The sequence below is a fragment of the Vitis vinifera genome, chromosome 7 (assembly GCF_030704535.1).
Source record: "Vitis vinifera cultivar Pinot Noir 40024 chromosome 7, ASM3070453v1".
Lineage (NCBI taxonomy): Eukaryota > Viridiplantae > Streptophyta > Magnoliopsida > Vitales > Vitaceae > Vitis > Vitis vinifera.
Window position 1 is genome coordinate 17,478,972 of NC_081811.1, and position 288,358 is coordinate 17,767,329.

At 32.9% G+C, this 288,358-nt stretch overlaps 9 protein-coding genes and 1 pseudogene across 39 annotated transcripts; 8 read left to right on the forward strand and 2 right to left on the reverse strand.

Annotated features, from left to right (window-relative positions):
* The first annotated feature begins 30,143 nt into the window (after nucleotides 1-30,143).
* On the forward strand, nucleotides 30,144-34,383 carry LOC132254070 (disease resistance protein RPV1-like). 3 transcript variants are annotated; one of them, XM_059738115.1, is made up of 2 exons: nucleotides 30,144-30,814; nucleotides 33,026-33,741. In XM_059738115.1, the coding sequence occupies exons 1-2, from the start codon at nucleotides 30,324-30,326 to the stop codon at nucleotides 33,372-33,374; spliced, it is 840 nt and encodes a 279-aa protein (XP_059594098.1). In that variant the 5' UTR covers nucleotides 30,144-30,323; the 3' UTR covers nucleotides 33,375-33,741. The 3 variants fall into 3 exon arrangements, with proteins under 3 accessions (XP_059594098.1, XP_059594099.1, XP_059594100.1); XM_059738116.1 differs by lacking the exon at nucleotides 33,026-33,741 and adding an exon at nucleotides 34,257-34,383 and having other exon boundaries at nucleotides 30,157-30,814; XM_059738117.1 differs by lacking the exon at nucleotides 33,026-33,741 and adding an exon at nucleotides 33,885-34,117 and having other exon boundaries at nucleotides 30,159-30,814.
* An 87-nt stretch (nucleotides 34,384-34,470) lies between these two features.
* LOC100854773 (disease resistance protein RPV1) lies at nucleotides 34,471-56,044 on the forward strand. The gene is made up of 16 exons (XM_059738113.1): nucleotides 34,471-34,565; nucleotides 34,662-35,807; nucleotides 35,886-36,596; nucleotides 37,949-38,138; nucleotides 38,226-38,342; nucleotides 38,641-38,723; nucleotides 47,739-48,013; nucleotides 48,092-48,929; nucleotides 50,690-50,920; nucleotides 51,007-51,123; nucleotides 51,422-51,504; nucleotides 54,300-54,532; nucleotides 54,651-54,694; nucleotides 54,835-55,063; nucleotides 55,194-55,578; nucleotides 55,781-56,044. Exons 2-3 carry the CDS (start codon nucleotides 34,734-34,736, stop codon nucleotides 36,573-36,575), a joined length of 1,764 nt encoding a protein of 587 aa, XP_059594096.1. The 5' UTR covers nucleotides 34,471-34,565; nucleotides 34,662-34,733; the 3' UTR covers nucleotides 36,576-36,596; nucleotides 37,949-38,138; nucleotides 38,226-38,342; nucleotides 38,641-38,723; nucleotides 47,739-48,013; nucleotides 48,092-48,929; nucleotides 50,690-50,920; nucleotides 51,007-51,123; nucleotides 51,422-51,504; nucleotides 54,300-54,532; nucleotides 54,651-54,694; nucleotides 54,835-55,063; nucleotides 55,194-55,578; nucleotides 55,781-56,044.
* Nucleotides 56,045-76,440: 20,396 nt separating this feature from the next.
* On the forward strand, nucleotides 76,441-200,398 carry LOC104878657 (pentatricopeptide repeat-containing protein At1g71420-like; annotated as a pseudogene).
* On the forward strand, nucleotides 98,563-198,871 carry LOC104878043 (disease resistance protein RPV1). 2 transcript variants are annotated; one of them, XR_009466087.1, is made up of 9 exons: nucleotides 98,563-99,233; nucleotides 100,939-102,031; nucleotides 190,988-191,296; nucleotides 191,387-192,568; nucleotides 192,647-193,282; nucleotides 195,014-195,235; nucleotides 195,323-195,439; nucleotides 195,738-195,820; nucleotides 198,630-198,871. XR_009466087.1 is itself a non-coding variant. In XM_059738106.1 (6 exons), exons 1-5 carry the CDS (start codon nucleotides 98,743-98,745, stop codon nucleotides 193,259-193,261), a joined length of 3,690 nt encoding a protein of 1,229 aa, XP_059594089.1. In that variant the 5' UTR covers nucleotides 98,563-98,742; the 3' UTR covers nucleotides 193,262-193,282; nucleotides 195,014-195,677. The 2 variants fall into 2 exon arrangements, 1 of the variants encoding a protein (XP_059594089.1); XM_059738106.1 differs by lacking the exons at nucleotides 195,738-195,820; nucleotides 198,630-198,871 and having other exon boundaries at nucleotides 195,014-195,677.
* Nucleotides 102,048-170,050, forward strand: LOC100852862 (uncharacterized). 27 transcript variants are annotated; one of them, XR_009466101.1, is made up of 10 exons: nucleotides 102,048-103,748; nucleotides 103,827-104,441; nucleotides 164,602-164,829; nucleotides 164,918-165,034; nucleotides 165,380-165,462; nucleotides 165,847-166,060; nucleotides 166,602-166,673; nucleotides 166,818-166,977; nucleotides 167,662-167,711; nucleotides 169,742-170,050. XR_009466101.1 is itself a non-coding variant. In XM_059738109.1 (8 exons), exons 3-7 carry the CDS (start codon nucleotides 165,160-165,162, stop codon nucleotides 167,709-167,711), a joined length of 399 nt encoding a protein of 132 aa, XP_059594092.1. In that variant the 5' UTR covers nucleotides 162,635-163,057; nucleotides 164,602-164,829; nucleotides 164,918-165,159; the 3' UTR covers nucleotides 169,801-170,050. The 27 variants fall into 27 exon arrangements, 6 of the variants coding, with proteins under 6 accessions (XP_059594092.1, XP_059594090.1, XP_059594095.1 ...); XR_009466093.1 differs by lacking the exon at nucleotides 169,742-170,050 and adding an exon at nucleotides 169,143-169,672; XR_009466099.1 differs by lacking the exon at nucleotides 165,847-166,060 and having other exon boundaries at nucleotides 164,918-165,199; nucleotides 166,818-166,971; nucleotides 169,801-170,050.
* On the forward strand, nucleotides 152,886-155,191 carry LOC132254069 (pentatricopeptide repeat-containing protein At1g71420-like). Its single transcript, XM_059738114.1, has 2 exons — nucleotides 152,886-153,767; nucleotides 153,862-155,191. Exons 1-2 carry the CDS (start codon nucleotides 153,701-153,703, stop codon nucleotides 154,869-154,871), a joined length of 1,077 nt encoding a protein of 358 aa, XP_059594097.1. The 5' UTR covers nucleotides 152,886-153,700; the 3' UTR covers nucleotides 154,872-155,191.
* Nucleotides 200,399-216,214: 15,816 nt separating the features above from the next.
* LOC100258818 (galacturonosyltransferase 8) lies at nucleotides 216,215-218,890 on the forward strand. Its single transcript, XM_002273926.5, has 3 exons — nucleotides 216,215-216,588; nucleotides 216,677-217,912; nucleotides 218,231-218,890. Exons 1-3 carry the CDS (start codon nucleotides 216,424-216,426, stop codon nucleotides 218,504-218,506), a joined length of 1,677 nt encoding a protein of 558 aa, XP_002273962.3. The 5' UTR covers nucleotides 216,215-216,423; the 3' UTR covers nucleotides 218,507-218,890.
* Nucleotides 218,891-231,774: 12,884 nt separating this feature from the next.
* LOC132254021 (uncharacterized) lies at nucleotides 231,775-233,638 on the reverse strand. The gene is made up of 2 exons (XM_059737712.1): nucleotides 233,554-233,638; nucleotides 231,775-232,388 (listed from the first exon to the last, which is right to left on the reverse strand). The coding sequence occupies exons 1-2, from the start codon at nucleotides 233,636-233,638 to the stop codon at nucleotides 231,775-231,777; spliced, it is 699 nt and encodes a 232-aa protein (XP_059593695.1).
* Nucleotides 233,639-248,408: 14,770 nt separating this feature from the next.
* Nucleotides 248,409-254,317, reverse strand: LOC100264206 (nuclear transport factor 2). Of its 2 annotated transcripts, XM_059738118.1 has the most exons (11): nucleotides 254,146-254,296; nucleotides 253,942-254,012; nucleotides 253,705-253,842; nucleotides 252,997-253,285; nucleotides 252,689-252,909; nucleotides 252,331-252,493; nucleotides 252,097-252,218; nucleotides 251,956-252,018; nucleotides 250,316-250,385; nucleotides 249,460-249,769; nucleotides 248,409-248,629 (listed from the first exon to the last, which is right to left on the reverse strand). In XM_059738118.1, exons 2-10 carry the CDS (start codon nucleotides 253,984-253,986, stop codon nucleotides 249,480-249,482), a joined length of 1,401 nt encoding a protein of 466 aa, XP_059594101.1. In that variant the 5' UTR covers nucleotides 253,987-254,012; nucleotides 254,146-254,296; the 3' UTR covers nucleotides 248,409-248,629; nucleotides 249,460-249,479. The 2 variants fall into 2 exon arrangements, with proteins under 2 accessions (XP_059594101.1, XP_002273770.3); XM_002273734.5 differs by lacking the exon at nucleotides 248,409-248,629 and having other exon boundaries at nucleotides 249,057-249,769; nucleotides 254,146-254,317.
* Nucleotides 254,318-274,540: 20,223 nt separating this feature from the next.
* On the forward strand, nucleotides 274,541-280,994 carry LOC100265497 (uncharacterized). The gene is made up of 6 exons (XM_002270858.5): nucleotides 274,541-275,054; nucleotides 278,034-278,236; nucleotides 279,330-279,470; nucleotides 279,575-279,655; nucleotides 280,567-280,694; nucleotides 280,792-280,994. The coding sequence occupies exons 1-6, from the start codon at nucleotides 274,829-274,831 to the stop codon at nucleotides 280,835-280,837; spliced, it is 825 nt and encodes a 274-aa protein (XP_002270894.3). The 5' UTR covers nucleotides 274,541-274,828; the 3' UTR covers nucleotides 280,838-280,994.
* Nucleotides 280,995-288,358: the final 7,364 nt, after the last annotated feature.

Here is a 288,358-nt window from a genome sequence, read left to right on the forward strand (position 1 = left end):
AATTAAAGCTCAATCATCTCTAACGTAATATATTTGAGTCAGGTTGATGGAGATAACTCCATGGAAATAAGAAATTTATCATGAAGGAGGGATATTTTGTTATTGGTATTCTAGCTAGGTTAGGATTTTGAATTTCTAGATTCTTAAACCATTTTTAAAAAATAGTATATTTGAAAAACAAATCTAACCATCTAGGTCTCATTACATTTGGACAACATGAGTCCTATGACAAAATTTTGGATAGATTGAGAAATGTTAGTGAGAGGTTAGTTGAAATAGTTTTAGTATTTTTTTTTTCAAATTTTATTTATTTTTTCAACCTTTCTTATGATGAGAATTATAGTTTTAGTATATTGGTCTTACCACATGAGAAACTGAATAACTAAACTATCATCTTATTTATATTTATATTCAAAATAGTTTATAATATAATGATATTAATATAAGTAAAAATTTGTATCACATCAATGAGAAAGTAATGATACCATGAAAAACTCTCTTAGTAAAGAGGAAACTTATCTAAAATGTAACTCAAAATAAAAAATAATTCTCACCCAACCCTATAAGACAATATGCAAGATAGAAAGCTAATAAATGGGTCACCTATGTCCTTTTGGTCACATTTTCTACCCACTTACGATCTTGGAATTTTTAAAGATGACAAAAATCCAACTCAACTCTCACCTTTTCTTTTAACTAATGAAAGGAGCCTTCAATAATGGTAGAATGTTGATTATTCAAGTGAACAAGCTATCGTTGCACCTTAAAAAAGAACAAAGTAAAAGATAAAGTTGTTAATGTAAAAATCATAAAAAAGAAACAAAAGTGTTTTTGAATTATTTGGTACCTCTTTCCTTCTATTGTTTTAAAAGTCACCTACCTCTCCATTCATCACTTTTTGAACATTTGGTACTTTTGTTAACTTTCAAACATTACTTTTTTTTAAAGAAAAATTAATGCAAATGTTATATTTCCTTCCCACTCATTAAGATTAATTTTTGCTTTTTTCCTTTTGTTACATGATTTGTAATATTCTTTCCGTGTTTCCAAAAGATTAATGATTCTATATTGGTAGTAAAACCCATAACTCTCTTTGAGAAACACAACTATCATCCTTACTCCTAATTTTTTATGAAACTATGGTCTATGGAGCATGGAGTTTCTACGAGTAATCATTGCATGGACTTTCATTGATGCTTTGTTGTGTATATATTATACGATTAAAAGGAGTCTAATTTAGCTCTTATTTTTCTTTTTCCTTTTCATGATACCAATTATATATATTTTTTTCATTGTAGTTTTTTTTTCTTATTTTTCTTTCTGAGTACTTCAAACCAAAAAAATATTTGTACGTAGTAGTAATTTTTTATTATTTTACTTTTAGAAAATGTTATACATTCAATTATTTATTTATTTTTATTTATAATAATATTGTACAATTTTATAAATTAAAGATGATCTTTTTATAAATAAAAAAGGAAAACTATAAGAAAATAAAATTAATTTTGGAAAATAATCAAACAATTTTTAGATTTTCTTAATTTCAAAATAATTTTTGCATATAATTTTTCTAAATTAATACTAGCATATGTTTTTAAATCAATCTCTTTATATGATTTTCATGTTTTAATAAGAAAATTTAAATTTTCATTTTATTTATTGATTGAGGGTGGCATATTTTCTATCTAATAGTGGGTATATATATTATTCAAATAAAAGAATAATATACATTCAAGGGTCTTATGACCTAATTAAATTTAGCCATTAAGATTTGACATATGTTTATTTTTTACACTTTAGTCTTTATACTAATTGGGAAAGAAAAGAAAATTAAAGAAAAAAACAAGTAAAAGGAAAAAAAAATGTACAAAATAACATCGAAAATTGCAAAAGCAAAAGTGTTGGTTGTTGAATACCTAACAGAAGAAAAATAAAAGTAAAATATAAAAGAGTGAAGGAAAGCTTCAAGAATGGGCTTAATGATCGAGGTAGGGTCTTGGTTCATGTGAACCCCACCTTACATCAAGGGTAAATGGATACAACTAATGAGAAATAATTGAAAAAGAAAAAGGGATTCTACCGACACACCAACATCTAAAATAATTGAGAAAGGAAAAGTACATTCTAACTAGGGATGACAATGGGGCGGGTTTTTTTGGGTACCCGCCCCGTCCCTAATGGGACGGGGTTTAATTTTAATAAACGGGTTTGAGAATTTTTTTTAAAACCCGGGGTGGGTTCGAGTATTGCCCCATCCCGCCCCACCCCGATTATATATAAAATTTAATTTTAAATTAAATTTAATTTATAATTTAAAATTAATTTAATTTAAGTTTTATTTTATTATTTTAATATATAGATAATAAAAAAATATTTTTAATAAAATAAGTTATAAAAAAATATAATAATTTAATTATTTATAAAATATATTTATTTTAATATAATTAAAATTTTTAAAAGTAATTTTTTAAAAAAAATTAAAATTCAAAAAAAGTTAAACGGGGGTATGGGAATTTATCATACCCGCCCGCCACGCCCCGCCTCATTTAATGTTTAAAAATACAATTTTTAAAAATATTTATTAAAATATGATAGTTTCAAAACCATTTCCAAATCTACAACATTTTTTAACGCATCAATTGGAAGTCGTCTTTTAGAAACACAAGTTTTAAAAATATTTACTAAAATATGATAGTTTCAAAACTATTTCCAAATCTACAACATTTTTTAATGCATCAATTGAAAGTCGTCTTTTAGAAAGACAACTTTGGGATAAACATTGAAGTTTTCTTTACAAAAAATAACTTTAAAATTCATCTAAGATTATCTTTTTAAAATGTAATTTCTAATTAGATTATTTCAAACTATCGTACATTTAAAAATATTTTTTTGAATTGTCATATTTAAAAAACATATTTTTAAAAATTACCATTTTTTTTAAATCCTGTTGTTCAGTGTTTTATTTGATGACATATACACTCATTATAAGTTTAATTTATTGGACAATGGAGATGTGGAAACAACGGGTTAGACTATTCACATTTTCAAATTTTATTTATTTATTTTAATCTTTCCTACGATGTATTAGCATCTTCAACTTCCCACCCATAAACTAAATAAGCTATCATTTTATTTATATTTATATTCAAAATAAGTTTATGATACGCTGATATCAATATGAGTAAACATTTGTACCATATTAATAAGAAAGTAATGATGTCCTAAAAAACACTTTTATTAAAGATGAAACTCATATACAATATAATTTAAAATAAACAATAATTCTCAGCAAGCCCCATAAAAAATTGCACACAGGAAAATGCCAAGAAAAGGACCAACAAAGGAACTTTTCCTTCTGAAGTGACAACCATCCCCATTCATTACTTTTTGACCCACAAGTGAATAAATAATTCAAAGAAACAATTATTCTTTGCAAGCCCCGTCAAACAATGCACATGGCAAAATGCCAAAAAATGGGCCACCCATGTTGGTCAACAAAGGAATCTTTCCTTGTGAAGTGACCACCCCTCATTCATTACTTTTTGGCATATTGGTGAACAAATGATTCTCGTTACATCTCGTAAAAGGATTAACGACTAATTCTAAATAAACTTTTTTATACAAATAAATAATTAATATAATTATTATTATTATTATTTTGCCTCAACCAATATATTTGGAGCTACTTAGATAACTAAAAAAAATTAGTGATATGATTTAATTTTTGTTAAGAAAAAAGAAGCTTGCTTTACCTTTTCAAACAAATACTCAATTAAAAAAATCATCAAATAATTCATATGTATTTTAAAATAATAAATATAACAATAATATTTTTAATATATGGCTTTAATTTTTTTAAAATAGAAATTTGAATTTATGTTACCATTTCCAAATAAATAAAATTTTGAAATCCACTTTGAGTATCAAATTAGATTTTAAATTTCAACTTGAAGTGTACGAGAATGATCTCCTATGGTATTACTACTTGGGATTTTGGCCAAGCTTTTTTGACTCAATGGGTGAATACCAAGGTGCTATAATATTAGAAAAACCCAAATTAAAGCTCAATTATCTATAACGTAATATATATTTGAGTCACTAAAATTTGACATATGTTTATTTTTTACACTTTAGTTGTTATACCAATTGGGAAAGAAAAAAAAATTAAAGACAAGATTAGTGAAAGGAAAAAAAAATATACAAAATATCACTGAAAATTGCAAAAGCAAAAGTGCTGGTTGTTGAATACCAAATAGAAGAAAAATAAAAATAAAATGTAAAAGAGTGAAGGAAAGCTTCAAGAATGGGCTTAATGATTGAGGTAGGGTCTTGGCTCATGTGAACCCCACCTTAAATCAAGGGTAAATGGATACAGCTAATGAGAAATGATTCAGAATGGAAAAAGCCATATTCTCATGTGAATGAATGCCAAGGTAGAAGACAAGAGTGTGAAAGCAAAAGGACAATGGTTGTTTTGTTAGACTTTAGAGTGTCCACCTTCCTTCCTAGAAATTTCTTGGTTCCTTCCTCAACTTCTAATTTTATGATTCCTTTTGGTTAGAATCCGTCTTTTTTCTCCAGCTTAAATACTTTACCTCCGCAACACCTTTCATAGAAAGTTTTGGAAAGTTTGTGAGATCCTAGTCACATAGTATTGATGAAAAGACAAAAGTAAAAAAAGAAATAATTAAGAAGGATAATATTGTCTGCCAATATGAGTCTTTCAATGTAAAAGCACATTTGAGGATTTAAACCTTGTTAATTTCTTAGCATTACCACTTTTTGAATGAAATTTCATTAAAATTTTATAGAAACTCAATGTTTCCTTACCCCTTTAAGCTAAATTTCTTGAAAATTTTATGGAAATTTCATGTTTCTTCTTGTATCATGATTAAAGTTTTATATACCTTTTGTTGGGTATAATATAATATATAAGTTTATTTGTAGTGACATTCTACCTACTACCTTGAATTTAAGTCACGATACTCATTTTTTCCACTCCTCGAATTACTAATCATATAAATCCTTCACCAAGTAGTTAGTTAAATGTTCTTTCACAATTTTCTAGAGAGGCCTCAATATATCAAAGTAGAGAGATTTTGAATTTCATAATACTAGTAAAGCAGGCATGTCTGGATGCTCTTTTAGTTTTGATCTTGTATTGGTATTAAAAAATAAGTATTTTAAAAAAGGAAAAAAAATTCATTAATAATTGTTTCATATCATTTTTTTTAAGAACTTATTTATATAAATTCTCTTGTGACCTTAGTTTTTGAATAATTTGAGAGTAGAAAGGGGGACTATGTAAATGGTAAACATCAATAAGAAATTACTCCCTGTATTTTGTTTTGAATTTTGAGAACATATATATGAGAAGGTTACTTGGAAACCCAAGCAAATTTTCATCAATGACATTTTTATTGAGTGGGAAATTTGGAAAATGGAAAAGTAAAAAGTAGAGAACAATCATGGAAAGACCTTGACTCCTAAAAAAATAAAAGAAAAATGAGTGTCGGTTTGTTGGTACTAAAGCCAACCACAAATGAAAAGGAATTAATATCAAAGGACAATATGCCAACTGCAAAAACACAAAAAGGATTAAATGATCTTTAATGTGTTGACTTGTTGACTTTAAGATGCTAATCATCCTGTGGACCCCGCATTTCGGCTCAATGCGTTTCCCACTCGATGGCGAGCTTGATTTTTATTTCGAAAAATTGATCTTTATTGATTAAGAAAAATTGACTTGGAGTCGTCACTTATTTTTGTTTTATTCTTAAAGGGTAAACAAAATAAGAAAGAAAAACCCTAAGTGTGACTCCTTGTTTTGGAAAAGGTGGTCTGCGAAAAACCGGATCGGGTTCGGGGGTCAGGTTACTTATCGGGAAGGTATGGTAGAGACCGTAGCACCCCTCTAAGTCCCTAAAGTCGGGTCTCTACTAATAAAGTGAAATTGACGTGGCAATCGAATAAGAGAGTCAATGGATACTCACATCAATCATGCATATATATGAGAATCAGAATATGTATAGGGGATGATCAGAATGAGTGAATACGTACCTGGGCAGCAAACAGCAACGCGCTATCAAGAAACGGGATTAGTGCACAATTAATGAATACAAAACATAGCTCATACATATCGGAGTGCAAAGCGAAGCTCAAGTGGAATACAGTAAGCACGATAATTGACAATCAAAAGGGGTCAAACATAGGGCCCCTAATAAAGCCCGATTTATTATTCACGAGCTAATCCCACAAATCCCGTGTTTTGGAATTAGAAAGGAATCACTATTGCTTATGTAAAGTTAAGAAGATCAGAAGATTATTTAGGAACTGAAATGCGATTAAAAACTATTCGAGTGAAAACTGGATTATTGGAGCTTATTCGAAAATTGGAGTGTTTGGAATTAAATTTTGAATATTAGAGCTCCGGTGATTAAATCGAAATTTGTTAAAGAAAATAGAGAAACGGACTTTGGGAAATTGAAATGCGAGACCATAAACTTTTGAAAGCTGAATTTATAATAATGATAACAATGAGGTCTTGAGAGGTTGAAATAATAATAATGATTATAAGATTTCGAAAGTCTGAATTAATGATAATAATAACAATAATAAGATTTTAAAGGTGTGAATTAATAATAATAATAATAATAAGATTTTGAGAATTTGGATTAATGATAGTAATAATAATAATAAATAGATTTTGAAAGTTGAGTTAACAATAATGATGATAAGCGAGTCTGGATTAGTTATGATAATAATAATAATAATTAGATGTTGAAAGCGCGAATTAATAACAATGATAATAATGAGATTTTTGAAAGTTCAGATTAATGATAGTAATAATAATAATAAATAGATTATGAAAGCCGAGTTAATAATAATAATAATAATGAGATTTTTGGAAGTTTGGGTTGGTGATGATAATGATAATAATAAATAGACTTTGAAAGTAGAGTTTATAATAATAATAATAATAATGAGATTTTGAGAGTTGGGGTTAATGATAATGATAAAAAATGATAAATAGATTTTTGAAAATGTGAATTAATAATAATGATAATAATGAGATTTCGGAAGTTTGGGTTGGTGATGATAATGATAATAATAAATAGACTTTGAAAGTAGAGTTTATAATAATAATAATAATAATGAGATTTTGAGAGTTGGGGTTAATGATAATGATAAATAATGATAAATAGATTTTTGAAAATGTGAATTAATAATAATGATAATAATGAGATTTTGAAAGTTGAATTAGTAGTAATAATAATAGGGTTTTGAAAGTTAGGGTTAATGATAATAATAATAACAATGAATAGATTTTGAGAATTTGAGGTAATAATAATAATAATAATGACATTCTTGAAAGTTTGGGTTAATGATGATAAAAATAACAATAATAAATAGATTTTGAAATTTGGGTTAGTAACAATAATTATAGGGTTTTAAAAGTTTGGATTAATGATGGTAATAATAATAATAAATAGATTTTGAAAATGTGAATTAATAATAATGATAATAATGAAGTTTTGAAAGTTTGGGTTAATGACGATAAAAATAATGATAATAAATAGATTTTGAAATTTGGGTTAGTAATAATAATTATGGGGTTGTGAAAGTTTGGATTAATAATAGTAATAATAATAATAAATAGATTTTGAAAGTTTAGATTAATGATGATAATAATAACAATAAATAAATGTTGGAAGTTTGAATTAATAATAATGATAATAAAAAGATTTTGAAGGTTGAATCAATAATAATCATAGTGATAATAATAATAATAATGACAAGAATAATGACAATAACAATAGTAATAATAGTAACAATGATACTAACAATAATGACAATAATAATAATAACGATGATGGTAACAATTAATAATAATGATAATGACAATGGCTATAATGATTAATAATAATAATAATAATAATAATAATAATAATAATAACCATAATAATAATAATAATAATAACTATGATAACAATAATTAATAACAATAATAATAAATGATAACATGCATCCATCAAGCCCAAAACCCATGAGCTGGATCCACTAATAGGCCCCATCTCCAACAAGCCCAGTCCACAAGCCTAAGTCCCATAAGCCTAAGCCCACAAGCCTAAGCCCAAGCCTCCAAAGCCATTAAGCCTAAACCCATGTCCAATCATTAAAAGAGCCCATCTCCATCAAGCCCAAATCCATCAAGTCTATGCCCTCCTTAAGCCCAAGCCCAGTCCTCATCTTCTTCCTCACCTCCGGAGGACCATGACGGCGAAAACCGAGAAAGGCATCGCCGGAGGTCTTGGAGGGAGGTCCAAGTTGCAGCCGCTCCGCGCCATCTCGCCATGTAGCGCTGCCTCCTCCGCCATCGATCACATCCAGCCGCAGCGGCTTGGTGCCGACGGAGCCTGCTGCCGCGGCCTCCATGAGAGCATGGAGAGATTCGTCGGCTGCCATCACCCTCGACGCCGCCGCCCAGGAGCTCCTACAGCATGCAAGCCGCGTGGAGGATTTAAAACCGGCGCCAGTGGACGACGAGGCTGCGGCGAAGGCTGGCGGCGACGGCGTTATGCGAAGTGTGAAAGTGCATGGGGCTCGCCGGAATGCTGTAGAAGAAAGCCACCATTTCCAGAGCCGCGTCCCAGGCTGGAAGGAGTGCAGACGTAGAGGGGTGCGCATGAGAGATGATGGTGATTGGTGTTGGATGATAAAGGAGTGGCATGCATGAATGATACGTGAAGGTTAGGGAGAGAAAGGCGGTGGGTATAAAATGGGTGAGGTGAGTATGATAGAATGGCTATGGAAGGATGGCTGGGTTTGTATGGATTCCATGCGCGCGGGTGAGTAGATTTGGAACCTCAGTGAAGCTTATGGACGAGTTCTGGAGGTTAGGCAAAGTGTAGGAAACGGGCTGTGGAATTTCTGATGTAGGAGCTCTGTCATGCATGCAATGCCAGGGAGGATGGGTTTCGGGTGGAACCAAAAGAAAGACACAGAAATAGTCTCCAAGAATCAGGTGCTATGATGAATCCAAACTCAGAGCCTTCCCAAAACAGAAAATAAATTACACAAATGGTCTTCAAATGTCAAAGGAATCCACACACTGACTAGGAACAGAGGAGAGCAATTTAAAACGAGAGAAGCAAAATGGATTAGAATCATACCTGAACCAAGAGAAAATCCCTGGTGAGTAGGTCCAGTCCGGCCTCTCTCTCGATCTCGGGCCCCTCTGCGGACGTCCTCTGCTCCAGCAAAGTCCCCCCTCCCTTCTTCAGATATCTCCTCCTTCTTTTCCCTTTTTTCTCTTTTCCTTTTCTCCTCTGTTTTTCTTCTGTTCCTCCCTTCCTCAGCAAGCCAGCCGTATCCCGTCCCATCTGCAGCCCAAAATTTCTGCCTCCCTTCTGCGCCGCCGTCCTCGGGTGGATGAAGCAAGCAGAAAATCAGAAGAAAAAAAGAAAATCTATGAAAACCCAATCCTGCCCCCAGTTGAGGGGGTCTACAAATATGCCCCTCTTCGGTAGAGTTTACAAATGTAAGGAATATGAACACTAGAGTGAAAAGAAAGTGTGAATAATGAGTGTAATGAAGTGAACTCTACCGAAGAACCAAAGAGACCCCCATAGGGACACCAAGAAAACATGGACACAAAGACACTAACCCTAAAAGAAAAGCGCATCCCAAAACGCCTCTAAGGTTGCACCGAGGACCCAGACTCCCTCTAAGACGTCACTACAGGTGACTCAAGAGATCAGTGTCAAAGATGAGTAACGGTCGAACCACCCTGGAGTACGAGATGAATGCGTCTAAAGGAGACTGCCCTATGTGGACTACATGATGAATACACGATAAGCACAAGGTAACGAAGTGAGGAGGACGATAATAAGTGCAAATCCAATGAAGGTGAGACACGCAATGCCACTGAATAGGACTGCTAGGAGCTGTGACTCTACATGACAAGACTGACTCTAAACACTAAACTAGGAAACAACAGCTCTGGAAGCCAACCAAAAACTAACTCTAAGTGCTAAACTGAGGATAACAGCTCTGGAAGCAAACCAAAAACTAACTCTAAAAACTAAACTAGAAAACAATAGCTCTGAAAGCCAACCAAAAACTAACTCTAAATGCTAAACTGAGAATAACAGCTCTGGAAGCAAACCAAAAACTAACTCTAAATGCTAAACTGAGAATAACAGCTCTGGAAGCAAACCAAAAACTAACTCTAAAAACTAAACTAGAAAATAACAGCTCTGTAAGCAAACCGAAAACTAACTCTAAAAACTAAACTAGAAAACAACAGCTCTGGAAGCCAACCAAAAAAAACTAACTCTAAACACTAAACTAGGAAACAACAGCTCTGGAAGCCACCAAAAAAACTAACTCTAAAAGCTAAACTAGAAAATAACAGTTCTGGAAGCCTAAACAAGACGACAGTAATGGCTCTGGAAGCCTAAACAAGATGACAGTAATGGCTCTGGAAGCCTAAACAAGATGACTGTAATGGCTCTGAAAGCCTAAACAAGATGACAGTAATGGCTCTGGAAGCCTAAAAGAGATGACGGTAATGACTCTGGAAGCCTAAACAAGGTGACAGTAATGGCTCTGGAAGCCTAAACAAGATGACAATAATGGCTCTGGAAACCTAAACCGAAAATAGTGATGGCTATGAATGCCAAAACTGAGAAGCGATGATGGCTCTGAACTCCAAAACTGAAAATAGTGATGGCTCTGAACGCCAAAACTGAAAAGCGATTATGGCTCTGAACGCCAAAACTGAGAAGTGATGAAGATTCTGAACGTCGAAACTGAGGATGCGACTCTGAATGTCGATCTAAAAACCGATGATGGCTCTGAATGCCGAAACTAAAAAGTAATGACGATGACCATGAACGTCAAACTGAGAAGTGACAACGACTCTGAACGTCGAAACTGAGGATGCGACTCTGAATGTCGATCTGAAAATCGATGATGGCTCTGAACGCCGAAACCAAAAAGTAATGACGATGACCATGAACGTCAAACTAAGAAGTGACAACGACTCTGAACGTCGAAACTGAGGATGCGACTCTGAATGTCGATCTGAAAATCGATGATGGCTCTGAACGCCGAAACCAAAAAGTAATGACGATGACCATGAACGTCAAACTGAGAAGTGATAACGACTCTGAACGTCGAAACTGAGGATGCGACTCTGAATGTCGATCTGAAAATCGATGATGGCTCTGAACGCCGAACTGAAAACATGGTGATGGCTCTGAACGCCGAAACCTAAAAGTGAATGATGACTCTGAACGCCGGAGCTGAGAAATGATGATGATGATTCTGAATGTTGATCTGAAAACCGATAATGGCTCTGAACGTCGAAACTAAAAAACGGTGATGGCTCTGAACGCCGAAACTGAAAAGCGATGATGGTGACTCTGAACGTCAAACTGAAAAGGTAATAGCTCTGGAAGCCTAAACAAAAAGCTAACTCTAAACACTAAACGATAAGACCCATAGGTGAAGACCTACGGTGGTGATAAATCTGAAACAAAGGGAGATGCCCTAAGCGAACTGACAGTGGGGGAATGCCCTAAACAAACTGAAAATAAGGGGATGCTCTAAACAGACCAAAAATAGGAGGATGCCCTAAACAAGATGACGGTAGGGGGATGCCCTAAACGAAATGATAGTAGAGGGATGCCCTAAACGTAAATAACAGTGGGGAGATGCCCCAAACGTAAATGACGGTGGGGGGATGCCCCAAACGTAAATGACGGTAGGGGGATGCCCCAAACGTAAATGACAGAGGGGGGATGCCCCAAACGAAAATGACAGCGGGGGGATGCCCCAAACGTAAATGACAGAGAGGGGATGCCCCAAACGTAAATAACAGCGGGGGGATGCCCCAAACGTAAATGACAGAGGGGGGATGCCCCAAACGAAAATGACAGCGGGGGATGCCCCAAACGTAAATGACAGAGGGGGGATGCCCCAAACGTAAATGACAGCGGGGGGATGCCCCAAACGTAAATGACAGAGGGGGGATGCCCCAAACGTAAATGACAGCGGGGGGATGCCCCAAACGTAAATGACAGTAGGGGGATGCCCCAAACGTAAATGACAGAGGGGAGATGCCCCAAACGTAAATGACAGCGGGGGGATGCCCCAAACGTAAATGACAGTAGGGGGATGCCCCAAACGTAAATGATAGAGGGGGGATGCCCCAAACGAAAATGACAGCGGGGGGATGCCCCAAACGTAAATGACGGTAGGGGGATGCCCCAAACGTAAATGACAGAGGGGGGATGCCCCAAACGAAAATGACAGCGGGGGGATGCCCCAAACGTAAATGACAGAGGGGGGATGCCCCAAACGTAAATAACAGCGGGGGGATGCCCCAAACGTAAATGACAGAGGGGGGATGCCCCAAACGAAAATGACAGCGGGGGATGCCCCAAACGTAAATGACAGAGGGGGGATGCCCCAAACGTAAATGACAGAGGGGGGATGCCCCAAACGTAAATGACAGTAGGGGGATGCCCCAAACGTAAATGACAGAGGGGGGATGCCCCAAACGAAAATGACAGCGGGGGGATGCCCCAAACGTAAATGACAAAGGGGGGATGCCCCAAACGTAAATAACAGCGGGGGGATGCCCCAAACGTAAATGACAGAGGGGGGATGCCCCAAACGTAAATGACAGTGGGGGGATGCCCCGATATGACATCGGATGTGTGATAGGTCAGAAGAACCAAATGAGCTCAGATCACCCGTCATCAAATGCGCGATCCAAATCATCCACGTGTACAACTGAATCAGACCCATAAATCAAAGGGGCGTCCCCTGGAAGGAAAGCATGATGACATCGAGGCGTCGCGAAATGCAGCCCTAACTGGGTAACTCCTGAGAGGCTCCACGGAGGAAACATCGTGTCAACGTGTATCTCGTAAGTGGGGATGAGCGTGTAACTCCATGAAGATCCGTAAGTCTCATCTAGAACGGTAATATGCCCCAGTATGGCATCGAACGTATGACAAGTCAGAAATTAGCCGACAGGAAATCATCTATCATCGAGCATGTGACCTCCGCGAAGATCCGTAAATCTCACCCAAAACGGAAATATGCCCCAGTATGACACCCGATGTACCCGATCTGTCCTGATGACCCGAGAATAACGCCAATGGGACGCGTAACAGATCGTATCCCTCTGAAATGATGACGCGGGAAATCCAGGCACCAGAGACAACTCCATACGACTATATCAAAGGGTATGAATCTGGCTGAATGACTCAAAAGAGGCTCCTCGGAGTAGCCGGACAAAATGAGATCAAACATCGACCTGGCATGTATCTCATAACCATGGATGATCATGTAAACCAGTGGGGATCTATAAATCTCGATCAAGATGGGGAATGTGCCCCAATGTGGCATCGGGAATGCAATACGTTGAAAAATCAGATGAGCTCAGGTCATCCATGCCTGGCTAGATGGCTCTCGATAGGCTCCACTAAGGAATCATCGTGAGGATAGCGAGTACATCATCATCTCTGCATACATCTCGCCAAATAAGGATAAGCACGCGACTCCCTCATGATCTGTAAATCTCATCCGAACCAAAATATGCCCCTGTATGGCATCGAAATGTATGATAGGTCAGAGATCAGGTAGCGTGGAATCATATATCCTCGAACATGTGACCTCTGCGAAGATCCATAAAGATCTTCCGAAACGGAATATGCCCCAGTATGGCATCAGGTGCGCGACAGGTCCGAAGAACAAATGTCATGAAATCATCCATCATCGCACATGTGACCTCCAGGAAAGTCTGTAAATCTCATCCGAAACGGAAAATATGCCCCAGTATGGGCATCGGATGCCCAACAAGCCAGAAAACGAGCGACATGAAATCATCTGTCATCAAACATGTAACAATGGTCGTCCGAATCCATAACTGAACCATACACACATATCCAAAATGTACCTCCTAGATGGAGAGGCATGATGACATCCAAGTGTCGAGAAGTGCGGAACTAGCTAGATGGATCTCAGGGGCTCCGTAAGGTAACGACCATGTCCTCATCTCAATGAGCATCCAGTAAGTGATAATGATCGTGCAGGTCTGTGAGGATCCATAAACCTCGAAATGAAATGGGATATGCCCCAGTGTGGCACCAGAGGTATGATAGGTCAAAAAAACAAGTGACACCAAATCAATCATCATCAAACTCACGATCCTGGTAATCCGAACACAACTGAATCAGACCTACACATCAAAGAGGCGACTCCCAGAAGAAGAAGCATGACAATATCTAAATATCAACCAGATCTCAATCACCTGTCCAAGTAGAGGCTGCTGAAGACGACATCTGATCCCATGGCCTCAGGGTGGTCTTAAGACACGGGACGTAACGTAGGCCAAGGTGATAGGGTGATAGAAACGAAAGAAAACTAGGCTCAAATACCCAATGATCAAAACTCATGCCCTCATATATGAAATGCAACATGTATAGTGAACCCCATGAGCCATGGACTTGAGAATGCCTAACGTGAATATGATATCGATAAGGAGACAAATGAAGCAAAATGAACTGGTAGTGATATGTGTAATGATGATGCGAAGTATCGAACCCGAGATGGGTCGCTGTAAGGGGAGAATAAGATGTGAAGGGAATGAGATGAATCACAAGCAACGATAAAAACGACAACGAAACAATGGATATGTGAAGAAAGGTAGTGATCGACTCAGATCAAACATGAAGTGAAGTCACATCAATAATGAAGGTAATGATGGAAAAGGCAATGACTCGGAGTCCCTAGGAGAAGGTCACTCGTCTCTCTCACAAATAGATATGACGAAGCAATACAAATAGCGTGGGATCTCAGAGAGTTCACATACGAACTCCCAATAACGAACATACTCGATAAAAATGACCCCCAAACATCAATATACATACCCAATGATCGAGAACACTATGCACGTACACACATGTGCTAATAATAATAATAATATATATATATATATATATATATATATATATATATATATATATATATATATATTTTTACATATATACAAATACGCGTACCCTGAACATGAACAAATGAACCCCAAAGATGATATCGATAACAAATGGACACACCCCCAAGTGCTAAGGTGACAAACAAACTCTCTCTGACAAGATGACCTTCTCAAATTAAGGATCTCTAAATCAGTGTCCGCGAGATAGATGGCGGAAATGATGTGACTACCCTCCATGTGATGAACTGAAGAGGATCACCCCCCCAGGGTGAAGCGAAATATGAAACAAACAGATAGAAGATAGGATAAGGAAGAAGGGATGAATAACATAACCAATAAGATGAGATGAAAATGCAAAGGTGTAGTGATAGGAAAAGACAATGAGAAAAAACATGCCTCTAGGTCCAAAGCTCATGAAACTACCAAACAATGCATGCATACATTAAAGGGCCCCTATCCCGGTGTGAAAATGTGAGCAAGGCGGTAAGAAAGAAAGGCTATAATGCGCATGCGAGGCTCAATGGGCTAGCAACGGACTATGTATCAAAAGGGAGTAACAAGGTAAATGGCTAACCGAAATGATGGCCACCCATCCTGCGACCATGGTCTCAAACATAGTACATCTTTAGCTGATCCACATTGGTTGGCTCTGAGAATCGGTTTCCATCTAAATCCATCAACCATGCAGCGCCCTCTGGGGTCAACTCCCTGATGAAATAAGGTCCACTCCAGTTGGGTCTGAACTTCCCTCTAGGATCTCTGATCAATCCCCTGATGACTTTCAGAACTAAGTCACCTATCTGTAATGGTCTGGGCTTGACCCGCTTTTTGAAAGCGCGGGCCATCTTCCTCTGATACGCACGAACATGGTCTGCTGCTCTCAATCTCCTCTCATCTAGGAGATTGAGCTGATCAAATCGAGCCTGAGCCCAATCTGCCTCGGGAATCTGCTGCTCTAGTGTTACTCTCAACGAACCCATCTCAATCTCAACGGGTAGCATCGCCTCCATGCCATATACCAAGGAGTAGGGTGTGGCGCCTGTAGAGGTGCGAAAAGAAGTCCGATAAGCCCACAATGCAAATGGGAGCTTCTCTGACCAATCCCGAGAAGTCTCGACCATCCTCCGTAATATCCTCTTGATATTCTTATTCGCGGCCTCTACTGCCCCATTCGTCTGCGGCCTGTACGCAGACGATCTATGATGCCGGATGCCGTATCTCTGTACTAAGGTGTCAACCTCTGCTCTGAAATGTACTCCTCTGTCTGAAATCAACTCATGAGGGACTCCATAGCGACAGATAATGTGTGATCTGATGAAACTAGCAACTCCAGACGATGTCAATCTCGCATACGAAGCGGCCTCCACCCACTTGGTGAAGTAATCGATGGCGACCAGGATGAACTCATGACCACTGGAAGATTTCGGTGAAATCTTCCCGATGATATCAATACCCCAGACGGAAAATGGCCATGGTGAAGTCAGTGCGTGCAGCTCGGAGGGCAGCACGTGAATGAGATCTCCGTGTATCTGACACTCGGGACACCTCTGAACAAACTGGCAGCAATCTGTCTCCATGGTCAACCAGAAGTATCCTGTCCTCATGATCTTACGAGCCAACATATATCCTCCCATATGTGGTCCGCAGACTCCCGCATGAACCTCTCTCATCACCCGATCGGCAGAGGCGCGGTCCAAACACAATAATAGCATCCCGTCAGGTGATCGCCTGTACAGTGTCTCGCCACAAATCACGAATCGAGTGGCCAACTGTCTCAATGCTCTTTTATCCTTGGCCGTGGCGGCCTCAGGATATATGCCGAGTCTCAAAAAGTGATATATGTCGTGATACCATGGCAAACCATCATCTGGCTCTACATCATCGATCAGGCAATAGTAAGCAGGAGCAGATCTCGACTCGATCAACAAAGGTCGAACAGTGGCGTCGACGGGAATATCGATCATGGAAGCTAGAGTAGCTAAAGCATCAGCAAACTGGTTCTGCGCTCTAGGCAGATGGGTATATCTCAAATCATCAAATCTCCCAACCAGTAGCTCCAAATATGCATGATAAGGCTTAAGCTTCACATCTCTAGTCTTCCACTCGCCCTGAATCTGTCTCAATACCAGATTAGAGTCACCAAACACCTCCATCTGTCTAATCCCGAGCTCGAGGGCTGTCTCTAATCCCAAGATACAAGCCTCATACTCAACAATGTTGTTCGTGGCAGGATGTCGATCCGAGAATGCCAACCGAACAGATCTGGGAATGTGATCACCATGAGGGGATATCAACAGGACGCCTATCCCGTATCCAGAATGGTTGGCTGCACCATCAAAGTACATGCGCCAACCTGACAGACTAGTCACAGCAGCGACATCCTCGTCTGGAAAATCATCGTCAATAGCTCTGGCATCAGAAACTGGTAATGAGGCTAGATGATCTGCTACAATGCTCCCTCTGATGGACTTCTGAGTGACATAATGGATGTCAAACTCAGTCAGAAGCACCAACCATCTCATGAGGCGACCAACCAAAGCGGGTCTATCAAACAAATATCTCAGAGGATCCAAGCGAGATATCAAATGCACGGAATACTCGGTCATGTAATGTCTCAACCGGCGAGTGGCCCAAACCAATGCCAAACAATAACGCTCAATCATGACATACCTCGTCTCGTAGTCTAACATCCTCTTACTCAAATAGTAAATGGCTCGATCCTTGCCCGAATCATCGAGCTGAGCTAACATGCAACCCAAGGCCACGTCTGATACGGACAAGTATAAGAGTAGAGGACGGCCTGGTGTAGGAGGCGCCAAAACAGGAGGTGACAACAAATACTCTCTGATCCTCTCGAAGGCACGCTGACACTGGTAATCCCAAACAGTAGGTTGACTCTTCCTCAAGAGTCGAAATATGGGCTCGCAGATGTCTGTCAATCTAGCTATGAATCTACTGATGTACTGAAGTCTGCCCAGGAAGCCTCTGACCTCTCTCTCTGTCCTCGGCGCAGGCATGTCAAGAATGGCTCTAATCTTGTCCGGATCTACCTCTATGCCTCGCTCACTGACCATGTATCCCAAGAGTTTCCCAGAAGTCACTTCGAAAGTGCACTTCTTGGGATTCAGTCTCAATCTGAACTGTCTGATCCTCTCAAAGAACCTCTCAAGAGCTGCCAAATGATCTGATCTATCTCAGGATTTCACTATCATGTCGTCTACGTAAACCTCGACATCCCGATGCATCATGTCATGGAAGAGTGTGGTCGCTGCTCTCTGATATGTGGCTCCTGCGTTCTTCAATCCGAATGGCATGACTCTATAGCAATAAGTGCCCCACTCGGTAATGAAGGACGTCTTCTCCATGTCCTCTGGAGCCATCAAGATCTGACTGTACCCGAAAAATCCGTCCATAAAGGACAACATCAAATGACCTGCCGTACTATCAACTAGCATGTCGATGTGTGGGAGAGGAAAATCATCCTTAGGACTGGCCTTGTTGAGATCTCGGAAATCAACACAGACTCTCACCTTGCCGTCCTTCTTGGGAACAGGGACGACATTGGCCAGCCACTCTGGGTACTCAACCACTGATAAGAATCCTACACTGAGCTGCTTCTGGATCTCCTCTTTCACCTGCAAGCTCCAACGAGGGTGCAATCGTCTCAACTTCTGCTTAACCGGTCTGGCCTGAGGCAGAAGTGGCAAACGATGCTGGACGATAGAGGGATCAAGGCCTGGCATGTCCTCATAGGACCATGCGAAAACGTCCAAGTAGGATCTGAGTAGCTGGATGAGGCTATCTCTCTCATCTGTAGACAAATCTGATCCGATCCTCAACTCCCTAGGCTGATCTGTCGTGCCAAAGTCAACAATCTCGGTGTCCCCTACAGCAGGTGAAACTCTCTGATCAACGGGGTCTGAATCGAAAGCAGAAGACGAATCATCGTCTGAGTCGTGCTGCGCAATCTCATCATCAATGTCAAAAATCTGTGATGTGGGTGAAGATGGTGCAGATAAATCAATAACATGAGAGACAGGCAAATACTCAAAGGTGCTCAAATCCATAGATGAAAAGTCAGAAACATAGTCATGACGGGAGACAAATCCCGATAAAACAGCAAAGGTGAGAGGTGGGTCCACAAGGTCGGATGCTCCCTCAACTAGGCCAACAGGGCCATCAAACAAATCAACAGCAACTATAACATCCTCGACGGCCTCTGGAGTGGGGGCAACCTGGATCTCCTCGGCGATCTCGAGGACGGACACCCCAAAGAGATCAAAAGGTGAAGCGAGCTCCGGCGGGGCCATATCCTCGGTCTGGCTCAAACTCATCGCGAGCATCTCATCAACGTACTCGTCACGCGGCGCGGCTCCATCCGCTACGTCTCCAATCTCGGCAAAAGTCCCGTGATCATCGATCTCATCTGAGAAGCAAAGCGTCATAAGGCTCGTGCGATCTGGGGAAGGAGGAGCAATCAACACAGAAGCCGAAGGGCCAGGGGCTCCGTCACTCAACTGTAACTGCTGGACGAGGCGCTGAAGCTCGGCCTCCTGGGTGGTGCTGAGTCCTCCGATGATCCCATCAGATGGTGCATGTGACTCTGACGCCCTCACAAAGTAATCAGATAAGCTCCTAGTGTATGGGCGAAGAGGATAGTCGAAAGGCGTGTGGGTCAGCCGAGCCCTCGCTCTCTCCTTGCGCAAACGCGCCATGTATCGATAGTCAGCCTCGGTGGGGATGAACCCAAGCCCAAATGGTACGTCATGATCAGGAATAGTGATGAACTCGCTCGGTCCATGCTGACGTCGACCCAACCCCATGCCGGGTAGATAGGACATGCCTCTCATGATATCAAGCACCATTGTGCTCCCATGCTGGTCAAAGGACATAGCGATGAAGTCCCGGCAAAAGTCTCCCAGCTCAAGAGTCTGTACCTCATCAAAAGTGAACCCGGTCAGTAGTAAATCATCGTCACTGTGGCTGATCTGGAGCACGGGCTCAGCGGAAATGAACATGTCCCCTGCCGACTGTACGACGACTACCTGGCCCTCATGGATGAACTTCACTTTCTGATGAAGTGAAGAAGGAATGGCTCCAGCTCGATGAATCCACGGTCGGCCCAAAAGCAGGTTAAAGGATGTAGGAATCCTCAAAACCTGGAAGATAGTGATAAATGTGGTCGGACCTATCAGGAGCTCAATCTCCAATGTACCCATGACCTCTCTACGGGTGCTGTCATAAGCTCGAACGGTCTGAGTGGATGGACCGAAGTCGGATGGTGCGTACCCAAGAGCGATGGTGGTGGCCAGAGGACATACGTTCAGGGCCGAGCCATTGTCCAGAAGGACAGATGGAACTCGGCGACCTGAACAGCCAACAGATATATAGAGAGGACGCGTGTGGCCAGAACCCTCTGGTGGCAAGTCGTCATCGGAAAAGACGATACAAGTGGCTCTGCCAGCCGTCATCATATGAATGAGTCCCTCAGGAGTCGTCGTGGTATCAACTCTGATCTGGCTCAGAGCTCGAGTCAGTGCATCCCGATGAGTACTGGAGGACGCTAAAAGGCTCCAGATAGAAATACGAGCCTGAGTGCTCTGCAACTGCCTCAAAATCTCGTCATCCTCTACTCTGACCTCCTCCTGGGATGACGTACCCCCTAAGGGTCTAGCGGCAGCAGCTGGAGGTGGTTGTCTCATCACTCTACCTCCTCGGAGAACGTACTGAATGTCCAGAGTCTGAGGATCATCAACGTACGGAGCCTGAACCCCCTCAACATCCGGGATCAAGATGAAAGGCGTCTGGACACTGTAATGCGGCAAAATCAATGGCTCAACTGTGGCAGCCTGCACGGACGCCGCCTCGGGAACTAATCGGAAGGGAGCAGGCATCCGAGGACCCAGAGTCACCCCACTCGTCTCATAAATCACATCTGGCATGATGGGCTCTGGGTCTGAATCATCATCACTCAGCATGTGGATGTGATCATCGATCTCATCAAACTCTAAGAAATGAATGTCATCGGCTGGTGGAGGGACTGCATGTGTGGTGTGAGCAGGCAACGGGTTCGTGGTCACACTCGGCTGACCTAAGTGTACCAAACCCTGGTCGATCAAATCCTGAACGGCACGTCTCAAAGCGGTGCATCGATCGGTCTCATGTCCAGGCCCCTGATGGTATGCACAGTGTAGATCCATCCTGAACTGAGGTGGAATCGGCTGGGGCGGCGGCCGAGGGGTGAGAGTAGTCAATAACCCAGCCTCTGCAAGCTTCCGAAGAGCCTGGCTCAACGGCATGCCTATCTGTGAGAACTGCCTCTGCGCCCTCAAAGCAAAGGGAGCAGAAGTCTGCTGAGCTCTGGGTCGGGGATAAGACGCTGCGGGTCTCGCAGTGAACTGAGCAGCATAACATGGCTGTCCTGTAGCCGTGTAGGAAACTGAGGGTCTCTCAATGCCCTGGGAGGCGTAATAAGGCAAAGCCAGAGTCTGCGGAGTATATGTCTGATCATAAACTGGACGAGGTGCCTGTGGCCTGTACTGATGAGATGCATAGGACGAATGAGGCTCGGGAAACTGGGGGATCGGCCGATGGCCCCTGAGAGGCCTCTGACTGGAAGAACCGATAGCGCTCACATCTAGTGGCCTCGGTCCTACGAAGGGCTTCTTCCCCTTAATATCACTAGGGGAAGAATCCGTCCATAATCCTCTCGAGATGCCGTCCTCGACATCATACAGAGCCATAACCAAAGACCCAAAATCTGTGAACGGGGCCCCTACCACATGTCTGGCGATCCGCGGCTGTAGGCTCCTCAAAACCATCTGAATCTGGTCTCTCTCTGATGGTCTATTGATAATCTCAGCTATTTTCCCGCGCCAGCGAGAAATGAAAGAAGAAACAGACTCCTCCGTCCTCTGTCTCAAAGCCTCGAGCTCCCTCCTCGATACATCTACGACAGTGTTAAACGAAAACTGTCGTAGGAACTCCTGGGCCAAGTCGTCCCATGTGCGGCGCCTCGAGGCCTCCAGAGATGCAAACCAGCGCTGGGCCGCCCCACTCAAAGATAGTGGGAAAAGAGTGATCATCTGAGGCTCGTCCAGTCCATGAGCCCTCATCACGGTGCTGTATAATCGAAGATGGAGGCGTGGACAACCAATGCCAGTATACCTCTCAATGTCAGGCATCCTGAACTTAGCCGGCAAGCTAGCTACCGGCACTCCATCAAAACCCTCTCAAGTAGTGGCTCTGTCTGAAGCCCTCAACTGTCTCAAACCCTGCTCAAGTCTATCCATGCGAGCATGCGGGTCCTCTGAGGTCGGGGTGGGCACGGTGATGGGAGGCGGGGCAACCCCGGTCTGACTATGCAGAGTGAACGGCATGGCCTGTGGCGCTGACTGACTGGGTGGAGGAGGTGGTGGCACTGTAGGGTCATACTGGGCACCAACCGGGGGCGGGACCTGTTGGGCTTGCTGCCCATCTATCCTCCGGCCAAGGCTAGCTATAGCCTCCTGGATCGAAGCCATGGCCTCCGCGAACTGATCGACGGTAACTATCTGTGAATCCATATCCCTCTGATCTGATCTCTGGTCTAACTGGTCCGATACCCTGATCAATCTACCCCCAACTCTAATCCAAGAAGTCGATCCCAGACTGAACGTATCGGTACTCCTACAATAGTGAAAATACTAGATAAGGCGCGAGGTAAGGGAAACTTCACAAAGAATGTCTATCAAATGTGTCAAAAGGTAGTCTGGAAGCGAACAAACCGATATCCAACCCTGAGCAGATATATAAGAGACTACTGCGAAGGTAACCAAACCTGTTACTACTGAACCGGCTCTGAAGGCCCACGGACGCACCCACGTGTAGGGAGGGAGTCCTAATTGAAGGATCTACGTCTCAACCTACAAGGTGAAGGTGGCTCTAAATGGATATGGGTGGACTTTAAAAGATCCCTAGCAGAAGCGATCATACCCTCCAGCGGTACGCAACCCTCTGCACGCCTCAAAAAGAGACGGGGTGCTTCCATGCAAGGTGGTCATCACCTCCACACATGCACTACCTCGGCATCCCAGGGGGTTTCCTATGGTGAAACCTCTCAAACTCTCAACGCTCAATGGTCAACTAAAGTGCATAGTGAATGGTGTGGGTGCATCCGAAAACCCTAAGGATCTAGAGCAGAAGATGAAACACACTGGTCGCACGACTATCCATGAAACCTAGCTCGGGGCTATACAGGTCTTCAATGATCGGACTCCAATCGACATCAAAGTGTCGCTCTCCTCCAGAATGCTCCCGTGCATCGATATAGCCCATCGCTAGACGCTACTCCTAATCTCTGGCTCGGTCAGAGAGCAAGCACACAGAAGGTCTCACACTTGCAATAGTGAGAACCAAGATGAAAGGAATGACCGAAACCAAGAGAGTTGGAGATAGGGGGATAGAAGTGAGACCCACATAGACAGACGACATGCAATCATGCAGAGGGAGGGCAGTCATGCATCATACAGTCAGGCAAAGCAGGATATATCACTCATGTACACACAAGATAAGCGAGAATACGACAATCAAGACGAACAGTGGTACAAACATCCTACTCAAAGACGATCAAAATAGTATACAAGTCAGAGAATCAACATGTCAAGCTGAGTGATATACAATGGTGAGTGTATGCATGTGAAGTGATCAGAACAATCATGCCAAAATCAGAATCAATACGCTAAGCAATGCAATAAGATCAATCATCAATAATCCAGCATGTCAAAATCTCAAATGAATATGACATCTAAGCATGCATCAAGAAATCCTCAATGTACAATAAAAAGAAGAGCATCCACTGATCGTCCAATCAGATGCCACGTTTGCTTCACTTTAAGTTCAAGTTTGACCCTCTAATAAAATCCCCAGTGGAGTCGCCATTTTGTGGACCCCGCATTTCGGCTCAATGCGTTTCCCACTCGATGGCGAGCTTGATTTTTATTTCGAAAAATTGATCTTTATTGATTAAGAAAAATTGACTTGGAGTCGCCACTTATTTTTGTTTTATTCTTAAAGGGTAAACAAAATAAGAAAGAAAAACCCTAAGTGTGACTCCTTGTTTTGGAAAAGGTGGTCTGCGAAAAACCGGATCGGGTTCGGGGGTCAGGTTACTTATCGGGAAGGTACGGTAGAGACCGTAGCACCCCTCTAAGTCCCTAAAGTCGGGTCTCTACTAATAAAGTGAAATTGACGTGGCAATCGAATAAGAGAGTCAATGGATACTCACATCAATCATGCATATATATGAGAATCAGAATATGTATAGGGGATGATCAGAATGAGTGAATACGTACCTGGGCAGCAAACAGCAACGCGCTATCAAGAAACGGGATTAGTGCACAATTAATGAATACAAAACATAGCTCATACATATCGGAGTGCAAAGCGAAGCTCAAGTGGAATACAGTAAGCACGATAATTGACAATCAAAAGGGGTCAAACATAGGGCCCCTAATAAAGCCCGATTTATTATTCACGAGCTAATCCCACAAATCCCGTGTTTTGGAATTAGAAAGGAATCACTATTGCTTATGTAAAGTTAAGAAGATCATAAGATTATTTAGGAACTGAAATGCGATTAAAAACTATTCGAGTGAAAACTGGATTATTGGAGCTTATTCGAAAATTGGAGTGTTTGGAATTAAATTTTGAAGATTAGAGCTCCGGTGATTAAATCGAAATTTGTTAAAGAAAATAGAGAAACGGACTTTGGGAAATTGAAATGCGAGACCATAAACTTTTGAAAGCTGAATTTATAATAATGATAACAATGAGGTCTTGAGAGGTTGAAATAATAATAATGATTATAAGATTTCGAAAGTCTGAATTAATGATAATAATAACAATAATAAGATTTTAAAGGTGTGAATTAATAATAATAATAATAATAAGATTTTGAGAATTTGGATTAATGATAATAATAATAATAATAAATAGATTTTGAAAGTTGAGTTAACAATAATGATGATAAGCGAGTCTGGATTAGTTATGATAATAATAATAATAATTAGATGTTGAAAGCGCGAATTAATAACAATGATAATAATGAGATTTTTGAAAGTTCAGATTAATGATAGTAATAATAATAATAAATAGATTATGAAAGCCGAGTTAATAATAATAATAATAATGAGATTTTTGGAAGTTTGGGTTGGTGATGATAATGATAATAATAAATAGACTTTGAAAGTAGAGTTTATAATAATAATAATAATAATGAGATTTTGAGAGTTGGGGTTAATGATAATGATAAAAAATGATAAATAGATTTTTGAAAATGTGAATTAATAATAATGATAATAATGAGATTTCGGAAGTTTGGGTTGGTGATGATAATGATAATAATAAATAGACTTTGAAAGTAGAGTTTATAATAATAATAATAATAATGAGATTTTGAGAGTTGGGGTTAATGATAATGATAAATAATGATAAATAGATTTTTGAAAATGTGAATTAATAATAATGATAATAATAAGATTTTGAAAGTTGAATTAGTAGTAATAATAATAGGGTTTTGAAAGTTAGGGTTAATGATAATAATAATAACAATGAATAGATTTTGAGAATTTGAGGTAATAATAATAATAATAATGACATTCTTGAAAGTTTGGGTTAATGATGATAAAAATAACAATAATAAATAGATTTTGAAATTTGGGTTAGTAACAATAATTATAGGGTTTTAAAAGTTTGGATTAATGATGGTAATAATAATAATAAATAGATTTTGAAAATGTGAATTAATAATAATGATAATAATGAAGTTTTGAAAGTTTGAGTTAATGACGATAAAAATAATGATAATAAATAGATTTTGAAATTTGGGTTAGTAATAATAATTATGGGGTTGTGAAAGTTTGGATTAATAATAGTAATAATAATAATAAATAGATTTTGAAAGTTTAGATTAATGATGATAATAATAACAATAAATAAATGTTGGAAGTTTGAATTAATAATAATGATAATAAAAAGATTTTGAAGGTTGAATCAATAATAATCATAGTGATAATAATAATAATAATGACAAGAATAATGACAATAACAATAGTAATAATAGTAACAATGATACTAACAATAATGACAATAATAATAATAACGATGATGGTAACAATTAATAATAATGATAATGACAATGGCTATAATGATTAATAATAATAATAATAATAATAATAATAATAATAATAACCATAATAATAATAATAATAACTATGATAACAATAATTAATAACAATAATAATAAATGATAACATGCATCCATCAAGCCCAAAACCCATGAGCTGGATCCACTAATAGGCCCCATCTCCAACAAGCCCAGTCCACAAGCCTAAGTCCCATAAGCCTAAGCCCACAAGCCTAAGCCCAAGCCTCCAAAGCCATTAAGCCTAAACCCATGTCCAATCATTAAAAGAGCCCATCTCCATCAAGCCCAAATCCATCAAGTCTATGCCCTCCTTAAGCCCAAGCCCAGTCCTCATCTTCTTCCTCACCTCCGGAGGACCATGACGGCGAAAACCGAGAAAGGCATCGCCGGAGGTCTTGGAGGGAGGTCCAAGTTGCAGCCGCTCCGCGCCATCTCGCCATGTAGCGCTGCCTCCTCCGCCATCGATCACATCCAGCCGCAGCGGCTTGGTGCCGACGGAGCCTGCTGCCGCGGCCTCCATGAGAGCATGGAGAGATTCGTCGGCTGCCATCACCCTCGACGCCGCCGCCCAGGAGCTCCTACAGCATGCAAGCCGCGTGGAGGATTTAAAACCGGCGCCAGTGGACGACGAGGCTGCGGCAAAGGCTGGCGGCGACGGCGTTATGCGAAGTGTGAAAGTGCATGGGGCTCGCCGGAATGCTGTAGAAGAAAGCCACCATTTCCAGAGCCGCGTCCCAGGCTGGAAGGAGTGCAGACGTAGAGGGGTGCGCATGAGAGATGATGGTGATTGGTGTTGGATGATAAAGGAGTGGCATGCATGAATGATACGTGAAGGTTAGGGAGAGAAAGGCGGTGGGTATAAAATGGGTGAGGTGAGTATGATAGAATGGCTATGGAAGGATGGCTGGGTTTGTATGGATTCCATGCGCGCGGGTGAGTAGATTTGGAACCTCAGTGAAGCTTATGGACGAGTTCTGGAGGTTAGGCAAAGTGTAGGAAACGGGCTGTGGAATTTCTGATGTAGGAGCTCTGTCATGCATGCAATGCCAGGGAGGATGGGTTTCGGGTGGAACCAAAAGAAAGACACAGAAATAGTCTCCAAGAATCAGGTGCTATGATGAATCCAAACTCAGAGCCTTCCCAAAACAGAAAATAAATTACACAAATGGTCTTCAAATGTCAAAGGAATCCACACACTGACTAGGAACAGAGGAGAGCAATTCAAAACGAGAGAAGCAAAATGGATTAGAATCATACCTGAACCAAGAGAAAATCCCTGGTGAGTAGGTCCAGTCCGGCCTCTCTCTCGTTCTCGGGCCCCTCTGCGGACGTCCTCTGCTCCAGCAAAGTCCCCCCTCCCTTCTTCAGATATCTCCTCCTTCTTTTCCCTTTTTTCTCTTTTCCTTTTCTCCTCTGTTTTTCTTCTGTTCCTCCCTTCCTCAGCAAGCCAGCCATATCCCGTCCCATCTGCAGCCCAAAAGTTCTGCCTCCCTTCTGCGCCGCCGTCCTCGGGTGGATGAAGCAAGCAGAAAATCAGAAGAAAAAAAGAAAATCTATGAAAACCCAATCCTGCCCCCAGTTGAGGGGGTCTACACATCCTTTTCGTGAGTTTTAAATATTTATTCTATAGAATAAGTAATTTTATTTAACTTTTTCCAACACCTGTGTTATAAGAACTATGGTATCAGTGTCTTCATCTTACCATATACGAAACTAATAAAATTGTAATTTTATTTCTATTTATTTTCAAAACAATTTATGATATAATGATATAATATCACATCCACAAGAAAATTATAATACCATGAAAAACTTTCTAATTATTAAAGATAAAACTCATCTAAGATGTAACTCAAAATAAACAATAATCTCACATACCCCCGTAAAACAATGCACAAGGGAAAAAGCCAATAAAGAGGCCACCTATGTCAATCAACAAAACATTGTTCCTTCTTAGAATTTTCCAAGATGACAAAAAGTCAACATAACTTTCACTTTTTCTTTTTGCTAAAGAAAAGGCTCAAACATTGTCTTGTATCTTCCCCACAACAATGGTAGAATATTGATTGTTCATTGAATTTTGGAAAAAATACCATTTTAGAAATATTTATTAAAGTATGATAGTTTCAAAACTATTTCCAAATCTACAACAATTTTTTAAGGCATCAATTTGAAGTCGTCTTTTAGAAAGACAACTTTGGGTTAAATATTGAAGTTTTCTTTTCAAAAAATAATTTTAAAATTCATCTAAATTTATCTTTTTTAAAATGTAATTTTTAATTAGATTATTGCAAACTATCATACATTTAAAAATATTTTTTTGAATTGTCATATTTAAAAAACAAATTTTTAAAAATTACCATTTTTTTTAAATCCTGTTGTTCAGTGTTTTATTTGATGACATATGCACTCATTATAAGTTTAATTTACTGGACAATGTTGATGTGGAAACAACGGGTTAGAATATTCTCTTTTTCAATTTTTATTTATTTAGTTTAATCTTTCCTACGAAGTATTAGCATCTTCAACTTCCCACCCATAAACTAAATAAGCTATCATCTTATTTATATTTATATTCAAAATAAATTTATGATATGTTGATATCAATATGAGTAAACATTTGTATCATATTAATAAGAAAGTAATGATGTCCTAAAAAACACTTTTATTAAAGATGAAACTCATATACAATATAATTTAAAATAAACAATAATTCTCGGCAAGCCCCATCAAACAATGCACACGGGAAAATGCCAAGAAAAGGACCAACAAAGGAACTTTTCCTTCTGAAGTGACAACCATCCCCATTCATTACTTTTTGACCCATAGGTGAATAAATAATTCAAATAAACAATAATTCTTTGCAAGCCCCGTCAAACAATGCACATGGGAAAATGCCAAAAAATGGGCCACCCATGTTGGTCAACAAAGGAATCTTTCCTTGTGAAGTGACCACCCCTCATTCATTACTTTTTGGGCCATTGGTGAACAAATGATTCTCGTTACATCTCGTAAAAGGATTAACGATTAATTCTAAATAAATTTTTTTATACAAATAAATAATTAATATAATTTAGATTTTTTTTTTTTGGCCTTAGCCAATATATTTGGAGCTACTAAGATAACTAAAAAAAATTAGTGATATGATTTAATTTTTGTTAAGAAAAAAGAAGCTTACTTTACCTTTTCAAACAAATACTCAATTAAAAAAATCATCAAATAATTAATATGTATTTTAAAATAATAAACATAACAATAATATTTTTAATATATGGCTTTAATTTTATGCATAATGATTTTTTTAAATAGAAATTTGAATTTACGTTACCATTTCCAAATAAATAAAATTTTGAAATCCACCTTGAGTATCAAATTAGATTTTAAATTTCAACTTGAAGTGTACCAGAATGATCTCCTATGGTATTACTACTTGGGATTTTGGCCAAGCTTTTTTGACTCAATGGGTGAATACCAAGTTGCTATAATATTAGAAAAACCCAAATTAAAGCTCAATTATCTATAACATAATATATATTTGAGTCACTAAGATTTGACATATGTTTATTTTTTACACTTTAGTTGTTATACCAATTGAGAAAGAAAAAAAAAATTAAAGACAAGACTAGTAAAAGGAAAAAAAAAAGTACAAAATAACACTGAAAATTGCAAAAGCAAAAGTGCTGGTTGTTGAATACCAAATAGAAGAAAAATAAAAATAAAATGTAAAAGAGTGAAGGAAAGCTTCAAGAATGGGCTTAATGATTGAGGTAGGGTCTTGGCTGATGTGAACCCCACCTTAAATCAAGGGTAAATGGATACAGCTAATGAGAAATAATTGAAAATGAAAAAAGGCATTCTCATGTGAATGAATGCCAAGGTAGAAGATAAGAGTGTGCATGAAAGCAAAAGGAAAAAGGTTGTTTTGTTAGACTTTAGAGTGCCCACTTTCTTTCCTAGAAATTTCTTGGTTCTTTCCTCAACTTCTAATTTTATGATTCCTTTTGACTAGAATATGTCTTTTTCTCCAGTTTAAATACTTTACCTCTGTATGCAACACCTTTCACAGAGGCAAAATTCAATTGAAGAATATCTTATAGTTTTGACATACACACAGCTTGACTGGCAATGGCTTCCACAAGCGCTCAAATGGCGTCTGATTCTTCTCCTTCCAACCTTGGTTGCACTCATGACGTGTTCTTGAGTTTTAGAGGGGAAGACACCCGTTACAATTTCACTGATCACTTATATAATGCTTTGGTTACAAAAGGCATTAGAACTTTCAGAGATGACCAACTTCCGAGAGGAGAAAAAATTGCGCCAGAGCTTCTAAATGCTATTGAAAAATCAAGATCTTCCATTGTTGTTTTCTCAAAAACTTACGCTCATTCAAGGTGGTGCCTAGACGAGCTTGCAAAGATCATGGAGTGCAGCCGGAAATATGGGCAAAAAGTATTGCCAATTTTCTACCATGTGGATCCATCGGATGTACGTAAACAAACAGGGAGCTTTGGAGAAGCATTCACCAGGTATGAAGAAACTTTGAAGAACAAGGTACAAAGTTGGAGGGAGGCCTTGACTGAAGCAAGCAATATTTCTGGATGGGATGTAAACAAGGGGTAATTTTCATATCTTCTTAATTTTTAGCTTATATACCAATTATATTTTTCTGAAATAGAATAAATTAGTTGATTATTTAGAATACTTGATGCACGGCTAATAATCTCGTGACACACATGCCTCGTACTTGAATATTTCGAAATCCATATGATTCCAAATATAAATATTTCATCAACAAATCGAAAAAGAAATTATCAAAAGTATATGGTTTAGCTTTAATTGTGAGTTCTTCTTGCCCTTTGTTTGTTTTTTCTTTTTCTATTTTTTTTTTTTATGTTTTTTAGTATTTCATAATTTTATAAATAGGCATTCCCATACAAGATTTGAAATAAAATATAACACAATTTTTTAGAAATTAATTTAGAAGTAAAATCAATTTCTATAAAATTAAACAAATTGTTAGATCTATATTAATTACATAATTAATATCCACTTTAGGTTATTGAAAAACTTTGAGGTTTTCATAATTCTATCCAGGATGGTTCCATAAAAGATGTTAAATATCCAATTTAAAGATTTAAATGTAAAATCAAACATCTTAGAGAAACATAATCAATTCATGATACAACATATTAATAACAAACAAATAAACCATTAAGGTCCAAAATAGTGAAGAGTTTGATAAATTTGGTAATGGAAACCTTGAATATTATTATAATATTTTTAATATATAATAATAATAATAATAATTGATTTTTAATAAAATAAGTTATAAAAATTATAATATTTTATTTATTTATAAAATGTATTTATTTTAATGTAATTAAATATTATAAAAATAATTTAAAATTTTTTTTTTTTTAAATTTCAAAAAAAGTTAAACAGGGCAAGGAGTATGAAAAATTTGCATACCCATCCTCCCCATCCTATTTAATTTTTTCAATGGGACCCAATTCAAGTACATGGTATTAGAAAGCCTATCCTGCATACATTGACCTTATATCGTTTCCACCAAACTACTAATAATTTCATTTTTCTCTACATTATACTCAAAGGATGATAATAAGGCCTTGAAATTTTGAATAAACAGGATAGGGTAGGGTTGGATTGCCGGCAACTCGTCCTGAACCACCTTGGCTACCATTCCCAATAATGAGCCCGTAGCAACTAGTCTAGAAGATAGAGAATCTGTGGAAAGGATTCCTAAAACAGGATAGGGTAGGGTCAAAAAAAGAATAATAAATATCCTAAAATTAAGGGAAACCAATATTATTTCCTAAAACTAAGATAATAAAATATTATTAATATTTGATTGCTCTTAATTTATGGAAATATGGTCAGATTCCTATCTTGATTCTATATATATGTTTAATTATTTTCATTTTGTCATCCTTGGTTTTATGCATTCTGTCATTATTCCCATTTTGCCATTCTTGATTCTTAGCCTATGCTTAATTATTTTCATCCTATCATTTTTAAGTCTATGCATCAAATAGTTGGATTTTTATTTTGCAATAATTAAATTGTAGAAGTTATGAAACTCAACTGTGTGGTCAGTGGTGGAGTTAGAAGTTCATATTGAGGAGAGAGCGATATTTAAATTACAAAATTTTAAAATGAATAAATATTAACCTATTTTTATATTTAAATTAAATCAATGGTAACATATTTTCATATTTTAAAAGGCTTGTATATATAACTTTTTAATGATAGGGTTAACTAAAATCATATAATATAACCAAATGTTATAACAGAATTTTAACAAAATCTAACTTACTAAATTATAGGCATGATTAGATAAAAATTCAAATAAAAAAAATATTTTAAAATTCTAGTAAATTTTTAATTTTTTACAAAAGTAATTTTTATTAGAAAATTAATTTGATAAATAAAAAGTATAAGTTTCACTAATCTTTATAGTTGAAACAAAATATTAAAAAAGATTTTCAAACAAGTGTTTTATATAAAATTTTGGAAGCTCTTTCAAATAAAAATATTTTATAAAGATTTTATTTAAAATATAAGTGGATTAAAAGAAATTTAGGGCAATTTTAATAGAAAGTTAACTAAATAGAAGTATATATAGTTCATGCTTTGATTTTTCTTTTCATTGTCTTGCATATATGATTCTAAAAAAAAGTGCTTAAATATGTAAATGAAATTTAAGTTGTTATTAGGACACCAAAAATCATCAAATTACCTTGATATTTCTTACCATTTATTGCTCATCTCACCTTATGTTCTTCTCTAACTTACTTCATAATTACTAGGTATGAATCACAGTATATCAAGAATATTACTAGCGACATCGCCGATAGAATATTGAATTTTAAGCCCTTGTTTGTTGGGGATAATTTAGTTGGAATGGATTCCCATTTTAAAAAAATAAGTGTAGAACTGAGTATGAAGTCAAATGATGTTCGCATAGTTGGGATATGTGGAATTGGCGGAATGGGTAAAACAACCATTGCTGGATATATATATATAATCAAATTTCTTGGGGATTTGAATGTAGTAGCTTCCTTGGAGATGTCAAAAAGGTTTACAAAAAAAAAGGTCTACCTTGTTTACAAAAGCTACTTCTTAATGATATCCAAAAGGGAGAAAATTCAAAGATAAGCAACATTTACCAAGGAGCCCGGGTGATACAAAATAGTCTTTACCTTCGAAAGGCTCTTATTGTTTTAGATGATGTTGATGATATGGATCAATTAGAATTTTTAGTTGGAAATCATGCTTGGTATGGTAAAGGAAGTATAATCATCATCACAACTAGAGATAAACAATGCCTAAATACACTTAAAGTGGATTACCTATATGAGGTTGAAGGACTAAAAGACTATGAAGCACTTAAGCTCTTTAGTCAATATGCCTCTGAACCAAATCTTCCAAAAAAGGATTTTAAATTTCTCTCATATCGGGTGATACATTATTGTGAAGGTCTTCCATTAGCTTTGAAAGTTTTGGGTTCTCTTTTATGTGGCAAGACAAAAGGTGAATGGACAAGTGAACTACACAAATTGGAAAAAGAACCTGAAATGAAAATTGATAATTTGCTTAAAATAAGCTTTGATGGATTAGAGACTACACCACAAATGATACTCCTTGACATTGCTTGTTTTTTTCAAGGTGAAGATAAAGACTTTGCTTTAAAAATATGGGACGGTTATGAGTTGTATGGTGAAAGAAACATAGGAGTTCTATTGCAGAGATGTCTTATAACTATCTCAAACAATAGGCTACATATGCATGGTTTGATCGAGAAAATGTGCAAGAAAATTGTTCGAGAACAACATCCCAAAGACCCTAGCAAATGGAGCAGATTATGGAATCAGGATGATATCTATTGTGCGTTTGTAAGTGAAAAGGTAAGAATCAACTATTTAAATTCAATAGCTTACTTAAGCTCTTTTGGGAGATAAAAGATTTAATAATATTTTTTCTTCAAAAGTTAGGATTTTTATTTTTTGTTTTCCCTGATTCTTCAATCTTGATTTCCAGGGGATGGAAAATGTTGAAACCATTTCTCTAGACTTGTCTAGATCAAAAGAAAAATGGTTCACTACAAAAATAGTTGCCCAGATGAAGAAAGTGTTTGCCAAGATGCAAAAACTTAGGTTGCTCAAGGTCTATTATAGCCATGGTGTTGAGTGTAAAATGCTTCTTCCTAAAGGCTTTGAATTTCCTCCTAATTTAAACTATCTTCACTGGGAAGGTTTAGTGTCTTTGCCTTCAAATTTTCATGGAGAGAAACTTGTTGCGATCAGCTTGAAGAATAGCAACATAAAAGAACTTTTGATAGGGGAGAAGGTATAATCATTATTTAATTTCTTTTTCTTTTTTTTTTTCATGCTAATTTTCAAGTTCATGGAAGTTTTTTATTAAAAAAAATGTATTTTGCTATAGTGTCTTGCAGAATTGAAGTTCATTGATCTAAGTAACTCACAACAGCTCAGCAAAATACCAAAATTGTCAAGGATGCCAAAATTGGAGATACTTAATCTTGGAGGTTGTGTAAACTTTTGCAAACTTCATTCATCTATTGGCAAATTTTTTGAGATGAAATTTTTGAGGGTGCTTAATTTTAGAGAGAGTGGAATTAGAGAACTCCCAAGCAGCATTGGGTCCTTGACATCTCTTGAAAGTCTATGGCTCTCAAAGTGTTCAAAGTTTGAGAAATTCCCTGATAATTTCTTTGTGACTATGAGACGTTTAAGGATACTTGGGTTATCTGATAGTGGTATTAAAGAACTCCCAACCAGTATTGAGTGCTTAGAGGCTCTTGAAGTGCTGTTGCTTGATAATTGCTCAAATTTTGAGAAGTTCCCTGAGATCCAAAAGAATATGGAAAATCTAGATAGGCTTAATCTAGAAGATAGTGGTATTAAAGAATTATCTTGCTTGATAGGTCATCTTCCCCGACTTGTATCCTTAGAATTGAGCAAATGCAAAAACTTGAGGAGTGTTCCAAGCGGCATTTTACAGTTGGAATCCCTACGTATGTGCTATCTCTTTGATTGTTCAAATCTGATCATGGAGGATATGGAACATTCAAAAGGCCTTTCTTTACGTGAATCAGCTATAACAGAGCTGCCATCATCAATTAGGTTGATGTTGAGCAATTGTGAGAACCTTGAGACTCTTCCAAACAGCATTGGTATGACGCGTGTTAGTGAACTTGTTGTTCATAACTGTCCAAAGCTCCACAAATTGCCCGACAATCTGAGAAGCATGCAGTTAACAGAACTAAATGTAAGTGGTTGCAATCTGATGGCAGGAGCAATCCCCGATGATTTATGGTGCTTGTTCTCATTGAAAGATTTAAATGTGAGTGGAAACAACATTGATTGCATACCGGGTGGCATCATTCGTCTTTCTCGCTTGCGTTACCTTACCATGAATAACTGCTTGATGCTTAAAGAAATTCCAGAGCTTCCATCAAGTCTAAGACAGATAGAAGCATATGGTTGTCCACTCCTGGAAACTTTATCAAGTGATGCAAAGCATCCACTCTGGTCCTCTCTTCACAACTGCTTAAAATCACGAATTCAGGTATGAATTTTACATATGGCACTTATTTTATTTTATTTTTTAATGAAGGCATGAAATTTACATGCTATTTTTATACAGGATTTTGAATGCCCAACAGACTCGGAGGACTGGATACGGAAGTACCTCGATGTACAAGTTGTTATTCCAGGAAGTAGAGGAATACCAGAGTGGATAAGTCATAAGAGTATGGGACATGAAATAACAATAGATCTCCCAAAGAATTGGTATGAAGATAACAACTTCTTGGGATTTGCTTTATTCTGGCATCATGTTCCATTTGATGATGACGATGACGATGACGATGACGATGATTTATTCTGGCATCATGTTCCAGTTGACGATGACGACGACGATGACGACGACGATGACGACGACGATGACGATTACGATGACTTTGAGGATGGTACCCTTCGATTGCTGATATCCAATGGTGATCAATTTGGACGCGTGGAGTCGAAATATGTTTCTATCCACATAGAGAATAGCACATTATTTGCAGATCTAGCATTGATGGTGGTCTATTTCCCTCAGATTGCCATTTCAAGTGAGTATCGATCCAATAGGTGGAACAAGTTTAAGGCTGGCTTTTCGTCCTTTTTTCATGAGCCTAACGGCAAAGCAAGTTGCAAAGTGGAAAGTTGTGGGATCCATCTCATATATGACCATGGCCAAGATCACCCTCAACAGAGCCTTCAACTATTCAATGTCAAAAGAAGCCATGATGATACAGAGGATCACCCACATCACAAAAGATCAAAACATGTCTAGTTTCTAGCTCCCTCCGCAAAGGTACATCTTCTCTCTTTTTCATTTGCTTAAGGTTAAAATATTTATTAGAATTAGTGAAAAAGAAGTATCCAGACAACTTCTAATATTCATTTACTTAAGGTTAAATGACCTCCTTTTTCCTTTTCAAGCTTTGATTTTAACTATTTATTCATAACTATACCAAAATAAAAAACTTCCTTTTTGAGTATTTATTCTGCCTTATCTATAAAATAAATTATTGAATTTAGAACCACGAAACCATATTTAAATTTTAAAAGTTAAAAGTATCAAACTTAGGTAAGTATAGATACTAAATGGATTTTATAAAATATTTATTTATTTTATTTTTAATTTTATTTAATGCTTATAAATTAATTTTATTTAAACCCTAATATATATTATATAAATAAATTCTTAAAAGTGGTCTTTTTGTATTTTATAGTTGATATTTTAGTAAATACTTTTTGAGGTGGGATATCTTCCATTTGATTTTGAGATTTATTAAATGTTTAGATTTTAAAATTTCATTTAGTTATTAATTTATAAATAGCTACATAATTATTTAAATTATATTCTATATAATTTCTTTTATAAAATTTAATTTTATTTAAATATTTTATATTTTATTAAATAATTCTTGAAGGAAATTTGAAGGAAAATGCAAAGAAAAAAAACAAAGAAAAAAGTAAAAGGAAAGAAAAAGTGAAGAAAAAAAGAAGATTAAAAGTTGATAAATTATTTCTAACTAATTTAAAGATTAAATAATTTTAAAATACATATGTTTTTAACTAGTTTTAATTATATTTTATTTTCTTTTATATTTTTTATAGTACAATCAAATATGTGGAAATCATTTTATTTCTTTAATATTTTTTGGGAATAAACATAACCTTAAAATAATTAAATGCTCCGAACAACCCTACAAAAAATTTCATGTGTTGCTACCATAAATTTTTATGGGAAAAATAAGATTTTTGTAACAAATTTTATTTTTATTGTAAAAAAAATACATTTTTTTTAGAGATGAAATTTATATTTATGGCAAAATATTATATTTAACAATATCCAGGCAAAAAAAAAATTATAAGATTTTGATATGAATTTGGTCTTGAATTACATCATAATATAAGTTAAGCCTAATTGGAATTAATTTAATATTAATTTTACACTAAATAATTAAAGAAAAAAAAAAGGGGGGTCTTAAGCAAAAAGGGGGTCACACCATATTATAATTTAATATACATATATATTTTTTGTATTTTTTTTTTCCAAATTAGAGTCAACTTCCAAATATTCATGGGAAATTTTATATGAAATTTTGTTTAAGAACAATAAAATTAAAATAAATTTTAATTCTAAAATCATTCTGTTAGTTTCGGTCTCTCTTCTCATCGTTGACGAATCACAAACATCACCGGCGCAATGGGCAATGAAATATTCCTGTTGCCGAAAACGCTGATCGGTCGGAGATTAAAGCCCTAGATCAACCAGAATCTCGCTGAAGAACCCTACAGAAAAAAGAGCATCCTTGAGACTTCGAAAACAAGTTCGAGAAGACATTTTGTTAGTTTTTTTACCTTTATTTTGTTCAATTTCCTGTGATAATCTGCCTCTGCCACTGATTTTCAGTGTGAAATTTACGTTTTCTAGGTTTAGATGTTCTTCCTTAGCTTGATTGAGCACACGCTGCAATTGCGGCCTCATCTTCTGGACCTTCCCCTCAATGAAGCCGTCAAAAGAGAGTTTGAAAGTCTCTTCTTAGACAAGGTCTGGAGATTGAGCATTATCTTTGCGTTTTTCATTTGTTATTGAGATTTCGAAGCATTTAAGGGACTGAGAAGAATGTCTTGTGACGATATTAGGTGTACTGATGGTGGTTTTGTCTGGTGCTTCTATACTTAATCTAAAATTTCGTCTTCACACATTATCTATCTTGTTCTTTGATGCAAGTGTATTTCTGACAGAGTCTAATTATTATTTTTCATTTTATTTTCCTTTTTATTGATGTTTGGTTTCACTCCTTAAACGGAAATGGAATGACTGTGGTTTCTTTCCTGGACTGCAGCCAAAATTGATGATTTTGAGCGGATTCGCCCACAAGAACTGAATGAACAAAATATAGAAGCCTTAGTTGCTGAGAATAATCTGGTACTCAATCATCCTGTTTCATCTTTTCTTTCCTTTTCTTAACTTTTATATGTCACTTCAGTTGGTAATTTTCATTCTGGTGGAACCCTGATAAACCATTGATATTACCAAAAAGTATAATTGAAATCCTGGGAAACTATGAATTAGTTTTTAATGATGGCAACAGAGGAGAGACAATGGGGAATTTTGTAGACTACATCTAGGTTTCAGGCATGAACTGCAGTTCTATGGGCTTGGTTCTACTTGTCCTGTACTAGAGCGAAGGTTCTATTTTTTTTTCCAATTACTGGATCAAATAGGACTTAAATAAGTGAAATTCGGGTGTGATAATGGAAGCAATATAGTTATTTAGTCTTTTCTTTCTTTCACTTCTGGGTCCCTGAGAATGATATTCATTGATGCAAAAAATGAAGATCCCTCCAGTCAATGATATGGATCTTTGCATTGCAGAGTCTTGTCAACAAATATGACAAAATGTCTTTCTATTCTTGTGTTCAATATAATCTGGAAGAGACACATGGAGTACCATATTATGTCTTCAAATTTCTGTGACAATATCGCAGACAGTTTAGGTTGGTTTTTAGTTTTACCACATCTATATGGTATTGAATTTGTTTGAATATAACAATTGTAAGTATATTTAGATGATTTTGAGTTGTTTGTGGATTTATCTGATGTATGTAGATACTATGCTTGTGTTCATGGTTGGTTTTTCTATTTGGACAGAGTAAAATTGCTCATGATTCAAGATTTAATTCTTAAAGTTGGAGAGTGCTTGGAGGCAAGAAGCTTATTCTTATTCTCTTCTTTCCTTTTTTAATTATTGTAAGGGTTCAATATTTCCTAGAGTTGTCTAATTGTCTCCTAGGTGACTTCTTTCCCTTTCTGTAGGCATTATTAAGTATATATATAAGCAGTGATTTTAAATCTAAAACTTAATTATACTATTTGCCTTTTGAGTAGTTAGGATTAAGACTTCTTGAGTAAAAAAGGAATCTCTCTACTGTACTCTTTCTTCCCCACTCTTCCTTCCCCTTTAGGACATTGCTTTGCAGAAGTAGCATTTGTTATCTCACTGACACTTGGTGTGAACCTGCTGCCTGCATAGCTTGCCTATATAGGCAATATATAGAGTGATTTATCACAACAGGTAGTTTCGTTTTATAGTGATTTTTTTTTTTTGATAGATAAACGCACAAAAATATATTAAAAAGGGGCATAAAAGGCGACCCAGAGTATACAGGGAGTATACAAGCATCACCTACAAAAAACCAGAAACAAAAAGGACAAACCCTTACCAGCCCTCAACAAGAACCCAACCAGTCCACAAAATTAAACAAGGAAAAGGGGCCTTCAACTATGGAAGAATTAGCCCAAGATAAGAGATTACAAATGAAGGAATTTTTCAATCTTTGAATTGATAGGACCTCATTTTCAAAAACTATCCTATTTCTTTCCTTCCAAACTGTCCAAAATAAGCAAAGAGGAGCTGCCCTCCAAACCTTACTACGCTTCTTATCCTTTAAGGGAGCAAGCCAACCTAAAAGAGTGTCTCTGACCGAAAATGGGATAACCCAATTAACACCAAATAAGGAGAACAAGAGATCCCACAAGACCTTCGCCTTAGAACAGTGAATAAGGATGTGATTTATCGTCTCTTCTTCATCACAACACAAGGGGCACCTGTTAGCTAAATTCCAGCCCCTCCTCTTTAGTTGGTCTTGAGTGAGCACCTTCCCCCAAGAGGCTTCCCAAGCAAAAAAGCCCACCTTGGTAGGAACAAACGAACTCCAAATAATTCTCCAAGGAAACGGGACTGCACTGCTGTGGTCAAGAGAATTGAAACAGGATTTTACAGAGAAAATCCCATCCTTCGTCTCCTTCCACACCATCCTATCCTCCAAATCAGCATTCAGCCTCTTACCTTGAATGATCAGAAGGAATCTCTCCACCTCCTCCACCTCCCAATCATTGAAAGGTCTAAGGAAGCGGGGATTCCACCCACCCACTTCCCCCATTGAGTCCCAACAGTCCGCAACCTTTGCGTCTTTAGAAACCGCTAAATCAAACAAGGAAGGGTAGGCCTCACAAAGAGGAGTGTTCCCTTACCAAGTATCTTTCCAAAACCTCACCCTTTTACCATCCCCCACCGAAAAAGAAACATTGTTGAGCAACAACAGCCCTTCCTTGCTGATTTCTTTCCAAAGCCCCACCCCGTAGCCCTCCCTACCCCCGCAAGTGCACCAACCTCCACTAACAACCCCAAACTTCGTGCCAATTATAAGCTTCCAATAGGAGTCCCTTTCAACCGCAAACCGCCAACTCCATTTGCACAAAAGGGCCCTATGGAGAGTAGTGAGGTCTCTAATCCCCAACCCTCCCTTCTTTTTATGAGAACAAACAATACCCCATTTTATTAGGTGGGGCTTCTTCTCCAACGCACCCCCTCCCCAAAGGAAATCCCTTTGAATTTTCTCAAGCCTTAATTTAACCACTCTTGGCATACGCATTAAGGACATGAGGTAGGTTGGCATGCTCGCCAAAGTGCTCCGAATGAGAGTGATTCTTCCACCCTTGGAAATGAATTGCCTCTTCCATAAGGCTAGCCTCTTGCGCATCCTCTCTTCCATTCCGTCCCAAACCATCACCGACTTATGCGAAGCACCCAAAGGGAGCCCCAAATAGGTAGAAGGAAGAGATCCTACTTTGCAGCCCAGTTCAGCAGCTAGTAATTCAGCGTTCTCCACTCTACCCACCGGCAAAATTTCACTTTTGTTCAGATTAATGCGCAATCCAGAGGTGGTTTCAAACCACAAGAGTAACCAACTTAAAAAGGCCAATTGCTCTTGGGAATCCTTGCAGAAGACTAGCGCATCATCAGCGAACAGCAGGTGTGAAACTCGAATTTCTGCTCCTTCCCTTCCCCTTATCCTGCAACCTGACAGGTAACCCCCTCTCACTGCCCTATTAATGAGGCTAGTCAAAGCCTCCATTCCTAAAACAAAAAGGTAAGGGGAAAGGGGGTCCCCTTGCCTTAACCCCCTAGTGCTTCGGAAAAAACCGGATGGAGAGCCGTTGATCAGAACAGAGAATGACGCAGTGGATAAACACCATTTGATCCACCCAGCCCATTTTTCCCCAAAGCCCATTTTTTGCATCACTGACGGCAAAAAATCCCAATTGATACGATCGTAGGCCTTCTCTAAATCCAATTTGCATAAAACCCCACTTTCCTTCCTTTTCAGCAATGAGTCTATAACCTCATTGGCTATTAACGCAGCATCTAGGATCTGCCTACCTTCAACAAATGCATTTTGGGTAGTAGACACCACTTTTCCCACAACCTTTTTCAATCTATTGGCTAAGACCTTTGCAAGCAGCTTGTAAAGGCTTCCCACCAAGTTGATGGGTCTAAAATTGGTCAAGTCTTCAGCCCCGCCCTTTTTTGGGATTAAGACAAGGAAGGTGGTATTCAGATTACGGACAAACTTTCCCCTCTCAAAGAAATCTTTGAAAAAACCCATAATTTCGTCTTTGACGAAGTCCCAGCAAAAGTGCCAGAAGGCTAGGGTAAACCCATCCGGGCCAGGGGCTTTGTCCCCATTCAACTCTGAAAGAGCCAGGAATACCTCCTCCACAGTGAACATTAGCTCCAGCCTAGCTGCCTCCTCTGCCCCAATGCTGTCAAACTCCAGATTGTTCACACTAGGGCGCCAGCCACCTGGATCCGATAAAAGAGACTGAAAGGCCCTCACCACACCCCTTTGAATCTCCTGCTCTTCGGACAGCCAGTTACCATTGACTTTAATTTTCTTCAGGCAATTCTTCCTTCTGTTGGAATTTGCCATCTTGTGAAAAAATCCCGTGTTCTTGTCCCCTTCCTTCAGCCAAATCTGTCTTGACTTTTGTCTCCACGAAATCTCCTCCATAAGCACCCATTTCTTGAAATCCTCCTTCGCCTCCTTTCTCGCTTCTAACTCCCAGTCATTTAAAACTCTTAGCTGCTCCTGAATATCCCAATAAGACACCTTGTCCAAAGCCAGCCTCTTGTTCACTCCAATTCTGTCGAAAACTTCCGAATTCCACTCCTTCAACTTAATTTTTAAAGCCTTTAATTTTTCTGTCAGGATAAAACTGTAGGACCCACTATAATTGAATCCTTGCCACCAGCCTTTTAACAGATCCTTAAACCCGTCCTCCCTTAACCACATATTCTCAAATCGAAACGGAGTTGGGCCTCTCCTCACTCCTCCCCCATCAAACAAAATGGGGAAGTGATCAGACACCGGTCTTGGAAGAGAACACTGGAATACCCCACTGAAGTGATTCTCCCACTCCTCCGAAATTAGAAAACGATCCAACCTAGACCTGGAGTGACCATTCAGCCCTCCAGTCCACGTGAACGGCCCCCCCTGGATAGGCAAATCTCTCAAGGCCAACTCCTCAATCACCTCCGAAAATCTTCTCATGGAGCCAGTGATTCTGCCTTCTCTACTACGCTCACTGGGAAATCTGACCACATTGAAGTCCCCACCAATACACCAGGGATCCGACCATAACCCTCGAATGGCACCTAATTCTTCCCAGAACAGCTCCCTATTACGCTTCAAAGTGGGCCCATACACTCCCGTAAAGACCCACAAGAAGCCGTCCTCGCAGTTTTTGAACCGGCACGAAATTGAGAAAAGTCCCACCTCCATGTCTACTAGCTCCAAGACTCTCTTGTCCCAAAACACTACAACCCCACCAGCAGCCCCCCTAGCACTCATAGCGTCCCAACCTAAAAACCTCCCCACTCCAAGACTGTGGACAATCTCCCTGGTCATAACTTGAATTTTGGTCTCCTGCAAACACACCAAATCCGCTCTTTGCGATCTGATCAAAGCCTTAATAACCTTCCTTTTGGCCCTGTCATTGGCACCTCTAACATTCCAAGATAGTATCTTTATCTTCATCCAATAATCGAAGTTCTAACCCCGCCAACTCTGACCAAAGATTTCTTCTTCTTCGCACCATTATAATTAACGGACCACTCCAATTTTTTCAACTCACGATCAAACTTCGTGGATCCTAAAATCTCTTTCTTGATATTCTGCTCCCTTCTTCTCTTAGTCCTTAGGAGCAGATTCAATATTTCACCTTCAATTCCATCCGTCGAAAAACCCAGGAAGTTACTGAATCTCGCCAAACAACTGTCGTCCCACCGATCTCCTCTTTCTTCTAAATCTTGTAACAAAACTTCAATGGATTTCTCCCCCTCGGTATCCATTTCCCCAGTACTACCGTCTGCCAGAATAATGCTCAAAGGAAGCTGCTCATCTCCCTCGTTCACCGCGATCAAACCAGCCGAGGCTGCCTCCTTCGCTCCAGCCCGGACAAACCCAGAAGAAAGAGAAGAAGAAGAGAGCACCCGCCCTCCCACAGAAAACGAAGGGATGTCGACATACTTGGAAGCTTCAACACGCAACGCTTCGTCGGTCATCTCCCCTCTACCCACCTCAGAGACTTCCAGCGGCTTCGGATCTCTTGACATGCCGACAAAGAGGGTTGACGTCTCCAGAAACGCCTCTCGCCAAACTTCTCGCTTGAGCCCTAGGACGAGAGAGATCATCCCCTTGGTCGGCGACTCCAAACGCTTCTACCTCCAAGCTAGTCGAACTTGCCCTAGGACGAGAATCCAGAGAATCCAGAGGCCCTTCCCCAGATATAGCCTCTCCAGCCACTGCTGCGAGTCCATCGAGCCCAAAACCTGCTCCCTTCTCCCCTTCGCTGCAGCCCAGCACGTCAAAAGAGATAATGGGCCTGGATGAATGGCCCGCACTCTTTAAAGGAACGTTAATAGGGCCCTGGCTCTTCCCTCTTTCAAAGGAAGGGCCCTGAAGCACCCCAATGACCGCTCCATTGGGCTCAGAAATTGGCCCAAAAACTGATCCATCCAACGTATTACAAGCAGACTGCTTGTCCCCTTTCACACGTCCATCAGCCGAACCTACCCTACCCTCCATTGCAGTACCTGCCACCACAGGAGGGGAGGGAGGAACATCTCCAGTGGGCGACACGTCAAGCCTACCCTGCTGAACTCTCCACTGCTCCACCTTCTCCCTTTGACTTCCTCCATCATCTTCTCCACCCCTTACGCCACCCTCCCCGCTGAGACTCCCCGCCGGCACCACCTGCGTGAACCCAGGAGGAAGCTCCCACCAGAGTTGCAGGGAGTAACATCCCGATCCCACCACGATTTGGACAGAGCTGGGAAACTCCATTTCCACGCACTTCACAAGGATATGTGCCCACTGCATCTCAGGCGAAGACAACGAGTAGTCATCTATAGCTACAAATCCTCCACACCCATCCCCTATTCTTTTAAAAATCTCCGGGCTCCACAGATGAAGGGGGAGCCCAACCACCCTTACCCAGACTTCTTTAGCGCTTGAATCCTTACAGAGACACCCCACCTCTGGGTTCCACCTATTCAAAACAATTACATTCTCCTTAATGTTTCTTGCACCTCTAGCTAAAACACGTTCAGCCTCCCTAGAAGAATCGAACTCAAACAACAATAAGCCTCTGCCTAACAAAGCCACCCTTAGATTCCCCTTCAGAGCCCACTGCTGCGACGCCCATCTCCTAACATACTCTAACTCGGGAACGGGAACTGAGTTGAGACCCCACCAACCTACCAAACACTGTCTCAACTGATCAATCCTTTCTCGCACCTCTCTTTCCCCCACCTCTAACCAGACAGACTGTCCTACCCTTTTCGGACTTATCTTAACAGCATCTGCATAGGATTTCAGCTCCACCCCTTTCTCCCGCCACTGAACCTTCGATCCTCCTCTCTCCCTCGTCAAATCCTTTGGTCCTTTGGGAGCCAGATAGACACCTGATGGGGCCACACCAAGATCTCTCAACCTCACAGCCAATAAGTTCCAACCAAGGGACTGTCCCTTCCCCTCTGGAAAGATTAAACTGAACTTTTTTGATTCAGAGTCGCGCACTGAGCAGAGGATGAATCTCCCTGCCTCATTCAACCGTCGCTCCAACTTATACTTCCTGTTCCACTCCTCCCAACCAATGGCCCATCCCCTGTTGTTAGACTCTCTGCAGCAAGTTTCTACTCCATCCAGTAAGCACCGTAAGCTCGCCTCCCCGAATCTAATCCAAGAGGAGATCCCTTTGCATCTCTCCCATATGCACCCTTTCAACTTTCCTCCCACCTCCTCAACCAGAATCTCGAAAGATTTGGCCTCCACCACGAAACAGCTTCTTCCTCCCCTATCCATTCAAAGCATTCTGATTTCAAACACAATATATTTCTGAATTTTATTTTACCTGCTTCCTATTCCCGTTTACTCTTCCTTATGAGGCATACACCATTTGTCTCAACTTAAAACATGGCCTTCCATTGATATACAATAGTTTGGTTCATTGCAGTTGGTCCATTGATATAAAGTGTACCACCTTGCTGTAAATCCAGGCAACCATCAAAATTTTTAGCCATGTAAATGAAAATTTTGTATATGCCGTTCTATTTATGATGGATAATTGCATCCTTACACCTTATTGTTTCAGTTCATTTATAATATAAAACTCGGGTATGGTCAATGAACTCACTTCATGAATTTTTGGTAATGCCCAAGCTCAAGCTTGAGTTTTAAGTCAATTATATAGAGACTGAAAAAGAACACTACTGCTTAAACCTTAAATTTGAGCTAGGAAAAGCGTGAGCCTTAATTTTTGTTACATTGTAGACACTCCTAAAACTTGGTATTCTATTTCCAATGAAAAGACACAAAAAGAGCACTACCATGCTGGAGCTTACTTTTTCTTAATAACTGGACTCACACATAAGCTGCTTTTTTCACCCTAAATTCTGTATATTTAATTATCATGCAACAAGGCCAGAAATTACAAAGTAATTCCAACCATGGTTGTTTTAACTTATTCATCTTCTCACATTTTCATTTTCGACCCAAAATAGCTAGAGATGATTATTTTCTTTGATTGCTTTCTCTTATATCGGGTTCCAAATGGTATGAAAAAACTTCTAGGCTTGCAAATACTTCTCTAAAATCTAATTTATAGTACTATTGCTGACTTGCTTTTGAACTATTCTTTCCCCTTCATTTTCCAATACTATATATTCTCTCTCTCTCTCTCTCTCTCTCTCTCTCTCTCTTTTTTCTTTTTGATAAGAACAAAACAACTCCTTCACAATATGAGCCAACTGATGTTCCATTTTCTTTCAAAAATGGTTCCCTTAACAGCCATGCAAATTTTCTGCATAAAATAGACCATTTTCTTCAATATTGATTAGAAAGGTGAACTCCGGTGAAGTTTACATGTAAGGTGTGATCATATTATGAACTAATTCTCTTTTATCTTTATTTGCTATCTTCTTATTGGCCTTCACTTTTAACTTCTGTTTATCTTTTTTTTCTTCTGGATTACAACCCCAAAAATCTGCCAACCTGCCTACAAAAGAAAAGAATTGTTTAGCGGAGCACATTGTGTGAAGTTCTATATTTGCTAATAAGTTTACTTCTTGTTCTTGTTCTGAGTAGGTAAAAAGGGAAAAAGAAAAACAATTACTGAGGCATTTTTTGTGGAGATTCTGGACAAGTGCCTCACTCTAGAATGATTGATTTGCTTCCTAGCTTCTTGCAAAATTGCATTACCTCTTTTGAAGTTGATGGTAGTTTATATCCTGCAACCTTTCATAGTTAAGGGCGAAGAACTATAATTGTTAGTAATAAAAAGATAACATGCAGAAACAGGAAAATCAGCTCAAACTAGCCCTACTAGCTCAAATTCCAGTCCTTAGCCCATTGACTCATATGATAGGCTTACATAATGTATCTACCTGCTACCTCAGACCTCAATGTTTGTTATACTAATGGGGCACTTGTACTTAGACAAATGGAGTTGCTACTGTAGAAGCATGGTGGCTCAGACTGAATCTGAGAAGCATGCAGTTAAAAGAACTAAATGTAAGTGATTGCAATCTGATGGCAGGAGCAATCCCCGATGATTTATGGTGCTTGTTCTCATTGGAAGTGTTAAATGTGAGTGGAAACAATATTGATTGCATACCTGGTGGCATCATTCGTCTTTCTCGGTTGCGTTACCTTTTCATGAGTCACTGCTTGATGCTTAAAGAAATTCCAGAGCTTCCATCAAGTCTAAGACAGATAGAAGCATATGGTTGTCCACTCCTGGAAACTTTATCAAGTGATGCAAAGCATCCACTCTGGTCCTCTCTTCACAACTGCTTAAAATCACACATTCAGGTATGAATTTTACATATGGCTCTTATTTTATTTTATTTTTTAATGAAGGCATGAAATTTACATGCTATTTTTATACAGGATTTTGAATGCCCAACATACTGGACGAAGTACTACCATGTACAAGTTGTTATTCCAGGAAGTAGAGGAATACCAGAGTGGATAAGTCATAAGAGTATGGGAGATGAAATAAAAATAGATCTCCCAAAGAATTGGTATGAAGATAACAACTTCTTGGGATTTGCTTTATTCTGGCATCATGTTCCAGTTGATGATGACGATGACGATGACGATGAAGATGACGATGACGATGACGATGACAATGACGATGATGATGACGATGACGATGACGATGACGATGATGATGACGATGACGATGACGATGGGGGTGGTACCCATCGATTGTTCATATCCAATGGTGATCAATTTGGACACGTGATGACGATGGACCCTATTCTGAATTGTAGTCGAGACATGAAGAATAGAACATTTGCAGATCCAGCATTGATGGTGGTCTATGTCCCTCAGATTGCCATTTCAAGTGAGTATCGATCCAATGGGTGGAACAAGTTTGAGGCTGGCTTTTCGTCCGTTTTTAATGAGCCTAACGGCAAAGCAAGTTGCAAAGTGGAAAGTTGTGGGATCCATCTCATAATCATATATGACCATGGCCAAGATCACCCTCAACAGAGCCTTCAACTATTCAATGTCAAAAGAAGCCATGATGATACAGAGGATCACCCACATCACAAAAGATCAAAACATGTCTAGTTTCCAGCTCCCTCTGCCAAGGTACATCTTCCATCTCATCTATGCGCAAGATCATCCTCAACAGAGCCTTCAACTATTCAATGTCAAAAGAAGCCATGATGATACAGAGGATCACCCACATGTCTAGTTTCCAGCTCCCTCCGCCAAGGTACATCTTTTCTCTTTTTATTTGCTTAAGGTTAAAATATTTATTAGAATTAGTGAAAAAGAAGTATCCAGACAACTTCTAATATTCAGTTACTTAAGGTTAAATGACCTCTTTTTTCTTTTCTTTTTTCCCTTTTCAAGCTTTGATTTTAACTATTTATTCATAACTATACCAAAATAAAAAACTTCCTTTTCAAAAAATATGTGAGTATTTATTCTGCCTTATCTTTAAAATAAATTATTGAATTTAGAACCACGAAACCATATTTAAATTTTAAAAGTTAAAAGTATCAAACTTAGGTAAGTATAGATACTAAATGGATTTTATAAAATATTTATTTATTTTATATTTAATTTTATTTAATGCTTATAAATTAATTTTATTTAAACCCTAATATATATTATAAAAATAAATTCTTAAAAGTGGTCTTTTTGTATTTTATAGTTGATATTTTAGTAAATATTTTTTGAGGTGGGATATCTTCCATTTGATTTTGAGATTTATTAAATGTTTAGATTTTAAAATTTCATTGAGTAGTTATTAATTTATAAATAGCTACATAATTATTTATATTATATTCTATATAATTTCTTTTATAAAATTTAATTTAATTTAAATATTTGATATTTTATTAAATAATTCTTTTAGGGGTGGTTGTTTTATAACTAAAGTTAAGCAACTAAGTTAATTAAAAATTTAAATATATATATATAACTTGAAAGTTAAAACAACACAAATAAGTATTTTAAAAATAATATTTTTATATATTTAAAATTTTAGATTCATGTTAACATAGTTTGATAAGAGATTAACAAGCTAAAACCATGTTAACGGGTTATTCTTCAACTTAACCCATTTATTAATGAGATTAAAGATTAAACGAATTGTATTGTGATAAAAAAAAAGAAAAAAAAGTTGTATTTATATCAAATCATTTTGATATGATTATTAAATGAGTTATATTTGAGTTGAATAAATTTTAATATTCTTAGGCTATATTTGGTTCCTAAAAAATTTGAAGGAAAATGTAGAGAAAAAAAAAACAAAGAAAAAAGTAAAAGGAAAAAAAAAGTGAAGAAAAAAAATAAATTAAAAGTTGATAAATTATTTATAACTAATTTAAAGATTAAATAATTTAAAAATACATATATTTCTAACTAGTTTTAATTATATTTTATTTTTTTTGATATTTTTGATAGTACAACCAAATATGTGGAAATCATTTTATTTTTTTAATATTTTTCGAGAACAAACATAACCTTAAAATAATTAAATGCTCCGAACACCCCTACAAATTTCATGTTTTGCTACCATAAATTTTTATGGGAAAAAGAAGATTTTTGCAACAAATTTTATTTTTATTGTAAAAAAATACATTTTTTTAGAGATGAAATTTATATTTATGGCAAAATATTATATTTAACAATATCCAGGCAAAAAAAAAATTATAAGATTTTGATATGAATTTTATCTTGAATTACATCATATTATAAGTTAAGCCTAATTTGAATTAATTTAATATTAATTTCACACTAAATAATTAAAGAAAAAAAAGGGGGTCACACCATATTATAATTTAAAATATTTTTTTTTTGAATTTTTTTTTTCCAAATTAGAGTCAACTTCCAAATATTGATGGGAAATTCTATATGAAATTTTGTTTAAGAACAATAAAATTAAAATAAATTTTAATTCTAAAATCATTCTGTTAATTTTGATTTTTTTTTTTTCACATTATTGAAATGATTTTTCTGTTTCAGGCTCTCAGCTAGGCGCTCCTCTCTCTCCCATCAACTTTGGTTTCGGTCTCTCCTCTCATCGTTGACGAATCACAAACCTCACCGGCGCAATGGGCAATGAAATATTCCTGTTGCCGAAAACGCTGATTGGTCGGAGATTAAAGCCCTAGATCAACCAGAATCTCACTGAAGAAACCTACAGAAAAAAGAGCATCCTTGAGACTGCGAAAACAAGTTCGAGAAGACATTTTGGTAGTTTATTTACCTTTATTTTGTTCAATTTCCTGTGATAATCTGCCTCTGTCACTGATTTTCAGTGTGAAATTTACGTTTTCTAGGTTTAGATGTTCTTCCTTAGCTTGATCGAGCACACGCTGCAATTGCGGCCTCATCTTCTGGACCTTCCCCTCAATGAAGCCATCAAAGGAGAGTTTGAAAGTCTCTTCTTAGACAAGGTCTGGAGATTGAGCATTATCTTTGCGTTTTTCATTTGTTATTGAGATTTCGAAGCATTTAAGGGACTGAGAAGAATGTCTTGTGACGATATGAGGTGTACTGATGGTGGTTTTGTCTGGTGCTTCTATACTTAATCTAAAATTTCGTCTTCACACATTATCTATCTTGTTCTTTGATGCAAGTGTATTTCTGACAGAGTCTAATTATTATTTTTCATTTTATTTTCCTTTTTATTGATGTTTGGTTTCACTCCTTAAACGGAAATGGAATGACTGTGGTTTCTTTCCTGGACTGCAGCCAAAATTGACGATTTTGAGCGGATTCGCCCACAAGAACTGAATGAACAAAATAGAGAAGCCTTAGTTGCTGAGAATAATCTGGTACTCAATCATCCTGTTTCATCTTTTCTTTCCTTTTCTTAACTTTTATATGTCACTTCAGTTGGTAATTTTCATTCTGGTGGAACCCTGATAAACCATTGATAATACCAAAAAGTATAATTGAAATCCTGGGAAACTATGAATTAGTTTTTAATGATGGCAACAGAGGAGAGACAATGGGGAATTTTGTAGACTACATCTAGGTTTCAGGCATGAACTGCAGTTCTATGGGCTTGGTTCTACTTGTCCTGTACTAGAGGGAAGGTTCTATTTTTTTTTTCCAATTACTGGATCAAATAGGACTTAAATAAGTGAAATTCGGGTGTGATAATGGAAGCAATATAGTTATTTAGTCCTTTCTTTCTTTCACTTCTGGGTCCCTGACAATGATATTCATTGATGCAAAAAATGAAGATCCTTCCAGTCAATGATATGGATCTTGCATTGCACAGTCTTGTCAACAAATATGACAAAATGTCTTTCTATTCTTGTGTTCAATATAATCTGGAAGAGACACATGTAAGTACTCCATATTATGTCTTCAAATTTCTGTGGCAATATCGCAGACAGTTTAGGTTGGTTTTTAGTTATACCACATCTATATGGTATTGAATTTGTTTTAATATAACAATTGTAAGTATATTTAGATGATTTTGAGTTGTTTGTGGACTTATCTGATGTATGTAGATACTATGCTTGTGTTCATGGTTGGTTTTTCTATTTGGACAGAGTAAAATTGCTCATGATTCAAGATTTAATTCTTAAAGTTGGAGAGTGCTTGGAGGCAAGAAGCTTATTCTTATTCTCTTCTTTCCTTTTTTAATAATATGTAAGGGTTCAATATTTCCTAGAGTTGTCTAATTGTCTCCTAGGTGACTTCTTTCCCTCTCTGTAGGCATTATTAAGTATATATATAAGCAGTGATTTTAAATCTAAAACTTAATTATACTATTTGCCTTTTGAGTAGTTAGGATTAAGACTTCTTGAGTAAAAAAGGAATCTCTCTACTGTACTCTTTCTTCCCCACTCTTCCTTCCCCTTTAGGACATTGCTTTGCAGAAGTAGCATTTGTTATCTCACTGACACTTGGTGTGAACCTGCTGCCTGCATAGCTTGCCTATATAGGCAATATATAGAGTGATTTATCACAACAGGATTTATCACAACAGGTAGTTTCGTTTTATAGTGATTTCAAACACAATATATTTCTGAATTTTATTTTACCTGCTTCCTATTCCCGTTTACTCTTCCTTATGAGGTATACACCATTTGTCTCAACTTAAAACATGGCCTTCCATTGATATACAATAGTTTGGTTCATTGCAGTTGGTCCATTGATATAAAGTGTACCACCTTGCTGTAAATCCAGGCAACCATCAAAATTTTTAGCCATGTAAATGAAAATTTTGTATATGCCGTTCTATTTATGGTGGATAATTGCATCCTTACACCTTATTGTTTCAGTTCATTTATAACATAAAACTCGGGTATGGTCAATGAACTCACTTCATGAATTTTTGGTAATGCCCAAGCTCAAGCTTGAGTTTTAAGTCAATTATATAGAGACTGAAAAAGAACACTACTGCTTAAACCTTAAATTTGAGCTAGGAAAAGCGTGAGCTTTAATTTTTGTTACATTGTAGACACTCCTAAAACTTGGTATTCTATTTCCAATGAAAAGAGACAAAAAGAGCACTACCATGCTGGAGCTTACTTTTTCTTAATAACTGGACTCACACATAAGCTGCTTTTTTCGCCCTAAATTCTGTATATTTAATTATCATGCAACAAGGCCAGAAATTACAAAGTAATTCCAACCATGGTTGTTTTAACTCATTCATCTTCTCACATTTTCATTTTCGACCCAAAATAGCTAGAGATGATTATTTTCTTTGATTGCTTTCTCTTATATCGGGTTCCAAATGGTATGAAAAAACTTCTAGGCTTGCAAATACTTCTCTAAAATCTAATTTATAGTACTATTGCTGACTTGCTTTTGAACTATTCTTTCCCTTTCATTTTCCAATACTATATATATTCTCTCTCTCTCTCTCTCTCTTTTTTCTTTTTGATAAGAACAAAACAACTCCTTCACAATATGAGCCAACTGATGTTCCATTTTCTTTCAAAAATGGTTCCCTTAACAGCCATGCGAATTTTCTGCATAAAATAGACCATTTTCTTCAATATTGATTAGAAAGGTGAACTCCGGTGAAGTTTACATGTAAGGTATGATCATATTATGAAGTAATTCTCTTTTATCTTTATTTGCTATGTTCTTATTGGCCTTCACTTTTAACTTCTGTTTATCTTTTTTTTCTTCTGGATTACAACCCCAAAAATCTGCCAACCTGCCTACAAAAGAAAAGAATTGTTTAGTGGAGCACATTGTGTGAAGTTCTATATTTGCTAATAAGTTTACTTCTTGTTCTTGTTCTGAGTAGGTAAAAAGGGAAAAAGAAAAACAATTACTGAGGCATTTTTTGTGGAGATTCTGGACAAGTGCCTCACTCTAGAATGATTGATTTGCTTCCTAGCTTCTTGCAAAATTGCATTACCTCTTTTGAAGTTGATGGTAGTTTATATCCTGCAATCTTTTATAGTTAAGGGTGAAGAACTATAATTGTTAGTAATAAAAAGATAACATGCAGAAACAGGAAAATCAGCTCAAACTAGCCCTACTAGCTCAAATCCCAGTCCTTAGCCCATTGACTCATATGATAGGCTTACATAATGTATCTACCTGCTACCTCAGACCTCAATGTTTGTTATACTAATGGGGCGCTTGTACTTAGACAAATGGAGTTGCTACTGTAGAAGCATGGTGGCTCAGACTGGTCTCAGAAACAACCCATCTCAGGATCAATTACCAAAGAGGAGGAAGAAGCAGTGGAGACCCTGTACACATTGGTAGGAATGTTCCCCAACAGTGATAAGACGGACAATAAGGGTAAATTGGTTGGCGAATCATCAGAATCAAAGCATTCAACTTTGCCAGAGGCGAGGGAGAGCCCTGCACCCGCATTAGGTCTCTTCTTGATTTGCTATTGATTGCCTTGTTGAGGCTCTTCTTTTGTCTTTATTTGCTTTTTTTAATTTTTTGGGTTCTGGTTTGTTAAGATTTAATAGTTTATCTGATTCTGCAGTTTCATACTACCAAAGGCATACTGTCAAAGATAGTACAAAAATGGTATACATCTTTTCCTTGAACAGATTTTCCCATTTCTTAAATTTTTTGGTCATTGCTTAGAATGCAGAACATAGCTCTTGCATCTACTTCTGCATATTAATATTCTCATCATGTCTTAATCTTTGATTTTTGGTTGGAAGATCTGGTATTATGGCCAGGCTTGTCATCAACAGGGTTGCTTGGGACAGCAATTCATGGCCCTTCCTTGCAGTAATTTGCTTCCCTTCTCTTTGCTTCTCTCTCTCTCTCTCTCTCATCCTTCATTCATATTCGTGTTTCAGTTCTTCTTCTAAAACTCAAGCTTGGCTAGATAATGCTACTGGCACTACATGACCTAGTTCATTTGGAAATGGTGTCTCAACCGAAAAGGTAACCACCACTTGCTACTCTAGCTGATGCTTAAAAGTTCTGCAATATGAGTATTCATTCCCTTGCAAGTTTTTATATATAATTTTTTTAAGCATTTGATTGAGTTTATGTTGTGTTATTGAGTGTACAGGTTTCTAGAGTTACAGTGCATAAAAAGCAATCATGGAAAAGATGTGCAGCTCATATGTTCACATAAGTCGTCTTATTTGGGATTTAAAAAATTCAGAGAGAAAGGAAAGGATTTCAATGCAGCGTAATCAATTGAGAACAGATGAAGAATCAAAGGAAGTAGTTTCTCTGGCAGGCAACAATCCCAGTGGCCTGAGAAATGGATTGAATGGAGTTGTTTCTGCTAACAGCATTGGTGGTTCAGCCATGGAGAAGAATTCAATTGAAGCTAGAAAAGGTATTTTTCTACAGTAGGGGCTCCATCAAGATCAGCAGCGGCCTCCTGCATTTGGGACCTACACTTCTCTTTGTCTAAGTACAGTAGCAACTCCATTTGACTAATGCTGGTGAGTAGTTCCATCTAAAATGTGTATATTTGGCTCCCAAATGTATAATTCTGCAGCATATCCAATGATCAGAATCAACAAATCACTTGGTTGATTTTCTTATCAGCATGAACAGTTCTCTTTCGCTTAGGTTCCAATAGTGAGCCATGGAAGATTGAAAAAAGAAGTCAAATTTACTGAGATGTTTTCTCTCAATTTGCAGGTTCTTTTGGAAATAATCTTACTCCAGTTGATCCCTGTTGTTATGAAAGGAACAATAGTCATGTGGATACTCGATTGTATTTGATTTTGTTTGGTTGTGTTTCAAGATAGAATTGATTGTATAAGGATAGGTGAATGAGGCATGTTCTGACTTAAATGTTTAGTTCATGTTTTTGACAAGTGGATACTTGACCAATACAAAAGGTGTATGTATATTGTTTAGAAAGTTGATGTTGAGTAAAATTTGTTTCTATTAACCATTTCATTTGAAATGTTACTATTAAATTATTAAAAATGATATTTAAAGTTGAAACAAGGGAGATGAATTAAAGGTTAAACATGTGATATGCTTTAGATTTTTTTATTTAATTTTTTTTTTTGTAATAAAATATATTTCATCAAAAAAATTATATTTCATGGTAAAATTATATTTCATCAAAAAAATTATCTTTCATCAAAAATTTTTTTATGGCAAAAAAGTGACATTTTATTATGATTATTTTTATGAAAAATAATATATCGGCACAAAATTTTATTTAGTGAAAGTGTCATGTTGCTATAAATTTATTTTATAGTGAAAAATGACACGTTGTCACAAATTTATTTTGTGATGAAAAGTGACATTGTCATAAATTTTATTTTGTGGAAAAATCATTTTTTTTATTATGAAATTAAATTTTAAAAATAATTGCTCAGAGACATATTGCAACAAACTCACCATAAATAATTTTTTGTAACAAGAAATCTTCTACCCAAAAATATTCTTTTTTAATAAAAAATTTATTTATAAAAAAAGCTCATAATTATCGTAGTGCAATCTGGAGTTGAATATGATATTAGATATATAGTCAAGTAATTTGAATAGGTTTTTTTTTTTTTTTTTTTTTTTCTTTTTTGGCTTTTATTTTAATATTGTTGTTTTTAATTATCCCAAAATCTTATAGAATTTGGAGATCCCTGATCATTAGGCCTATCTAAAATTAAACTCTTTTTTTTTCATTTTTTTCTTTTATAAATATCTTAGTACCTATCCAATATTTAAAATGAATTATTGAATTTAGAATCTAGATCCTTATGTTAAAATTTGTATTTTATTTTTGCTTTGTTGCTAGGATCTAGAGCCTAGGAAAAAAATTCATGCACCTAATTTGATTTTAGGACGGGGAACAAAGTGATCTAGGATTTCTACATTTATTCTGAATTTTATTATATAAAAACTTTTCCCAAATAATAATAAAAACCCCTACTCATAGAGACTTTGTTTTTTATTTAAGGTTAAATTAGCAACCACGTAGTACCATTAATGAATTATTTTTATTAAAATCACTTCTTTTTTTTATTAAATTCACTTTTGTTTTTCTTTTTTGACTTCCTAACCCTATACAAATTAGATGAACAATAAGAATTTCTTTTCTTTTCTACATCTAATCTAGAAAATATTTTATTATTGAGAACAAGAATAGATTCCTTAGAGAAATTAGATTTTTTACTTTGTAGAAAGTAAAAACAATTAATAGTGAAATTTCTATGTTTATCTCTTTACTTTTCTTTTTCTTTTTTTTGTTTCTTCTTATATCTCTCTAGGGTTTTTCTCTATATCTACCTTCTCCATAATCTTCTTCAGATTTGTTAATTATTTTTTTTTTCTTTTTAAAAACTAAAACTCTTTGAATGTGGTTTAAATTTTATAACTTCTTTTTTTATATTTTTTATTTAAAATATCATCATCATCGTACGCATCCCTCCAATTAGGAGGTAGTGCACAACAATCTCGATATTACACATCCCTTCAATTAGGAGGTAACGTACTACAATCTCAAATAGATTGTATAAGTCTATAAACCAATTATGAACAAATCATCTACTTACAAAGAAGTTACGACTTGGATATTCTATACAACTTCTAAAACACCTAAGTCATGTACAATGCAAGAGATATCAATCTTGAATGGAATAGACAAAAGAGAACTGAAATAATCCATTTATTGTTACACCATGTCATGCTTTTAAGGATTCTATCCCAATATTTACATGGGTGTTAAATATGGTTCTAATTTTAGTTAAGTATTAAAAGTTGGATACTATTATGCATTTGAGGCAAGTCAATTTGCATGAGTGGGGACTTTAGCACTTAAATTGCATTAATTTCTAAAGATACAATATTGCTCCATGTCAAGGCTATGACTTGCCTAGATGGGGTATTAAATATGTTTTTAATTTCAATTGAGTATTAAAATTTAGGCACCACTATGCATCAAAGGCAAGTCAATTCATATGAGTGGGGACTTTAGCATTCAAATCACATTATGTGCCAAAAATACAATCCTGCTCCACATCAAGGCTATGATAGCCATAGACATTAGATATGATTCCAATTTTAATTAGGTGTTCAAATTTGGACATCATTGAGCATCCAAGCTAAACCAATTTGCATGAGTAAAGCTTTAACCCTTAAGTTGCATTAAGTGCTGAAAATACAACACCGCTTCATATCAAGACTATGACTTGTCTACATGGGTGTTAAATATGGTTCCAATTTTTAATGACGTGTCAAAAGTTGGACACTCTTGTGCATCAAAACCAAGTTAATTTGTATGGGTGAAGACTTAAACACTTAAGTATAGAATGCAATTCAACAAAAGTTAAGGACTTCTTGCAAAAGTTTAAATTCAATCTTTTACGTTATTGCCCTTGGAATATTTTTAGTGTCTATATTATATAATCTTGTTTATTCATCTTTACAAAATTTGGATTTAATTAATTCATTTTCCAAAAAAGTTCCTATTAGAATTTTTTGGGATAAAATAATAAATAAGACATATAATTGGTCATATAATTATGGTTACATGGATGCTTTTTATGAAACATCCTTAACTAAAAGTATAATAGAACTATATATATATATATATATATATATATATATAGAGAGAGAGAGAGAGAGAGAGAGAGAGAGAGAGAGAGATAGAGAGACAGATAGAGAGACAGACAGACATATAGAGAAGTGATGTTCAAATAAAAAAACTTTTCTTGTAACAAAACAGTCTTAGAAAAAAGTGGAAGAGAGACACTCTAAAACAAGAAAAATTCCTACCAAAATATTTCTTTGGAAAAAAAAAATCAAAGAAAGGAGGTCAAAGGCCCAAAAGGCTAACTTCAAGTCTTAGACAAACGCATGTACGTGTTGTGTCTTAACATTAGGACATTTGTAGACATAAAAAAATTGTTGGATTAATTGATTATCAAAATTGTGACTATTTAGCTCAACAAAATTTGATATTGACAAGTGATGAGTTATACACATCAAACACATGACATGCATGCAATTTAAAAAGTGACACGTGAAATTTGGAAGGTTACAAAATCAAGTCTTACAAAATAAAATAATTAAAGTCAAAAGGGAATTAGAAACTAGTTGGTAAATTTCTCAAATTAAGAAAACAAATCTTTCAATTAAAGTCAAAAGAAAATTAAAAATAAATATTTTATAGCAAATTTCTTAAATAAAGAAGATAAGTTACAAAAATCAAAGTTCTAAATTCTTTGAACTAAGCAATTAAATATTAGGGATTTCAAATTTAATTCCTTAATTTCACTTATAAATAATAGTGATTTTCTTTAATAGAGAGAATGAAAAAATAACTTCATAGGGGAAAGAGGTTTCGTAGGACGAAAAAAAACACTTCACAAGACATCCTTACAAGTCCAAGAGAAAAGTTATTTAGGAACAAGTTGTGTTAGGCCCTTGATTGATCTTCAAGTTTAAGAAAATACTTCCATCATCATCTATTTGACTATGATCAAAATGATCGAATTAGAGAAAAATATTCTTTTAAAAAGAATATTAACACAGAGATTATATTTTACAAGTATTCCAATACAAAAAAATAAAAATTAAATGGATATTTTTCTTGAAGTTTTGCTTATTTTGTAAGACTTTAAAAAATTGTGCGTACGAAGACCTATTAATGAAATAAATTCATTATTCTCCATGTTTCAATTTTTTTCTCTTGTGGTTTTATTTCTTCCTTTATTTTACAACATTATTAATTTTAATTCTTTTTTTTTTCTTTCACTTTTTTTTTATATTTTTAACCTCTAATATTTTTTTTTCCAATGAACCAACACACCAAAAAATTTCCATCAAAATTTTTAAAAGCCAAATATAAGAAAAGTAAAATACAATGTATTAAAGACTGTACTTGACCAATTTAATTTTGGAACCAAGGATAAAATTTTAATTTTGGTGGATATATTGGTAACTTAATTTTACGCACGTATCAGGATTTATCATGAAATATCGATGGTATTTTGACATATAAATATTGGTGAAGTAAAAACTTAATCAAAATTCATAAAAATGTTAAAAAAACTCTAAAAAATAATATAAGAAGTTATAATATTGATATATGAAGAAATTGATATATAAATAATATAATTTATGATATTTTATAATAATAGGTAATATTTGAAAATGCATGTAATAGTAAAATAATAATTAATAGAATTTGAAAATAAATTTAATACTAAAATGATCATTTATAATATACATATAATTATTAAATTTGTATTTAATTTATGATTTATGTGCTTTCAATAATAAATTAAATGGAAGTTGAAAATTAATAATTAAAATCAATATATTTATTAAAACTTTATTTTAATATTTTATTTTTTAAAAATATACATATATAATTTAGGTGTAAGCATAAAATATATAAAATGTAAGCCTCATATTAATATGTAAGGCATGTTTACCACAGTAGTACATGGTTTAACATGATATAAATGTTTTTACCATTTCAAATATTTCCATGTAAATTTTATAAAAATAAGGATATTTTTATCAAATTGAGATTAAAAAAGAGACATTAAATTAAATTAAAAAAAAAAGTGGAAACACGAAAATTTCTGAATATATCTTCCCGGATTATTTTTGTAACCTTGAGTAGAACGGGCGGATTCGGTTCGGTTTTTGGGTCGGAATACCAATCAACCGGTATTACCAATGAACCAAGTGGCCCGATCCGTTTTTCCTTTTACTCTCTTTTTAGCAGCAGGTCCCACGTGTCATTCAGCACACCCATTTTTGTTCACTCAAAACTTCAAAGTGGTGGGGCCCATTTCGAGAATTTTAACAAAAGAAACTCACTCACATACAAGGATAAAAATATCGGCAATTCGATTTTAATGATATATCGAATATATCGACGGATATTTTGACATAAAATATCGATTGACCTAAAATTGATCAAAACTTATGAAAATATAAAATAAAACTCTTATAAATGAAATTAAAAGTATAATGAACATTTTAAAGTTGTTTTGTTAAAGAAATTAATATATATATATATATATACATTGATTATTAAATTACATCAAATATTATTCAATAATAATATTGTGATATTTGATTATAATATGTTTAATTTTAAAATATATTTAATATTAAAATTATGATATATTTAATTTTATTGTATTAAATGATAATAAATGTATAATTTTTTAATATTTAATTAATATATTAATGATATTAAAAACTTTTTGCTACTTAATTAAATGAAAAAATTTTATTTACTTATGAAATAATTATAATTAATTCGTAGTTTAAAGGTTTGTTTTAATATTTTGTGTATATGAACACTTTTAATATATATATATATATATATATATATATATGTATGTATGGTGCATGATTATTAACAAAGGGCAAACTTGCCCTGATGGTCGATAGGTGTTGACCGTTGATATTTCTGTCGCCGATATTTCTATTGCAAATATCGTATCTATATATGAAGGTAGTAAAACATAAATAAAATCAATAATAATTTATTTCAATTTTTTGAGATATGATATATCTTTTAAACAACTAAATATTATAAATTTACTCTTCATAACTATTCATTATAATTTCATGATAATATTAAAGATAAAATAACATAATATTTTAAAATTTTTAATTATTTATATGTAATTTTAATTTTTATAATTATTTTTAATTTTAATAATATATAAATTATACATTTATAATATTCCACCATTGAACTACAACAATATTAGAACCATTTTATTTTACATCTATTTTTTGTTTCTAATTTTCATCACCCAATTTCAAATACTCTTTTTGAAAAGCTTACAAAAAAAAAAGTACGTTTGATTGTAATTTTATGAAACATTTTTAATTTAAATTTTTTTTAAAAAAAAAATTAAATTAGGTCTTTGATAAAATTTAAAAATCTAAAAAATTATTTCTAGTATTAAAAAATCACTTATAGTATTTTTTTGGAGAAACATTTGATAGATAATTTTCCTAAAAATACTCTCACATAATATACTTTCACTAAAAATATTTTGATAGAAATAATGTCAAACACTTTAAATATAGGGGAGTCCGTTTGGTAATGATTCTATGAAGTGTTTCTAATTTTTTTTATGCTTGAAAGATAAAAAATTTTAAGTGTTAAAAAAACTAGAAACACTTCTTAGAATTACTGTCAAACATACTCTTAAATCATTCTCACTTTGTAAAATTAACCATTCACCTTTTTTCAACTTAAAAAAATACCCATTTTGGACAAAAATAAATTCATTTTTTTCTTACAAAAGTAACCATTTCTTTTAAAACACATATGTAAATAATGAAAATATTGAAGGGTATTTATGTCAAAAATGGGTTATTCTTCAAGTTTAAAAGTGGGAGAGATTAGTTTTATAAATTTAGTATCTTTTCATCATTTTAATCAATTAATCCTTAAATATATTTAGAAATTAACCCTATGTTTCATTGACAGTGCCATACTAAAATCATTTGAGCCTATTTGAAATTTGCGTGTTTTCAAATTATTTAATCTTTTTATCAAATAGTTCAAAATAAATTAATTGAATTTAAAATGGTATATAAAATTAATTTATTAATTCTAAATTTATTTATTTATTTATTTTTATTTACTTTTCTTTTCTTACACTTTTCTTCTCAATTTTCTTTCCATTGTATTTTTTCTCAAATATTCTCATAACCAAACATAGCCTATGATTAAGTTAAAATTCTTATTGATTAATTAACTAAAATGGGTTTCTTAGGATTCAGTTAATTTTATCAATAGTTATATACCTAAATTGGAATTTTTTTTCTACGAGAAATGACATATGGGCGATTGTGTATCATTTTAGTGCATTTTCCACTACTAGAAATAATTTTGATTTCTAGTTTTTAAAAAATAGCCTCTAATTTGAAATCGATTTATGTCTAGAAGTTTCTACTCCTAGCCTCGTACTATGCATCTCTCCAGTCCCTCATGGGATTTTTGATAAATTTATGGTAAATTTAAAAAATTGTGTAAAAATTGGTAGTTTCAAAAATACGGACGCTTTGTGTTACATAAGTTTTATCAAAAGCATCATATCACAACTAATCTTAAAATTGTGTTTTGAAGACACAATTTCAATGGATCATTATGAAATCGTGTTTTCAAGACATGACTTTAGTATATTATTCTTAAAATGATGTTTTGAAAACAAGATTTTAGTGCATTATCATGAAATTCTATGTATAGGATATGACTTCATTTCATTTTATTTCATTTATTTTTTTCCTACTTTTTCCTTTAATATATTATTATGTAAATTAATTTTTTTTCATGTTTTTTAATTTTTAATTTTTTCCTATTTTTATGGTTTTTTTAAAAATAATTTTTTTATAATTATTTTATATACATGAAATGTTAAAAATAGCATGAAGGTTGCAATTCATTTGTTTATAGAGATTTATTTTGGAAGAATATGAACAAAGAAAAAGCAACCAAAAATAAATAAATATAAAAAATTTAAAAATAAATAAACTTAATTATTTACATAAATTCATTGTCTTAATCCATTTGTAATTTTATACAAATTTAAATAATTAAATAAAAATTTGAAAAGAAATGCAAAAATTAAAAAATACATAAATTTCATATTTAATGTATTATTATAATTATAATTATAATTATTGTTTATTTTGACAAAATCTTCAATTTTTTTTTTTTACATTGAAATTGTGTCTTGAAGATACAATTTTAATAAAATACACTAAAATTATGTCTTCAAGTTATGACTTAAGCAAAATGCACTAAAATCATGTCTTCAAATTACAACTTTAGCAAAACACACAAAAATTGATGTGGTGTCGGACACAAAGTGTCATGAAATATTTTTTAAATTGCGTTGTTTTAAAAAATATTTTTAAAATTATGGTATTTTTTTTATATAAAAAAAAAAAACACTGAAAGGAGGACGAAAAGAAAGAAAAGTTACAAAAACTCTCTACTAGTAAAACTCAAGGTAGTCTAGTTCCCCTAGTTTGCCACCTTCCACTCGAATATCGAACCAAAACTTCTCCAAATTCAATGAAATGTCTTGTGTCACCAACCAGAAACCTGCCATCAATCTACTATCATCCATCTCAAAGTCAAGGGCCAAGTCTTCTCTTTAATATTATCTTTTTTATTTGTATTCTTATTTCTTTATTTATTTTATGTTGTGCTTATTTTTCTAGGGTTTAGGTTTTATGGATCTTTGATTCATTCAAGAGTGTGTGATTCTGTGCCTTTTGGTTTGGTTGTTTTGGTTCTTTTAATTGTTTATGAAGTTTAGGGTTTATGATTTTTTTTTTTTCGCTCAGTTTTCTTTTGCTGAAATGAGTTTCTTAAAAAATGGATGAACAATAAGAGAGAAGGGGAATGTTAGTTTGTTGTGGATTCAAAGCCATTTGAAGTAGAGGTTTAGTGGGATGATGGAGGACTTTTCTAATTCAGTTCCAGACTTGTCCTTACTGAAGCAGTGGGCATTGAGGTCATTGGAATCTGATAGGTAATGTGAAGCTTTCACTTCTGGGAGAAGGGGGGGAGGGGAGTGCCTTATTTCTCATGGATTCCGTTAAGGCTGTGGATATAGAGAAGGCACTCTCCTTAGGCCCAAAGACTTTTGAAAATAAGTTATTGTAGTTGGATAGATGGGCCCTAGAGGCCAGATGCTATTGAAGTGGGGTGCATGCAAAGGACGTTTAGTTCAATATTATGGGGTTGCCCTTATATTTATGGTGTTCAGGTGTGGGGGGAAGTTCCCTTATGGTTGTCTTAGGTAGGGACTGGGAAATAATGGGCAGTTGGGCAAGGACGAAGAGGAGAGGAAATCACAGGCTGACTCCAGAGTGGGAGTCCTAGGCTTCTAGCTTTAGATAAGAAAGTTGACAAAGGGAACGTATCATCTATGGATTGGGAAAAAAGAGGTGGAGGGCTAATCTTTGGTGGATGTTGATTTTTCTGAAGAGGAAGATTTGGTCACGGTAGGAGGGGACGTTTTCAGTTGGATAGGACCTTAAAAGGTTGTTGGAGAAGAAAAGGTGGGTTAATTTGGCTCTTTTAGGGCTAAAGGCGAGGAGTGAGCAGCAGGAGGTGGGCTAGGGGCGTTTGGAGTTGGGTTTGAAGGAGCAAGCCTTTAATTTGGAGGCCAAGGTATAAGAAACAAAAAAGTTTCTTCAAAGTTTGAAAGAGCAATATTAAAAATGTTAGAGTACACGGTGAATTATTTAGGGGTAATAGGCAGTAGAAAAGAGGGTGGCAGAGGAGGTTGGTGTTGGCGTGAGCTGTCTAATTAAATAAATTAGAGAAATATGTTTTAATGTAAATCCCATACTTCAAGGGTCATCCACAATTTTAGCCACAAACCTTGTATAGGCTATAATAGGTTCCTAAAATTCCTCTGTTTTGTATCTATATATGATTGTATTCAACTTTAAAGAAAAGATGTGAGAAATAGAAAAATACTTCCAAATTGACATGGTATCAGAGCAAGTCCCTAGGACCTCTGCTCAAACCACTGTGTGACTAGAAAAACCCAGACCCAATAGAATCCATGGCAGAATCCGGAGACCTAAAACAACCTCTCATTCCCCAGACCAACTCCATCCTTAATGATTTGATGACAAAAATGACAGAAGTCTTGACTAGAGCCCAGACCTCCCCTTAACCTCTGCTTGCCGATTCTTCAACTGCTCCGATCGGTATCAAGTTGGAATGATCCAACTATGCCTTATAGTCCCAGGCTGTTGAGATGTATATCTCTGGCAAGGACAAGTTGGGATATATCAATGGAGATTCCCCTTAGCCTCCAGAAACCAATCCTTTATTCAGGAGATGGCGAACCGAAAACGCCATTGTCAAGGGATGGTTGATCAATTCGATGGACCCTTCCTTGATTGCCAACTTTATCCGCTTCCCAACTGCAAAACAGGTTTGGGATTCTGCTGCTACAACCTATTTTGATGGGACAGATACGTCTCAAGTCTATGATCTCCGGCATCGTGTTACTTGTATGAAGCAGGTGGGTGGATCCATTGAAAAATACTACAACGATCTTCAAGGGTTGTGACGAGAAATTGATTTTCCCGTCCTAACCCGATGGAATGTGCTATTGACATACAGAAATACAACTCAATTCTACAGGAAGATCAGGTTTATGATTTCCTTCATGTACTAGATGACAGACTGGATAAAACTCGGAGTGATGTGCTCCAATTAAAACCATTCCCTACGGTGGAACAGGCTACTCTTTTGTTCGTATGGAGATGTCAGGCAGACTGTGATGATCTCAGGTGCAGATACCACTCTTGGAGCAATTATGGCATCCAAAGGGATCCAGGGAAGTCACTACCAGACGCCACCGAAACCAGGGGCTATTTCTCTGAGCAGTGCAAAATCCAACTCATCACCCAAAACCAAAACACCATCTAATGGCATGAAGTGTACACATTGTGGCAACTCCAAACATACCCGTGACACTTGCTTCAAACTACATGGGTACCTAGATTGATGGAACGACTTTCAAACACGGAAAAAACGTGAAACCTCTGCTAATGATGACCACACTGGGAGAGTTGTCGTGGTTACTTGTGATCCTTTATTATCCCTCATCCCTCAAGTAGAATCTCCACATGATCCAGGTACTTCTGGTAAGGTACTTCATATCTCTACTCACAATGATGATGATGATTAGATTCTCAACTCTGGAGCTACAGACTACATGACATTTGATTCAAATGATTTTTCTAATGTAACTCAACCGAGACGGAGCTGTGTTACAAATGCCAATGGGGTCACTTATCCGGTTACAGGGGCTGGAATAATGACTTTATCTCCTTTCCTTTCATTATCTAATACATTACTTGTACCTTCTCTTTCAAATAGATTGATGTCTGCGAGTCAAGTTACTGCAAATCTTAATTATGTGGTAGTAATGTATTCTACCTTTTGTCTTCTTCAAGATATTCTCACCAAGAAGATAATTGGGCGTGGTACTAAGAGAGGGGGATTATACTACGTAGATGACTTCAGTTCGAGAAGAGCAAATCACATGCACCACACAGTTAGTAACAAGGAAAGACAGATTTGGTTATGGCACCATCGACTTGGGCATCCATCATTTGGGTATTTGAAGCACTTACTGCCTGGTCTATTTTCCAATGTAACACACTTAAATTTTAAATGTGATACTTGTATCTTAGCCAAAAGTCATAGGGTTTCTTATCCCTTGAGTATGAATAAGAGTATGATTTCTTTTGATTTAATCCATTCTGATGCATGGGGACCTTCTCCAGTAACTACATCTTCTGGTCATCGTTGGTTTGTAATTTTTGTTGATGACTGCACAAGAATGACATGGTTTTACCTCCTAAAACATAAAAATGAAGTATTTGTTGTTCTTCAATCATTTCATATTATGGTTCAGACACAATTTTCTAAAAAAATTAAGATCCTTCATTTTGACAATGGAGGGGAATATGTTAATCAAAAAGTCCAGACATACTTCAACAGTCATGGTATTCTCCATGAAACCTCATGTTCTCAAACCCCATAACAGAATGGTACTGCTGAAAGAAAGAACATGCATATCTTAGAAATTGCCCGTGCTCTATTGATCAATGCACATGGGCCGAATAGATACTGGAGTGATGTTGTTGCCATAGTCGTGCATCTACTGAACCATATGCCCACCAAAGTCTTACAATTTCAGACTCCATTAAAGGTGTTTTCCGATCATGTCTCATTACCTACTGTTTTGATGATTCCTCCTCGAATTTTTGGTTGTGTTACTTTTATTCACATCCATAAGAATCAACGAACTAAGTTGGATCCATGTGTTGTTCGGTGTCTATTTTTGGGGTATGGAGTACACAAAAAGGGATATAGATGCTACGATCCCATTGCCAAAAGAACCTACATCACCATGGATGTCACTTTCCTAGAATCTAAAATTTTTTTTCCATCACCGGTATCCAATTCTCCTCTTTAGGTGGAGATCCATGGTGAAGAACGGAATTGGTTGGATGTTGAAGTGTTGGACGTTGGTAACAATCTAGTACATCCGAATGATGGCAATGACATGGTTGAACCTCCAAGAATTGAAGCTGAACCTATACCTGAATCATCGGAAGATGTAGAATCTGATGAATCTCTTCACTCTTTAGTACCCGACGATCCTCCTCCTGAGAATATCCATGAGGTAAGCTCTTCTATCACACCTTTACAAACTAATGCTATAGATACATTTACAAGTTATGTTCTACCTTTCAAACATAATTGAGGCAAGCCACCAAATTGATACTCCCCAGACATAGAAGAACAGTGATCTAAGTATTCGATAGCAAATTATGTGTCCACTCAAAGATTATCTTAACCTCTCAGGGCTTTTGCACATACACTCTCCTCATGTTAGATTTCGAGTAGTGTTGAAGAAGCTTTATCATATTCGAAATGGGCTCAAGCTATAAAAGAAGAATTGGAGGCGTTGTAGAAAAATAAAACATGGGTTTTGAGTGTATTGCTTGAAAGAAGGAAGACAGTGGGGTGCAAGTGGATTTTCTCCATTAAATATAAAGCAAATAGGTCTATTGATTGATACAAGGCAAGGTTGGTAGCAAAGGGTTATACACAGAAATATGGTATAGATTATCAGGAAACTTTCTTACCTGTAGCCAAACTAAAAATTGTTAGAGTTCTATTATTTCTTGCAGCAAACTTAGATTGGCCATTGCACCAACTAGACGTGAAAAATATCTTCCTCCATGGTGATCTTGAAGAGGGAATTTACATGGATATTCCACTAGGTTATACTGCTACCTCAGAGTCAAAGATCACATGTAGTTTACAACAAGCATTGTATAGACTAAAGCAATCACCTCGAGCATGGTTTGGCAAGTTTAGTTCAGCAATGAGGAAATATGGGTTTCAACAAAGCAATTCTGATCATACACTCTTCCTAAAACATCAAGTGGGAAAAATAACAGCCCTCATAGTCTATGTAAATGACATGATCATTACAGGGGATGACATAGAAGAAATCTCTAGGCTTCAAGAGCAATTGTCAACTGAGTTGGAGATGAAAAACTTAGGAGGGCTTAAGTATTTTTTAGGCATTGAAGTAGCAAGGTCAAGACAAGGCATATTTCTTTCCCAAAGAAAATATATACTAGACTTGCTGGCAGAAGTAGGATTACTAAAGTGTAAGCCTGCTGATATTCCAATTGTCCAGAATCGTAAACTTGGAGAATATGTTGACCAGGTGCCAGCGGACAAACAGAGGTATCAACGGTTAGTGGGTAAACTCATCTATTTATCTCATACTCGGCCAGATATTGCTTATGCTGTGAGTGTAGTGAGTCAGTTCATGCACTGCTCGAGTGAAGACCATATGGATGTCGTAATGTAGATAATTCGTTATTTGAAGTCCTCTCCGAGGAAAGGTCTTATGTTCTCAAAGAATGGTCATTTGAATGTTGCTGGCTACACAGATGCTGACTGGGCAGGGAACATCACAGACTGGAAATCTACTTCAGGGTACTTTACTCTTGTGGGAGGCAACCTAGTTACATGGAGGAGCAAGAAACAGAAGGTAGTTGCATTGTCTAGTACTGAAGCTGAATTTCGGGGAATGGTCAAAGGAATATGTGAGCTTCTTTGGCTGAAAAAGATGCTAACTGAGATCGGCGTTGCTCCCAGCTCTGAAATGAACTTGTTATGTGATAACAAGGCAACCATTGCTATCTCCCATAATCTGGTCCAACATGATCGCACTAAGCACGTTGAGGTGGATCGGAACTTCATCAAACAGAACCTTGAAGAAAAGATTATTCAGCTTCCATTTGTTAAATCAGAAGACCAGTTGGCTGATATATTCACAAAAGCAGTGTATACAAGGAACTTCTACAACTCACTTGACAAGTTGGGCATAAGATATATCTATGCTCTAACTTGAGAGAGAGTGTTGGCGTGAGCTGTCTAATTAGATAAATTAGAGAAATTTGTTTTAATGTAAATCCCATACTTCAAGGGTCATCCACAATTTTAGCCACAAACCGTGTATAGGCTAGAATAGGTTCCTAAAATTCCTCTGTTTTGTATCTATATATGATTGTATTCAACTCTAAAGAAAAGATATGAGAAATAGAAAAATACTTCCAAATTGACAGTTGGGACTTAGTATCAGATCATAAATGAAGATTAAAATTATCTTTTAGAATGGTAGGGGTTGAAAAACGGTGAAAAAGCAAACCCAGTTTGCTTGTAAGATACAAAATACAGATGATGTTGAGAGATTTAGTTAGGAGTTTGGGAGTAGGCGAATTTTTAGATTGGGGGGTTGTGACTACCAGGGGTGGTAGGGTGGTTGTCTTATGGGAAAATAGAAAATTGGAGTTGGTGGGAAGAAGGTTGGCGATTTTACAATTTTGTGTTGCTTAAAAAACTATGAGGACTAGTTTTATTTAGATTTTTACAGTGGTGTATAGTCCCACGTTAGGAAGGAAAATAGAAGATTTTTTGGCAGAACTTGGAGCCATCAAGGGTCAATGGGAGACCCATAGTGTGTGGGAGGGGATTTTAACATAGTCAAATTCCCGTGGGAATGCAATAGCGACAATAGAATATCTCAAGATATGAGAAGATTTTCATAGGTTATTAAAGAGTTGGAATTACGTTATCTCCCATTGTTAGGGAGTTCTTTTACTTTGGGTGGAGGGTCGAACAATCAATCCCTATCAAGATTGGATCGATTTTTGGTGTCTAAAACTTGGGAAAGCCATTTCAATGGTGTGATTCACCGTATTCTACCTAAGCATGTGTTAGATCATTCTCCAATTCTTTTAGATGGAGGAGGCTTGAGAAATGGAGTTACTTGTTTAAGTTTGAAAATATATGGCTGAAGGATGAGGGTTTCAAAGACCTTCTTAAAAGGTAATGGTTGAGGTATCAATTCAATGGGTCATTCGGCTTCATTTTGACTTCAAAACTTAAAGCACTAAAATTAGATTTGAGGTGGTGGCATTAAGAAACTTTTGGTAATGTTTCCTCTAGGAAGGAAATGGCCTTCAACCAGATAGGATTTTAGGATTCAAATGAGGAGGGGGAGGGTCTTGTCCCTTAAGAAGGCTGATGCAAGAAGGAGGGGTGAGGAGGATTATAGTAAGTGGGTCCTCTTGGAAGAAACCTCTTAGAAAGAGGGCTACCTTGACCAGATCTTCTTTTTTAGAAAAACCAGCAGCCACCACGCCTTTTCAAAAAGATCAGCAACCACCATGCCTCCACCTTTTCTTTCCCAATCCAAAGATGACAGGTCCCCTGTGTCAACTTTCTCATCTAAAGCCAGGACTCCCACTCTCGAGTCAGTGTGTGATCCCTTTCTGCTTCATCCCTACCCAACTGCTCACTGCATTGTTTCTTAGGCTTTATGCCCAGGTTAAGAACATACTAGGTTTGGTGGTTGGGTAATAAAGTTGTCTACGAGGTTTACGTAATGAAGTTGTCCGCCAGTCAGACGGGGTAATTAGGCAATAAAGTTAATATTATATTTATTTATTTAATAAATATTATAAAAAATTATGAAAAAATTAAGATAAAATTTTAAACTTTTTTAGTGAAATATATCGAAATAATTGTGATTTTTATTATTTAATAAACAAATATATGTACTAAATTAAAGCAATAGTAGTAAGCATGACCTTATATATATTTTCATAGTTTTTTTTTTCTATTTATTTTGTAACAAGAAAAGAAAAAAGTAACATTTTCTCATGGGAAAAACTAAAATAATTAAAGGGGTTCATCTATATTATCGAATGGTATTTTTTGGGTAAATATCGAAAAGATACCATTAATCAAGTGGTATTATGTATATATTTTTAAATCTTATTATTTGTACCATAATTCATTTGTTTGTAACTCTATACTTAGTTCCATTTACTTATATTCTTATTCAACTATATAAATCTTATGGGTTCAAATTTGGACTTTGGCAAGTATCACTATGATACCATAGCATTTTGCTAATTCAACATTCCATAAGAAATAGAAAATCTAAACCTTTTTAGGAACAAAAAGAAAATCTACATTAGTTAGTGCTATCAAAAAATATATATAGTTTTTTTATTATAAATACACTAATATTTCTTCATTGCCTTGGAAAACAACAATACTTAAATTTTTAATTTAATGTCATAAATTTTAATTTTATATTTCAAGTTCTCTAGCATAAATAGAAAATAAAATAGATATATTATCAAGTACACTATTGAACTATTATGAAAAAAAATATCTATAGATATATTGCAAACATCATAAAATGATATATTATGTTCGAGCCAACAATTTGATTGAAGCGGGCAACTTATAATGAAAATATGGGCCTTAGTCCAATGTTCAAGACTTGTCATTATTAAGGGAGGCATTACTAGTCTTATGTTCAAATCCATTTTTTTTTTTTTTTGTAATATTTTCAGGGACACTTGCCCCCGCTCCCTAGGCCCTACCACCATTAACTAATTTTTTAAAAGAAAATACTATGAATATTAAATAATGTGTTGACCCCAAATTTTTATTTGGTGCCAAAAATTATTATGACAAACATATGCAAATTAACGGAAAAACTTGTACTTCATAATGCAAATCTAGGCTTTTATTCTCATCTAGATGAATTAGAAGAAAGTGTTTTCCAATGATGATTAAGAGTGTGTTTAACAGTAATTTTAGAAAATATTTCTAGTCTTTTTAAACTTAAAATTTTTTATCTTTTAAGTATTAAAAAAACTAGAAACACTTCCTAAAATTACTACCAAACACACTTTAAGTTTAATTTTGTTTTTGTTTTTATTTTTTCTTTTAATATTGGTTTTTTTTTTCTTTTAACTACTCTTTTAACTTGTGCTCCTTTGAACATATCAAATTGTTTTTCATTAAGTATATGACTTGTTTATAAAAGTTTATCACATGACATGATATTTAAAATAGCTTAAGTCAAATACATGAAGAAATAAAAAGAAAAATAAGATTATGTAATTTAATCATTTCATTAGAGTCTTTGGAAAGTGAATATAATTAAAACTTTTTTAATGTGTAATACAAGAAATTAATACTTTTAAGAAAAATCATAAAAAAGAAATAATTCCTTGATGGAAGATAAACTTTAGAAAAGTCTTTTGATAATATATTATAAAACAAAAAGATGGCTTTTATTTTTTTAAAAAAAAAAATTTCAGACAAGCACTTGATTTTTTTTATATATATATATTTAAAAGTGATCTAAAATTTTTTACTAAACATCTAATTTATGTGAGAAAGCTTTTCTTACCATTCTCAAAATCATTTCCAGAGAGGATTTATTTGGATTGCAAATACTTCTACTTTTACAATATTCTACAATTAAATTACAATAGGAAATCAATAATTATCAAAACAAACTTTTTTTAAAAAAAAAATTGTTTTATAAAAATATTCATTTATTTAACTATTATTTAATTTAATTAAAAAACATATAAATAAGTGGAAAATAAAAGATGATAAACTTGTGATCATGTTTATTGTTTTTTTAGTACAATTTATTTTTATATGGTAACAATATGAATTTAATGATATAAGTTTATATGGTATAGAAAAATGACACTTATATTTGAATCAATTTTATTTCATTATATCATATAGATTTTTTATTTTACAATAATTTAAAATTAAATTATATTAGGAAATTGATCATTATTAAAGCAAACCTTTATGTTTAATTAAATTTAAAAAACATATAAGTGAGTGAAAAATTGTATATTATAATTCTTATATAAATGTATTTATATATATTTAATTTGAAAATAAGTTGTTTTACTTTTATGCATGGTCAGGCTAAAATTTCAAAATGACTCCAAAACATGATATTGGTTGGGAGCATACAGAACCTAGCTATTGGTGGTAGTAGGTGACAAAGTTATACATGGATGTATAACAAGATTAAAGCAACATATTGCACATATATTTGGATAAGTGGAAGGATGTCCACATGTACCAATAGAAGTGTCACAAAGTGTTAGACAACATATGTCTGATGCTTCAAAAGAAAAAACACAATTAAAGAAAGAAAAAAAAAAACTTTTGAGCTCCCTAAATGAATAAAATTTCTATGAAATTGATGAGACTAATTTTGATTATGAAATTGAGGAAGTTGGTATGAATGATTTTGAAAGAAGACAGATGAAACAAGCAATGAAAGAAAGATGTCGAATTTTTTAAGAAGATAGATAAAAGCATCGGAAGGGTGTTAGTTCTGCATAGCTTTCTAGTACTGGCATTAAGTGTGGGTTGGTACGTAACTTCAGTGTAAAAGAAGGAGCTAGCATACCTCCAAAAGGAATTAATCCCTACATGTTCCCATCAGAGCAAAAATCAGTAAAAAGTTTGTTTTCTATTGAAGGTGTGAAGAAAGTGGGTAAAGCCATTTCTAAATTCTCTTTTTAATGCAATACCCTTTAATGTAGCTAATAATGGGTCTTACTATCAATCAATGATTGATACCATAGCAGAATAAAGTCCAAGCATCAAGGGTCCCACAGGATACCAAATTGGAAATACATAATTTGGAGGAGGAGTTGCAAGAGCTTGAGGTACATATAACCACATTGAAGGCTAAGTGTCCTACATATGGGTGCACAATCATGTATGATGGTTGGAGTTTTAGGACTAAAAAGCTTATCATCAATTTCATGATTTATTGTGATAGAAGAATGATATACCATTCTTCAGTTGACATTACCAACATACCTATGATAGCAAACTACATCTTTTCTCTTATGGATAAAGTTTTAGAGGAGATTATGGAGGAAAATGTTGTTTAAGTTGTCACTAATAATGAGAAAAGTTTTAAAGCAGTTGGTATTTTTTTTATGGAGAAGTGAAAGCATTTATTTTGGTCTCCTTGTGCAATCTACTATATTGATTTAATGCTTGAAGATATTGGAAGCATGAAGTGGATTAAGGAGACATTAGATTAAGCAAATATGATCACCGGATTTATTTATAATAGCTTGAAAGTAATGAATTTGATGAAAGTGTTCACCAAGGATAGAGATCTGTTAAGGCCAGGAATAATCCAATTTGCCACTAAATTCATTTCACTTGATAGTCATATATGTTATGAGGCTAATTTGAAGAGAATTCACAAAAATGAGTGGCGTGAATTCAATAAAGATAGGCATAGAAGAAGTCTAAGAGATAAGGTATCCAACCTTATCTTAACTAATCAATTTTTTTGGAAGAAGGTAGGAGAAGTTCAAATCATCATGGAACTTCTCGTCAAAGTATTGAAATTGGTTTATCAAGATAAAAAGCCCACATTGGCAATCATTTATGAAATAGTGCATAGAGCTAAATTGTTTATCAAGGCATCGGTCAAGCAATGGGAAAAATGTTGGGAAGTCATTGATAGAAGGTGAGAAGGCCAATTGCACAAACATTTGCATGCTCTAGGTAATAAAAAAAACTCTTTATATATTTTTTTATTATTTTTTTCAAGTACAAATTATTATAAACAGATCATTATTTAACTTATGGTAGCATATTTTTTAAATCCAATGTTCCATTATTCAAAATATTTCTCCAACATCTGAAAATTAAAATTAGATTAAAGGAGGTTATCAAGATATTAGAGCCAGATATGGATAGACAAGCAAAAACTATTAACGAGGTATAATAATAATTTGTGACCTTTATATAATACATTTTATACATGTAATGTGCATTAACAAAAAAAATGTTAATAATGTTAGTCAAACTATTTGTTGAAAGCTAAGGAAAATTTGGTAGTGCACTTACAAAGAAAGCAATAAATCAATCTCTTTCAAGTACTCAATACATTTACTTCTATTACAAATAAGAAATTATCATTATTTTTTGTTAAATATATCATGGTGATTAATAAGTATGCATTTTCTTTATTATAACTTAATGGTGGAACAACCATAGTGACGAAGGTCCACATCTACAAAAAATTGTTGTTAAAATTTTAAGCTAAACATATTCTTTATTAGGTTGTGAAAGAATTTGGAGCATATGGTCATTGATTCACACAAAGTTGTGCAACCATTTAACAATGAAAAAGTTGCATAAGTTAGTTTATGAGCACTACAATATACAACTTTGGGTAAGAACTTGATGTTAGAGCGAAACAATGAAGATTTATACAATCCAATTGATTTGAATCATATATTTAATGATGATGACAAATTAGATGAGTGAATACAAGAAGGAAAAGAGCATTTTTTATCATCTGATAATTTGGATTGGTTGGATAAAGGTCTTCACCCCTAATGAAGAAGGTATGGAAACAGTTCATGAAGATGATGGTGCCACGAGTCCTAGAGTTAGTAGGCGTACAAACAATACTACACAAGAAAGAGATATTATTGATTCTTGTCGTAAAGGTAAGGCTCCTAGAATAGTTTCTTCAAGTTCCAATAGCGATGATGGTGACAATGGGGGCAATAGGGAGAATGGTGGCACCAGTGGGAGTAGTGGAGGAGGTGGTGGCACTGGTGAGGGTACTGAAGGAGGTGGTGGTGTTAGTGGCAGTTATGTTAGTCAAGCAGATCCTAGCATGTCATGGGCATAATGAGATGAAAATTACTATGCCACACATACATATCATGGGTATAGACCAAGGATATGGGAACAATGAAAGCATTTGAAAAGACTAACTACATTTCCCAGCGATGATGATTATTCTAGTAGGCATGATTATCATAAATTCAATTATCACTGTATTGATAAGCACTTGCAAACTTTGGGTATTAGGATTATGACCATATTTCAAAGGAGTAGATGATATATCATATCACAACTTTAGAGACCATGATAACTTTTCCACTACTTTTAGTAGAAATGATTTTGATCGATTGCTAAGGATGCATCTGAAGGGATATTCAAACACTCGAACACAAGCTAGTGATTCCTATGGATATGATCAATCTTCTTGTAGCAACAGTATTGCCTATCAAGGTTATGGATACAATCAATATGGTGTTGATCTTGAACAACCTCTGAAGCCATATTTGCCTTATTATGGATCATCAAGCCAATCATCTCAACTAACGTATTCGAGTTATGAACAATTCTTTCAACCATATTCTCACTATGGGAATTACCATCCCGATTTGTATACTTGTCGTATGATTGATGATGATGATTTTGAGTCCCCTCGTCATTCAACATGGAATTGATTATTGTATTTGTATGCCTGTTAGTAAAAATATTGTTATATTTGAAATAAAATAATTTTCTATTATTGGCATTATCATAAATAACTTTTAGTAGATACTGTTATAACTATTTAAATAATGTTAAATGTGAGAATATTTTATTTTATTAATTTTTTGAGCTTATTTAGTTGTACCTATTTTTCCTGATAATTTACATAATATTTTTATAATTTTTTTAAAAAGTTTTTAATTAGCTTATTTTACGTATCATTCAATACCAAGCCGATACACCGAGACTGATACCCCTCAAGACCTTTCAAGTTAGTGATCAATATTGGGACTTTGAACCATGGGGTTTCCTACTATTCAAATAGACTTAATTCTCCTTTATGGTACTTTCTATGATTCAAATGGAACCTCTTGATGAATCACTAAAAGGAAAAGGGACATTGGTTTTCAAGTAGGGAAGACTTGCAAAAGTACAAAGGCTCTCATGGTGACCCTATGAGTCAAAAGGAAAAAAATGTTTAAGCAGAAATTTTTTAAGTGAAATCTTATACTATTAAAATAATAAGCATTGTAAAATTTACCAAGAACTACTTATGATAAATAAAAAGAAAGAGCATATGATAAATAAGGAGAATGTATTCTTTGAATTGTTTGTCTTCTTATGTTAAAATTAATGTGTTTTTGTTTTTCCTTTGGGTCTTTAGGTTGTATCCAAAAGGTACTTTTTAATACCACCTAGAAACACTCTCATTATTTTGTACCTAAATCGCATGTACTAAGTCCTATTTCTTTGCATCTTGATTTTATTTCCTTTGTATTTAAGACATATTCCTTTGTCCTTTCATTCAATAATTCATATTGAAAAGATTTTGTCAAAATTTAATATTTTTTACTTAATAACTTAGATTGACTTAAGTTAAACTATTCTTAAATCATTGATTTAAAATTTATTATTTAATTTTTACTTTAATTTCAGGTTTTTCTTGTAAAGCTAACTTAAAATTTTTCTAAACCATTAAATGAACATATTTACCCTCATAATTTAAATTAACATTTGTCTTATTCTTAAGTTATTGTCTTAACATTTATTACTTAATTTTTACTTTAATTCCAAGTTTTTTTATAAAGTTAATTTAAATTTTTTTCTAAATCGTTAAATTAACATATTTACTCTCATTAATTTTAATTAATATTTGTCTTTGCTAATTTTAACCAATATTTATCTTTATTAATTTTAAACAATAAACATTCATGTTAAAAACATTGTAGATGTATAAATGTCATAGAATTATGAGTGTAAAAAAAAAAAGAAAAAAAAACTTTCACCAAAAATAGACAAATAGGACAAAAGAGATTTAAAATTAAGAATAAATTATTTATTCTAACTTATCATCTTAACTTATTTTAAATTTTAAGTTATAATATTGAGTTAATTTATCAAATATCTTTAATATACTTTATAACTTAAATTAAATCATTAAGTTATATTAAGTCATCAAATCGGTTTCCCAAACACCATAATAGTCATACATTTCAAAGACCCAAATTTTGAGTGTGATATTGTACCTATTTGATACCAAGACATTTCCTTGGTTTTTCTTTTTTCTTTTTTTTCTTTTTTTGTTGGGTTTTATTTTTCTTTTTTTTTCTTTCCTTTCTTTAGTTTTTTATTTTTCGTGTTAGAAGTTGAAGGATCATCTTATGTACCTACACTACCATAAACGGTGTTACATTGGGATTGTCAAACATAATTAAAAAAGGAACCGATAGTTTATTAATTTAGGGTGCGTTTGGCAATGTTTTTAGGAATTGTTTTTAACTTTTCTAACACTTAGAAGATAAAAGTTTCAAATGTTAAAAAAACTAAAAACACTTCTCAGAATCATTGCCAAATGCACTTTTAATATTTAATATTTGAGGACATGTGGTAACCTTATTCAATCTACATATCAAATGAGATAATTCAGTATCTCATTTATTGGTTCTATCGAGTAATTGGTTCTTTTGGGCACTGACTTTATTGAATGGAATTGGCTCAATTCAAATAAGGCTAGTTTAGAAATAATCACTATGAGTTTAGGACCTTTGAAGAAGATATCTATGTTGTTCCAAATTTTCCCAGATCAAGACCTTAAATTGAGCCTTCTCTTGTCCCTTCTAATGTTATCATTTTTTAGTATCTCTATGATTCTTCTCATGCAAAGTAGAGCATTAATTCCACTACCATTCATCACAGGTCATCTATTTAGTATAGCATAGCTTATATAACATAACTATTATTCATACTTATACTTGACATCAAGTTGAGATAGTAGTTTAACAATTCGGATAGTTAGTAAACTAAAGTGATAGGACAATATTTGTGCCATATTTTTATTTGGGAAACAATATCTATATTGTTGGGAATGCATATCAACTGTTAAATATTACAACAAGTAATATTTAGGTGGCTTTTCCAATCCATAATAATTATCAATTAGTAATTGGGTAGCAATGCCAATCCACAGGAGATTAAATGAGCAAGTTAGGTCGTTATTCCAACCTTCATAAATTTAAATAAGCAACTGGTTGGCTATGCCAACCTTCATAAATGAAATGGCAGTGTCAATCCACAAAAAACAAAATATGCAGCTGGATGGTTGTGTCAATCTATAGAAAATAAATTGGTAAAAAAAAAAAAGAATACCCAATTTACGTGGTAAAACTCTCAGAATGAGGGAAACCTCCACGGGGTAAAGCCGAAAAAAGAATTCACTATGTGATAAAATTGAGACAAAATATTACTCAAGTATTGCATTGCCCTTACTTAAGTTTCACGTACCCCAAGATATGCTCACAATTCTCACAATTTTATCACTCAGTACTTTGTGTGGAACACTAATTTTTCTATCTCACACACTCTCCTTGGTGTGATACCTTCACTCTATTCTCACTTTTTTGCACAACTCTCTATGGTTGGAATTTTCTCTGTCCCACCAAATGATCCCTAGAAGCTTGTTATTTATAGGAAATTTTTAAAAGTCAAAGATGGCCTCAATTTGTTGAAATATAGGCAGGCTCCTATTGGAAGAAAAAACTGCAACAATTTATTGGTAAGAAAAGGGCTTGTGGCGATGGTGACATGGAACAAACAGAAACCAAAAGAAAATTTTTGGTTTCTCAAGAAGCAAAAAGATGGTTGCCTGCCATCTTCATAATGAGGATGGACCCCACCAATAGTCAGTAGACTAAAATGATTAGGACAATATTTGTGCCATATTTTGGGAAACAACATCTAATAGCAATATTTTCATAACCGGACCGGTCATTGAACCGAAAAAGTTACCAGTTCACGGTTCACTAGTCGAACCGCGGTTGAATCGGTGACATCATAAATATATAATTTATAAATTATTAAAATTTAAAATAGTTATAAAAATAAAAATAATAATTTATACATTATTTAAAAATTAAAATTTTATTTGAACATCATTAAATTATTCTCATAATAGTCATGATTCTTCTTTAATCATGGAAGAAAAAATCACATGCCTATTTAAAAAGAAAAAAAATGGCAAAAACATGGAATGTGAGTTTTTAATTTTTTTAATTATTTATTTGTTAAAAAAAGGAATATTTAGAAATTCTTTAATTTATTCTAATAAACTACAATTTTATTTTTATTTAATTTTTAATAAATGCTCAATTGCTTATTGCCAAATGCATCTTTCAGTAGGGTAAAAGAGGAAAGGGCAAAGCATACTCTCCACTGCTCTCTTGTCTTCTTCCTCCTTCCCATTTCTTCTTCTTTCTTCTTCCATGGCTTCTCATTTCTCTCCCAAACCCAGTTCTGTCTCAGTGCCACCACACTCCCGTCATATTTAGCGATTCTAACTCTGACACTAGCGGACTAACCGTCGGGCTCGGCTTCCTAGTCAACTTCCCCAATGGTCGTACCTTCTTCCACAAATCAACTGGTCGTCTCTCTGACAGACACCTCATCATCGATCTTCTCTATAAGTCACCATACCCGACCACTACTTTGGATTCTCATTTCTTCTTCCAATGCGGGGAGTGGGAGGGTGGCTTTGTAGGAAGGGTGGGGTCTTGCCGGCGGGGAAAGCAAATGGGAAAGACTTTTCTAGCGCGGGGTGGGGATCCTGCCGGCAGGGGACGACGACACTAGAAAAAAAAAAATTGAACCAAACTATTCGAGGGGAACCGTCCGGTTCACCGGTTGGACTACCGGTTTAACCGACCATAAATGACCGGACTGGACTGGAACCGTGACCGGCCGATAGTCAGACCGGCCGGTCTAGTCTGGTTTTTAAAACCATGTCTAATAGGACTCCTAATTACACCAAAATTGTATTTCCTGGTTTGGTTCTTCTTAGGATTTGAAATCTTAATTCCATTAGGAGTTTAGTTTTTATTATAATTAGGTTTTTATAATTGTTACTATATATTAAAAAATAATAGAAAATATAGTGTGATGAATTTTACTTAATTATTTATCATCTTCATTATTTTTCATTCATTTCATGTAAAGAAATTATTCTAGAGCTAAAAAGATTATTTTTTATTATTTAAATTTCATATCAACCAATAATAATATGATTCAATCCCAAATGGAAAAAATAATTTTGAATTTTGAAGAATCAAATTTCATATCAACCAATAATAATATGATTCAATCCCAAATGGAAAAAATAATTTTGAATTTTGAAGAATCAAAATGCAATTATTATTTTTATTATCTAATAATAGATCAATAACTTATTATACTAGTGGATTACACAACTCTCTCTCTCTCTCTCTCTCTCTCTCTCTCTCTCTCTCTCTCTCTCTCTCTCTCTCCCTCTCTCTTTCTCATGTACGAAAAGACAATTTGGTGAATTCAAAAAATAAATGTTTGAATGCATGCCTTTACATCCATCAATTGATAGAATCAACATTATTATGAACACCTATAAAGGGGTAGAGACAGTACAAAAGGTTTGATTACGAACTTTGAGAATCCAATTTGAGCTTATTTAGATGAAGAAAACAAAAAGAATCTCAAACTATTTTTTTCAAACATTGGCTTTTGTCAATCAAATAAAATCTAATGACAAAAGCATTTCAAATCTCCAAGTTATGGAGAAAATTCTTTAAACCTTAACCATATGATTTGAATACAAGGCAAGAACAATTGAAAGATCTTAATATCATGATGTTGGATGAATTAATGGGTTTCTTGCAAACCTATAAACAACGTTAAGATGAAAGGTCCTAAATTGAGGTGGAAGAAGCACTACAAAGCAAAATAACTCTTAGAAAAGAAAAAGAAGTCTCAAAATAATTTTAAATCAAGTAAAAAAAAATGTTAGAATTGACTGAACAAAGAACAAGGAAATTCCAAATAAAGCCAAAAAGGCTAAAGAGGTAATATTTTAACTCAAACAAATAATAAATCTCATATCCAATGTTATAATTGCAAAACATATGGTTATTATAAATTAGAATATAGGGCTAAGAGACCAAATAAGAGGAGTTTTCAAGCTAATGCTATAAAATGTAAAGGTGAAAAGTCAGAGACCTTGTTACCAACTTGTAACACCAAAAATGATGAAAATAAAAGTACATGGTTTTTTAATACATACTATAATAATCATCCCTATGTTAGGAAAGAGTTGTATTCAAAATAGGATGAGACTTTTAATTCAGAAGTAAAATTTTTGAATGACACAATAATACCAATTAAAAATAGAGGTAACAATTCCATTAAATTGAAGAATGGATCTCAAAATTTTCATTTCCGATGTGTTATATGTTCCAAATTTTCATCAAAATCTATTAAGTATGGGGCAACTTTTAGAAGAAAAAAAAAAGGTATGATATGTGGATTTATAAGGGCGTCTATACTATTAATGATGATCAGAAAATACAAATAGCAAAAGTACATATGACATAAAATCATTTATTTCCATTAAATATTAATTGTGAAAATTTACCTTGCTTTGGTTTTATAATTAATGATAAAAATTGGTCATGACCCTCTTGTTTTGGATAGTTAAATTTTAGAAGTTTAAAAGTACTTGTTGCAAAGAAGATGGTTTTTGGACTGCCTTTTATTAATTTTCCAATTAAGGTTTGTCAAACACATGTTTTGAGAAGGAAACATAGAGATCCTTTTTGTACAGGAAATCATGGAGAGCTAAAAAGTCTCTTTAGTTGATTTACTCAGATTTATTTTTAGTGGAGGCTCCCTCAAATGGAGATCACATATATTTTATAACTTCTATTGATGATTTTAGTAAGAATACTTTGACTTATTTTCTAAAAGAAAAGGCATATGCATATGAAAATTTCAAAAATTTTAAAGTTTATGTCAAAAAACAAAATCAACATATCATCAAGTTTTGAGAATAGATAGGGATACTGAATATGACAAATTTATAAAATAAAAAAAAATGTGGTATTGAGCATCAATTAATTACAACGTATTCTCTGTGACAAAATAGAATTGTAGAAAGAAAAAAATAGAACATAATATGGTGAGGTGCAATAAATTATAATATTTTGGGTTGAAACAATTTCTTGTGCAATTTATTCCTTGAATAGATGCCCTAGTAAAAATGTCAATGTAAAAATCCCAGAAGAAGCTTGAAGTCATAGAAAGCTTAACATGGGACATGTAAAGGTATTTGGTTGTATAACATATGATAATATGTTTGATGCAATGCCAAAAAACTTGACCATAAAAATGAGAAGTGTATTTTTATTGGTCATATTCATGCAACAAACAACCATAAACTATACAATCCACAAGCCTAGAAGATTATTGTTAGTCGTTATGTGATTTATGATAAAGATTTAGATCCAAATTTTCTTAAAAAAAAAAAAACTTATTTTACTCATTTGTTTTTTAAATAATAACTCTATGAATTTACACTACATTTCTCACTTAATTCGATTTTCATTCAACAAAAAGCTATCCAAAATTTTTAAAAATAAATTTAATTTATTTTGTGTGGTAAATTGGATTGAAAAATTTGTAAGGAATTAAAGATTGAAAAGAGAAAAAAAAATAGAAAAAGTTGAATTTTCTACTATAAAATAAATAAAAATTATATTTTAATTCAAATAAAATTATCTTACTGAAAATTGGTTTAAGTTTTAAAGTACTTAAAATTGAAAAAAATGAAAAAATAAAAAATAAAAGAAAGTATTAAGACATTTTTACAATACCTTTCATTTAAAAGCTTGTGTAGGTATTGCAACCAATGTTTAGAATGTCGGAAAATATCGACAAAATTTCGTTTATAATTATTACCAAAATATGGCCATTTATTTTTTGGTGAATTTCTTGATTTTATCACTAATCAACATAGTTGGCTTTCAATCAAACTCCCTTAAAACTATCACTTGGGCGGATTCACCTTTGTTAACATACGTGCACAAGTATATATTAAAAGTCATTATTAAAAAAATATTTTAATAAATAAATTAATTTTGCTTATTTTATTTTAAATTTTATTTAATTGATTCCTAAAAGTATAAAAATCACCATTTATATGATAATTAAATATTTAAAATATAAATAGTATAAAATATCATATATAATTTTGAATGTTTTTATTTTAAAATATTTAAAATATAAATTTATTTAAAAATTGCTAAAATAAAAAAAATAATGAAGTTCTACAAAAATTGATAAATATTATCTTGATTATATTTATGTTAATTATATTTATAAAATAATTTTAATATGTGTATTTTTTATTTTTTATTTTATTTTTTTAACTTTTTTTTTTATAAATTTTGAATAATTTTCATTTCATTGATATTTTTATCAAAATATCCACTCATATTTTATCGATAATTTTTATATACCCATATTTGTATTTAACAATATTTCAAATCATGCAACAAATGTTTCTTCCCTTTTATTTCAAATAAAGCAGTATTTATTTGGCTTGTTCAAATTCCCAACTCCTTGGCCTGTATGTACTGTGAATTTGTGATTCATAAGATGATGTTGGGTTATTCGTGGATGTTTTTTTCTGGTTTCTTCGAGGCTTCAGCACGGCCGGCATCTCCCTGAATTCTGAAGCCATCAATCTTCTCCACCACATTCGCCTTCTCTGCTCCCGCGGCCACCTCCAAGAAGCTCTCAAACTCTTCTACTCCATCACTCCGCCACCTCCACTCGTCCATTCCCACCACACCTACGCCGCCCTCTTCCACGCGTGCGCCTGCCGCAGTTCTCTCCACCGCCACATGCTTTTACACAACCCCAACTCTGATTTCAACCTCTATCTGAGTAATCATGTTGTTAGCGTGTATGCCAAATGTGGGTCATTGGATTATGCCCACCAATTGTTTGATGAAATGCCGGACAGGAATATTGTTTCCTGGACTGCTCTCGTTTCTGGGTATCGGTCGGTCTGATGAGTGTTTTAGGGTCTTTAGGGACATGTTGATTTGGCACCGGCCAACGGAGTTTGCGTTTGCCAGCGTGATTAGCGCTTGTAGTGGGGACGGCGATTGTGGACGGCAGGTAGACGCGCTTGCGTTGAAGACTTCTTTTGATTCTTGTGTTTATGTGGGAAATGATCTTATTATGATGTATTGCAGGAGTTGTGGTGGCGTGGATGAGGCTTGGAGTGTGTCTAAGGCAATGGGGTTTCGCAATTTGGTTTCTTGGAATTCTATGATTGCAAGGTTTCAGGTCTGTGGATGAGGAAATCAAGCACTTGAGCTCTTCTCATAGATGCACTTTGGTGGAATTCGGTTTGATCAGGCCACACTGATCAGCATGTTTTCTTGCTTGTGTGGAATGGGTGATGGTCTTGAATGTTGTTTTTGCATTGTATTACTATAAAAACTGGGTTTATCTCATAAATTGAAGTGGCCACTGCCTTGTAAGGCTTATTCTAGTCTAGGAGGAGAGGTCAATTATTGTTACAGGATCTTCTTGGAATTGGATGGCCGTCAAGATGTTGTTTCTTGGACTGGGATTATAGCAGCGTTTGCAGAACGGGACCCAGAAGAAGCACTCCTCCTCTTTCCACAGTTACTCCAAGAGTGTTTGGCTTCAGATTGTCATATGTTCTCCATTGTCTTAAAAGCTTGTGTTGGTCTTGCAACTGAGCAGCATGCATCAATTGTCCAGTCATACGTTCTAAAAGTTGGACTTGAGGATGACACTGTGCTTGCAAATGCCTTGATTCATGCCTATGCTAGGTGTGGCTCCATTGCATTGTCAAAGCAAGCTTTTGACAAAATGGGATACCCTGATACAGTTTCTGGGTATTCAATGTTGAAGGCATATGCTATGAATGGGCAAGGTAAGGAGGCACTGCAGCTCTTTTCACGAATGGATGCCCAACCTGATGGTGCCACCTTTGTTGCCATCCTCTCAGCTTGTAGTCATGCTGGAATGGTAGGAGAAGGAACTAAAATATTTGAGACAATGTCTAACAATCATGGTATTGTTCCTCAACTTGATCATTACGCCTGCATGGTTGATATTCTTGGTCAAGCTGGTCAAATTTCTTAGGCAAAGGAGCTTATAGGCAAAATGCCAATGGAGCCTGATTCAGTGGTCTGGAGTGCTTTGCTTGGAGGTTGTAGAAAACATGGTGAAACCAAGTTGGCCAAGCTGCAGTAAAACTAAAGGAGTTGGATCCCAATAATTCATTAGGATACGTATTGATGTCAAACATATTTTGTACAGATGGTCGTTTTAATGAAGCAAGATTAATAAGAAGGGAGATGGAAGGGAAGACAGTGAGAAAGGAACCAGGTTTGAGTTGGATTGAGGTTGGAAATCAGGTACATGAGTTTGCCTCTAGAGGCCAACAGCATCTAGAAAGAGAGGCCATATGTGCCAGGCTTGAAGAGCTAGTTAGGCGATTGAAGGATTTGGGTTATGTGCCTCAAATAAGTTTGGCCTTGCATGACATAGAATATGAGCATAAAGAAGAGCAACTGTATTACCACAGTGAAAAGCTGGCTTTGGTTTTCGCTCTAATGGATGTAGGTAGTATGTGTTGCAATGGGAACATTATAAAGATTATGAAGAATATCCGAATTTGTGTAGATTGTCATAACTTTATGAAGCTGGCATCAAAACTTGTTGAAATGGAGATTGTTGTGAGAGATTCAAACCGTTTTCACCATTTTAAAGTGAAGGTGTGCTCTTGCAATGATTACTGGTGACAAACCACTATTACTGAACATAGCGGAGGTCATTAATCTGTCCATTGCTTTGAAATGATTTGCTGTTAATATTAACTTTCTAAGAATTTTCTTTATGGTAGCAACCCATTGGGTCCACCAGTTAGCATCAAGATGAAGCTATATACACATATAAGAAAAATGAGAATGGCCTCCAGGATAGGCATCTCATTACCTTATCCACCAAGCCACTCTTTCTATTGAATCTGTCCACTGGGTTACAAAATTACTTCCCCATGGGCTGTCCATCTTAATGCAGTTCTGACCGAGCAACAGATTTCCTGCCTGATGCACTGGGCTTTCTCCCTTAGCCTCCTGGAATGGCTTCTCATGCATGGCTTCTACCATGGCTTTCCCTATACTCTTCACCAGTCCTAAATTTCTGGTCCCTCCTCTATGCATCCTTTGAAATGGAGGATTTTGCTCACCCAAGCATGACAAAGCCCAGCAATAGTGCCATCAGTGTAGCCCCTCTGAATGCTGTTGGTAATTGGATCTCAGTTATGGGTACACTACAGGGATTGAACTGCTGGAAGAAAGAATTAACACATCGGAAGGTAGCAGTGGAGGACCAAAAACTCAGTTGGCTACATATATCCGATCATCATCTCTCTGAGAGATTCTTTATCAGCTTTGGAAAATGATACCCTTTCACTTACTAAGTTTCATAAAGCAGACACTGGAAGAAAAGGATGCCAAATCGGTGAGTCACCTGTGTGCTGAAAGGGGTTGAGATTTGAGTGAAGATCAAATTGTCATGGTGCCATATAGATATTCGGACTTGCAAGTATTGCAAACCAGAATTAAAGCTATTGAGAAGGCAATGGTTGAAATGGAAATTAGGAAAACTTAGAGATCAACACCAAACTAGTGGCTGCAATGGGACAGATTGAAGAGTTGAAATCTGAAAGAAGTTATTGATGAGAAAACGTTCAAACAAGCTAGTAGATATCTAATGAGACATTATGCTTGATCAGATATCTGAATATTCATCCTGTGGGATAAGCTAGCAGGAGAGAGACTGCTGAAGATGGTGATCAGATGCTTGAATTGTGGGAAACAACTGATCCAAATGGCACCATTACTCTGACAGTTGCTAAGGCACATATGTTCGTGTTGGATACCATCAAGTGTGGGATCCATCAACAAAACCACCCAATGGTTTTTTAAAGGAGCTGCCATCATCAAATGAACATTTGAATAAGCTTGAATTTTTTAGTCTTGAGTCATTGTCAAAACCTGCCATCACTGCCAATATAATGGCTGAGGGGGAACCCATTTAGTAACATACCGTCTGGGATTAATCAACTTCATAAGCTGAGAATCCTTGACTTGTGTCGCTGCAAGACGATTCTCTCAATTCCAGAGCTTCCATTAAGTATACTGGGTTCGTTAACTCCATCATGTCTACTCGGTTCTCCTCTGTTCAAATGCTTCAAGTCAGAAATTCAGGTATGATATTTATGGGCCATGGACTTTTTTATACAGACATGAGACCTGGTACTCAAATGTTCTGCAGGATTTGGAATGCTGGATTAGCAATCCAAAAGAAATACTTGAACTTTGCTATTTTGGGCCAGGCATTAGTATTGTTATTCCTGGAAATACTGGAATTCCAGAGTGGATAAGGCAACAGAAAAAGAGATCCACAGTAGCAACAAAACTTCCTCAGAATTGGTATGAAAATGGTGCCTTCTTGGGTTTTGCTTTGTGCTCTGTTCATGTTCACCTGATGATGAATCTGAGGATGAGGATAGACTAGAGATGAAAGAAACTTGGAGTTTAGAATGTGAAATGACTTTTAATGGTCATCATTTTCAGTTGGTGGATAATCTCAGATACAAATGCTGGTGTGAATGAATGATGATGGTGCATCAAAACAAGTATGGGTGATTTGTTATCCCAAGCTTGCTATAAAGGAGTGTGACTCCAATGAATGGAAGCAGTTGAATGCTTCATTTGGTGGCTACTTGGTAAAGCAGTGAAATTAAAAGGGTGTGGGATGATGCTGGAGAGTATGAACAGAAGCATCCCAAAGTACTACAAGCCAGTTCTTGTCATGGGAATAAGGTTGACCATAGATCAGCTGTTGGACTTACCAATATTCATGTTGAGATAATCTGTGACCACACAGAAGGCATCAAGCTCAACCATCCTCCAATGGTATGGAAGATTAATGATAATGCTCTTGGTTCCCAGAACCATAGGCTCACACAATTGGATCTTCTTTGGAATTATGTTGACTGGATATGTTGTGCAAGATACTAACATCAAGTAAGAGAAGGGTTGATGATGACCAGATATTTATGTCAAGCATTTGGTAAGTCACCTTCTTTTTCTTCTTTGTTTCTATGGCTAAATGATTTAATGAAATCTTAATCCTCAAGCTAAAAATTAAAACTTCTTTTCTTAATTGTTCTATTTCCCATTCTTTTGCGAATCATCGTATAATTGGTAGAATTCATGTAAAGAATGAACAATCAAAATTGGCCTTAGATAGAGATGATAAGAGTCATGGAAGAATGAATGAGTAATCAAAATTAATTATCAAATTATGGCTATTCATTTTGCTAAACCAAAACTTTTGTTAAATTAACTCTTTCATTTCACAAGTAAAAAACCATGATATATGTATATCTTAAAGTCCTTAATCATGTCATGCTTTGAGTATGCTGAGGAGCATGATTTAATTTTCATTGATATGAATCATGTATTGCTTGTATGTGATTCTTATGTTAGTTATATACTTCTATTAGGAACTTTGTAACATGGCCATTGTGCTATCCTTATTGAAACCTTCTTTTTTATGGTCTATCTCAAGGTGGAAGTCTCTAGAGATGATTGAGATGAAGTCAATATTATAATGCATCTCTAAAGAGAAATAGAGGGTACATATCTACAAGTATCAATTTTCAAAGACATGTAGTGCAGTCTCAACTCATTAAGAGAAGCATGAACTTTTATACAAGGATATTTTCTCCTCAGTTGTTATGATTCTACCTTCTAAGATAGAAATTTTTGTATAATACCATTTCAAAAAATGGGAATTGAATTTTATTTTATACGACTATTTTCCTTACAAAAGTTATTTTTTTGTAATGCTCCTTCATGTTTCTATTATTAAAAGATGAATAATAAAAACAAAACTTAGTGTCTTTTAGATATAGTTCTTGTTTTTTGTTTTTTAAAAAGGAATATAGTAATAGCTTCTATATAACATAGTGAAGCTTTTAGACTCTTACCTTAAAAATGTGTATTTTAAAGTATAAAAAAAATTTTACCTCAATTTTTTAGAATTTTATTTATTATGTTAATAAATTAATAATAAAATATTTTAACTTAGAAGAAGTGTTTTATTTTAAAAGAAGTAAAATTTTATAATAAAAAGGATTGTAGTAATAAAAATCATTATTTTATAAAGAACAGGATAAGAAATGCATGCAAAAGTTATAAAAATTTATAATTCACTAATTGTATTTTGTTATAAGTGATTAACTAAACCTCTCTTCCTAAATGACATAAGTGGTTTTTAAGTAGTTTTTAATTTTAAATGTTTAACTTTCGTGTTATCAATGCAATTAAAAAGTGAAATCAACAATTTTTTCCACTTTAAAGAGGTTAGTTTATTTATCATTAAAGATCTCATAAGTCAAATGACACCAAATGTAATGTTAAAAAACTCTTTTAAAGGAGATAAAAAACCACGAAGAAAATTTCTTCTCTTTCAATCAAAATTAGAAGACAGATCTTTGCTAGTTTCTTCATCCTAATAACTGGTGGAAACATATATCAATACTTAAGGTGTGAATCCATCAACACAAAAACAAGAAGAGAATGAAAGATTATACCATGGGAGTTTTCCTAAAAGGTTGATGGAAGAAACTTCATATTCACCCTAAAAAACTCCTATTTTCTATTTTCTTTTTTCTCTCTTCTAGGATCTTCTACTTTCAAATTTTTAGCATACACAAAGAAACCCTAGATGCTCCTTATATTTGGGCTTACAAAACACCCAAAAAGAATACCATAATATATGGGCTTAGAGAACACCCCAAAAGCCTAATATATGGGCTAAGAGAGCACCCAAAAAGAATAGCCCAGCATATGGCCTAGAAAATTTTTTTGGGATCAACATAAGCAAAGAGATACACCAAAATTAAGGATAAATGTAAATATCAAAAGAAAGAAAGATACAAGTATCAAAGAAAAAGACAAAAGAACATATTATGTATAAGCTTTTGGTTTCTTAACATATTTTGAATTAAATCTTGGAAATAAAGAGTGACAAATATTCATGGCTACCTATGGTGTTTTGTAAAGGAAAAACCAAAAAGGTCTTTGGTCTTACAAAACCGTGTGGGACATACCACTTCATTTAATGAAAGAAACCAACTTGCAATGAAAAAAAATGAAAAAAGGCAAAAAAAAACAAAAAAAACAAAAAAAAGTGTTCAATCAAATTGATTAGAAAAAAAAAAAAAACAAGGGAAGAGTGAGATTTATTATTATTTTTAAAAAAAAAAAAAATCATTCACTTTAAATACATGTTATCTAAAGCACATGACTACTTATAGGTTATGTTTGGTTCCCAGAAAGTATTAAGGAAAGAAAATAGTTTTCTTATGTTTTGTTTCACCATAAATTTTTTTAAAGAAAATTAAATATAATTAAAATTAGTTAAAAATTTATGCATTTTAAAATTATTTAATCTTTATATAATAGGGGAAACTAAGTGAAATGAGTTCGAAGAAACATAAAAAAATGATTTATTGATTTTGAATTTATTTTTTATTTTATTTCATTTTTTCTTTCTTTCCATTTTTCCTCTTTATTTTCTTTCCTGACATTTTCTCTCAAATTTTTCAAAAACCAAACATAACCATAGTGTTTGGTAAAGGAAAACTAGAAAGGTCTTTGGTCTTACAAATCTGTGTGGGACACACCACTTTATCTAATGAAAGAAAACAACTTGCAATGGAAAAAAAATGTTTAGTCAAATTGACTAGAAAAAAAAAAAAAACAAGGGAAGAGAAAGATTTATCTTTTTTTTTAAAAAAAATTATTCACTTTAAATACATGTTAATCTAAAGCACATGGTTACTTATGGTGTTTGGTAAATGAAAAACTAGAAAGATCCTTGATCTTACAAAACCATATGGGACACACCACTTTATCTAATGAAAGAAAACAACTTGCAATGGAAAAAAAAAATGTTTAATCAAATTGATTAGAAAAAAGAAAAGGGAAAAGTATGACTTATCTTTTTTTCGTTTTTTTCTAAAAAAACAAAATATTCACTTTAAATACATGTTATTTAAAGCACGTGACTATTTATGATGTTTGGTAATGAAAAAACCAAAAAGGTCCTTGGTTTTACAATATCATGTGGGACACACCACTTCATCTAATGAAAGAAACCAACTTGCAATGGAAAAAGAAAAAAGAAAAAAAAAATTGTTTAACCAAATTGATTAGAAAAAAGACAAGGGAAGAGTGAGAGTCATCTTTTTTTAAAATAACAAAAAAAAATCATTTTAAATATATGTTGTCTAAACACATGGCTACTTATGGTGTTTGGTAAGGGAAAAACCGAAAGGGTCTTTGGCCTTACAAAACCATCTGGACATACCACTTTATCTAATGAAATAAAACAATTTGCAATGGGAAAAGAAAAAAGAAAATGTTTAATCAAATTGATTAGAAAAAAGATAAGGGAAGAGTAAGATTTATCATTTTTTTTTCTTTTTTTGTAAAAGGAATTTATTCATTTTAAATACATGTTATCTAAAGCATATGACTACTTGTAGTGTTTGGTGAAGAAAAAACCAAAAAGGTCTTTAGTCTTACAAAGTCATATGGGACACACCACTTCATCTAAAGAAAGAAAACAACTTGCAATAAAAATAAAATAAAATAAAGAAAAAAAAAGTTTAATCATATTGACAGATAAAAAGATAAGAGGAGAGTAAGACTTATCTTTTTTTAAAAAAAAATAAAAAATTAGTCACTTTAAATACATTTTACCTAAAGCGATGAACCACATATACTAATCATTTCATAGGATTAGAATAAATTGAAATAAAAATGCTTTTCTTATTTTATTTCATTAAAAAAATAGAAAGAAAACGTTTTCATTTAGTAATCGTGGAACTAATTTAATTATCTAAGATACAATTTTGAAGATGATAGGAGGACTAGTTTGTTCGCCATCCACTTAATTGTCATTCTTGACTATTTGTGCATATAGACTCTACATGATTAAAAGCAAGGAGGAAATTGTCGCGATATTTCGGCGATATATCGCCGAAATCTAAATCTTGACGATATATCGCCTGGTCAACGCGCTACAGTGAACCTCCCCAAACAAATTGCTTCCGAGTGGATTTGAACCCCAAACCTTGGTTTGGGGTTCAGCCTTCTTGCCATCTGGGCTAACTCGCCCTTATGATATAAAGTGCATTAAACATATATATGCTTAAAGTCATTATATAAAGAAAATGTTAAAAGAATATTTTAAAGAGCAAATTAATTATAATTATTTTATAATTAAAAGCAAATTTTTCTTTTAATTAATTACCAAAAATATAAAAATTATATAATTTTCTTCATAATGTTTTTAATATCATTAATAATTAAATAAATATTAAAAAATTATATATATATATATATATATATATATATTATAATTTATTTTATATTGTTTAATACAATTGAATTAAATGGATCATATTTTAATATTAATATATATTTTAAAATTAGACATATTGTAAAATATCATAATATTATATGTAATTTAATAATAAATGTACACTTATAAAATTCATATTTTTATCGATGTATACAATATTATTATCAAATATGATAAATTATGTTATACATATATCAAAATTTTCAATAAAATAACTTTAAAATGTCTATTATACTTCTAATTATATTATTATGAGGTTTTCTTTACATTTTCATGAGTTTTTAACAATTTTAAGCACCAATATTTTTTTCCAAAATATCCGTCGATATATCTCCGATATATTCGTAAAATCGAAGTACCGATATATCCGTGATTACCGATATTTTCATCCTTGATTAAAAGTAATAAAAGCTGTAAAAGTATACTATAGTTTTGTAGGATATCCTTTTTTCTTTGTAATAGATAAAAAAAAAAAATACTACTAAGTGAAGCTTGATTTCTCTCTCCATATTATATAAACATAAAAAGGGTATAATTTCTCTCTCTATAAAACTCTTTTGAATCTTTCACTTTCATCAATTATTGTATGCATTATTGCTTGGACCCTATGGGTGACTTGAGAAGATTGAGAGAGTCTTTATCTTCTTTCAACAAACTTTGTGAGATCCTAGTCACATAGTATTGATGAAAAGACAAAAGTAAAAAAAGAAATAATTAAGAAGAAGGATAATATCGTTTGCCAATATGAGTCCTTCAATGTAAAGGCACATTTGAGGATTTAAATGTTGTTAATTTCTTAGCATTACCACTTTTTGAATGAAATTTCATGAAAAATTTATAGAAACTCAATGTTTCCTTACCCCTTTAAGCTAAATTTCTTAAAATTTTGTGGAAATTTCATGTTTCTTCTTATATTAAAGTTTTGTATACCTATGTTGGGTATAATATAATATATAAGTTTATTTGTAGTTACATTCTACCTACTACCTTGAATTTAAGTCATGGTACTCATTTTTTCCACTCCTTGAATTACTAATCATATAAATCCTTCACCAAGTAGTTAGTTAAATGTTCTTTCACAATTTTCTAGAGAGGCCTCAATATATTGAGTAGAGAGATTTTGAATTTCATAATACTAGTGAAGGAGGCATGTCTAGATGCTCTTTTAGTTTTGATCTTGTATTGGTATTAAAAAAATAAGTATTTTAAAAAAAGAAAAAAAATCATTAATAATTGTTTTATATAATTTTTTTAAGAACCTATTTATACAAATTTTCTCTTGTGATCTTAGTTTTTGAATAATTTGAGAGTAAAAAGAGGGACTATGTAAATGGTAAACATCAATAAGAAATTACTCCCTGTATTTTGTTTTGAATTTTGAGAACAAATATATGAGGAGGTTACTTGGAAACTCAAGCAAATTTTCATCAAAGACATTGTTATTGAGTGGGAAAATGGGAAAATGAAAAGTAAAAGGTAGAGAACAATCATGGAAAGACCTTGACTCCTAAAAAAATAGAAGTAAAAGAAAAATTAGTGTTGGTTTGTTGGTACTAAAGTCAACCTGAAATGAAAGGTAGAAGTAAAAGAAAAATTAGTGTTGGTTTGTTGGTACTAAAGTCAACCACAAATGAAAAGGAATTGATATCAAAAGACAATACGCCCACTGCAAAAAACACAAAAAAGGTTGAATGATCTTTAATGTGTTGATTTGTTGACTTTAAAATGCTAATGGTCCTTCTCGTGAGTTTTAAATATTTATTCTATAGAATAAGTAATAATTTTATTTAACTTTTGCAAACACGTGTTATAAGAATTATGGTATTAGTGTCTTTATTTTATCATATAAGAAACTAAAAAAATTGAAATTTTATTTCTATTTATTTTCAAAACAATTTATGATATAATGATATAACATGAGTAAAAATTTGTATCACATCCACAATAAAATTATAATACCACGAAAAACTTTCTAATTATTAAAGATATAACTCATCTAAGATGTAACTCAAAATAAACAATAATCTCACATAGCCCATAAAACAATGTATAAGGGAAAAAGCCAAAAAAGAGGCCACCTATGTTGGCCAATAAAGTATGTTCCTTCTTCTAATTTTCCAAGATGACAAAAAGTCAACCTAACTCTCACTTTTTCTTTTTACTAAAGAAAAGGCTCAAAAATTGTCTTGCATCTTCCTCACAACAATGGTAAAATACTGATTGTTCATTGGATTTTGGAAAAAATAACATTTTTTAAAATATTTATTAAAATTTGATAGTTTCAAAACTATTTCCAAATCTACAACATTTTTTAAGACATCAATTGGAAGTCGTCTTTTAGAAAGACAACTTTGGGTTAAATATTGAAGTTTGCTTTTCAAAAAATAACTTTAAAATTCATCTAAAATTATAGTTTTACATTGCAATTTCTAATTAGATTATTGCAAACTATCGTACATTTAAAAATATTTTTTTGAATTGTCATATTTAAAAAATATATTTTTAAAAATTACTATTTTTCCTTGACATTTTTTTTTCATGATACCAATTATATATATTTTTTTCATTGTAGTTTTTTTCTTATTTTTCTTTTTGAGTACTTCAAATGAAAAAAATATTTGTACATAGTAGTCATTTTTTATTATTTTACTTTTAGAAAATGTTATACATTCAATTATTTATTTATTTTTATTTTATAATAATATTATACAATTTTATAAATTAAAGATAATCTTTTTATAAATAAAAAAGGAAAACTATAAGAAAATAAAATTAATTTTGGAAAATAATCAAACAATTTTTAGATTTTCTTAATTTCAAAATAATTTTTATATATAATTTTTCTAAACTAATACTAGCATATGTTTTTAAATCAATCTCTTTCTATGATTTTCATGTTTTAATAAGAAAATTTAATTTTTCATTTTATTTATTGATTGAGGGTGGCATATTTTCTATCTAATAGTGGGTGTATATATATATATATATATATATATATATATCTATATATATATATATGTATGTATGTATGTATATTATCCAAATAGAAGAATAATATACCTTCAAGGGTCTTATGACCTAATTAAATCTGGCCACTAAGATTTGACATATGTTCATCTTTTACTCTTTAGTTTTTATACTAATTGGGAAAGAAAAGAAAATTAAAGAAAGAACAAGTAAAAGGAAAAATAATGTACAAAATAACACCGAAAATTGCAAAAGCAAAAGTGTTGGTTGTTGAATACCAAACATAAGAAAAATAAAAGTAAAATGTAAAAGAGTAAAGGAAAGCTTCAAGAATGGGCTTAATGATTGAGGTAGGGTCTTGGCTCATGTGAACTCCACCTTAAATCAAGATACAGCTAATGAGAAATAATTAAAAAAGGAAAGGGGATTCTAATGGTACACCAACATCTAATGAGAATGGAAAGGACATTCTAACCACCAACATCTAGAATAATTGAGAAAGGAAAAGTACATTCTAACCGAGTTATTTGATTAAAAAAGTTTATTGAAAACTTAATTTTTAAAATTTACTCCTCATTCCTTTTTGGTCTTGTGTTGACAAAAAAAGTTATCATTTTTCTTTGTAAAAATAAATATTTCTTTTAAAACCTACAAGTAAATACTTGGAATGATAAATGATATTCATATAAAAAAAATGGGTTACCTCTTAATTTAAAATATGAGAAGAGTTACATTCACAAATTTGGAGATTTTTTTCATCCATTTTTAACTAATTAATTCAATTTTTTATAAGGCACACAAAAGTGAGTCAATATCCAAAGAGTTTTTTTTTTTTTTTTTCTTCCAAATTTTGGAGTTTATTCGACAGTGTAATTGAAGTCTTTTATTAAATAAAATTTCAAAATAAATAAATAAATATTTTATTTTCATTTTCTTCCATAATTTTTCCATAATACAAAAATAATTTCAATACTTTCACAATTTTTTATTTTTTTTTTATTTTTTATGTTTAAATTAGAAGATGAAAATTGTGTAGTTTAGATATGAAACCAATGAATTTTTTTTTAAAAAAAAAATTTCAAGTTCCAAAGCTAATAGTATTTTTTATATTCACGGATTTTTGTTTTAAAATTAAATCTTTTACACTTTTATCATAAAAGTTTAAAAAATATTTATTAAACCCAAATTGAAAGGCTAAATTAAAGAAGAAAAGGAGAAAGTATTCTCTCCACTTCCACTTCCACTTCCACGTTTTTGAAATGAATAATGGGAAAAAGTTTAGAGAGCCCAATGAATGCCAAGGCAAAAGGCAGGAGTGTGAAAGCAAAAGGAAAAAGGTTATTTTGTTAGACTTTTAGAGTGCCCACCTTCCTTTCTCCGCATTTCTTAGTTCATTCCTCATCTTCCAATTTTATGATTCCTTTCTCACTGGCTATTCAGATTAGAATCTGTCTTTTTTCTCCAGCTTAAATACTTTACCTTTGCAACACCTTTCACAGAGGCAGAATTCAATTGAAGATTGTCTTATAGTTTTGACATACACGCAGCTTGGCTGGCAATGGCTTCCACAAGCGCTCAAATGGCGTCTGATTCTTCTCCTTCCAACCTTGGATGGACTTATGATGTGTTCTTGAGTTTTAGAGGGGAAGACACCCGTAACAATTTCACCAGTCACCTCTATACCGATTTGGTTCGAAAAGGCATTAGAACTTTCAGAGATGACAAACTTCCGAGAGGAGAAAAAATTGCGCCAGAGCTTCTAAATGCTATTGAAAAATCAAGATCTTCCATTATTGTTTTCTCAAAAACTTATGCTGATTCAAGATGGTGCCTAGATGAGCTTGCAAAGATCATGGAGTGCAGACAGGAATATAGGCAAAAAGTATTGCCAATTTTCTACCATGTGGATCCATCGGACGTACGTAAACAAACAGGGAGGTTTGGAGAAGCATTCACCAGGCATGAAGAAAATTGGAAGAACAAGGTACAAAGTTGGAGGGAGGCCTTGACTGAAGCGGGCAATATTTCTGGATGGCATGTAAAAGAGGGGTAATTTTAATATCTTCTTTTGAGCTTATATACCAATTATATTTTTCTGAAATAGAATAAATTAGTTGATTATTTAGAATACTTGATGCACGGCTAATAATCTCGTGACACACATGCCTCGTACTTGAATATTTCGAAATCCATATGATTCCAAATATAAATATTTCATCAACAAATCGAAAAAAAAAAAATTATCCAAAGTATATGGTTTAAGTTTAACCATGAGTTCTTCTTGCCATTTGTTTGTTTTTTCTTTTTCTATTTTTTTTTTTATGTTTTTTAGTATTTCATAATTTGATAAGTAGGCATTCCCATACAAGATTTGAAATAAAATATAACACAACTTTTTAGAAATTAATTTAGAAGTAAAATCAATTTCTATAAAGTTAAACAAATTGTTGGATCTATATTAATTACATAATTAATATCCACTTTATGTTATTGAAAAACTTTGAGGTTTTCATAATTCTATCCAGGATGGTTCCATAAAAGATGTTAAATATCCAATTTAAAGATTTAAATGTAAAATCAAACATCTTAGAGAAACATAATCAATTCACGATACAACATATTAATAACAAACAAATAAACCATTAAGGTCCAAAATAGTGAAGAGTTTAATAAATTTGGCAATGGAAACCTTGAATATTATTAAGGTCAAATAAAGAATAATAAATATCCTAAAATTAAGGGAAGTGAATATTATATCCTAAAACTAAGATAATAAAATATTATTAATATTTGATTGCTCTTAATTTATGGAAATATGGATCGGATTTCTATCTTGATTCTATATATCTGTTTAATTATTTTCATTTTGTCATTCTTGATTCTATGCATTTCTTTCATTATTCCCATTTTGTCATTCTTGATTCTTAGCATATGCTTAATTATTTTTATCGTATCATTTTTAATTCTATGCATCTAATGGTTGGATTTTTATTTTACAATAATTAAATTGTAGAAGTTATGAAACTCAACTGTATGGTCACTAATGGAGTTAGAAGTACATATTGAGGAGAGAGCGATATTTAAATTACAAAATTTTAAATTGAATAAATATTAACATATTTTTATATTTAAATTCTAAAATTTTAAATTAAATCAGTGGTAACATATTTTCATATTTTAAAAGGCTTGTATATATAACTTGTTAATGATAGGGTTAACTAAAATCATATAATATAACCAAATGTTACGAAGGAATTTTAACAAAATCTAATTGACTATAGGCATGACTAGATAAAAATTCAAATAAATAAAATATTTAAAAATTTTAGTAAATTTTTAATTTTTTACAAAATAATTCTTACTAGAAAATTAATTTGATAAAGTATAAGTTTCAATAATCTTTATAGTTGAAACAAAATATTAAAAAATATTTTCAAACAAATGTTTTATATATATTTTCGAAGCTCTTTCAAATAAAATTATTTTATAAAGATTTTATTTAAATTATAAGTGAATTAAATTAAAAAAAATAGGGTAATTTTAATAGAAAGTTAACTAAGTAAAAGTATATATACTTCATGTTTTGATTTTTCTTTTCATTGTCTTGCATACATGATACTAAAAAAAGTGCTTAAATATGTAAATGAAATTTCAGTTGTCATCAGGATACCAAAAATCATCAAATTACCTTGATATTTCTTACCATTTATTGTTCATCTCACCATGTGTTCTTCTCTAACTTCATAATTACTAGGTATGAATCAGAGCATATCAACAATATTACTACCACCATCGCCAATAGCTTGAATTGTAAACTCTTGTTTGTTGGGGATAATTTAGTTGGAATGGATTCCCATTTTAGAAAAATAATTTTGGGATTGAGTATGGAGTCAAATGATGTTCGCATGGTTGGGATATGTGGAATTGGCGGAATAGGTAAAACAACCATTGCTGGATATATATATAATCAAATTTCTTGGGGATTTGAATGTAGTAGCTTCCTTGAAAAAGTTGGAGAGGTTTACAAAAATAAAGGTCTACTTCGTTTGCAAAATAAACTTCATAATGATATCCTAGAGGGAGCAAATCAAAAGGTAAGCAATTCTCTCGAAGGAGCCAATGTGATAAAAAATAGTCTTTTATTTCGAAAGGCTCTTATTGTTTTTGATGATGTTGATGATTTGGACCAATTAGAATCTTTAGTTGGAGATCATTCTTGGTATGGTAAAGGAAGTAGAATCATCATCACAACTAGAGATAAACGATGGCTAACTAAGCTTAATGTGGATTACCTATATGAGGTTGAAGGACTAAAATCTGATGAAGCACTTGAGCTCTTTAGTCAATATGCCTTTCGACCAAATCTTCCAAAAGAGGATTTTAAAATTCTCTCATATCATGTGATATATTATTGTCAAGGTCTTCCATTAGCTTTGAAAGTTTTGGGTTCTTTTTTATATGGCAAGACAATACGTGAATGGGAAAGTGAACTACACAAATTGGAAAAAGAACCTAGAGTGGAAATTCAAAATGTGTTTAAAATAAGCTTTGATGGATTAGACCCTACACAAAAGATGATACTTCTTGACATTGCTTGTTTTTTTCAAGGTGAAGATAGAGACTTTGCTTCAAAAATATGGGACAGGTGTGAGTTGTATGGTGAAACAAATATAAGAGTTCTATGGGAGAAATGTCTTATAACTATTTCACACAATAGGATATATATGCATGGTTTGATTGAGAAAATGTGTAGGGAAATTGTCCGTGAACAACATCCCAAAGACCCTAGCAAATGGAGTAGATTATGGAATCCGGATGATATCTATCGTGCGTTTATAAGTGAAGAGGTAAGAACCAACTATTTAAATTCAATAGCTTAAGCTCTTTTGGGAGATAAAAGATTTAATAATATTTTTTTCTTAAAAAGTTAGGATTTTTACTTTTTGTTTTTCTTTATTCTTCAATCTTGTTTTACAGAGGATGCAAAATGTTGAAACCATTTCTCTAGACTTGTCTAGATCAAAAGAAATATGGTTCACTACAAACATATTTGCTAAGATGAAGAAAGTGTTTGTCAAGATGAAGAACCTTAGGTTTCTCAAAGTCTATTCTAGTCATGGTGATGAGTACAAAATGCTTCTTCCTAAAGGCTTTGAATTTCCTCCTAATTTAAACTATCTTCATTGGGATGGTTTAGAGTCTTTGCCTTCGAATTTTTATGGAGAGAAGCTTGTTGCAATTATCTTGAAGTCTAGCAACATAAAAACACTTTTGAAAGGGGACAAGGTATGATCATTATTTAATTTCTTTTTTTTTTATGCTAATTTTCAAGTTCTTGGAAGGTTTTTATTAAAAAAATGTCTTTTACTATAGTGCTTTGCAGAATTGAAATTCATTAATCTAAGTAAGTCGCAACAGCTCATCAAAATACCAGAATTCTCAAGGATGCCAAAATTGGAGAAACTTAATCTTCACGGTTGTGTAAGCTTCAGCAAACTTCATTCATCTATTGGCACATTTTCTCAGATGAAATTTTTGAGGGTGCTTAATTTTAGTGAGAGTGGAATTAGAGAACTCCCAAGCAGCATTGGGTCCTTGATATATCTTGAAACTCTTAATCTCTCAAAGTGTTCAAAGTTTGAGAAATTCCCTGATATTTTCTTTGTGAATATGAGACATTTAAAGATGCTTCGATTATCTGATAGTGGTATTAAAGAACTCCCAACCAGCATTGAGTGCTTAGAGGCTCTTGAAATTTTGTTACTCGATAATTGCTCAAATTTTGAGAAGTTCCCTGAGATCCAAAAGAATATGGAAAATCTGTCTTATCTTGCTCTAGAAAATACTGCTATTAAAGAATTATCCTGCTGGACAAGTCATCTTACCCGACTTACAGAATTAAGTTTGAGAGGATGCAAAAATTTGAGGAGTCTTCCAAGCAGCATTTGTCAGTTGAAATTCTTGAGATACTGCCATCTCGATGGTTGTTCAAATCTAGAGATTTTTTCGGAGATCACGGAAGATTTGGAACATTTAAGATACCTTAATTTACGTCAATTGGCTATAACAGAGCTACCATCATCAATTGAACGTCTAAAACGTCTTACACGCTTGGAATTGAGCAATTGTGATAAACTTGAGACTCTTCCAAACAGCATTGGTAATTTGACGTGTCTTCATGCTCTTCTTGTTCGTAACTGTCGAAAGCTCCACAAATTGCCCGACAGTCTGAGAAGCCTACATCGTTGCTTAAAAGAACTAGATGTAGGTGGTTGCAATTTGATGGAAGGAGCAATCCCTAGTGATTTATGGTGCTTGTTCTCATTGGAATCGTTAAATGTGAGTGAAAACAATATTCGTTGCATACCTGTTGGCATCATTCAACTTTCTCAGCTGGATATCCTTCGCATGAATCATTGTCCGATGCTTGAAGAAATTCCAGAGCTTCAATCAAGTTTAAGATGGATAGGAGCACATGGTTGTCCATGCCTGGAAACTTTATCAAGTGATCCAATGCATCCACTCTGGTCCTCTCTTCTCAACTGCTTCAAATCACAAATTCAGGTATGAATTTTACATATGGCACTTATTGTATTTTATTTTTTAATGAAGGCATGAAATTTACATGCTATTTTTATATAGGATTTTGAATGCCCAACACGCTCAAAGTACTACTGTGAAACTAGAGTTGTCATTCCAGGAAGTAGAGGAATACCAGAGTGGATAAGTCATAAGAGTATGGGAAGTGAAATAACAATAGATCTCCCAAAGAATTGGTACGAAGATAACAACTTCTTGGGATTTGCTTTATTCAACCATCATGTTCCACTCGATTATGATCATGATTTACTTAATCCAACATTGGATTTGTTGATGTCCCATGGAAATCGGTTTGAATACATGCATCGCATATGGTTTAGTCCAGAAGGTAAAAAATGCTTTACTAATGGTGTTTCAATTTGGCCTTGGGGCTTTGAGAAGGATTGCACATCATGTCCAGATCCAGAATTGATGGTGGCCTATTTCCCTCAGATTGCCATTTCAAGTAAGTATCGATCCAATAGGTGGAACAACTTCAAGGCTAGGTTTTACGGCCCTTATGGGCGTGGCGCCCAAGTGGAAAGTTGTGGGATCCATCTCATATATAACAAAGCCCAAGATCATTCTCAACAGACCCTTCAACTATTCAATGTCAAAAGAAGCCATGATGATATAGAGGATCACCCACATGTCTAGTTTCCAGCTCCCTCCGCCAAGGTACATCTTCTCTCTTTTTCATTTACTTAGGTTATGTTTGGTTCCGGAAAGTACCAAGGAAAGAAAAAAATGTAAAGAAAAATGATTTTCTTATGTTTGGTTTCACTATAAATTTTTTTTAAAAAAATTAAATATAATTAAAATTAATTAGAAATTTATACATTTTAAAATTATTTAATCTTTATATAATGAAGGAAATTAAGTGAAATAAGCTTGAAAAAACATATAAAATAATTTATTAATTTTAAATTCATTTTTTATTTTCTTTCCTTCCATTTTTCCTCTTTATTTTCTTTCTCTCACATTTTCCCTCAAAATTTCTGGAACCAAACATAGCCTTAAGGTTAAAATATTTATTAGAATTAGTGAAAAAGAAGTATCAAGACAACTTCTAATATTGTTATATGTTTGGGAGGTTGAATGTGTTATTAGATATGTTCAAGTCATTTAAATGATCCCCCCTCTTTTTTTCTTTTTTATTCCCTTTTCAAGCTTTGATTTTAACTATTTACTCTTAACTATACCAAAATAAAAAATTTCCTTTTTAAAAAATATGTGAATATTTATTCTAGCTAATCTTTGAAATAAATTATTGAATTTAGAACCATAAACCATATTCAAATTTTAAAAGTTAAAAGTATCCAACTTAGATAAGTATAGATACTAAATGGATTTTGTAAAATATTTATTTATTTTATTTTTAATTTTATTTAATGCTTATAAATTAATTTTACTTAAATCCTAATATATATTATAAAAATAAATTCTAAAAAATGGCCTTTTTGTATTTTGTAGTTGATATTTTAGTAAATATTTTTTGAGGTCGATATCTTCCATTTGATTTTGAGATTTATTAAGGGAGTGTTTGGTACGTCAGAATAGGGAATGAAAATAATATTTTGTTTCCTTTCCTATTTCTTAGTGGAATGGAATGAATTTGATGATTCCATTTCTAACATTTGGATGAACTTAGGAATGCAAGATTAGAATGATTATTTGTTTCCATTCCAATGTTTGATAATAATAGGAATGAAAATGAAAAGGAAATAAATTTACAATAATATCCTTACATATAATTTAAAATATTTTTTTATTTTTACTTTTATTTTAAAAAAATAAAAATTGAGAGGTTTTTTGTTATTAAATAATAAGACTAAAAAATATATATATACTCAATAAATAAAAAATTAACCATAAAAAATCGTATAACCCTAATGCACAAATATTCAATTATTATTTTTATTAAAAATTTGAATAATTTGTCATGCTTAAGTAGTTATAAAATTATATTTTTCAAAAAAAAATTATTTATTATAATATTTAAATTCTCAAAGCTAGCAAATGTTTTTCCTATTTTCAACTAGGAAAGGAAGAAGCCAATAATAATAAACAAAGGGGAAAAAAAACCAAAAGTTTTGTTTTTGTTTGTTTTTTTCTTTTTATTTTTTTCCTAACCATTAAAAATTTTCAATATTGTAAACACGTGAAATCAAAAAATCTTTTTCCAACCATTTCAATTTTTCTCTCTAGTTTCCATTAATACAAGATAAAGAAACATCAAAGATTCCAAACATAAATTAATAAAAAAAAAAATTAATCGATTTATAGAGAAGAAGAAACACATATAAAGAAGAAGAAAAAGAAAGAGAAAATAAGGTAAACCTGATCGAAGATGTAGAAGGGAGTTTTCAGAACCTAGTTGCAGCAAACAATGACGAATCCTAGATCCAACAATCAAAATGAACATCCAAAACCCTATAAATTAGAAATTGATTTTTTTTTATTTTTAAATATCGTGGAAGGTTTAATTGATTCAATTTTGAAGAATCACTTGTTGCAGAGAATTGGATGATGAGTGAGTCTTTAGCTTTGCAAAGAAGATAAGAAGTGGATGCTGAATGGATCTCTACCTTTGCAAAGAAGATAAACATCGGGTTTGAAGAACAAGATAAGAGGATAAAATAGTAATTTAGGTTATTTTATATTATCAAATAGGTTTAATGAATCAGAATACCACCTACTTTTAATGAATGCAAATCCGACTCATAAGTTGGATTTGATTTCTGCCGGAATAATTTTTTATTTCATTTCCGCCTTCTTAACATTTATCCAAACATAGGAATAAGGGAGAAAAGGAATGAGATGTCTATTCCCACTCCCTATTCCCGTGTACCAAACACCCCCTAAATGTTTAGATTTTTAAATTTCATCGAGTAGTTATTAATTTATATTCTATATAATTTTTTTTTAATAAAATTTAATTTTATTTAAATATTTTATATTTTATTAAATAATTCTTTTAGGGGTGGTTGTTTTATAACTAAAATTAAACAACTAAGTTAATTAAAAATTATATATATAACTTGAAAGTTAAAGAAACAAAAAAAAGTATTTTAAAAATAATATTTTATATATTTAAAATTTTAGATTTATGTTAACATAGTTTGATAGGAGATTAACAAGCTGGAATCATGTTAACGGGTTATTCTTCAACTTAACCCGTTTATTAATGAGATTAAAGTTAAAAAAAAGTTGTATTGAGGAAAAATGTGGGGGAAAAAAACAAAGAAAAAGTAAAAGGAAAGAAAAAATGAAGAAAAATAAATAATAGATTAAAAGTTGATAAATTATTTTTATCTTGCTATTTTTAACTAGTTTTAATTATATTTGATTTTCTTTTATATTTTTTACGGTACAACCAAACATATGGAAATCATTTTCTTTCTTTAATATTTTTCGAGAACAAACATAACCTTAAAATAATTAAATGTTCCAAACAATCCTACAACAAATTTCATGTACGACTACCATAAATTTTTATGGAAAAAAAAATTTTTTAAAACAAATTTTATTTTTTCAACAAAAAAATACATTTTTAGAGATGAAATTTATATTTATGGTAAAATATTATATTTAACCATATTGAGGCAAAAAAAATTTTATTATATTAAAGCCTAATTCAAATTAATTTAATATTAATTTCACACTAAATAATTAAAGAAAAAAAGGGGTCTTAAGCATGTGACAAATATTTAAATATATATATATATATATATATATATATATTAAATTTTTTTCCAAATTAGAGTCCACTTCCAAATATTGATGGGAAATTCTACATGAAATTTTGTTTAAGAACAATAAATTAAAATAAATTTTAATTCTAAAATCATTCTGTTAATTTTGATTTTTTTTTTTCACATTATTGAAATGACTTTTCTGTTTCAGGCTCTCCTCTCTCTCCCATCGACTTTGGTTTCGGTCTCTCCTCTCACCGTTGACGAATCACAAACCTCACCGGCGCAATGGGCAATGAAATATTCATATTGCCGAAAACGCTGATCGGTCGGAGATTAAAGCCCTAGATCAACCAGAATCTCAATGAAGAATCCTACAGAAAAAAGAGCATCCTTGAGACTTCGAAAACAAGTTCGAGAAGACATTTTGTTAGTTTTTTTACCTTTATTTTGTTCAATTTCCTGTGATAATCTGCCTCTGTCACTGATTTTCAGTTTGAAATTTACGTTTTCTAGGTTTAGATGTTCTTCCTTAGCTTGATTGAGCACACACTGCAATTGCGCCCTCATCTTCTGGACCTTCCCCTCAATGAAGCCGTCAAAGGAGAGTTTGAAAGTCTCTTCTTAGACAAGGTCTGTAGATTGAGCATTATCTTTGCGTTTTTCATTTGTTATTGAGATTTCAAAGCATTTAAGGGACTGAGAAGAATGTCTAGTGACGATATGAGGTCTATTGATGGTGGTTTTGTCTGGTGCTTCTATACTTAATCTAAAATTTGGTTTTCATACATTATCTATCTTGTTCTTTGATACAAGTGTATTTCTGACAGAGCCTAATTTTTTTTTTTCCTTTTTTTTTTCCTTTTTATTGATGTTTGGTTTCACTCCTTAAATGGAAACGGAATGACTGTGATTTCTTTCCTGGGCTGCAGCCAAAATTGATGATTTTGAGCGGCTTCGCCCAGAAGAACTGAATCAACAAAATATAGAAGCCTTAGTTGCTGAGAATAATCTGGTACTCAATCATCATGTTTCATCTTTTCTTTCCTTTTCTTAACTTTTATGTCACTTCAGTTGGTAATTTTCATTCTGGTGGAACCCTGATAGACCATTGATATTACCAAAAAGTATAATTGAAATCCTGGGAAACTATGAATTAGTTTTTAATGGCAACAGAGGAGAGATGATGTGGAATTTTGTAGGCTACATCTAGGTGTCAGGCATGGACTGCAGTTCTATGGGCTTGGTTCTACTTGTCCTGTACTAGAGTGAAGTTTCTATTTTTTTCCAATTACTGAATCACATAGGACTTGGATAAGTGAAATTCGGGTGTGATAACAGAAGCAGTATAGTTATTTAGTCTTTTCTTTCTTTCACTTCTGGGTCCCTTAGAATGATATTCATTGATGCAAAAAATGAAGATCCTTCCAGTCAATGATGTGGATCTTGCATTGCACAATTTTGTCAACAAAGATGACAAAATGTCTTTCTATTCTTGTGTTCAATATAATCTGGAAGAGACACATGTAAGTACTCCATATTATGTCTTCAAATTTCTGTGACAATATGGCAGATAGTTGAGGTTGGTTTTTAGTTATACCACATCTATATGGTATTGAATTTGTTTGAATATAACAATTGTAAGTATATTGTAGATGATTTTGAGTTGTTTGTGGATTTATCTGATGTATGTAGATATTATGCTTATGTGTTTATGGTCGGTTTTTCTATTTGGACAGAGTAAAATTGCTCGTGATTCAGATCCTTTAAAATTGGAAGAGGAAGATTTAACTCTTAAAGTTGGAGAGTGCTTGGAGGCAAGAAGCTTATTCTTATTCTCTTCTTTCCTTTTTTAATTATTGTAAGGGTTCAATATTTCCGAGTGTTGTCTATGCTGTAAATCCAGGCAACCATCAAAATTTTTAGCCGTGAAATGAAAATTTTGTATATGCTGTTCCATTTATGATGGATAATTGCATCCTTAGACCTTATAGTTTTGGTTCATTTATAACATAAAACTTGGGTATGGTCAATGGACTCACTTCATGAATTTTGGTAATGCCCAAGCTCAAGCTCGAGTTTCAAGTCAATTATATAGAGACTGAAAAAGAACACTACTGCTTAAACCTTAAATTTGAGCTACAAAAAGCGTGGGCTTTAATTTTTGTTACATTGTAGACACTGATCAAATGACTGCCTAAAACTTGGTATTCTATTTCCAATGAAAAGAGACAAAAAGAGCACTACCATGCTGGAGCTTACTTTTTCTTTAAAACTGGACTCACACATAAGCTGCTTTTTTTCGCCGTAAATTCTGCATATTTAATTATCTTGCAACAAGGCCAGAATTTATTAAGTAATTCCAACCTTGCTTGTTTTTCCTTGTTCATCTTCTCACATTTTCATTTTCGACCCAAAATAGCTAGAGAGATGATTATTTTCTTTGATTGCTTTCTCTTATATCAGGTTACAAACAGTATGAAAAACCTTCTAGGCTTGCAAATACTTCTCTAAAATCTAATTTATAGTACTATTGCTGACTTTGCTTTTGAACTATTCTTTCCCCTTCATTTTCCAATACTATATATTCTCTCTTTTTTTATTCTTTTTTTTTTTTCCCTTTTTGATAAGAACAAAACAACTTCTTCACAATATGAGCCAACTGATGCACCATTTTCTTTCAAAAATGGTTCCCGTAACAGCCATGCAAATTTTCTGCGTAAAATAGACCATTTTCTTCAATATTGATTAGAAAGGTGAACTCTGGTGAAGTTTACATGTAAGGTGTGATCATATTATGAACTAATTTTCCTTTATCTTTATATGCTATCTTCTTATTGGCCTTCACTTTTAACTTCTGTTTATCTTTTTTTTTTCTTCTGGATTACCCCCAAAAATTTGCCAACCTACCTATAAAAGAAAAGAATTGTTTAGTGGAGCACATTGTGTGAAGTTCTATATTTGCTAATAGGTTTACTTCTTGTTCTTGTTCTGACTAGGTAAAAAGGGAAAAAGAAGAAAAACAAATACTGAGGCAGTTTTTTGTGGAGATTGTGGGCAAGTGCCTCACTCTAGAATGATTGATTTGCTTCCTAGCTTCTTGCAAAATTGCATTTCCTCTTTTGAAGTTGATGGTAGTTTATATCCTGCAAGCTTTTATAGTTATGGGCAAAGAACTATACTTGTTAATAATAAAAAGATTACATGCAGAAACAGGAAAATCAGCATAATTCTGATAGTCTGCAGAAAAGGGTAGGTATACCTAGGATTATTTCCACACTAAGAAATCATAAGTTATTCAAGTGGTTTTGTGAAGCATCTGACACTAAGCCATGAGGTAGTCTGAAGAAGAGGTCATTCAGCCAAAACAGCTCAAACTAGCCTTACTAGCTCAAATCCCAGTCCTTAGCCCATTGACTCATATCAGAGGCTTACATAATCTATCTACCTGCTACCTCAGACCTCAATGTTTGTTATACTAATGGGGCACTTGTGGTTAGAGCGTAAATGGGGGATAGTGTTAATTCTTTGATAGATTTTGTGGTTTGGTTAGGCTCCCTATAAGGTGTGGTGGTTTTTTGTGCATTCTTGCACCTATTGGTTTTTGTATATGTATACTTCGTGTATACCTTTTTTTAATACAGTACTCCTTTACTTGTAAAAAAAAAAAAAAAACTGATGGGGCGCTTGTACTTAGACAAATGGAGTTGCTACTGTAGAAGCATGGTGGCTCAAACTGGTCTCAGAAACAACCCATCTCAGGAACAATTACCAAAGAGGAGGAAGAAGCAGTGGAGACCCTGTACACATTGGTAGGAATGTTCCCTGACAATGATAAGACAGACAATAAGGGTGAATTGGTTGGCGAATCATCAGAATCAAGGCCTTCAACTTTGCCAGAGGCGAGGGAGAGCCCTGCACCCACATTAGGTCTCTTCTTGATTTACTATTGATTGTCTTGTTGAGGCTCTTCTTTTGTCTTTACTTGCTTTTTTTATTTATTTATTTTTATTTTTTGGCTTCTGGTTTGTTAAGCTTTAATAGTTTATCTGATTCTGCAGTTTCATACTATCAAAGACATATTATCAAAGATAGTACGAAAAATTATATACATCTTTTCCTTGAACGGATTATCCCATTTCATAATTTTTTTGGTGATTGCTTAGAATGCAGAACATAGCTCTTGTATGTACTTCTGCATATTAATATTCTCATCGTGCCTTAATCTTTGATTTTTGGTTGGTAGATCTGGTATTATGGCCAGGCTTGTCATCAACAGGGTTGCTTGGGACAGGAATTCATGGCCCTTCCTTTCAGTAATTTGCTTCCCTTCTCTTTGCTTCTCTCTCTCTCTCTCTCTCTCTCTCTCTCTCTCACTCACTCACTCACTCACTCACTCTCTCTCACTCTCTCATCCTTCATTCATATTGGTGTTTCAGTTCTTCAGCTAAAACTCAAGCTTGGCTAGATAATGCTACTGGCACTACAGGACCTAGTTCATTTGGAAATGGTGTCTCAACCGAAAAGGTAACTACCACTAGCTACTCTAGCTGATGCTTAAAAGTTCTGCAATGAGTATTCATTCCTTTGCAAGTTTTTATATATAATTTTTTAAGCATTTGATTGAGTTTATGTTGTGTTATTGAGTATACAGGTTTCTAGAGTTACAGTGCATAAAAAGCAATCATGGAAAAGATGTGCAGCTCAAACGTTCACATAAGTTGTCTTATTAAAGATTTAAAAAATTCAGAGAGAAAGGAAAAGTTTTCAATGCAGCCTAACCAATTGAGAACAGATGAAGGATCAAAGGAAGTAGTTTCTCTGGCAGGCAACAATCCCAGTGACCTGAGAAATGGATTGAATGGAGTTGTTTCTGCTAACAGGATCGGTGGTTCAGCTATGGAGAAGAATTCAATTGAAGCTAGAAAAGGTATTTTTCTACCGCAGGGGCTCCATCAAGATCAGCAGTGGGCTCCTGCATCTGGGACCTACACTTCTCTTTGTCTAAGTACAGTAGCAACTCCATTTGTCTAATGCCGGTGAGTACTTCTATCTAAAATGTGTATATTTGGCTCCCAAATTTATAATTTTGTAGCATATCCAATGAAAATTAACCATCAGAATCAACAAATCACTTGGTTGATTTTCTTATCAGCATGAACAGTTCTCTTTCACTTAGGTTCCAATAGTGAGCCATGGAAGATTGAGAAAAGAAGTCAAATTTACTGAGATGTTTTCTCTCAATTTGCAGGTTCTCCTGGAAATAATCTTACTCTAGTTGATCCCTGCCCTTATGAAAGGAACAATAGTCATGTGGATGCTCAATTGTATTTGATTTTGTTTGGTTGTGTTTTAAGATAGAATTTGATTGTATAAGGATAAGTGAATAAGGCATGTTCTAAGTTCAATGTTTAGGTTATGTTTTTTACAAATGAAAACTTGACCAATAATCTCTCAATATGTTTTTTTACAAAAGTTGTCTATCGTTTAGAAAGTTGGTGTTGAGTAAAAAAATGTTTCTATCAACCATTTCATTTGAAATGTTATTATTAAATTATTAGAAATGATATTTTATGGTTAAAAATAATTGTTCAAAGATTTGTAACAATAAACTCACCACAAATAATTTTTTGTGACAAAAAATCTTCTACAACAAAATATTCTTTTTTAATCACAAATTAATTGTTGTAGTGCATTAGATATAAAGTCCAATTTAGCCCTACTTTTGGTTAAAGTGTTTTTATTGAAATTTTCTTTTGTAGCATTTTGGTGAAAAATGTTTTTATGAAAATCTAGAAAATTGATTCTAATAGTGTTTTTAATGATACGTTGTATAAGTATAAAAACGATTTTAATAGTAATAAATTACTAAAAGGGACATTTATTATAAAAATGAAAATATTATAATAAACCAAAAAATTTTATTATAAAAATATATATAAATATTTATATCGTGAAAAAACTCAAAAAAAAAATATTTTTATGATTATAAGAAAATTTTTAAAAATATTTACAAAAGTTTGGATTAATAAATAAACATCAATCATCATATATCAATGTTTTTTTAAAAAATAAAACAAATTATGATTAAGGTGTTCGACAAATTCATTTTTGACTCAATAGTCGTTCGGCATAAAGCCATTAGGATCCGAATGGAGCTATTTAGATGATTTAATTTTTCATATCTTGTTATCCTTTTGTTCAACACTTGGGAATCAGAAGATAGTGGGAAAAAGCATTTTAAGAATATTTGAAAATTTTGAAGTGTTTTTTTAAAGAAAAATATTTCAAGTGTTTTTCTAAAACACACTTTCAAATGTTTTTAGGGTTATAAACACTTTTAAAAAACACTATCAATTGAGCTCATAGTCAAGTAATTTGAATAGGTGTTTTTTTTCTTTTTCTTTTTATGCTTTTATTTTAATATTGTTGTTTTTAATTATCTCAAAATTTTATGGAATTTGGAGATTCTGATCACTAGGCTATCTAAAATTAAAACTCTTTTTTTTTTTCTTTTATAAATATCTTAGTACCTATCCAAGGCTTTATATTTGGAATGGATTATTGAATTTAGAAAAAAATAGAACAAAAATGTATTTTCTAAGTTGTTAATGAGAAGGCATTATTCACTACCTTAAAAATATGAAAAGTTGTTAATGGTGATTACAATTCATAATTTTTCTATTTGAATCTTCCAAATTAAGTTTATGGCCACTTTTGCAAGAGAGAGACTCCTCTCTTACCTTTTATTTGTTAAGGGATATTATTCTGCTAAGGAAATTAATTATATTCCTTTATACCTTCCACCGTTATGTAAACTTTCCATGCAAATATCAGACTTGTAGATATTTATTTTCACACTGTTATGTATCTCCTTCCTGAAACATTGATACACACTCGATTAAACAAGAGTTTCATTCCCTGTACGGTCTATTCAAAAACCTTTCATGGTATCAGAGCATTCAGCTGCTCATTGTTTTTTTGGGGTTTTATATCAACATTTATTAGTGTATCCAATCTGTAAACCTAATACCATTAGTCAAACTATAGTTTTTGTGTTATCCAATATTAGCATAAATATGACTGAATGATTTTGCATTTCTAAAATTAATTCTCTTTATGATTGTTCCTTTGAAATGAAATTGTTTGATTTGATAAAAATCAAAATATGAGTAATACATATATTAAAAAATCAAAGTACAAACACAAGTATAGCCAGTTAAAATTGACAACTCTTATTCATTTTTTATGTTGATTTTTGATAACTTGGTGACCAAAAAGTTAAATAAGAGTGATCACAAAAGATGAATAAAAAATTAGAGAAATTTTTTATGAGTCATACACGGTTTTGAATCATTCGATGTATTTTCTTGTTTTTATATTAATAAAGATTCTTTTTGATACCTTTGTAGAAAGGTGTTATTTAACTCTCTTGTCCTCTTTGATTTATAAAACTCTACAATTATTTTATATTTTGTTTAGAGCTGATATTAAATAATATTAGTAGTTGAACTTTAATAAGCATAAATTTCTCCATCAAGATAAAGAAAAGTAATTAATATTTTACTATTAATATAGTGTTTTTTTTTACTTAATTCTAAATATAACTTTAATGTTTAATGGTTTTAAGTATTAGATTGTTTATTTTTTTAATATTTTATTTTTATTAAAAATTAAAAAATAAAACAAAAACCCACATGTTACTTTTTTTCATTTAGAAAAAGCCAAATATTTTAGTTTTTTTGTTTAGCAAAAAGTTTGCAATAAGTTATGAAAAAGTAGAAAAATAAACAACTTAAAAATATAAAAACAAATTGCTTTAAGTAAAAAGTTGAAAAAACAAACGTCCTCTAAATTTCTTTTATGCTCTAATGACACCTTTAGAAAATGAACTTTTTAATTATGTTGATCGTATATGCCACAACAAAATTCAGCAACTTGTAAACTTTCAATGCATGAAAGGTCAAGAATAAATAAAAAATAATTGGGCATTAAGTTTTTAGACCTTTTTTTTTTTTTTTTTTTTTGTGATATCCTCTTTATCATGGAAGAAAAACTAAGAAGCTAGAAAGTCCAAAAAAAAAAAAAAATCTTAAATCTAAAAAATTTCATGACTTTCAACCCTCCTTTTTCCACCATCTTTCTCACATTTTCTCAACAACCCAATGGAGTTCTTTTTAGATTATGTTTGATTCTTGGAAAATATTAATTGAAGAAAAAAATGTAAAGAAAAATGATTTTCTCATGATAAAAAATATAAGAGAAAATAAAATATAATTAAAACTAGTTAGAAACTTATGCATTTTTAAATTATTTAATCTTTATATTGATTAGTTAAAATAAGTAAAATGAGTTTGAATTAGCAAATAAAATAATTTATCAACTTTTAATCTATTTTTTATTTTTCTTCATTTTTTCTTTTGCTTTTTCTCTTCCTTGCATTTTCCCTAGTTTCAGGAACATCACATGTAGACCATTCATTTTTGGGTCTCATCTTGATTGCCACAACCACTACTTGTCTCCTTCTTCTTCTTTTTCTTCTTTCCTTATCTAACGCTTAATCATTCAATAAAGCCTATGAAGGACCAATGGAAGACAATGCAAATACCTTCACTAAAGGGTCGTTAATTTCTTTCCTATCATCATGTTATCCAAACAAACAAATGGAGTTGTCTTCGAACCTTCCTCTCAACTTTCATGGCAATTCTTTAGACTACATTTAGTTGATCGGAATATCATAAGATATCATATGGTATTGGATAGAAAATACATATTTTAAGGTATATGTGGACCCCGCATTTCGGCTCATGCGTTTCCCACTCGAATGGCGAGCTCGATTTTATTTCGAAAAATTGATTTTTATTTTATTAAGAAAATTGACTTGGAGTCGCCACTTATTTTTGTTTTATTTTTAAAAGGGTAAACAAAATAAGAAAGAAAAACCCTAAGTGTGACTCCTTACTTTGGAAAAGATGGTCTGTGAAAAAACCGGATCGGGTTCGGGGGTCAGGTTACTTATCGGGAAGGTACGGTAACGACCGTAGCACCCCTCTAAGTCCCTAAAGTCGGGTCTCTACTAATAAAATGAAGCTGACATGGCAATCAATGAGAAAATCAATGAATACTCGAAGCGATCATGCACATATGGGAATCAAAACATGTATAAAGAATGAACAAAATATGAGTGGATACGTACCTGGTCCTCTAGTCACGAATGCGCTATCATGAAACAGGATTAGTGAATCACGAATAGATAAAATTATGCGCATGTCAAGGAACAGAATAAATCAAACAAAATAAATCAATCAATCAATCAGTCAGTCATAAGGAAATCACATATTTTGGGCCCACCAAAGCCCGATTTATATTGCATGAATTAATCTCACGAATCCCCATTATTTCGAAATTATGAAAAATTCATTCATGCCTACTAAAATCAAGAGGAGCAGTAGATTGTTTTGAAAATCAGAGTAGAATTAAAACTATTTGAGAGAAGATTGGGTTTTTGAAATTTATTTGAAAATTGGATGTGGATTATTTGAAAATTGGAGTTTTAGAGATTAAATATAAGAATGAGAATTTTAGAAATTAGATTCGAAAGGAATTGGAATTTCAAAGAGCTAAATTTGGGAATCTGAATTTTGAAAAATTATTTAAAGACGGAATCTTAATAAACAAAATAAGTGGATAAATAAAGGAATGGAATAATAATAATAATGATGAAATAATAAAGATTAAATAAATAATTGCGAAAATAGAAATTGAATTTATGAATTTGGCAATTATGGAAATTAATTAAGGATTGAATTTTGAGTGAATGAATGAGTGAACAAGTAAATAAATTGGATAAAAAATAATAATGATTAAGTAAATAAATGTGGAAATTTAGAAATTGAAAATTGAGAATTGAATTTGGAAATTGAGAATTTGAAGAATTATGTAAATGAATGTAGAAATTTAGAAATTGGAAATTGAATTTAGAAATTGGGAATTTGAATAATTAATTAAGAATGAAATTTTAAATAAATGAATAAGTGAATAAATAAATAAATTGGATAAAGAAATAATAATGATTAAGTAAATGAATGTGGAAATTTAGAATTTGAAAATTGAGAATTGAATTTGGAAATTGAGAATTTGAAGAATTATGTAAATGAATGTGGAAATTTAGAAATTGGAAATTGAATTTAGAAATTGGGAATTTGAATAATTAATTAAGAATGAAATTTTAAATAAATGAATAAGTGAATAAATAAATAAATTGGATAAAAAATAATAATGATTAAGTAAATAAATGTGGAAATTTAGAAATTTAAAATTGAAAATTGAATTTAGAAATTGAGAATTTGAAGGATTATGTAAATGAATGTGGAAATTTAGAAATTGGAAATTGAATTTAGAAATTGGGAATTTGGATAATTAAATAAGGATTGAACTTTAAATAAATGAATAAGTGAACAAATAAATAAATTGGATAAAAAAAAATAATAATGATTAAGTAAATAAATGTGGAAATTTAGAAATTGAAAATTGAAAATTGAATTTGGAAATTGGGAATTATGTAAGTGAATGTGGAAATTTAGAAATTAGAAATTGAATTTAGAAATTGGGAAATTGAATAATTAATTAAGAATGAAATTTTAAATAAATGAATAAGTGAATAAATAAATAAATTGGATAAAAAAAATAATGATTAAGTAAATAAATGTGGAAATTTAGAAATTGAAAATTGAGAATTGAATTTGGAAATTGAGAATTTTGAAGAATTATGTAAATGAATGTGGAAATTTAGAAATTGGAAATTGAATTTAGAAATTGGGAATTTGAATAATTAATTAAGAATGAAATTTTAAATAAATGAATAAGTGAATAAATAGATAAATTGGATAAAAAAAAATGATTAAGTAAATAAATGTGGAAATTTAGAAATTGAAAATTGAGAATTGAATTTGGAAATTGAGAATTTTGAAGAATTATGTAAATGAATGTGGAAATTTAGAAATTGGAAATTGAATTTAGAAATTGGGAATTATGTAAATGAATGTGAAAATTTAGAAATTAGAAATTGAATTTAGAAATTGGGAAATTGAATAATTAATTAAGAATGAAATTTTAAATAAATGAATAAGTGAATAAATAAATAAATAAATAAATTGGATAAAAAAATAAATAATAATAATAATAATAATAATGATTAAGTAAATAAATGTGGAAATTTAGAAATTGAAAATTGAGAATTGAATTTGGAAATTGAGAATTTTGAAGAATTATGTAAATGAATGTGGAAATTTAGAAATTGGAAATTGAATTTGGAAATTGGGAATTTGAATAATTAATTAAGAATGAAATTTTAAATAAATGAATAAGTGAATAAATAGATAAATTGGATAAAAAAATAATAATGATTAAGTAAATAAATGTGGAAATTCAGAAATTGAAAATTGAAAATTGAATTTGGAAATTGGGAATTATGTAAATGAATGTGGAAATTTAGAAATTGGAAATTGAAAATTGCAATTTGAAAAATTAAAATAGGATTGAATTTGGAAAAAAATATACGAGAATAGGATTTTTGAAGAACAATAGTAATAATAATGGTGAGAATTAATGATAATAACAATAATAACAATTATGAGAAATAATGACAATAATAACAACAATAGTAATAATAATAAGAATTAAAAATAAGGGCAACAATAATAATTATGAGAATTAATAATAATAACAATAATAATAATAAATAATAATAATAATAATAACAATAATAATAATAATAATAATAACAACAATAACAACAACAATAATAATAATAACAATTAAAGGCTAAGAGGGTGATGGACTTAAACCCAAAAAACAAAGGTCAACAAAGAATTGGGCCTAATGGCCCAATTCCAGCACCAAGATGGGCCTAATACTCCAAGGCCCAAAACCCCCCCTTTTTTTTTTCCTTTCTTCTTCTTCTTCCTTTTTTTTTTTATTTCTTCTTCTCATCTCCTTCCTCCCCGCGCAGCGCCACCAGCCGCACTACCAATGGCAGCCGTGCCAGCGCCGCCGGACAGCTCGCCTGTCGCCGCCAGCCGCCAGCCGCGCCGTCGGCCAGAGCAGCACCAGTCGGCCAGCACGCAGCCGGCCAGCGCGCAGCCTGCTGGAGCTTCTCCGCGATCAGCTCCTCCGCCATCAGCTCCTCCGCGCCATCATCTCGCGTCGCCGACGCCGCCAGCATCGCGCCTCCATCGCCAAGCAGTTGATAGCAAAGGAAAAACAAAGTGAAATGAACGAGAGAAAGAAAAGAAAGAAAGGCTATACCTGCGTGAAGAAAGTCCTCCCCCCTAGCTCTTGCTCCTCTTTCCCTTCCTTTTTCTTTGCTCTGCTCCCAACTCTTCCAGTCCCCCCCCTTCCCGTGTCTTCCTCAGCAAGTCTCAACTTGCTCTGCCCCCCACATCTAATCTGGCCGCCCCCATCAGCCTAAATCCCGAGGTGGTCAGAGGAAAGAAATATATAATATAATAATAAATAAATAAAAAAAGCATCAGTTCTCTCATGGGGGGTCTACAGTATAATTTTTAATGAAATATGATATCTTTTGATATTAAATCCAATGTACAAGATAACTTAAAGTAGCATATCTAATGAGTTATGTTATGTTATATTTATATTTAATTTATAAAATAAAATAAACTAATTATATTTTTCAATGTTTAAAATAAAAATTATATTGCATTCTAATATTTTTTATTTGAAAAAAATATGAAAATTTTCTTACCTTTAGTAATATTCATGATTAAAAATTTAAACTTTATAAATATTTTTTTATATTATATTATTTAATATATATATATATATATTAAATAATACATATATTAATATTATTTTACAATATATTTTATAAATGATTTTTTAGTTTTTTTAAACCATAAAATTAATTTTATAATAAAAAAGTTTTATTTTGCAAAATAAGTAACATAAAAAAAAATTAAAAATGATAAAAATAAATTTATGATATATATATATATATAGGGCTCGTAGGCACACTGCTACCTATCCTAGGATAGGCCAAGAACACCCAAAACAAGACCCAACTTCCCTCCCACATGGCTCTGATACCATAGACACCCAGGACAAGGTCATATGCAATGAACACATGAATTATGCCATGATTCAAAACAAAGAAGAGGGTTAGAAAATACAAAGGATATCCAACAAGAAATTTAAAGAGAAAGAACCAAAAAACTTGTTAGTTCATAATAAGCTTAAAACCGACCATGTAGGCGGTACAAAATAAAAAACATAAAACCGACCATGTAGGCGGTACAAAATAAAAAACATAAACTTAAAAATAAAGCTTAATTAAAACCATCCATGTAGGAGGTATAAGAACATAAAATGAAATGAAAATAAAACTTAATTTAAAACCATCCATATAGGAGGTAATCAAAACATGCTTATATTATATATAAGGAGAAATATCTTACAATGGACAAAGGTAGGAAAGCTTGAAGGCTTGAAGGGGTTACATGATGAGAGAGAAAGAAGAGAGAAGGGAGAGAGAGAAAGAAGAGAGAAGGGAGAGCATAGGAGCCTAAATTGAACGTGCTTACAAATGAGGACCGAACCTCCTTAAATAGGCAAAAAGGAATCTTGAATAGTAACCATGAACAGTAGACCCGTGCTTAAATAGTGAATAGTGAATAGTGAATAGTAAGATTCACTTTTATACCGAAATCCCCCGAAACACCCTTTTTCGGCTGAGAATACTACTGGCAAGCTGCTTTATACTATGTAGACACATGCTTGCTGCTTTTGGAAAGAAACTGCAAAGCTTGTAAAATACTCTTGATGGAAGACAAAAGGTTGATGATTACTTAGATCTTCTTATTGGAGGAAGGATTCCTTCACAATCATCACCATTGTCTGGAAGGTAGCTTGTTGAATCGTCAGACTCTGCATAAGAATTTTCTTGGGAGAAGCTTGAGCTTCCTTCATCAAGGATTTTCTGAAACTCTCGAGGGGTCTTAGCTGCTGCGAGCATGGCTTGTAACTGTTGCTTTTTGAGGAGAAACTGAGACATATCATCACTGGCTGAGATTTGTGAGGGATTCTTGAGGAAATACTGCTTGACTGCATCAGTAGATGCATCATTTTTCAATGCATCCCACCATTTAGTTTTAAAAGTCCTTCCCAGAGATGGAAAGACTGCTGATTCGTCTGTAATAATAATATAGTCCCACTGGACTATCCAAGCCAGGCCAAAATTGCTGAAAAAGAATAGTAAAGGGGGAAAAGCTGAAAGTTCTCTGGGAATATTAAAAGAACTTCTGAATAGCTCAAAGCCATCTAGAATGGGCTTAGGAAGAATCTTAATAGTTGGACCGTAATAAGTCCACCAACTGTAGAACCAAAATGGGAAAGAGGAAAGCTGGTTCTTAGATGGAAAATAGAACATCCATGAATGATGGAAGTCCCTATTCTGGATCAGAAAAGCATTAAACCAAGCTCTCTGATAATCCCAATAATTAAAAAACCTTGGGTTAGATGTTCAGAAAATTCCCTTGAAAGATTAGGATTTCCACCCCATTGCTTGACTGTAAGGATCTTATAGATATGGCAGGTGGAGAATGCCAAGCCCATATTGCTGAATTTATCAGCGTTATGCTTAATCTTAACAGAACCAGTTTCTATAAGGACTGCTTCATAAAACTCTCTTGTTTTTAAAATATCACCAGAGGGATAATGAAAATTTTCTTGAAATGCTTTTGCAGCAATCTCTCTAGGGTTTTCAGAGAAAAATTCTCTTTCAATAACTAAAAGAGATTGATTTAAATCATTTTGCCAATATCTTGATTTTGTTGAAAGAGGTGTGGGGTTGGCAGCCACCACAATTTGTTTGCTTGAAAAAGAAGAGCTTGTTGCTAATTCCTTTTGAGAGGGATTAGCCATAGTAACCTGCTTAAAGGTCTGAGACCCTGAGGTAGCTGGATATTGTGTTGCCTTAATAGGTTTAGAATGATCAAAAGGATCATAGTATAAGGTTAACATTTTGTTAGGCATATGGCTAGATTCATGCATAGGTTTAGAAGAATGAAGCTTTGCCAAAAGTTGTGCTTCTTCCTCTTCAACTTGTTGACTCCAAAGCATTTTATGGGTAGAAGGAGATTGGTTAGCTTGACTGGATTGGGGTTTTTGAGAGCTAGAAGGTTGGGTATTCTTTTTAGGGGCCATGATCTTATGAACCCTGCAAAATTCACGAGATAGCTGATTAGGGTTGAAATAATCTCCTTTAATAAAGTAACTTTGAAACTTAGATTTTAAAATAATATACCAGTTAATTAAATCATACTTAAAAGTTATATATTTAATTTTTCCAAAATCTTTGAAAAAAATAATTTTTAATAAAAATTCTTGATTCAAAATCCCAATTTGAAATTTTGAAATGCATAAAGAAATGCTTAAAATGTCATTATGCATTAAAATGTCATTATGCATGAACTGGTTGCCTATTATCTTACTTGGGACATCTAACCCAACAAGGTTAATTTCTTAGTTAAAAGGAGTGATGCTTACAATTGGATTAGCAAATTCAAAAAGAATTTCCTTATCAAAAAGCTTAGTTCTTATACCTTGGTTATCTACCCACAAGGGATAAATAGAGCTTAAGAAGGGTATTCCTAGAAGGGCTTTTTCCTTAAGGTTCTTAACAAGGATAAAGGTTTGCTTAATACAGATGTCATGGTTACGGATATGAACATCTGTTAACTTATACTTAATGACAAGTCTTTCGCCATTGGCTCCAAATAGAGACTCACTAGTCTCTTCGCATAAAGGAATAGGTACCAGACCTTCTTGAAGGCAATTTTCAGCTGCTCCTGAATCAATCAAAGCAATAATATCAAAGACAAATTTATCTTTGACTACTATAGTAAGGGAGACTTCCCACCTCTGGAAGATAACCCTACTCACAGTATTCAAAAAAGTATTTGTCTCATTATCATTAACATGAGAAGATTCTGGAATATCAATATGGATTTCTTGGTTGCCAATTCTATTGATTTGATCTTGGAGATTAGAGAGACCTAGACTTATGAATTGTCTTAACTCCTTAATCTCCTTTTTATGCTGCTTAACTTCTTCATGAAGTTCCTTAATGCTGACATCCTTGGGAGACTGCTGGTCAAACCTGTTTAAGATATCGTTAAGGTTATAAGGATTAACAGTCTTCTTGGCTTCTACCTTAACAACAGATTTCTTAAAAACTTCATAAAGATTTTGCTTAGTTTTTTCATCTTCAACTTTTCTTAAAGTATCTAGGATGAATTCCTGATCTTGGCTTATGACATTTATGGTTTTAGGACGACAATTACAATTACCCTTAATACAAACATCTTGGTCACTAGAAGATTGGCTAGAAACATCGCCACTACTATCTAGTTGATTAATATCATCTTCATTATCTGAATCAGTCCTTGATTCAGAGTCTGAGTTTAACATTACTTTACAAAGCATATTTTTTAGGTCATCTGAGACACTTAAGTTGTTAATCTTTTGCTTAACTCTACAATCTTTTTTATAATGGCCAACTTTGCCACATTTAAAACAAATAATTGGCTTGACATCTAAAGGAGTTTCTACATTTTTCTGTGTATATTTGTTGACCCTTCTTTGGACGTGCCTTGACTGCTTAGTATCATTCATCCTATAGTTGTCATAGGTACCTCTCTTACTGTGGTAAAACTTATCTTTGCTAGGCTTCCTGCTTGGCTTTTGCTTAGAGGGAGGCATAGTTTCTTTTTGGCTGAAACCAAACTGGCTATAGAATGATCCAAATTCATTCTTGTAGATTTTTTGTTCATTCTTCATTTGTTGCTTAAGCTTGAAGTCATTGCACAACTTAATCCCTTCAGCTGTGACAATGCTTATAATCTCACCATAGGTTAGCTTATCATAAGGGATTTGACCATTATACTGTTCTCTTATCTTGATCCTAATTCTCTCAGAGAAAAGCTTGGGTAAACCTGAGATGAATTTTTCTTTCCAAAAAGACTGGTTACAATCTGACCTTAGCATGACTTTGGTTAGGAAGACTTCCTTATACCACCTAAAATCATGAAGCTTGGGACACTTAAGGTTGGTTAAGAGATCTGCAGTTTTATCCTTAATTTTTACAGGATCTCCAATGAAGTGCTTGGATATTGAGTAGATTAGAGTAGCCACTGCATCCTCAATATCTTGGCCATCTTCGTCCTTAACAACTTCATTACTCTCATTGATCCTATAGGCTTTAAGGATACTATTCCTATCATCAAAAGTGAGATAATTATTCCACCAACCCTTAAGCTGACCTGTAAACCCAGCAACAATGGTCTGAGCTACAGCATGATCTGGCAATCTATTGTTTAATTTATAGGTTGTACTAACCATGGTCATTTCTTGAAGCTTAGTGAGTATGTTATACTCGGTCATACCGTCTATGTTCCATTCATATATAGTACCACTAGTGTATGAGGCTTGAGTATACTGATTTCTTTCCTCAAACTGCATGTCAAGAAAAGTAGGCCTAGGATAGTAATTCCTAGTCTTAAAGGTTTCCAAGTTGTTAATAATTTGATTATGGGGTTCCTCAAACATCTTAATTAGTTCATCAGCTTTTTCTTCTGAACTAATATCACCTTTAACCATATTGATTCTCTTATCAGGCTGAACAGTCAAAGGGGCAACAAGATTATCCTTAATCTTCTGATTAATCCTATCAACAAAAGCCTGGTTGATTTGGGGATTTTCTTGGAACTCCTTAGAAAATTCAAAGGACTCAGTGCTCTTAGTGTTATTAACACGCTTATAAGGATAATCTGGATAATCCTTTTGTTTGAAGAGTTCAAACCAAATCCAAAACTTAATATTTTTCTTTTCTTGTCTTAAGTAGGCATAGAACTCTTCTTGGTAAATGGTTCTAATGACCTTAGGGACAGTGCTAAAGAACCAATCATTTCTTTGCTTATTGACTTCAGAATAGAAGTCCTTTCTTAAGAGATCCTTGTTGATCTCAAAGTCCTCATCACTTAGGCTTATAGTGTTAATCATCTGGGAATAGGTAGGAGACATAACAGGGGACTCATCCTATTGGGATTCCTGAGTAGACTCATTTTCCTCAGAGTAAAATGGTCTAGCCACATTGGTGTAACTTCTGACACCTGTTAGCTTAACGTTCTTAGGATTTCCTGAGCTGGATCCTTTTTTTTCCCTAGTGGTTCTAACTGGGATGGAAGAGCTTGAAGCTCTAGAGGGTTCATAAACAGAAACTCTAGGGCTGTTAGAATGTCTGAAAGATTTGGAAAAAATGAGTTCTCCTTCTCCATCTGGATATTGAACTATTTGTTCAATACTTTCAGAACGCTGTGCTATGGCTGGAACAACATTAGCAAAATGCCAATTTTCAGGGAAATCAACATCTTTCCACAAGATCTTCTTGGGGATGATGAAATCTGACTTATCTAGCATATCTGAGTGAAAGTAAGTGGTCTCACCTTTAGGACTGGTGCAAAGAGCCCCAGATCCAACGCTTGTGTTCATGCTCTTATAGGCAAACCTGGTTATGATTGAAACAGGACTGTTTCCTGGTTTGATCTTAAAGCCATGGGTCTTAATATGCAGGACAACGGAATCTAAGATGTCTACATCTTTTAATCTAACTGTGAAGTTAGGATAGCACTGGAAATAAACTAGGCCATCATTCAGTCCAGCTTGGACTGCACCTATAATAGAATCTCGATATTCGAGATGCCTATTATCCCTTAAACACATGACAATAGCAGTGTTTAAACCTAATCTTCTCAAAGGCTTAGCTGCTACTTGAATCATACCAAAGTGTATGAAATTATAGCCATCTTTCTTATGCTTTTCAACGGATTTGTTATCTAGAAGTCTTATGACTTGGTCGTCTTGTTCTAAACTGACTGTCATTTCAAAGGTCTTAATGGTATAATCTGTGAAGAACTTAAAGGTTCCTTTCTTATAAATTTCTTGATTAGACACCTTGGGTAACTTCCAATCATCTAAATCATTTTGGATCTTAGGATAATTGATCTATTCACTGTTTACAACAGTATCTTGAGAATCACTGGATCTCCTAGACATGGTTCGAAAAATTGATCTCATTTTAGGGTTTTTGATCTAGAGCCTAATAGCAGATTGACAAACCTTATGAGACGTCACCCCAACCCTCTTACAGCCTAACAAACGCCTATCCACGGCTAACAACGGCTCAACCGGCAGGGCTCGCGCTCCTAGGCACACTGCTACCTATCCTAGGATAGGCCAAGAACACCCAAAACAAGACCCAACTTCCCTCCCACATGGCTCTGATACCATAGACACCCAGGACAAGGTCATATGCAATGAACACATGAATTATGCCATGATTCAAAACAAAGAAGAGGGTTAGAAAATACAAAGGATATCCAACAAGAAATTTAAAGAGAAAGAACCAAAAAACTTGTTAGTTCATAATAAGCTTAAAACCGACCATGTAGGCGGTACAAAATAAAAAACATAAACTTAAAAATAAAGCTTAATTAAAACCATCCATGTAGGAGGTATAAGAACATAAAATGAAATGAAAATAAAACTTAATTAAAAACCATCCATATAGAAGGTAATCAAAACATGCTTATATTATATATAAGGAGAAATATCTTACAATGGACAAAGGTAGGAAAGCTTGAAGAAAGCTTGAAGGCTTGAAGGGGTTACATGATGAGAGAGAAAGAAGAGAGAATGGAGAGAAAGAAAGAAGAGAGAAGGGAGAGCATAGGAGCCTAAATTGAACGTGCTTACAAATGAGGACCGAGCCTCCTTAAATAGGCAAAAAAGGAATCTTGAATAGTAACCATGAACAGTAGATCCGTGCTTGAATAGTGCTTGAATAGTAATAGTGAATAGTAAGAGGGAACTGTATCACTATTGACTTTTGACCCGGAATCTTGCTTTCGGCAGAGAGGACAGATGACAGGTTGCTTTTGTTGCTGAAAACTGCTTGGCTAGAAAATATTTTTGTTGACAGGTCATCAAGAGTAATCCTTACGATGTTCATCAAGAAGCTTGATATCTTCAATAATAGTCATGGCTGGATGAGGGTCAAACTTTTTGCCACAGAAAATTTGATGACAGGAATCTGCAGCAATAAGATGTCCCATATTTCCTGGAAAAGCCTCAAAATCCCTGCAAATAGTTCTGGCTCTCCAGTGTTTGATTTGCTTAATAATGGGTTCAGCACAAATATCAGAAAATAGCAGAGGGTAAGATAGACGAGTAGGTCTCCTATTCTGATAGTGAAGAGAAACAATGTGCTGAGCTGGAATAAGCTTGCCACTAGAAACCCACTCAGGAGCTTTGCTGATGATGATGGCGTCTGCGAATTTCTTGTTTATTTTAAAACCTTGGGTTAGACCAAGAGCAATTTTTCTTCCAAATTGGGAAACTTGGTTGGGATCAGAACAGATGATTTGATGAACCAAACCATGGTCCAGAAGCTTTTCTGGAGTTAATAATAAATCTTCACCCTTGAATTTGATGCAGATTGGTGAATAGTATTGTAAGTCCAAGCAAACACGACTGATTGTGAAGTTTCTGTTGCAGTTGCAAATCATTTTCTTGAAGCCTTGTTGGTACTGGAAAAGTTCTTCAATCATTCTGCAAATTTTTGAATCATCAACTTCCTTATCAGTAACCAAGCTTAATCCTGGGACCTTAAGACCAATATTGGTAGAAAGATAAAGATGAAGATCCTGGAGGTATGAAGAGATGAAGATTTGTCTTTCTTCTGTTGAGGATTTAGCCTTTTCCAAAATTAGGAGACGTAGATCTGGCTTAAGAGAGTATAGATTCTCTGTCTTACGATGATACATTCGTAGCATACGGTAACCCAACTCTTCCTCACTCAATTTATCATTCACCAGTGGGGTAGAATGCTTATTCTCATCATTTTCCAGTGGGGAAAATGAGGCTTGAGCTTTTAACATGAGCTTATGAAAGTCAACTAATTCAAGTTTCCTTTCAAGAATCTCATACCTTCCCTGCCATTCAAAAATGCAATTGATATAATCAGATAAAGTGTTAGTATTGTTAAAAAATGGATTTGTGGGGAAGGAATTTTCCACAAAAGGTAGAGATTCTGAGCTTGAATCTATATCCCTACTAGGGGATGCTGAAGGAATGTGATGATTGAAATGGCTGGAAGAACCTGCTACTTCAAAATGGTCATAATAAAGTGGCATGAATTTCTTAGAAAGAGCTGAATGGGAATTCTAAGAATCTGTAGGTTTAATGGACCTAAAAGGTTGTTTGTCTTTCTTGGGGGCCATGGTCTTGTGAATCCTGCAAAAATTCACGAGTTAGGAAATCAGGGATTGAGTTATTTTCTCCTTTAATATACTCAATTTGAAAATCAAAATTGCTTAAAATAGCTTGCCATCTAGCAAAAATATGTTTAAAAGCTATATTTTTAACATCCTTTTGTAAAACTGATTTTGCAAATTTGCAATCTACTCTTAATAAAAATTCCTGATTCAAAAGATCGTCTTGAAATTTTGAAATGCATAAAACGATGCTTAAAATTTCCTTTTTGATAGTGCTGTAGTTGAGTTGGGCATGGTTCCAAGTTCCAGAAGTGAATCTAACCAACAATTCTTGATTATTACTTCTTTGCTTAAGAATTCCACCAAAACCTATGTCAGAAGCATCAGTCTCAACAATCTTAAAGGCTTTATGATCAGCTAAGGCGAGACATGGTAAGGTTTTGACTCTAGACTTTACTATTTTAACAATCTTGGTATGATCCTCATTCCAAGGGACTGGATTTTTCTTAAGTCTTTGTCTTAAAGGGGCACATAATTGGCTTAAATCTTGTATGAAGTCTGACACATAATTAAGGCTTCCTAAGAAACGTTGCAATTGTTTCTTATCCTTAATCTCATCAGGGAACTTATCAACAAACTCTATTGATCTTTGAATGGGGGTGAAAGTTCCTTGGTGAATATGATGACCTAAGAATCTTACCTTAGTTTGAAAGAGGTTAATCTTAGTGGCTGACAAGCTTAAACCATTGTTCTTAACAGTTTCAATAAACCTATTGAGATGTTTCCAATGCTACTCAACAGAATCTGAGTAAATCAAAACATCATCAATGTAAACAATAATGAAATCAGAAAACTGGTTAAAGATTTCATTCATTATGTTTTGAAACTCAGAAGGTGCATTCTTAAGGCCAAAGGGCATTACATTCCACTCATAATGACCAAATGGGACCACAAAAGCTGTTTTGTACCTATCTTTTTCTGCAATCTGGATTTGCCAAAATCTTGATTTCATGTCAAACTTAGAGAAAGCTTTGGACTTCCCTAATCTTTGAAGGAGGTCTTTTTTATTTGGGATAGGATACCTGATCCATCTTAAAACATCATTGAGGGGCTTATAGTTGATGACTAGTCTAGGTGTTCCTCTTTCAAGTTCAGCTTGTTTTTGAACATAAAAGGCTGAACAACTCCAAGGGGATTTAGACTTCCTTATCAACTTCTTATCCATGAGATCCTGGATTTCTTTTTCACAATAGCTTAACAAATCCTTGTTCATTTGGATTGGTCTTGCTTTAGTGGGAATATTTTTCTCACTAAAATCAGGCTCATAGGGTAATTCTACCTCATGCTGCTTCCTGTGCCAAAAAGCATTAGGAATGTTAGAACAAACTTCCTTAATAATCTTATTCTTAAGGCTTTCTATAGCATCTTGGGTTTTCTTAACCTTCAATTGATCTTCTATTCTAACCAGAGCAATCTCTTGTTTTAAGAGATTAATATGATTTTGCTTAGCCTTAATCACCTGATCTTTTATGGTATTTATACTTCTTTCTCCAGGTGGATTGGCAAATTCAAACAGAATTTCCTTATCTAAAAGCTTAGTTCTTATACCTTGATCATCTACCCACATAGGAAAGATGGAGCTTAAGAAAGGAACTCCAAGGAGAACTTTCTCCTTGAGATCTTTAACAAGAATGAAGGTTTGCTTAATGCAAATGTCTTGGTTACAAATATGGGCATTCGATAGCTTATACTTGATAATAAGCTTTTTACCATTAGCACCAAAGAGGGCTTGCCTGGTTTTCTCATAAAATTGGGTAGGTACAAGACCTTCTTGTAGACAATTCAAAGCTGCACCTGAATCAATTAAAGCAATAATATCAAGGATAAATTTATTCTTAATTACTATAGTAAGGGAGACTTCCCACCTTTGGAAGATAACTTTACTAATAGTATTTAAGTATGCATTTATCTTATCACTATTGTCTTGTGAAGATTCAAGAACTTCTTCAAAGTCTTCCTTTTTAGGACTACTGTGGTAAAAACCTACCCTGTTGATATAATCCTGAGGGATAGGGATTTCTGAGCTTGTAGGTTGTCTTAGGTTCTTAATATCCTTCTTATACTGCCCTATTTCTTCTTGAAGATCTTTAATAGTCAGGTCATTAAGAATAATCCTTTTTTCTTGTTTATCATCATGATCTTTAAAAGGATTTTGGATAGAAGGTTCTCTGGTTAGCCTAATTAGTCCATTATCCTTTGCTTTTGGACTAATATTCCTTTTAACCAAAAGGATTCTCCTATGGGAAGGTTGAGGTGTTTCATGGATAGTAAAGGTTTGAGGTGTTTCAGGGATGACAAGATTATCTTTAACCTTTTGGCTTATTCTATCAATGAAAGCTTGATCAATTTGAGGATTTTCCTGGAATTTCTTAGATAATTCAAAAGGCTTAAACAAAGGCTTATTATCATTCTTACCAAAAGGCTTCTTAAGGTGATCCTGAGTTTCAATAATCTCCTCAACTCTGTTGACTTGATTTCCAAGGGTTATGAGAAACATATTAGTATAATTGATTTTTTCCATAATCCTTCTAATATCGGATGCACTAGCAGTTCCTTTATCCTCTGGCTTAGTCTTAAAAGGTGAAGCTGTGACTATGGTTCCATTAATATTCTTCTCTATCTTAGCTTCAGGAGGATGAATGGATTCTATAACAATGTTGTCACTGGTTTTCCATATCTTAGCTTTTGTAGAGGTGTTGTTAATGTGCTTACAAGGATAATCTGGATATTCCTTTTGTTTGAAGAGTTTAAACCAAATCCAAAACTTAATGGTTTTCTTTTATTGTCTTAAGTAGGCATAGAATTCTTCTTGGTAAATGGTTCTAATGACCTTAGGGATAGTGCTAAAGAACCAATCATTTCTTTGCTTATTGACTTCAGAATAGAAGTCCTTTCTTAAGAGATCCTTGTTGATCTCAAAGTCCTCATCACTTAGGCTTATAGTGTTAATCATCTGGGAATAGGTAGGAGACATAACAGGGGACTCATCCTGTTGGGATTCCTGAGTAGACTCATTTTCCTCAGAGTAAAATGGTCTAGCCACATTGGTGTAACTTCTGACACCTGTTAGCTTAACGTTCTTAGGATTTCCTGAGCTAGATCCTTCTTTTTCCCTAGTGGTTCTAACTGGGATGGAAGAGCTTGAAGCTCTAGAGGGTTCATAAACAGAAACTCTAGGGCTGTTAGAATGTCTGAAAGATTTGGAAAAAACGAGTTCTCCTCCTCCATCTGGATATTGAACTATTTGTTCAATACTTTCAGAACGCTGTGCTATGGCTGGAACAGCATTAGCAAAATGCCAATTTTCAGGGAAATCAACATCTTTCCACAAGATCTTCTTGGGGATGATGAAATCTGACTTATCTAGCATATCTGAGTGAAAGTAAGTGGTCTCACCTTTAAGACTGGTGCAAAGAGCCCCAGATCCAACGCTTGTGTTCATGCTCTTATAGGCAAACCTAGTTATGATTGAAACAGGACTGTTTCCTGGTTTGATCTTAAAGCCATGGGTCTTAATATGCAGGACAACGGAATCTAAGATGTCTGCATCTTTTAATCTAACTGTGAAGTTAGGATTAACACTGGAAATAAACTGGGCCATCATTCAGTCCAGCTTGGACTGCACCTATAATAGAATCTCGATATTCGAGATGCCTATTATCCCTTAAACACATGACAATAGCAGTGTTTAAACCTAATCTTGTCAAAGGCTTAGCTGCTACTTGAATCATACCAAAGTGTATGAAATTATAGCCATCTTTCTTATGCTTTTCAACGGATTTGTTATCTAGAAGTCTTATGACTTGGTCGTCTTGTTCTAAATTGACTGTCATTTCAAAGGTCTTAATGGTATAATCTGTGAAGAACTTAAAGGTTCCTTTCTTATAAATTTCTTGATTAGACACCTTGGGTAACTTCCAATCATCTAAATCATTTTGGATCTTAGGATAATTGATCTTTTCACTGTTTACAACAGTATCTTGAGAATCACTAGATCTCCTAGACATGGTTCGAAAAATTGAACTCATTTTAGGGTTTTTGATCTAGAGCCTAATAGCAGATTGACAAACCTTATGAGACGTCACCCCAACCCTCTTACAGCCTAACAAACGCCTATCCACGGCTAACAACGGCTCAACCGGCAGGGCTCGCGCTCCTAGGCACACTGCTACCTATCCTAGGATAGGCCAAGAACACCCAAAACAAGACCCAACTTCCCTCCCACATGGCTCTAATACCATAGACACCCATGGTATCAGAGCCATGTGGGAGGGAAGTTAGGTCTTGTTTTGGGTGTTCTTGGCCTATCCTAGGATAGGTAGCAGTGTGCCTAGGAGCGCGAGCCCTGCCGGTTGAGCCGTTGTTAGCCATGGATAGGCGTTTGTTAGGCTGTAAGAGGGTTGGGGTGACGTCTCATAAGGTTTGTCAATCTGCTATTAGGCTCTAGATCAAAAACCCTAAAATGAGTTCAATTTTCCGAACCATGTCTAGGAGATCCAGTGATTCTCAAGATACTGTTGTAAACAGTGAAGAGATCAATTATCCTAAGATCCAAAATGATTTAGATGATTGGAAGTTACCCAAGGTGTCTAATCAAGAAATTTATAAGAAAGGAACCTTTAAGTTCTTCACAGATTATACCATTAAGACCTTTGAAATGACAGTCAGTTTAGAACAAGACGACCAAGTCATAAGACTTCTAGATAACAGATCCGTTGAAAAGCATAAGAAAGATGGCTATAATTTCATACACTTTGGTATGATTCAAGTAGCAGCTAAGCCTTTGACAAGATTAGGTTTAAACACTGCTATTGTCATGTGTTTAAGGGATAATAGGCATCTCGAATATCGAGATTCTATTATAGGTGCAGTCCAAGCTGGACTGAATGATGGCCCAGTTTATTTCCAGTGCTATCCTAACTTCACAGTTAGATTAAAAGATGTAGACATCTTAGATTCCGTTGTCCTGCATATTAAGACCCATGGCTTTAAGATCAAACCAGGAAACAGTCCTGTTTCAATCATAACCAGGTTTGCCTATAAGAGCATGAACACAAGCGTTGGATCTGGGGCTTTTTGCACCAGTCCTAAAGGTGAGACCACTTCCTTTCACTCAGATATGCTAGATAAGTCAGATTTCATCATCCCCAAGAAGATCTTGTGGAAAGATGTTGATTTCCCTGAAAATTGGCATTTTGCTAATGCTGTTCCAGCCATAGCACAGTGTTCTGAAAGTATTGAACAAATAGTTCAATATCCAGATAGAGGAGGAGAACTCGTTTTTTCCAAATCTTTCAGACATTCTAACAGCCCTAGAGTTTCTGTTTATGAACCCTCTAGAGCTTCAAGCTCTTCCATCCCAGTTAGAACCACTAGGGAAAAAGAAGGATCCAGCTCAGGAAATCCTAAGAACGTTAAGCTAACAGGTGTCAGAAGTTACACCAATGTGGCTAGACCATTTTACTCTGAGGAAAATGAGTCTACTCAGGAATCCCAACAGGATGAGTCCCCTGTTATGTCTCCTACCTATTCCCAGATGATTAACACTATAAGCCTAAGTGATGAGGACTTTGAGATCAACAAGGATCTCTTAAGAAAGGACTTCTATTCTGAAGTCAATAAGCAAAGAAATGATTGGTTCTTTAGCACTGTCCCTAAGGTCATTAGAACCATTTACCAAGAAGAGTTCTATGCCTACTTAAGACAAGAAAAGAAAAATATTAAGTTTTGGATTTGGTTTGAACTCTTCAAACAAAAGGATTATCCAGATTATCCTTATAAGCGTGTTAATAACACTAAGAGCACTGAGTCCTTTGAATTTTCTAAGGAGTTCCAAGAAAATCCCCAAATCAACCAGGCTTTTGTTGATAGGATTAATCAGAAGATTAAGGATAATCTTGTTGCCCCTTTGACTGTTCAGCCTGATAAGAGAATCAATATGGTTAAAGGTGATATTAGTTCAGAAGAAGAAGCTGATGAACTAATTAAGATGTTTAAGGAACCCCATAATCAAATTATTAACAACTTGGAAACCTTTAAGACTAAGAATTACTATCCTAGGCCTACTTTTCCTGACATGCAGTTTGAGGAAAGAAATCAGTATACTCAAGCCTCATACACCAATGGTACTATCTATGAATGGAACATAGACGGTATGATCGAGTATAACATACTCACTAAGCTTCAAGAAATGACCATGGTTAGTACAGCCTATAAATTAAACAATAGATTGCCAGATCATGCTGTAGCTCAGACCATTGTTGCTGGGTTTACAGGTCAGCTTAAGGGTTGGTGGGATAATTATCTCACTTTTGATGATAGGAATAGTATCCTTAAAGCCTATAGGATCAATGAGAGTAATGAAGTTGTTAAGGACGAAGATGGCCAAGATATTGAGGATGCAGTGGCTACTCTAATCTACTCAATTTCCAAGCACTTCATTGGAGATCCTGCAAAAATTAAGGATAAAACTGCAGATCTCTTAACCAACCTTAAGTGTCCCAAGCTTCATGATTTTAGGTGGTATAAGGAAGTCTTCCTAACCAAAGTCATGCTAAGGTCAGATTGTAACCAGTCTTTTTGGAAAGAAAAATTCATTTAAGGTTTACCCAAGCTTTTCTCTGAGAGAATTAGGATCAAGATAAGAGAACAGTATAATGGTCAAATCCCTTATGATAAGCTAACCTATGGTGAGATTATAAGCATTGTCACAGCTGAAGGGATTAAGTTGTGCAATGACTTCAAGCTTAAGCAACAAATGAAGAATGAACAAAAAATCTACAAGAATGAATTTGGATCATTCTGTAGCCAGTTTGGTTTCAGCCAAAAAGAAACTATGCCTCCCTCTAAGCAAAAGCCAAGAAGGAAGCCTAGCAAAGATAAGTTTTACCACAGTAAGAGAGGTACCTATGACAACTATAGGATGAATGATACTAAGCAGTCAAGGCACGTCCAAAGAAGGGTCAACAAAGATACACAGAAAAAGGTAGAAACTCCTTTAGATGTCAAGCCAATTATCTGTTTTAAATGTGGCAAAGTTGGCCATTATAAAAAAGATTGTAGAGTTAAGCAAAAGATTAACAACTTAAGTGTCTCAGATGACCTAAAAAATATGCTTTGTAAAGTAATGTTAAACTCAGACTCTGAATCAAGGACTGATTCAGATAATGAAGATGATATTAATCAACTAGATAGCAGTGGCGATGTTTCTAGCCAATCTTCTAGTGACCAAGATGTTTGTATTAAGGGTAATTGTAATTGTCGTCCTAAAACCATAAATGTCATAAGCCAAGATCAGGAATTCATCCTAGATACTTTAAGAAAAGTTGAAGATGAAAAAACTAAGCAAAATCTTTATGAAGTTTTTAAGAAATCTGTTGTTAAGGTAGAAGCCAAGAAGACTGTTAATCCTTATAACCTTAACGATATCTTAAACAGGTTTGACCAGCAGTCTCCCAAGGATGTCAGCATTAAGGAACTTCATGAAGAAGTTAAGCAGCATAAAAAGGAGATTAAGGAGTTAAGACAATTCATAAGTCTAGGTCTCTCTGATCTCCAAGATCAAATCAATAGAATTGGCAACCAAGAAATCCATATGGATATTCCAGAATCTTCTCATGTTAATGATAATGAGACAAATACTTTTTTGAATGCTGTGAGTAGGGTTATCTTCCAGAGGTGGGAAGTCTCCCTTACTATAGTAGTCAAAGATAAATTTGTCTTTGATATTATAGCTTTGATTGATTCAGGAGCAGTTGAAAATTGCCTTCAAGAAGGTCTGGTACCTATTCCTTTATGCGAAGAGACTAGTGAGTCTCTATTTGGAGCCAATGGCGAAAGACTTGTCATTAAGTATAAGTTAACAGATGTTCATATCCGTAACCATGACATCTGTATTAAGCAAACCTTTATCCTTGTTAAGAACCTTAAGGAAAAAGCCCTTCTAGGAATACCCTTCTTAAGCTCTATTTATCCCTTGTGGGTAGATAACCAAGGTATAAGAACTAAGCTTTTTGATAAGGAAATTCTTTTTGAATTTGCTAATCCAATTGTAAGCATCACTCCTTTTAACCAAGAAATTAACCTTGTTGGGTTAGATGTCCCAAGTAAGATAATAGGCAACCAGTTCATGCATAATGACATTTTAATGCATAATGACATTTTAAGCATTTCTTTATGCATTTCAAAATTTCAAATTGGGATTTTGAATCAAGAATTTTTATTAAAAATTATTTTTTTCAAAGATTTTGGAAAAATTAAATATATAACTTTTAAGTATGATTTAATTAACTGGTATATTATTTTAAAATCTAAGTTTCAAAGTTACTTTATTAAAGGAGATTATTTCAACCCTAATCAGCTATCTCGTGAATTTTGCAGGGTTCATAAGATCATGGCCCCTAAAAAGAATACCCAAGCTTCTAGCTCTCAAAAACCCCAATCCAGTCAAGCTAACCAATCTCCTTCTACCCATAAAATGCTTTGGAGTCAACAAGTTGAAGAGGAAGAAGCACAACTTTTGGCAAAGCTTCATTCTTCTAAACCTATGCATGAATCCAGCCATATGCCTAACAAAATGTTAACCTTATACTATGATCTTTCTGATCATTCTAAACCTATTAAGGCAACACAATATCCAGCTACCTCAGGGTCTCAGACCTTTAAGCAGGTTACTATGGCTAATCCCTCTCAAAAGGAATTAGCAACAAGCTCTTCTTTTTCAAGCAAACAAATTGTGGTGGCTGCCAACCCCACACCTCTTTCAACAAAATCAAGATATTGGCAAAATGATTTAAATCAATCTCTTTTAGTTATTGAAAGAGATTTTTTCTCTGAAAACCCCAGAGAGATTGTTGCAAAAGCATTTCAAGAAAATTTTCATTATCCCTCTGGTGATATTTTAAAAACAAGAGAGTTTTTTGAAGCAGTCCTTATAGAAACTGGTTCTGTTAAGATTAAGCATAACGCTGATAAATTCAGCAATATGGGCTTGGCATTCTCCACCTGCCATATCTATAAGATCCTTACAGTCAAGCAATGGGGTGGAAATCCTAATCTTTCAAGGGAATTTTCTGAACCATCTAACCCAAGGTTTTTTAATTATTGGGATTATCAGAGAGCTTGGTTTAATGCTTTTCTAATCCAGAATAGGGACTTCCATCATTCATGGATGTTCTATTTTCCATCTAAGAACCAGCTTTCCTCTTTCCCATTTTGGTTCTACAGTTGGTGGACTTATTATGGTCCAACTATTAAGATTCTTCCTAAGCCCATTCTAGATGGCTTTGAGCTATTCAGAAGTTCTTTTAATATTCCCAGAGAACTTTCAGCTTTTCCCCCTTTACTATTCTTTTTCAGCAATTTTGGCCTGGCTTGGATAGTCCAATGGGACTATATTATTATTACAGACGAATCAGCAGCCTTTCCATCTCTGGGAAGGACTTTTAAAACTAAATGGTGGGATGCATTGAAAAATGATGCATTTACTGATGCAGTCAAGCAGTATTTCCTCAAGAATCCCTCACAAATCTCAACCAGTGATGATATGTCTCAGTTTCTCCTCAAAAAGCAACAGTTACAAGTCATGCTCGCAGCAGCTAAGACCCCTCAAGAGTTTCAGAAAATCCTTGATGAAGGAAGCTCAAGCTTCTCCCAAGAAAATTCTTATGCAGAGTCTGACGATTCAACAAGCTACCTTCCAGACAATGGTGATGACTGTGAAGGAATCCTTCCTCCAATAAGAAGATCTAAGTAATCATCAACCTTTTGTCTTCCATCAAGAGTATTTTACAAGCTTTGCAGTTTCTTTCCAAAAGCAGCAAGCATGTGTCTACACAGTATAAAGCAGCTTGCTAGAAGTATTCTCAGCCGAAAAAGGGTGTTTCGGGGGATTTCGGTATAAAAGTGAATCTTACTATTCACTATTCACTATTCACTATTCAAGCACGGGTCTACTGTTCATGGTTACTATTCAAGATTCCTTTTTTCCTATTTAAGGAGGTTCGGTCCTCATTTGTAAGCACGTTCAATTTAGGCTCCTATGCTCTCCCTTCTCTCTTCTTTCTCTCTCATCATGTAACCCCTTCAAGCCTTCAAGCTTTCTTCAAGCTTTCCTACCTTTGTCCATTGTAAGATATTTCTCCTTATATATAATATAAGCATGTTTTGATTACCTCCTATATGGATGGTTTTTAATTAAATTTTATTTTCATTTCATTTTATGTTCTTATACCTCCTACATGGATGGTTTTAATTAAGCTTTATTTTTAAGTTTATGTTTTTTATTTTTGTACCGCCTACATGGTCGGTTTTATGTTTTTTATTTTGTACCGCCTACATGGTCGGTTTTAAGCTTATCATGAACTAACAAGTTTTTTGGTTCTTTCTCTTTAAATTTCTTGTTGGATATATATATATTACAGTATATTTTAATTTAGAATTAAAATATTCTATATGGAAGGGATATAAAACAATGATGGATAATATGTCTCATTACTCATTTTATTTCATATTTGATTGAATATAAAATAAAATAAGTAAGGAAATCATTTATCATATTCCATAACCAGCCAAACATAACTTTAGTTAATCTTTCACTAAAGAAAAAAGATTTCAACTTGATATATATGTCACGTTATCAACTGTTCCCGAATGAAAGAAACTCCTTATCAATTGTCCTTTGCATCACCAATTGATGTACAAAATCAACATTTAGGGCACATAAGTAAATACTTAATTTAGACTATATTTGTTCCCTGAGGAAAGAAAAAAATGATAAAGAAAATGATTTTCTCATGTTTGGTTTCATTAATGGAAAATACAAAAGAAAAAAATAATAATCTAATATAATTAAAGTTAGTTAGAAATTTATGGATTTTAAAATTATTTTATATTTATATAATAGAGGAAAATAAATAAAATGAATTTAAAGAAAATAATAAAAATAATTTATTGATTTTAAATCTTTTTTTTTTTTTAATTGTCCTTCCACTCTTTTCTCTCTATTTTTTTTCCTCACATTTTCTCTCAAACTTTCCGGAACCAAACATAACCTCAAAATTCTGATTTTTTGAGTTTTATTCTAATTCAATTACTCAAAGTACATATATCTTAACACCTATTGTAATTTGTAATCGCAACATGCAAATTCTTGCCTTTTCCCACATGAGACCCTTTGTTTTAAAGGGCCTAACTAGGATGAAAATATGTGGTTACAAATCTGTATATGTTGCTAAATCTTACTCTGCTACAGCTTGTGAAGATCTTATCAGAGCAAGCCACCTTATATATATACTTTAAATTAACACTATTGATGGCCATGCATTGCTATCTTGATTTTCATGAGTTATTGGGGAATAGTTGAATTTCATAATGGTTAATTTCACAACAATTCCTATGTATAAAAAAACACGAAATAAAACAATTTCTACCTAAAAAAACAAACACTCTCTAACATGAATCATAATTTAAACTATGTATAAAAAGATTAGTTAATTTATTTAATTTAATAAAATTGCCTTTTAAAATATTATGAATGTAATTGGCAATTGAAAAGCCACCATAAAATAAAACAAATAAGGTAAAAATAGGTCTAATCTACATCTATTTCCTATTATTTTAATCAATAAATACAAATATAAACTCAAATATATAATAATCGAGTAATATTAAAATTATTTTTATGTCTCTCAAATAGATGACTAATCATTATTAAAAATATTAATTTATTGCTATAGCTAATAAAGCATTTTTACATATAAATATTAAATACGACATCCAATTATGTATAAATCTTGAATAGAAAATACAACTATGCATTATTGACAAATATTAATTTTTTTGGAGCCTTGTAGGACTTTAATATTAATTTAAAAATTCTATATAAATTAAAGTTCTGTATCTATTTAAATTATCAAATTAATAAATATAATTTAACTATACATACAAAATTTCAAAAATTCAGTACATGCAAATTATTTAGTTGTTTTACCCATTCAAATTTATTTAGCTTTATGATGTAGAATTTTGTATGCATTTTTATTTTGTACTAAATTAAATAAATTTGAGAAATAGTTAATTAATTAATTTCTTTTAAAATAAATATGACAACATATTAAAAATTACTTAATTTAATTTGAGAAATTTGCTTTTAAAATGATGTGAATCTTAATTAGAAATTAAAAAGCCACCATAAATTAAAATAAATAAGGCAAATATATATATATATATATATATATAAAATAAAATCATTCCACCCCAATTCTTATCATTAACCTCCTAAGACAAACATGTTATCCAAGGAATCCTAAAAAATCAACACTAAATATATATTTTTTTAAAATACAAATAGATCTTCTTTGGAGAACATGTCAGAAAAGGAAGAAAGTATAAAGGACAATTCTAGTTCGAAGAAAACTCATAAGAAAGAATTACAGGGCCTATTTGGTAATTATTTTTTAAAATAGTTTTTGAATTTTTTTATATATATTTTATAGAACAAAAATTTGTTTGAAAGCTTGAAATATTTTTAACATATTTTTAATATTTTTAAATATGTTTTAGAAATAATTTTTATATCTAGTGTTTTATTAATTATTCTATATGTTTGTAACAACCCTTAGAAAATAAATGAAAACAATTGAAAACAACTAAAAGATGTTCCCTAAAAACATTCTATTTCTTATTCTTAAAACCACAAAAATAGAAAACGGTTTTTGATTATCAAATATATTTTCCTTTTTTTTTAGAAAACACAAAATTGTTTTAAAAAATAGTTGTCAAACAAACCCATAAGCTTTCAGCTTGAGTAGCCTTTGAAAGGCTTAAATTTTGAATTTTAAATTTTCAATGTTCAAGTCTTGGGGTATTATTTAATATAGAAAGTAGTGTTTCATGAATTTTTACCTCTTTAATGCAATATATATATATATAACATAACCATATGGAATATTAATCTTAGTTGCATACACAACATTGATATTTACTAAATATTGAAAATATTTTCTCTTTCCCTATCTTCATTTAGATGAATGTCTATGTAAAATACCATGTTTTTTTAGCACACAATCATGACCAGTTCTCCAATTACCTGGAACAATACAGTACTTTTTTTTTTTTTAACTTTTTTGCATCTTCATCATTTCTTGCAATGCATTTCTCAAAATTAATTTTGAAATAATTAAAATAAAATTTATTATTTTCCTTACAAGTAATTATTTTTCTTTCTAGGCTACTCAATTACCTTTCACTGGGAGCACACTTTTTTGTGGATTAGATGAAAAGATAGAATCTAGAAAGGGGCCTATCTTATTGTGTTCATACATCTTAGTCATATCACATTTTGTTTGATTACTGAAAAATGCCAAGAAAAGAAAAAAAAAAAAAAAAAAAAAGATATAAACTTTTTCACCTAATTTGATTGTCCATGAAAAAGTTCAGGAACAAAAATTGAAAAATTAGGTGATTTGACTCACCCATATGTCTTTCTAGTTTTAGTGTTGGCAATACAAGTTGCAAAGAAATGTAGGAAGAGAGTTGTTTCATTCTTGTGGGAAGAGGTTTATACATCAAAATATTTTATTTCAATTTTGTTTTGTTGAATAAGAATAAGAAGAAAGAAAGCAAGAACGTTCTCATATTTTTATTCCCCTATTTTCATATTTAACATTTTCCATGTTTTCACATTTTCCCATAATTTGTAATTAATTATACAAGATACAAGCAATAAGATTTGTGATAAATTAGAAACAAAGAATAATTATCGGTCATCACAAAAAAAAAAATTGAAGATCAAAGACAAGCAAACTTACAAAGAAATGCTCCGAAGGGTCAAAACAACTTATAAACTAGACATAAAAAAAGTTTAAATTTAATCAACATTCAAAGCTTGCATCAATTAATTATGCAAGCAAGGAAAACTCATGTTGTACTTGTTGGTACACGACTAATAATGTCTTATCCAGCTAGCCTCTTTTGAGTGAACGACGAGCGCACCTATAATAAGGAATGTCCAGATGGTTTTTTTGGGCATGTCTTTCTAAAGTTTAAGTTAGTTTAGGGAAGAGACGGGAAAGAATTTTTTAGGAACTCGTTTCATGCTTTGATGTTTGATGGCTATTTATCTTGGCCAAGTTGTAACGTTTCCCTCATGTTTTAATTGCTTTTAATGCTAAGATTTGGCCTATTGAATAACAACTTCTGGATTTTAAAGTCAGACATTTATGCTCTTGAATGGCCTCGATGTAATGGTACAACATTCAGTGTTTTAGTAATTAATGCCTACCAAATAGCTATGAATGGTGCCTAGATAGTATTTCTCTATCCAATTATTAAGATGGGAAAGGATCCATGCTGCACGGATAGGAATCATGCTAGATGGATTTTAGGATCCCACAATGCCTCTCAATTCTTTCAACACGATTTGGCTAGGTTCCAGACGGTCAGGGGGAAGAATTTTATTGTCGTCTTGAGGAGAATTTTAATTTTTTGGTGCCAAGAGGACATGTGTCCATCGCATAGGGTTCAAGGGGTCACATCATCATGACAGTTGACAGGTGGTGTGGCTTTTCAAATGCCTCGATGCAAGTATCCCTCTTTTCAACCTATTTAAGGGCACCTTTGGGATTTTGGACCTTCACATTTTTTGTTTAATTTTTTTAATATTGGTTTATTTATTTATTGTTTTTCTTTTAACTACTCTTTGAACTTGTGCTCCTTTGAACATATAAACATTATTTTTCATTAAGTATATGGCTTGTTTATAAAAGTTTATCACATGACATGATATTTAAAATAGCTTAAGTCAAATACATGAAGAAAGAAAAAAAAAAAAAATTATATAATTTGATCATTTTATTATTGATCATTTCATTAGTCCTTTCGAAAGTGATTACAATTAAAACTTTTTTAATGTGTAATACAAGAAATTAATACTTTTAAGAAAAATCATAAAAATAAAATAAAATAAAATTTGATGGAAGATAAACTTAAAAAAAGTCTTTTGATAATATATTATAAAACAAAAAAAATGACTTTTATTTAAATAATAATAATTTGAAACAAGCACTTGATGTTATTATATATATATATATATATATATAGCTTTTCTCACCATTCTCAAAATCATTTCCAAAGAGGATTTGTTTGGATTGCAACTACTTCTACTTTTATAATATTCTACAATTAAATTACAATAGGAAATCAATAATTATCAAAACAAACTTTTTAAAAAGAATTTTGCTTTATAAAAATATTCATTTATTTAACTATTATTTAATTTAATTAAAAAACATATAAATAAGTGGAAAATAAAATATGGCAAATTTACGTGTGGTCATGTTTATTGTTTTTTAGTAAAATTTATTTTTATATGGTAATAATATGAATTTAATGATATATGTTTGTGTGGTATAGAGAAATGACACTTATATTTCAATCAATTTTATTTCATTACATCATATAGATGTTTTATTTTACAATATTCTAAAATTAAATTACATTAGGAAATCGTTAATTATTAAAACAAACATCTTTGTTTAATTAAATTAAAAAAAAAACATATAACTGAGTGGAAAATTGAATATTTTAATTCTTATATAAATGTGTTTATATATATTTAATTTGAAAATTTAGTTGTTTTACTTTTATATATGGTCAGATTAAAATTTCAAAATGGCTCTAAAATATGATATTGGTTGTGAACATGTAGAACTTATTGGTGGTAGTAGAAGAACCACCAAGTGTAAATATTGTAACAAAGTTATGTATAAAGGCATAACAAGATTAAAGCAACACATTGCACATATATCTAAACAAGTGGAATTATGTCCACATGTACCGATAGAAGTGTCACAAATTGTTAGACAACATATGTTTAATGCTTCAAAAGAAAAAACACAATTAAAGAAAAAAAAATGACTTTTGAGATCCTTAAATGAAGAAAATTTCTATGAAATTAATGAGGTTGATTTTGATGATAAAATTAAGAAAGTTGGTATGACTTATTTTGAAAGAAGACAAATGAAACAAGAAATGAAAGAAAGCCATCGAATTATTTGAAAAAAGTAGACAAGAGTATTAAAAGTGCTAGTTCTTCATAGCCTTCAAGAGTTGGGATTAAGCATGAGCTGGTACATAGTTTCAGTGTAAGAGAAAGAGCTAGCATACCTCCAAAAGTAATTAATCCCTGCATGTTCCCATCAAAGCAAAAATCAATAAAAAGCTTGTTTTCTATTGAAGACGTGAAGAAAGTGGGTAAAGTCATTTCTAAATTCCTTCTCTTTAATGCAATACCTTTTAATGTAGTTGATAGCGGGTCTTACTATCAATCAATGATTGATATCATAGTAGAAGCAGGTCCAAGCATCAAGGGTCCCACAAGATACCAAATTGGAAATACATATTTTGAGGAGGAGGTACTAAGGCTTGAGGTATATATAACCACAATGAAAGCTAAATGACCTACATATGGGTGCACAATCATGTATGATGGTTGGAGTTTTAGGACTAGAAATCATATTATCAATTTCATGATTTATTATGATAAAAGCATGATATATTATTCTTTAGTTGACACTACCAATATACCTAAGACAACAGACCGCATCTTTTCCTTTATGGATAAATTTGTAGAAAAGGTTGGGGAGGAAAATGTTGTTCAAGTAGTCACTGATAATGAGGCAAGTTTTAAAGCAGTTAGTATGTTGTTGATGGAGAAGTGGAAACATTTGTTTTGATCTCCTTGTGCAACTCATTGTATTGATTTAAAGCTTGAAGAAATTGGAAGCATGAAGCATATTAAGGAGACATTAGATTAAGCAAAGATGATCATTGGATTTATTTATAATAGCTTGAAATGAGTGAATTTGGTGAAAATGTTCACCAAGGATAGAGATTTGTTAAGGTCAGGAATAACCTGATTTTCCACTAAATTCATTTCACTTGAGAGTCTTATACGTTATGAGGCTAATTAGAAGAGAATGTGCACAACAAATGAGTGGCGTGAATTCAATAAAGATAGGAATAGAAGAAGTATAAGAGATAAGGTATCCAACCTTATCTTAACTAATCGATTTTGGAAGAAGGCAAGGGAAGTTCAAACCATTGTGAAACCTCTCATCAAAGTATTGAAGTTGGTTGATCAAGATAAAAAGCTGAAATTGTCAAGTATTTATGAAGCAATGGATAAAGCTAAATTATCTATCAAGGCATTGGTCAAACAATGGGAAAATTATTGGGAAGTTATTGATAGAAAGTAAGAAGGTCAATTGCACAAACATTTGCATGTTGCAAGTAATAAAAAATTCTTTATATATTTTTTATTATTTTTTCAAGTACAAATTATTATAAATTGATCATTATTTAACTTATGGCAACATATTTTTTAAATTTAATATTCCAATATTCGAAATATTTCTCCAACCATCCATAAATTAAAGTTGGATTAAAGAAGGTTATCAAGAGATTAGAGCTAGATTTGGATAGACAAGTAAAAGTTATTAACGAAGTATAATAATAATTTGTGACCTTACATAATACATTTTGTATATGTAATGTTCATTTTTTTTAAAAAATGTTAATGATGTAGGTGAAACTATTTGTTGAAAGCTAAGGAGAATTTGGAAGTGCATTTATAAAAAAAACAATAAACCAATCTCTTTGAGGTATTCAATACATTTACTTCTATTACAAATAAGAAATCATCATCATTTTTTGTTAAATATATCATGGTGATTAATAAGTATGCATTTCTTTATTATAGTTGAATGATGGAACAACTATGGTGACGAAGGTCCACATTTACAAAAAATTGCTATTAAAATTTTAAGCCAAACTTATTCTCCATTAGGTTGTGAAAGAAATTGGAGCACATAGTCATTGATTCACACATAACTATGCAACTATATGGCAATGACATAGTTGCATAAGTTAGTTTATGTGCACTATAATATGCGACTTTAGGCTAAGAATTTCATGCAAAAGCGAAACAATGAAGATTTATACAATCTAATTTATTTGAATCATATCTTTAATGATGATAATATATTATATAAGTGAATATAAGAAGGAGAGGAGTCTATTTTATCATTTGGTAATTTGGATTGGTTGGATAAAGCTCTCCCTCCTAATGAAGAAGGTGGAGAAATAATTCATGAAGATGATAGTGCCGCAAGTTGTAAAGTTAGTAGGCATATAAACAATACTACACAAGAACGAGATATTGATTCTCGTCGTAAAGGTAAGGCTCCTAGAATAGTTTCTTCAAGTTCTAGTAGTGATGATGGTGACAATGGAGGCAGTAAGGGGTAGTGGCACTAGTGGGGGCAGTGGAGGATGTGGTGGCGTTGGTGGCGATTATGTTAGTCAATTAGATCCTAACATGTCATGGGCACAAGCAGATGAAAATTACTATGTCACATAAGATACAGATCATGAATATAGACCAAGGATATTGAACAACGAAAGCATTTGGAAAGACTAACTACATTTTCCCAACGATGATGTTATTTGAGTGGGCATGATCATCATAGGTCTGATTATCATCGTGTTGATGAGCACTTGCAGACTTTGGCTATAGGATTAAGGTTGTATTTTAGAGAAGTAGATGATAGATCTTGTCACAACTTTAGAGATTGTGATAACTCTTCCAGTACTTTTAGTAGAAATAATTTTGATCGATTTCCAAGGATGCATTTGGAGGGATATTCAAATACTAGAACACGAGCTAGTGATTCCTATGGATATGATCAATCTTCTAGTAGCAACACTATTGCTTATCAAGGTTTTGGATACTATCAAAATGGTATTAATTCCGAACAACCTTCAAAGCCATATTTTCCTGATTATAGATCATCAAGCCAATCATCTCACCTAACATATTCGAGTTATGAAAAATTCTTTCAACCATATCCTCACTACGAAAATTACCATTCTAATTTGTATACTCGTCGAAGGACTGATGATGATTTTTATCCCCCTCATCGTTCAATATAGAATTGATTATTATATATCTGTTAGTAAAAATGTTATTATATTTGAAATAAAATAATTTTCTATTATTAGCATTATCATAAATAACTTTCAACATATACTTTTATAACTATTTAAATAATGTTAAATGTGAGACAATTTTGTTTTATTTAATTGTACCATTTTAAGATAATTTACATAATATTTTTATAAATTTTTTAAAAAATTAATTAGTTTATTTTACGTATCATCCAATACCAAGTCGATACACTGAGACTGATACACCTCAAAACCCTTTGAGTCAGTGATCGATACTACGACTTTGAACCATGGGGTTTCCTACCATCCAAATAGACTTAATTCTCCTTTTCTAGTACTTTCTGTGATTCAAATGGAACCTCTTGATGAATCTCTAAAAGGAAAAGGGACATTCATTTTTTCAAGTGGGGAAGACTTGCAAAAGTACAAGGGCTCTCATGGTGACCCTATGAGTCAAAAGGAAAAAAAATTGTTTAAGTAGAAAAATTTTAAGTAGAATCTCATACTATCAAAATCATAAGCATTGTAAAATTTGCGAAGAACTACATATGATAAATAGAAAAAAGGTGCATATGATAAATAAAGAGAAGGTATTATTTGAACTGTCTGCTTTTTTGTTTTAAAATGTGTCTTTGTTTTTCCTCTGGCCAAAACACTCTCATTATTTTGTACCTAAATCCTATGTACTAAGTCTTATTTTCTTTGCACCTTAATTTTATTTCTTTTGTATTCAACACATATTCCTTTGTCCTTTTATTTAATAATTCATATTTAAAAGATTTTGTTAAAATTTAATATTTTTTATTTAATAACTTAGATTGATTTAAGTTAAATTATTCTTAAATCATTAATTTAAAATTTATTATTTAATTTTGACTTTTTAAAAGCTAACTTAAAATTTTTCTAAATCATTAATGAACACATGTACCCACATAATTTTAATTAATATTTATCTTATTCTTAAGTTATTGCCTTAACATTTATTACTTACTTTTTACTTTAATTCCAAGTTTTTCTATAAAGTTAATTTAAATTTTTTCTAAATCATTAAATTAACATATTTACTCTCATTAATTTTAATTAATATTTATCTTTGCTAAATTTAACCAATATTTATGTTCATTAATTTTAAACAATAAACATTCATGTTAAAAACATTGTAGATGCATAAATGTCATAGAATTATAAATGTGAAAAAAAAAAAACTTTCACTAAAAATAGACAAATAGGACAAAAGAGTAAAATTAAGAATAAATTATTTTTTTAACTTATCATCTTAACTTATTTTAAACTTTAAATTATAATATTGAGTTAATTTATCAAATATCTTTAATATACTTAATAGCTTAAATTAAATAATTAAGTTATATTAAATCATCAAATCAGTTTCCCAAACACCATCATAGTCATACATTTGAAGGACTCAAATTTTGAGTGCGATATTGTACCTATTTGATAACAAAATATTTCCTTGGTTTTTTTTTCCTTAGGTTTTTCTTTTCTTTTCTTTCCTTTCCTTTCTTTTGTTTTTTATTTTTCGTGTTGGAAGTTGAAGGATCATTTTATGCTAATGATTTTTCATTTTCAGTACTTACACTGACATAAACGATGTTACATTGGGATCATTAAATATAATTAAAAAATGAATTGATGGTTTATTAATTTAGAGTGCATTTGATAGTGATTTTATGAAGTGTTTTCAACTTTTATAACACTTGGAAGATAAAAGTTTTCATGTGTTAAAAAAACTAAAAACACTTTTCAAAATCAGTGTCAAATGCGCTCTTAATATTTGATATTGGAGTATCGCAAGACATGTGGTAACCTTATTCAATCTACATACCAAATATGGAATCAAATGAGATAATTCAGTGTCATAGAATGGTACGAGCTTGAAAACTCAAGAAAGAGGCCTAGGACAGGAAGAAGTGCACCAAAAACCTTTTAAAAAAAATACTCATACCAAGATAATTCAACTAATATTTGATTTTCCAAATTTTCCCAAATCAAGACCCTAAATTGAGCCTTCTATAGTCCCTTAAAATGTTATCATTTTGCAATCTCTATGATTCTTTTCATGCAATGTAGAACATTAATTCCATTACCATTCATCACAATTCATCTATTTAGTATAACATAGTTTACATAACATAATATTATTCATACTTATACTCGACATCAAGTTGAGATAGTAGTTCAACCATTGGGATGGTTAGTAAACTGAAGTGATTAGGACAACATTTGTGCCATATTTTATTTGGGAAATTATTTTTTATTGTTCAAATTTCATATCAACCAATAATAATATGATTCAATCCCAAATGGAAAAAATAATTTTGAATTTGATCCCTCTCTCTTTCTCACACACACAAAAAGACAATTAATTTGGTGAATTCAAAAAATAAATATTTGAATGCCTTCACATCCATCAATCAATAGAATCACCTATTTTTTGAGAATATTACAAATGCAACCACACCCAAAGTGTGTATGAAACATTCTTATGAACACCTTCAAAGAGGGTAGAGAAGGTGCAAAAGGTTTGATTACAAACTTTGAAAGGACAATTCGAACTTCTTCAGATGAAGAAGAACTAAAAAAATTGATAAGACCATCGTTTTTTTTTTTTTTTAGAAGATTGCAAATGTAGGCATAGTAAAAGGTGTGTGAGACATTCTTATGAACATCTATAAAGGGATAGAGACAATACAAAAGGTTCGATTACAAACTTTGAGAAGCCAATTCAAGCTTATTTAGATGGGGAAAACAAAAAGAATCTCAAACTATTTTTTGCAAACATTAGCTCTTGTCAATCAAATAAAATCTAATGATGAAAACATTTCAAATCTCCAAGTTATGGAGAAAATTCTTTGAACCTTAACCATGCAATTTGAGTACAAGGTAACAACAATTGAAGAATTGAAAGACTTTAGTATCACAATGTTGAATGAATTAATAGGTTTCTTGCAAGCCTATAAATAACATTTAGATTAAAGGTCTCAAATTGAGGTGGAAGAAGTACTATGAAGCAAAATAACCCTTAGAAAAGAAAAAGAAGTCTGAAAATAATTTTAAATCAAGTAAAAAAAATGTTAGAATTGACAAAACAGAGGACAAGGAAATTCTAAATCAGGCCAAAAAGGTTAAAGAGGTAATACTTTAACTCAAACAAATAAAAAATCTCATATCCAATGTTATAATTGCAAAAAACTAGTAATTATAAATTAGAATATAGGGCTAAGAGACCAAATAAGAGGAGTTTTTAGGGTAATGCTATAAAAGGTAAAGGTGAAAAATCAAATATCTTGTCATCAACTTGTAACACTGGAAAGGATGAAAATAGAAGTACATGGTTTGTGGATACATACTATGATAATCATTCATGTGTTAGGAAAGAGTTGTATTCAAAGTAGGATGAGACTTTCAATTAAGAGGTAAAATTTGGGAATGACACAATAATACCAATTAAAAATAGAGGGAAGAATTCCATTTTATTGAATGATGGATCTCAAAATTTTCATCTATGATGTGTTGTATGTTCTAAATTTTCATCAAAATCTATTAAGTATAGGGCAACTTTCAAAAAAAGGCATAATATGTGGATTTACAAAGGCGTCTATAATATTAATGATGATAAAAAAAATACTAATAGCAAAGGTACAAATGACTTAAAATCGTTTATTTCCGTTAAATATTAATTGTGAAAATTTACCATGCTTTGGTCTTATAATTAATGATAAAAATTGGTCATGACCATCATGTTTTGGATAGTTAAATTTTAGAAGTTTAAAATTACTTGTTGTAAAGAAGATGGTTTTTGGGCTACCTTTTATTAATTCTCCAGATGAGGTTCGTCAAACGCATGTTTTGAGAAGGAAACATAGAGATCCTTTTTGTATAGGAAATCATGGAGAGCTAAAAAGTTTCTCTAGTTGATTCATTCAAATTTATTTTTAGTGAAGGTTCTCTCAAATGGAGATCACATGTATTTTATAACTTTTATTGATGATTTTAGTAAGAATTCTTGGACTTATTTTCTAAAGCAAACGACAGATGCATGTGAAAATTTCAAAATTTTTAAAGTTTATGTCAAAAAAACAAAATGGGCATATAATCAAAATCTTGAGAATAGATAGGGATATAAAATATGACAAATTTATATTAAAAAAATGTAATATTGAGAATCAATTAATTACAAGGTATTCTCTGTAACAAAATAGAATTGTAGAAAGAAAAAAATAGAACAATTATGAATATGGTGAGGTGCATGCTAAACATAAAACAATTGCTTAGAATATTTTGGGTCGAAACAATTTCTTGTGCATTTTATTTCTTGAATATATGCCCTAGTAAAAATGTCTATGTAAAAATCCCAGAAGAAACTTGGAGTCATAGAAAACTCAACATGGGTCATATAAAGGTATTTGATTGTATAACATATGCTAATATGTTTGATGCAATGCAAAAAAACTCGATGATAATTAAAAATGAGAAGTGTATTTTTATTGGTCATAGTCATGTAACAAACAACTATAAATTATACAATCTACAAGCCTAGAAGATTATTGTTAGTTGTGATGTGATTTGTGATAAAGATTTAGATCCAAATTTTCTTAAAAATAAAAGAAAAGAGTAAAAAAAAAAAAACTTATTTTACTCATATTTGTTTTTTTAATAATAACTCTATGAATTTACACTACATTTCTCACTTAATTCGATTTTCATTCAACAAAAAGCTATCCAAAATTTTTAAAAAATAAATTTAATTTATTTTGTGTGGTAAATTGGATTGAAAAAATTGTAGCAAATTAAAGATTGAAAAGAGAAAAAAGTAGAAAAAGTTGAATTTTCTACTGACATGAAATAAACAAAAATTATATTTTAATTAAAATAAAATTATCTTACTAAAAATTGATTTAAGTTTTAAAGGACTTAAATTAAAAAAAAAAAAAAAGTATTAAGACATTTTTACAATACTTCTTATTTAAAAGCCTGTGGAGGTCTTGCAACAAATATTTCTTCCCTTTGTTTCAAATAAAGTTGTATTTATTTGGCTTGTTCAAATTCCCAACTCATTGGCTCTGCATGTACTGTGAATTTGTGATTCATTAGGTGCTGTTTCGGTTATTCGGGGATGTTTTTTCTGGTTTCTTCCTAGGCTTCAGCATGGCCGGCGTTTCCCTGAATTCTAAAGCCATCAATCTTCTCCACCACATTGGCCTTCTCTGCTCTCGAGGCCACCTCCAAGAAGCTCTCAAGCTCTTTACTCCATCACTCCCCCACCTCCAGTCGTCCATTCCCATCACACATACGCCGCATTCTTCCACGCTTGCGCCCGCCGCAGTTATCTCCCCCAAGGCCAAGCTCTCCACCGCCACATGCTTTAACACAACCCTAAATCTGATTTCAACCTCTTCATGACTAATCATGTTGTTAACGTGTATGTGAAATGTGGGTCATTGGACTTTGCCCACCAATTGTTTGATGAAATGCTGGAGAGGAATATTGTTTCCTGGACTGCTCTCGTTTTTGGGTATGCCCAGCATGGTCGACCTGATGGGTGTTTTAGGGTCTTTAGGACATGTTAATTTGGCACCGGCCAATGGAGTTTGCGTTTGGCAGAGTGATTAGCGCTTGTGGTGGGGACGACGATTATAGACGGCAGTTAACGCGCTTGCATTGAAGACTTTTTTTTATTCTTGTGTTTATGTGGGGAATGCTCTTATTATGATGTATTGCAGGAGTGTGTATAAGGCTTGGAGTGTGTATGAGGCAATGGGGTTTCGCAATTTGGTTTCTTGGAATTTTATGATTGCAGGGTTTCAAGTCTATGGATGTGAAAATCGAGCACTTGAGTTATTCTCACAGATGCACTTTGGTGGAATTATGCCACACTGGTCAGCATTTTTTCTTGCTTGTGTGGAATGGGTGATGGTTTTGAATGTTGATTTTAATTGCAGTGTCTTACTATAAAAATTGGGTTTATCTCAGAAATTGAAGTGGCCACTGCCTTGGTCAAGGCTTATTCTAGGCTGGGAGGAGAGGTCAGTGATTGTTATAGGATCTTCTTGGAATTGGATGGCCATCAAGATGTTGTTTCTTGGACTGCTATTATAGCAGTGTTTGCAGAATGGGACCCAGAAGAAGCCCTCCTCCTCTTTCGACAGTTCCTTCGACAGTGTTTGGCTCCAGATCATCATATGTTCTCCATTGTCTTAAAAACTTATGCTGGTCTTGCAACTGAGCAGCATGCATTGACTGTCCAGTCACATGTTCTAAAAGTTGGATTTGAGGAGGACACTGTGCTTGCAAATGCCTTGATTCATGCCTGTGCTAGGTGCGGCTCCATTGCATTGTCAAAGCAAGCTTTTGACAAAATGGGATCCCATGATATAGTTTATTGGAATTCAATGTTGAAGGCATATGCTATGCATGGGCAAGGTAAGGAGGTATTGCAGCTCTTTTCACGAATGGATGCCCAACCTGATGGCACCACCTTTGTTGTCCTCCTCTTAGCTTGTAGTTATGCTGGAATGGTGGAAGAAAGAACTAAAATATTTGAGACAATGTCTAACAATCATGGTATTGCTCCTCAACCTGATCATTACACATGCATGGTTGATATTCTAGGTCGAGCTGGTCGAATTTCTGAGGTAAAGGAGCTTATAGTTAAAATGCTAATGGAGCCTGATCCAGTGGTCTGGAGTGCTTTGCTTGGTGGTTGTAGGAAACATGGTGAAACCAAGTTGGCCAAGTTAGCTGCAGTGAAAGTAAAGGAGTTGGATCCCAATAATTCATTAGGATACATATTGATGTCAAACATATTTTGTACAGATGGTCATTTTAATGAAGCAAGATTAATAAGCAGGGAGATGGAAGGGAAGACAGTAAGAAAGGAACCAGGTTTGAGTTGGATTGAGGTTGTAAATCTGTTACATGAGTTTGTCTCTAGAGGCCAACAACATCCAGAAAGAGAGGCCATATGCGCCAGGCATGAATAGCTAGTTAGGGGATTGAAGGATTTGGGTTACGTGCCTCAAATAAGTTTGGCCTTGCATGAAATAGAAGATGAGCAGAAAGAGGAGCAACTGTATTACCTTAGTGAGAAGCTGGCTTTGGTTTTCGCTTTGATGAATGTAGATAGCATGTGTTGATGATGACCAGATATTTATGTCAAGCATTTGGTAAGTCACCTTTTTTCTCTTCTTTGTTTCTATGGCTAAGTGATTTAATGAAATCCTAATCCTTAAGCTAAAACTTAAAACTTCTTTTCTTAATTGTTCTATTTCCCATTCTTTTTCGAATCATCTTATAAGTGGTAGAATTCATGTAAAGAACAAACAATCAAAATTAGTCTTAGATAGAGATAATAAGAGTCACGGAAGAATGAATGAGCAATCAAAATTAATTATCAAATTGTGGCTATTCATTTTGCTAAACCAAAACTTTTGTTAAATTAACTCTTTCATTTCACAAGTAAAAAATCATGATATATGTATATCTTAAAGTCCTTAATCATGTCATGCTTTGAGTATGCTTAGGAGCATGGTTTGAGTTTCATTGATATGAATCATGTGTTGCTTGTGTGTGATTCTCATGTTAGTTATATACTTCTATTAGGAACTTTGTAACATGGCCATTGTGCTATCCTTATTGAAACCTTCTTTTTTTATGGTCTACCTAGGTGGAAGTCTTTAGAGATGATTGAGATGAAGTCAATATTATAATGCATCTCTAAAGAGAAATAAAGGCTACATATATACAAGTATGAGTTTTCAAAGACATATAGTGTTGCCTCAACTCATTAAGAGAAGCATGAACTTTTATACAAGGATATTAATTTTCTCCATATGGTGATGTGCACAAGGATATTTTCTCCTTAGTTGTTATGATTCTACCTTTTAAGATAGAAATTTTTGTATAATATCATTTCAAAATATGGGAATTGAATTTTGTTTTATATGACTATTTTCTCTACAAAAATTATTTTCTTCTAATGCTCCTTCATGTTTCTATTATTAAAAGATGAATAATTAAAACAAAACTTAGTGTCGTTCGGATATATTCCTTATTTTTTGTTTTTATAAAGGAAGATAGTAATAACTTCTGTACAAAATAGTGAAGCTTTTAGACTCTTAGCTTAAAAATGAGTATTTTAAAGTATTAAAAAAAATTTACATCAATTTTTTAGAATTTTATTCATTATGTTAATAAATTAATAATAAAATATTTTAACTTAAAGAAGTGTTTTATTTTAAAAGAAGTAAAATTTTATAATAAAAAGGATTGTAATAATAAAAATCATTATTTTATAAATATAAAAAAAGGATAAGAATCAAATACAAAAGTTATAAAAATTTATAATTTACTAATTGTATTTTGTTATAAGTGATTGGCTAAATCTATCTTCCTAAATGACATAAGTGATTTTTAAGTAGTTTATTTATCATCAAAGATCTCGTAAGTCAAATGACACTAAATATAACGTTAAAAAACTCTCTTGAATGAGGTAAAAAACCAAGGAGAAAATTTCTTCCCTTTCAATCAAAAAGGGAATACATATCTTTGCTAGTTTCTTCACCCTGATAACTACTGGAAACATATATCAATACTTGAGGTATAATCCATCAACACAAAAACAAGTAGAGAATGGAAGATGATACCATGGTAGTTTTCCTAAAAGGTTGATGGAAGGACCTTCATATTCACCTTAAAAAACTCCTATTTTCTCTATTCTTTCTCTCTTCTAGGATCTTCTACTTTCAAAATTTTAACATACATAAAAGAAACCCTAGATGCTCCTTATATTTGGGCTTAGAAAACACCCAAAAAGAATATCCTAATATATGGGCTTAGAGAACACCCCAAAAGCCTAATATATGGGCTAAGAGAACACCCAAAAAGAATAGCCCAATCTATGGCCTAGAAAAAAATTTGGGATCAACCTAAGCCAAGAGATACACAAAAATCAAGAATAAATGTAAATATCAAAAGAAAGAAAGATACCAATATCAAAGAAAAAGACTAAAAAAACATATTATGTATAAGCTTTTGGTTTCTTAACATATTTGAATTAAATCTTCGAAATAAAGAGTGACAAAAATTCATGGCTACTTATGGTGTTTGGTAAAGGAAAAACCAAAAAGGTCTTTGGTCTTACAAAACCATATGGGATATACCACTTCATTTAATGAAAGAAACCAACTTGCAATAAAAAAAAGAAAAAAAAAGTGTTTAAGACAAGGGAAAAGTAAGATTTTTTTTTTCTAAAAAAAAAAGGAAAAATTCAGTTACTTTAAATACATGTCGTCTAAAGCACATGACTACTTATAGTGTTTGGTAAAAAAAAAAAAAAACTAGAAAGGCCTTTGGTCTTACAAAACTGTGTGGGACACACCACTTCATCTAATGAAAGAAAACAACTTGCAATGAAAAAGAAAAAAGAAAAAAAAATGTTTAATCAAATTGATTAGAAAAAAAGACAAGGAAAGACTATGACTTATCTTTTTTCTTTTTCCTTTTTTTTTAAAAAAAAATTATTCAATTTAAATACTTGTTATTTAAAGCACATGACTATTTATGATGTTTGGTAAAGGAAAACCAAAAAGGTCATTGGTTTTACAAAATTGTGTGGACACACCACTTCATCTAATGAAATTAAGAAACGAACTTGCATTGAAAAAAGAAAAAAGAAAAAAAAATTTAATCAAATTGATTAGAAAAAAGACGAGAAGAGTGAGACTTAAATTTTTATTATTATTTTTAAAATAACAAAAAAAATTATTTACTTTAAATACATGTTGTCTAAAACACATGACTACTCATGGTGTTTGGTAAGGAAAAAAATAAAAATGTCTTTGGCCTTGCAAAACCGTGTGGTACACCACTTTATCTAATAAAATCAAACAATTTACGATGGAAAAAGAAAAAGGAAAAAAGAAAGTGTTTAATCAAATTGATTAGAAAAAAAAGATAAGGAAAGGGTAAGACTTATCTTTTTTTCTTTTCTAAAAAAAAAATTATTCACTTTAAATACATCTTATCTAAAGCATATGACTACTTTCAGTTTTTGGTGGAGGAAAACCACAAAGGTCTTTGGTCTTACAAGATCATATGAGACATACCACTTTATCTAATGAAAGAAAACAACTTGCAATTATGAAAAAAAAAAGGTTTAATCATATTGACTAGATAAAAAGATAAGGGGAGAGTAAGACTTATCTTTTTCTTTAAAAAAATATATATTCACTTTAAATACATGTTATCTAAAGTGATGAACCACATATACTAACCATTTCATAGGATTAGAAGAAATTGAAATAAAAATGTTTTCCTTATTTTATTTCACAAAAAAATAAAAAAATAAAAAACGCTTTCATTTAATAATTTGTGGCACTACTTTAATTATCTAAGATACAATTTTGAAGATGATAGGATGACTAGTTTATTCCTCATCCACTAATATCAATCTTTATAAAGTAGCTTGCAATAAATAGTAATATAATTTCTTTTAAAATTTTTTAAAAAATATAACTAATTGTCATTCTTGACTATTTGTGCATATAACTCTACATGATTAAAAGTAATAAAAAATGTAAAACTATATTGTAGTTTTGTAGGATATCCTTGATTTTTTTGTAAGAGATAAAAAAAAAATTATTACTACTAAGTAAAGCTTGATTTCTCTCTCCATATTATATAAATATAAAAAGAGTATGATTTCTCTCTGTAAAACTCTTTTGAATCTTCCACTTTTGTCAATTATTGTATGCATTGTTGCTTGGACCCTATGGGTGACCTGAGGAGACTAAAAAAGTCTTTATCTTCTTTCAACAAACTTTGTGAGATTCTCTACCTAGTCACATAGAATTGATGAAAATATAAAAGTAAAAAAGAAATGATTAAGAAGAAGGATAATATTGTCCACCAATATGAGTCCTTCAATGTAAAGGTACATTTGAGGATTTAAACTTTGTTAATCTCTTAGCATTACCATTTTTTGAATGAAATTTCATGAAAATTTTATAGAAATTCCATGTTTCCTTATCCCTTTGACCTAAATTTCTTGAAAATTTTGTGGAAATTTCATGTTTCTTCTTGTGTCAAGATTAAAGTTTTCTATACCTTTTATTGGGTATAATATAATATATAAGTTTATTAGTTACATTCTACCTATTACCTTGAATTTAAGTTGTGGTACTCATTTTTTCCACTCCTTGAATTACTAATCATATAAATCCTTCACCAAGTAGTTAGCTAAATGTTCTTTCATAATTTTCTAGAGGCCTCAATATATCAAGTAGAGAGATTTTGAATTTCCTAATATTAGTAAAGGAGGCATGTCTAGATGCTCTTTTAGTTTTGATCTTGGTATTAAAAAATAAGTATTTTAAAAAAGGAAAAGAATTTTTTTCATTAATAATTGTTTTATATAATTTTTTAAGAACCTATTTATATAAATTTTCTCTTGTGACCTCAGTTTTTGAATAATTTGACAATAAAAAGAGGGACTATGTAAATGGTAAACATCAATAAGAAATTACTTCCTATATTTTGTTTTGAATTTTAAGAATATATATATGAGAAGGTTTCTTAGAAACCCAATCAAATTTTCATCAAAGACACTGTTATTGAGTGGGAAAATGAGAAAATGAAAAGCAAAAAGTAGAGAACAATCATGGAAAGACCTTGACTCCTAAAAAAAAATAGAAGTAAAAGAAAAACGAGTGTCGATTTGTTGGTACTAAAGCCAACCACAAATGAAAAGGAATTGATATCAAATGACAATATGCCAACTATGAAAACACAAAAAAGATCTTTAATGTGTTGACTTGTTGACTTTAAGATGCTAATGGTCCTTTTCATGAGTTTTAAATATTTATTCTATAGAATAAGTAATAATTTTATTTAACTCTTGGAAACACTTGTGTTATAAGAATTATGGTATTAGTGTCTTCATTTTACCATATAAGTAACTAAGAAAATTGTAATTTTATTTCTATTTATTTTCAAAACAATTTATGATATAATATGAGTAAAAATTTGTATAACATCCACAAGAAAATTATAATACCATGAAAAAATTTCTAATTATTAAAGATAAAACTCATCTAAGACATAACTCAAAATAAACAATAATCTCACATAGCCCCGTAAAACAATGTACAAGGGAAAAAGGCAAGAAATATGCCACCTATGTCAATCAACAAAGTATCGTTCCTTCTTAGAATTTTCCAAGATGACAAAAAGTCAACCTAACTCTCACTTTTTTTTAATAAAGAAAAGACTCAAACATTGTGATGCATCTTCCTCACAACAATGGTAGAATACTGATTGTCCATTGGATTTTGGAAAAAAAAAAATACTTTTTTAAAAAAATATGTATCAAAAGCTGATAGATTCGAAACTATTTCCAAATCTACAACATTTTCTAAGACATCAATTGGAAGTCGTCTTTTAAAAAGACAACTTTAGGTTAAATATTGAAGTTTGCTTTTCAAAAAATAACTCTAAAATTCATCTAAACTTATCTTTTTAAAATGCAATTTTTAATTAGATTATTCCAAACTATCCTATATTTAAAAATATTTTTTTTTGAATTGTCATATTTAAAAAACATATTTTTTAAAATTACTATTTTTTAAAAAATTTCGCTTCAGTGTTTTATTTGATGACATATGCACTTATTTATTTTTTCAATCTTTCCTACGAGGTATTAGTATCTTCAACTTCCCACCCAATAAACTAAATAATGTATCATCTTACTTATATTTATATTGAAAATAAATTTATGATATGTTGATGTGAATATGATAAAAAAATAATGATGTCATAAAAACTCTTTTATTAAAAATGAAACTCATATAAAATATAACTTAAAATAAACAATAATTCTCGGCAAGCCCCATAAAAAAAATGCACATGGGAAAATGTCAAGAAAAGGGTCACCTATGTTGGTCAATAAGCAATTTTTCCTTGTGAAGTGACCACCCCCATTCATTACTTTTTGACTTGGTGAATAAATGATTCAAATAAACAATAATTCTCTGGAAGCCCCAAAATACAAGGGAGAATTGTGTTTAGAAGTTGTTATATGAGAAGTATATGGTTTTGGAAACCCATATAACTGAAATATTATGTTTGGCTGGTAATGAGAAAAATATTATGTATTTCATGCACTATATACTATTTATATTTATATTTTCGAAATTACCCCTCCATACCTCCCTGTCAGCAACCATCATCAGTCAAACCCATGGTCACACGCATCATGTTTCGCATTGCGCCTTGTTTCTTTCCTTCTTTAACCCACCCCACCTCATTTGTTTTTATTTTTTCTATTTTTCTATTTTATACTTTTAAGTTAAAAATAAAATAAAAAAATTGGGGAAAAAAAAATAACTATCTTAAAATAAAATAATTAGAAGAAAAAATGAAAAGAGAAAAAAAAATTAAATTCTAAGAAATAAACTAAAAAGATAAAAAAAAAAATCTAAGATAGAGTCTGGCACTAGGATTTATATATTATTATTTTTATAATTTAATTTTAATAATTATAGATATAAATATCTATGGAAAAAATAAATTATTTTTAATTAATTTATTTGTAAATTTCAAAATAAGGTATAATCGAAATAAGGAAAAATAAATAAGGTATAATTTTATTTATATTTATATTCAAAATAAATTTATGATATGCTGATGTGAATATGATAAGAAAATAATGATGTCATAAAAAACTCTTTTATTAAAAATGAAACTCATATAAAATATAACTTAAAATAAACAATAATTCTCGACAAACCCCATAAAACAATGCACACAGGAAAAGGCCAAGAAAAGGGTCACCTATGTTGGTCAATAAAGCAATTTTTCCTTGCAAAGTGACCACCCTCATTCATTACTTTTTGACTTGGTGAATAAATGGTTCAAATAAACAATAATTCTCTGCAAACCCCAAAATACAATGCACAATGGAAAATGCCAAGAAAGAAAAGGGCCTCCTATGTTGGTCAATAAGGGAATCTTTCCTTGTGAAGTGACCACCCATTCATTACTTTTTGACCCATTGGTGAACAAATGATTCTTGTTACATCTCATAAAAGGATTAACAACTAATTTTAAATAATTTTTTTATACAAAAAAATAATTAATATTAGTTAGTTTAATTTTTTCTTTTTATCATGGCCAATATATTTTGAGCTACTTAAATAACTAACAAAATTTAGTGATATGATTTAATTTTTGTTAAGAAAAAAGAAGCTTACTTTAACTTTTCAAACAAATACTCAATTAAAAAAATCATCAAATAATTAATATGTATTTTAAAATAACAAACATAACAATAATATTTTTAATATATGGCTTTAATTTTTATGCATAATGATTTTTTTAAATAGAAATTTAAATTTATGTTACCATTTCCAAATATATAAAATTTTGAAATTCACTCCGAGTATCAAATTAGATTTTAAATTTCAACTTGAAGTGTATGAGAATGATCTCCTATGGTATTACTACTTGGGATTTTGGCCAAGCTTTTTTTGACTCATAATGGGTGAATCCCAAGTTGCTATAATATTAGAAAAACCCAAATTAAAACTCAATCATCTCTACTGTAATATTTGAGTCACTAAGATTTGACATATGTTTAGCTGTTATACCAATTGGGAAAGAAAAAGAAATTAAAGAAAAGACAGTACAAGGGAAAAAAATATACAAAATAACACGAAAAATTGCAAAAGCAAAAGTATTCTGTCATCATGTTCCAGTTGATGATATATGCAAGAAATTATATGTTCGTATTTTTGCATTTGATACTCTTCGATTGTTGATATCCGATGGTGATCAATTTGGACACGTGGAGACGATACAGTTTATTCCGAATTGTAGTCTAGACATGAAGAATAGAACATTTGCAGATCCAGCATTGATGGTGGTCTATTTCCCTCAGATTGCCATTTCAAGGGAGTATCGATCCAATAGGTGGAACAAGTTTAAGGCTGGCTTTTCGTCCCATCCGTTTTGCGCCGATGAAGCTTTCAAAGTGAAAAGTTGTGGGATCCATCTCATATATGACCATGGCCAGGATCACCCTCAACAGAGCCTTCAACTATTCAATGTCAAAAGAAGCCATGATGATACAGAGGATCACCCACATGTCTAGTTTCCAGCTCCTTCTGCCAAGGTACATCTTCTTTCTTTTTCATTTACTCAAGGTTAAAATATTTATTAGAATTAGTGAAAAAGAAGTATCCAGACAACTAATATTGTTATTTGTTTGGAAAGTTGAATGTGGTATTAGATATGTTCAAGCTTTGATTTTAACTGTTTATTCTTAACTGTACCAAAATAAAAAATTTCATTTTTAAAAGAGATGTGAGTATTTATTCTGACTTATCTTTGAAATAAATTATTGAATTTAGAACCCGAAACCATATTCAAATTTTAAAAGTTAAAAGTATCCAACTTAGATAAGTATAGATACTAAATGGATTTTATAAAATATTTTTTTTATTTTATTTTTTATTTTATTTAATGCTTATAAATTAATTTTACTTAAACCCTAATATATATTATAAAAATAAATTCTTAAAAGTGGTCTTTTTGTATTTTGTAGTTGATATTTTGGTATATATTTTTTGAGGTGGGGTATCTTCCATTTGATTTTGAGATTTATTAAATGTTTAGATTTTAAAATTTCATTGAGTAGTTACTAATTTATAAATAGCTACATAATTATTTAAATTATATTCTATATAATTTTTTTTTATAAAATTTAATTTTATTTAAATATTTTATATTTTATTAAATAATTCTTTTAGGGGTGGTTGTTTTATAACTAAAATTAAGCAACTAAGTTAATTATATATATATATATATATATATATATATATATATATATATATATGTTAAAAAAAGTGTTTTAAAAATAATTTTTTATATATTTAAAATTTTAGATATGTTATAATCATGTTATCATAGTTTGATAAGAGATTAACAAGCTAGAATCATGTTAACGGGTTTTTCTTCGACTTTAATTTTGATATGATTATTAAATGAATTACATTTGAGTGGAACAAATTTTAATATCTTAGGTTATGTTTGGTTCGAAAAATTTGAGGGAAAATATAGGAAAAAAAACAAAGAAAAAGTATAAAAAAAAGTTGAAGAAAAAAAAAATTAAAAGTTGATAAATTATTTTTATCTGTTATTTTCAATTCATTTTAATTCATTGATATAAAGATTAAATAATTTAAAAATATATAAGTTTTTAATTAATTTTAATCATATTTAATTTTCTTGGATATTTTTTATAAGACAACGAGAAAATCATTTTCCTTTTCATATTTTTTATTTTCTTAATATTTTTACGAACCAAACATAACCTTAAAATTATTAAATGTTTGGAACAGTAACAAATTTCATGTTTTGCTACCATAAATTTTTATGGGAAAAAAGAAGATTTTTGAATTAATTCAAATTAATTTCACACTAAATAATTAAAAGAAAAAAAAAAGTCTTAAGCATATCAGGAGACAAATATTTAAATATATATATATATATATATATATATATATTGAAATTTTTTTTCCAGATTAGAGTCAAATTTTGTTAATTTTGTTTAAGAACAATAAAATTAAAATAAATTTTAATTCTAAAATCATTCTGTTAATTTTGATTTTATTTTTATTTTTATTTCACGTTATTGAAATGATTTTTCTGTTTCAGGCTTTCAGCTAAGCTCTCCTCTCTCCCATCAACTTTGGTTTCGGTCTCTCCTCTCACCGTTGGCGAATCACAAACCTCACCGGCGCAACGGGCAATGAAATATTCCTATTGCCGAAAACGCTGATCGGTCGGAGATTAAAGCCCTAGATCAACCAGAATCTCACTGAAGAACCCTACCGAAAAAAGAGCATCCTTGAGACTGCGAAAACAAGTTCGAGAAGACATTTTGTTAGTTTTTTTTTACTTTATTTTGTTTAATTTCCTGTGATAATCTGCCTCTGTCACTGATTTTCAGTTTGAAATTTACGTTTTCTAGGTTTAGATGTTCTTCCTTAGCTTGATTGAGCACACACTGCAATTGCGGCCTCATCTTCTGGACCTTCCCCTCGATGAAGCCGTCAAAGGAGAGTTTGAAAGTCTCTTCTTAGACAAGGTCTGGAGATTGAGCATTATCTTTGCGTTTTTCATTTGTTATTGAGATTTCAAAGCATTTAAGGGACAGAAAGTCTTGTGACGAAGATTATTGTGAATTTGGGGCGATGTATCTCTGTGTATGATATGAGGTCTATTGATGGTGGTTTTGTCTCTCCTAGGGATGGTGTGCTTCTGTTCTTAATCAAAAATTTGGTTTTCATACATTATCTATCTTGTTCTTTGATACAAGTGCATTTCAGACAGAGTCTATTTTTTTTTTCCTTTTATTTTTCCTTTTTATTGATGTTTGGTTTCACTCCTTAAATGGAAATGGAATGACTGTGGTTTCTTTCCTGGACTGCAGCCAAAATTGATTATTTTGAGCGGCTTCGCCCAGAAGAACTGTATCAACAAAATATAGAAGCCTTAGTTGCTGAGAACAATCTGGTACTCAATCGTCATGTTTCATCTTTTCTTTCCTTTTCTTAACTTTTAAATGTCACTTCAGTTGGTAATTTTCATTCTGGTGGAACCCTGATAAACCATTGATATTTTACCAAAAAATATAATTGAAATCGGGGGAAACCATGAATTAGTTTTTAATGGCAACAGAGGAGAGACAATGTGGAATTCTGTAGACTACATCTAGGTTTCAGGCATGGACTGCAGTTCTATGGGCTTGGTTCTACTTGTCCTCTACTAGAGTGAAGTTTGTATTTTTTAACAATTACTGGATCAAATAGGACTTGGATAAGTGAAATTTGGGTGTGATAATGGAAGCAGTATAGTTGTTTAGTCTTTTCTTTCTTTCACTTCTGGGGCCATACTTAGCGTGTAGATCTGGAAGGACGGATTCGAGTTCTGAGAATGATTTCCGAAGCCATAGAAAGTTTCCAATGAATGGAACTGTAATGGGTCCCGGAGGGAGCCTGTTTTTTGGGAAGACAAGATCATAGAGAGCCTTGAGAAGAGCCGCAACACAGAGGGAGACGATGATGAAGAACCACTTCTCCATATCCTAAAATCAGAATGGTCTTCTGCAGAGGTGCGGAAAATCATATATAGCTATATATATAAACATATATGGCATATATACCATCTAGATAAACATCTGATTAGGGTTTTCCCGATCATATTGACATAAAAATCTTATTAGAATAAATAAAATTTTTATTTATGGTATGTTTCCATCTTTATAAATTTATATTTGCCCATATATTCCAAATAATTTCCTATCTTATCTTTATAAAGTCTTTTCTTTCTTTCTTTCTTTCCAATATTTCCTAGTGTTGTCTAATTGTCTCCTAGGTAGTTTCTTTCCCTTTCTGTGGGCATTACTAACTATATAAGCAGTGATTTTAAATCTAAAAGTTAATTATATTACTTGCCTTTTGAGTAGTTAGGATTAAGACTTCTTGAGAAAAAGAAGGAATCTCTCTACATGTACTCTTCCTTCCCCTTTAGGACATTGCTTTGCAGAAGTAGCATTTGGCATCTCACTGACACTTGGTGTGAACCCACTGCCTGCATACCTTGCCTATATAGGAAATATATAATTTGATGGTAACTAAATATAACTATTGCAGGAGCGGGTCAAGGAAAGGTCAGTGCACTCCAAGGAAACCCCACAGTTCATGTCAGGTGCTCAGTCATTGGAGGTAATGCTTATTCTTCTAGTTTTCTTAGCAGAACAAGTGATCTCCATGTCTGGAATTTTTCCCCCTTTTTAACCTGTCATTCTTGTTCAATATTTATCCACTCTCTGCTTTCCAATCTTTTTTTTTTTTTTCAATTTTTTGTAGAATATCACAAGTAAAGGTACTGCAGAAACTGGAAGTGCAGTTTCCTTTAGTGATGATGAAGACCTCAGCCAGTTATCTGGGTCAAAATCTACCACTAAGGGCAGAAGTAGTTCATCAGCAACTTTTAAGTACTCCCATGATGCTTCTGAACATGGTAAAGGTAAAACTTGTACATAACTTTTGGGGAAATCAAGCCTAACTTGAACTTGATTCCACCTTGCACCTATGCTTCTAGGAAAATTATTGATTTTGTGAATGGACTATGTTGAATTGTTCTACCGATGTTTGATGTTCTTCCTTTTTTATTTTGGAAAAAACTAAGCCATGATGTGTGTATTTGATGAATTAATTCAGCATATTTGGTTGACTGATTTGGTAAACCTTGCACTGGCCTAATTTATGTTCTCTATTTGAAAACTAAGAAAGTATCAAGAACTGGTATCAAACCCCTATTTCTTATCCCTTCTCAACTGAGACAAGTATCAATTTACTGGTGACCCTTTTCTTGAGACATTGGTGAAGGTACATCATGAAGCATTTCCCATAGTCACTCATTAGAATTGTAGTTCTGTTTCTGAATTGAGAAATGTGTTTGCGAAATACCCCAGTTTGCCTTATTTTTCTGGCTGTGTTGCCCAGAATATCACAAATGAATGGGCTAAAGGAGTGTTTAGTGATGCCGAAAAACAATAACACATAATATATATGTTATTGTTTCTTCTTTTTCTTCTTCTTCCTATTTTCTCTGGTTTTTATTTTTTCTTTAAGATTTTAGATTCTTACAGATGCATATTGCATAGAGAGGTGTTGGTGCAACCTTTGATTGAGATGCTTCATTATGCAGATGTACAGTTGAGGGAAATGTCATCCTTTGCATTGGGGAGATTGGCATAGGTTATACTCCTAGAATTCTTTTATTTCCTTTTCAAATTACAAGTGACAAATAATATTGATGGCATGAAATGCTTACTATATTATATCAATGAGTAGTCTGTTTCTTTCAAGTTATCTTTACAGGATTTATCACAACAAGTAGTTTTGTTTTAAAGTGATTTCAAACACAATATATTTCTGAATTTTATTTTATCTGCTTCCTATTCCTGTTTACTCTTCCTTTTGAGGTATACACCATTTGTCTCAACTTAAAACATGCACTTCCATTGATATACAGTAGTTTGGTTCATTGCAGTTGGTCCATTGATATAAAGTGTACCACCTTGCTGTAAATCCAGGCAACCATCAAAATTTTTAGCCGTGAAATGAAAATTTTGTATATGCTGTTCCATTTATGATGGATAATTGCATCCTTACACCTTATAGTTTTGGTTCATTTATAACATAAAACTTGGGTATGGTCAATGGACTCACTTCATGAATTTTGGTAATGCCCAAGCTCAAGCTCGAGTTTCAAGTCAATTATATAGAGACTGAAAAAGAACACTACTGCTTAAACCTTAAATTTGAGCTACGAAAAGCGTGGGCTTTAATTTTTGTTACATTGTAGACACTGATCAAATGACTGCCTAAAACTTGGTATTCTATTTCCAATGAAAAGAGACAAAAAGAGCACTACCATGCTGGAGCTTACTTTTTCTTTAAAACTGGACTCACACATAAGCTGCTTTTTTTCACCCAAAATTCTGCATATTTAATTATCTTGCAACAAGGCCAGAATTTATAAAGTAATTCCAACCTTGCTTGTTTTTCCTTGTTCATCTTCTCACATTTTCATTTTCGACCAAAATAGCTAGAGAGATGATTATTTTCTTTGATTGCTTTCTCTTATATCAGGTTCCAAATAGTATCAAAAACCTTCTAGGCTTGCAAATACTTCTCTAAAATCTAATTTATAGCACTATTGCTGACTTTGCTTTTGAACTATTCTTTCCCCTTCATTTTCCAATACTATATATTCTCTCTCTTTTTTTTTTCTTTTTTTTTTTTTCCCCTTTTTGATAAGAACAAAACAACTTCTTCACCATATGAGCCAACTGATGTACCATTTTCTTTCAAAAATGGTTCCCTTAACAGCCATGCAAATTTTCTGCGTAAAATAGACCATTTTCTTCAATATTGATTAGAAAGGTGAACTCCGGTGAAGTTTACATGTAAGGTGTGATCATATTATGAACTAATTTTCCTTTATCTTTATATGCTATCTTCTTATTGGCCTTCACTTTTAACTTCTGTTTATCTTTTTTTTCTTCTGGATTACCCCCAAAAATCTGCCAACCTGCCTACAAAAGAAAAGAATTGTTTAGTGGAGCAATTGTGTGAAGTTCTATATTTGCTAATAAGTTTACTTCTTGTTCTTGTTCTGACTAGGTAAAAAGGGAAAAAGAAGAAAAACAATTACTGAGGCAGTTTTTTGTGGAGATTGTGGGCAATTGCCTCACTCTAGAATGATTGATTTGCTTCCTGGCTTCTTGCAAAATTGCATTTCCTCTTTTGGTAAATTGCAAAATTGCAAAATATGATGAATTAATTCAGCATATTTGGTTGACTGATTTGGTAAACCTTGCACTGGCCTAATTTATGTTCTCTATTTGAAAACTAAGAAAGTGTCAAGAACTGGTATCAAACCCCTATTTCTTATCCCTTCTCAACTGAGACAAGTATCAATTTACTGGTGACCCTGTTCTTGAGACACTGGTGAAGGTACATCATGAAGCATTTCCCATAGTCACTCATTAGAATTGTAGTTCTGTTTCTGAATTGAGAAATGTGTTTGCGAAATACCCCAGTTTGCCTTATTTTTCTGGCTGTGTTGCCCAGAATATCACAAATGAATGGGCTAAAGGAGTGTTTAGTGATGCCGAAAAACAATAACACATCATACATATGTTATTGTTTCTTCTTTTTCTTCTTCTTCTTCCTATTTTCTCTGGTTTTTATTTTTTCTTTAAGATTTTAGATTCTTACAGGTGCATATTGCATAGAGAGGTGTTGGTGCAACCTTTGATTGAGATGCTTCATTATGCAGATGTACAGTTGAGGGAAATGTCATCCTTTGCATTGGGGAGATTGGCATAGGTTATACTCCTAGAATTCTTTTATTTCCTTTTCAAATTACAATTGATGGCATGAAATGCTTACTATATTATATCAATAAGTAGTCTGTTTCTTTCAAGTAATCTTTACAGGATTCATCACAACAAGTAGTTTTGTTTTAGAGTGATTTCAAACACAATATATTTCTGAATATTATTTTACCTGCTTCCTATTCCCGTTTACTCTTCCTTATGAGGTATATTTTTCACCCTAAATTCTGCATATTTAACTATCCTGCAACAAGGCCAGAAATTATGAAGTAATTCCAACCTTGCTTGTTAATATTAAATCATTAGAAATGATATTTAAAGTTGAAACAAGGGAGATGGATTAAAGGTGAAACATGTGATATGCATAATATTAAATCATTAATTGTTTTTGTAATAAAATATGTTTCATCAAAAAATTATATATCATGGTAAAAGAGGGATCTTTCATCATGGATTTTTTTATGGCAAAAAAATAATATTTTATCATGATTATTTTTATGAAAAATGATATACCGTCACAAATTTTATTTAGTGAAAGTGGCATGTTGCCACAAATTTTATTTTGTGGAAAAATTATTTATTTTGTTATAAAATTAAATTTTACAAATAATTGCTTCAAGACTTATTGCAACAAACTCACCACAAATAATTTTTGTGACAAAAAATCTTCTACCACAAAATATTCTTTTTTAATCAAAAATTAATTTATGAAAAAAGCTCATAACTATTATAGTGCAATATGGAGTTGAATATGATGTTAGACATATAGTCAAGTAATTTGAATAGGGTTTTTTTTTTTTGGCTTTTATTTTAATATTGTATTTTTTAATTATCCCAAAATCTTATGGAATTTGGAGATCCTATTCATTATGCCTATATAAAATTAAAACTCTTTTTTTTTTTTCATTTTTTTTCTTTTATAAATATCTTAGTACCTATCCAAGGCTTTATGTTTAGAATGAATTATTGAATTTAGAATCTAGATCCTTATGTTAAAAATTGTATTTTATTTTTGCTTTCATTGCTAGGATGTAGAGCCTAGGAAAAAATTCATGCACCTAACTTGATTTTAGGATAGGGAACAAAGTGATTTAGGATTTCTACATTCATTCTGAATTTTATTATATAAAGACTTTTTCCAAATAATAATAAAAACTCTTACTCATAGAGACTTTGTTTTTTATTTAAGGTTAAATTAGCGACCACGTACTACCATTAATTAATTATTTTTATTAAAATCACTTCTTTTTTTTTCTTTTCTTTTTTATTTATTAAAATCACTTCTTTTTTCTTTTTTGACTTCCTAACCCTATACAAATTAGATGAACAATGAGAATTTCTTTTCTTTTCTACATCTAATCTAAAAAATATTTTATTATTGAGAATAAGAATAGATTCCTTAAAGAACTTAGATTTTTTACTTTGTAAAAAGTAAAACAATTAATAGTGAAATTTCTATGTTTATTTCTTTTCTCTTTTTTATTTCTTCTTCTATCTCTATAGAGTTTTTCTCTTTTCTATCTCTTCATCTTTTTCTCTAGATCACTCTTCTCCATAATCTTCTTCATTTTTGTTAATTATTTTTATTTTCTTTTTAAAAACTAAAACTCCTCGATTTAAATTTTATAACTTCTTTTTTTATTTTTTATTGTTTAAAATATCATCATCATCACATGCATCCCTCTAATTATAAGGTAGTGCACAACAATCTCAATATTACACATCCCTTCAATTAAGAGGTAATGTACTACAATCTCAAATAGATTCTATAAGTCTATAAATCAATTATGAACAAACCATCTACTTACAAAGAAGCTATGATTTAGATATTCTATGCAACTTCTAAAACATCTAAGTCATGTACAATACAAGAGATATCAGTCTTGAATGGAATAAACAAAAGAGAACTGAAATAATCATTACACCATCTCATGGTTTTAAAGGTTTTATCTCAATATCTACATGGGTGTTAAATATGGTTCTAATTTTAGTTAAGTATTAAAAGTTGGATACTATTATGCATCAGAGGCAAGTCAATTTGCATGAGTGGGGACTTTAGCACTTAAATTGCATTAATTGCCAAAAATACAATATTGCTCTATGTCAAGGCTATGACTTGCCTAGATGGGGTATTAAATATGTTTTTAATTTTAATTGAGTATTAAAATTTAGGCACCATTATGCATCAAAGGCAAGTCAATTCACATGAGTGAGGGCTTTAGCATTCAAATCGCATTATGTGCCAAAAATATAATCCTGCTCCACATCAAGGCTATGACAACCATAGACATTAAATATGACAATTTTAACTAGGTGTTAAAATTTGGGCATCATTGAGCATCCAAGCTAAGCCAACTTGCATGAGTAAAACTTTGACCCTTAAGCCGCATTAAGTGCTGAAAATACAACACCACTTCATGTCAAGACTATGACTTGTCTACATGGGTGTTAAATATAGTTCCAATTTTTAATTACGTGTCAAAAGTTGGACACTACTGTGCATCAAAACCAAGTTAATTTGCATGGACGAAGACTTAAACACTTAAGTATGGAATGCAATTCAATAAAAGTTAAGGACTTCTTGTGAAAGTTTAAATTGTGTCTTTCGCCCTTGGAATATTTTTGGCGTCTTTTTTATATAATCCTCTTTATTCATCTTTATAAAATTTGGATTTAATTAATTCATTTTTCAAAAAAGTTCCTAAGAGAATTTTTTGGGATAAAATAATAAATAAGGCATATAATTGGTCATATAATTATGGTTACATGGATGCTTTTTATGAAACATCCTTAACTAAAGGTATAATAGGATTAATAGAACTATATATATATATATATATATATATATATATATATATATAGAGAGAGAGAGAGAGAGAGAGAGAGAGAGAGAGAGAGAGAAGTGATGTTCAAATAAAAACTTTTCTTGTAACACAAGGTGTTCTTTGATACTAAATGAAAAGATGGCAAGATAACAAAACAGTGTTAAAAAAAAAAGTGGAAGAGAAACACTCTAAAACAAGAAAAATTCCTACCAAAATATTTCTTTGGAAAAAATAAAAATCAAAGAGAGAAGGTCAAAGGCCTAGAAGGGTAACTTCAAGTCTTAGACAAACGCATGTACGTGTTGTGTCTTGAAATTAGGACATTTGTAGACATAAAAAAATTGTTGGATTAATTGATTATCAAAATTGTGACTATTTAGCTCAATAAAATTTGAGATTGACAAGTGATTAGTTATACACATTAAACACATGACATGCATGCAATTTAAAAAGTGACACGTTGTGAAATCTGGAAAGCTACAAAATCAAGTCTTGCAAAATAAAATAATTAAAGTCAAAAGGGAATTAGAATCTAGTTGGTAAATTTCCAAAATTAAGAAAACAAATCTTTCAATTAAAATCAAAAGAGAATTAAAAATAAATATTCTCTAGCAAATTTCTTAAATAAAGAAGACAAGTTACTAAAATCAAAGTTCTAAATTCTTTGAATTAAACAATTAAATCTTAGGGATTTCAAATTTAATTTCTTAATTTCACTTATAAATAATAGCGATTTTCTTTAATAGAGAGAATCGAAAAAAGAACTTCATAAGGGAAAGAGGTTCTTAGGAAGATAAAAAAAACTTCACAGGACATCCTTGCAAGTCCAAGAGAAAAGTTATTCATGAACAAGTTGTGTTAGGCCCTTGATTGATCTTCAAGTTTAAGAAAATACTTACATCATCATCTATTTGATGGTGATCAAAATGACCAAATTAGAGAAAAACATCCTTTTATAAAGAATATTACCAAAGAAATTGTACTTTACAAGTATTTCAATACAAAAAAAATTTAAATGGATATTTTTCTTGAAGTTTTGCTTATTTTGTAGGACTTTAAAAATTTGTGCGTATGAAACCTATTAATGAAATAGATTCATTATTCTCCATGTTTCAATTTTTTTTCTCTTGCAGTTTTATTTCTTCCTTTATTTTACAACATTATTAATTTTAATTCTATTTTTTTATTTTTCTTTCACTTTTTTATTTTTATTTTTAATCTCTAATTTTTTTTTCCAATTAACCAACACACAAAAAAATTCCCATCAAATTTTCTAAAAACCAAATATAAGAAAAGTAAAATACAATGTATTAAAGATTATACTTGACCAATTTAACTGTGGAACCAAGGATAAAAATTTCAATTTAATTTGAAGGATATGTTGGTAATTTAATTTTACGGATGTATCAGGATTTATCATGAAATATCGATGGTATTTTAACATAAAATATTAGTAAAGAAAAAAATTAATCAAAATTAGTGAAAATGTTGAAAAAACTCTAAAAAAAATAATCATAACAATATAAGAAGTAATAATACATATATTGTGATTGATACATGAAGAAATTGATATATAAATAATATAATTTATGATATTTTATAATAATGAATAATATTTGAAAATGCTAGGTGGGTCGGCGGATTTAGGGGATTTAGCAAAAACAGAGAGTAGACTAAGACGTTTTGGGGGGGGGGGGAGATGACCAAACAAAGAGAGAGAGTTGTAGCAGTGGAGGAAGAAGAAAAACCAATTGAGGGGGGGGACTTTTTTGGGCGAAAACAGAGGAATGAGAGGAGACATCTTGAGGGGAAAAAACGAGTTGAGAGACCGTTTTGGAGTGAGAAGAGAGCTTGAGGAAGAAGAAAACCAGCTGAGCAGGGGAGTGGGATAGAGGTTTTCGGCAGGTGTGTTATCAATGCAATTAAAAAGTGGAATCAACAAATTTTTCCTCTTTCAAGAGGTTAGTTTATTTATCATTAAAGATCTCATAAGTCAAATGACACCAAATTTAACGTTAAAAAACTCTCTTGAAGGAGATAAAAAACCATGAAGAGAATTTCTTCCATTTCAATCAAAATTGGAAGACAAATCTTTGCAAGTTTCTTCACTCTTGAGGTGGGAATCCATCAACACAAATACAAGAAAAGAATGAAAAATTATACCATGGGAGTTTTCCTAAAAGGTTGATGGAAGAACCTTCATATTCACCCTAAAAAAACTCTTATTTTCTATTTTCTCTCTTCTAGGATCTTCTACTTTCAAATTTTTAGCATACACAAAGAAACCCTAGATACTCCTTATATTTGGGCTTAAAAAATACCCAAAAAGAATTCCCTAATATATGGGCTTAGAAAACACCCCAAAAGCCTAATATATGGGCTAAGAGAACACCCAAAAAGAATAGCCCAACATATGTGTGGACCCCGCATTTCGGCTCATGCGTTTCCCACTCAATGGCGAGCTCGATTTTAATTTGAAAAATGATTTTTATTGATTGAGAAAATGACTTGGAGTCGCCACTTATTTTTGTTTTATTTTTAAAAGGGTAAACAAAATAAGAAAGAAAACCCTAAGTGCGACTCCTTATTTTGAAAAAGGTGATCTACGAAAAACCGGATCGGGCTCGGGGTCAGGTTACTTATCGGGAAGGTACGATAAAGGCCATAGCACCCCTCTAAGTCCCTAAAGTCGGGTCTCTACTAATAAAATGAAGCTGTTACGACAATTGATGTGAAAATCAATGAATACTCAGGGTGATCATGCACGTGTGAGAATCGGGACATGCATAGACAACAATTAAAGGGAAAATGGGTACATACCTGGGCCACGAGCCACCATGCGCCATCAATAAAGAGGGTTAGTACACCATATAGAGCACAAAAACATATCACATGCATCACCAAACAGGGATTAAAATTGTTCGAAGGAAAACTGGATTTTTGAAACTCATTTGAGAATCGGAATCTTAGAGATTATTTGAAAATTGGATTCTTAGGAATTAGATGCAAGAATGAGAACTTTTAGAAATTAAATTTGAAAGAAAATTGGGATTTTGAAGAATTATTTGAAAGTTCGGGATTTTTAAGAAAAATTAAGTTACGAAAATTGGGATTATGGGAGTTAAAAGGGATCAGAATCGTAAGTTATTTGAGACGTAGAAATTATGAAAGTTGATGTATAAAAATGGGAGATATTAGAAATCATTCGAAGGCGGAATTTATAGAAATAATGAAAAAGGTGATAATGATAATGATAATGATAATAATAAGTAGCGGGGTAAATACGGGAATTGGAGCATGGGAAACTGAAAATTAAGTTCAGAGATAGGACAATTGAAATTTTAAATTGCTAAATTTAGAAATCGGAATTTTGAAGAATTAGACTTTAATGATTGAAATTTTTAAGAGAAATGGATGAGTAAGTATGGGAGTATGGGATGATGTTTCTAATTGATCAAAACGATATTTGGACGGATGAATAGCGAATGACGAGATTTGTGAGATTAAAAATTAAATTGAAAAATCGGATTTTGGCGAAAGTGATATTTGAACAGATGAAAGTGAATAGTGGGATTTTGAAAATTAATTTTGAAAGTCGGGCTTTTGAATAATTGAACTCTAATTATTGGGATTTTTAGAAGAAAGAAAGTGGAATTTATGATAATGATAACAAAGATGATATTTAAATGAATAAAAGTGAATGATGGAATTTTTTTAGTCTAAAGGTTAAATTTGGAAATCCGGTTTTGAAGAGTTGAATTTTAATGATTGAAATAAATAAATGAGCAAATATGGAATAACGATACTTATTAACAAAAATAATGTTCAAACGAATAAAATAATGGAATTTTTATAATTGAAAATTTGAATCAGGGCGTTAGATTTTTGAAGGATTAGGCTTTAAATAAATAGGTAGGTACGAGATTATAATACTAATTAACGAGAATAATATTTAGGCAAATAAAGATGCATAGTAGAATTTTTGGGATTGTCATTTTAGTTCAGAAATTGGATTTTCTTGAAGAATTAGACCTTATATAAATAAATAGATATGGAACAAGAATCCTAATTAACAAAAATATAATTTAGACGAATAATGGAATTTCTGGGATTGAAAATTGAATTAAGACATGGGGTTTTCGAAAGATTGGACTTTGAATTGGTATGTAATGATGATTTTAATTGATGAGGATAAAATTTAGGCGAACTGTATAATTTTTAGGACTTGAAAAATTGAGTTAAGACAAGAGATTTTTGAAGGACTAGGTTTTAAATAAATAGACGAATATGAGATAATAGTCCTTGATTACTACTCAAAAAGTGCTATTTGATAGCCTATAATTAATCCTTTTAAACACTTTTGAGTAGTAGTTTAGGCCTTTTAACTCAATTGGCATGTTAAGGATCCTTTAAAGCAATTTTGATCACTTTGTGTAAGTTTTGGTGTTTTTGTTAGTATTTTGATCACCAAAGCAAGTCAAGACTGAGGAGAGCTATGAGGAATCTTGGGCAAAGCTTAGAAGTCATTTGCCAAGAGTAATTCCGGATTGCAAGGAGAAAAAGCAAAGAGAATCTGCCATAAAGCATATTCTTGATGACAGTCGTAGCAGCCACTTTTGGAGCACTTTCTGAAGTCCAAATGATGCATGCTATATACCATTTCAAAGATCAGGAAGTCAACAATCCAATGCTTCAAACGGTGTGCAATTCGGAGTTGAAATGAAGAAGTTGCAGCCATTACAAGCCAATCACTCCGAGCTGAAGGAAGCATTTTGCAAAGTGCTGCGAAATCACCCTTTTGTTACGAAGTGATTTCGCAGCATTTTTGTACAGTAAGGTGTTTCTCCTTCTGACGATGCACGATTTATGCCGCAAGAAGGAAGCTTGGAACCTCAAGGTGGAAGCCAATTTCGCAGCCCTATGAAGATAGCTTGGTGTTGCGAAATTATTTTGCAGCCCTCTTGAGTGTCTGCGAAATCTCGCAGACACCATTTTTCTCCTGCGAAATGGATCCTGAAGCCTCCCGATATTTGCTACCGACATTGGGAGATATTTTCCATTAGATTTTTGTTGTCTAAATCCCAAAATACTCCTTGTAAACCACCAATTACATGATTCCTTAGTTTTTAAGTTAGTAAAAAGACTAAATATCTTTGTAACAATTAGTTTTATATTATGTTGATATATATACCTCTCGGGAGCCTGTTCTCAGGGAGGAGTTCCTTCTATAAACGTTTGGGTAAGCAAGTAAAGTCTATTTTCTTTCTATTGCCTTACCTTCTCACTTTGTATTTTCATTTTATTTCTAAGTTATGAATTCTCTGAGGAGTTTTCCCCAGAGAATGAGTAACTAAACCTCTAATTCCTTGGAGCTAAGGTTGCCGGGGAAGGTTCCAAATGCAAGAATGCAAAGCTCTGTGGTTTTAGCTAGTAATGAAGAGGAAGTGAAATCCTTTAGTGATTTCTATGTTTTTAGTTAACTTAAAACACCTTGGAGTCACCTGGGCCAACACTTGGTAAGGCAAGTGATTTCCAACCATGGAAATGCACTAGTTTACCCCTTGCGAGCCTCTGGTAGGTGACTTCAGGGTAGGATTTTCTAGAATAGCCAACACTTGATAAGCTTTTGGACTCCTAGGAGACATCCATTAGTTATCTCTTGCGAGCTTTTGACGGGTAATCCAAGGTTAAAGATCACCTTGAATGGTTAAGGCTTAGTGAGAGGCTTAAACCATTGCAAGTTGCATCAGTGAGAGAATTAAAGTGAAATCTAATTGAAGGAGTCTCTGTACATCACCGGTTAGAGAATTGACTATATGTTGAATCTCTAACGCGAGGAAATGAACCATCTGACCGGAGCCGTGTCTTTTGCATGAGGAACCACCCCAGTGAACCTAAATCTCCAAGGAATGCTTTTCTTCCTCAATTATTCCAAACTTCTGTTATGTTAGTTAGTTTAAGTCTAAACCTTTACCAATCAAAGTTTGTGTTTTATTTCTTAAGCTAACCTTGAAAGGAAACAAGACCAATTCACTTGGAATTGGTATCATTGATTGCTTGTTAGTCATTCCCAGTGAACGACCCTAGAGCCACTATACTATAGTAGCTTTTTCTTTGCTACCTTAGTGTATGGTGTTATAGGTAATAAATTTTGTTGATTACTCCCTCAATCAAGGAGCACCAGCTGAACACAAATCAGCTGAGACACCAATTGGGCACGAATCAGTCCTAATTGATGAAAATAAGATTTAAACAAGTATTTGAAGAAACTAAATTAAGACATGGGATTTTTGAAGGATTAGATTTTAAATAGCTAAATAAACATGGGATAATAGTTCGATTTATGAAAATTTGATTTAAGCAAGTATTTGAAGAATTTAATTAAAGCATGAGATTTTTGAAGGATTGGTATAAATAAAATAGGTGAATATAAGATAATAATTCTAGTTGATAAATATGAGATTTAATAGAGTATTTGAAGAATTAAATTAAAACATGTGAACTTGATTTTCTTTTATAGATTGAACTTTGAATAAATAATAAATATGGGAATAATAATTCAAACTATGAAAATATGATTTGAGCAAATATTTTGAAGTATTAAATTAAACCTAGGATTTTTGAGGGATTGGCATGGATAGATAGGAGAATATAAGATAATAATTCTAGTTGATAAGTATGAGATTTAAAAGAGTATTTGAAGAATTAAATTAAAACATGTGAACTTGATTTTCTTTTATAGATTGGACTTTGAATAAATGACAAGTATGGGAATAATAATTCAAATTATGAAAATATGATTTGAGCAAATATTTTGAAGTATTAAATTAAACCTAGGATTTTTTTAGGGATTGGCATTGATCCTATCATCTACACGAACTGGGCCTGGGCTCCAACTCAAGCCCAAGTCCAATGATGTCAATGGACAAGCCCAAGGCAATTAAAGCCTTCACAAACTTGGGCTTCTCTTTTGGGCCCAAAACATTAAATCCCAAATCCATACTCATCCTCTCCTTGGGCCTTTCAGCCACGTGACCTTCTTCTTCACCTCAGGAAGACTATGACGGAGAAAACGGAGGTGAGAAAGGCATCGCCGGAGGTCCTGGAAGGTGGTCCAAGCTGCAGCCGCTTCGCGCCATCTCGCCGTGTCGCGCTGCCTCTTCCGCCGTCGAACACGTCCAGCTGCAACGGCTTGGTGTCGGTGTGGAGCCTGCTGCTGCAGCCTTCATGAAAGCATGGAGAGATTCGTCGGCGGACATCACCCTCGACGTCGCCGCCAAGGAGCCCCTATAGCATGCAAGCCGCGTGGAGGATTTGAACCCGGCGCCAGTGGACGACGAAGCTGCGGCGAAAGCTGACGGCGACGACGTTATGCGAAGTGCGAAAGTGATGGGGCTCGTCGGAATGCTATAGATTTCCAGAGCCGCGTCCTAGGCTGGAGGGAGTACAGACGTAGGGGGGTGCGCATGAGAGATGATGGGCGTGTACATGGCTTCCAGAGGCGAGACATGGTGGGTGGAATCGCCTACAGGGCTACAAGCACGAGGATATGGAATGCATGACTGTACAGGCCTCTCTTCCACGTGACACTCATGGGTTCAAAGCGAGGGGGACTCACGAAACTAAAGGAAACCCAGTTTAGAACACGCATACAGGGGGTCAAGCTTAACAAAAGTGAATAATGGACCTTGTCTACCTTCACCAGAATAACAAATCAATACTCAAACTGGAACCAAAAACACCAAAAGGAGTTTAAATATGAGTTAAACTTGGCTCCTCAAACATCACTAAAAAAACAATATTCAGGAATCAACGGAAATAATTGAACGACGTTTAACATCTAATAGCCAGAATGATGAGAAAGTGATGGAGTACGCTGGGGATCTAACCTGCAAGTTGCCTCTCCACCAGCAAGACTGACCCGGTTCCCTGAGTTGCTCTGTCTTTTTTTCTTTTCTTTTCTTCCTTCCTCTTTCCCTTTCTTTTTCCTTTGTTTTCCCTTTAGCTTCTCCTCCAAGCCATGTCCGTACCCCGTCCCATCTGCCGCCCAAAAGCCTCCCCCATCAGTTCCCTTTTTCTGCCCCAAAAACAGCTCTCACCATCATGTCCAGCCGCTCGGGAAAAAAGGTAGGAAAAAATAAATAAATCAAAAGCAAGCTCTCTGCCTCCGGGAGGTCTACAATATGGCCTAGAAAATTTTTTTGGGATCAACCTAAGCCAAGAGATACACAAAAATCAAGGATAAATTTAAATATCGAAAGAAAGAAAGATACCAATATCAAAGAAAAAGACAAAAAAAAAACATATTATGGATATAAGCTTTTGGTTTCTTAACATATTTTGAATTAAATCTTGGAAATAAAGAGTGACAAATATTCATGGCTACTTATGGTGTTTGGTAAAGGAAAAACCAAAAAGGTCTTTGGTCTTATAAAACTGTGTGGGACATACCACTTCATTTAATAAAAGAAACCAACTTACAATGAAAAAAGAAAAAAAGAAAAACAAAAAAAGTGTTCAATCAAATTGATTAGAAAAAAAGGCCAAGGAAAGAGTGAGGTTTATTATTATTATTAGAAAAGAAAAATTCATTCACTTTAAATACATGATATCTAAAGCACATGACTACTTATAGGTTATGTTTGGTTCCCGGAAAGTACTAAGGAAAGAAAAAAAAATCTGAGGAAAATAGTTTTCTCATGTTTAGTTTCACCATAATTTTTTAAAAAAGAAAATTAAATATAATTAAAATTAGTTAAAAATTTATACATTTTAAAATTATTTAATCTTTATATAATAGGGGAAACTAAATGAAATGAGTTCGAAAAAACATATAAAAATAATTTATTGATTTTGAATCTATTTTTTATTTTATTTCATTTTTTCTTTCTTTCCATTTTTCCTTTTTATTTTCTTTCCTGACATTTTCTCTCAAATTTTATGGGAACCAAACATAGTCATAGTGTTTGGTAAAGGAAAAACTAGAAAGGTCTTTGGTCTTACAAATCTGTGTGGGACACACCAGTTCATCTAATGAAAGAAAACGACTTGCAATGGAAAAAAAATGTTTAATCAAATTGACTAGAAAAAAAAAACAAAAAAAAACAAGGGAAGAGCAAGATTTATCTTTTTTTTTAAAAAAAAAAAAGAAAAAATATTCACTTTAAATACATGTTAATATAAAGCACATGGTTTTACTTATGGTGTTTGGAAAATGAAAAACCAGAAAGATCCTTGGTCTTACAAAACCATATGGGACACACCACTTTATCTAATGAAAAAAAACAACTTGCAATAGGAAAAAAAATGTTTAATCAAAGTGATTAGAAAAAAACAAGAAAAAAGTATGACTTATCTTTTTTTTTTTTTTCTAAAAAAAATTATTAACTTTAAATACATGTTATTTAAAGCACGTGACTATTTATGATGTTTGGTAAAGAAAAAACCAAAAAGGTCCTTAGTTTTACAATATCGGGTGGGACATCCCACTTCATCTAAGGAAAGAAACCAACTTGCAATGGAAAAAGAAAAAAGAAAAAAAATGTTTAACCAAATTGATTAGAAAAAAGACAAGAGAAGAGTGAGAGTCATCTTTTTTAAAAATAACAAAAAAAATTATTCATTTTAAATATATGTTGTCTAAAACACATGGCTACTTATGGTGTTTGGTAAGGGAAAAACCAAAAAGGTCTTTGGCTTTACAAAACCGTGTGGGACATACCACTTTATCTAATGAAATAAAACAATTTGCAATGGGAAAAGAAAAAAGAAAATGTTTAATCAAATTGATTAGAAAAAATAAAAGGGAAGAGTAAGATTTATCATTTTTTTCTTTTTTTGTAAAAGGAATTTATTCATTTTAAATACATGTTATCTAAAGCATATGACTACTTGTAGTGTTTGGTGAAGAAAAAACCAAAAAGGTCTTTAGTCTTACAAAATCATATGGGACACACCACTTCATCTAAAGAAAGAAAACAACTTGCAATGAAAAAAAAAAATAGAAAAGAAAGAAAAAAAGAAAAAAAGAAAAAAAAATGTTTAATCATATTGACTAGATAAAAAGATAAGAGGAGAGTAAGACTTATCTGTTATAAAAAAAAAATTTATTTACTTTAAATACATGTTATCTAAAGCAATGAACCACATATACTAACTATTTCATAGGATTAGAAGAAATTGAAATAAAAATGTTTTTCTTATTTTATTTCATAAAATAATAGAAAGAAAACATTTTCATTTAATAATTGTGGCACTAATTTAATTATCTAAGATACAATTTTGAAGATGATAGGATGACTAGTTTCTTCGCCATCCACTAATATCAATCTTTATAAATTAGTTTACAATAAATGGTGATATAATTTCTTTTTAATTTTTTTTGAAAAATATAATTAATTGTCATTCTTGACTATTTGTGCATATAGACTCTACATGATTAAAAGTAATAAAAGATGTAAAAGTATGCTATAGTTTTGTAGGATATCCTTTTTTTTTTTTGTAATAGATAAAAAAAAAATTACTCCTAAGTGAAGCTTGATTTCTCTCTCCATATTATATAAACATAAAAGGGTATAATTTCTCTCTCTATAAAACTCTTTTGAATCTTTCACTATCATCAATTATCGTATGCATTATTGCTTGAACCCTATGGGTAACTTGAGAAGACTGAGAAAGTCTTTATTTTCTTTCAACAAACTTTGTGAGATCCTAGTCACATAGTATTGATGAAAAGACAAAAATAAAAAAAGAAATAATTAAGAAGGATAATATTGTTTGCCAATATGAGTCTTTCAATGTAAAAGCACATTTGAGGATTTAAACCTTGTTAATTTCTTAGCATTACCACTTTTTGAATGAAATTTCATGAAAATTTTATAGAAACTCAATGTTTCCTTATCCCTTTAAGCTAAATTTCTTGAAAATTTTGTGGAAATTTCATGTTTCTTCTTGTATCAAGATTAAAGTTTTATATACCTTTTGTTGGGTATAATATAATATTTAAGTTTATTTGTAGTAACATTCTACCTACTACCTTGAATTTAAGTCATGGTACTCATTTTTTCCACTCCTCGAATTACTAATCATATAAATCCTTCACCAAGTAGTTAGTTAAATGTTCTTTCACAAATTTCTAGAGATGCCTCAATATATCAAAGTAGAGAGATTTTGAATTTCATAATACTAGTAAAGCAGGCATGTTTGGATGCTTTTTTAGTTTTGATCTTGTATTGGTATTAAAAAATAAGTATTTTAAAAAAGGAAAAAAATTCATTAATAATTGTTTTATATCATTTTTTTTAAGAACTTATTTATATAAATTCTCTTGTGACCTTAGTTTTTGAATAATTTGAGAGTAGAAAGAGGGACTATGTAAATGGTAAACATCAATAAGAAATTACTCCTTGTATTTTGTTTTGAATTTTGAGAATATATATATGAGAAGGTTACTTGGAAACCCAAGCAAATTTTCACAATGACATTTTTATTGAGTGGGAAATTTGGAAAATGGAAAAGTAAAAAGTAGAGAACAATCATGGAAAGACCTTGACTCCTAAAAAAATAAAAGAAAAATGAGTGTCGGTTTGTTGGTATTAAAGCCAACCACAAATGAAAAGGAATTAATATCAAAGGACAATATGCCAACTGCAAAAACACAAAAAGGATTGAATGATCTTTAATGTGTTGACTTGTTGACTTTAAGATGCTAATCATCCTTTTCGTGAGTTTTAAATATTTATTCTATAGAATAAGTAATTTTATTTAACTTTTTCCAACACCTGTGTTATAAGAACTATGGTATCAGTGTCTTCATCTTACCATATACGAAACTAATAAAATTGTAATTTTATTTCTATTTATTTTAAAAACAATTTATGATATAATGATATAATATCACATCAACAAGAAAATTATAATACCATGAAAAACTTTCTAATTATTAAAGATAAAACTCATCTAAGATGTAACTCAAAATAAACAATAATCTCACATACCCCCATGAAACAATGTACAAGGGAAAAAGCCAAGAAAGAGGCCACCTATGTCAATCAACAAAACATTGTTCCTTCTTAGAATTTTCCAAGATAACAAAAAGTTAACCTAACTTTCACTTTTTCTTTTTACTAAAGAAAAGGCTCAAACATTGTCTTGTATCTTCCTCACAACAATGGTAGAATATTGATTGTTCATTGGATTTTGGAAAAAATACCATTTTAAAAAATATTTATTAAAATATGATAGTTTCAAAACTATTTCCAAATCTACAACAATTTTTTAAGGCATCAATTGGAAGTCGTCTTTTAGAAAGACAAATTTGGGTTAAATATTGAAGTTTTCTTTTCAAAAAATAATTTTAAAATTCATCTAAAATTATCTTTTTAAAATGTAATTTCTAATTAGATTATTGCAAACTATCATACATTTAAAAATATTTTTTTGAATTGTCATATTTAAAAAACATATTTTTAAAAATTACCATTTTTTTTTAAATCCTGTTGTTCAGTGTTTTATTTGATGACATATATACTCATTATAAGTTTAATTTATTGGACAATGGAGATGTGGAAACAACAGGTTAGACTATTCACTTTTTCAAATTTTATTTATTTATTTTAATCTTGCCTACGAAGTATTAGCATCTTCAACTTCCCACCCATAAACTAAATAAGCTATCATTTTATTTATATTTATATTCAAAATAAATTTATGATATGTTGATATCAATATGAGTAAACATTTGTACCATATTAATAAGAAAGTAATGATGTCCTAAAAAAACACTTTTATTAAAGATGAAACTCATATACAATATAATTTAAAATAAACAATAATTCTTGGCAAGCCCCATAAAACAATGCACACAAGAAAATGCCAAGAAAAGGACCAACAAAGGAACTTTTCCTTCTGAAGTGACAACCATCCCCATTCATTACTTTTTGACCCACAGGTGAATAAATAATTCAAATAAACAATTATTCTTTGCTAGCCCCGTCAAACAATGCACATGGGAAAATGCCAAAAAATGGGCCACCCATGTTGGTCAACAAAGGAATCTTTCCTTGTGAAGTGACCACCCCTCATTCATTACTTTTTGGCCCATTGGTGAACAAATGGTTCGTCAAACAATGCACATGGGAAAATGCCAAAAAATGGGTCACCCATGTTGGTCAACAAAGGAATCTTTCCTTGTGAAGTGATCACCCCTCATTCATTACTTTTTAGCCCATTGGTGAACAAATGGTTCTCGTTACATCTCGTAAAAGGATTAACGACTAATTCTAAATAAATTTTTTTATACAAATAAATAATTAATATAATTTAGATTTTTTTTTTGCCTCAGCCAATATATTTGGAGCTACTTAGATAACTAAAAAAAATTAGTGATATGATTTAATTTTTGTTAAGAAAAAAGAAGCTTACTTTACCTTTTCAAACAAATACTCAATTAAAAAAATCATCAAATAATTAATATGTATTTTAAAATAATAAACATAACAATAATATTTTTAATATGTGGCTTTAATTTTATGCATAATGATTTTTTAAAATAGAAATTTGAATTTATGTTACCATTTCCAAATAAATAAAATTTTGAAATCCACTTTGAGTATCAAATTAGATTTTAAATTTCAACTTGAAGTGTATGAGAATGATCTCCTATGGTATTGCTACTTGGGATTTTGGCCAAGCTTTTTTGACTCAACGGGTGAATACCAAGTTGCTATAATATTAGAAAAACCCAAATTAAAGCTCAATTATCTATAACGTAATATATATTTGAGTCACTAAGATTTGACATATGTTTATTTTTTACACTTTAGTTGTTATACCAATTGGGAAAGAAAAAAAAATTAAAGACAAGACTAGTAAAAGGAAAAAAAAATGTACAAAATGACACTGAAAATTGCAAAAGCAAAAGTGCTAGTTGTTGAATACCAAATAGAAGAAAAATAAAAATAAAATGTAAAAGAGTGAAGGAAAGCTTCAAGAATGGGCTTAATGATTGAGGTAGGGTCTTGGCTCATGTGAACCCACCTTAAATCAAGGGTAAATGATACAGCTAATGAGAAATAATTGAGAATGGAAAAAGGCATATTCTCATGTGAATGAATACCAAGGCAAAAGACAAGAGTGTGAAAGCAAAAGGAAAAAGGTTGTTTTGTTAGACTTTAGAGTGCCCACCTTCCTTCCTAGAAATTTCTTGGTTCCTTCCTCAACTTCTAATTTTATGATTCCTTTTGATTAGAATTCGTCTTTTTTTCTCCAACTTAAATACTTTACCTCCGCAACACCTTTCACAAAGGCAAGATTCAATTGAAGACTGTCTTATAGTTTTGACATACACGTAGTTTGGTTGGCAATGGCTTCCACAAGGGCTCAAATGGCGTCTGATTCTTCTCCTTCCAACCTTGGTTGGATTCTGACGTGTTCTTGAGTTTTAGAGGGGAAGACACCCGTTACAGTTTCACTGATCACTTACATAATGCTTTGGTTGGAAAAGGCATTATAACTTTCAGAGATGACAAACTTAAGAGAGGAGAAAAAATTGCACCAGAGCTTCTAAATGCTATTGAAAAATCAAGATCTTCCATTGTTGTTTTCTCAAAAACTTATGCTGATTCAAGATGGTGCCTAGACGAGCTTGCAAAGATCATGGAGTGCAGCCGGAAATATGGGCAAATAGTATTGCCAATTTTCTACCATGTGGATCCATCGGATGTACGTAAACAAACAGGGAGGTTTGGAGAAGCATTCACCAGGTATGAAGAAAATTGGAAGAACAAGGTACAAAGTTGGAGGGAGGCCTTGACTGAAGCAGGCAATATTTCTGGATGGCATGTAAATGAGGGGTAATTTTAATATCTTCTTTTTAGCTTTTATTTATGAATTATGAGTAGCTTTCATTTATAAGTGCTTAAATTTGAGTCTCATAATTATAAATTATTGCACTTGTCATGGGTTTGATTCATCTACTACTTAAGGATGCTTTGTTTGCAAAACTTTTAAATTGCCCTAAATCTAAATTTAGTATGTTTTAAAGAATTATTGCTAATATTCAATTTGGAAAATAAAATATCAATAAATCTAAGGGTTATTTGATAAAAAGGGTCTTTAAAACCTCAATTTTTGGTCTCATATGGATGAAAATGCCCTCATTATTTTCTTGTAAAAATAATCATCTTTTTTAAAATCTATATGTAAATACTTGGAATGGTAAATAACATTTATATTAAAAATGAGTTACTTTTCAAGAAAAAAACATAGGAAGAGCTAGATTCACAGTTTGGGAATTATTTCATTCATTTTAATAAAATATTTCTAAATTTAAATAGCTTACATACCGATTATATTTTTCTTAAATAGAATAAATTAGTTGATTATTTAGAATACTTGATGCACGACTAATAATCTCATGACACACATGCCTCATACTTGAATATTTCTCGAATTGTATAAAATAATAATAATAATAATTATTATTATTATTATCATTTATAACTTTATAATCGTAAAGAAGTCCATATGATTCCAAATATAAATATTTCATCAACAAATCGAAAAAGAAATTATCAAAAGTATATGGTTTAGGTTTAACCTTGAGTTCTTCTTCTTGCTCTATGTTTGTTTTTTCTTTTTCTATTTTTTATTTTATGTTTCTTAGTATTTCATAATTTGATAAATAGGCATTCCTATACAAGATTTGAAATAAAATATAACACAACTTTTTAGAAATTAATTTAGAAGTAAAATCAATTTCTATAAAGTTAAACAAATTGTTGGATCTACATTAATTATGTAATTAATATCCACTATAGATTATTGAAAAACTTTGGGGTTTTCATAATTCTATCCAAAATAGTTCCATAAAAGATGTTAAATATCCAATTTAAAGAATTAAATGTAAAATCAAACATCTTTAATCAACTTATAATACAACATATTAATAATAAACAAATAAACAATTAAGGTCCAAAATAGTAAAGAGGTTGATAAATTTGGTAATGGAAACCTTGAATATTATTAAGGTAAAAAAAAAAGAATAATAAATATCCTAAAATTAAGGGAAACCAATATTATTTCCTAAAACTAAGATAATAAAATATTGTTAATATTTGATTGCTCTTAATTTATGAAAATATGGTCAAATTCCTATCTTGATTCTATATATCTATTTAATTATTTTCATTTTATCATCCTTGATTCTATGCATTCTATCATTATTCCCATTTTGCCATTCTTGATTCTTAGCATATGCTTAATTATTTTCATCCTATCATTTTTAAGTCTATGCATCTAATAGTTGGATTTTTGTTTTGCAATAATTAAATCGTAGAAGTTATGAAACTCAACCGTGTGGTCAATGGTGGAGTTAGAAGTTCATATTGAGGAGAGAGCGATATTTAAATTACAAAACTTTAAAATGAATAAATATTAACCTATTTTTGTATTTAAATTAAATCAATGTTAACATATTTTCATATTTTAAAAGGCTTGTATATATAACTTTTTAATGATAGGGTTAACTAAAATCATATAATATAACCAAATGTTATAACAGAATTTTAACAAAATCTAACTTACTAAATTATAGGCATGATTAGATAAAAATTCAAATAAACAAAATATTTTAAAATTCTAGTAAATTTTTAATTTTTTACAAAAGTAATTTTTATTAGAAAATTAATTTGATAAATAAAAAGTATTAGTTTCACTAATCTTTATAGTTGAAACAAAATATTAAAAAAGATTTTCAAACAAGTGTTTTATATAAAATTTTGGAAGCTCTTTCAAATAAAAATATTTTATAAATATTTTATTTAAAATATAAGTGAATTAAAAGAAATTTAGGGTAATTTTAATAGAAAGTTAACTAAATAGAAGTATATATAGTTCATGCTTTGATTTTTTCTTTTCATTGTCTTGCATATATGATTCTAAAAAAAAGTGCTTAAATATGTAAATGAAATTTCAGTTGTTATTAGGACACCAAAAATCATCAAATTACCTTGATGTTTCTTACCATTTATTGTTCATCTCACCATGTGTTCTTCTCTAACTTACTTCATAATTACTAGGTATGAATCAGAGTATATCAAGAATATTACTACCACCATGGCGAATAGATTGAATTGCAAATTCTTGTATGTTGGGGATAATTTACTTGGAATGGATTCCCATTTTAAAAAAATAAGTTTGGGATTGCGTATGGAGTCAAATGATGTTCGCATGGTTGGGATATGTGGAATTGGCGGAATAGGTAAAACAACCATCGCTGGATATATATATAATCAAATTTCTTGGGGATTTGAATGTAGTAGCTTCCTTGAAGATGCCAAAAAGGTTTACAAAAAAAAAGGTCTACCTCATTTACAAAAGCTACTTCTTAATGATATCCAAAAGGGAGAAAATTCAAAGATAAGCAACATTCACCAAGGAGCCCGGGTGATACAAAATAGTCTTTACCTTCGAAAGGCTCTTATTGTTTTAGATGATGTTGATGATATGGATCAATTAGAATTTTTAGTTGGAAATCATGCTTGGTATGGTAAAGGAAGTAGAATCATCATCACAACTAGAGATAAACGATGCCTAACTATGCTTAATGTGGATTACCTATATAATGTTGAAGGACTAGATTCCAATGAAGCACTTGAGCTCTTTAGTCGACATGCCTTTCAATCAAATCTTCCAAAAGAGGATTTTAAAATTCTCTTAAATCCGGTGATATATTATTGTGAAGGTCTTCCATTAGCTTTGAAAGTTTTGGGTTCTCTTTTATGTGGCAAGACAAAAGGTGAATGGACAAGTGAACTACACAAATTGGAAAAAGAACCTGAAATGAAAATTCATAATGTGCTTAAAATAAGCTTTGATGGGTTAGACACTACACAACAAATGATACTCCTTGACATTGCTTGTTTTTTTCAAGGTGAAGATAAAGATTTTGCTTCAAAAATATGGGACGGTTATGAGTTGTATGGTGAAATAAATATAGGAGTTCTATTGGAGAAATGTCTTATAACTATCTCAAACAATAGGCTACATATGCATGGTTTGATCGAGAAAATGTGCAAGAAAATTGTTCGAGAACAACATCCCAAAGACCCTAGCAAATGGAGCAGATTATGGAATCAAGATGATATCTATTGTGCGTTTGTAAGTGAAAAGGTAAGAATCAACTATTTAAATTCAATAGCTTACTTAAGCTCTTTTGGGAGATAAAAGATTTAATAATATTTTTTCTTAATAAGTTAGGATTTTTACTATTTGTTTTCCCTAATCCTTCAATCTTGTTTTCCAGGGGATGGAAAATGTTGAAACCATTTCTCTAGACTTGTCTAGATCAAAAGAAAAATGGTTCACTACAAAAATATTTGCCCGTCTGAAGAAAGTGTTTGCCAAGATGAAGAAACTTAGATTGCTCAAAGTCTATTATAGTCTTGGCAATGAGCATAAAATGTCTCTTCCTAAAGACTTTGAATTTCCTCCTAATTTAAACTATCTTCATTGGGAAGGTTTAGTGTCTTTGCCTTCAAATTTTCATGGAGAGAAGCTTGTTGCAATCAACTTGAAGTCTAGCAACATAAAAGAACTTTTGAAAGGGGAGAAGGTATAATCATTATTTAATTTCTTTTTTTTTTTTATGCTAATTTTCAAGTTCATGGAAGGTTTTTATTTAAAAAAATGTCTTTTGCTATAGTGTCTTGCAGAATTGAAGTTCATTGATCTAAGTAACTCACAACAGCTCATCAAAATACCGAAATTCTCAAGGATGCCAAAATTGGAGAAACTTAATCTTGTAGGTTGTGTAAGCTTCAGCCAACTTCATTCATCTATTGGTACATTTTCTGAGATGAATTATTTGACAGAGCTTAATTTTAGTGAGAGTGGAATTAGAGAACTCCCAATCACCATTGGGTCCTTGATAGCTCTTGAAACTCTTAATCTCTCAAAGTGTTCAAAGTTTGAGAAATTCCCTGATACTTTCTTTGTGAATATGAGACGTTTAAAGGTGCTTGGGTTATCTCATAGTGGTATTAAAGAACTCCCAACCAGCATTGAGTGCTTAGAGGCTCTTGAATTACTGGTTCTTCGTAATTGCTCTAATTTTGAGAAGTTCCCTGAGATCCAAAAGAATATGGTAAATCTACTTCAGCTTAATCTAGATTATAGTGGTATTAAAGAATTACCTTGCTTGATAGGTCATCTTCCTCGACTTCAATCCTTAGGTCTGAGAAAATGCAAAAACTTGAGGAGTGTTCCAAGCAGCATTTTACAGTTGGAATCCCTGAAAGCCTGCTTTCTCGAAGGTTGTTCAAATCTAGAGATTTTTCCGGAGATCATGGAGGATATGGAACATTCAAAAGGCCTTTCTTTACTTGAATCAGCTATAACAGAGCTGCCATCATCAATTGAACGTCAAATATGTGCGGCAAGGTTGTTCTTGAGCGATTGTGAGAACCTTGAGACTCTTCCAAACAACATTGGTATGACGTGTGTTAGTCATCTTGTTGTTCGTAACTGTCCAAAGCTCCACAAATTGCCCGACAGTCTGAGAAGCATGCAGTTAAAAGAACTAGATGTAAGTGGTTGCAATCTGATGGCAGGAGCAATACCCGATGATTTATGGTGCTTGTTCTCATTGGAAGAGTTAAATGTGAGTGGAAACAATATTGATTGCATACCTGGTGGCATCATTAGTCTTTCTCGGTTGCGTAGCCTTAAGATGAATCGCTGCTTGATGCTTACAGAAATTCCAGAGCTTCCATCAAGTCTAAGACGGATAGAAGCATATGGTTGTCCACTCCTGGAAACTTTATCAAGTGATGCAAAGCATCCACTCTGGTCCTCTCTTCCCAACGGCTTAAAATCAGACATTCAGGTATGAATTTTACATATGGCACTTATTTTATTTTATTTTTTAATGAAGGCATGAAATTTACATGCTATTTTTATACAGGATTATTTTGAATGCCCACCATACTGGAAGTACTACCGTGAAACTAGAGTTGTTATTCCAGGAAGTAGAGGAATACCAGAGTGGATAAGTCATAAGAGTATGGGAGATGAAATAACAATAGATCTCCCAAAGAATTGGTATGAAGATAACAACTTCTTGGGATTTGCTTTATTCTCTCATCATGTTCCGGTTGATGATATATGCAAGACATTATGTGATGATGATATTCCATATTTTCCTATTGTTGCATTTGATACTACTCTTCATTTGTTGATATCCGATGGTGATCAATTTGGACACGTGAAGGTGATAGACTATACTCTGGAGTGTACTCGAGACATGAAGAATAACACATTATTTGCAGATCCAGGATTGATGGTGGTCTATTTCCCTCAGATTGTCATTTCAAGTGAGTATCGATCCAATAGGTGGAACAAGTTTAAGGCTGGCTTTTCGTCCGTTTTTAAACAGGCTTACCGCAGAGCAAGTTGCAAAGTGGAAAGTTGTGGGATCCATCTCATATATGACCATGGCCAAGATCACCCTCAACAGAGCCTTCAACTATTCAATGTCAAAAGAAGCCATGATGATACAGAGGATCACCCACATGTCTAGTTTCCAGCTCCCTCCGCCAAGGTACATCTTTTCTCTTTTTCATTTGCTTAAGGTTAAAATATTTATTAGAATTAGTGAAAAAGAAGTATCCAGACAACTTCTAATAAGGTTAAATGACCTCTTTTTTCTTTTCTTTTTTTCCTTTTCAAGCTTTGATTTTAACTATTTATTCATAACTATACCAAAATAAAAAACTTCCTTTTTGAGTATTTATTCTGCCTTATCTTTAAAATAAATTATTGAATTTAGAACCACGAAACCATATTTAAATTTTAAAAGTTAAAAGTATCAAACTTAGGTAAGTATAGATACTAAATGGATTTTATAAAATATTTATTCATTTTATTTTTAATTTTATTTAATGCTTATAAATTAATTTTATTTAAACCCTAATATATATTATAAAAATAAATTCTTAAAAGTGGTCTTTTTGTATTTTATAGTTGATATTTTAGTAAATATTTTTTGAGGTGGGATATCTTCCATTTGATTTTGAGATTTATTAAATGTTTAGATTTTAAAATTTCATTGAGTAGTTATTAATTTATAAATAGCTACATAATTATTTAAATTATATTCTATATAATTTCTTTTATAAAATTTAATTTTATTTAAATATTTTATATTTTATTAAATAATTCTTTTAGGGGTGGTTGTTTTATAACTAAAGTTAAGCAACTAAGTTAATTAAAAATTTAAATATATATATATAAAAGTATTTTAAAAATAATATTTTTATATATTTAAAATTTTAGATTCATGTTAACATAGTTTGATAAGAGATTAACAAGCTAGAACCATGTTAACGAATTATTCTTCAACTTAACTCATTTATTAATGAGATTAAAGATTAAATGAATTGTATTTGTGAGAAAAAAAAAAGTTATATTTATATCAAATCATTTTGATATGATTATTAAATGAGTTATATTTGAGTTGAACAAATTTTAATATTTTTATGCTATATTTGGTTCCTAGAAAATTTGAAGGAAAATGCAAAGAAAAAAAACAAAGAAAAAAGTAAAAGGAAAGAAAAAGTAAAGAAAAAAAAAGATTAAAAGTTAATAAATTATTTCTAACTAATTTAAAGATTAAATAATTTTAAAATACATATGTTTTTAACTAATTTTAATTATATTTTATTTTCTTTTATATTTTTTATAGTACAATCAAATATGTGGAAATCATTTTATTTCTTTAATATTTTTTGAGAATAAACATAACCTTAAAATAATTAAATGCTCCTAACAACCCTACAACAAATTTCATGTTTTGCTACCATAAATTTTTATGGGAAAAAGAAGATTTTTGTAACAAATTTTATTTTTATTGTAAAAAAAATACATTTTTTTTACAGATGAAATTTATATTTATGGCAAAATATTATATTTAACAATATCCAGGCAAAAAAAAAGTTATAAGATTTTGATATGAATTTTGTCTTGAATTACATCATAATATAAGTTAAGCCTAATTGGAATTAATTTAATATTAATTTCACAGTAAATAATTAAAGAAAAAAAAAGGGGTCTTAAGCAAAAAGGGGTCACACCATATTATAATTTAATATACATATATATTTTTTGAATTTTTTTTTTCCAAATTAGAGTCAACTTCCAAATATTGATGGGAAATTCTATATGAAATTTTGTTTAAGAACAATAAAATTAAAATAAATTTTAATTCTAAAATCATTCTGTTAGTTTTGATTTTTTTTTTTTTCACATTATTGAAATGATTTTTCTGTTTCAGGCTTTCAGCACTCTCCCTCCCATCAACTTTGGTTTCGGTCTCTCTTCTCATAGTTGACGAATCACAAACCTCACCGGCGCAATGGGCAATGAAATATACCTGTTGCCGAAAACGCTGATCGGTCGGAGATTAAAGCCCTAGATCAACCAGAATCTCACTGAAGAACCCTACAGAAAACAGAGCATCCTTGAGACTTCGAAAACAAGTTCGAGGAGACATTTTGTTAGTTTCTTTACCTTTATTTTGTTCAATTTCCTGTGATAATCTGCCTCTGCCACTGATTTTCAGTGTGAAATTTACGTTTTCTAGGTTTAGATGTTCTTCCTTAGCTTGATTGAGCACACGCTGCAATTGCGGCCTCATCTTCTGGACCTTCCCCTCAATGAAGCCGTCAAAAGAGAGTTTGAAAGTCTCTTCTTAGACAAGGTCTGGAGATTGAGCATTATCTTTGCGTTTTTCATTTGTTATTGAGATTTCGAAGCATTTAAGGGACTGAGAAGAATGTCTTGTGATGATATGAGGTGTACTGATGGTGGTTTTGTCTGGTGCTTCTATACTTAATCTAAAATTTCGTCTTCACACATTATCTATCTTGTTCTTTGATGCAAGTGTATTTCTGACAGAGTCTAATTATTATTTTTCATTTTATTTTCCTTTTTATTGATGTTTGGTTTCACTCCTTAAACGGAAATGGAATGACTGTGGTTTCTTTCCTGGACTGCAGCCAAAATTGATGATTTTGAGCGGATTTGCCCACAAGAACTGAATGAACAAAATATAGAAGCCTTAGTTGCTGAGAATAATCTGGTACTCAATCATCATGTTTCATCTTTTCTTTCCTTTTCTTAACTTTTATATGTCACTTCAGTTGGTAATTTTCATTCTGGTGGAACCCTGGTAAACCATTGATATTACCAAAAAGTATAATTGAAATCCTGGGAAACTATGAATTAGTTTTTAATGGGCAACAGAGGAGAGACAATGGGAAATTTTGTAGACTACATCTAGGTTTCAGGCATGGACTGCAGTTCTATGGGCTTGGTTCTACTTGTCCTGTACTAGAGTGAAGGTTCTATTTTTTTTTTTTTTCAATTACTGGATCAAATAGGACTTAAATAAGTGAAATTCAGGTGTGATAATGGAAGCAATATAGTTATTTAGTCTTTTCTTTCTTTCACTTCTGGGTCCCTGACAATGATATTCATTGATGCAAAAAATGAAGATCCCTCCAGTCAATGATATGGATCTTGCATTGCACAGTCTTGTCAACAAATATGACAAAATGTCTTTCTATTCTTGTGTTCAATATAATCTGGAAGAGACACATGTAAGTACTCCATATTATGTCTTCAAATTTCTGTGACAATATCGCAGACAGTTTAGGTTGGTTTTTAGTTATACCACATCTATATGGTATTGAATTTGTTTGAATATAACAATTGTAAGTATATTTAGATGATTTTGAGTTGTTTGTGGATTTATCTGATGTATGTAGATACTATGCTTGTGTTCATGGTTGGTTTTTCTATTTGGACAGAGTAAAATTGCTCATGATTCAAGATTTAATTCTTAAAGTTGGAGAGTGCTTGGAGGCAAGAAGCTTATTCTTATTCTCTTCTTTCCTTTTTTAATTATTGTAAGGGTTCAATATTTCCTAGTGTTGTCTAATTGTCTCCTAGGTGACTTCTTTCCCTTTCTGTAGGCATTATTAAGTATATATATATAAGCAGTGATTTTAAATCTAAAACTTAATTATACTCTTTGCCTTTTGAGTAGTCAGGATTAAGACTTCTTGAGTAAAAGAAGGAATCTCTCTACTGTACTCTTTCTTCCCCACTCTTCCTTCTCCTTTAGGACATTGCTTTGCAGAAGTAGCATTTGTTATCTCACTGACACTTGGTGTGAACCTGCTGCCTGCATAGCTTGCCTATATAGGCAATATTAGAGTGATTTACCACAACAGGATTTATCACAACAGGTAGTTTCGTTTTATAGTGATTTCAAACACAATATATTTCTGAATTTTATTTTACCTGCTTCCTATTCCCGTTTACTCTTCCTTATGAGGTATACGCCATTTGTCTCAACTTAGAACATGGCCTTCCATTGATATACAGTAGTTTGGTTCATTGCAGTTGGTCCATTGATATAAAGTGTACCAACTTGCTGTAAATCCAGGCAACCATCAAAATTTTTAGCCATGTAAATGAAAATTTTGTATATGCCGTTCTATTTGTGATGGATAATTGCATCCTTACACCTTATTGTTTCGGTTCATTTATAACATAAAACTCGGGTATGGTCAATGAACTCACTTCATGAATTTTTGGTAATGCCCAAGCTCAAGCTTGAGTTTTAAGTCAATTATATAGAGACTGAAAAAGAACACTACTGCTTAAACCTTAAATTTGAGCTAGGAAAAGCGTGAGCTTTAATTTTTGTTACATTGTAGACACTCCTAAAACTTGGTATTCTATTTCCAATGAAAAGAGACAAAAAGAGCACTACCATGCTGGAGCTTACTTTTTCTTAATAACTGGACTCACACATAAGCTGCTTTTTTCGCCCTAAATTCGGTATATTTAATTATCATGCAACAAGGCCAGAAATTACAAAGTAATTCCAACCATGTTTTCCTTATTCATCTTCTCACATTTTCATTTTCAACCCAAAATAGCTAGAGATGATTATTTTCTTTGATTGGTTTCTCTTATATCGGGTTCCAAACGGTATGAAAAAAATTCTAGGCTTGCAAATACTTCTCTAAAATCTAATTTATAGTACTATTGCTGACTTGCTTTTGAACTATTCTTTCCCCTTCATTTTCCAATACTATATATTCTCTCTCTCTCTCTCTCTCTCTCTCTCTCTCTCTCTCCTTTTTCTTTTTGATAAGAACAAAACAACTCCTTCACAATATGAGCCAACTGATGTTCCATTTTCTTTCAAAAATGGTTCCCTTAACAGCCATGCAAATTTTCTGCATAAAATAGACCATTTTCTTCAATATTGATTAGAAAGGTGAACTCCGGTGAAGTTTACATGTAAGGTGTGATCATATTATGAACTAATTCTCTTTTATCTTTATTTTCTATATTCTTATTGGCCTTCACTTTTAACTTCTGTTTATCCTTTTTTTCTTCTGGATTACAACCCCAAAAATCTGCCAACCTGCCTACAAAAGAAAAGAATTGTTTAGTGGAGCACATTGTGTGAAGTTCGATATTTGCTAATAAGTTTACTTCTTGTTCTTGTTCTGACTAGGTAAAAAGGGAAAAAGAAAAACAATTACTGAGGCAGTTTTTTGTGGAGATTCTGGACAAGTGCCTCACTCTAGAATGATTGATTTGCTTCCTAGCTTCTTGAAAAATTGCATTTCCTCTTTTGAAGTTGATGGTAGTTTATATCCTGCAACCTTTTATAGTTAAGGGTGAAGAACTATAATTGTTAGTAATAAAAAGATAACATGCAGAAACAGGAAAATCAGCTCAAACTAGCCCTACTAGCTCAAATCCCAGTCCTTAGCCCATTGACTCATATGATAGGCTTACATAATGTATCTACCTGCTACCTCAGACCTCAATGTTTGTTATACTAATGGGGCGCTTGTACTTAGACAAATGGAGTTGCTACTGTAGAAGCACGGTGGCTCAGACTGGTCTCAGAAACAACCCATCTCAGGATCAATTACCAAAGAGGAGGAAGAAGCAGTGGAGACCCTGTACACATTGGTAGGAATGTTCCCCAACAGTGATAAGACAGACAATACGGGTGAATTGGTTGGTGAATCATCAGAATCAAAGCATTCAACTTTGCCAGAGGCAAGGGAGAGCCCTGCATCCGCATTAGGTCTCTTCTTGATTTGCTATTGATTGCCTTGTTGAGGCTCTTCTTTTGTCTTTATTTGCTTTTTTTTAATTTTTTGGGCTCTGGTTTGTTAAGATTTAATAGTTTATCTGATTCTGCAGTTTCATACTACCAAAGACATACTGTCAAAGATAGTACAAAAATGGTATACATCTTTTCCTTGAACGGATTTTCCCATTTCATAATTTTGTTGGTCATTGCTTAGAATGCAGAACATAGATCTTGCATCTACTTCCGCATATTAATATTCTCATCATGCCTTAATCTTTGATTTTTGGTTGGAAGATCTGGTATTATGGCCAGGCTTGTCATCAACAGGGTCGCTTGGGACAGCAATTCATGGCCCTTCCTTGCAGTAATTTGCTTCCCTTCTCTTTGCTTCTCTCTCTCTCTCTCTCTCTCTCTCTCTCTCTCTCTCTCTCTCATCCTTCATTCATATTCGTGTTTCAGTTCTTCTTCTAAAACTCAAGCTTGGCTAGATAATGCTACTGGCACTACATGACCTAGTTCATTTGGAAATGGTGTCTCAACCGAAAAGGTAACCACCACTTGCTACTCTAGCTGATGCTTAAAAGTTCTGCAATATGAGTATTCATTCCCTTGCAAGTTTTTATATATAATTTTTTTAAGCATTTGATTGAGTTTATGTTGTGTTATTGAGTATACAGGTTTCTAGAGTTACAGTGCATAAAAAGCAATCATGGAAAAGATGTGCAGCTCATATGTTCACATAAGTCATCTTATTTGGGATTTAAAAAATTCAGAGAGAAAGGAAAGGATTTCAATGCAGCGTAACCAATTGAGAACAGATGAAGAATCAAAGGAAGTAGTTTCTCTGGCGGGCAACAATCTCAGTGGCCTGAGAAATGGATTGAATGGAGCTGTTTCTGCTAACAGCATTGGTGGTTCAGCCATGGAGAAGAATTCAGTTGAAGCTAGAAAAGGTATTTTTTCTACAGCAGGGGCTCCATCAAGATCAGCAGCGGCCTCCTGCATCTGGGACCTACACTTCTCTTTGTCTAAGTACAGTAGCAACTCCATTTGACTAATGCTGGTGAGTAGTTCCATCTAAAATGTGTATATTTGGCTCCCAAATTTATAATTCTGCAGCATATCCAATGAAAATTAACCATCAGAATCAACAAATCACTTGGTTGATTTTCTTATCAGCATGAACAGTTCTCTTTCGCTTAGGTTCCAATAGTGAGCCATGGAAGATTGAAAAAAGAAGTCAAATTCACTGAGATGTTTTCTCTCAATTTGCAGGTTCTCTTGGAAATAATCTTACTCCAGTTGATCCCTGTTGTTATGAAAGGAACAATAGTCATGTGGATACTCGATTGTATTTGATTTTGTTTGGTTGTGTTTCAAGATAAAATTGATTGTATAAGGATAGGTGAATGAGGCATGTTCTAACTTAAATGTTTAGTTCATGTTTTTGACGAGTGAATACTTGACCTATACAAAGATGTCTATTGTTTAGAAAGTTGGTGTTGAGTAAAAAAATGTTTCTATCAACCATTTCATTTGAAATGTTACTATTAAATTATTAGAAATGATATTTATAGTTGAAACAAGGGAACTGTGAAACATGTGACATACACAAGAATACTTTTTTTTGTAATAAAATATATTTCACCAAAAAAATTATATTTCAGTGTAAAAGAGTGATTTTTTTACCATGAATTTTTTTTAGGGGAAAAAGGTGATAAATTTATTTTCATGAAAAATGATAAATTGTCATAAATTTTATTTAGTGAAAAGTGGCATGTTGTCATAAATTTATTTTGTGGTGAAAAATGACATGTTGTCACAAATTTATTTTGTAATGAAAAGTGACATTGTCATAAATTTTATTTTGAAGAAAAATGATTTATTTTGTAATAAAATTAAATTTCATGGTTAAAAATAATTGTTGTGAGACTTATTGCAACAAACTCACCATAAATAATTTTTTGTGACAAAAAATCTTCTACCACAAAATATTCTTTCTTAATCAAAAATTAATTTATGGAAAAAGCTCATAATTATTGTAGTGCAATATAGAGTTGAATATGATGTTAGATATATAGTCAAAGTAATTTAAATAGTTTTTTTTTCTTTTTTTCTTTTTTTATTTTTGGGCTTTTATTTTAATATTGTTGTTTTTAATTATCCCAAAATCTTATGGAATTTGGAGATCCTCGATCATTAGGCCTATCTAAAATTAAAACCTTTTTTTTCATTTTTTTTTCTTTTATAAATATGTTTGTACCTATCCAAGGCTTTATATTTGGAATGAATTATTGAATTTAGAATCTAGATCCTTATGTTAAAAATTGTTTTTTTTTTTTTTTTTTTTTGTGCTTTCATTACTAGGATCTAGAGCCTAGGAAAAAATTCATGCACCTAACCTGATTTTAGGATAGGGAACAAAGTGATCTAGGATTCCTACATTTATTCCCAATTTTATTATATAAAGACATTTCCTCTTTTTTTTTTTCCTTTTTTCTTTGACTTCCTAACCCTATACAAATCAAATGAACAATAAGAATTTCTTTTCTTCTCTGCATCTAATCTAGAAAATATTTTATTATTAAGAACAAGAATAGATTCCTTTGTAGAAAGTAAAAACAATTAATAGTGAAATTTCTATGTTTATCTCTTTACTTTTCTCTTTTTTTCTTCTTCTTCTATCTCTCTAGGGTTTTTCTCTTTTCCATCTCTATTATCTTTTTCACTAGATCTCCCTTCTCCATAATCTTCTTCAGATTTGTTAATTATTTTTATTTTTCTTTTTAAAAACTAAAACTCCTTTAACGTTGTTTAAATTTTATAACTTTTTCTTATTTTTTTATTTTTAAAATATCATCATCATCATACGCATCTCTCCAATTAGGAGGTAGTGCACAACAATCTCAGTATTACACATCTCTTCAATTATGAGGTAATGTACTACAATCTCAAATAGATTACATATCATTCTTGAATGGAAAAGACAAAAGAGAACTGAAATAATCCATTTAATGTTACATCATGTCATGCTTTTAAGGGTTCTATCTCAACATTTACATGGGTGTTAAAAATGGTTCTAATTTTAGTTAAGTATTAAAAGTTTGATGCCATTATGCATCTGAGGCAAATCAAGTTGCATGAGTGGGGACTTTAGCACTTAAATTGCATTAATTGCCAAAAATACGATATTGCTTCATGTCAAGGCTACGACTTGCCTAGATGGGGTATTAAATATGTTTTCAATTTTAATCGAGTATTAAAATTTAGGCACCACTATGCATCTAAGGCAAATCAATTCACATGAGTGAGGACTTTAGCATTCAAATAGCATTATGTGCCAAAAATACAACATTGCTCCACATCAAGGCTATGACAACCATAAACATTAAATATGATTCCAATTTTAATTAGGTGTTAAAATTTGGACATCATTAAGCATCCAAGCTAAACCAATTTGCATGAGTAAAGCTTTAACCCTTAAGCAGCATTAAGTGCTGAAAATACAACGCCGCTTCATGTCAAGAGTATGACTTGTCTACATGGGTGTTAAATATGGTTCCAATTTTTAATGAAGTGTCAAAAGTTGGACACTACTATGCATCCAAACCAAGTTAATTTGCATAGGTGAAGACTTAAACACTTAAGTATGGAATGCAATTCAACAAGAGTTAAGGACTTCTTACAAAAGTTTAAATTTGGTCTTTCACGTTATTGCCCTTGGAATATTTTTAGTGTCTTTTTTATATAATCCTATTTATTCATCTTTAAAAAATTTGGATTTAATTAATTCATTTTCCAAAAAAGTTCCTAAGAGAATTTTTGGGATAAAATAATAAATAAGGCATATAATTGGTCATATAACTGTGGTTACATGGATGCCTTTTATGAAACATCTTTAACTAAAGGTATAATAGGATTAATGGAGCTATATATAAATACAAAGAGAGAGAGAGAGAGATATGACAAATCGGAGAGGATGGAAAAGTGATGTTCAAATAAAAAACTTTTCTTGTAACAGAAGGTCTTCTTTGATACTAAATGAAAGGAGAGGAAGATAACAAAACAGTATTAGGAAAAAGTGGAAGAGAGATACTCTAAAACAGGAAAAATTCCTACCAAAATATTTCTTTGAAAAAAAAAAATCAAAGAAAGAAGGTCAAAGGCCCATAAGACTAATTTTAAGTATTATATTGTAAACATGACAAACGCATGTATGTGTTGTGTCTTGAAATGAAAATATTTGTAGACAAAATTTGTTAGATTAATTGATCATCAAAATTGTGACTTTTTAGTTCAACAAAATTTGGGATTGACAAGTGATGAGTTATACACATTAAACACATGACATGCATGAAACTTAAAAAGTGACATGTGAAATCTGAAACGCTACAAAATCAAGTCTTGCAAAATAAAATAATTAAAGTCAAAAGGGAATTAAAAATAAATATTATCTAGCAAATTTCTTAAATAAAGAAAATAAGTTACTAAAATCAAAGTTTGAAATTCTTTGAATTAAACAATTAAATAGTAGGGATTTTAAATTTAATTTCTTAATTTCACTTATAAATAATAACGATTTTCTTTAATAGAATCTAGTTGGTAAAGTTCCTAAATTAAGAAAACAAATATTTCAATTAAAGTCAAAAAGAGAATTAAAAATAAATATTTGTGGATCCCGCATTTCGGCTCATGCGTTCTCCACTCGATGGCGAGCTCGATTTTTATTTGAAAAATTGATTTTATTTGATTAAAAAAATGATTTGAAGTCGCCATTTATTTTTGTTTTTATTTAAAAGGGTAAACAAAATAAGGAAGAAAACCCTAAGTGCGACTCCTTATTTTGGAAAAGGTGATCTACGAGAAACCGGATCGGGCTCGGGGGTCAGGTTACTTATCGGGAAGGTACGGTAAAAGACCATAGCACCCCTCTAAGTCCCTAAAATCGGGTCTCTACTAACAAAATGAAGTTGATGTGGCAATTTACGAGTAAATCAGTGAATATCCTGAATGATCATGCACATATAAGAGTTGAGACATGCATAGACAACGATTAGAGGGAAAATAGATACATACCTGGGCAACAAACCGTCATGCGCTATCAATAGAGAGGGTTAGTACACCATATAGAGCACAAAACATACCACATGCATCACTAAGCAGGGATTAAAATTGTTTGAAGGGAAGCTAGATTTTTTAAATTCATTTGAGAATCGGAATCTTAGAGATTATTTGAAAATTAGATTCTTAGGAATTATATGTAAGAAATGAGAACTTTTAGAAATTAAATTTGAAAGAAAATTGGGATTTTGAAGAATTATTTGAAGGTTCGGGATTTTTAAGAAAAATTAAGTTACGAAAATTGGGATTATGGGAGTTAAATTTCAAAAGGGATCAGAATCGTAAGTTATTTGAAGCGTAGAAGTTATGAAAGTTGATGCGTAAAAAAAATGGAAAATCTTAGAAATCATTCGAATGCAGAATTTATATAAATAATGAATAAGATGATAATAATAATGATAATAATAAGTAGCGGGGTAAATATGAGAATTGGAGCATGGGAAACGAGAAATTAAGTTCGGAGATAAGACAATTGGAATTTCAAATAGCTAAATTTAGGAATCGGAATTTTGAAGAATTAAACTCTAATGATTGAAATTTTTAAGAGAAATAAATGGGTAAGTATGGAGTAATGTTACTGATTAATCAAAACGATATTTGGGCGGATGAATAGTGAATAGTGGGATTTTGAAAATTAAATTTTGAAAGTCGGGCCTTTGAATAATTGAACTCTAATTATTGGGATTTTCAGAAGAAAGAAACAAGCAAACGTGGAATTTATAACAATGATAACAAAGATGATATTTGAATGAATGATAGTGAATGGTGGAATTTTTGAGTCTCAAGGTTAAATTTGGAAATCCGGTTTTGAAGAATTAAATTTTAATGATTGAAATAAATAAATAAATAAACACGGAATAATGATACTAATTAACAAAAATAATGTTTAGACGAATAAAAAAGAGAATAGTGAAAATTTTCTAATTGAGAATTTGAATTAGGGTGTTGGATTTTTAAAGGATATGACTTTGAATAAATAGGTAGGTATGAGATTATAATACTAATTAACGAGAATAACATTTAGGCGAATAAAGGTGGATAGTAGAGTTTTTGGGATTGAAGTTTTAATTAAGGCATGGAGTTTTCGGAAGATTGGACTTTGAATAGACATGGAATAATGATTCTAATTGATGAGGGTAAAATTTAGATGAACTGTAGGATTTTTAGGATTGAAAAATTGAGTTAAGACAAGAGATTTTTGAAGAACTAGGTTTTAAATAAATAGACAAATATGAGATAATAATCATAATTGATGAAAATAAGATTCAAACAAATTGCTGAGAAACTAAATTAATACGGGATTTTTAGAGGATTAGATTTTAAATAACTAAAAATACGGGATGATGATTCGATTTATGAAAATAAGATTTAAATAAGTATTTGAAGAATTAATTTAAAGCATGAGATTTTTGAAGGATTGGTATAGATAAATAAATGAATATATAGGATAATAATTCTAGTGGATAAATGTGAGATTTAAAAGAGTATTTGAGGAATTAAATTAAAACATGTGATTTTTTTTTATAGATTGGACTTTGAATAAATAATAATACGGGATAATGATTTGATTTATGAAAATATGATTTAAACAAATATTTTGAAGAATTAAAATTAGGTTTTAAAAAATGTGATAAATAGATACAGAATAATAATAATAATTAATAATCATAACGTTTAAGCTAGTGAAGTTGAGTAGTATAAATTTCGAGATAAAAACATAATTAATAATTTGTCTTTAAGTATGAGTTAACTAAATTGGTAGAAATAAGGTAATAAATAAAAGGAAATGATTTGGTTAATTAATTATGGATATTAAAGAGTTTGTTTTCTTTTTAAAAAAGGATTATTTAGGAATGAAGTGGCCAAATGGGCTATCCTGGAATAGGTATGGGCCATGAGAGTGAATAGTACAGGGGGCATGAGGCCCTTCATTAATGCAATTGGGCTTAGGCTTCCAACCAGGCCCATATCCATCATCTTGGACAGGCCTCTAACTCTAACTCCATCACAAGCTTGGGCTTGGTGTTCCAAACCAAGCCCAAATCCAATACTAACATGGGCGGGCTCAAAAAAAGACCATCTTCCTCACCGACTACCCTTTGTAGCTGCATCAAATGCTGATTCCTGGAAGCGGCCTGCAGCATCACTGAAGCACCGTATATGATCGACAGGATTGCCAGTAACTTCAGAAAGAGCCAAACGCAGCAAAGCAAAGAGAGAAGTAGAGCACTCGGCGATGGCTACGGAGTCTCTTTCCGCGACATGCAGAGCTCTAAGAAGCACAGTTGGTTTCGATTCAGCGCAGCGGGCAGTAGGATGCTCCGGCGAACCTTGGGGACACGCGGATGTGGATCGGAGGCTGATTATGAGATTGGGGTTTCGGAGATGATCGGTAGGTCCTCCATGGACGCGAAGGAATGAGCAGCGAGCTTGAGGAGATGGGTATGAAAGGTGAAATGATATAGAGGTGCCCCTATGCATGGGGCTAGGAGGATACGTCTGCTAAGTGCAATGGGTAGGGTATGAGAAGGTCCTGGAAGCACATGGAGAATGGGTTAATTATTTCCCATGCATGGTGCCCGCGTCCGCATGAGAAATGAGTAGTGGGTTTGGTTAGGCAGGCATGAATGAGGTTGAAGGTAGAGAGAGAGAGAGAATGAGTATGGCGGGTGTAAGTAAGCTCAGATTCCAGAAAAAAAAAATTACAAGGATCCACAATATGCATGTTCAGACATCAAAAATGAAAATCCTCATGCCTAGAAACTATCATAACATGGCATCAAAAACAAACAAAATAAATAAATAAATAAATGAATGAATCCGGTTTTCAGAATTCATACCTGTGTTATCTCCTTTTTCTGCTCGTTTTCACGGTATGTCCCCCATTTGCCAATCTCTATCTTCATCAGCATAAAAGAATCCTCCCCCCTTATTGGTCCTCCCTTCCTCTGTAACCAGTCGTCTCTCTCTCTCCCCCCCCCCTGTTTCTATCTTCCATAGCAAACCACTACCGGCTCCACCATTGCTCCACTCAGCAAGTATGGCACCTCTGACCACTAGCATGGCCGCCTATGTTTCTTGTCTCGTCTGATGCAGTCTCCTCACAACATGAAAAGCCCCCCCCCCCCCACTCACTCATCCTAGGTGTCGTCAGCTCCTCCAGGTGGCGAGACATTATCTTTCCCATGCCATAAAAAATCCCTTAAAATTGCTCTCTTGAGGGGGTCTACAATATTATCTAGCAAATTTCTTAAATAAAGAAGATAAGTTACTAAAATCAAAGTTTGAAATTCTTTGAATTAAACAATTAAATATTAGGGATTTTAAATTAATTTCTTAATTTCACTTATAAATAATAGTGATTTTCTTTAATAGAGAAAATCGAAAAAAGAACATAAGGGAAAGAGGCTTCATAGGAAGAAAAAAAAAAAAAAAAACAAACTTCACAAGACATCCTTACAAGTCCAGGAGAAAAGTTATTTAGGAACAAGTAATGTTAGGTCCTTGATTAATCTTCAAGTTTAAGAAAATACTTACATCGTCATCTATTTGATTGTGATCAAAATGACCGAATTAGAGAAAAATATCCGTTTATGAAGAATATTACTACAAAGATTGAACTTTACAAGTATTTCAATACAAAAAAAATTAAATGGATGTTTTTCTTGAAGTTTTTCTTATTTTGTAGGACTTTAAAATTTTGTGCATACAAAAACCTATTAATGAAATAAATTCATTATTCTCCATGTTTTAATTTTTTTTCCTCTTGTGGTTTTATTTCTTCCTTTATTTTACAACATTATTAATTTTAATTCTATTTTTTTTTCTTTCACTTTTTTTTTATTTTTAATCTCTAATAATTTTTTCCAATAAACCAACACACCAAAAAATTTCCATCAAATTTTCTAAAAACCAAATTGTGGACCCCTCATTTTGCATGATGTGTTACCACTCGATAGCATGACTCATTTTTTTTTTTATTATTTGGTGAAAACTTGAGTTTTTTTGAAAAAAAAAAACCTGGAGTCGCCACTTATTTTTGTTTTATTTTTAAAGGGAAAACAAAATAAGAAAGAAAAACCCTAAGTGTGACTCCCGAAGGAAAAACGGGTTTATGAAAAACCAAATCCGGATTCGGGGGCCAGATCACTTATCAAAAAAGTATGGTGAAAGTCCGAAGCACCTCTCTAAGTCCTTGAACATGGGTCTCTACTAAATAAGGTGAGGCAAGTGTGACAATTGATAAGGAAATCAATGGATACCAATGAAATGATCAAATAATAAAACAAATCGAACATGAGAATGAATAAATAAATAAAGTAAGAGTGGGAGCGTACCTTAGCAGCAAATAAGAATGTGTTGTCATTGAAACAATGTTAGCTCATAATGATAAATGTAAAATATCACACACAAAATTGGTCAAAATCAAACAGTAACAATCATGCACTTCACCTGAATTATTTTGAAAGAAAATATTATGGATGTGGGGCCCCCACCAAAGCCCAAATTACTTTTGCATGAATTAATCCCACAAATTCCATTATTTTGGAATTATGAAAAATTCATTCATGCTTATTAAAAATCGAGAAAATCGAAAAATTATTTGAAGATCAAAGAAAATTTGTGAAAGTGCTTACCTGAAGGGAAATGTAGCAAATTTATTAAAAACAGAATTTTTGGTGACTCTAAACCCTATGAAGGAAGAAGAAAAGAAAGGACTTAAAATTATTTGAAAATCAGAGTGGAATTAAAATTATTTGAAAAAAAAAAACTAGAGTTTTGAAAATTGAAATCTTGAAAATTAAATTTAAAAATTGGAATTTTGAAAAATTATTTGAAAATGAGAGTTTTGAAAATTAAATTTGAGAATTGGAATTTTGAAAAATTATTTGAAATTAAATTTGAAAATTGGAATTTTGAAGAATTATTTGAAAATTTGAGTTGTTTAAAAAAAATTATTTGAAAATTGGAATTTAAGAAAATTATTTGAAAATGGAAGTTTTGAAAATTAGCATTTTGAAGAATGATTTGAGAATGAGATTTCTTAAATATTAAATTTGAAAATTGAAATTTTGGAAAATTATTTGAAAATGGAAGTTTTGACAATTAAATTTGAAAATTGAAATTTTGGAAAATTAAACTTTGATATCAAAATATGAAGAATTAAAAAAAAGATGAGATGTGTTCGTTGGGTGATGCACTAGAAAGGTTCAACCTCAAAGACACCGCTAGTTAGGCAGTCATGAGCTCCAAATGCATATTCTACACCATGAACTTCTACACCAAAGTGAAAGATCCCAAGGCCGACCTAATAGACATAACCATTCATAGGTGTCAAGTCGTACACATTGAGATAAATTGGTGTATTTCCAGGACCATAGCTAGTTGATTTCACCTTTGGAAAAATGAAAAATGAGTTGTTGATTTGCCCCTCAAACGAAGGGGCATAATAGACTTCCATCATTTCTTCAATCCTAGCTTCATGTTTCATTAATGATGAGCCAATAAGTAATCAAGACTTGGCACCAACTTGCAAGTATGGGTGGCCGCATCAACTTACAGATACTCCTTGGTCAAGCAACTTGAATTTGATGTAATGTTTGCAAATTGAAAAATCTCCAGGAGTTTCACCCAATAAGGAGCATAGATTCAGTGACGAACGTCATTAAAGACGAAGCAAACCACCGTGACAGAACATGAAAAAAAAACTAGTGTGGTAGAGTCTTCAAATGTAAGAAAGCATGTGGGCAAGGCGCAGGTTTTGGTGTGTATAAAGAAACACTCTCATCTCTGACAAAACCGGTGACTACACCTCCTGAAACCACTATCTCTTCGAGCCCAAACAAATTTATTGATAATAAAAAGAAATCTCAGCAATAACCCCAAGTTAGGGAAGTTGAGAGGCTCTCTTTCTCTCTCTCCTCGCTCTTTCTCTCTCTTGTTTTTATCTTCACTTGTGCATTAAGCTACTACTCCCTCATCTTTTCAGCGATGTCCTCCGGTATGGCAAAGCTGCCACCGCCACTCAACGTCTTGGGAAGCGCTTGCATCTAAGTAGGAGCTAAAGCCTTAGAAAATTCCAAAGCCGACGTGCTCCGGGAGCGAGAGAGAAAATCCATGGGCTTATGAGGGGTCTTCAGCAACGGAAAAAGACAGTATCCAATTTCCAAAGATCACTGATGGTTTTGTCCATTAGGGGCTAGTCCATAATCATCTCCATCTCATTAGCAATTTTCATTCCTTGAAATATAGGTGGTAAAGCTCAAGGTGAATGCTTTAAATCCAGTTGAATTGATTTTGCATTTTAGAGCTTGTTGGGTAATGATAGGCCTTGCTATGTTCTTCATAGTCTCACAAATTGCTCGGGTGTCTTTGGAAACAAGCACTAAGGAGTTTTTGAAATTAATTCAACTAGAAAACAAACTATAGGATCCTGAACATCAATGGGTTGCAAGTAGATGAGGAAATAATGCTCACTCACAAGCGCAGTTGAGGTCCCCATAGCACTTCTGTAAAGTTTGTTCTAGCTCCAGTCTCTGAACTTCCTTCAATGCATGCCATCACTGCTAGTGTTGTATAAATAGACTCCAAAATGCAGGAAAATTGCACGATGGATCCAAAGCCTAGGTCTGCATTCCGATATTGCCAAATCTGAACACTCATTTTACTTTCAATGGAAGACCCATCAGTAACCTCAATGTACAACTTCATCACAGACTTAGCAACTTGGCCATTGATAACCTCATCCCCACCATCAACAAGAAATAGAGCAAGAAACAGAAATAAATAAAATAAATAAATAAATAAATATATACAAAAAAAAAACAGAGTAAGAACTTGGCTTTATGTCATGGTCCGTCCAAGAGCAAGGAGTTGGTGGGATTTAGAGAAAATAAGAGCATGATCTTGGTGTATCTAGTTCAAGGAAGGAGTGATGCATCAGATATTTCCAAGAAAAAACAAAAAATACCTCAAAATAAACCAAAACAGAGCATGCATGTATAGAATCAAACCCGACAAGGCAAATGAGTGGCCCTTGATGTCCACTCCAATCAACAAAGCAATACTCATAATAGTCGTTGGAAAATGGGAATGAAGCAATGCGAAAATTAGAGACAAGAAGCTTGAGCTGGCTTTACCTGGAATACTCACTCATAAACCCCAAAGTTGTCTCGCTTCCAGCTCCATTTTCTCCTTCCTCAATTCTCCAGATATCTCCCTTGTTTTTCTTCTTTTCTGGTATCTCTCCCTTCTTCTATTCAACCTCTTTCTTTCCCTCTAAGCCTTCACCAATTCCATTGCTCACCGTTTAGCAAAAAGGTCTCCATTCTCAACCACCACTATGCCGAGGTAGTGATGTCTTTGCCACATGTCTCAACAGCTTGCTCCTATAGAAGCCATCCCCCCACTCTAACAACATGTTGCCATTTGCTAACATCCCTTTCTAAATGTAGCACATGCTCCTCAAAACTCTACCAATTGAAAAAAGAAAATGGGAGCAAAAGAATGGTTTTCCAAATAGGGTCTACACAAATATAAGAAAAGTAAAATAAAATGTATTAAAGACTGTACTTGACCAATTTAGCTATGGAACCAAGGATAAAATTTTCAATTTTAATGGATATATTGGGATTTATCAAGAAATATCGATGGTATTTTGACATAAAATATAGGTGAAGTAAAAAACTAATTAAATTTGTGAAAATATTGGAAAAACTTTTAAAAAATAATATAAGAAGTAATAATACATATATTGTGATTGATATATGAAGAAATTGATATGTAAATAATATAATTTATGATATTTTATAATAATAGGTAATATTTGAAAATGCATTTAATAGTACAATAACAATTAATAGATTTGAAAATAAATTTAATACTAAAATTATCATTTATCTGCTTTATAATATATTTATAATTATTAAATTTGTATTTAATTCATGATTTTTGTGCTTTAAATAATAAATTAAATGGAAGTTGAAAATTAATAATTAAAATCAATATCTTTATTAAAACTTTATTTTAATATTTTATTTTAAAAAAAATATGTAAATAAAATTTAAATGTAAGCATTATAGAGGCTTTCTCCTACGTGTCCACCCACAAATACTTCCACGTGTCTGTCCACGTAGCATCGTTCCAACTAGGCTATGTGTCACATCTCTCATCATTGTCCGGACGACCTTCAAGGCATCCGGGAACATCCTGTTTGGACCATTTGCGCCACTGAGCGGCCCGCACCTCCTTGATAGCCTCAAGTTTTTTTTTATATACGAGACCATGGCTAACTGATACCAAATCGACTTATGGGACTTCCCTCATCCTCACGTTTGCCTCAGTCAATAGGCACGCTCAGTCTAGGCCATCAACAAGGTGGAAGGGACAACAAACTGTGTCATAGCGCGTTGCTTGACACAACCCCCAACTGCCCTGTAAATGTGATGATTACTTTGTCACTATTGGGCAATCATCATTGCAAGGACCAACTCAGCACCGCTAAGTCTCCCTCCACCTTTGAATATTATAAAAACCCTATTGTAATGAAATAAAAGAGGACACTGTGAGTTTTCTTACCAACTTTCTCTCTCTCTCTCTCTCTCTCTCTCTCTCTCTCTTTCTCTCTTTCTCTCTTTCTCTTTCTCTTAGGGTCTCCAATTTGACTTAAGCTTTGGAAGGTTTGTCCGAACAACCTGTCCGAACATCTATGTGTAAGAAAGCAAGAAGTTCAGGTTCCAGCATTTGGACGAGAACCTTTACTGCTACCTTAAAGGAGGAATCCACCCTCAGTTGACCAGGTATCAACATTAGCGCCGTCTGTGGGAATGAAACAAAAATGTCAACACCCTCAAGAAGTCGATTGCCGGCCATGGGTGACGAGGGCTACTTTGACTAGCGCGAAAGTATGGAAAGACGCTAGCGCAAGAATGAGATACAAGTACAGGCCTTGCTCCAAGAGACGAGGAGACTCAAGAAAGAAAATGACATATTACGTCTTCAAGTGTCCTCATTAGACCCTCCTCATAGCCGACAACCTAGAAGTCAATGAACGAACTCCAAGCAAAACGAGGAGACCACATACCCCGAGAGTACAGGGTTTTCCTCTAATGAACCTGAAAGACAACTTGGGGAAAGATCCCCCACGCGCTTGCCAAGTGTCCCAGAATGAAAGCTCTGACTCGCATCTTCACAAAAAGGAGACGCGATAGGAAGTCCCAGTTATCATATGCAATGCTCGCAAGGCTAGGGCCGCAGATGCCCAACATAGGAGGGAAACCACATGAAGCAATGACCCAGGAGGCATATCCTGGCCCCTCAGTTGCACTTGTTGTTACAGACTAGCTTCCCCTTCCACCAGCACAACACAAGTAGGGGGGCTGGCCAATAGAGGCCCCTTAGACTCTATCAATAGGCAACTGGATGACATGTTCTCCATGCCTTTCACCCTTGACATCATCAACTACGAGCCCTCAAAAGGGTTCATAGTTCCAAAATTCTCCACGTATGACGGATCCAGTGATCCATTTGACCACATCATACACTACAGGCAGCTCATGACCCTTGATATAGGGAATGACGAGCTATTGTGCAAGGTCTTTCTAACCAGCCTCCAAGGTCAGGCTCTCTCATGGTTCCACCGCCTCCCGATGAATTTCATCGATAACTTCTGGGATCTGTTGGAGGCCTTCGTGGGACAATATCTGTGTTCAACACAGCATAAACAAAACATCAGTACCCTGTAGAACATAAAAATGCAGGAGAATGAATTGTAGAGGGAGTTTGTGAAGTTGTTCGGGCAGGTTGTACTCCAAGTGGAATCTCACAGCATGGACGTCGTCTTGCAAATCTTTAAAAGAAGTATTTGCCCGGTTATACCCTTCTTTGAATCCCTCGCCAAAAAGCCTCCTATGACTATGGACGATCTGTTCAAAGGAGCAAACAAATACTCCATGCTCAAGGATGATGTCCGTGCAGCTACTCAGCAGGTCTTGGTCACCAGTCGACCTACCAAAAATGACTCAACCAGGAATTCCAAAACCGCAAGCCAACGAAGGCAATCAAGCAAGGGGCAGTGCAGACAGCGGTAATCGGACCAACCCAACTTCACCCCTCTCAACATTTCATATGAGAAGCTCCTCCCCATGATTCGCGAGCTATCTGATTTCAAATGGTCAGAGCCCATAAAGACGGATCCGACTAAGAGGGACCAGAACAGAAAGTGTGCCTATCACAAAGAGCATGGCCACACTACGGAATAATGTAGAAGCCTCCACTACTTGGTGGAGAAGTTAATAAGATTCGGGCATCTAAAATAGTACGTCCACTTGGAAGAAAAAAATGAGGAGGCATCCCGGAATCTAGTCACCATGGCCCCCACAACTTCAGCGGCTCCTAGAGTCGTAATCAACTACATTCATGGTGGACCCATTGATGAGGAATACAACTCTAAGTGGAAGAGACAAAGGTTACTTCAAGTCGCCTCCGTACGAGAACATGTTAGCTCCATCCGGCCTGGATTATCCAGTAAGAGCCTGCGCCCAATAAACGGGATATTGACATTTCCCCCGGTAGACTCTAATCGGGTGTTACGACAATTCCATAACTCAACCCAGATTCAGACAAAAGCCTTAGTTTCAGTGCATAATCTTCCATCCTCCTCGAATATATTTCCATGCGAGAATCCAAGGTAAGAACATCACCAACCTTGTCGATTTCATCTACTAAAAAGCTTCCTCAAAACTCTTCCCTCAAGCTCTTAAGAAAACTCTCTCCGTCCTCTCCCTCCTTTGAGCTTCACTGTCTGCAACTAGCTCAAAAACTCTCTGAAAAACCCTCTTTAGCAGCTTGCCCCCTAAGCTCAAGGAATCTCCTAAAATTTTTTTCCAAACTAGTAACAAAATCACCCTTTACTCACACATTTGGCTTGCTACCCTACTACCCTAGCTATATTTCCTTGCCCTTTTTCTGTCAAAAACTCCCTAAAGCTCCTCTATAACCCCAAAATATCTCTCTCAAGCTCCACAAAATCCTCACCCCCACCACAAAATATCTCCACAAAACGGCAGCCAAAAGCACCCCCTTGCCTCAGTCTGATACGCTCCTCTATAACGGCTTCAAAAAGATTCCATAACAGGTGTCCATTTTTCATTGCTTCTCAACCCACTAACCTGATTCCACTAAAGACCAATTACGAGGCGACACATGGCTCCTTGAGAGCCCTCCACATGCAAAGAAAGAGCTGCAGAAAAACCTCACAAAATGGGTGTCTACAAGGGGTAATCAATTAAAGGAGATGAAATTATTTTGTAAAATTAACCCTTCACCTTTTTTCAATTTAAAAAATACCTATTTTGGATTAAAAAAAATACTCTCATTTTTTCTTGTAAAATTAACTCTTTCTTTTAAAATACACATGTAAATAAAGAAAATGTTGAAGGGAATTTATATCAAAAATGGGTTACCCTTCAAGTTTAAAGATGGGAGAGATTAGTTTTATAAATTTAATATCTTTTCATCATTTTAATCCATTAATCCTTAAATATATTTAGAAATTAACTCTATGTTTCATTGACAACGTCATAGTTAAATCATTTGGGCCCTATTTGGTAGTTGTTTTTTTAAAAGGCAATTCTAAAAACTAATTTTTGACAATTTTCTTTGATATTTTATAGAATAAAAATTTGTTTGAAAACCAAAACTATTTTTAACCTATTTTAATATTTTTAAATATATTTTAAAAATAATTTTTATGCCTAAAACTTTATTTTTAATCATTATATATGTTTAAATAATTATTTTTTAAAACAATTCTTAAAAAACAAGTAAAAACAATCATAAACAAAGATGTTTTCTGAAAACATCATATTTTCCACTTTTAATGTGTTTTTTATTTTGAAGAACATAAAACTGTTTTAAAAACAGTTTCCAAACAAGTTTTTTATCCTAATAAAAAAAAGTTTAAAATTTATCATAGATTGAAATATAGAAAATATAAAAATAAAATTTTAAATTATTTAATTTCTATATCAAAATTATAAATAAATAAAATTATTTAAAATAGCATATAAAAAATATGCTAAGAAGCTTCCCCAAACATGAATTTTTGTTTATTTTAGAATTTTAAAAAAGCTTAAATTATTGGAAATAGCGGAAAGGAAAAGGCGGTTTTATACGAAAGTTGAGTTGGATAAAAATGCTACCACCGACAGAACATAAAAAAATGAAAGGAAAATAGGAAGGAAAGGGGTTTACTGCAACTGTATAGTAATGATGTTCAAAAAGTGGCCGTCTCAATCTCCTGGATCTAATTAAAAAAAAAAAAAAAAACAACTCACTTCCACACTTGAAAACAGGGAGACCGAAGAAATGAAGCAGTGATGAAGACGGAGACCCACTCTTTCTCTCACACTTAGATCGCATCAGGAGAAGAAATGGCTCACCCGACGCAACGAAACGGTGCCTTTTCATCCACTGGATTCTCCCGCTTCTTCGCCCTCAGAATCCTCTTTGCCTCTGCCATGGCCTTCGCGCTCTTCCTCTTCGCCTCCCTCTTCCTTCTCGCCTCCGACACTGCCTCTTCCAATTACGACAATATGGTAATTCTCTCTCTAGATGTGGTTGAATTCTTCCTTCTGTTTAATTCCATATTTTGCTATTTAATTCAATTCAATTGGTTTGTGTTAGGGTTCATATGGATTCGGATCGACTCGGAGATCAGTGCTTGCAGTCAAATCCGATCCTCTGAAGCCGCGACTTGATCAGATCCGGAAACAGGCGGAGGATCACAAGTCTTTGGCACTGGCGTATGCGTCCTACGCTCGCAAGCTGAAGCTTGAGAACTCGAAGCTAGTTAGGGTTTTTGCGGATCTCTCTCGGAATTATACGGATCTGATCTCTAAACCTTCTTACCGCGCTTTGTACGAGCCCGATTCCCTGGTGATCGACGAGTCGGTGCTTCGGCAGTTCGAGAAGGAAGTGAAGGAGCGAATCAAGGTGACTCGCCAAGTCATTTCCGAAGCCAAAGAGTCTTTCGACAATCAGCTCAAGATCCAGAAACTGAAGGACACGATCTTTGCTGTTAATGAGCAGTTGACCAAGGCCAAGAAGCAAGGTGCGTTTTCAAGCTTGATTGCGGCGAAATCGATCCCCAAGAGCTTGCATTGCCTCGCAATGCGGTTGATGGAGGAGCGAATTGCGCACCCGGAGAAGTACTCCGATGAGGGGAAACCGACTCCGCCGGAGTTGGAGGATCCCAAGCTGTATCACTATGCCATTTTCTCTGATAATGTGATTGCGGCGTCGGTAGTGGTGAATTCGGCCGTGAAGAACGCGAAGGAGCCATGGAAGCATGTGTTTCATGTGGTGACTGATAAGATGAATCTGGGGGCAATGCAGGTCATGTTTAAGATGAGAGACTATAATGGGTCTCACATTGAAGTTAAGGCTGTGGAAGATTACAAGTTCTTGAATTCATCGTATGTGCCAGTTCTTAGGCAGCTTGAGTCCGCAAATTTGCAGAGATTTTATTTTGAAAATAAGATTGAGAATGCCACAAAGGACACAACGAACATGAAATTTAGGAATCCCAAATACTTGTCGATGTTGAATCATTTGAGATTTTATTTGCCAGAAATGTACCCGAAATTGCACAGGATATTGTTTCTGGATGACGATGTTGTGGTTCAGAGGGATTTGACTGGGTTGTGGAAGATAGATATGGATGGGAAGGTGAATGGGGCTGTTGAGACGTGTTTCGGGTCATTCCATAGGTATGCACAGTACATGAATTTTTCACACCCTCTGATTAAAGAGAAGTTTAATCCCAAGGCCTGTGGGTGGGCTTATGGGATGAATTTCTTCGATTTGGATGCATGGAGAAAGGAGAAGTGCACCGAGCAGTATCACTACTGGCAGAATCTGGTAAGACAACTTTTAATTTCCCTTAAGATTCATTATCTTGTGCAGTTAAGTTTGGTTGTGTACATGTGCTTTGAACCATTGGATGCTACTTGATTTCTGTCTACAAATATCAAGCCCTTGGTTATTGTAAATTTCGGTCTAATGGTGCTTTCAGACCCTGAACGTTTAGGCATAGACATAAAGAAAATTCAATCTTTATAGATGATGCATTGCTAATGCTACAAGTTTGCTTTTATTCTGTATTGTTTTCCGATTTGGTAATTTTTTTGCTTTGTGGCTTTGTGTTATTACTAACTAGAGAAGCTGGTGATGTTGCAGAATGAGAATCGCACCTTATGGAAATTGGGAACACTGCCTCCAGGCCTGATCACTTTTTACTCAACAACAAAGCCGCTGGACAAGTCCTGGCATGTTCTGGGTCTTGGCTACAATCCAAGCATAAGCATGGATGAGATTCACAATGCTGCAGTGGTCCACTTTAATGGAAATATGAAACCGTGGCTTGATATTGCCATGAACCAGTTCCGTCCTCTTTGGACAAAGCATGTTGACTATGATATGGAGTTTGTTCAGGCCTGCAATTTTGGCCTCTAAATAGATAGACATAGTTGAGAAGCCTCTGTTTACATAACCCAAATGCAAGCAATCCTTGTCATGAGGTCCAACAATATTTCTTGTAGGTAAACAAGCGTTCTTCAGTGCCACAGAAATTGCCTAGTAATGCACGGTGGTAGCATCCTCTCATTGGATAATAGACTCTTGCGTTCAATTTGTTCATATTTGTCTTGCAATGAAATTTACAAGGAAGATGTTTAATTATTTCAAAGACTGCTGGATTTTACAATTTAGAGTTTAGGTTGTCTCATCTGTTCTCTCTTCTTTTCTTTCCCCTTGAAATGTAATGGCCTTCATATAGCAACATCTGTTCTAGTTCAATATCTATAAATGGATAATTAAGAAAGCTGACATTACTCTCTACATTTAATTCTTATGATTGTGGCATCCATTTAGTTTTATAGTAGATGGATTGAATTGATTTGTTTCCATATTGGTTGGTTGTGCCTTTAATATGATTTGATTATGAACACTTCATTGTTGGTGAGAATGAGAATCGACCCCTCCCAGGGTTTTAACGTCCCTACTGCATTTTGTTAAAACCCTCTCAAGAAGGGGGGACTCAAGAATCATTTGTTGGGATGGGAGAGAACAGAAGGACTTGTTAGAGTAATAGCACAATTAGGTTCCAAACTGCCCTTGCGGTTCTTATTGGAAGAAGCCTTCATTTTACAAGATTCAAATAGATTGAATTTTACCTGGTCTGGTCTTTGCTTCTTTTGGAAGTAATGGCCATTTTATTGCAAAGGGAAAATTTAGTAAAGACATGAGTTCTACAGTTGCCTTACTCTTGCTTTCTCTCTGCACCCATTCTTTTTCACCCACAGCATTGTCATGTGTCTGACCCTTCGGTAGGTATCGGGTTTGTATAACAGCAACCGCAGCCTAAGGGCCTAAGGCCTTGCGTCAAATAAGGACACCCGCACCACAACTAATCCCATTGATTATAATAAAACCCTTGCCGACACAAAAATCCTCAACAGGCCTTTTCCAACCAAACATTCAAACTCGGAGAAAAGCTGAATGAAATTGAACCATCATCATACCACCTTACCCACAACAGACAAAATATTACTCTACATTCGCCGATTTCTCAATTATCTAACTTTGTCTGCATTCATTATTACATATGAGCCAACCACCAACATGGTGGACGCCTCGGGAAATAATAAAAAAGACAAAGAGTTGATGTTGGATAAAATTGAAACTTTAAATACGTTTAAAACAAATTATATTAATTTTGATTTTAAAAAAGATTCAGTATACTTGTCATAAATCCATCATTTTTTATTTTTTTCTTTATTATGCTTTTTTACCTTAATTAATATAATTTAATTACAAATAATAAGTAAATTATGTATGAATTTATAATTAAAGATGGTTTGATTATACCTAAAAGATCTCATAAATAGTTAATAATAATAAAAAGTGGTAAAATTATCCCATTTGTTTTGTCCTACCAATTTTTTTTCCTTTAAGGAGATGCATTTAGGGCAGGTTTGGCTCTTGGAAAAGGTTAGGAAAAGGGAAAGAAATATTGAAAAAAAAATTATATATTTGGATTACATAGAAAATGAAATTAAAAAAAAAAATATAAGTACTTAATTTTTTTTATATAAAATTTTTATTTTATAGAAAGAATAAATAAAAAATAAAAAATAAAAATTTAAAAGTCATTGGTTAGGTAAGGGATAATTTGACCATGTTTTTTAAAACTTATTTTTAAAAACTATTTTTTGTTATTTAACTTAAAATCAATTTTTTAAACAAGTTTCAGAACATATGATCAAACGACTCATATTTTCTTTTGGTTTTTAAAAATGGGTAAAACAAACTTCTACTTGTTCTCCAAAAATTATTTTATATTTCACTTTGTTTTTAAAATTTAGATGTAAGCATTAAATATATAAATGTAGGGCCCCATATTAATGTAAGGCATGTTTACCACAGTAATAGATGGTTTAATATGATATAAATTATATATTTAAATTAAAAAATGTTAGGAGAAGGGAGAGAAATATTGAGAAAAAAAATTATATATTTGGATTACATAGAAAATGAAATTAAAAAAAAATAAAAAAGTACTTAATTTTTTATAATAAAATTTTTATTTTATAAAAAGAATGAATATGAAATAAAAAATAAATAAAATTTTAAAATTCATGGGTTAGCTAAGGAACCGTTTGACCATGTTTTTAAAAACTAATTTTTATTCTTTAACTTAAAAACAATTTTAAAGATAAGTTTCAGAACACATGATCAAATGGGCACATGTTTTCCTTTTGATTTTAAAAAGGGGTAAAAACAATTCCAACTTATTCTCTAAAAATTATTCTTTATTTTATTTCATTTAAAAAAAAAATTGCTTTCACTTTGTGGTTAGAAACCATGAGATCAAAAGAGTAAAAGTTAGAATGCTCATGAACTACAAGAGATTAAATGATAACAGTTGACATGTTAATAAATTGCATTCAAAGATACAAAATTTTTAGTAAGTTCGATTGCAAATTAGGATTTTGGCAGATTAAGATGGACTCATCTAGCATTGAGTGGACAACTTTTTCTTGTCCCGAAGGACACTTTGAACGGCTTGTGATGCCTTTTGGTTTAAAAAATGTCCCAGCTATATTTCAATGAAAAATGGATTTGATATTCAAATAATATCAAAAGTTTGTGCTAGTTTATATAGATGACATCCAATTCTATGTTTTAACTTCAAAATCCTAATTATTAGAATAAAATTAATTAAATATTTTTTTATTTATAATTCTATTTTTTATATTTTATAGTAAATATTTTATTTTAAAAAAATTGAAGTATATCGTCATAAATCCAATGCTTTTGTTACTATGCTTTTCATCTTCATTAATATGATTTAATTATAAATAAAAATATATTATGTGTAGATTTATGATTAAACATAATTTAACTATATCCTAAAAAGATTTCATAAATAATTAATAAAAAATGGTGAATTATTTAAATTTTGCAACATAATATATATTTTTTTAATAAAAACTATTTAAGGTTTGTTGAGTTCTTGGAAAATGGTAGGACAATAACGTAAGAGAGAAGTTGTGGATCCTGCATTTTAGCACGATGCGTTCCCATTTGACGGTGTGACTCTTTTTTTATTTGTTTGGTGAAAATTTGATTTTTAGAAAAAAAAAAAAAAAAGAAGATTTGGAGTCACCACTTATTTTCGTTTTATTTGTTTAAAGGGAAAACAAAATAAGAAAGAAAAACCATAAATGTGACTCCTTATTTGGAAAAGCAAGTCTGTGAAAAAATCGAGTCGGGTCCAAGGGTCAGGTTACTTATTCGGAAGGTACAGTAAAAACTGTAATATCCCTCTAAGCCCCTAAAAATGGTCTCTACTAAATAAGGTGAAGCAAACATGACAATTGACAAGGAGATCAATGGATACCAAAGCGATCATAGATCAAATGCAAGTCATGATAATGAATAAATGAACAAAGTGAGAGTGAGAGCATACCTTGGTAGCAAGTAATAGTGCGCTATCATGGAAATATTATTAGTTCAAGTATAAAAATTATCACATGCATATCAAAGAGCAAGACAAATATCAACCAATATTCATTAAACATAACAATTGACAATCAGAAGAGAAAACTCATATGTAGGGCCCCCACCAAAGCCCAATTGATTTTGCATGAATTAATCCCACAAATTCCATTGTTTTGGAATTATGAAAATCATATTCACGCTTATTAAAGATCAAGGGAAACATAAAATTATCTGAGAATTGGAGTTTTGAAAATTAATTGAGAAAGAAATCAACATTTTGAAAATTGCAATTATATTTAAAAGAAATTGGAATTTTGAAAATTATTTGAGAATTGGAGTTTTGAAAATTAGAATTAAATTTGAAAGAAATTGAAAATTTGAAAATTGGAGTTTTGAAAATTAAATTTACGAATTGGAGTTTTGAAGATTAATTGAAAATTGGAATTTTAAGGATTATATTCAGAAATTAGAGCTTTAAAGATTAAAGTAAGGAATTGAAGTTTTGAAAATTAATTGAAAATTGGAGTTCTGAAAATTAAATTTAAAAATTATTCGAGAATTGGAGTTTTGAAAATTAAATTTAAGAATTGTAGTTTTGAAAAATTATTTGAAAATAGAAATTATGAAAATTGGAATTTTGAAGAATTATATGAGAATGTGATTTCATAAAAATTAAATTTGAAAATTGGAATTTTGGAAAATAAATTTAAAAAAAAAATTGGAATTTCAAAAATCATTTGAGAATTAGAGTTTTGAAAATTAAATTTAAGAATTGGAGTTTTAGAAATTAAATTTGAAAGAAATCGGAGTTTTGAAAATTAATTGAAAATTGAAGTTCTGAAAATTAAATTTAAAAATTGGAATTTTGGAAAATTAAATTTGAAAGAAATCGGAATTTTGAAAATTAATTGAGAATTGGAGTTTTGAAAATTAAATTATAAAAATTGGAATCTTGGAAATTATTTGAAGATGGAATTTTAAAAATAAATAAATAAATAAAATGATGATGATGATGATGATAATAATAATAATAATAATAATAATAATAATAATAATAATAATAATAAAATTGGAATTTTGGAAATTGGAAATTAAATTCAGAAATTGGAATTTTGAAGAATTATTTAAATATGGAATTTTATAAATAAATAAATAAATAGAATAATAATAATAACGAAAATATAATGATTAAATAAATAAATGTGAAAATTGGAATTTTGGAAATTAAATTTGGAAATCGGAATTTTGAAGAATTATTTAAAAACGAAGTTTTAAAAAATTAAATTTGAGAATCGGAATTTCGAAAAATTATTTGAGAATGGAATTTTTAGTGATCATTTAAAAATTGGAATAGAAATGAGATTATTCGAGAAACCGAGATTTTTAGAATCATTTAAAAAGAATTTACAAAAATCAAACTTTGACACATGGAAAAAAAAAAAAATTTCCACCATGAGGCCACAACTGGATGTCACTGCCACTTATTTATTTAGAAAACTTGAAGTGCCCCTGCCACTTATGAAAATTCCCATGCCACCATTGACTTTCATTCATCATTTATTTAAACCTTTGTATGTCATTAGTGAACTGCCAACTTTTGGGAGAGGAGTAATGAAGCCTCATTTCTCCACAAAAAGAATCAAGTTGCAACCCATTTACACATGGCAGCACATGAGTCACCATGCAAAGGCCTCGTTCCACCTCCAGAAGACGACAACCTTGAAATTCATGCAAGCAATCACATTTCCCAGCTTCTTTTCTCACCACATCTACCGAGTTAATCAACTCCCCCCACCCCCTCAATGGTGCCACCTCAACAGTTCCACCATACGAGCCTCAAATGTGGGAGTTTATCTCGGCATTGAATTGGAGGTTGGGGATCACGTACGGGAGACCAGTGATGGTGACATTAGCGCGACGTGTGGTAGCGGCGACAATGTCGACAAGGCCAGTGCCGAACCCAAGTTCGAGGATACGAAGAGGGCGATGATCTTAACCATTGGATAAGGCGAAGAGGATGGGAGAGAGTGGGCTGTTGGTGGGGTGAGAATGGAGCTGATCGAGGAGTGTGACAAGGGTGGTGGTTGTAGGCCAGAGTTGGAAGGAGAGACCTTGATAAAGGACCACTCCCAATAGGTATGTAAGATGAGGATTTGAAGGATGGTTGGTGACCGTGGTGAGGTTTCTTGGAATTAAAACAGTCATGACTCCTCCAACTGCTTCTAATCCAAGAGAGAGAGGAGTGATATCCAATTGCTGCAAGTCTTGAACTTTCTCATTGTCCTCACTACTCAAAATGGCAGCTTGTACTTTGGTAAAAATTTCAGCAAGAGCCTAAATGGGTTCAGCAAGTGGGACCAAGTTCCAAATCATTTTTCCAAAATATCCAGCTGCGTCAATACCTTTCTAACCTTGAAAGTGAACATACAATCCTTCCTTTGAACCATGAGTTGAATAGATATATGATAAAGACCTTAGGAGACATTTGTTGATATTCAAACCAAGAACAAATTCGTGCACAATCTAATATTCTCAAGAGAAGCGGGTACCAAAAACAGAGAGGGAACAACAAAAATTGAGCAAGGATGGAGGAGATAAAGTAAAGCTACAAGTCATTGAATAAAACCCTATTTCATGCTTTGATCAACAGGCCTGAACAAGTGGTTGAAACCAACTAGACTTTAAACGAAAATCAAAAGCATGGTTGGTAAAACTAGAACAAAGCTGAAATCAATCTAAAAAAACTTGAATGAAAATGAAACATGAACACTGTACAACTCAACCCAAACAATCCAAAAATCAATAAAATGACAAAATGCATGACATGACACCCATACCCAAAATTAACAGCAAGTAGATAGGCCTTTGATGGCCATGTCAAAGCATCCAACAAGCCTTAACAATAGCAAATGAAAGAAATGCAGAAGGGAGTGGATATTTTACAGTGAATAACTTACCTCCCAGAAGACGCAAGCAAACGAATCCCCCTTCATTACTCTTTGTTTCGACCTTTGCCTCTCTCCAGAACTCCCTCTTGCTCACCTTTCTAAGAACCCAAAAAAGAAGAAAAAAAATCTTCTCCTCTCGTTTCTCAGTTTTTCTTCTTTTTTCAATCTTTCACCCAGCTCCCTCTATATTTTTCTTCTGAGTGAAACCTCACCTACCCCCCCAAAACTCTCATGTCACAGTCTCCTTAAATCTGCTGACCCACCCTCTACATCCTCTTGCTACCTTTTTCTTCCCGAGCCCGATTTTCTTCTCTTGCAAGCTTCCACCGGCTCCCAGCTTCAACCATCATTTCATTTATTTTGTTCTAGCCATCCCCCTCTCCAGCTACTCCTCCAAATGAAGTGCCTAGTTTACCCGGTCTCAATAAGGGGTGGTAAAAAAAAGTTGGTTTATAATGGAGTCTACAAATATGCCCTTCTTCGATAGAGTTCACGAGTGTAAGGAATATGAACACTAGAGTGAAAAGAAAGTGTGAATAGTGAGTGGAATGAAGTGAACTCTATTGAAGAAAAAGAAAGACCCCTAAAGGTACACAAGTATAACACTAACTCACTCAAACCAACAAAGGAACAAAAGGGTTCTAAAGTCCTAAGAGAAGGGTAGCTCTTGGAGTGCCTTTAGAGTTGTGTTATGAATCTAGGCTCCCTCTAAGATGCCTCCCCAAAGTGACTTGAAGATCAATGTCAAAGATGAGTAATAGTCGAACCACCTAGGAGTACAGAAAAGAATGCACCCAAAGGGGACTACCCTATATGAATTACATGAGAACGCTAAGTGTATGGTGTTGAACAACATGACCGAAATATGTGTCGTGAACTCAAAGGACCATGTCATGTGCAGTGGAAGAGGAAGTCTCGAAAGGCATGATGAACAAGCGATAAGCACAAGGTAACGAGGTGAGGAAAATGAGAACGAATGTAAAATCATGAAGGCAAGATGTGCAATGCTAGTGAATATGAATGCTAGGAGCTATGATTCTGAATGATAAGACTGAGGAAAAATGACTTTGAACGCCGAAAATGAGAAAAAATGGTGACTCCAAATGTCGAAATGAGTATGCATAACTGCTCTGAACGTCAAACTGTGAACGCCAGCTCTAAATGCTAGGAATGTAGCTCTAAACGTCGAAAAGGTGGCAACGAATGTCCGATCGTGATAGGATAATGGCTTTGAGTGCCAAATTTTGAAAAGACGGTGACTCTAAATGCCAAACTGAAAAGAGATGGTGGCTCTGAACATCAAACTGTGAAGGGATAGTGACTCTGAACACCAAGCTGGAGATACGGCTCTGAACACCAAATTGAAGAAGATGAAGGCTCTGAACGCCATAACTGAGAACTGACATCTTTGAACGTCAAACTGAGATAAACGACTCTGAACATCGTAAATGAGAAGCAATGATGTTTTTGAACGTCGAGCTGTAAAGAGATGGTGGCTCTAAACGCCATAATTGAGAACTGACATCTCTGAATGTCATAACTGAGAAGATATGGCGACTCTGAATGCCGAACTGAAAAGAGATGGTGGCTCTGAATGCTGAAATTGAGAAGAGATAGTGGCTCTAAATGCCAAACTGTGAAGGGATAGTGACTCTGAATGCCAAACTGAAGAAGATGAAGGCATTGAACGCCATAACTGAGAACTGACATCTTTAAACATCAAACTGAGAAAGACGACTTTGAACGTCGTAACTGAAAAATGATGACGGCTCTGAACGCAAAGTTGTAAGGAGATGGTGGCTTTGAATGCCATAACTGAGAACTGACATCTCTGAATGTCCAATTGAGCAGAACGACTCTGAATGTCGTAACTGAGAAGATATGGCGGCTCTGAATGCAGAATTGAAAAGAGATGGTGGCTTCGAATGCCCAAACTGAGAAGAGATAGTGGCTCTAAACGTCAAACTGTGAAGGGATAGTGACTCGAACGCTAAGCTGGAGATGCGGCTCTGAACGCTAAACTGAAGAAGATGAAGGCACTAAACACCACAATTGAGAACTAACATCTCTAAACATCAAACAGAGAAAGACGACTCTAAACATCGTAAATGAGAAACGATGATGGCTCTGAACGCCAAGTTGTAAGGAGATTGTGGCTTTGAACGCCATAATTGAGAACTGACATCTCTGAATGTCAAACTAAGCAGGACGACTCTAAATGTCGTAACTAAGAAGATATGACGGCTTTGAATTCCAAATTGAAAAGAGATGGTGGCTCTGAACGCCCAAAGTGAGAAGAGATGGTGGCTTTGAACATCGAATTGGGAATGAATGGTGGCTCTGAAAGCTAAAACTAAGAAAATATAGCAGTTCTGAACACCGATCTGCGAGGAAATGGTGAGGGGAAAAATATGCCCTAGTGTAGCATGCTGCCACAACTTTCAATCTACTAAAATGATCTGAAAAGGACTCCATGAGTCCCAAAAGACACTCCGCTAGTGATTTAGAATAATCAAATCGACTATAAATATAGCCTCACAACCCATCCGACCAAAACACGAGGCCTAATGAAGCGTCATAATAATCCGGATATCTTTGACTCGAGATACTCTACTAGGGGAATCCATTGTCATCTCAAATGAATGATTTGCTGGGAAATCTCAAGAGAATAGTCCGCCAGGGCAACTACCACAATCTTAATCTACTAAAGAGTCATGGATAGTAGGACAGTCAAACCCTGAGGTCGTGCTCTGTTGAAGGCTCATTTTGGCAAAAATCATTGAAACTGTAGCCAGTAATGCAAATAAATATCCCTCGGCCGAATAATGGAGACTGTAACAAGTTTGTGAGAAAACAATCATCTCCACAGCTAAAAGAGGGAAATATGCCCCAGTATAGCAACTAGGGCATCCGATCTATCCTAATGACTCGAAAATAGCTCCATGGGATGTATAAGAGATCTGACATGTACTCCACTAAAATGATGATATGAGAGTCTATGCACCTGGGATAACTTCGTCCAAGAATCACAACAATATCAGAAAGCACGAGCCTGACTAAATGACTCAAGAAAGGTTCCATTGGAGAATCAGAACAAAATAAAAGCAAGTCATCAGCTCGGTGTGTATCTCATAACTGGGGATGATCATGCAAATCAATGGAATTCTACAAATCTCAACCAAAACAGAAATATGCCCTAGTATGGCATCAAATGTGTGGTAGGTCAAAAAATTAGATGGCAAATCATCCATCACCAAGTGTGTAATCCTAATCATCCATGTCCACAGCTGAATCAGATCCACAGATCAAAGAAGCGTCTCCTAGAAGAAGAAGCATGATGATATCTAAATGCTGAAAAGTGTGAGCCTAATTGAATGGCCCAAGAAAGATTCCACTAGGGGATCATGATAAGATAATAATAGGATATCAACTCGACATGCATCTCGTGAGTGATGAGCATCATGTGACTCCATAAAGATCTACAAATCTTAACCGAAAGGAAATATGCCCCAGTATGGTATGAAATGTACGCAAAATCGAACAACCTCAAATCATCCGTCATCAAATGCGTGATCCCAGTCATCCAAATCCCCAACGGAATCGAACCCACATATCAAAAGGTGTCTCTCAAAAGATGAAGCATGAGGACATCTAAACATCAAAAGTGTGGGCCTAACTGAATGACCCAAGAAAGGCTCCACTAGGGGATCATGATAAGATAACAAACAGGTCATCGTCTCAACGTGTATCTCGTAAGTGGTGATGATCATGCAAATCAATGGAGATCTACAAATCTCAACCAAAATGGAAATAAGCCCCAATATGGCATCAGATGTATGGTAGATCAAAAAATCAGACAACATCAGATCATCCATCATGAAATGTGCAATTCCAATTATCTATATCCATAACTGAATCTGGTCCAAACATCAAAGAGGTGTCTCCCTGAAGAAAAAACATGATGATATCTAAATATCAACCAAATCTCAAATACATGTCCAAGTAAGGGTTGTCGAATACGACATCTGATCCTATGGACTCAGGGTGGTCTTAAGACATGGGACATAACGTAGGCTAGGGTGATAAGGTAATAAAAATGAAGGGAAAACTAGGCCCAAATACCCAGTGATAAAAAACCCATGCCTTCATGTATAAAATAAAACATGTATAGAAAAGCTCGTGAGCCATGGACCTGAGGGTACCCAATGTGAATATAATATCAATAATAAGACAAGGAGGCAAATCAAACTGATAATGAGATATGCAAGAACGATGCAAGGGAAAATTTGAACCAGGAATAGGTCGGTGTAAGAAAAGAATAAGGGAGGTGAAGCGAATGGGATGAATCATAAGCAATGACGAGGATGATAACGAAACGATGAATATACAAAGAAAAGTGATGATCATCTCAAGTCAAAAATGGAGTGAAGCCACATCAATAATGAATATAATGATGGAAATGACAATGACCCAGAGTCTCTAGGAGAAGGTCACTCATCTCACTCTCAAAGAGATATATGATAAAGTGAATACAAAAAAAATAGGATCTCAGAAAGCTCACATACGAACTCTCAATAACAACCATACTCAATAAAATGACCCTCATATATCAATATACACACTCAATGATGGAGAATACTATGCACATACACACATGTGCTTATTTTTCTTTTCTTTTCTTTTCTTTTTTTTCATTTTTTTTTTTTACATATATACAAATGCACATAGCCTAAACATAAAAAAATGAACCCCAAAGATGATATCAATAATGGATAGACACACTCTCAAGGACTAAGATAACAAAAACTCTCTCTGACGATATGACCTTCTCAAACTAAAGATCTTTAAATCAGTGTTCGTATGAACTGAGGAGGATCACCACTCAGGGTGGAGAAAATATGAAGCAAAACAAGTAGTAGATAGAATAAAGAAGAAGAGATGAAGAACACAATCAATGAGATACGAAGGAATGCAGTAGTATGATGGTAGGAAAAATGATGAGAGAATGATGTGCTCGTAGGCCCAAGGCTCATGAAACTCCTGAATGAAGCATGCATACATTAAAAGGCCTCTATCCCGGTGTAGAAATGTAAGCAAGACAATAAGAAAGAAAGACTTTGATGCATATGCGAGGCTCAATGGGCTAGCAACGGTCTGTATGTCAAAAGGGAATAACAAGGTATATGGCTAACCAAAATGATGGTCACCCATCATGCAACCATGGTCTCAAACATAATACTTCTTCACCTGATCTACGTTAGTTGGCTCCGAGAATCAGTTTCCATCTAGATCCATCAACCATGCAGCGCCCTTTAGGGTCAACTCCCTAATGAAATAAGGTCCGCTCCAATTGGGTCTGAACTTCTCTCTGGGATCTCTGATCAATCCCCTGATGACCTTTAGAACCAAGTCACCTCTCTATAGCGGTTTAGGCTTGACCCGCTTTTTGAATGCACGGGTCATCTTCCTCTTATAAGCACGAACATGGTCTGTTGTCCTCAATCTCCTTTCATCTGGGAGATTAAGCTGGTCTAATCGAGCCTGAGCCCATTCTACCTCTGAAATTTGTTGCTCCAATGCTACCCTCGATGAACCCATCTCTATCTCAACTGGTAGCACTATCTCCATACCATACACCAAGAAATAAGGTGTAGCTCCTATAGAGGTGCGAAAATAAGTCTAATAAGCCTACAATGCAAATGGAAGCTTCTCTAACCAATCTCGAGAAGTCTTAATCATCTTCCGTAAGATCCTCTTAATATTATTATTCGCGGCCTCTACCGCTCCGTTAGTCTGCGGCCTGTACACAGGCAATCTATGATGCTAGATCTCGTATCTCTATAATAAAGTATCAACATCTGCTCTAAAATGTACTCCTCTGTCCGAAATCAGCTCATGAGAGACTCCATAGCGACAGATAATGTGTGATCTGATGAAACTAGTGACCCCAGATGATGTCAATCTTGCATATGAAGTAGCCTCCACCCACTTGGTGAAGTAATCAATGGCGATTAGGATGAACTCATGACCACTAGAAGACTTTGGTGAAATCTTCCCAATAATGTCTATACCCCATACTAAAAATGGTCATGGCGAAGTCAGTGCATGTAACTCTAAATGAGGCACATGAATGAGGTTCCCATGTATCTGGCACTCTAGACATCTCTGAACAAACTGACAACAATCTGTCTCCATGGTCAACCAAAAATAGCCAATCCTCATGATCTTACGGGCTAACATATGCCCTCTCATATGTGGTCCACAAACTCCCGCATGAACCTCTCTCATCACTTGATCGGTAGAGGCGTAGTCTAAGTACAATAGCAACATCCTATCAGCTGATCGTTTATACAATGTCTCCCCACATATCACAAATCGGGCAGCCAACTGTCTCAATGCTCTCTTATCCTTGGTCGTGGCGGCCTCAGGATATGCACCAAGTCTCAAAAACTAGTATATGTCATGGTACCAAGACAAGTCATCATCTCACTCTGCCTCATCAATCAAACAATAGTAGGTAAGAACAAATCTCGACTCAATCAGTAAAGGGCGAACAACGGTATTAGCAGGAATATCAATCATGGAAGCTAGGGTAGCTAAGGCATCAACAAACTGGTTCTACGCTCTAGGAAAAAGTGTATAACTCAAATCATCAAATCTCCCAACTAGCAGCTCTAAGTATGCATGGTAAGGCCTAAGCTTCACATCTCTAGTCTTTCATTCGCTCTGAATCTGTCTCAATACCAGATTGGAGTCACCAAACACCTTCATCTATCTGATTCCGAGCTCAAGAGTTGTCTCTAATCCCAATATGCAAGCCTCATACTCAACAATATTGTTCGTGGCGGGATGTCGATACGAGAATGCCAAACGAACAGATCTAGGAATGTGGTCACCATGAGGGGATATCAACAAGACACCTATCCCATATCCAAAATGGTTGGTTGCACCATCAAAGTACATGCGCCAACCTGATAGACTAGTCACACCAGCAACATCCTCATCTGGGAAATCATCATCAATCGCCCTACCATCGAAAACTGGTAATGAGGCAAAGTGATCCGCAACAATGCTCCCTATGATAGACTTCTTAGTGACATAATGAATGTCAAACTCAGTCAAAAGTACCAACCATCTCATGAGTCGACCAACCAAAGTAGGTCTGTCAAACAAATATCTCAAGGGATCTAGACGGGATATCAAGGGCACTGAATACTCAGTCATATAGTGTCTCAGTCTTCGAGTAGCCCAAACCAATGTCAAACAAAAACACTCAATCATGACATATCTCGTCTTATCATCTAGCATCCTCTTACTCAAATAGTAAATAGCTCGCTCTTTTCCTGAATCATCAAGTTGAGCCAACATGCATCCCAATGCTATGTCTGAGATTGACAAGTATAAGAGTAAAAGACAACCTAGTGTAGAAGGCACCAAGACTGGGGGTGACAACAAGTACTCTCTGATCTTCTCAAATGTGCGTTGGCACTAATCATCCCAAATGGTAGGTTGACTCTTTCTCAAGAGTCGAAAAATAGGCTCGTAGATATCTCTCAATCTAGCAATGAATCTGCTAATGTATTGAAGTCCACCCTAGAAGCCTCTAATTTCTCTCTCAGTCCTCGGCACAGGCATGTTAAGGATGGCTCTGATTTTATTTGGATCTGCCTCTATACCTCTCTCACTAACCATGTATCCTAACAGCTTCCCAGAAGTCACTCCAAAAATGCACTTCTTGGGATTCAGTCTCAATCTGAACTGCCTAATCCTCTCAAAGAATCTCTCCAAGGCTACTAGGTGATTTGCTCTATCTCATGATTTCACTATCATGTTGTCTGCATAAACCTCGATGTCTCGATGCATCATGTCATGGAAAAGAGTAGTCGTTGCTCTCTGATAAGTAGCTTCTGCATTCTTCAAACCAAATGACATCACCCTATAGCAATAAGTACCCCACTCAATAATGAAAGACGTCTTCTCCATGTCCTCTAGAGCCATCAAAATCTACCTCAATTCAAAAATTGCAAAAGAGAGGTTGAAGAAATGACATGATCAGTTGGTAAATCAGAAGAATTTTACCAAAGGACAGAGTCTTGCTTTATGACTCTAAGCTTCATATTTTTCCGGGAAAATTGAAATCAAGGCGGACGGGTCCTTTCATAATTCATGACGTGCAATCGAATGGAGTAGTGGAACTACTCAACTTCAAGAGCACTCGAACTTTCAAAGTGAATGGGCATCGTCTCAAGCCCTATATGGAATCATTTTCCCGAGACAAGGAGGAGTTCATTCTCCTTGATCCACCTCTAACATGAAAACACTCAGTTCATGGTTGAACTTAGTCTCTTCAAAGACTAAAAAGTTCATCCTCTTTTTGTTTCCTTTTGCGTTGATTTTAGCTTAATCTAGTGTTTTTTCTTGTGTATAAGCATGTTTTGATTTTTATTTTTGACCTTAATTTCATTCTAAAATGGTTTAAATTGGTTTTTGAGTTAACATGCAGGTAGGAAAGCTTGAAGAATGAAGTCAAGTGTAAAATAGGGGAAAAACAGGGGTCTCCCCGAGCAGATTTTGACCACCCAAACTCAGCACACTGCCATCCTGAGGCAGCTTCAGCACCATCTGGGTCTTCCATCAGCTACTGAGCATCTCATTCCTACCACTACAGAGCCCCATGCCCCTCCTGAGCCAGCTACTAAAGATGCAGAGACATCTACCTGAGCCATCAGCTTACCAGCATCATCCTCCCCATTTCTGATCATTTATATACTTTACTTTATGTATTTCCTTTATGAAATCCCATCTTTTTGGTATTATATAGTGGGATTGGTTGTATGTGGGAACACACTTAGCATTATATTATTTTTTTAATTCCTCTACTCATATCTTTTATTGTTTTTTTAAACATGTGGTTTCTCCTACATGACTCAGACTCTATATCACTCCGGAGGTACCACTTCCTCCCTATTTTTTAATCGCTTTGTCACATTGAGGACAATGTTCAGCTTGGTTGGGGGGAGAGTTGAGGAAGGAAGTTTCTGTTATTAATGCTAAGTTATTTTGGTAATTTAGTTGCTTTTTGCTTAATTTTAAAATTTTTAAGTTTTTATTCTACTCTCCATGGTTATTAAGGAAAAATTTTCAAAATGAAATGAGAGAAATTGAATTTTTGTCTTTTTACTTGACTTAGAGTTTGTATTATGTTTATTAAAGTTGATAAATTGTTTAAATTTGTATTGAATTCAACCTTAGTTCTTCCACTTTAAGCTATTCACACACTGTGCACAATAGGTTCCGATTATAAGATGAAAAACTATTTCCCTCTTGACTTAGGAAAATTTTAGACTTGGTACCTTTAACCTCATTTAATAGTGTTGGGACACCTTGTAAAAGGCCAATGAGTCTTTGAAAAAAAAGAAAGAAAGAAAAATGTTTGCTTGCCTTGAAACCCGAGCAAGGTCTGAGGGGTATATGGTGAAAATCTTTAAAACCTGGTGCCCTAAGCCTTAACTGGTTGGGAGTCAACGACCTCAATGCTCGTTACAAGGGTGAATAGGTGGAGTTTAACATACTGTAGGTGCTTGGGTATTAAAAATTCATTCTCAAAAGTCCGGGGTAAAATCCGAGGAGTTAGTGGTTGAAAGATCCTTAAAGCTTGATGCCCTAAACCTTAATTGGTTGGGAGTCATCGATGGACCCCCGTTACATGGACAATTTAGAAAAGAATACCCTTAAGCCTTGTACTCCTACAATGAAAAAAAATTGTGAAAAAAGATGTGTGTTCTTAGCCTATTGGAGGTTGACCAATTTGCTAAGCTTTGAAAAAGAACTAGGTTGGGGGGAAAGATTAGTTCAACATACTATATTCGGAAGCTAATAAATAACACTTAGATTTTTGTGGAAGAATAAAGTTTGACCCTTTGGGAGTGGAAACTCTTTTAAAGCTTAAATTTGCAAAATGTCTTCTCTTTAAGAATTGTGATTAGATAAGTTATTTGATAACTCTTGTTGAATTTTGAGTTTTATTTCTTTAATGTTCCATGTGAGAGTTAGATCTTCATGCCAATTGAAAATTGTTTTTTGATCAAGCATGATGTTGTAAATTATAGTATTGTTTATTTTTATTTTTCTCTCCTTCATTGCTAAGGGACTAGCAATATGTCGGTTGGGGGGAGAGATTAGTTCAACATACTATATTCGGAAGCTAATAAATAACACTTAGATTTTTGTGGAAGAGTAAAGTTTGACCATTTGGGAGTGGAAACTCTTTTAAAGCTTAAATTTGCAAAATGCCTTCTCTTTAAGAATTGTGATTAGATAAGTTATTTGATAACTCTTGTTGAATTTTGAGTTTTATTTCTTTAATGTTCCATGTGAGAGTTAGATCTTCATGCCAATTGAAAATTGTTTTTTGATCAAGCATGATGTTGTAAATTATAGTATTGTTTATTTTTATTTTTCTCTCCTTCATTGCTAAAGGACTAGCAATATGTCGGTTGGGGGGAGTGATTACTACTCAAAAAGTGATATTTCATAGCTTTTAATTAACTCTTTTAAACACTTTTGAGTAGTAATTATCACATTTTAACCCAATTGGTATGTTAAGGACCCTTACAATCAATTCTAATAAAAAATGTGTTAAGTTTTGGTGTTTTGATAGCTTTTTGATCACCAAAGCAATCTGAGATTGAGGAGAATTCTTTGGAATCCATGCAAGGAGTATACCCGGACAAGGCGTCCGGATACACCATCAGAGGGCATCCAGACAACATATCCTGGTAGGAATTGTACCCGGCTGCCGCCACTTTGTACCCAGAAGCGCGCCGCCATTTTTACACCCAGGCGCCGCCATTTACATCCGGCTACCGCTCACTTTCCACCCAGATGTTCACGTCCGGAATTCAGGAGTTGGATGGGAGATGTAGGTGTTTCCACTTCTCCAGATGGACGTATCCGGATCATCTGATAACCGCCTACCCGGATGGGAGAGCAGCCATTTTGTACAGTGCTGCTATGTTCTCCTGAAACTTCCTGATATTTGCCACCGATATTTTGGGGTATTTTGAGATATTTTGTTTTAGATATTTGTTGTCTAAATCCCCAAAATCTCCTTGTAATCCACCAATTATGGGATTCCTTAGTTATTAAGTTTGGAAAAAGGGTGAATAGTCATATAGATATTTTGTAATTTTCCATATATATATCTCTCGGGAGCCTGTTCCTAGGGGGACGAGGATCAATCCTTTGTACAGTTTTGCAAGGAAGTAAAAAGCAGAGTTTTTGCTCTGCTTTACCTTCTCATTTTAATTATATTTCCTTGATAGCCAAACAGCCTCTGAGGATGTTTTCCCAAATGATGAGAGGCTAAACCTTTGGTTTCTTGGACTAAAGGAAGCTAGGTGAAAAGTCCAGATGCAAAAGTGGAAAACTCTCATGTCTTAAATACAGGTAGTTGGAGTTCATAAATGGTTATTAAATCTAAAGTTTTGCTTTAACTCTCTTAGAATCACTTTGAATGGCCAATACATGGTAAGCTTTTAGGTCTCTATGGATACTTATTGCTAGATCCACATCAGACTATTAGTTATCATATACGAGCCATTGGAAAGTGGCTCAAGGTGAAGACCCATAGTGTCTAAAGCCATTAATGGAACTTGACTAATTTCTATTGACTTTTTATGGATTAAATCTTCAATGTTAAACCTATACCAGTTCGGGAAACAACCATTCTTTATGTTGTTGTCCTCAATACGAGGAGAAACATCCGGAATTTCCACTTTGCATTCTGAACTTGATCCTAGCAACCTTTAGCTCCGGGAGACTTTCTTTCTTCAATTTTTACCTAGTTTTATGTTAGTTTAGTTTAAAACACCACTTTCAAAACAAATTTTATTTTCTTTTAAACTTTAAGTTTTTTGACAAAGGAAACCATCAAATTCAATTTCTAATCTTGAGTCTATCACTGGTAGAATGAAAACCCATCCCAGAGTTCGACCCTAGAGTCGCTATACTATAGTAGCTTTGCTACGCTAGTATGAGGTCATAGGATTTATAAATATTTTTTTATTAAAAGACCCAACTGGGGCACGAATCAATACCCAACTGTGAGAACTGTCTCTAGGTCCTCAAAGCAAAAGGAGTAGAGGTTTGTTGAGCTCTAGGTCTGGGATAGGATGTTGTAGGTCTCGTGGCAAACTGTGTTGCATAGCATGGCTGTATTGGAGCGGGATATGAAATGGGAGGTCTCTCTATGCCCTGTGCGGCATAATAAGGTAGTGCTAATGTGGAAGGCAAGTAGGCTTGATTGTACGATTGAGGAGGTGCCCGTGGCCTATATTGCTAAGGTGGTGGTGGGTAGTAGAGTCCAGAAGTCCGCCCAATTGTCTGATAACGCCTAGGAGGCCTCAACCCTATTGAACTGATAGCACCAACATCTCCTGATCTCTTTCCTCCTAAAGGTTTCTTCCCCTTAAGAGTCAGTAGGGGAAGACTCAGACCATAATCCTCTAGTTATGTCCTCCTCTATGCCGTATAAAGCCTGTACCAAAGATCCAAAATCCGTATGAGAAAATTCCATCAAGTAACTAGCAAATTAAGGCTACAAGCTCCTCATGATCATACTAACATAATCACTCTCTAAAGGATGATCAATAACCTGTGAAATCTTCTCCCTCCGACGGGAGATAAATGAGGTGAATGACTCCTCTGGCCTCTACCTCAAAGCCTCCAACTTTCTCCTCAAAACATCAATGACAGTGTTAAATGCAAACTGTCTCAAAAACTCCTAGGCCAAATCATCCCAAGTTCGGCAGCGTGATACATCCAATGAAGCAAACCAATGTTGTGTCGCACTACTCAGGGACATAGGGAAAAGCATAACCATCTGAGTCTCATCCAGTCCATGGGCCCTCATAACCGTATTGTAAAGCCTCAAATGGATGCGAGGACAATCAATGCTTGTGTATCTCTCAATCTCAGGCATCCTAAACTTGGCTGGTAAACTGGCCACTGGCGCTCCATCAAAATCCTCCCAAATAATAGCTTCGTCTGAAGCCCTCATCTACTTCAACCTCTACTCAAGTCTATCCATACGAGCATGTGGGTCCTCTAAGATCGGGGTAGGCACGGTGACAGGAGGCCATGCTCAAAGAAATTGATCGACGGTAACCACCTATGAATCCATATCCCCTTGATCTGATCTCTGGTTTGACTGGTCTGATGCTCTGATCAATCTACCCCTAACTCTGATCCAAGAAGATGAACCCAGATTGAACGTGTCAATACTCCTACAATAGTGAAAATACTAGATAAGATATTGTGTAAGGGAAACTCCACAAGAAATGTCTATCAAATATGCTGAAAGGTAACCTGGAAGTAATCAAACCGATATCCAATTCTGAGCAAATAAACGAGAGACTACTACGAAGGTAACTAAACCTATCACTACTTAACCGGCTCTGAAGGCCCATAGATGCACCCACGTGTTAGGAAATGAAATCATGATTAAATGATCTAAGGCTCAACCTACAAGGTCAAGGTGGCTCTAAAAATAAAAGGGTGGACTTTAAAGGATTCCTAGCAGGAGCGATCATACCCTCCAGTGGTACGCAACCCTCTACACGCCTCCGAAGAGACGGGGAGCTTCCATGCAAGGTGGTCATCACCTCCACCATGCACTACCTCGACATCCCAGGGGGTTTCCTATAGTGAAAGCTCTCGCAACTCTCAACACTCAGTAGTCAACTAAAGTGCACAGTGAGTAGTGTGGGTGCATCCGAAAATCTTATGAAGCTAAAGCAGAAAATGGAACACACTAATCACATAAATATCCATGAAATTTAGCTCTAAGCTATATAGGTCTTCAAAGATCGGACTCCAATCAGTATCAATATGTCCACCTCCTCCAGAATGCTCCCAAACATCGATATAGTCAGTCGCTAGACCCTACTCTTAACCAATTGGCTCAGTCAAATAAACAAGCACACACAAGGCCTCATACTTGCAAATGTAAGAACCGAAATGAAAGAAATGACCGAAACTAGAGGATTGGAGGTAAGAGGATAGATATGAGACCCATATGGACAAGCAAGATGCAAACACATAGGAGAAGAACAGTCATGCAACAGGCAGTCAAGTAGAACGCAGGTATATCATCCATGTCCACACACAAGCTAAACGAGAATATGACAATCAAGATGTATGCAACAAGGATGGCATGCTAAAAAACGATCAAGACAATATACAAGCGAGAGAATCAACACATCAAGTCAAAATTCATACAACAATGAGTCTATACATGTGAAGCGAGCAGAACAATCATGGAAAAATCAAAGTCACTATGCTAAGATAGACAAGATAATTAATCAACACAATCAGCATGTCAATGTCCTAAATGGATATAGCAATGAAGCATAGAAAAATCGCTACATCAAAATCCCCAATCAAGATAATCAATCATCATAATCAACATGTCAATGTCCCAAATAAACACAATAACCAAGCATGCATCAAGGATAATGATATCAAGAGTTCTCAATGTGCAATCAATAGTCAAGCAAACAAAAGCACAAAGAGAAGTGGGTACCCACTGATCGACCAATCAAACACCATATTTGTCTCATCTTAAGTTCAAGCTTGACCCTCTAGACTCCCCAGTGGAGTCGCCATTTGGTGGACCCCGCATTTTAGCACAATGCGTTCCCACTCGACGGCGTGACTCTTTTTTTATTTGTTTGGTGAAATTTTGATTTTTAAATGACAAAAAAAAGACTCAGAGTCGCCACTTATTTTTGTTTTATTTTTTAAAGAGAAAACAAAATAAGAAAGAAAAGCCCTAAGTGTGACTCCTTATTTGGAAAATTAAATTTGAAAAAACTTGGAATTTTGAAAATTAATTGAGAATTGGAGTTTTGAAAATTAAATTATGAAAATTGGAATCTTGGAAATTATTTGAAAATGGAATTTAAAAAATAAATAAATAAATAAAATGATGATGATAATAATAATAATAATAATAAACAAATGTGAAATTTGGAATTTTGGAAATTGGAAATTAAATTCGGAAATTGGAATTTTGAAGAATTATTTAAATATGAAATTTTATAAATAAATAAATAGAATAATAATAATAACAAAAATATAATGATTAAATAAATAAATGTGAAAATTGGAATTTTAGAAATCGGAATTTTGAAGAATTATTTAAAAAACGAAGTTTTAAAAAATTAAATTTGAGAATCGGAATTTCGAAAAATCATTTGAGAATGGAATTTTTAGCAATCATTTGAAAATTGGAATAGAAATGAGATTATTCGAGAAACCGAGATTTTAAGAATCATTTAAAAAGAATTTACGAAAGTCAAACTTTGACACAAGAAAAAAAAATTCCACCATGAGGCCACAACTGGATGTCACTGCCACTTATTTATTTAGAAAACTTGAAGTGCCCCTGCCACTTATGAAATTCCCATGCCACCATTGACTTTCATTCATCATTTATTTAAACCTTTTCATGTCATTAATGAACTGCCAACTTTTGGGAGAGGAGTAATGGAGCCCCATTTCTCCACGAAATGCATCAAGTCGTAGCCCATTTACACATGGCAGCACGAGTCACCATGCAGGGGCCTCATTCCACCTAAGAAGACGACAACCTTGAAATCCTTGCAAGCAATCACATTTCCCAGCTTCTTTTCTCACCACATCTACCGAGTTAATCAGCTCCGCTCCCCCTCAGTGGTGCCACCTCAACAGTTCCACCATATGGGCCTCAAATGTGGGAGTTCATCTCGGCATTGAATTGGAGGTTGGGGATCACGTGCAGGAAACCAATGACGGTGACATTAGCACGACGTGTGGCGGCGGCGACAATGCCGACAAGGCCAGTGCCAAACCCAAGTTCGAGGATGCGGAGAAGGCGATGATCTTAACCATTGGATAAGGCGGAGAGGATGGGAGAGAGTGGGTTGTTGGTGGGGTGAGAATGGAGCTGATCGAGGAGTGTGACAAAGGTGCTGGCTGTAGGCCAGAGCTGGAAGGAAAAACCTTGAGAAAGGACCACTCCCAATAGGTATGTAAGATGAGGATTTGAAGGATGGTTGGTGAGCGTGGTGAGGTTTCTTGGAATTAAAACAATCATGACTCCTCCAGCTGCTTCTAATCCAAGAGAGAGAGGAATGATATCCAACAGTCCCAAGTCTTGAACTTTCTCATTATCCTCACTACTCAAAATGGCAGCTTGTACTTTGGTAAAAATTTCAGCAAGAGCCTAAATGGGTTCAACAGGTGGGACCAAGTTCCAAATCATTTTTCCAAAATATCCAACTGCGTTAATACCCTCCTAACCTTGAAAGTGAACAAACAATCCTTCCTTCAAACCATGAGTTGAATAGATACATGATAAAGACCTTAGGAGACACTTGTTGATATTCAAACCAAGAACAAAGTCGTGCACAGTCTAATATTCTCAAGAGAATCGGGTACCAAAAACGGAGAGAGAACAACAAAAATTGAGCGAAGATGGAGGAAATAAAGTAAAGCTACAAGTCATTGAATAAAACCATGTTTCATGCTTTGATCAACAGGCCTGAACAAGTGGTTGAAATCAACTAAACTTTAAACAAAAATCAAAAGCATGGCTAGTAAAACTAGAACAAAGCTCAAATCAATCTAAAAAAAATCAAATGAAACATGAAACATGAACATTGTACAGCTCAACCCAAACAATCCAAAAATCAATGAAATGACAAAATGCATGACATGACATGACACCCATACCCAAAATTAACAGCAAGTAGATAGGCCTTTGATGGCCATGTCAAAGCATCCAACAAGCCTCAACTGTAGCAAATGAAAGAAATGTAGAAGGGAGTGGATATTTTACAGTGAAGAAATTACCTCCTAGAAGACGCAGGCAAATGAATCCCCCTTCATTACTCTTTGTTTCAGCCTCTACCTTTCTCCAAAACTCCCTCTTGCTCACCTTTCTAAAAACCCAGAGATGAAGAAAAAAAAAAAATTCTCCTCCTGTTCCTCTGTTTTTCTTATTTTTTCCATCTTACACCCAACTCCCTTTATATTTTTCTTCTGAGTGAAACCTCACCTGCCGCGCACCGCCCCTCCCCCCCCCCCCCCCCCACCCCAAATGCTCTCACGTCACAGTCTCCCTAAATCTGCCAACCCATCCTCTACATCCTCCTACTCCATTTCTCTTCCCGAGCCCATTTTTCTTCTGTTGCAAGCTTCCACCGGCTCCCTGCTTCAACCATCATTTCATCTATTTTGTTCCAGCCATTCCCCTCCCTACCTACTCCTCCAAATGAAGTGCCTAGTTTACCTGGTCTCAATGAGGGGTGGTAAAAAAAGTTGGTTTATAATGGGGTCTACAGAAGTTTCATAAAAATTTTAAAATAATTTCCTTGATATTTTCATTAAAAAAAAAAACAAGAAAAGTTCATAAAAGGGCATTTGTTAATAATTTAATTTTACTTCCTCTTAAAATTTTCATGGATAACCAACTAAAACAAGTTTTACTTATCATTTTCTTTTTGTTTATTTTTTTTTTTCTAATTTCCTTTCTTCAAACCTTCACATAAATAAATTTAATATTTTTTAAAAGTAATATATAATAATGAAATTAATAAAAATAAATTATAAAGTAAAGGATTGAAATAGAAAATAAAAATAATCTTATATAATATAAACAGTTCATAATAAATAAAAATAATGTGCTACCTATTTATTTCATCATCATTTTTATTTTTTATTTTTAGCAAAATCATTTAAAAATTATACTCATTGTTTCAATTTTTTTATTAACTATTTAATGAAAAATTGGTTCTTATTGAGTTAAAAGATTTATTTGGAATTTTGATTTTATTATATTAAATAAATAAAAACAAAAGATTTTATTTTAAAAGAAATTCAATTTCAAGATAAATCAATTAAAAATAGATTTTGAATTTATATAATTTCCAAACAGCAATTAAAATGAGTTTTTGTTTAGAAATTTAATTTTATTACATGAAAAAATTAATCATAAATTTTAATTTAAAAAAGACATATTCTAGTATAAAATTATTTAATTAATAAAAATATTTATTTTACAGTAAGGATAAATATGAAATAAAATAGTTATAAAATTTTAAAATTCATTGACCATATTTTCTAGAAGTGGTTAGTCAAGTTCCTTTTACTGAAATGAATGCAAATGACGAAGAAAATAGATAAATAAATAAATGAATAATAATGGACATAGAAATAACCAAAAAAAGATGCAGACACTAATTTTATAGTGGATTGATACCATCTTAACATGTGTCCACTCTCTTCAAGGTCCAATTATGTTAAATGTTCTACTACTTCAAGGTTTTAACCTAAACCTTCGATTTCATACAATCAAATTGTGATTCTAATGGACCCTTTACTATGCTTCCTTAAGTGAATCCTCATACTTGAATTCTTTTCTCAAGGTTCTTAAACAAAGGAATAGATCAATATAATCTTACCATACAAGTTTAGCTCACAAGATACAAATGAACCTATGATCAAAACAAAGTGCACTAGTTGCAAGTATGGATTCAATGCATTTCAAAACAAGTTTTGAAAGCTCTTTTGTTGATAAACAATAATTACATAGTGCTCTTTATATCAATAAATGCAAGTTTAATCTCATATATATAGGAGGGAAGCTCAAACAGCTATGAGGCACAATCAAAGTTCGACTAGTCAAACCTCCAATTGAATTGATTGACTAACTGTTGATTATTTAGTGTAATTGCATATGATCATTAGGTCACAAACTAAACCAATTGAGTATCTGGTTCAACCTGTTGCTCGATTGATCGAGCTTTAAGCCTTAATCAATAAACACTTAAAATAGAAGGAAAAAAAAAAGGCCTAATTTCAACACTATGTCAACCAAATACACCATTCCTTGAACAATTCATGACTTTTGCAAGTTTTGGACCAATTTATGAATGGGGAACAATGGTTATGCTTCCAACACATTTACTAAACCCTTTTGAAATTAATTTTGGGAAGTTTTGAACTCGAGTTTCATTTAAAACCAAGTTTATCCATTTTCTGAAGAAGTGAATTCAATTTTAAGGATGAGTTTTGAAAATGTTTTACATGAATTAAATTCAATGACCCAATTATACCACGAAACAATCTTACTTACAGTTCCTAAGGGCTTTCAATTGAAACATTAAGCTTAAAACCATTACTACTTTAACCTTATTTTGTTATCATTAAATATGATTAAAGAAAAACTTGAGCTAACAATCTCCATATATATATGTATAATCCAAAGTAAATATAAAGCATGTTTTTGATAGTATTGGTTCAAAAACATGATCAATATCAATAATGCAAAGTATAAAACATCCAAAATTTCCAAAGATAAATTTTTCAAAAACAACTAGAAATAACCATGAATAATTGGAAATGCAAAAATAGCTAAAGATAACCATAAATTACTAGAAATGAAAAAATCCAAGCTTTAAATGTCTACAAATATATCTCTCCCTTTTACAACATTAAGAGAAACTATAAGGCTCGAGGTTGAAAGGGTGAGAACTAGGTAGGCAAGAAGGTCATCATCATCTCCTCATGCTAGGGTTGAAGGTATGTTGAGATGTCCTTCTAAATATCATGTTGCATATAGAGACATGTTGAAATATTTTCCTAAAATTGATCAAACCATGTTTCTAAGGAAGAGAAGATCTTATTAATGGTCAATGCAATGTCCTTAAGGTGAGTACCAAGGGAGCTAATTTGAGCATAAAAAGGGAGTCCTTGTGTTGCTAATCTAATTCAAATGGAAAGGCATAATACTCAAGATACTCGATAGGGGTTGCCTCAAAATATGTCTCATATATCAAAGTAGTCTTCTCTAGATATTGAGAGGTGGGAATGGTCTTATTATGCTTAACGCTAGTTTTACGTCGATATGAGCCTCAATCTAGATGTGTTCCTAACTAACCTTGACTTCCATCATCTGAATCTCTTCTTCCTTTTCTACACTTTCTACATTAACTATGGGTCACTTTACTTTTCTACCCAAAGAACTGTCTACCTTTTGTTTGAATTGCATTCAATCCAAGGTCTTAACATTATAAGTGTAAAAAATGGTTAGGGACTAAATATATGTCTCCATCTGAATTAATCTTTCATCAACCAAGATGACATCAATTTTAAAACCCTCATAATATAAGACATCTCTATGACCACCCTAAGGGATTAATATGAAGCTAATCATGTGGTGGAGCAAAATTAAGGATAGTCAACGCATGAGCATTGGTCTTAGTAGTCACAATGTCATCTGGGAGATCATGCAACCTTTGAACTGCTCTCTTAAAGTCAAAGCCAATCATAGAGTGTCATCTGTTAGACTCAAAGAGTCACAGACCTTGATGAGAACTCAAATTATACAATGGGATGACTCTAAAAAAGGCCTATTTTAGTGTATTTGAAGCACTTATTACAAGCCTAGCCTGAGTTTGATGTTAATCCCTTCAGAAAATTCATTTGAAGTGCTCTATGAGATTTTTGTAGTATTAAGGTAGGTTGGGTGCACTTCTAACACTTCATGGAGAAAAAAGCACCCAAGTGGGGATACACTATCACTAATAGTACACTTCAACCTAAGTAGGGTCCCCAATAGCATACTAGGTAGAACCTAGTATAAAGTATGCACCTTAGGAGCTAGGAACTTTAATCCAAATTATGCACTTAGAGAAGCGCACCCTAGGAGTTAGGAGCGTCAATCCAAATTGTGTACTTAAAGAAGCGTACTCAAGATTACGCATCTTTAAGTGGTAGTTTGGATTGCACACTAAGGGGCCTAATCCACATTGTGCACTTCATATTACACACTAAAGGCACTCAACTCAGATTACACAATTCCCTTATGTGCTTCAACAACTATGTGTTTTCTAAGTGCACTAAGAAAGAGGGGCTCCTCACCACCTTACCCTACATAGTGCTCATAGAACCAACTCCATAAGTGCACTATTAAGCAATAAGTCAAATGCACAACAACAACCCTCAATGCAACAATTTTGATAAATAAAATAATGTACCATCCTAGTCATAAAGTGGGCTCTCTCTTCTAATTATGAAGCACACCCTAAACAACTTTTGTCTCAGAGTATTGCCTTGATCACCTTGCACATATGCCATATCTTCCAATATTTGCACACTCATCAGGGTTACACAGCAAATAACACCCTTGTAGCTTGGATTGATCTATTTACACCACCATTTTGTCATGCTAAAATGATAAGCAATGCAGCCAGCTACTCCACACTAACATTTTTTTTATTGATGGTTGTGTCCCTAGATCAACAACATGGATAGGAGGTGAAGTTAACTAGAGATAACTTCAAAGTAGTAAGAAATGAGGGAGATTTTCTACCTATAAATACGAGAATTGTAAATAAATGAGAGAGAGAGAGAAAGAGAGAACGGATAGTTTTTCCTTTATGTAATATTTTCTTTGTAGTTTTTAATGAATATTTCCTTCTTTTCAATTTTCTATTTTTGTGTTGTGTGTTTTTCCTTGTGTGTCTTTCTTTCTTATAGGGTATCTATATCTTAGTTTAGTTCATCATTAGTCTAATTATTGCTGCTTGAAAGGGACCTTCCTTGGGCTAGTGGTTATGAGGACCAAAAGGAGTTTCCACCGACCTAGGCCAAAGGCTATGAGGATCGAAAGGAATAATCCGTTGTGGACACATGACCAAAAATATACAAGCTATAAAAAAAAAATGAGTGATTATCATCAATTATATTGAAAATTCTGAACCAAGAAAGTTATTTTATAAAAAGAAAATGACAAAGACTATATTAATAAGAAAATAAGAAATAAAACAAATGCTTACCATGAAAGAAGTTGTATTTGGAGATGCACCACTTCAAATATGGTAAAGGCTCAATGAAAAATTTTATGCAAGGAAGAGGGGTGAGGTATTTATATGCTCAATATCCTAATTGTACTCCTATTCAACTCCCTCAATTCCTATTTTGGATATGATTTCCAACTCATGTTGCCATGTTACACAAAATTTGTAACTTGGACCAATAAACAATTTGGAAAATACTTAAAAATATATACATATGAAGTACCAAAAAAAAACCCAATCAAATTGATTGCTTTCAAATATTTGAGACACTAAAATTTTAAAAATGTCTAACTAAATTTTTTGGTTTAAATTTTTTATCAATAAAATTTTATACTTCAAATTCTTTTGACATTAGGATTTCTAATTGCCAATTAAAATTTGAAATCAGTCTCAAAATAAAATAAAATAAAGTTTCTAAAATTTATTCATTGGCTTAAAATTTTGGCCCGTTAAACTTCTTATTTCAAATTATTTTGGTATTGGTATTTCTAATTGCCAATAAAAAAAATCAAACCAAAACAATAAAATAAAGTAAAGCAAAGATTCAAAAAAATAGTTCACCCCTTAACACTCTTATATTGTGTATGTGAACAAATTTGAATCAAAACTCAAAATTTAAAATAAAAAAAATAAAAAATAAAAAAACAAACAAACAAAGGTGCAAAATCTTGTTCATCGGCTTAAAATTTTTAGCGGATAAAGTTCCTTATTTCAAATCCTTTTAGTATTAGGATTTCTAATTATCAATAAAAAAAAAATCAAAACAAAACAAATAAACCTCAACACTTTCAAATTCTGTACTCAAACAAATTTTGTAAGGAGACATTTTTAGAGAAACAAATTTTGTCCATTATGACGTGTTAATTGACTAATAATGTATTGACATGTGAGATAAAATAATAATCTCTAGAAAACTTAATTGTGATAATTATCCTAGACAATTAAATATAATAATTAAATTAAATTATTATTATTATCTTAATAAATAAAATAAAATCAAGACACTGATACCAAGAGATAAAATCAAAACAAGTTTTTCCAATCCATAAATGATTCTCATTTCAAAGCACCACAAGAAAGGCTCTTGAAAAAATTCTTTGAAGACTCAAGATTTTTTTAAGATTTCAAAAAAAATGGAAAATTTCTTAAAAATTTGAATTTGCTTGAAGATTTATTGAAAAATAAAACTTAAAAATTTCTTTTCATTAGAAGACTTCGTATTTGTTGATGAGACCCCCTTTCATAAAAGAATTTAAGTATTAAATTGCTTTAAAAAGCGCTTATTCTTTGTAAGAAGAATCAATGCTGAAGGTCATTCCCTTAAATTATCAAATTTACAATTCTTTTCTTTATTTTGAGAAATTTTGTTTATATACACATGAAAGTGAGTGACGGCGACAAGGAGAGTTGGAAGTCTTGGTGAAATGGGCCACCAATGACAACTGCTACAACCCCCCTCACACTCATTGTCATACCCGTCATTTTCTGAGACAAAAGAAAGATCTCAAATCCATATTTCCTTTCGCTTTATTTCTGACCACACAACTTATACAAAAAAAAGGGATTGAAGAGACAAACCCAACTCAATTTAGCGGTGACTGGCCCTCTTCTTCATTCAACTATTCCAGACCCAGCATTTTCCCATGGCATCCATTTGCTGAGAAGGGCATTGATAGATGTTGACATTTAAATGGCTTTTGCTCAAGCAGGAGCATCTGCACCTGCATTCCATGCCATGCTTAGTTCAAACCAAACAAAGTATTATACAGACAATCTATTTTCTCCATCACAAGCCTCTCCACTTAAGGCCTTGTGCAAACCAAAGGCAATCACAGGATTAGACTAACAAAAACTCCTTTTAGCCTCCAACCTCCATATCCTACCACCCAAACACATTTGAATCCAATGGTGCATCCCATGTAAAATGCATCTCTATAAATTATTTACCAAATAAATATTCAAGACACCACTAATGGCGTCTCAACAACACAGGTTTCCACAATGTAAAATCAAACAAAAAACTCAACTTCCATCAGATGTTTCCAGAAAATAAAGACACCACATGACCTACAGCTGCAACCAAAAGATGGGCTCAGACTTTCTCATTTTCTAGCAGCTTCCCAAGAAAATCAAAAAAGCTAAAAAAAATTGAGGCAGAAGATGATTAAAACATCTATTAAGCTGTTTCTGCAAAACCAAGAACAAAAATGACCTATATCCAGAACCATATCGTCATTTCACAACGATCAACAGCCCTAAAAAAATTTTAACTAACAAAGGCCCTCACAACAGGGCTAAGAATACAACCTAACCACAAATGACAAACGACAACCCCCTCCACCCCCCACCCCCTCTGAGGGAACTACAGATGGCATTAGTATACTAGACAACAAACTAATTAAATTATCCAACATCCAACTATAACCACCCAAAATAGAGAGCAAAAATTGGACAAAAGGTTAGAGAAAATTGTAAAGAAACTTCCGAACGCCTCATCCACAAAAAGGATCAGCAGGTGCTGAAACCTAATTTCCTTTAAGAACTCACCAACCTCCTTTTCAACCAACTTCTTCAGGCAGAGGCAGATACCCTTGGTGCTGTAGTTTTGGCTGCAGCATTAACAGTCAAGCCACTAGCACGGTTCACACGGCCACCATTGCTCCCCACATGATCGGTCCTCTGATATCCATCACCTCCACGATTTGGAAATCCTCCCCGACTGCCCCTGTTTCCAAAATCGCTCCTGCTATTGAAATCACCTCGGTTATATCCTCTGTTACCTCCATAGTTTCCGCGTCCTCTACCTCCCTCATTCCTGAATACAACTCCCCTTCCGTTTGAAAAGCGTGTTCTGTTGTTCACTGCAAGACAAAAAAAAATAGCTATTTCTTTATTTAAAAGTAATCAGGAAAGATTGGGTGAAGCCTAACCTTTGGATCATGATGCGAAAAATGGGGGGAAAAAGAGCTATTTTTAAAAAATTTAAAAACACAGTTGATAAATTGGATTATGCTGAATGTAAAATTTCCTTCCAATAGGGAGCTGCAACCAAATTTTCACTGAATAAAACCAATTCCCATCCACCATTTAAAAATGTATGATCTGCATCAAGAAGACCAATTCTAGAGAGAATGTTTGAAATAGTTCCCTTTCCACAATTTGTTGCTTTGATAAAATAGGTTTCAAAGGCATCATTTTGACAAATACCCATGCTCCGGTGTTCCCCCACCCCTAACCCCCCGATGCACCAAGCACAAGAAAAGATATCATGTCTTTCCTTTATCTTGACAAGGACAGACCTCAATCCAGCAAAAGATGTTATCCATTCGCTATGCAACTCATAGACATTTCATTTTTAGAGACATTCCTTCTTTTAAATGAATAACTCAACATAAAATCCAACTTGCCTCTAGAACTGTTTGTAGACCTCTTTTCCTCAACAAAAGCTTGACGCCCACCAATTGTAATGGGTGAAGCCTGAAGCATTGAAGAAACAGAGTTCTTACAAAAATCAGGAAAATATCAAATAATTAGACAGAGTAAGCCAATGACAACATGAAGCAAAAGAGAAACAGCTAATGAAACAATATCACACTAAAAACCTTGATGTAAAATAATTCAACCAAATCAGACTCAATAATGTGATTCAAAATGGTTTACAAAGAAAATAAATACTGCTTTATCATCAGATATGTCAATAAGGAGGGTAACAAAATAAATAAATAAGCAACTATTGATCTCAAGGCATAAATGTATTTCCAATTCACAGTTCATTTAGTTAACAGAAAATTGGCAAGAGGACAATTGAGCCTGAACCACCGGACTCCTTTTATGGGGAGAATTAGCATCCAATATGTTACAGACACTGAGACAACATTAGGCCTAATTAACAATTATTGAGGCCTTAACATTTCTAAGAATCCATACAAAATGAAACAAATATATATATATATATATTGAATGCATTTAGGGAAATTTATTTCTTTCTTTTTCCTCTTCAAAGAATAAGCGAGTCATTGCAATTTATCTTCCCCTATTCCTATGTCTCACTACGGCCTTGGCTTGCAGCTCATTTTGGCATCTATTCATGTCACTCAACCTAATGCAACCAATAAATGGGTATAATCCATCTCTTTCCGGAAACATGCATATTTAATGCTACAAAGTCATAAAAATTTAAAAAAAAACACTGCTTTATAGCCAACAAATGAACAAAAAATTCCCATCTCTCATAGTCAAAATTTTTATTCTTGAACAAGAAATTGAGGAAAACAAAAGCATGATTCATGGATGTAATCATGCACACATACACTATCAGTTAACATTCTAGTTGATATTTATGCTGGCAGTAGGTGATTTTTTATAAAGGTATATAAAAACTTGTAGCTGCCTTTTTTACTATGCTTGGAAGAAGCGGAATAGAACTTTTTTAGCATGGTGTGCTTATTCCTGTGAGTTTTTTATATGTACAAATTCTGAATTTCAAGTAAGTAACTACTCTGCTTTTCTTTGGGATAGGATGGAATGCTATACGGTTGGGCTTCTTCCTTTGCCTTTCCACAGATTCCCCAGCCTTTTTCCTTTCTTCTTTATTCTTTCTTTTTTCTTGCACAAAGCAATAAATTTTCCTTCACAAAAAAGGTTTCCCTTGCAATGTAAGTAAACATAAACATCAAAACATGTGTCTGTATTTGCACACATCTGCATCAAGAGGGACTAACAATTTCAATCAAATTGATCAATGAAGAGAAAATCAACGGTATAGAGCATTTCCAACTGATATCTAGCAAGACCAAAATGAAAGAATAAACAATGGAAAATGCCACATATTCCATGAAAACACATAAGAAAATATAACCAGCAAGAACTAATTAACATTGGAATAATAGCATAAACCACATGAAGAAATATTCAGCATTCAAACCATTCAAGTGTCACTGGGTGACCAAATTGGAGCAATTTAAACAAATGAACTTGATAAATAGCCATTAAACAGACATGAAGTCGGACAAGAAAACAGTTTCTGCAGCAAAAAACTTAAGCATACCTCCATTGCACTTTGAACGGCACTTGCCACCTCGAACTCCACAAAGCCAAAGCAAAATCCTTGCTGCCAAATTATGAGGATTAGAATAATTAATGCTAGAAAATTCCAAAGAAAAAGACATGAACATAAAGTTAGTCATACCTTGTTGCTTCTAACTTGAACACCACCACTCTTAATAGGTCCAAACTTCTTGAATTCGTCCTCAAGTAAAGCAGGTGTGGCATTTGAAGGCAAACCCCTTATGTAGATAGAATGACCATCCGCTGTGCAAAATAAACAAATAAATAAAACTACCAAATGAAATCATCATCATAAGTTACTAAACAAAATCATGGTTTAGGAACTAGAAGTGATCTAGAATGAGAGGACATTTACCTTCTCCATCTTGGTTATTCCCATTTTCAATAGCATTTGCCTCAGCTCCTGGTGTTGGCAATGGTGCAACTGTCACTTGCTGCTCTTGAATCTTTGGTACAGGCCTCGAAGGGGGAGGGGTAGGACTTGAGAAAGGCACAGAGCTTTCCTTCATTACCTTCACCTGAAACAACAATATCAAGATGTTTCACTACTTAAAACTTCAACAGACATATGGCCAACAACAAATTGACTTAGTAATGGGGATTATCAGTGCCCAAAATTTCTGAATCTACCAATTCATGCCAACACCACTCTACAAGAATTCAGAGTTTCTGAACAGTTTGAAGGCTTAGCAATATGAATAATAACTACTTACAATGGAAGCATATGACTTCTTTGGCACTTCTAAGATTTTGGAATCAGATATGGTCACCATCTGATCATCCTGGATTTCATCAACAACCTCAGCCACTGGTGCTTCCTCTTCCTCAACTGAAGCCTCCCCATTCTCACTAGGGTTATAGACTTCCTCATTAACCTCCTCTGGCACTTCTGGTGTCGGTTCCAAAATATGATTCTCTTGCACCGGAGAAGGATCTGCAGATACCCAAAAAAATCCAATCTTCAAATAATACAAACCACCAAAATCCACTGATTCAAGCTACAGAGTGAGTTTCCCATCACCTTGTTCAGGAGTAAGAGGAGCTTCCACCTCACTCACCAGACCTGGATTTCCATCCTGGTATTTGACATCTTCAATGTATCTGAATAAGTCATTCAAGACAAAGTAGCCTTTGTCTTGAGGTGCAAGAAAGAAGGACTGAGTAAAATCTCGGCTCCTATTGTCTTTCCCTGTCAAATACCCAGTTACAAGGACAAGGACTCCCCCTCCAAAAGATTCTTGGGCATCCACAGACTTAATCTCGGCAATCAAGTCCCCGTAGTTAAGTGAGAGTATCTTCTCATTGATTGCCTGCACAATGAGAAAAAATCAAACCATTACAGAAGCAGTACATATCTAATTCTCTCAAATGCTAACTATAACGTCTAATATTTTAAATTCATATACCAATATAAGGAATCTTGGAGGCATGCCAGCACCCTGGATAGTCCTAAAGACGAATACTCCTAATTTTCAAATCTTATACCCTCAAATCCTAAGTTTGGTTGAAAAAAAAAAATGGGAAAAGGAAAATAAAATAAATTCTCATTACTTGGGTTTTGAGAAAGCCAAAACCCCTAATCAACTGGAGCAAGATATAATCATTTAGCTTATTTGAGTTGTTTATTCCTCCATATCGCCCTAAACAAAACTAAGAAAAGTTCGCATAAATCAGAAAAAGATACAAAAACACCAAGAAAAGATAAAAATAAATTACAAAGATATCTTACTTCCATTGTTGTGGTAACACCCATGATCCCATTTTCCTCGAGACGACCAAGCTTACTAATATCCTGATAAAACCGGAAAACAAGCTCTGGGGACTGATGCAGGATATGGTAGTATTGGTGCACAAAAGCGTTCCCAACCTGAAAATATGCCAGAATTTCATTCACACCAGTTAACAACAACCTCAACCAAAAGGAAAATACAATTTCAGGCTCGGTCAATAGTATTAGTATACATACAACTTGGGCCGCATGGGTTGATCCAGCTGGGGCTTGCTGCGCCATTTCTGATCGATGGATCTCCTTAAAACCTGATATCACACCCAACAAAACAATATAGAGACTACAACAACCCCTTGTAATTCATTCCTCTTTTCACAGATGATAATCAACTATGGTTTGTACTTTGTAGAAGCAAAGAGGGGGGAGGAGAGGAGTGGGTACCTGAGGCCTTGGCTGGGTTGTTGTGGTGGAGGAGTGAGGTGACAGAAACCTTGCTTCTCACTCCTCCCTTTTCCGAGCGCTAGGGTTTGGACTGGGCGCTGCTGTCGTGGATCTGCGAGTGGGAACATGAGGGTTTTTTCTGGATATTTATATACGACACAGACCTTCCCCACAACCATTCCAATCGGTTATTTTATTATTTTATTCTTGGTCCAACCCGCTGGGCTTTGATCGGCCCAACACCAAAATTTTGTAGCCCAAGAAGATGTTACTTGTATCATTAGAAAACGATTATTAAAATAAAATAATGTATTTATTGTGATCATGTATATTTTATTATTAAATAAATATTAATCATCACCATTCATGTTAGAAGATAATAATAAGAATGGTCATATATCATTAATGTTTTATATCATGTTTAATCTATCCTCTCTTATCCTATCAATAATTTTTCTAATTATTTCACCTATTAAAATATAGAATTAATTGGTTAAAATGGATTCAATCATCCTTAAATTTGTAAATCTAATCTCTCTCATGTGTTTTAATTGAAAAGTAATTCATTTTTTTTGCATAAATTCCCTTCATCATTTTGATTATATATATATATCTCAAATAAATCATTTATTTCTTATTTTATTGAAAGAATTGAATTTACACAAAATTTACAATGAGTTAGAGAAGGAATTAGGAGAAAGTTGGGACCTCGTTTAGTAACTGTTTTCGAAAATAATTCTTAAAAACAAATTTTTAGAACAATTTTTGAAAATTGTTGTATGATATTTTGTATAACAAAAGCGTATTTAAAAATCTAAAATATTTTCAACATGCTTCTAATATTTTTAAATATGTTTTAAAAATTATTTTTATATCTAGTATTTTATTTTTAATCATTCTACATATTTGTATAATTATGTTTTAAAATAACCCTTAAAAAATAAGTGAAAACAGCATAAAACAACTGAAAGATGTTCTTTGAATTTTTTTTTATGCTCTTAAAAACATAAAATAGTTTTTGTTGTCAAATATATTTTCTTAGGTTTTTTTTTTTTAGAATATAAAATTATTCTAAAAAACTATTGTCGAATAGGCTTTTGGCTTTTTCTATGATATTTTTTCAACTTCTCTCTTTCTTTCTTTCACTATTTCCTTTTTATATACAAAGCTAGTTATGTAAAAATAAAATAAGGTGTAGTAGACTAGAATAGTACGTTTCATAGGTTTTTTTTATATGGGAAAGATAAGTGGTAATGGTAAACTAATACATTTATGTAAATAGTAAATGTATTCATATACATAATATGCGCATAGTCTAAATATTTATATGCATAGTGATTTTTGTTTTTGTTTTTTTTATTTTCCTTCTTTTTTTCATCTTGTCTTTTCTTCTTTCCATATTTATTTTTTCCTTCATGCTATCATGTATTTTTCATGATATCACTATCATGTATTTTTTATGATATGACTGTCTTTTGATAAGATTAATTTAATGTATATTTTTCCTTTTGCTTTAGATTTTGCAGTTGAGTTTATTGTCATCACTTTAGGGTCATCATTGTTGACGTTTTCTATGTTGTCGATTTTTATTTTTATTTTTTATTTTTTATCATGTTTCCATTGCATTCTATAGGTTCTAATAGCTTTCATCATTGGGATTGTTCTAAAAGCATGCATCATCACTAACATAAGTGTTATGGAAAAAAAAAACACTTTCTTCTTCGTTGTCTCTATTCCTCTTCTTAAATTTTGCTTTCTCAATGAAACATGAAAATATAGAGAATTATGAATTTAAATAGAATTAAAAGTTAAAAAAGAGTTGACCTAATTTGGTGAGGCATGTGGTAGCACATTGTCCTAAAGCTACTATCGCCTCCCTACGTGTGGTGTTAACAAAAAATAGTTACTCCGAGATACAACTCTAATCGTTAGTTCATAGCAGTGTCTCCTCTATAGGCACGTCAATAGGAAGACTATGGAGAACCTATCCACAATATTGTTGCTTAGAAAAATAAAATAAAAAACTCAAGAAAGAAGAAACAATTTCTTTGTGATATACTTTTCTATAAAAATAAAAGGCCTTTTTAAAGAATGAAAGATGATTATTGTCTGAATCTTATTTATTTCAGAATGATCAACTCTATAAAATCTTGTAAATATCAATGAACTCACACAACCATTGGAAAAGTAAAAGTCATTTATTGCCTTTTACTTTCACAATAATAAAGGTATAAAACCAAGATTGTAACATATTTCCTATTTGTAAAAGGAAGTTTTAACTTTTATATTTTTAAAATAAAATCTTACATTCCCCCACAAGGTTTAAAACTTCAAAATAATAATAATAATAATAATAAATAGAGAAAGTAATGGGCAACTTTATACTATGTAGTGGGTATAGGTGTTTTCTGAACTTGAATCTATACTTAGTGTTAACAATTTTCATTTGAGGATCCTTAGTGAACCATGTCTTGAACTAGGTCCTTGAGCCAAACTTTAACATGTCGCACACATAGTATTGATGTGGGACTTGATTCTCATGAGAGTTACCAGGGAATAGCCTTACTCCCATAGTTGTGACCTCACAACAAATCTCATTTAGTTGAGTCCTCCAAGGGTACATATGACCTGGATCTCATAGAATTTCTTGTCATGGGCTCATTCAAGGAAACACCCTTCCTAACATCACATCAAAAGCATTATCAACATAGGGATGGGAAAGAGACTCTCTCCTAAAGAGTAGTGTTATTAAGTCACACAATGTGGATTGTTTCTACCCATTGAACCTTCTTTATGGGATCTTTAATCATAAAGGTCGGGTTACTTCTTGAGGTGACTCCTTTAAGGGCTTAAGCCTCATCCCCCTTAATGATTTCGAGACAGCATTCCTAGAAAAACCCTTGGTCAATTGATCAGCAATATCCTTTTCATATCTTAAAAGTTCAAGGATATCATATTTTTACTAAAAAGGTTTCTAACTAACTTGTATTTCACTTGTAGGTGTTTATTCATCTTCTTGTTTATGTGAGACCGATTAACTAAATCTATTACATCTTTACTATCACAATACACAAATATTGCAAGTATGGATGTGCTCACTAGAAGGATATGTAAGAGTAAGTTTTTAATCCATTCAACCTCAATGCTCATTGTATTTAGTGCAATTAGCTCAAATTCCATTGTACTTCTTAATATTATAGTTTGTTTCTTAGATCCCCAAGAAATAGCAACACTTCTTAGAAGGAAAACATACTGTGAAACCAAGGTTTGGTTAATCTCGGTTTTGATGATAACAAAACAAGGTTTAGAACTAATGATTATATTTCAAAGGTGATTAGGCAAGACAATTTCCAAAGTGGCAATCACAAAGACAAATCAAGCCAATGAGAAATCATGAAAAGGAAGACTATCTCAAAGAGAAGTGTTTTTCAAGACCCAAACTTCATAAAATCTATTTGTAAGGTAGTTGGTGCACTAGGATTTTCATGCATTACATTCTTTACTTATGCACCAAAATCATCCAAGAGTTATTTTGTTTTAAATATTTTAAAATTGGATGATTTCATGTTTTCAACTAAAGCCTTGTGTCATATGTTTTTCAAACTTGTTTAAAAGGTTTTAAGTTGAAAAAGTTGGTTGTTGATTTAAAAACGGTTAAACCAATTGAATCGGATAAGGAACTAGTCGACCGCCAGCTCAACCGGTCTACGAGCAAGTCGACCCCTAGTTCAACTGGTCAAGAGTATGAACAGTAACCGGTCAACCGCCAGATCAACCGGTCAAGGGGTGTAAAAAACTTTCTCTCTCTTCTAGAATGGTTGTTCAACCGTATAAGGAACCAGTCGACCCACACCTCAACCGATCGAGGTTCGATCAAGGTCTGGTCGAGGTCCAACGGTCACCTGCCAAGCATTAAATGCTAATGGCTAGTCAACCGGTCAAACCCCCAACGACTAGTTTAGCTTTTTTTTTCCTCTATAAAAAGGCTTCAAATCTTCATTGTTTAAGAGTTCAACCTTCCCAAACCTTTCTTGAATATATTTGAGCATTGGAAGAGTGTTTTGAGTGCACCATTGTTCTAAAACTTGCATATCATTAACGTACCTTTCAATCATAGTTTTCTTGTATCATTTGAGCTTAAAGTTTTTGTACTAGGATTTTGTGAGGTCATTTATTTATAAATCTTTGAGATGAAGTTTCTCAAGTGTGGGGTATCGCTTGAGAGGTTGTTCAAGAGTGGGATATCTCTTGAGAATTTTAAAGGGTGTTTGGAGCTAAAAGTTTAAAAGAGTGGATTGGAACCATAATCCAATTGTATTGCTTGAAGGCTTGGTTTGGAAGCCTTGAATTAGTGGAACCTCAAGTTTGGGATTGAAGCTAGAGAAGAGTGGATGTAGGACGGGTTGCACCGAACCATTATAAAATCTTATGTTTGCATTCTCTTTTCCCTACTCTTTTACTTTATATGTATTTGTCTTTATATTGTTTTATTATATACTTGCATATGTTTGTCTCTTACATTCACATAGTTTAAATTTGCAAAAAGAGACCATCACCCTATTCACCCCCCTCGAGGGTGATTACCATAGGTTGGATTAGCCTAATTTTTCTAACACAAACCATATAGTGAATTTTATATCTAGATTGCTAGTTATCCAATTTGCATCACTATATAATTCCACTACATTAAGGAATCCTTTGTAACATAAAGAATAATCTAAAGTTCCTTTAAGAGACTTAAATACGCTCTCTAAAGCAATCCAATGTTCCTTACTAGGATTATGAGTATACCTAATTAGTCTCCCAACTGCATATTCTATGTCAGGTCTAGTTTTATTTGTAATGTACAATAAAGACCCTGTTATTTGAGAATAATTTAATTGTGATATTGGCTCTCCAACATTTTTCTTCAAATGCATATTGGAATCAAAGTTATACCTTCACTTGTTCTTGAAAGTCTCATTCCTAATATTATATGTGCTTCTCCTAAATCCTTCATCTCAAAATTTGTAGACAAATAATCCTTTATTTAATTCACTATTTCCATATTACTTCCAAAAATGAGAATATCATCAAAGAAAAAGTATGATGCATTCTTTTAGGTCCATTTTATAGTACACACATTTATCATGATCATTGGCCTTAAAACCATAATCTAAGATGACTTTATCAAACTTTTCATGCCACTGATTTGGAGCTTGTTTAAGACTTTAAAATGACTTCGCTAGTTTACATACCTTATGCTCTTGTGATTTTATCTTAAAACCTTTAGGTTGTTCCATGTATATTTCTTCCACTAACTCACCATTCGAAAAGGTGGTTTTAACATCCATTTAATGTATTACTAAATTATGAATTGATGCTAAGGTTATCAAACTTCTAATAATTGTAATCCTAGAGACTAGAGAATACGTATCAAAATAGTCAATTCCTTTCTTTTGAGTAGGACCTTTAACTATTAGCCTAACTTTATAATTATCTATTCTACCATCAGGTTTTAGTTTCTTTTTAAATACTTACTTGTACCTAATAGCTTTACTCTTAGGGATTCCATAAAATTGAAAGGCCCTTTTTAAAGAATAAAATATGACCATTGTCTGGATATATCTTATTTATTTCAGAATGGTCAACCCCATAGAACCTCATAAATATCAATAAATATACACAACCATTGGAAAAGTAAAAGTCACTTATTGTCTTTTACTTTCACAATAATAAAGGTAAAAAACCAAGATTTTAACCTCTTCCTTATTTGTAAAAGAAAGTTTTAAAATTTATATTTTAAAATAAAATAGTATAATAAGAAGATAGTTCTGATAATTTTATGGTCAACATGATTATAAAGTTTTCCTTAATGATTGTAATAGGTTTTTTAAATACTATATGTTTTAAAGGTTTATTTCTCCAAATAGACATGATTTTTCTTCATTAATAAGATAAAATAATTTTTTATTGATTGGTTTAAGATCATATATTTGAAAGACTCTACCTATTCTAATATTCAAGAAATTCATTGAGACGAGTCATTTCCTATTCTAGTTTTTTTTTTTTTTAGGAATTAATGGTTCTTTATTTTACTTTATATATACATGGTGGTAGTTTGGTATTACTGACCTATTAGTTTGAAAAACAAAAAGATAATATGGTTTCAAAAGATATATCAATTCATTTTTCAGTTCTAAAAAGATAGGTTAAAATGTCTTTTAGTTTTTCAAGGGAATTGTCAAGGATTTGAGTTATATGGTTTATGAAAATATTTTTCAAAATTCCTTGGTCCATGAGCTAAGGTAAGAGGTAAGAAAATTCTTTATGTACAACAGACACATTTATATAAGCAAAATATATAACAAAAAAAGATTCAAGGTTGTGATATTCTACTTGACCTATTTTTATTCTACCTTTTTTGGTTCTTAATTGTTTGTATAAAAACATTTTATTTTTAAACACACTATCATACTAGATTTGCAAAAAGAAAGTTTGAACTACGGAATAGTTATTAGCTTTAATTATATTTTTTACAACAAATTTTTCATATTATTCTAAGAGCTTATTTGCTAATTAGACTAAACAATTCAATTTGACTGACTAGACTAGTTTGATTAGTTCATGTTGGGTTGGTTTTTAAATCATTTATCAAATTTTCCTAATTTTCTTGGATTTTAAAGTTTTGGAATTCTTGGTTTTCTAAAGCAATAAGTTGATTTTAAAGATATTAAGGTAAGGCTAAAACAATATTTTTCATAAAAATATTCTAGATTTTGGTTAGGAAAATTTTATAGTTTTAAAGACCAAAGATATCTTTAATAACTTTATTTTCTTTAAAAATGTTTTAAGAATATAAAGAGTTAAATCTCAAGTTTGGATTTAATACTTCATTCAAATATATGGTTCCATACTGAAAGGTTTTGGCTTTAATTGGTTTCCCTTACGTCATATTCCTGTAATCAAAACAAGAAGATAGTCATTAATCATTAATAATTATTTACCCACTTAACCAATCTGCTAATACATTATCTTTTCCTTTGATATGCTAAAATTTAGGTTTAAAACCAATTAAATAGTTATGAAATTTTATCTATCTTTTTGTGGATAGTTTTGAAAAAATTTTGTTTTCAAAGAATTTCTTAAGATTTTTTCACAATCCATTCTTAAGATAAATTGTTCTTGAAAAAAAAATAATTGAAATTTTTCTAAAACTAAAATTATTGTTTCTACTTCTAGATCTATAAAACTAAAGTTCTTTAGGTAGTCATTAAAGTTTCTACTACAATATCTATAAAGTTTTAATTCTTGCTTATTGTTAGTTAATGCTAAAAGTATACCTCTCAATCAAACATTTTCAAGAATACTAAGCAAAGAAAGACCAAGGTTGGGAAAGGAAAGAATAAGGGAAAGGGCAAGTGTTTCTTTTGTGGTAAGAAACGTTAGTGGAAAAAGGAATGTCTTAAGTTCCTAAAGAGGTCAGAAAGTACGTTTCATTCACTTTTAGTTGAATCTTGTTTAGTGATGGATTTCATCAACTCATGGTGGATAGATTCCTAGGCCACTGACCATATATGTGATTCTTTAAAGGGATTTCAACTAAGAAGAAAGTTAAATGAAGGAAAAATGTATCTTACTTTAGCATTTACAGTGACGATACTTGTGTAAGTCGTGGGAGATGTTATACTAATACTAAAGAATAGTAGTCATCTAAAACTCAAGGATTATTTTTATGTATTTGAGTTTAGAAAGAATCTTATTTCAATTTCTAGCTTTAGTAAATCAAATAATTCAGTTTATTTTAATAAAAGTGTTTTTATTAGAAAGAATAATTCACTTATTTGTTCAACTCATTGGTTGACAATATATTTCCTACCACTCATTTTTCTCTTTTACCTACTATTGAAAGTCATCATATCTCATTAAAGAGGAAAATGCCTAAAACTAATCAAACATGCTTGTGCTATCTATGCCTAAGTCATATAAATCTAAATAGGATCCAAAGACAAATTAAGTATGAAACATTACACTCATTAGTTCTAAAAGACCTTCAACTCTGTGAATCATGTATAGAAGAAAAAAAAGACTAAGAGGCTCTTTATTGGAAAAAGGGATTAAGCTAAAGAATGTTTGGAGTTAGTGCATACTAATATGTCTAGACATTTTTGTTGGGAACCCTAGATAGTATAGGTGCATGAAAAACTACCTTAGGCCTCTAGATCCTATACAAAAGAAGCAAAAAAAACACATTTTTAACATTCTAGGATTAAAAGGAAAAACATTAGAAAACTTTATCTTTGATTTGGATGTTCCCAAATCAATTCCACTCAGTGAAGATGAAGCTTGAAGAGTCTAAAGGCCTTGTACATCCAAGATCTTCCGTCCGATGACTCAAACCATGATCTTGACACTCCAAAGTGTGGGCTTTGGAATTGAGGATTCCTAGGTCCTCTCTTTTTCTTTTTCTTTTGGAAGTGGAAGACAATCGTGTCTCAAAAAGTGTTGAAAACCCTAACCCCTAAGGAGGTATTTATAGGGTTCATCTACTAGGCTTAAGTGACTTGAATCCACCAAGACTTGGGTCACTTAACATAGCCCAAAAATAGGTCTTAATTTATTAATTACCCTAATAGGGTCATTTAATTAATCAATTAGTTCATTCCAAAGAACTTATTCATTATTCCATATGCAACGTTGCATAATTAGCAAAATACCTTTATACACAAAAGTGAACCTATAATCAATCCAACCCTTATAAACTGTGACATATTATGGTATATGAGCTTAGAGCGAGGACTACTAGAACCCATAGGAGTATTAACTCCCTCATAATCTAATTTTAAATTTGATTCAACATTCCATTAAAGAAAATCAATTGCACTTTAGTACCCTATGTAAATAACAATGAGATGAAGCTTGGTTCTGTGACTTACTATCCACTGCATGCAGACTTCCCACAAATTAATGTTTGTAATCTAACAAGGTAGTGCTATCACTTATCAAGATTACGCTTTCAATCCTTGAGTTACATATCTCACTTATTATGTGATCAATTGACATACTATAACTCCAAAAAGCATATGTCAAATTTTCACTAAAAGAAATGTTATGACCATAGTCTTCTGGATCACATGTCCTTTGGATCACCCAAGTGGAATCACTGTCTCAATCTCATAAAATATCATGATACCTCTATTGAGAATACCTGTTGCCACTAGCCTCCATCAACATTGACCTAATCCGTAGAGATATATGACCACCTTAAGGTCTCACCCATAAGTCAAAACCTCTTATTGATTTTGACACAAACTCAATATTCTCTTAAGATTGAGAGTCCATGTAGTATAATAACTTGGTGAATTATGAAAATTGATAAGTTAATGTCATGATTCACCATAAATTATGTCTAGTGTGCATCACATGCACTAGTGCACTCACCATGGGAAAACCATCCCGACGGCCAAGACAAGTCATTCTTCCAATTAGGAGGTAGTACACTATAGTCTCAAATGGATTGCCTAAATATACAAATCAATTGTGGATAACTCATCACTTTACAAGGAACCTATGACTTTGATCTTCTATGTAACTCTTGATGCACCCAAGTCATGTATAATGCAAGTGATGTGGGACGTGTATGCTCAAATAACCAATTAATGCAAAAGATATAATAGGAAACCAAAAAACATAAATAAATAATTTTTTAAATGAATCTCGATTTGTTACATCATGTCATGCTTTCTAAGGCCCAATCTCAACACTTTCAATATCCACAAATTATACATCATGCCTCGTCATAGTAGGAGGATTATTACTTAACCAAACCGGTTCATATATTTAGGAAAGTCTTTTTAGACCATTTTAGAGGAACATGAGATTTATTCCACAAATTATAATGAAGTAATGAGTGGTGGATGCACATCTTTCACAAAAAGCTATGAAAGAAGAGTTAGAATCTATCTATTCTAACCAAGTTTGGGAACATGTAGAAGCACCTAAAAGGATAAAACTTATGAGACTTATAAGGCTAAACTTATAGCAAAGGGTTGTAGTTAGAAATCTAGTTTTGACTATGAGAAAACCTTCTTGTTGATAGTTATGCTCAAGTCCATTAGGATACTCCTATCCATTGCAGCACATCTCAATTATGAGATATGGAAAATGGATGTCAAGACTGTATTCTTGAATGACAATCTTGATGAGAGAATCTATACGATGCAACTAAATGGATTCATAGCAAAGGGTCAAGAGTATATGTTATGCAAGTTACATATTTTTTTTATGGATTAAAGTAATCATCTTGTTCATGGAACAAACTTTTTTATTAGACAATCAAAACTTTTGACTTTGATCAAAATGAGAATGAACCTTTAGTATATAGAAAGGTGTAGGAAAGCATGGTGGTTTTTATTTTCTTGTATGTCATGAACATTCTACTCATTGGTAATAATGTAGAGCTATTGTCATAAATTAAGATATGGTTGTCTACTCAATTTCATATGAAAGATCTTGGTGAAAGCACAATATATTCTTAAGATTAAGGTCCTACATGATTTTAAGAATAAAATATTAGCGTTATTTCAAGCCACCTATATTGACAAGCTTTTGGTCAAGTATGTGATGTAGGATTCTAAGAAAAGGTTCCTACCCTTAAGGTATGAAATTTCTTTTTCACCAAATCAATGTCCTAAGACACCTAAGGAGAAAGAGTGCATACAAACAGTACTTTGTGCATGAGTAATGGTAACCTTATGTTTGTAATGTTATGTACTAGACTAGATATTTGCTTGTAGTAGATATGATGCATAAATATTAGTCAAATCAAGGCCTAGAACATTGGATAGTTGTCAAGTATATATTCAAGTATCTTAGGAGAATGACAATTTATATGCTTGTGTTCTAGAGTACGAGTTAGTGCCTATAGGGTACACAAATTAAGACTTCCAGTCTAATAAGGATTCTCATCAATCTACCTCTTGTTTTGTATTTACCTTTGGTGGTGTAATTGTTAGTTAGATGAGTGTGAAACAATCTTGTATTGCTTACTCCACTTTGGAAGTTGAATACATTCTAGCTTCTGAAGCAACAAAGGAAACCATTTAGCTTAAGAATTCATTTTTATTAAATAAGTTAGTCTTTTTTCCTTAAAAACTGGAAAATGAGATTGTTTTTTTTCTATTTTTAGATAAATGAGAATCACAATTTTTTTTTTTTAAAATTGAAATTGATACATTCATGCTTTAATAAAATCAATTTTTTTTCTTAATAAATTGAAAATTTGTTTCTATTAGTAAAATGATTTTTTTTTTATAAATTTGAATTAGTATTATTCAAACTTTTTTCATATAATGATAGAAAGATCAAACTTTTTTTTTTTGGGAAATTGTGAAATTTATTTATGTTTAATAAACAATCTTTTTTGAAAAAAAAATGATTGAAATATCTCTTTTAAATAATTGTAGAAAAAAATAATTTTCATGTTAAAAAGCTTTTTGATGGGAATTCTTTTGTAAATTAAATAGAAAAAGTTTTTTTTTTTAAATAAAAGATAAGTAAATCTGTAGACCTTTTTTTTTATAAAAAAAACCAAATGTTATCAATTTTATTTATTGCTTTTATAGCATTTGAAGGTTTTCCTTTCTTACCACCTGGAGGAGCAGGCAGCACCTTGGACGAGTGGTGGACCCCTTCCTGCCTGGAACCAACTGCATGGGCATGTGGTAAAGAGCATGGCTCGTCATGGTGGTGGTTGAAGATGGAGATTGCTGAGCAGTGCACAGTGAAGTGGGTAGTGGCTTGCGAGGGAAGACAGAAACATGGGTTTTTTTTGGAGAGATTTTTAACGGGAGAGAGAGATAGAGGGGCAAAGAATGACGAGGGCGTGATTGTGCAAGGTTCCCATTCCAGTTGTATTGCCTGTAGAATTGGATGTTGATGTTATGATAGTGTCACAACATTTTTCGTCAATTGGAATCAAAAGGGTTATCCATGCGAGCCGATTAAATGCTTAACTCCAGGAATTTCTGCAACTGAGAGAAATGTGAGAGATGGACCTCACAAGCAAGAAATGAATGTTGATGGAGCTACCACATTCCCTCTTTTTACATGGCCATGCATGGCCCACAAGACTTTTTTTTGCAAATAAAAAAAAAAACCACCTTGCATACCCATATCTTCCTATTCTTCTGCACGCCTCTCATACCTATTTTTTTCTTACTAAGCCACTCATTTCATATCCCCACCCCTCATGCCCACACCGGACTCACTTTCACTAGTCTAACCCATTCTGCGTACCCTAACACACCCATCACCTTTCAAACCTTCATCTTCTACACATTCACACCCACTTCTCTCCAAGAACACCCACCAAACCCATTTCTTTACCATATTTCCCATACCCATTCCATCAACCATTCCCTATACCCACTTCTCTCTCTACCCTTCCACCCATACCCATTAAACCCATCTATCCCTATATCCCTCTCGTTCACTTTCCATACATCCCTTCGCATTCCTATTCTCATTCCCTTCCTAGACGCATAGCGAGGCCATGCATGGTTCCGAGTAACTGTGCTATCCTGAAACGTAGCAATATTGAGCTCATCCAACGCCGTGACGACCTCCTTATGCTGAGTTTTTCTCTCCACTGGGCGCACGACGCTGGTAGGAGCTTTTCCGTTGCCTTCCTAGCTCCTTCGGAGGATTTGGAAGACTGGTTCTTGTGGGCTATAATTCTCACTGGCAGCAGTGTGATCAGAGTATAGTCGTCCATGGCATTCAAGCCAACAGACGACTCCATGATGGCAGAACCCCACAGGTTGAGCCGATACCCATCCACGAAACAGAAGAACTTCACCTTGAAGCTTTCCGGCGTCTTTTCTTTGAAGCTTTTTCCGACGCTCTCACTCGCCTTGAATGCGACCTTGATTTCTAAAGTCGTATATGAAGGTGAGAATAAGAAGAAAGAACAAATCAGAGCGTTAATGGCGGACGCCTCGGAAAAATCAGCGCGTGTTAGCATGAGCAGCCCCTCTCCGTTGTCGTCGTCAACGTCATCGTCTATGGCCGTCACCAACATAGAGATTAAAGATGACGGTGAAAGAGTTATCAACCTCGACCACGAGAATCCGACAACGTATAAGAGGTTTTGGCAACAAATGGAGGACGTAACAACCATCGTGATCTCTGGGTGGCAGTCCGCGAGTCATTTTTTTCAGATGTGAAGAACCTAGGCTTTTTTTTTAAAGTCTAAGTTTGCCAAGCAGGTCATTAGGTTATACAAGGTTATGGGAAATACAATTTGAAAATCTCTTGGTTACTAAGTAAGCTACTGCAAAAGGGGTTCAGGGGTTCAGGTTTGAAGGTGTGTGAAATGGCTATATGGTAAGTGGCTATGATGATATTACCGTGAGTTCAGGACGCGAAAATGCCACAAGAAAATAGATCTATAAGCCATGGGTTCAGGGTTCTGAGACAAAGAACACCACAGTTCTCACTGATATTAGTGTTTCATTGACATTTGAAGACATGACTTGTGCAACTAAGAACTTCAACGTCAGCAACAGCATTTGGAATGGAGGTTTTGGCGCCACTTATAAAGTTGAAATTTCCCCAGGAGCCCTTGTGGTTATGAAGTGACCTGCTCATTTACACCCCAGACCCATTACCTCTCTCTAGCACACCATGCATGCCCTTTGGTGGGTCTCCCCCTAGAACCCTTGGCCCGTCTCCCCAACGACTGTTTCCCTTTTAGTTTTATATTCACTTATTCGTTTATTTATTTGTTTATTTTACACAAATTCTTCATATTTGAAACCAAAGTTTAATTTTCTGCTTTCTTTTTAACTTTTGAATTTAACTTTCAAAACTTCATTCTCAAAATTTAATTTCTCAAAATTCTTTTCTTAAATCTAATTTTCCAGGTTTCCGTTTTCGAATAATTTTCAAATTCTCAATTTCCAAGAGTTAACTTTGAAAAATCCAATTTTTATATTCATCCATTAAATCTTTATTACTTTGTCGTTATTATTTTTTTTATTTATTTATCTATTTATTTTCCAATTTCCATCTTCAAACAATTTTTCAAAATTTCGATTTTCAAATTTAATTTCCGATTTCCAAAATTTCAATTTTCACGTTTACTTATTTTATCACTATTATTTTCGTTATTATTATTATTTTATTTATTTATTTATTTATTTATTCATTCATTTATTTTTAAAATTTCGTCTTTAAATAATTCGTCAACATTCTGATTTCGAATTTCATAAATTCCAATTTTCACATTTATTTATTTAATCATTATTATTTTCGTTATTATCATTATTCTGTTATTTATTTATTTTTAAAAAAAACTCCATCTTTAAATAATTTTAAAAATTCTAATTTATTTCAAAACTTAATTTCCAAAATTCCAATTCTTAAATTTAATTTCAAGACCCCAAGTTTCAAATAATTTTCGAGACTTCAATTTTCAAATAAATTCCAAAACTCCAATTTTCTTTCAAATAGTTTTAATTCCACTCCATTTTTCAAATATTTTTTTAATTCACAAATTTTCTTCGATTTTCAAACAATCTTTTCGTATTCCTTGATTTTTTTTTATAAGCATGAATAAATCTTTCGTAATTCCAAAAATAATGGAATTTGTGATATTAATTCATGTGAAATAAATTGGGCTTTGGTGAGGGCCCAACATATGTGATTTTATGATTGATTGATTGATTGGTTGATTGCTATATTTGTTTGAATTATTCCACTCCGTGACATACCTGCGATTATTCTATGTTTGTTTACTAACATTTGTTTTCTTTGAAGTAAACTTGATCATCACTCAGGTACATTCTCCGTCTCTCCTGTTCATTCAGTTATTTTGTTATGAGTGATTTCTTTGGTATCCATTGATTTCCTTATCAATTGTCACACTTGCTTCATTTTATCAGTAGAGACCCGTTTTTAGGGACTTAGAGAGGTGTTACGATCTTTACCGTACCTTCCTGATAAGTAACCTGACTCCCGAACCCGATCCGGTTTTTCACAGACTACATTTTCCAAAAATAAGGAGTCGCACTTAGGGTTTTCTTTCTTATTTTGTTTGCCCTTTAAAAATAAAACAAAAATAAGTGGCGACTCCAAGTCATTTTCTTAAATGAATAAAATCATTTTCAATTAAAATCAAGCTTGCCATCGAGTGGAAAATGCATGAGCCAAAATGCGGGGTGTACAAAATTTTTTTTAGATAAATCTAAAAAAAAAATCTTTAAAAGGCAAAATTCTTTAATTTTAAAAAAATTCATTTTGAAATAACATTTGGATTGAATATGTTGTAAAGAAATTTGTAGAAATTTTTTTTTTTTCTTTTTTTTAAAAAGTTGCAAGAATTTTTTTCTTTAAAATAATCTAGAGTGAAATGCCTGTTAGTAAGTAAAATTATATAAAATCTTATTTTAATAAAAGATAAGCAAAATTCTTTTTCAAATAAAGTTATAAAAACAAATTTTAAGGCATTTTTTCAGTGAAACCATAATTTTTTTAAAAAAAATATTTTTCTTAAATAAAAGTTAAGCAAACTCTAGTTTTTTTGGATAAAATAAAATTTTAAGGTAAAACATTTTTCTCATAGTTATGTATTCTTATAATATGATTTTATTATCATGACTGTTGAGATATTAGGAATGTTTGGATATTAGGAAAGTTGAGATATTAAGAATGTTGAGATATTAGGAAAGTTGAGATATTAGGATATTAGTTGTTCTTTTCTTATATCATTCTTTCCTTTTATCATTCTTTCCCATTCTTAGAATGGTGATTACCCTCTATATATACTTTGTACATGAACAAATGAAAGCAAAAATGAAAAAACTACCATTTATCAATTTGAAGATGGTATTAGAGCAATGAAACTGAAATCCTGGATATTTTGTCGCTATGGTAGTCCGACAGCGATCAACCCAAAATTGGCAAGACCAATCCAAGACCAACCATCCTAAGACAAGCCCTAATATTAATAAGTCAGCCTTCAAATGCACTCACTGCAATAAGATTGGTCATACCAAGAGTCGTTGCTTTGAAATTGTGGGATATCCAGACTGGTGGGATCATAATCGTGATCAACGAAAGAAGGATTCCGAGAAAGCCTCTGCATTGATAGCCACTATAGATTATGGTGGTAAGTTTTTAAATACTTCTACACCTGTTATTAATAGTGCATGGATAATTGATTCTGGTGCTACAGATCATATGACTTTTGATTCTAGACAGGTTTCACCCCTTAGACCTTCCTCACAAAAAATTGTTTCTACAGCCAATGGTAACACAACCACAATCATTAGGGTAGGATCCTTAACTCTTACTGATACTTTGAATTTGGATTCTGTTTTAGTTGCTCCATCTTTAGATTTCAATCTTTTGTCAGATTCTCAAATCACTACAACTTTATCTTGTATTGTCATTTTTTTGCCTAAATTTTGTGTTATTAAGGACATCCAAACAAGACAGACGATTGGTTGTGGTATTAAACGGGGAAAACTCTATTACTTGGACTTGCAATCAAAGGATTCAAATAAGTTGTAACAAGCCTTGATGGTAGATGGATCTGAGGGAGAGAAGAAAAAGTCTGAAATTTGGTTGTGGCATCGACGTCTAGGACATGCTTCCTTTGGTTATTTAAAAAAATTGTTTCCTAGTTTGTTTGCAAAGAGTGATATTTCTGGTTTCCGTTGTGATATTTGTGAATTGGCTAAAAGTCATTGTGCTTCATTTCCGTTAATTTTGAATAAAAGTCCGCTTCCTTTTATGGTTATACATTCTGATGTTTGGGGCCCATCTAAAGTCCCAACTTTGAGTGGCTCACGTTGGTTTGTTACTTTTATTGATGATTGTACCATAATGACTTGGTTATGCTTGATGAAGACCAAAGATGAAGTGAACTTGTTGTTTCAAAAATTTCATAAAATGATTAAAACTCAGTACAATGCAAAGGTTCGGGTTCTGCGTAGCGATAATGGTGGAGAATATCAGAGTTTTGATCTTCAAATTTATTTGGAAGGACATGACATCATTCATCAGACTACTTGTTCCAATACACCTCAACAAAATGGAGTCGCTGAACGGAAAAATCGGCACTTGTTAGAGGTTGTTCGTGCTTCCTTGATAGTAGCAAAAATAACGATATCTTATTGGGGAGAAGCAATCACATCTGTCGTATACTTGATCAATCGGGTACTTTCTAGCTCAATTGACTTCCAAACACCTCTCCAAGCTCTTACTAATGTCGTAGGTACCCCAACCGTCCCAAATCTACCTCCTCGTGTTTTTGGTTGCATGGCATTTGTGCATTTACACAAACACCAACGCACCAAGTTAACTTCCTGTGCATTGCAATGTGTGTTTGTTGGATATGCATTGCATAAAAAGGGATATCGGTGTTACCATCCTCCAACTCGACGAATGTTTATTACAATGGATGTGGTGTTTCATGAAGATTCGATGTATTTTTCATATGAGTTTGAACTTCAGGAGGAGTACCAGAAGGAAATTCAGACTCTCGATTATGATTATCATATCTCTGAGGAGGATGAATATGGACAATCTGAACTAGTGAACCAAGAAACGGGTGAGTTAGATATGAGTGGTACAACTTTGGAACCAAGTAGTAATGATCACCTAGAAACTGAAGAAGTGATAGAAGAAGAAAGAGACAGTACAATTGAACCATCACCACCATCTGAACAATTTGGGTCCGAAGATGTCTGCACTGAAATACCAAACCAATCGTCGTCTGTTGAGGGTGTTCTTAATTTGGAACTTGATCCATTCATGAAACAGTTACCACACCATCATAACAGAGGTATTCCTAAACCCACATATGAACCTGAATTGACTACCAAAGTCAAATATCCCATGAGCAACTATGTGTCTAACCATCATTTGTCTGAATCAAATAAGTCATTTTAAAATCAATTATCTACTGTAGCTATTCCTAACAGTGTGCAGGAAGCCTTAGCTGCAACCATGAATGAAGAGATGAAATCATTGCAGAAAAATGAAACATGGGAACTCGTAGAATGTCCACCAAGAGATAATTAAGTTGATTGTCGTTGGATCTATATTGTGGAGTACAAGGCAGATGGTAGTATTGAACGATTTAAAGTAAGACTGGTAACAAAATGGTTCACTCAAACTTATGGAATTGACTACACAGAGACATTTGCACCTGTAGCTAAGATCAACACAGTTAGAGTATTACTGTCTTTAGCTGCAAACCTGGATTGGCCATTACAACAGTTCGATGTAAAAAATGTCTCTCTGCATGGCGAGTTATCTGAAGAAGTATATATGGATCTTCCACCAGGATGCATGGTGTTAGAAGGTGTGCAAATTGAAAAAGTCATTGTATGGGTTGAAGCAATCTCTGAGAGCATGGTTTGGAAGGTTCACAAAATCAATGAGAGCTTTTGACTATCGTAAAATTAATTCAGATCACACTTTGTTTTTGAAAAAGCAACATGGTAAGATTACGACACTCATTGTATATGTGGATGACATGGTAGTTACAGGAAATGATCCTGAAGAAAGAAAAGTTCTGCAAAATTATCTATTTAGAGAATTCGAAATGAAAGATCTAAGTCCTTTGAAATACTTTCTTGGGATTGAAGTTTCTTGATCAAGTGAAGGAATTTTTCTTTCTCAAAGAAAGTATGCCTTAGATCTTTTACATGAGACTAGAATGTCGGGATGTCAACCTGTTGATACACCAATAGAAGAAGGTCTGAAATTGTGTGTTGAGCCTAATCAAGTATCAACCGATAAGGGAAGATACTAGAGACTTGTGGGGAGATTAATGTACTTAGCTCATACAAGACCAGATCTTGCTTATGCATTGAGTGTAGTGAGTCAATACATGCATAATCCTGGAGAGCAACATATGAATGCAGTCATGCGTATTTTGAGGTATTTGAAGAATGCTCTTGGGAAGAGAATTTTGTTCACTAAAAATGTTGATCATCAAAGTATAAAAATATATACTGATGCTGATTGGGCTGGTGCAGTGGATGATAGGTGATCTACATCTGGTTACTTTACCTTTGTAGGTGGTAATCTTGTGACATGGAAAAGTAAGAAGCAGAATGTCGTCGCTCGTTCAAGTGCAGAAGCGGAATTTAGGGGTATGACTCTAGGACTTTGTGAGGTATTATGGCTAAGACTCCTTTTACAGGATTTAGGTTACCTATCTAGGCAACCAATCCGATTGTTTTGTGACAATAAAGCCGCATGTGATATTGCTCATAATCCAATACAACATGATCATACAAAGCATGTCGAGGTGGACAGATTCTTCATTAAGGAGAAGTTGGATGATAAGATTATGGAATTACCTAAGATTCAATCAGAAGATCAATTGACTGATATCCTCACCAAAGCTGTAGTCTCAAGTTGAGTGTTCTTAAAATTTTTAGACAAGTTGGGCATGTGTGACATCTATGCACCAACTTGAGGGGGAGTGTTGAGATATTAGGAATGTTTAGATATTACGAAAGTTGAGATATTAGGAAAGTTGAAATATTAGGATATTAGTTGTTCTTTTCTTATATCATCCGTTCCTTGTATCATTTTTTCCCATTCTTAGAATGATGATTACTCTCTATATATACTTTGTACATGAACGAATGAAAGCAAGAATGAAAAAACTACCATTTATCAATTTGAACACTTATTGTATTTTTTCTATGATTAATTAATCAATTATCATACCCTTTTTCACTTGTTTAGTAGAAACATTTTTTAGGACTTAAAGACATGTTATCCCATGATATATTCTCAATAAGTAATCTGATCTTGAATTTGAATTTGATTTTCGTAGATATGTCATTTGCTTCCAAAGAGAGTTATATATTTATTTCTTATTTTATTTTCTCTTTTAAAAATATACAAAAATAAATAGCAACTCTTAGAAAAAAAATTTATAATAAATCTTATTATAAGCAGGGACAAACATAAAAATACGCCACAAAGAAATATTATAATTCAAGATAATAAAATACAACATGATAAAATATTTTATATGAGTGAAATCAATCGTAATTTAATAATTTAAGAAAATATATTTTATAATATAATATTTATTTAACATATACAATACTAAATATTAAATATTTTTATTGCTAATATTAATAACAAATAAAAATAATTATTAGTAATCTTTTGATACTGAATATTTATCTTGAATGTAAAATAGGTATTTAAAAAATAATTTGGAAATTTTTATTTGTATTCTATATATAAAAAAAAAACCTTGAATGTAGCATTGATTATGGTATATTTGAAAGATAAAAGACAAACTTAAAATTATAATAAATAATAAAAAGAATAAAAAGGGAAAATATAAAAATGAAGAAGGAAAGTGAAATGTTGGGACAGTCAGCCTTACCAAATTGAAGAAAGTCAAGACATGATCTTTCCTAAGTCCCAACTAAGGCTTCGGTGACCAAGACTGTCCTGCAACCATTTCCTCACCATCCCACCTGTCTTCCTCTTTAATTCTGTAAACGTGGCAGTAGCAGTATCTGATTGGGATTTGGGTAGATGCAGAAAGAGTTAAATACAACCTGATCACAATTCACAATTCATACCTACTGCGTGCGCCTTGTGCTTGTCCCTGCTAAACGGCTCTGGAAGAAGTGGTGCATAGACGGAGAGAGGGATGGGGAGGAGGAGGAATTCGTCTGTGAATGTCCTGTTTGGATGGGTGAGGAGGCAGTCCATGAAAGTGAAGGCCTTCCTGGCGGTCACGTCAGTGTTGTCCTCTCTGTTGGCTCTCAAGTTTCTCGTCAAAGATCGCAACCACTTCTTTGTTGCCTCTGAAGCCATTCATGTTGTTGGGATTATGGTCTTGATTTACAAGCTGACCACTCAGAAGACCTGTTCTGGTAATTCTTTTCTCTTTTTTTGGGGGGTTTTTCTCCTTAAAATTAGTATTTGTTATGCTTTGTTCTTCCTTTTTGCAATTCGTTTTTAATTTTGTTTGGTTTTTCGTTGATTGATTATGGGGTTTTTGGTTTATGAGCATGGAGATAGAAAGGGCAATTTGGATTTTCTCTTCTTGTATATGGCCTTGTTTGTTTCCTGGGGAAATTTGTTTATGTGAGAATTTTCAATGGAAGAAAATTCTTTAACCATAATTTATATTCCAATGTATATTGTATCTTCAATTAGCTTTCGGGTGTTTGTTTGCTGGAAAGTCAGGGAAACAAATATTTTCCAAATATTTTCCAGAATGTTTAAGATTTTCCAGGTGTTTGTTTCGAGGAGAACCCATTTGCTCGAGCTTTTTCTTGTTGCCTTCTGTTTTTTCTTGTTGGACGATTTATACGCTTCTTTATTCCTTGTTTTGAGAGGTAACAAGAAAACTAAAAATAATGAGGTTGGTATAGTATGTTAGGTCAACCTCCCAACCAGATTGAACCCACTTGATATGATTTGATGAGGACATGTCCTCTTGGCCTTTCTTGATTGTTTCTTATGCTCCAGAGCTGTTAAAATATTTTGGTTTAAAGTTTTAAAACAATAATTATGAATTCTTTTTACTAATCATCAATGGAGAAGGATAAATTCATATCAGAAATCCTCTTGTTCTAATTTGGTCCTCTCTCCAGTTGGGAAATAAAACAATTGAGTTTGAATGAGATTTCAAAACCCAACTCCTGCTGGGTGCAGGATTGATCTGGTAGGTTTTGTACCCAGTTCATCTGTCTCAAAGGTTTTCTCCTTTGCCATCTTGAGCCCTAATCAAATCCTTGTTTCTCTGTTTCCATGGTAGGTGAGGGTGGTAAAATTGAAGGTTCTCCCTGTTCTCTAGCATTGCTACAATAGTTAGTACACTCCAATTAACACTCAGACGATTGAAAGATATCATTAATCATTCAAGTCCTTATATGAAGGACGATTCCCATTTGTTGAAGAATTATTCTCATGTTCATTTGCTCAATGTGACTTCAGGCTAAATTTATGTTCTCAACTCCTTTTTCACATATTTGAATCCATAAGATTATCAACCTATTAGTTCTTTTTCTAAGGTAGTTTTTTTGGGGTTCGGTATACTTTGGGCACATATCCCCTCTTATACAAGGGCTCAATGCTCTTTAGTAAAAATCAAATGATTGTTTATATTTGGTATATGATGCATAATTTCTTTTATTCTTTAACAAAAGGACAAGAAATCACAATAATTGTTTTTATTTCATCATAATTGTTTTTACTTTTTTAAGCAAAAGAACAAGCAGTCCACATGGCTATCGATATGTGGTATGTGGTGCATAATATTTTATTTTATTAAATGGAAAGACTCCCTGCTGTAGGCCTGTAGCTTATTTTGAAAAGTTGTGACTGTGGATCACAGCAAACTTATAGGCTTCATAGGATAAGTGTTTGGTTTTTTTTTTTTTCTAATTCTTTGTCTAGACCCAAAAGTTGTGAGAATGGATATGTATAATGCAATAAAATTGACATCAATGTTGCTGGTATGTTACAAAGTTCTAAGAGCTAAAGCTGCTTGTGAAGCAAATTTTCTTTCTTGTTAATTGAGACAGTAGATTTCCATAGAAGCTCAGTTAAAGCAGTGTGCTTTCACTTTATAAGCAGTATCAGTAGTTTCCAAGTATTGGATTTAAACTTGAAGATATCTTAGGTACTTCAAAAGAACAAATATGGCACCTACCAGGTGGTAATAAAGATCTGTACAGGAATGCGCCTAAATCAGTGATTATGATGGTAACATAGCAAGTGTGTAAATAAATAATGGTTATGTAATGGTGCAATAGTATGTGTTAAGCTATCAATTAACTAAAAGCTTAAGATGTTAGGTGACTTAATTGAGTTTAAAGCTTTGAGACCTTGCTTCACAGGCAAACTTCTTTTTGGACTTGTATGTGCATGGTTTAAAGTCGTGGTATCAGTTGCTAACATGGTAGGTGTAAGGCAGATTGGTCTCAACATCTGATGGTATTGCACACAAAATGCTAGTTAAAAATGAAAGGTCTAAAAATAATTAAAATTTAGAAAAATAATTACAATTTGATGGAATGAACAGATTAATTAAAAAAATAAATAAATCTATGGCACTTGACATTATCTAAATAGAGCACTCGTTGGAATTGGTTTATGATAGTTTTAAGAATTGAAGATTCTTGAAACATTACCTTATCCATTTTTACACCCAATAGGACCAATGATAATTTTTTATAATTGTTGTATCTTTGAAAATGAAAAAAATGAAAACAATAAAAAGAATTAGCAGCAAGTTAATAATTATATGAAAATAAATCAGTTTGAATTTCTTATTCCTAATCATGTATTGGGCACTTCTTTCTTGATTGATGAAGGGAATCTTCGAGAAAGAGATTATCTATTTTTTTTTTACCTTCCATTTTCATCAAATCCGAGTCATAGTGTTTGTCATTCCGAGTAGTTTCACAAGTTGACATAGAAAGAAACACACTTAGAAAGAACCAATCTAACTACTCTCAAAGGGAATTGAAGAGAGAGATATAAAAAGTTAAGAAAGATTTCTGGTAGATGAATTTGTGCTTGTTTCTTATGTACTTATCTCAAGAGATCAAAGCCTCATAGTCGTTTGCATGGATTAATTACATAACTGCTACAGAATTGTCATATTAACTGCAACAAGTTAGTTATGTCATAAAACTAATTGATCGCTTCGTTGACAAGTGTCAAGCATATGTGGGAGAAAAGAATTGACATGTAATTGGATGTTCTACTGCTTTGTGACTGCATGATCAAGACGGTCTTTGCATATCTACACTTTCAACATTCTTGAATGAGTAAAAGGTTTAGTCATATTACTGGGTCCCATTTGTGCCAATAATCTGACTTGCTATTCTCTTGTTTAGGCCTTTCATTGAAGACTCAAGAGCTAACAGCTATGTTCTTAGCTGTAAGATTATACTGTAGTTTTGTCATGGAGGGTGACATTCACACAGTCCTTGATCTTGCTACACTTATATCGACTTTATGGGTTATCTACATGATAAGGTTCAAGTTGAAGTCAACCTACATCAAGGAGCTGGACAACTTTCCCATATATTATTATGTGGTAGATACCTTCTTCATTGTTTGTCTTTGGTTATGCTTTATCTCAGTAGAACACATGGAATATTATATCTCTATGCAACTCTGCCATGTTAAGTGTGATTGTTGTGCTGCTGGTTCAGCACCCCATGCCTCTTCCTTGCTATACAAGAGCATGAATTAGTGTATATGCTAGAAAAATGTGTCAAATATACATATCCTACATGAAACAAATTTGGCAACCCAATACATCTGTGACTGCCTTCAAAACATTTGCTACACCATTTCTTTTGATTAGGAGTTTGATAAATTATTTGTAATTTGTTATTCCTGTGATCAAGTTTCTTCCTTATCTATTGCAATTACAGTAAATCCAAGGGGCCACATATTTAAGAGCTTCATTCTTCTCATCTTTGTAACATCAACATAATGGGAGCTCTATTTCTTCATTAGCTATTTGCTATTTTTTTCATTATATTTTAGTCTCTTATTTTAACTCTGCAGTAACCTTGAAATTGCATTTCATGCTATAATTTTTAATCTAAAGATTTTCATTTCATTGCAAGTTACTTTTGTGTTTTTATCATGTTATTTATCTGATTATACATTTGGAAGGAAGTTTTTATGATCTCTGCTTTATATGTGGTACATGTTTAAGTATTTCTGAATTCCATTCAACATATTCGACTCATGAAACTTCTAGATCCTGTATTTCAACATTCTGGATTTTTTACAAAATATTATCTTATAGCCCAAAATGATATTGGAGCAGGAAAGACTTGGCTGATTCATTATTTCCCGTAAGACCGAGCTGGGGTGATACATATTTAGTTTGCATTTATATTATAGATATAATACAAGGAAAAATGATGCTAACCATCCCAATCTCCTATCTAATGGGTTTATTCTATTGCTATTCTCTATTGCCCTTTTTTCTATTATATCCAAGTTTCCAGGACGATATGAGTTATAACATATAATGTGGTGGTTGTTCGTGAATGAATTTATTTCTGCTTAAAACATTCTAGCTATTGCCATTTAATATATAGAGGAACTTATGAAAATATTATAATATTCTTTCATCTTTTCAATGGCATTTTCTCCCATCTGTATTGCAGGTGCTGCCTTCTGCCATCCTTGCCATACTTGTTCATCCTTATACACAACATTCAATGATAAGTCGAATTTGTTGGGCATTTTGTGTCTATTTGGAATCTGTTTCTGTGCTGCCTCAACTTCGGCTGATGCAGAATGCCAAGGTTTAGGTCTCATGAAGCTCTTTTTGCTTTTAAATTTGCATTTTACTAATTTATGAGAAGCAGGTCTTTTTATTTTATTTTTCTCTAATTAAATGTGTTTTCAGATGGTTGAACCATTTACAGCCCATTATGTATTTGCATTGGGTGTTGCAAGATTCTTGGGATGCGCTCATTGGATCATTCAGGTTAGTTTTGGTGTAGTAGGTTCTTCTTCTATCTATATCTGTTTGATGTGAAGTGTGGATTTCATCTGCCAAATTCCTAATACATTTTAAGAATACAATGGACTCTGTAGAAACCCCTTACTACAGGATGAAAATTCGTGGCTTAGCCCTGGGATCAGGAACTGACCTTGCTCTAGTCTTTGAGAACTAGTACCTTGTTTGAACATGGATTTTTTGTGTGCGGGACATGGCAAATCATAAAATTTGACTCCTGTGTATGAAAGAATCTTGTTAATTGAGAAGAAATTGGTAACTCTATAATAGGTTCCATAACAGAGAGGCATAATCATTTCTCTTCTGCCTTTTCTTTTCCTCTGAAGTAAATAAAAGTCTCTTTCCTGAGTAGCTGATAATCATTGTTATTATCTTGCTGTGGCTTTCAATTCTGTCTTCCACTGGGTAGTAGAAAAGAAAATATCTGATATCAGCATCTCAGATATCTGGATTTGTTTGGATTAGTCTAGCATTTGAACCATGAAATCCATGAGATAATGATCAAAACAGACACCATACGTTAAATAATATCCCTAAGGTCAGTCGAACATGATTATTAAGTTTTCAGAAATCAAGAAGACAATCGACGTGTTGACGCCCCAAGAACATAAAATTCTTACATAAACAAACTTAGATCAAGTTATACAAACTTTTTTCTCTTTCTTTTTTCTAATTTGTTCAGCTTTATCAACTAAATTGTATGTATTGTGCAATGTGGAATTGTGAATCATATACAAAGAAATGAAAACAGCATGGTGGGCATTGAACTACCATCTCATTGATGAAATCTGGTGTCGATTCCAGTTTCTCTCGATCATTCCAAGATGGTCTGAGATCTCAAACCCATAACCTGCCATTTTGCTGCCATTCACATGCAGGTTTATGAGATTGGTGGGAAGTATCTATACCTGATAGGAAGCGGATTCTTGTGGCTACCAATGATTCTACTTGCAGAAGTAGTTCAAACATTCATCTTGGCCGATTTCTGCTACTATTACATCAAGAGGTGAGGCCTCGTTGCTTTATATTTTCACACCCCAGCTGTTACCACATATTTACATCATGTAGGTGACAAATCTCTGCTCATATATTCTGATTTGCAGTGTCATGGACGGCCAACTTGTAATGACTCTGTCTTCTCCAGTCTAGAATTATGGCTCCAAGCTTGGAAGGTGTAACCATACACATCTTGTTTTACATATAAAAGATATATTTACTTCTAATTTTAGGAATTTGGTGGTTTCAAGTCTTACTTGTCCCCATAATTTTATAGTTAATGAGAAAATTAACTCTGCAATTGGATCAATGACGTTCATTATTGCTATTTCCGGTTGAGTTGGTGCATGTGGTGTTTTTGGAGGAAAAATCTAATGGCCTGTTTGGTAACCGTTAATAAAAAAGCTTTTTTGTTCTTGCAAATAAAAAAATATCTTTTTTTTTTTTTTTTTTTTAACTTAGAAAACATGATAAACTTTTAATAATTTTTTTTTTATTTAGAAAAATAACTTTGAAGTGTTTTAAATTGTTTTTTTCATAAAGCATTCCTAGTAATAGAGTATATTTTGAAAATTGCCGTATTGTGCATAAATGTATGCTAATTTTAAGTCTATTTGATAATTGTTTTTGAAAATAATTATCAAAAACAACTTTTGAGAACAGTTTTTGAAAACTATTCAATGATGTTATATAAAACAAAAATCTATTTGAAAACTTAAAATGTTTTTAACTTGAGTTTAATATTTTAAAATGTATTAAAAATAATTTTTGTGTATATTGTTTTGTTTTTAATCCTTTTATATATTTGTATAATTATTTTTTTAAATGACTTTTAAAAAAATAAGTGAAAATAGTAAAAAATAATAAAAAAGTATTTTTTGGAAACATTTTGTTTTCTATTATTGAGAATAAAAAAATAAAAAACAGTTTTTGATTATTAAACATCTTGAATTTTTTTTCTAGAGAATATAAATTTGTTCTTGAAAAGATCTTCATAGAGATTTAGATAAATTTTATTTTTGAAAATAAATGAGAATCTAAGAAGTATTCTCAAAAACTACTTTTTTAATTATTATTTCTAATGACGTTATCAAACACATATTAATACTTTTGTTGAATTGTTCTTCTATTTGAATTTCAGAAACACCCAAGGAAAAGCGAGGCCAGAAAAGAGCTTAATGGCTCTTTCATAAAAACCACCTTTTATTTTACAATGTTGTGACTAAAAAGCATTTTTAGTAATTTTTAGAAGAAAATGGTAAGGAAAAGAGTATTTATATTTTTGGAAGTGTTTTTGGGATGAAAATAAAGTGTTTGGCAAATTTTAAAAAACACTTTTAAAAATCCGGAAAAACACTTGAAGTGATTTTTAGAGAATCACCTGACAGGTGTTTTTTTTAAAAAAACACTTCAATTTTTTTGAAATATTCCAAAAATGCCCCCCAATGATAAATCAATTAGAAAAATCTTTTTTTTTTTTTAGAAATTAATAGGTCATCGTATATTGTTTTACTTTTAAAATTATCTTTTATTCAATGTTCTTTTTTTTATTGATTTAGATGTTTTTTGTAAATATTTTTTAAAATTTTAGTATAGTGTTAAAAAATTATTATTTTTAATTAGAAAAGCCTTTTTTTTTTTTTTAGAAATTAATAGGTAATCTTATATTGTTTTAATTTTAAAATTATCTTTTATTCAATGTTATTTTTTTAGTGATTTAGATGTTTTTTCATTAATAAAAAGTTTTTTTTGTTTATCATACCATTTTTTTTAATTAAAATTGTATGTCCTTTTTGGTAATTTATTAATATTAAAAGTGTTTTTATATTTATACAATATATTATCAAAAACACTTTAGAATCATTTTTTCTGATTATCATAAAAGTGTTTTTCACAAAAACACTATAGCAGAAAACACTTCAAATAAAAACACTTCCATTAGAATCACTACCAAACGGGCTCATAGCAACTTTGTTATACATAATTTCTCTAAGGAAGCGTATTCCAAGCATGAGAAAGCACTTTTAACCATTAGGAATCATTTCCAAACACTAAAAATTGTTTTCAAGGATTAGAATATACTTTTAAGTTTTAACACTCTTAAATTATTCTGAAAAGGACCCTTAATAAAATGATAAATTACTACCCATTATTTATTTAAGAAGTTGTATACATATGTGTTAGTATATTTTATTTAGTTGACAATTTTATTCCTTTCTTATTAATTAGATGCGACTTGACAACTTTAAACTTTATCAAATTCGATTATTTGAAGTTGTAAAATTTAAAGTATATATATATGGATGCTAAATCTTTTTAAATGACTAATAGAATAAATTAGGAAGAGAATGTTTTATATTTCTTGATTTGGTTTCTACTATGTTTTTAATTCCAAAAATTATTTTTGGTAAGTTTTAAAATTGTGTGTATCTCTAAATTGGTGTTTGATTCTAACAATAATTTTTGGAATTTTTTTTTGGTAAATTTTAAAAAATTGTATTTGTTTGTAAATTGGTATTTAATTCTAAAAAGAATTTTTGGAATGTTTTAAAATTAGTAAACTCTTCGTATTTCCTAAAAGGGTTTCATAATATAAATATAACTAGAAATATTAAAGGAGAATTATCTTTTAGGGATAGATGGACCCCCAAATTAACAAAAGGTTCATATAACTCTTCAAATTGAGTTGAAGGATATGAAATAGTAACGGACAAATATACCCTTTAAGAACACATATAAAATATTTTATAAAATTAAGTTAAATAATTTTTTTTCAATAAATTTTTTTTCAAAAATACTAAATTAAATAAAAGTAGTTTTCAAAAATATTAAATTAAATAATTTTTTTTTCAAAAATATTAAATTAATTTTTTTCTCAAAAATATTAAATTAAATTAAAGTATTTAAAAAAAATATTAAATTAAATATTTTTTAAATATTAAATTAAATAAATTTATTTTTTAAAAATATTAAATTAAATAAATTTATTTTAAAAAAATATTAAATTAAATAAAAGTATTTTTAAAAATATTAAATTACATAAAAGTATTTTTCAAAAATATTAAATTAAATAAGAGTATTTTTCAAAAATATTAATTTTTTTTCTCAAAATCAACAAAGGGCATTGTTGGAAATATTGAAGGATGATATCCTTCAACTCAATTTCCATACTTTCATTGGGTCTTGGGCTCAATTTGAAGAGTTGCATGGACCTTTTGTTAATTTGGGGGCCCATCTACCCCCAAAACATAATTCTCCCAAATATTAAAATAAGGTGGACTTTTATGAACCCTAAGAGAGCATACCCATTCATCAAAGCTTGATCCTTCAACTCTCAAACTTTCAATATCTTTCTTAAGTGTAATTTTTCGACTTAACAAAGATCAAAGATCTTATTGTGAAACTTTGATAAGGGCTTCAAGGAATCCATTAATGAGCACAAGAGAGTGCAACGTCAAGAATGTGGAAAAGCAGTGTAGTTGTTGATGGTATAAGCTACTAAGGAGTAGGTGCATTCAATTGAGAAATATATGTATTATTTTCTCATAATTAGTTAATTATTTAGCAGTTGAGAGATCACTCGTGATTTTTTACACCTAGTAGATTGTTAGGTGATTTTTCCATGTTATACCTTGTATATAAATCTATTTTATTTATGTGTGTTTGGCTCACTAAAGAATTAATATAAAGAGACAAACTTAAAGTAGGTAATAAAGATATTGATTGGGAGATTAATTTAGGGACCACCTATTCACCCCTTCTAAGTAGTTTCATTATATCAAGACTAGACTTTGATTTTCTTTCAAGCACAAATCAAGTGGAAAAAAATTATTTTCAAATTTTTTATCAATTCTTGCTAGTCTTGATAAATGGAACCAAACTTCTATAAATTGTCCACCATTCTTTATTGGGAGTAATTACTCCCATTGGAAATCTAAATAGAATTTTTTTTCTTAAAATGCTAGGTAAAAGACAGTGGAATATGGGTGGTTGCCTCAAGTCTTAGATGACAAGAATGGTAGTCCAAGTAGTGCATTAAAACCAAAACAAGAGTGGAATATATTAGACAATGAAACGAGTTGGATAAATGTCAAAACCTTTTATTGTATTTTCAATGGGTTCAATCTTGATCTTGGTGAAATCGTAGATATATCGGCATTTATCGGCTCTTTTGTCGATTTTTCTAGAAATTTTCAGATTTTTTTGGTTAGTCAATAGACTGACGTGGTCAACATCGCCCTCCCGCTCACCCCTTCAAGGCTTGGGTTCAAACCTGGTTGCCACTAGACCAAGTTTCCACTTGTTAATATATGATGATAATAAATATGTTAAAGTTCATTATTAAAAAATAAACAAATAAATTTTAATTGTTTTATTTTAAATTTTATTTAATTAATTAATAAATGTATAAAAACTATCATTATAATTTTGTTAACAAATATTTTTTTAATATAATTTATATGATAATTAAATATTAAAAAGTTGTATATGCATCATCATTTATTTTACATTATTGAATGCATTTAAATTAAATAAATTATAGTTTTACTATTAAATGTATCATCACTTATCTCATTAATCCTAATTTAAAAAATTACTATCACTTCACTTTTAAATTTTTTATATTTATCCTTTTAATTTTACTTAATATTGAATGTTTTTATTTTAAAATATTAAAAATATAAATTCATTCAAAAAATACTAAAATATATAAAAAATAATAATTAAGTTCTAATATTTTATAAATTAAAATTAATTTGATTAGATAAATAATAAATTATTAATATCGACATATCCTTGTTTACCGATATTTTTCTTTTTAACCAAACTTATATCAATTACATTTTAAAAATAACTTTAACATGTGTATTTTTATTTATTTTATCATTTTTTGGAGTTTTTCCAAATATTTTCATGAATTTTGAATAATTTTTGTCTTATTAATATTTTTGTCAAAGTATCCATCAATATTTTCGATAAATCCGTAAAATCCAAGTATCGATATATCCATATTTACCGATATTTCAAACCTTGATCTTGATGAGTTTTGTTGGATTGCAACATGTAAATATGATAAAGAGATATGAGACATTCTTGCAGTAGCACATGAGGGAACTTCTCCTATGAAGTTGTCAAAATTGAAAAGTTTAAAGACATAAAGATGAAAGACGATGAGACATTCTGATTACTATTTAGAAAGAACATATTTTAAATTATAATTCTCATAAATTTCACATATTTTGAGTAGTAACTATACCTAAAATATTCAATTGACAAATTATTACTCTTGCAATAATTACGGACCTTCTTTTGTGATTTGTGAAATGATTTTAAGGTGTAAATGATGCATTTAATTTGATCATAGAAAAAATGAGATTGAAAAGTGATGAAAAATGAAGAATTAGAAATTTTGCACAATTGTGCGAATTAGACCAGAAAAGGAAAATGTATAGCAAGCTAAGTAATGTGTTTGCATGCTCATGCAAAATTTTGCATGTAGTTGCAAAATGGTCTAGAAAAGCTTCAAACATGTTGTTACCATTCACCTTGGAATTTCACATGACCGTGCGAAAGGATAAATGCTCGTGTGAAATGGCCAGATCTTGTGCAAAATGGCCAGATCTCGTGCAAAAGTGTTGTTCTTGTTCTAAATTCCACATTTTTGAATTTGTAAGTTTCTAAAAGACCTTCAAGATGTTGCCAAGTGTCTACTTGACCTTGGAGAATGAATAGAAATTTAAATTTCTCATTAAGAACTTTTTGACACTTTTGGATTTTGAAATTTTCTAGAGACTCTCTCTCTCAATGGAATTCTCTATTTTATCTCATTTTCTTAGTATCCAAACATGCTTTGTGCAACCAAATCTCCAAGCATGAGTGGTTAAATCTTGTTTTCTATGAGAAAGGAGAATCTAAAGAAAATATCTATGGTAAATTAGATAAATGATACTTGATTTGTCAAAGTAATTTAATCCAATTAATTGATTAATTGAATTTCGAGTATTTTTTTTCTTCAAATTGTCTTAAATGACTATTATAATACAAACTAAATTGGTTCATTAAATTCTTAAAGTTAGATTTAATGAAATTGATAGTTGCATTGCTTGAATTATTAGAAGATAATTTAAGATGAATTGAATGGATGGTTTGAATTAATCTTTTGGATAAAATCACTTGAAGAAAAATTGGATTTAGACTTAAAGTTAAATAAAACAACAGTTTAGATGAGAATTTAGATTTTCAATCTAACTTAATGAAAATTAGATCTCAACACCTATTCACGAGATAAATTGTTTCTTTAGAAAATCCTAACTCTAAAAGTTTTTTTTTTTCCTATTAAATTTTCTTTCAAAATTTTATTATTTTACATTGAATTATTCTTCCCAAAATTGAAATCATTTTTATTTTCATTTTTATCAAGAAGAATTGTCAAACCATTGTTACTTGATCGCATTCATTTCTTTTCTTTCCATTTAAGCCTTAATTGCCAAAAATAATTCATCATAGTGGACGACACCTAAAACCGCTATACTACTATAACTTCTGTTAAAAAACCATTTTTTTATTGGCTAAAAATTATCTTAGCATAGTTGAATTTGGTTATAAATTTTATTTTGATACGATAAATGACAAAAATACATCCATCACATTCTTTGAATTCTATATTGAACTTAGTGATATTCTTAATTCTTATTTCAATTTAGGAGAAGAATCCCTAACTCTAAAGTGGTTAGAAAAATATTATGACCTCTCCCTAAGAGATTCGATGCTAAAGTGATCACAATAGAGGAACGTAAAAATATGGACTTAATGAAAGTAGATGAACTTGTAAGTTCTCTTTAGACTTATGAGATGACTCTACCCTCCCCTAAAAGACCTAAAGGGATAACCTTAAAGGCCTCTTTAGAAGAGCAAGTGTGTCAATGAGAGTGAGCAAGTTCTTAATATAAAATTTTGGTATTCTTGACTTTAGGAAGGAATATAGTAAGGCCTCTTAGGGTCAAAGTTTACTACAAAATTTAAATTTTTTATGGAAATGCAAAATAAAGGAACTTCTAAAGATGACTTAAAGAAAGGGAATAAATCTTTCTTTAAGAAAAATGAATAAAAAGGTCAATTAAAATCATCACAAGTTGCATGTTTCAACTGTGGAGGGAATGAACAATTAATTTGCTTCCGATTGCCTTACACCTAACAAGAATAAGAAAGTTATGCAAGTGACTTGGAGTGATTATAAGTCTAATAATAATAATTACACAAGCTTAAATAAAAATGAAAATAACAATAATTTTATTGCCTTCACTGCCTCTCTTCATATTCTAAAATTGAAAGTTCTATTGAATTAAGTGATGATGAAGAAGGGGAGTTTGACACTCTTCAAGACTCATATAATGACTTATATCATGAGCGTTATGAGTTAAAGGTTGAGAATCTGAAGTTAAAGAAAACCTTGAATAAAAAAACATTCATTGAATGCCTTGAATTTGAGAAAAAATTATTTGAATGAAAATTAATTTTTTATGGATCATAGAAAATTAACATGGATTGTAAAATCAAGGAATTTATAATTGAAAAGGAAAATCCAATTGAAAAAAAAATAAGTTTCTTGAATTTGAATACCATGATACGGTGGTTAAAAATGATTTACTTACTTTGCAACTACATCAACTTAGA

Excerpts from the sequence above, each read along its gene's own strand:
- LOC132254069 (XM_059738114.1), top strand. The coding sequence starts at position 153,701 with ATGGATGTGAAAATCGAGCACTTGAGTTATTCTCACAGATGCACTTTG. Across the intron at positions 153,768-153,861 it reads GGTGGAATTATGCCACACTG|AAATTGAAGTGGCCACTGCC; the intron begins GTCAGCATTTTT and ends GGTTTATCTCAG.
- LOC132254070 (XM_059738115.1), top strand. The coding sequence starts at position 30,324 with ATGGCTTCCACAAGCGCTCAAATGGCGTCTGATTCTTCTCCTTCCAAC. Across the intron at positions 30,815-33,025 it reads GGATGGGATGTAAACAAGGG|GTATGAATCACAGTATATCA; the intron begins GTAATTTTCATA and ends CATAATTACTAG.
- LOC104878043 (XM_059738106.1), top strand. The coding sequence starts at position 98,743 with ATGGCTTCCACAAGCGCTCAAATGGCGTCTGATTCTTCTCCTTCCAAC. Across the intron at positions 99,234-100,938 it reads GGATGGCATGTAAAAGAGGG|GTATGAATCAGAGCATATCA; the intron begins GTAATTTTAATA and ends CATAATTACTAG. Across the intron at positions 102,032-190,987 it reads GTGCGTTTATAAGTGAAGAG|GGGATGGAAAATGTTGAAAC; the intron begins GTAAGAACCAAC and ends CTTGTTTTCCAG.
- LOC100258818 (XM_002273926.5), top strand. The coding sequence starts at position 216,424 with ATGGCTCACCCGACGCAACGAAACGGTGCCTTTTCATCCACTGGATTC. Across the intron at positions 216,589-216,676 it reads CTTCCAATTACGACAATATG|GGTTCATATGGATTCGGATC; the intron begins GTAATTCTCTCT and ends GGTTTGTGTTAG. Across the intron at positions 217,913-218,230 it reads ATCACTACTGGCAGAATCTG|AATGAGAATCGCACCTTATG; the intron begins GTAAGACAACTT and ends GTGATGTTGCAG.
- LOC100264206 (XM_059738118.1), bottom strand. The coding sequence starts at position 253,986 with ATGGCGCAGCAAGCCCCAGCTGGATCAACCCATGCGGCCCAAGTT. Across the intron at positions 253,286-253,704 it reads GTGTTACCACAACAATGGAA|GCAATCAATGAGAAGATACT; the intron begins GTAAGATATCTT and ends CTCATTGTGCAG. Across the intron at positions 252,219-252,330 it reads GAATAACCAAGATGGAGAAG|CGGATGGTCATTCTATCTAC; the intron begins GTAAATGTCCTC and ends TATTTTGCACAG.
- LOC100265497 (XM_002270858.5), top strand. The coding sequence starts at position 274,829 with ATGGGGAGGAGGAGGAATTCGTCTGTGAATGTCCTGTTTGGATGGGTG. Across the intron at positions 279,656-280,566 it reads GCGCTCATTGGATCATTCAG|GTTTATGAGATTGGTGGGAA; the intron begins GTTAGTTTTGGT and ends ATTCACATGCAG. Across the intron at positions 280,695-280,791 it reads TGCTACTATTACATCAAGAG|TGTCATGGACGGCCAACTTG; the intron begins GTGAGGCCTCGT and ends TCTGATTTGCAG.
- LOC100854773 (XM_059738113.1), top strand. The coding sequence starts at position 34,734 with ATGCCAAAATTGGAGATACTTAATCTTGGAGGTTGTGTAAACTTTTGC. Across the intron at positions 35,808-35,885 it reads GCTTAAAATCACGAATTCAG|GATTTTGAATGCCCAACAGA; the intron begins GTATGAATTTTA and ends ATTTTTATACAG.
- LOC132254021 (XM_059737712.1), bottom strand. The coding sequence starts at position 233,638 with ATGGAAGACCCAGATGGTGCTGAAGCTGCCTCAGGATGGCAGTGTGCT. Across the intron at positions 232,389-233,553 it reads ATCTGCTCGGGGAGACCCCT|ACATAGCATTGGGATGCATG; the intron begins GTTTTTCCCCTA and ends TGTCAATCTCAG.
- LOC100852862 (XM_059738107.1), top strand. The coding sequence starts at position 165,160 with ATGAGGTCTATTGATGGTGGTTTTGTCTCTCCTAGGGATG. Across the intron at positions 165,463-166,601 it reads TAGTTGCTGAGAACAATCTG|GAGCGGGTCAAGGAAAGGTC; the intron begins GTACTCAATCGT and ends TAACTATTGCAG. Across the intron at positions 166,978-167,661 it reads TGCTTCTGAACATGGTAAAG|ATGTACAGTTGAGGGAAATG; the intron begins GTAAAACTTGTA and ends TTCATTATGCAG.